This window comes from Dipodomys merriami, unplaced genomic scaffold (genome assembly GCF_024711535.1).
Source record: "Dipodomys merriami isolate MVZ:Mamm:240054 unplaced genomic scaffold, mDipMer1.0.p SCAF_31, whole genome shotgun sequence".
Classification (NCBI taxonomy): domain Eukaryota; kingdom Metazoa; phylum Chordata; class Mammalia; order Rodentia; family Heteromyidae; genus Dipodomys; species Dipodomys merriami.
The window spans coordinates 6,788,462-7,076,819 of record NW_027204604.1 but is presented as its reverse complement, the minus strand read 5'-3'; the positions used below and the strand labels follow the sequence as shown (position 1 = coordinate 7,076,819).

The 288,358-nt window shown below is 40.1% G+C and overlaps 3 protein-coding genes across 8 annotated transcripts in view; all 3 read left to right on the top strand.

Moving 5' to 3' along the window:
• Positions 1–1,284, top strand: part of Utp25 (UTP25 small subunit processome component) — a 23,908-nt gene extending 22,624 nt beyond the window's left edge. For 2 of the 3 annotated variants that reach the window (XM_070041573.1, XM_070041576.1), the window contains exon 12: positions 708–1,284. In XM_070041573.1, coding sequence (XP_069897674.1) covers positions 708–951 — 244 coding nt within the window. In that variant the 3' untranslated portion in view covers positions 952–1,284. The remainder of the gene's footprint in view (positions 1–707) is intronic. The other variant, XM_070041574.1, reaches the window with a different exon arrangement.
• A 75,603-nt stretch (positions 1,285–76,887) lies between these two features.
• Positions 76,888–199,890, top strand: Syt14 (synaptotagmin 14). Of its 4 annotated transcripts, XM_070041441.1 has the most exons (8): positions 76,888–76,931; positions 110,858–111,022; positions 119,786–120,001; positions 169,622–169,893; positions 173,289–173,738; positions 194,208–194,397; positions 196,893–196,949; positions 198,196–199,890. In XM_070041441.1, the coding sequence occupies exons 2-8, from the start codon at positions 110,911–110,913 to the stop codon at positions 198,507–198,509; spliced, it is 1,611 nt and encodes a 536-aa protein (XP_069897542.1). In that variant the 5' UTR covers positions 76,888–76,931; positions 110,858–110,910; the 3' UTR covers positions 198,510–199,890. The 4 variants fall into 4 exon arrangements, with proteins under 4 accessions (XP_069897542.1, XP_069897543.1, XP_069897544.1 ...); XM_070041442.1 differs by lacking the exon at positions 196,893–196,949; XM_070041443.1 differs by lacking the exon at positions 110,858–111,022 and having other exon boundaries at positions 76,898–76,931.
• A 48,831-nt stretch (positions 199,891–248,721) lies between these two features.
• On the top strand, positions 248,722–260,523 carry Sertad4 (SERTA domain containing 4). Its single transcript, XM_070041572.1, has 4 exons — positions 248,722–249,101; positions 254,142–254,333; positions 255,436–255,551; positions 257,958–260,523. The coding sequence occupies exons 2-4, from the start codon at positions 254,159–254,161 to the stop codon at positions 258,726–258,728; spliced, it is 1,062 nt and encodes a 353-aa protein (XP_069897673.1). The 5' UTR covers positions 248,722–249,101; positions 254,142–254,158; the 3' UTR covers positions 258,729–260,523.
• Positions 260,524–288,358: the final 27,835 nt, after the last annotated feature.

Genomic DNA, 288,358 nt, shown 5'->3' with positions numbered 1-288,358 from the left:
TGACAAGAAAAGACTAATGGGAGCACATTTAACAATTTGTGCTGTTTGTTTTATGTGCTGGGTCTGACCTCATCTCCATTACGGAACATTCTATCTCAAAGCCTGATGATGTTGATAATAAAATTAAGTTGTAAGTGCCCAGTTTCCTGTGTCAGGATTTTAATCTTTGTCTGCTACCTTCTTCTTTACTCAGCCTTTGCAAGAGTAGGTTTGAGAAATATACATGTGTTTATTTTATCATTAATTTTGGTGTGCGTGTGTGCACCTGTGTGCTTGTGTACCTGCCTTCCAGCCAGTACTGGAGCTTGAACTCAGGACTTTGTGCTCTCACTTAACTTTTTTTCACTCATTGCTGGTCCTCTTACCACTTGAGCCATACTTCCAAGTCTAATTGGAAATGAGAGTCTTGCAGACTTTACTGACTTGGCTGTCTCTGAACCAGGAGCCTCACATCTCAGCCTCCTGAGTAGCCAGGATTACAGGGGTGAGCTTTTCTCATTATCTTCGGTCAAGCATTAGGAATTCAAGTATGTATAAACCCTCTGGCTCTAATTAGGATAGCCTTTGCTTTGTGTGATGTGTATTATGTTATTTTCCTCTTGTGGCATGACTATGAGTGTGAACTCTGGTCCTGTAAAAATCTTGGGTAGCTTTTCAGGGACTTGTTCCTCAGGTAGACATAGCCTATCTCTGTTCCATTCTGACAGGTATACCATAAAAGGCATCAGGAACCTGATATTCTACGAACTGCCGACATATCCTCACTTCTACAGCGAAATCTGTAACATGCTGAGAGCCACCAACAGAGGAGAGGAGGCCACGTGGACCTGTACTGTCCTCTACTCCAAGTACGACGCGCAGAGGTTAGCAGCTGTGGTCGGCGTGGAGCGGGCAGCCCAGATGCTGCAGTCCCAGAAGAACGTCCACCTCTTCATTACTGGAGAAAAATGAGAGTTTGTCAGACTGGATGAGGTATTGAGTGGGACGCATTGGCCTTGTGCCCCTGGGCCATTTCTGAGGATTCCTCCCTCAGGAAGGATGGCCACAGGGATGAGCTCTCTGTCGTGCCCTGTTACCTGATGCTTGTGTGTTTTCAGGTCCTGTCCCCGGGAACTTCACTGTCAACCAAACTTTGTTCAATCTCAGCGTTCAGAGTCCCTAACTTCTACTTTTTTTTTTTTTCTAATTATGATTTTTTGCTTCTAATTTATTTCACTTGGAAAATTCTTTCAGATCTGCCTGTTTGTTTTGGCACTTTCTTAAAAGTAAAGCATCCACGTCACAGCTTGTGAATCTTGGTGAGAAATTGGAACACTTTCTCATTGCTGTGTGTCATCTTCGTTTTCGATGGCAGATTGTGGAAAACTGCTATTTTTCCCCAGCCAAACTTTTAAAAAAATCTTATATAAATATTCACTTTAATTCAACCTAGAAAAGTACATTCATTCACTGATCTTTTAAGAAACTGATTAAAATATTTAATTTAGTTCAAATATATAAAGTAACAACACGGCATCCAGAGGAGCTAGGATTACAGATGTGAGCCACAATCACCAACATTGAAGTGTTTTCAAATGGATTTTTTTTTTTTTTTTTGTCCAGTCGTGGGGCCTGAACTCTGGGCCTGGGCGCTGTCCCTCAGCATTTCAGCTCAAGGCTAGCACTCTACCACTTGAGACACGGTGCCAATTCCGGCTTTTTTTTCTGCTTATGTGGTGCTGAGGAATTGAACCCAGGGCCTCATGCATGCAAGGCAAGCGCTCTACCACTGAGCCACCTTCCCAGCCCTCAAATGGATTTTTTAACAGATAGCTAACCTGAACTGTTTGAGTGAGTAGGCTGTCGGCCCAGTTGGCCTGTTATTCCCAGACTCCCTTTGCTGGGGTTTGAACTTAGTGCTTTGAACTTGCTGGGCAGGCTCTCTCATCATTAAGCCTTAGCCTTTTTTTTTTTTTTTGCATAGGGTATAATTCTTGCCCAACCTTGGATCCACTTCTCCTACATATGCCTCGCTGAGGTGACAGGCATGCACAGTACGCCTAGCCTGTTTTGTTGTCAGAGTCTCAGTAACTGTGAGTAGCCCGGGTTACGATAGGCACTAGTCACTGTCCCTGGACCCACCCCAGATTATTCTTTCTGTGTATACTTCTCCAAACAAAGGACCAGATCCTGTGTAACCACAAAACTACCAGACACACAAGGAAATTATCCTTGATATATTATGGCTGCCTACAACAAAGCCATTGAGGTTTTGCCAGATGGGCCAGTCATATCCTTGCTGGCTGGAGGGTGCAGTTCAGTTTCCGCTGCCTCTACTTGTTTGGTCTAGTGTCCATTCTGAAATAGAACCTCGTTTGTTCTTGGTTTTCTTGACCTTGACATTTGCAGGGATGACGTTTGGATAGGCTTAGATGAGGTGACACATCTCTAGCAGGAGCAACAGAGAAGCCCTGTGGATCCTCACGGCTCCACACCCCATCACTTGCCCCATTACTGACACTTAACAATGATTTGTCAAACATGCCATTGGGCAGCCATTTCCTGTAGAGCTACCATGTATTTATATCAGGGTGGATATAGCTTCTTTTTTATTTAATCGGTTACAGTCTGTTGCTGTTATTTTTATTGATTATTTTTGGTGGCACTGGGATTTGAACTCGGGGCATTGCACTTGCCAGGCCTAGCCTTGTGTTTACTTGGTATCTGATATTGCCAGTGGAAACGCCTCAAAGCTGGATTGTGTGTCCTCTAAAGGTGGCACCCTTTTACTTGGGCATTGCTGTGTTTTCTGACAAAAAGACCTGCTGTTTTTCTCCACGCCAGCCCTGTGTTCCCCTTCCCCCTAGGGCTTTGCGCATGCTAGGCAAGTATTCTACCACTGAGCTATAGCCCCAGCTCTCTTTTTTGTGCCAGTCCTGGAGCTTGAACTCCGGGCCTGGGCACTGTCCTGAGTGTTTTAGTTTAAAAATGCTAGTGTTCTACCACTTGAGCCACAGCTCTGTTTCCAGCTTTTTAGTGGTTAATTGGAGACAATAGTCTCACAGACTTTGCTTCCTAGACTGGCTCTAAATCACTATAGCCTCAGATCTCAGTCTCCTGAGAAGCTAAGACACTAGCTTGTTTTTTGAGATAGGATCTCACTATATAGCTCAAGCTGGCCTTGAAGTCATGATACTTCATGACTTGATACCTTCATGATACCTTTGCTTTCTAAGTGCTGGAATTACAGATATGTGCTGCCAACCCTGGCAGACCTACCCTCTTTTAGTGAGAAATTATTTGGAAATCTAAATTTGAATGCCAGTTATGCTTACTGTAGCGGTGCCACTCACCTGGCCCAGTTATCAGAGCTTGGGAATATTTGCACAGGCACACAAGTGTCTGCATTTGTTAACATTTGAGTTTATTTCTGAATCTACATACTGGAAAACTTGAAGTCACACTAGTACCTTCAGCTACAGTCTAAAACTAGGGAGCCTTCTAATTTTATTCTTTCCTAATTTACAACTTCTTAGACAGTGGTTCCCTTGTCCTCAGTGAAATAACCCAGAGTTGGTATGTATTTTTTATACTTGGATATGCTTTAAATTGCTTGTAAGAAAAAAGTGATAACTGTTGGGTTTTAACATCACTTAACAAAATATTTAAGCATTTGTATTTCTTTCTCTTTTCTCAACATTCCATAGATAGAATCTTAAATTTTAAAAGATTTAAATGATAAATATAAGCCAACCAAACCCATGCTAGTAAGAACTTTCTAGGCTAGGTTGGCACACATCAGTAATCCCAGTTATGTAGGAAGCATAGGTAGGAGATAGAAATCTAAGCATGTCCCAGGCAAAAGTGTGAGACCCTATCTGAATGATAAAGCAAAAGGGCCGGAGGCATGCCTTTAATGGTAGAGTTCTTGCCTGACAAGCAAGTACAGGGCCCTGAATTAAAACCCAGTAATGCGGGCTGGGAAGGTGGCTCAGTGGTAGAGCTCTTGCCTTGCATGCCTGACGCCGTGGGTTCAATTCCCCAGCACCACATAAGCAAAAAGTAAAAAGCCGGAAGGGGCACTATGGCTCAAGTGGTAGAGCGCTAGCCTTGAGCTGAAGAGCTGAGGGACAGTGCCCAGGCCCAGAGTTCAGGCCCCACGACGGACCCAAAAAAAAACAAAAAAAACAAAAACCCCAGTAATGCATATATGCACCCCCTCCCACACACACACCAACCTTAAATGTGCTCTGTGGCTATTGGCATCTTTGTGCTGCTGTTTATCATGCAGCCTACATTATGAAAAAAGACGTGAGTTTGCCTAAATAAGTTTGAGAAATAGGGGGCAAAGGGACCATGATTGCACTTACCTTCTTGTTTCATATTTTTTTACTCTGTGAATGGTAGCTCATCTGACAATAATGATCACAGTTCACAAGGCTTCTAGACCTTCAGTTCCTCTGGCTCTGTACACATATGTGCGCCTGGATTTCAAGTCCACACATGGCAAACTGCTACTAGCCTGCAGAGCATACAGGATGCAATTGTGAATCAAGTAGTCGTCTTGCTCTATTCCTGGCTCAGCACCTGGAAAGAAGATGCTTCCGCATCAGTTCTGCTCCCAAGTGGACTGGAAGTTGTCTCTGCAATGATTTCATTGAAATGATGCTTCACATATGGTATCCTTACACCCACTAAGAATGTGAGGAGAGGCCACAGGACCATGAGTAGTAATGCATGATAGTAATATAGGACTGGAATGATATGCCATCTTGCTAGTTTTGTTTTATGAGACAGGTTCTCACTATACCATCCAGGCTGTACTCCAGCCCACAATCCTCTTGCCTTAATCTCCTGATTGCTTGATTACAGGTATATACCACCATGCCTGGCTTATGTCGTATGTCCTGTAAGGCTGAAGTACATACAGCAAGCAGTGCCTTCAGAGTTACACACACACACACACACACATACATACATACACACACATACATACACATACACACACACACACACACACACGCACATACACACACACCAGACAAAAGAATGGTCCTGATCTGGGGAAGAGATAGAAGTATTCAGAAAGTAAGACTTTATTTTCTTTCCACACTTTTCTTTTTGGAAGGAAAGAAAGCTTTGAATTGTGAACGCTGTTCGCAGCTGGCTGCACCGTGTGCCATATTCAAACAACAAGAACAAGCTAATCATAGGGAAACCACGACGGGCGGGCAAAACAGCCCTCTGCTGGTTCCAAAGGGCTTATAATTGAGTGCAGATGGCCTCGGTGGGGATCGAGAGTGTGTCCCTGCCTACTTCTCACACCCTGGAGGACCAAGGGGGACTCCTGAGGTCTCAGCCCTGATTGTGCCCTCATGGGGGATAGGAGCAGGGACGAGGGAGGGGCAGGTGGTGCTGGAGCCTGCTGACTGCCTTCTGCCCAGCCTTCCCAAGGCCGCGTGAGCTGGGCTTCAGGTGGCCCAACTTAAGATTTGATGCATGTAGGGTATGAAGAGTGCAGAAGGCCTGGCGTGAGGGAGCCACAGTTGTGAGTGCGTTATAATTGGCAGAAGAGCTTCACTGTGCAGGCTGCAGGTGGCTGTGAGATACCAGGTTTCCTGGAAATGCGAACTGCTCCTTTCAGGGTGCATCCCCCAGGGGTGGGGGCTCCCCAGCTCGCCTTTCCTGCTCTTTTCCCCTTCTCTCCTGTTCCCTTTCCCAACTGGTTTTTCCTTGCTGGTACTGGATCTTGAACTCAGGGCCTCACACTTTATATGTATGTGTGTGTATACATATATATATATATATGTATACACACACAGACAGGGCCTCACACTTTATGTGTATGTGTATATATATATACATATATATATGTACACACACACACACACACACACACACACACACACACACACACACACACACACACACACACACACACACACACACACACACACACACACACACACGCCAGTCCAGGGGTTTGAACACAGGATGGACACTGTCTCTTGAGATTTCGTTCAAGACTAGCCTTCCCCCACATAAGCCACAGTTCCACTACTGGCTTTTAGATGGCTAATTGGAGATAAGAATCTCATTGTCTTTCCTGCCTGAGCTGCCTTTGAACTGTGATCCTCAGATCTCAGCTTCCTAAATAGTTAGGATTATAGGTATCAGTCATCAACAGCTGACCTCTTTTCCCAACTTTAGTCTTAAAGTATATAGGCAGGCGCTTTATCATCAAATTCCAACTCCAGACCTCTAACTTTCGAAAGCTCTTTTGGAAGTCTAGTTATATAGAATTCTGAACAAATTTCAATCTACTCACCCTTCCTCCTTCCCCCCCTCCCCCTTTCTGTCTCTGCCTGCCTGCCCCTCTCCCCCTCCCTCGCACTGTCTCTCTCCCTCCCTCTGCTTTTCCTAGGGCTTGAACTTAAAGGCCTGAGTGCTGTCCCTAAGGTCTTGGCATTTTCCCACTTGAGCCACAGCTCTACTTCTGGCCTTCAGATTTTCCTTCCTGGGTTGACTACAAACCATATTCCTCAGGTCTCATGCTACTCAGTAGTTAGGATTATAGGCATGAGTCACCAGCATCTGACATCAGTTGTTTGTTTGTTTATTGCAATCTGAACAAAGAGTGGGTATGTACCTAACCCATATGTGAATGTAATTTCTCCAAGGTGAAAAAGAGCTTGCTTTCCTCTGCTGAGCCTAGTCATTCCCTCCTAAGTAGAACCCACAATATCAGCTGACTGCAGAAACATGCTTCTTTCTTCCTTCTTTTTTCTTTTTCTTTTTTAAAATATTTTTTATTTTTGTCGGTCATGGGGCTTGAACTCTGGGCCTGGGTCCTGTCCCTCAGCTCTTCAGCTCAAAGCTAGCGCTCTACCACTTGAGCCACAGCACCACTTCCGGTTTTCTGGTGGTTTATTGGAGATAAGAGTCTCACAGCCTTTCCTGCCTGGTCTGACTTTGAACCACGATCCTCAGATCTCAGCCTCCTAAGTAGCTAGGATGACAGGCGTGAGCCACCAGTGCCAGGTGAAACATGCTGCTTTCTTTTCGATTCCAGATCCTGTAGCTAGTGCTCTAACCAGAATTGCAATAAAACTGCATTTTGCATTCTGTTCTAAAGCACTCACCACCTTCCTGTCTTCCTTTCCGAGGGAAACTGTTAGCTCTGCTCCTGTGATAGTGCTGTGTGTTGGGGTATAAGCTCCAGGTCCCTCTGTGCTTGGGGCACACTGCTGTCTTCCTGTGAAGGGGGTGGGGAGCTAGAGACCTGGGCTTGGAAGTCAGGACTGGGCTCTGATGGCCCCAGGAGCTGTGTGTCTTGCTCAGAGATCTGAACCTGCCTCTGGCGAGCAGCTGAATCCAGCTGTCACTGCCTGCTGTCCTCTCATGACCCTCACTGATGTTTTTTCGGTGCTTCTGGCCAGGCTTTCGTGGCCTCCAGTGGGGCATCTGCAGCTGGCTGTGACCAGTTAGGCTCTGTAGCCCCCACAGGCACAGGGAAGGCAGGCCTTCTGCCGGTTGGCTGATTTGGGAGCTGCTCTCAATTCCTGCCCATCTGTTCTCCCAGCTGAGCCAAGGCCAGAGCTGTTATACCTAGTTGCCAAGCGGAGAATGACACGAAGCACATCGCTGAAGTATCTGTTCCAGTGGCCGGCCGTGCTTGTCCTCGCTGGCCTCAGCACCTCTCTCACGGCTGGTTTGACTCTCCAGGGAGGGGTGGCCCCAGGCTCCCAACTGGAATCTGTCCACTAATGCGCATGGCTCTCTGCCTCTGTGTTCTTTGTCATTCCAAGCTAGTCCTGAGCTGGGTGTTGGGTCCAGCGTTACCCCTGATACCTGTGGCTCTCAGCAGGTCCTCATCGCCACTTCGCAGCGTTCTCTTTTTTTGTGAAGTAGGGACCCATGTGTATTAGTCTTAAGAGAACTTGGAGAGAACTTGGAAGACACGTATGGCCTGCCAGCAGCCAACTATACCTGGCTGCTCAGTAAATCCTAACTAACATTATATACGGACCTTTCCTTCCACACTACAAAGCTAAAAATGGAAACAGTTAAAGATTTCACTAGTATTCTGTACAATTATTACTTCATAGTGCAAGAGATTTGGAGAGAGTGCTCAGAAAATAGCTGTGGGAATTCACTCAGCAAATCCCATCCCTTAAGGATAAAGAAGGCTAAAAATGTGTGCCATTAAACACCAGGTGGCGCTGTAAACAAATTCAGGAAGGATGTCTGCCTTCCTCCTCCTCAGATTTTCCTAGAACCTTGGTTTCCAGGAGTCGAGGAGACCCAAAACTTTAGGCCCTTTACTGCCTCCCTATTTGCCTCTCCCTGCCTCCTTCCCTCCTTCCCTCCTTCCTCCCTCCCTTCCTCCTTCCTTCCATCCCTTCTTCCATCCCTCTCTTTTCTCTTTTTCTCTTTCTTTTTTCTTTTCCTTTCTTTACATCTCTCTTTTTCTTGTTTTCATTCTTTATTTTAAAAAATAAATCCAAAAATTACCAAAAAAATTGTGCTTTTGTTCATAACACTTTATTTAACTGTTAGTGTTAGTCCAGGAAACTATTTTTACTTTATCTTTTGTTGTTGGGCCTGGGCTGACCCTGAGCTCTTTTGCTCAAGGCTAGCACTCTGCCACTTTGAACCACAGCATCACTTCTGGTTTTCTGCAGGTTAATTGGAGACAAAAGGCCTCATGGCCTTTCATGCCCAGGCTGGCTTCAAACCATGTTCTTCAGATCTCAGTCTCTTGGGTAGCAAGGATTAGAGGCATGAGCCACCAGTGCCTGGCTCGGGAAACTATTTTTATAGAGTAGTAAATGTTATGTTTTAAAAAAAAAAAATCATCGGGTTTCAGCAGCTCGTGCTTGCAATCCTAGCTACTCAGAAGGCTGAGATCTGAGGATCATGGTTTGAAGCCAGCCATGGCAGGAAAGTCAGAAGTTTATCTCTGATCATTTACCAAAAATCTGCAGGCAGAGCTTTGGCTCAAGTGGTAAAATGCTAGCCCTAGGCAAAAACCATCAGGGAAAGCACCCAAGTTCCAAGACCAGCACACACAAAAATCTCCAAGAGGTATTCAAGCATCTCAAAACTCACACTTGTTCATTTTAATTTTATGCCCAAGCCAAATGGTGCCCTACAACTCCTCCTCTCCGGCTCTGGCTACTCCATTTCTGCAGAGAAGAGATTTGCCACAATCCTAACTGGTTGTTGTGGTGGTTTCGTTTTTGTTTTTGTCTGGTTTTTAGTGTACATTATTCATACTGTTCCATTTCCACATGTATTTATAACATATTCCAATCAATCTCACTCTCTTACCATTTTCTCTTTCCCCCTTCTCCAAAACAATTTCAACATCGTTGTTCTATTTTCACAGATGCAAACAAAGCAATCTGCTCTGAGCATATTCATCCTTTCCCCTTTAACACTTCTTGCAGACACAGTCTATTTCTCCCAACAGCTTTCACTGAGGTTCTTTTTGCTATTTTCATACATAGTTGCCATGCATCTCAAAATTATGTATCCTGCTTCTTTTTCCCTTCCTCATTCCCTTTCTCTTCCTAAGCATTCCTTTAGTTAGATTCATGTTCTGTGTTTATCCATGTCGTCGCCCTCTCCTGCTGTACCTGCACTGGGGCTGCTGACATAGCTTCCTGACACCTCCTTCTACTTTGGTCCTCTTAGGAACATCACAGGCCAAGAGGAAATGCATTCATCCTTACTCCACACTAAAGTTTGGTGCTTTGTACACACCATTTCACCCACAGCCCTTGAAACCAACTTATTGTTTGTCACTGTTTTGCAGGGGGAACATCCCAGAGAAGTTAAGTTTCCTGAGGTTGAACAACTAGTTAGTGGTCAAGGCCACATGTTTTTCTCTGGAGTCCTTGGGTGCTTGGTTTTAGTGAGGGGAATGGGTAAAGTCCAGTACTAGGATGGAAATGAGTCTGCCAAAGGATTTCTCCCTGTTTGTGCCTAGATCCTCTCAGTTTTTATCAGTGCCCTGCCTGTTGTGCGTGAGCTGACCCGCCAGCGCCCTGCCTGTTGCTTTCTTTTGTTCAAGGCTTTGTGAGTCTCCTCCTGGTGTAACCCTGACCTTGTCACCTGATGGCCTGGAATTTCAGTCCTAGCCATACCTTTTACCAAGCATGCAGCCTTCGGAAAATTGCTTGTGTTTTCTTTACCTCACTTTCTTTTTGGTAGGGTAGAGACGATGACTTCACAGGGGGCACACAGGGATAAGTAAAATAACGTATATAATCTGGGAGTTCATTATTGGGGTTCCCTTCCCTTGCCTTCTCTTGGGCTGCCCACTGATTCATTCATCTCACAACTGTGTGCTGAGCACCCCCCGTGTGACAGGAAGTATTTTGGGTGCTTTGGACCCAGCAGTGGATGAGACAGACGTGTTTCCTGTACTCAAAAGAGTCTGTGTGTGGGGGAGAGAGGGAGAAGAAAAAAGAAACAACTGCAAGCTCAACAGAAATGTAGTTTGAGATGGTATGAAATGCTGGACGAAAATAAGAAAAGGTAAAAAGAATCAAGACCTCTCACCATCTTGTCTTTACTCAGAATCCTGAGTCTATGCTTACGCCCATTGCAGTGTATGCATCTCCTGAGGCTCCCTGCAACTAACAATCTCGTCTTCTACAGTCATTAGAATCTACCCTGAGACTGAGAACAGTAGCTGTGGTCTTGCTCATTGGTGCAAGAAATGCTTCCCAAATAGACGGAAGAGGAAAGCTGACACTGTCACCCCGACAATAACCTGACGTGCCAGTTGGCAGGGGACACATCTTCCCTGTGGATCTGCAGAGGGCAAAGGGCTAAACAACCAACATGGAGCGCGCGCGCGTGTGTGTGTGTGTGTGTGTGTGTGTGTGTGTGTGTGTGTGTGTGTGTGTGTGTGTGTGTGTGTGTGTGTGTGTGTGTGTGTGTGTGTGTGTGTGTGTGTGTGTGTGTGTGTGTGGTTTCTCCCGGGGGGAGGGGGGGGAATCTGCAGAGGGCAAAGGGCCAAACAACCAACATGGAGCATCCTGAGAGAGAGTGTGTGTGTGTGTGTGTGTGTGTGTGTGTGTGTGTGTGTGTGTGTGTGTGTCTGTGGTTCCCCCGGGGGGTGAGGGGGGGGGAAGTCCCAAGGAGACTTCATGCAGGAGGCTGTGTTTCTGGGAGCCACTTGGAAGCAGTTATTTTGCACACTGGGGACATGCAGAGACCACACAAGTTCAGCTGGCCATCCCTGTCCTGGTGAGCCTTCTCCTGTCTCTCCAGCTCCACAGCAGTTTTCATGCTTTTCACCGAGCTGCTCAGACTCTCCCTCCAGTCCTAATCACTTCCCAGAAGGTGGCCACCTCACGCTCTGCAATTGGAGGTTTTGCCTTTCCTTCCCGTCTCCATCCTCATTGCTGCAGAGAGGTGTCGGCAGGAGGGGAACGGCTGTGAACACCTGTCACACAGTCCTTCCGGCCCCTGTGGCTGTGTGGGGAGGTTTCCCTGTTGGGTTCTGTGTGAGATGAAACCTGAGGCGAAGACTAAATCGACTGCATGATTTAACTCTCCAGGGTTGGGAAAAGAAGCCTTGAGGCTCTTGGGCGTAGAAAGGAATAAAACGCAGTGGTTATCATTTATAAAGCTGCCTTAGGCCCCACAGGAACCTGCACTAAGAGGAAATGGCAGCCAAGTCCTTGCTCCAACAACGACAGAACTCCAGCTGTATCCCCCTAGAAATCTGGCTCGGAAAGTAAGTGGCATCCTTCACTCCATCAAAACAAAGCAGAGTGATCTACCAGGACACTAATTTAGGCTGTTTTCGTTGCTGTAGACATGCCTACAAATTTCCACCACGAAGTTAACTAGTGCTTTTACCTTGGAGAACTTTCAGGCTGAGAAAACTTGGTTAGCTTATCCTGGAGGTGGAAAGGACGTGGAGGCGAGGGTTGGAAGAGCAGCCAAGGAAGAGAATGAGCTTCTAGATTGGAAGGACATTGCACTCCTTGGGCCCAAGCAGGGTTCAAAAGTAGTGAAATTGCCCTTGGTTAGAATTCACAAAAGCCCAGGTAACAAGTAAGTGATCAGAGGAGTGGAGTGGGAAGACCGGAGCAGAAGGCTTCCTAAAAGGTTGCAGACTCAAAAACCTCTGCATAAACCTGGAAGGGCTGACACTGTTCCTTGTCTATTAGGAGAAACGAAGTGCTTTCAAGAAGTGAGTGGGATGTTGCTTAGGTGCCTAGATTTCACAGTGCAAAATGCATACTAGATTCAAAGTGTGAGCACCACACTTGTCCTCATGGGGAATGAGGGGAGCCCTGGAGGAAAAGGACAAACATTCCACAACCCCGGGTTGGAGGAGGTAGGAGGGTAACTGCTATTCTGGATAGTGTATTCGTGTTAGCATGCCTGGGCTGCCATCCTAAAGGTCATCCCAGACTCAGTGGCTTTCATCCCTGACACTTATATTGTCATTCCTAGAAGCCCAAAGTTTGAACGTGGTCAAGGTGCCAGCCCGTGTGGCTACATGTGGGACCAATCTCCTTGGCTTGTAGATGACTGTCTTCTCCCTGTGTCTTCTCAGCACCTTCTTTTCTGTGTGTACCTTCATCTTCACCTTATGAGGACACATCATGCTGGATTGTGGCCCATTATAATGGCCTCAATTTGCCTTCGTTACCTCCCACTCTTGGCAAGCACTCTTCCACTTAGGCCTCTACCCCTCCCCGTTTTTGTTTTGTTTTTTAGTTTTTTACATAGGGTCTTGCAATTTTTTTTCATTTTTGTTTTTTCCCTCCCTCCCTCCCTTCCTCCCCTCCCCTCCTTCCTTCCTTCCTTGCTTCCTTCCTTCCTTCCTTCCTTCCTTCCTTCCTTCCTTCCTTCCTTCCTTCCTTTTTTCTTTCCTTCCCTCCCTCCCTCCCTCCCTCCCTCCCTCTCTCTTTTTCTCTATCTTTTTGCCTGCAAAAAGTCTTGGACTTTTATCTTCCTACTTCCATTTCTTGAATAACAAATTATAGGCATGTGCAACCATGCCCAGTCCTTATTCTACCTTTTTAACGACTCCCTCTACAAATATAGTCAAATTCGAAACTGTTCCAGAGGCGAGCATTTCAAGATGTGGATTGGGAGTGGGGCATGATTGAGTACATAATTGATGATCGCTCCCCCCCCCCCCTTTTCTGGCCTCATTCCAAATGCAGATTCGCCAATCTATCAGGAAAAGACAAAGAAGGAAAAAAGGGGGGGGGGCAGGAAGGAAAGCCATACTTCTGGAAGAAACACCAACAGGCAGGAACAAATATAGGAGGTGTAGTTATTAGGGAAAAAAAGATTGAACATCAGCCTCTTACCAATATAGGTTTTTCTGATTTCAGCATAAGCTTTTGATACCTGTTCACCCGTCCTGCGAAATAAGAGTGCCACAGGCAACTGAGCCCTGTTCCTTGCCTTCCACCCACTCCCCGCTCTGCAGGTGGCCCTAGAAAGCATGCCACAGTTTGGTTTTCTTTCTCCAGCCACTATAGAAGAAAATCTGTGGGGCTTCTTTGCAGAAAGCTGCAAATGTTTTGCTGCAGAAAAGTACCCAGGCCTCTTAAGAAGCAAAAAGTCCTTTTTTAAAAGACCTTACTAGGCCACTTAGAGGGAAAAGCCTGGCTCTAGAAGATTGCCCCTGCTGTTGAGTCTGCGAGGAAGGGCAGCACAAAAGGCAGGCCAAGTTGGTGTGCTTAACTTCTCCCACAGGAGGGAGGCTGGCGGTCTTGCATGGACTCCATCTAGGGTGTTCTGGGGCTTCCTGGGGGGTCCACCAGAGGGAGCCCCGCAGACACCAACGACTGTGCAAGAGGCCTTTCTTCCCCGCTCCTCCCCGCTGGGCTGCAGTAGGCAGTGCAGCTTCCTGCCTTGGCCCACGTGGAATTGTCTTCCTAGTCCACTGGGTACTGCTCCAGCTATTGTCAGGTTCCCTGACCCTGCCCACTCCTCACTCACCTCTCCTTAATAACACATTTCAGTGTGCCAGCTCTTTCCTCCCAGGACCTTGGACTTTTCTAGAATTTTTGTTGTTGATCATAGGGCTTGAACTCAGGACCTGGGCCCTGTCCCTGAACTCTTTTTGCTCAAGGCTAGCTCTCTACTACTTTGAGCCATGGCGCTATTTCTGGTATTCTGGTAGTTAATTGGAGATGTGTCTCCTGGACTTTACTGCCTGGGCTGATTTTGAACTGTGATCTTCAGATCCCAGCTTCCTGAGTAGCTATAATTTCAGACATGAGCCACCAGCACCTGGTTTTGTTAGAATATTAATATACACTTCTTTTGTGCCCACCATAGGGTTTGAACTTAGGGCCCGGGTACTGTCCCCTGAGCTCTTTTGCTGAAGGCTAACACTCTACCACTTGAACCACAACTCCATTTCTGACTTTTTTCACTGGTTAGTTGGAGGTGAGAGTCTCACGGACTTTCCTGTCCTGGGCTGACTTCAAACTACCAATCTCAGATCTTAGCTTCCTGAGTAGCTAAGATTATAGGCATGAGCCACCAGTGCTGAGCAATGTCATTTACATACAAGAGCCCATGTAAAGTATACAAACAGTGGCTTTTAGAATATACACAGATATGGAAGTGGAGGTGTGGTTCAAGTGGTAGAGCACCAACATTGAACAAAAAAGCCAAGTGACAGTGGTAGGCCCTGAGTTTCATCCCCACTACTGGCACACACAAAAGAAGAAGAAAAAGAATATTCCCAGCTATGAGTAAACATTACCACCATCAGTTTTGGGACTTTTTTTTTCTTTTGTGGCAATAGGGCTTGAGCCAGAGTTTTACACATGCCAGGCTAGGGTTAAGCTACATCATGGCCCTTTTGTTTTTGAGATAGTCATATTAACATGGTTGGGCTTGAGCTCTTCATCTCCCTGCCCCTCCCTTCCAAAGTAGCTGGGATCACAGGCATGCAGCTCTGTTAATTTTAGTGTATTTCATCACTTCAGGAAGAAACTTCAAATCTTGTAGCTATTACCCCTCCTTCCTCTCACCTCTCAGTCTAAGGGAATCACTACTTTGTAGACTTCCCTATTCTTTCTCTTCCATGAGACTAAAACAGTACAGAAGAGTGGTTGTTTAGCATGCTATCAAGATCCTTCCCTGTTACAGTGTATATCACTATTACATTCCTTTCCAGGCTGATTAGTATTCCAACGTATGGATAGAACATATTTGCTTGCCAGTTGAGGGCCATTGTGTTATTTCCACCCCTTGGTTATTATGAATAATGCGGCTATAAACTCCAAGCACAAGATATTATATACACGTTTTTCTTTTGTGCCTTTACTGAGCAGTGGAATAACTGATATATGGGAACTTCATGTTTGACTATTTCAGGACTTGCTAGGGACTGGGTTATAGCTCTGTGGTAGAGAATTTATCTAACATATGTAAGGCCATGAGTTCAAACCTCCCCCCACCCTCCCAGACACAATATTTTTTTTTCCCAGTGCTAGAACTGTGGTTTAAACTCAGAGCCTCACGCTCTTGTTTAACTTCGTCACTCAAGGCTGGCATTCTACCACTTGAGCCACACCTCCACTTCAAGCTCCCTTTCAGCTCACAAGTGAGCGGGAGATGAGGCAGGTGCATTCCGTCTCACTGTATAGAAGAGCAGAGTGAGGCACGGTGAAGTGATGACAGCACACGCAGCCGGTGGGGGCTAGACTACATGAGCGCTCACTGTGGGTGCCGTTGAATATTGAACCCCACAGTTCTTTTTTTTGTTGGTTGTGGGACTTGAACTCTGGGCCTGAGCGCTGTCCCTCAGCTCTTCAGCTCAAGGCAAGCGCTCTACCACTTGAGCCACAGTGCCACTTCCGGTTTTCTGGTGGTTTATTGGAGATAAGAGTTTCATGGACTTTCCTGCCTGGGCTGGCTTTGAACCGAGATCCTCAGATCTCAGCCTCCTGAGTACCTAGGATTACAGGCATGAGCCACCAGCGCCCGGCTTTCCCCACAGTTCTTGAGTGACAAGATGGAATGGAGGATGACAGAACAAGAAGGCAGGGTGGCCAGAGGACCTTTGTTTGTGTGTGTGTGTGTGTGTGTGTGTACACGTGCGTGTGCACACGTACACGTGTGTGTAACAGTACTAGGACATGAACTCAAGGCCTGGGCACTGTCCCTAAGCTTTTTCCGCTCAAGGCTCATTCTCCACTCTGCACTTGAGCCATAGCTCCATATCTGGCTTTTGGGTGGTTAATTGGAGCTTAGAGTCTCACAGACTTTCCTGCCTGGATTAGCTGAGCTCTGAGAATCTAGGATTACAAGCGTGAGCCACTCCACCAGAGGACTTTTTAAGAGAAGGAATCTCTACTGCTGAACGTTACATAGTTTATGTGGCTCCCTATAAATTTCCTTCATCTCCACGTGTGAATGGTTATCTCGTGGACAGTGAAGAAAGGGGGCCCAGTTCTTTAGTTAAAGCCTGAGTGAAAATAAAGGAACAGTCACAAGATACAGGACAGAGAAGAACTTTGTTGAGGAGGCAAGCTGGAGCCAGATCTCGTGAAACAAACACTTCATAATCCATAGTATGGGAGCAGGCAATAGATCACCAGAGTCTACACAGTACACACCAACTTCATCTGGACCTGGGGACTAGAGAACCCAGCTGGGTTTCATGTATAGACTGCTTAAGCAGAAGTGTGGCCAGATTTATCTCCACACCTTCCCCATGCCAGCCCTATTCTTGGCTTTTTATCCAGATGAACATGCGGGCCCCCATCATTGCTTTGCTCCCAGTAGTAATACTGAACACTCTGGCCTTTGTGTCTGAGCCTTGAAGAGAAGAAAAATCAATATTCCCCAAAGCAGTTCATCAAATATGGGCCTGAAAGGATTTACCAAGGTGAGAAGCGAAGGTAACAAGGAGGGTGGCAGGCCTGGAAAGCGGGCCTAGGTCCCGAGGGTCCATTCTGCATCCTCCGCATGTGTCTGCTGATTGATCAAGAGGGCCAGGATGGTTGAGGAATGATGGGCAGTCCTCTGAGGAGGTAATGCCGGAAGCACGATGAGCAGAAATGCTGAACAAGATGCTGGCTGCAGGAGAAATCCATCTCCCAAGCCGGTTACTTTGGGTGGAAGCCAAGAGAGGCTGAAACTTGTCAAAGCCACAATCATCTATCTTCCTTGCTGCTACTTCTTCTTCTTTTAGATCCTAGAATACAATCAGATTAACCTCAAAGCTCGAGGTAGCTGAGCGGTCTACATGTACCATGGCAACGTCTCAAAGCATTTGGCTACTACAATGTGCACGTGGTGAGTCTCCCCACTTGGACTGTAAGTCACTTAAAGACGGGCAGTGACCTTTCTTCTGGAATTTATGGAGTAACAAGCTCAGTACTGAGTCCCCAGGGTCATCAAGCAACTTCCTGAAGTGAATTGGCTTAAAGCAGATGTGAAAGGAAATTCCTTGTTTTTTTCTTTTCTACCCCCTCCTTTTTTTTTTTTTTTTTTTTTTTTGTCCTGGTCCGAATTCATGAACTCTGGGCCTGGGCGCTGTCCCTGAGCTTTTGTGCTCAAGGCTAGTACTCTACCACTATGAACTACAGCTCTATTTCCAGTTTGTTTTTTTGTGGGGGAGGAGGGAGGGCAGCAGGGAAGGGTTGGTTAATTGGAGATAAGAGTCTCATGGACTTTTCTGCCAACACTGGCTTCAAACTATAAACCTCAGATCTCAACCTTCTGAGTAGTTAGGATTACAGGCATCAGCCACTGGCACTCAGCTTTCCCCCCCCCTTTTTTTTTTTTTTAATACTTGCTTTGGGGCTTGAACTCAGGACCCTGGCTCTAACACTGAGCTTTTTTCTTTTTTGGTCATGGGGCCTGAACTCCGGGGTTGGGTGCTGTCCCTCAGCTCTTCAGCTCAAGGCCACACTCTACCACTTGAGCCACAGCACCACTTCCAGTTTTTCCTGCTTATGTAGTGCTGAGAAATCGAACCCAGGGCCTTGTGCACGCAAAGCAAGCACTCTTACCACTAAGCCATCTTTCCAGCCCAACCTGAGCTTTTTTGCTCGAGGTTGGTGCTTTACCACTTGAACCACAGCTCCACTTCTGGCTTTTTCGTGTTAATTGGAGATAAGAGTCTCAGGGAACTTTCCTACATGGGTGGCATCGAGCCATGATCCTTAGATCTCAGCCTCCTGAGTGGCTAGGATTATAGGCATGAGCATCATCACGGGCTTTCCCCCATCCCTTAATTTTTAATAAGCAAATAGACTTTGTCTAATCTTCCAGCGGATAGAAAACCAGATGAGTCCAATTCATTACAATGCAGGTGGGGTAAGTTGGTTACTTGTAAGCAGAGAAGAGGAGATAGTTGCTATAAAATGTTCAAAATACAATTCTCAGACCCATAGATGGTCAAAGATTCTTCTAACTCATTATCTCACCAGTAGGCAGAAAGAACTAGATCAAAGGAGAAAACAAGCTGCTAGCTGTGTTGCTTCATTTTTCTCTTATTGAAATGAAGGACATGAAGGAAGCTTGCAAAGCTGGAAGGAGCTGTTGAGCAGTTCCGGGCAGTGTTAAGATCAGGCCCTCTGCTGTCAGGTTTCCTGCTTGACGGAATTCATTTGCATTTCTGCTGCACAAAAGTCATTTTTAACTGAGCAGTCTTCTCAAGTTAATGTCTATCCTTTCAGAGTCTGAGCCTTCATGACTAGTAATTAAGCCTAATTAAGTTACTTCCTTTTACCATCAGATGACCCTCAGATGGGCTTGTTAGAGAATGACAGAAAATGGCACACGGGACAATTTTGTCCTGATTTTCCTGTGCTGGATAGTTTTTCTGAACATACAGCTCCCTTTTCGTTGAGATACCGTTTGCTTATCTATATAAACAGTCATCCACGCAGAGCGTGGCTGTGAACGCCCCTAATCCCAGTGCTTGGGAGGTTGAGCCAGGAGGACTAAGAGTTTGAGGTCGGTCTGAGCTACAAGGAGACCATGTCTCAAAAACCTAAAATAAATACACAAATAAAGTCACCGTATGTGATCACACATAAATTCAGAAAATTATTTTCGGAGTAATCTAACCCCAAACTAGAAACCCTACCTGGCTTTTGTTGTTGTTACTCAAGGCCTTGTTCTACCATTTGAGCCACACCTCCACTTCCACCTTTTTGGTTAATTGGAGATAAGAATTTTAGGGACTTTTGTTCCTGGACTATCTTTGAACTGTAGTTGTCAGATCTCAGCCTCCTGAGTAGCTGGGATTCCAGGTCTGAGTCCCCAACACCCAGACCTACCTGGCTTTCCTCCCCTTATTCATTTACTATGTTTATACTTCATGGAAATAACAACATAGATGAAGTGAATTGAGGGGCTGGGAAGGTGGCTCAGTGGTAAAGCACTTGCCTTGCATGCTTGAGGCCCTGGATTCAATTCCTCAGCACCCATAAGCAAAAAAAAAAAAGCTGGAAGTGGCACTGTGGCTCAAGTGGTAGAGCGCTAGCCTTGAGCTGAAGAGCTGAGGGACAGCGCCCAGGCCCAGAGTTTAGGCCCCACGACCGGACCCCCCCCCCCAAAAAAATGAAGTGAATTGGCTTATATCTCTCTGTCTGACTTATTCTAAGCCCTAGTTTTATAAGCCAATATTTCTTATGAAGGAAGGGCATTCTAATTGGTCAACAAGTTCTTGTTTTGTTTGCTTTTTCCCTGATAGGGTGGAAGCCATTTCTCTGGATCTTCCTGCAGCTTAGGTTGGCTATGCCAATACTGTCAACAGCACTGACTGTATTTACAAGCAAGTGTCTTCTGACAGCAATGGAATTGATTGTTGAATGGCTTAGACTATATCCCTACCCTTTTGAAGCAGAACTAATCAACTCAGCCGGGGAGTTGCAGAAGCTTTCAACCCAGAGGAACAGAGCTTAGGAAGAGAGCCACGAGTCTCGCTGATACTTTAAAGCTTACAGAGGCAGGTGAGAGGATTAGCCCTTGTTACCATTCCAGCCCACGAGTAGGACATTTCTCTGCTTCAACCCTATGTACAAATTTTCCCTCTTGGGGGTAGGACACCCCAAGAAGCATTCCTCATGGGGACCTAGAATGGTCCTCTGGCTACTACTCATCCATTGTGTATCTCCCATCTGCCCTAACTTGCAGTGCTTAGTTCTATTATAGGAATTCTGTGTACCTAGAAGCCACCTGGAAACAACCACAGACACACTCATTCATGGCTGCCAAAGCTACTGGCAATGCGGCCACAAATCCCCTGTGCTATTTATGCCCACAACGCCCCTGCTCCATGCTGTAGAGTTGAATAACCCACTCGATTCTTTCCTTACCGAGTCCTTCTCTCCCTTCCTGCTGCTCTCACAAGGCCCCAGAGTTGAGTGACTCCTTCCTTGCTCCTTTCAGGGCTGAAATCTCAGCATTCACAGAGAGGCTGAGCAGGAGGATCCTGAGTTCAAGGACAGCCTGGCAAGACCCCGTGGCTTGTAGGAAAGGCATTTAAGAGGCTGATGCCATGATTTTCCCAGCATGCCCTGGAGTCTGAATCCCAGGAGAACTAGGCTTAGACACAGGAAGCCATCAGTCCTCAGGTGGATACGGTGAGAAAGCTGGACAATGCCCATGAGCTCTGAGAGGGAGCTCGATGCCTTTTTCTTAACAAGACAGAGAAACGCCAGGGAAAGTTTCCTGGTGCTTCTGAATCAAATCTTTGATGTGGGCTTTCATTATTCAAAAGAAGAATACTCAAAAAGAGTGACAGGACAGTGGAGCCCTGGAATAGAGACTCAGCTGTGTGGCTGAGAAGTCCAGGCAAGTCGATCTCTGTCCATACCTTAATTTCCTTTGTATCTATCACATGAGAATGGTTCTCTACAGCAGGGGTCAGCAGACTTTTTCAGTAAAGAGACATTTGTAAGTATGTAAATCTCTGGGTCATACAGCCTCAGTCACCACTACTCAGCTCTGTGGTTGTAATACAAAAGCAGCTATGATATATGAGTGATTGTATTTCAATAAAACTTTATTCTGCCAGGTGCTTGTAGTTCATGCCTGTAATCCGAGCTACTCAGGAGGCAGAGATCTGAGGATCAAGGTTTGAAGCCAGCTGGTATAGGAAAATCTGTGAGACTCTTATCTTCAATAAACTACTCCAAAAAAAGCTGTAAGTGGAGCTATAGCTCAAGCTGTAGAAGTGTTCGCTTTGAGCAAAAGTAGCTCAGGACAGCACACAAGTCCTAGGACCTACACACACACACACACACACACACACACACACACACACACTAATAAATTTTAGTCTAAGGAACAAAGTATACTGGACACACTACCAAGCTTGCCAATCCTGGGCTTAGATGACCTTCAATGCCCCTTTAAATATCAGCACTGCTTTCAGATTAGGAATAAACTTTTAATGAAAAAAAAACTTACATTTACTTAGAAGCACTCAGAATATTAACCAAATAGCTGCAATTTTTGTTTTCACATGACAGTTACACTTAGTTAACAGAACAATTATTTTGTATGATCAGAGACAACTGAAAATGAAAAAACTCCCATCCCCATAAATAACTAATCTGTGCTGTGCACCAATACGAACCTGCTTTAAACTCCCATGCCAGTTTACAACTTCTAGTACAGGCACAGTTACTGAAAATACCACTGGACAGGGCCATCAAATGGCACAATCAGTAGTGTATTCATGATACCAAAAAGAAGTTGTCATTTAAAAACTAATCTTACAGAGCCTTCTTTCTTTCTTTCTTTCTTTCTTTCTTTCTTTCTTTCTTTCTTTCTCTCCTTCCTTCCTTCCTTCCTTCCTTTCTTCCTTTCTTTCTTTCTTTCTTTCTTTCTTTCTTTCTTTTCTTCCTTTCCTTTCTTCCTTTCCTTTCTTCCTTTCCTTTCTTCCTTTCCTTTCCTTTCCTTCCTTCCTTCCTTCCTTCCTTTCTTTCTTCCTTTCTTTCTTTCTTTCTTTCTTTCTTTCTTTCTTTCTTTCTTTCTTTCTTTCTTTCTTTCTTTCTTTCTTTCTTTCTTTCTTTCTTTCTTTCTTTCTTTCTGTGAGTTGAGCCAGGTGCTTGTGGCTCATGCCTGTAATCCTAGCAACTCAGGAGGTTAAGATCTGAGGAACTTTTACCCATGCCAGCTTTGGCAGGAAAGTTCATGTGACTTTAATTAACCATCAAAATGCTGGGACTGGAGGTGTGGCTTAAGTGATAGAGTGCCAGTCTTGAGTGGAAAAAAGCAAAGAGTATGAGATCTTGGGTTCAAGGTCTAGTACAAGTGCGTGCACATGTACATGTGTGCACACAAACGTGCGTTGTATAAATGGGCATTACATGATTTATGCATAAATACACGTTTTATAGATAAAAGAAAACTATGTTAGACTCAATTTACTCGTCTTTATCTTCCTCTTCTTTTTTCTTGCTCTTTTCAGGCTCAACAACTCATAGCTCGGTAGGCAGCCATATCCTCCTAGTATTTTCCATCCACTTAGACCACCTGGCATCTGCTGCAAGGTTATTCCACAGTTCTCCCGGGTTCTCTGCAGCCTTGCCAGTGACAGGCCAGGATGGTCTCCTTTGATTTGAGAGTGACACTTGAAACAGAACAAGAAGAAAGCTAAAGGAGGATCCTTGAGCAGCGCTTTTTTTTTTTTAACCTTTGAAGTGGAAAAAAAAAAAAAAAAGGCTTTAGTGTGTCTTCACATTTTCCTTTCTCTCTGGCAGACATAGTCCTCTACCTCCCGAGTCCATTTTAGAAGTTGATCCAAGCCTGCGGGTGCCTCTTCTTTTGCTCCTCCTGGCAAGTTTGTACAAAGATACACATGATGACACGTTGCCTCTTGGTGCCTGTGTTTCTTTGTTTTCCTGATAGACAAGTGTTGCCCAGGGCCCATTTGGCTCTCACTGTCCCTGCACAGTCTCCACGGAGCTCAGTGGACTGAGCTGGCTGTCCATGGAGCCAGGTGTAACTTCCCCATTCTCTGCTCTGTAACCAGAAGTAAACTTACATACTATATACACAATTTATTTAAATGCATGATAACAAGCACCACAACACCAGCAGGTGTGTTCTAGATAAACTGCCTTTCTTCTCTACTCCAGAGATAAATTGAATTCCAACAGAATTTATTGAGCACCTAAGATAGGACAGGGATGTTCTCGCCACTGGGGGATCTAAGGATACCTATATAAACAAGCTTTGGGCCTTAATTCTTTCACATATTACCTTCAAATTTTATTTTATTTATTTATTTTATTGTGAAAATACCGTACAGAGGAGTTACAATTACATGGGCAAGATAATGAGTACATTTCTTATCAAGCATTGTTGCCTCCTCCTTTGTACCTTCAAATTTTAAATGCTAGGGGCAGCCAGTTTCAAGAAATTTTGCAATGCAGCATGTATACATATGCAGAAAATCGTATGGGCCCATTTTGAAGTGCATCCCGATGAGAACTGATGGTCATGATTTTGGTGAGAAGTTCTGGCTCAGACTTGGGGACTGGTACACAGAGCAAGCCCGTGACAAACAGCCATCTGTGGCTAAAGCAGTGCATGTGACAGGGCTTCCTGCGTTGGAAAATGGCAGCAGCCACTACTCCACATGAATGGGAACATACCTGGGCTCTCCACCAAGGCATCCTCCAGCTGAACAAAGTGTTCCACATCGTTTGTCTTTTTTTTTCCAGGGAGATTGAGTAGAGGTTTATACCAAAGGCAAGTGTGTGTGTGTGTGTGTGTGTGTGTGTGTGTGTGTGTGTGTGTGTGTGTGTGTGTGTGTGTGTGTGTGTGTGTGTGTGTGTGTGTGTGTGTGTGTGTGTGTGTGTGTGTGTGTGTGTGTGTGTGTGTGTGTAGATCCTGTCTTTGATGAATTTACTTCTCTTTTTCTTTTTCTTTTTTCTTTTTTTGGTCTTTTCTTTTTTGGTACTGGGGATCCAACCCAGGACGTTGCACTTGTTAGGCACTGAGTTACATCCCAGCCCCTGAATAGTTCAAACATCCTCTCCATAAAACCTGCCACAGAATTGGCATTTTCCTGACAATGGACCAGCATAGATCAAGCGCTTAGCTCCGTGTAATCTTGAGTAGCCACTCAAGACATCCTTGGAGAAACAAGGCAGGCAATGCAAAATGCCCCCTCATTTGGCTATGGTCTGTCAGAATAATGTGTAATGTGTTCAGCTATCTCTAAAATTGCAATTTCCAAATAAACAAATCTACTTTGGAAAAAAAATACCTTCAACTCATTTCTAGTTGGCTTTGGGATATAGCACATTTGAGCAGGAATATATACTTATTTTCCATAGTTATGGATTCACAGGAGCTTAGAATTTTACCTGAGGCCTCTATCGTACAGATGAAAGGGATGTTTAAAGAGGGAAAAGGAAGCACTTGCCCAAGGCTGCATAGTTAGCTAATGGGAGAACTAAAATTAGAACTTCTGTCTTTCATGCCAAATTTCAAGCTCTGTGAATCATTGTAGAAATCCATTTAACTTTGGCACCCAGAGTGAGTTACAACTATAAAACCAATTCTCCCCTCCCCTTCCTTTCCTTCTCCTCTTCTCCCTTCCACTCTCCTCTCCTTTTTTGCTCAAGGCTAGCATTCTACCACTTGAGCCACAGCTCCACTTCTGGCTTTTTGGTGGCTAATTGGAAATAAAAGTCTCAAGGACTTTCCTGCCCTGGCTGGCTTCAAACTGTGATCCTCAAATCTGAGCCTCATGTGTAGCTAGGCTTGCAGGTGTGAGCCACTAAGAATTGGTGACTTTTGTTCTTGGAAAAAATAGGTATAAGTAAGCCACAAATCTGTCAAGCATTTTCAAACAGCATTCAAAACTCACCTTTTCCATAAACCCTTTTCAGACTAAAGAAACACACGGTACTCTGAACCCCTCAATATTGAAGTACATTTTTGCAACAATTCACTCTTCCTGAACCTCATCCTTATCCTTCCTTCTGGGAAAATTAAAAAAAAAAATCCCACAGGCATCTGGGAGACTTACCTGCTCCAAATCTGTAAGTGTGAGGACTGAAAGCTCACGCTGTTCATGTTAAAATATTACAGAGTTGAATGTGAATGCAACAACAACAACAACAAAGGTAAAAATCAAACGGTCCAAAATGAAGTTGGGTGCTGATGGTTCAAGCCTGTCATCGTTGCCTACTTAGGAGGCTGAAATCTGAGGATCATGATTCAAAGCCAACCTGGACCAAAAAGGGAGGTCCTTAATCCAATAAGCCAGCAAAAAGCCAGAAGTGGGGGTGTGTTTCAAGTGGTAGAACATCAACAGCCTTGAGTGGGAAAAGGCTTAAGTAAGAACACGAGGCCTTGAATCAACCGCAGCACTGGCATACGCACATACTAAAGGGGAAAAAATAAGAAACAAAAAAATCCCCATACGAAATGGAAATTCTCCTTCTAAAAAAAACCAAAACACATTCAATTTTGAATGCTTTTTAAGAACTTTCAGCCTGGGAGCAGCACAGGCCCATTTGCATTCAACCTCCCACTTTTCCTCCTCTTCAAACAGGAGTTACACAGTTCCAGCAAGTTTCCCTTTGAAATTCATTTTTTTTCCCCCTCAGCCTCCAGGGCTGCAAGAAATGGTGGCTGGGGGAAGGAGCATCAGAGAGTGGGACACACCAAGAGCCAAAGGCTGGGGGAGAACCACCAAGAGAACACAGGACAATGGGAGCATCAGCCTGAAACCGGAGGCCTGCTGGGCCTCCTTCCGGACTTAGACTTGGTTTTTCCCAACTTGGTTTCACTTTCTTCCCTCCAGAAGATGTGGCAGGAGGGGAAGGAAGGAGGGGAAAGCAGAAGAAGAAGCTCTTCTCAGTGGCTGCCTTGGCCTTGTTCTGACAACTGAGCTGATGGGAAAATTGCTCCTCATTACATCACTTTATTAAAAAAAAAAAAAAAGAAGAAGACACCATTTTCCATCTGAATGAACCCCACAGTTCTCATGGTGGGTAATTTGTTGTTTTAATAAGCTGGAGTGGTTGAATTCCAAGGTGGTAGCTCCTGATGGTCCACAGAAACAGTGACTGTGTCTTGGCCAGGCTCTTACTCTATGGAGGGTTTCCAGGAAGGCTGACACCGGGCAGCTCTTTGTATTTCCATTCACTGGAGACTTAAAAATCAAGATGGGTGTTTCTTAATTTGTGGGTTTAGGATAATTCTGATGCAACAAGATAAACAAATGAAAAACAAATACCTTTAGTTAACTGAACAAAACAAAACAGAACAGGCAAGGGAGAGCATCCTTTTGTGTAGATCTGCCTGTAATAGAAGAATGGGAGTGGCCTTTGGCCATGTTTGAACAGAAGCAAGAGAACTACCATCTTCTCAGCTACGGTTACAGGGCAGCTGGAGAGGCTTCCTGCACAACTCTGAAGGGAGACCACGGGCCAGCTCCGATTCTAACATGCACCAGCTGTGTGATCTTGGACAAGTGGGATCATTTCTCTCAGCCTTGTTTTCCTTGTTCATCAAGCTAGCAGTAACACTTGGGTTGGGTGGTGAATGTGAAGAATAGAAGAGTGCCAATGCTTCGAAACAGAAAACACTCAATAAATGGCACAGAAGCACTTTCTTGTCTTTATCGGTGAGGAAACGGAACATTATAGAGATAAAGAAACTTGACCAAAGTCCCAAACCCAGGGAGTGGTAGTGTCTGGCTTCCATGTGGCTAGAGTTCTGTGAGCTGTGGCTTCAGTGTTGGTACAGATGGAAACTGAGCAAAACTATTTTCTTTTTTTTTTCTTCCTCTTTTTCTTTTTCTTGTGTATTGGAGTTTGAACTCAGGGACTTGCAATTACTAGGCAGGTGCTCAACACATTAGTTATTTTTCAGGAAAGATCTGATTTTTATTTTTATTTTTGCTGGGGCTGGTCTCAAACTGCCATCCCCCTATTTATGGGATTACAGGCATGTACCACCATACATAACTGAGCAGAATCTATTTCTAGTGTGTCAGTCACACTGCACATGGTTTATACTCCCTCAGGTACATATTGGCCAGAATGGTCCCCATTCCTCTTGGTTTGTGGGCTAATCTAGTTTAAGAATTATTGCTCAAGCGTCCCTGAGTCCATTTCTTTCACATTCTAGAATATTTGGTCTCTTGGTCTCTCTGTAGTCACAGTCTGCTCCTGTACTTTTCTTCTTGAGCACCTTAAAAAATAACAAGGTCTGTCCCCTTATTTCCTGAGACCCTAAATAAAATTCATGGTCTTGGCTTCCTGCCTTCTGATCTCCCACTCCTGCTTAAGCTTCCAGCTTAGATTGGCTTCAGTGGAAAATTCCACTGCAGCTTTCTATGGACAAATGCAAACTCTGATTGTATTGAATCTACAGAGATTCATGGTTCTAATTGAGTTAGCCTCTGTGTTTCTGAGATTATTAGATGATCATGGGCCCCATTCTACTGGGTACCATGGCCCCTGGGGGTGGGGGTGGGAGAGAGGCAAATGGATGGTGGCCAGTCATCTGTCATGAGTCATTGCTGTTACACTAGAAAATAGAAATTTATGGCTTTGATCAATATTTTCCCTAAGGGCTCAGCATCTTCTGGCTCTTGGCTTCTCTTGTTGGCACTAATGCAGTGGTAGCTTCTTTCTTTCTTTCTTTTTCTTCCTTCCTTCCTTCCTTCCTTCCTTCCTTCCTTCCTTCCTTCCTTTCTTCCTTTCTTTCTTTCCTTCTGGAATAAATTCTTCTTTACTACAGTTTCCTTGAAGGTCTTCACTGTACAAGAAACAGAAATAGAACAGTGATTCAGATTCTATTCAGATCTTTCTCATTTGGATTTCCTGTTCTCCCTTGGCTACTCCCTGCTTTCCTCCCGTCTTTTCTCTCCCATTTCTTCCCAATCACATCCTTAGATCCTTCTCCCTTTCTTCCTGTCCTCTCTGTATTTAAACATTGTTCCTAGTTCAAGGGCTATTGATTGGGCCAGGTATCTGAGCACCCAAGAGTGAAATGGTTTCTATCCCCCTACCTGACAACCTAGTAGAAATCTCTCCTGCATTGTCTTCTTTTCCCTTCCAATGAATACAGAGGCCTAGAAATTGAGGCATCACTTAGCATTAGGAAGGATCTTCTCTTATAAACAGTGAGAAACTGTTTTGAGGATTCTGGTTCATGCATTGTGGAAACAAATTCAACAGAATTGCTTTTACCCTTAGCTGAACAACTGCCCTATAAAGGTACAGAATATGATTGGACAATGAGAAATTCATACTAAAATACATGGAATGTGGGCAACCTCAGGGGAGCACAAACAATGTTCATTAAAAGAGATTCTTTGTACCACGCCTCTCTTTCTCGTCCATAGCGCTGTGGCCTACAATGTTTTTTTGAACCATGGCTGAAGCAGAAAATTTGGAGGATTTATAAATTTTATTTTTCCATTTTACTCTCAGTAATATTAGGTTAAATGTTTTCATTGAATGTCTTCCTTACTACATAGAAAGTTCCATGAGATTAGGATTCCAGTTTGTTCATACTTATCATCTTGACCTGGCTGACATAGGATACTTGTGTGATAGATACTTGATAGATGGATGAAAGGCTGGATTGACAAATGAATGAACAATCAGATACAAAGTGCTAACGGAGTAGCTATAACCCTGTCAATGAGGAAGGATGATCTCAAGTTCAAGGCCAGCATTGGCTACATATAGATTTTAGGTCAGCTCAAGGTACATAGTAAGGCCTTAGTTGTTTGGTATCAAGCAACCAAGAAACCAACCTACTAACCAAATAAACTTCATGGGTAAGGGTTTTAAATGAAGAGTTGCAGGACTATTTGCCTGGAACTTGAGGTCAACCGAAGCAGAAAATTACTTTGCTGAGAACCAGTAGGGAGCCAAGCCACTTGGAGCAATAGTACTTCAAAAGGAATGAATGTTTTCTGGCAGTAAGCTTTCCCTGAGCACCATGGGAAGCATCATTGGGCTATGCATGCTGGGTTGGTGGGGGTGGGAGGTGATTCTACTTCCATTCTGAGCAGGCTGGGAGCTGTCTGAAAAGCAGAGGTTCTTTTTTGGCCAAGAATGAGATGGTCCAGAGAGCTGCCTGTGATTGCTCACCTGTTATTGCTCAGGATCATTTTCTGTCTCATAGGACAGAGCCTTCCTTGAGTGCTAAATCATTGGAGTTCTCAAATGGGACTGAGTGCTTTCACCAAAGGTTTTCCTTATTGAATCCTGGGACTTTCTCCAAATGTGTTTGACAGGGTTTTGCCTATTCAGAGCAGTGTCTTATTAGAGAAGTGTCCAGGCGCACAGGCTGGCATGGGTACAGGGATGATCTCTAAGGTAGAGAAAAGACTAAACATCCCCCAGTGATCCCACCGGGTCTGAGAAATCTGTGATTGCTATGTGTGAGTGACTGCTTCCCTGGTGATAACAGGTGTGGTTAACTCAACCATCCTTTACCGACTACCCATTGCCTTCCTCCCCATCCCAAACATCTCCCTTCCTGGAGTACTTTCTTTTTCCTTTGTCTTAGAAATAATGAGTCATGAGCTCGCCATCTATCAGCCTCTCAGCAGCAAGTGGCAGCTTCTGATTTGTGGGATGCCACAGGAGCAGCAGGAGGGCCATGGGAACACTGGATGTTCGGCCGGCAGCCTTGTCATCCCCGGGAGGCTGGAGTTCTATCTGTGTCAAGAGGAATCTGGCTGAGTATTATTCATGTAGCTGGACATAATGGATTCTGCTGTTTGCTAGGGCAGCAAATGGTTATTTTTTTCTTTTGCTAGTGGTATTAGGATCAAGCTGAGTAATAGGATGTGTCCATACCCAAGTAATGTCCATTTATTAGCTTCTGTGGGAACATGCACATTAGGAAAATCACATTTTGTGTGGCTCTGTAGCTGAGGGAATGGCTTGTTAAAAATTTCCACTCAAGCAACCTCGAGCTAAGGATTTATATTCCAGAGAGCTGGATCTATTTCACCATAAGTGTTTACTGAAGAAGTAGAAAAATCCCACAAGCACAATGAGCTCAAATGACTCTACCTTACATCAAATCCCTATGGCAAAGTTAACCTTAGTGGAGGAGAACAGATATAGGTCTATGGAGAGGGCAACCCAGGGGAAATGGCTGACCCCGCTGTCTTTCAACATAATGTCAACTGGTTTTTTAAAATGGCAGCCTGGGATTGACTGCAATTGCTTATGAGGCTGCACAGGGGAACAAGAGCAGGCTTCTAAATCACTGAGAGAAGCATTCACCCACTTAATTTCAGGGATGGGGGAAGGTTATCTTAGTGCTCCTCAGAAATGTCTTGGCAACTCAACTGTGACTAAGATCGCAGCATTTCACATTTGCTTCCTGGCTCAAGATTCACGTCTTTCCATGGAAAGATATCACTAGAAAGTCCCACACATTAACCCTCTTGGCACTGGAAGGTGCCAGCCCCCTAGATCCGGGGTCCTCCCTCAAGTGCTATTGGCATGAGTTATCTGAAACCTCTTGTTTGAATGAGTTTTCATGGAAAGAGTGAACAGTGCAAGGCTCTGGGAACCAAGTCAAGGCTGCTCTCAGCCCAGCCTCAGCAGCCTTGGGTTCCCTCTGCCATTCCCCAGGTTTTGCTTCAGGGATTGGCTTGCTTTCCTTGCCCTTCACAGATGTCCCTCCTGCCTACTCAAAAAAAAATTTTTTGGCTGTCTGTTTCCTCAAGAATAACTTCTACCTAGGTTACCAGCTATACTTCTCCTTGTCAGCCTAAAAGATGAACTCAGTCTGCCTCCTTCCTCTCCTTCCCCCATTTCCCATCAGGAAAAAAAAAAAAGCCAGGATATAAAGATGGATATGAACACACAGTTTCTGTAATTTTACTCAGTTCTTCTCGTCACTGGTCCTCATCAGGGGCGAAGCTGATACCAGTGTGGTAGTGTTCTTGGACTTCTTAGCCTCCAGAATCATGAACCTAAATCATGGCTCAGCTCTTGTCACCGTTTGAATCTGGAGTTTCCTTCAAAGGCTCATGTGTTAAAGTCTTAGTCTCCAGCTTGATGCCTATTGGAAGATGGTAGAACCTTTAAGATGTTCAGCCCAATGGGAAGAAGTTAGGTCATCCCCTTTAAAGGGATATTGGGACTCAAGTCCCTCCCCCTTCTACTCCTCTCTCTTTGCTTCCTGGCCACCATAAGGTGCACATCTTGCTTTATCACATAGCCCCCACCACCAGGATGTCCTGCTTCACTAGAGCATGATAAACTTCCTGATGTTCAAACCCTCCCCAAAAGATTTCCTGACTGTGAACCGCAACCTGTGAAACCATGAGCAAAAATAAATGTCTCTTCTTTTTTAAAAAAATTTATTTTATTGTAAAGATGCCGTACAGAGCGGTTACAGTTATATGAGTAAGGCAATGAGTACACTTCTTGTTGGTTTCCTCTCTTTTAACTGATAATTTCAGAATTTTTTTTCAGTAACAGAACATTAACTAACTTATTTCCTTTATAAATGACCAATTCCCAAGTATTCTGTTACAGCAACAAGAACTGGATTAAGGAAGTTGCCAAGAAGCGGATGCAACTGTTGCAAGCTGAGACTGGCTGCCTTGTATTCTTAGAATAAACTTGGAGCTTCTTAGAATAGCCTGTGAGATAGAGAATGAGGAACCTCTGTTGACCTCCCTCTCCTTTCCACTCTATTGAAGCTACACACCTGGCTCATCCTAGCTCCCCATAGCCATTTCTAGGCCAATGTACTTCTTACTACTGTCATGACCTATCTGTGATGTGTCCTTTAGCACGCACACACCCCAGTGCTACTAACTCACCTTTTCAAAAGGGCTTCCTCTCTAACAGGTAGGACCCAAATTTGATTTAGGGAAGAATGATAGCTGTGATGTAGATGGACAGTAATTTAGGAGAATTCAACTATCTTCTTAATCCAAGGACGACTATGGTAATCGGGCATGATGAAGGCAGACTCACATTCTGTTTCTTATTCTTTTTCTTTCTTTCTTTCTGTTTTTTTTTTTTTTTGGTCGGTGGTGGGGCCTGGGCGCCGTCCCACAGCTCTTCAGCTCAAGTCTAACACTGTACCACGTAAGCCACAGTGCCACTTCTGGCTTTTTCTGCTTATGTGGTGCTGAGGAATTGACCCCAGGGTCTCATGCACGCAAGGCAAGCACTCTTACCACTGAGCCACCTTCCCCGCCCCTCATGTTTCTTTTATAAAACCTTTTAAAAAAATTATTTTTTTGTTATTATAAAGATAATATACGGAGGGGTTACAGTTTCATACACACAAGAAGTTTTATCTTTGTTGCTGTTGTTTTTAATGTACTATGTGATTTCTTTGTTTCTTTTGTATGTTCTTCCTCCATGGTATAACCTCTGTTTTCATTGTATTTAATTCCGGTGCCTCACTTCTTATATACAAATTTTTCTAATTTAGGGAGGGGAAGGGAAATAACAAAATGCTGAAACATGGGGCTTCCATCTTAGCAGAGCTAATATGAAGTGAAGAACTTAACAAGATATGGAAGCAACATCTGGAGCCAGCATTCTCAGCTTCAATTGGTAGCTCATCACTTAATGGTATTTATTTCAAAATAGGAATGTGGCTAGCTCAGTAGCACAGCTCTTGCCTAGCATGCATAAGACCCTGGATTTGGTCTCCAGAATAAGTAAATAAATACATTTGTGTGTGTGTGTGTGTGTGTGTGTGTGTGTGTGTGTGTGTGTGTGTGTGCATGCATATGGTGGTTGTGAGAATAAAGGAATTAATAAGATCTTAGGTCTTAAAACAGTGCCCAGCAGAGTATATTTTAGCTAAAGATGTTATTAATCACAATACCTATAACTACCTATAACTACTACCTATAACTACCTATAACTGTCTGCAAAGATGACTGGTGTGACTCAGCAACCATACTTGCATTCTGATTGGTGGTAGAAACTGATTGACAGGTGTGGCCGGCAAATGAAGGCACCCAATTCATTCTTCCTCAACCCTATTGTGCCTTTTATTTTGTTCATATATATAATTTGTGTGTGTGTGTGTGTGTGTGTGTGTGTGTGTGTGTGTGTGTGTGCGTGTGTGTGCGCGTGCGCGCACCATTCTTGGGGCTTAAACTCAGGAGTGAACTCCTGTAATCCATGAGCCACCTACCAGTGCAATGTCTATTTTCTATTTTATAAAGGGAATTCATAGTCCTATAGCTGATGTGTTATGGGAAGTATTTCTTTCCTCCGTTTAAGCTTAAGGCCACCTAGTCTTTTACAATTCAGCAGGAACCCCGATATTCAAAATCACTTCATGGTTCTGTCTCTGCAGGCTGCAGTTTATAATGTATTTCTGCCTTGAAATTTTGATGTGATTGTCCCAGATACTGTCACATGACTGAAAAAGATTTAGATGCTGCCATTCAGATGAACACTGAGAAAACACTATATTTTAAAAACAAATTATTTTCATCTAAATCATTGCCTTTTAGTTCATGTTTCATTTTTTTTTGCAGGTGCAATCGTAGGTGGCATTGGGGAGGAGAGACCTTTGGCAGGTAGGCTGAACAAAAACAGAACAGAAAAAGCAGGGAATTTGATCTAGTTTTTTATTTAAAAAAAAAGAATCATAATTTTCCAGCTGAAGAGGAAGTAGCTTCCAATGGGAAAAAAGGGAAGGGAGGAAGCAAATGAGATATCTCTTTTCTCACAGTTACTGTGAGATGCTCACCCAGTGGTTTGCAGTGACTCCAGCATCTGTCACACTTCAGTGACAACTGAAATGCGTTGGAGATGAGACAATGATTATGAGACCTGGGAAGAAAGGAAAGAACATCCAGTTGCAGCCAAATAGCTCTGCCATCCATTAACAAATTATTACAGGCTGAAGCGGACTTTAATGAGATTTTAACAAAAGAAATCTAGTCTGCATTCCTCTGGGGCAAAGAGATTTTATTATGATGTGAATGATGAAGCGGGTGAGAGGCCCTTCCTGGGAGCCCCAATAAAGAGGCAATCTGTGAGCCCCGCCCCCTGCCTCTCCAAGGAGCTCTGACTCTTGCAGTGAAGGACTCACACAACCATGTTCCAGAAGAAGGTGTAGTTTGGGACATGGCTTTCCAAGCCAGGCAAATCTTTAGGAAAACTGTGTTACACTTCTGTGTACCAAATCCAGGAATCCGTAGCACTTTGGTTATCCTAAAAGACATCATGGAATTTTGGGGAGTTTCTTAATGCAGAGGACATCCGTGGATAGTACTCATCTGGAGAAACAATGGGGATAACTAGAGTGAAACTCTGCCTCCTGCCATCTTATAAAAACCACTAGGTTTTTAGAAGAGAAAATGATGTGATTCTAATGTTTTTGGTGCAAGGGAGTAAAGGAAGAATAGGTGCATGGAGCAGGTAAGAGGAAGGAAGGAAATTGTAGAATCCAAGGCAGTTGGATGCTCTAGACCTCCTGATGAACTGGATTTTCCATTTTTATTTTCCCACACCTCTCATCTATACACTCAATAAAAATATACAAGGGATCCATTGCCAAATGGCTCATGTTTGTAACCATAGCTACTCAGGAGGCTGAGATCTAAGGATCTGAGTCCCAAGCCAGAATAGGCAGGAAAGTCTATGAGACTCTTTTTTCCAATTTACCACTAAAAAGCTAGCAGTGGAGCTGTGGCTCAAGTGGTAGAGCACCAGCTTTGGCAAAAAAAAAACAAAAACAAAAACACAAAGGAACAGCACCCAGGCCTGAGTTCAAGCCCTAGTACTGCAACTCTCACTATATAATCAGGGAATTACAGTATAGTAATATTTCTGTTACTCAGAAATTCATTTTATTTGAATTATGAGCCTCTTGTACTTCACTGAAGAATAACAAGGAATCTGAGGTGGTCCAAAAATGTCTGAACTGTTAGTGGTCCGCAAATGCCTGAACATAGCTAGTGTCATTCCTTAGGAAAGGGACACTGGGAGGATTTTAGAAGGTCAGTAAGGCCCAGTGAGTAAGCAGTCTGTCAGTTGATGATGAGTCATGACTACTGACCCCTAGCAGCTAGTGCGATGTAAGATGAGGTCACATTTTGTGGTAGAGTAACAACCAGAATAACTACATACTATGCTGGCTATACCTCTCTTGAGACCAATGGCAGACATGAGCTCTTAAAATATTTAGTGTCTGATAAATGGGTATGGAGTGGAGCAGCACTTCCTCTAATGGCTCACACTGTGAAAAAGATTTAATAGAATTGAAAATGAAGTTAAAATGACATTGAAGATTAATCTCAGGGACATACATCTTTAGAGTAGAGAGCTCATTTTGTAGAAAATGGTGCTATTATTATTACTAGCTAACATTTATAGTACTGTTCCAAGTGGTTTACATAAGTTAACTTAGTTTTTCCTCAGGTGATCTGTGATGAGCCAGTATTTTGTTTTTTACAACCTGTCACAGACAATTTTTTGTTTGTTTGTTTGTTCCAGTCCTGGGGCTTGACCTCAGGGCCTGTGTACTATCCCTGAGCTTTTTCATTCAAGGCTAGCGCTCTACCATTTGACCCACAGCTCCACTTCTGGATTTTTTTGCTGGTTAATTGGAGATAAGAGTCTCACAGACTTTCTTGCTCTGACTGTCTTCAAACTTTGATCTTCAGATTTCAGCCTTCTAAGGTAGCTAGGATTATAGGCGTGAGCCACCAGTGGCTGGCTGAAAGATGCTTTGATAAAATTCAGAATAGAGATTCATTACTAAAGAAGTAAAAATAAACTCAAACTCAGCTATTATTTTGTTTTATTACTAGGTTTAAGGCAAAATTACTCTGGCAAGTTGCTTTAAGTTCTAATGCAAGTTTCTAGATACATATTCTTTCTCTCTCTGTTCATACTGGGGTTTGTACTCAGGGCCCTGGGGTTGGTCAACTGGAATTCTGTCACTTGAACCACACCTGTAATCCAGCTTTCTGCTAGTTATTTTAGGGATGATGTCTTGATGAATTTTCCCACTGGACTGGCTTCAAACCCTAATCTTTGATCTCAGCCTTCTAAGTAGTTAGAATTATAGGCATGACCACCGGTACATAGCTTCTAGAAGCATATTCTTTTTTGAACTCTGGGCTTGGACGCTATCCCTCAGCTTTTCAGCTCAAGGTGAGCATTCCACCGCTTGAGCCACAGCACCACTTCTGGTTTTCTAGTGGTTTATTGGAGATAAGAGTCTCACAGACTTTCCCAGGCTGGTTTTGAATTGTGATCCTCAGATCTCAGCCTCCTGAGTAGGTAGGATTACAGGCGTGAGCCCCTGGCGCCTGGCTTTAGATGTATATTCTTGTTATACTTAGTTCCCCTTGGATCAGCAACTAGCCTTCATGGACTAGTTAGAGTCTATGGGCCATAGCCTGAAAAACATTGTATTAATTCACTAACCCTCATTAAAAAAACAAAACAAAACAAAAAAACCTCTGATGTAGTAATCTCTCCATTGTACAAATAAGGAAACTGAGGCACAAAACAGGCTTCTTGCCACTGAGGCCAAATCTGATCTAGCAATTAGCTCTGTCAAGAGAAAAATCTCCATTTCACTATTGTAGAAGGGTCTCTCTCTCAGTCATAAAATTCAGAATAGCTTAAGAAAAGTAAGACTTAATGAGTAAAAGAAAATACAGCGTGACAACTCAGTCTCTACAGGAGACACACAAATGAGAAAACCACAAAAGAAATAGGCCACACTGGTGACACTTTGGGAACGACATCTTTACAGTAGTGAAGTAGCTTGGGAGCTAGCTTGGGCCATGCATTTGCTATTTGAATGCTTTAGTTTCTATTTAAAAGGAGGGGAAGGATTAACAGTGTTAGAATATGTGACAAATGCCCAGCACATTGTAAGTGCTCCCTGTTAGTTATTACATTCACATATAAAAAAATTCATAGCAATAATTTCAGATCCCCTAAATGCTTCCATCTCTTTTGGTCTGACTTTGACTGGAAGTCTAAATTAGAGCCACTGGTTGAACTCAGCAATGCTACAGTAACTACTGCCAGGCCCCACATACAGAGAGGGGCTTATCAACCATGAAACTATTGCTTTGGGGGGCTGGGTAATTCTTTGTTTTAGAGCTGTGGTATGTATTGTAGGCATTCCTGACCTCCACCCACTAGGGGCTAGGGTCACCCCATTCCAGTTGTGATAAAAAAAAAATGTGTTTAGTTGCTGGGAGGCACATTTGTGCCCAGTGTGAGACCCAATGATTCAGAGAAAAGAGAATATGAATAATATTCACTTCTATTTTGATCACTTTTCAGTTCTGAAATGTTTCTGCGTATTTTAATTCAGCTGGGGAAAAAGGGAAAGAGGGAATGGGTAAAAAAAAAAAATACCTGAAGGGAGCCAGGCACTGGTGGCTCACATCTGTAATCCTAGCTACTCAGGAAGTTGAGAACTAAGAATCAAAATTTGACTTTTTTTTTGGGGGGGGGGGCGGGGGTTAGTAGTGGGGCCTGAGCTCTGGGCCTGGGCGCTGTCCCTCAGATCTTCAGCTCAAGGCTAGCGCTCTACCACTTGAGCCACAGCGCCACTTCCAGCTTTTCTTCTTTTTGCTTATGTGGTGCTGAGAAATCGAACCCAGGGCCTCATGCATGCAAGGCAAGTGCTCTACCACTGAGCCACCTTCCCAGCCCTAAGAATCAAAATTTGAATCCAGCCTGTGCAAGAAAGTGTGTGAGACTTATGTCCAATTAACCACCAGAAAACTGGATGTAGAACTATGACTCTAAGTGTCAGAACAATAGCCTTGAGTATAAAAGCTCAGGGACAGTGCTCAGGCCCTAAGCTCAAACCCCATGGCTGAAAACAATTATGCATATTTATGTATATTTTTTATTTTTTAAATTTAATTTATAAATATATGTAAATATATAATTTATAAATATATATTTATATGATATAATTATATATATATCAGAAGGGTACTAGAAAGAAGAAGGCAAGAAGAGAGAAAAAGAGAAAAGAAAGGGGAAGAATGCAAAGAGGATAGAGAGGACCCAGGGCAGGCATGCAGTACACATGAAAAGGACTAGACAGAGGTGTGAGTCTCTGCGGGCCCCATGAGTACATCTCCACTCACCTGTACTGTCTGCACCTCTCACTCAACTCTATCAACGCTGAAAGCAGGTTTCCCCCAGAAAACACACTTCCACTTTGTATTTCTAGTTTCTGTGATTGACCTCACCATCTATTTAATACTCAGGGTCTGCAAATGTTAGTCCTTTTAAAAGGACACTCCTTACCAGCCTACCTCCGTTCCCAGCATTGACTTAGTTATTGGGCTTGCTGCTTGATGGTTTGAATCTGAAATATCACCCCCCCCCACCCAAACAGGGTTTTGTGTTGAACATTTGGTCACCAGCTGGTGGCATTATTTTGGTTCCAGAAACTTTAGGGGGTGGAATCTGTGACAGTAAATATTTGCCCAGTATCCATAAGCCATAGAAATGGCATTAATTATCATATTTAATTTTCTCCTATGTAACTCATCTCTATAAACTCAACAGTGGTTCAAACACACACACACACACACACACACACACACACACACACACACACACACACACACACACACACACACACACACACACACACACACACACACACACACACCCCTAAACTAGCAAACTACAGCAGCATGAAGAGAGCCCCCACTGAAGGAGAGATTCAAAAAGAAATCTGTGCAAGTCAGGAGTTTGCATTATATGATCAGCCTGGGGTGTTTCTGTGTGTATGTACATGTGTACATACATGTATACATGTATGTATCATAGGGCTAGACAGTGATACAGTGTTCTGAAATCTTACTGGACTGGTTTCCAATTCTACCTGAAACACTGTCTCTTTTTTGGCTGATGGTTCTTGTATTTATTATCTAACAGGAAGATTGCAGAGGGAAAGCACATGTAGTTTGGGGACCAGAAGCCCTGACTACATTGCCTGGTCAGTCAGTGGCTTTCTACACTTTGTTCTGCTTCCCATCATTGGGTAGTTTTTGTGTAGGGTCCCAGAACTTGAAACTAAATTTGGCCTATTCTAATTTTGTCAGAATTAGAATTTACAAGTTAATTTTGACAAAAATCAGCCTATGCAGATTTATGTATATTGCTACTAATCATCTTAAAAATTATTTTCTGGCTCTGCTTCATATCAACTGCCCAGTGTCTTAGACCTGGCCTTTTCCTTGGGGCTACCAGGTCCTCAGGTGAACAGTGAATGTTTTGGTTCAGATCAGTGTTGACTTTCCTTCTGCTCCCATACTCTGTGTGGACTCAGAAGTTAGGGATTTAGGTTTGGGCTGGCTCCAGGGTGTGCTTTGGTGGTTCGGAGGGGTTGGGGTGAATGACTGAGTAAAGAGGGGGAAAAATTCTAATGGGTTAAAAGGAAGCCATTTGCCAGATGCAGAGTGGGAGTTTATTCCGGCTTATTAAATTATCATGAAACACATTTATAAAGAACAAGAAACACAGGCCTACTTGCTTAAAGCTCTCATTTCTGAAGCATTCACAAATTATTCATTTCCTTCTTAAGTCCTTTAGTCCTTGGGGTATTTAATACCAGGACTTTGGCCATGTTATGACATCCTTATAACCCGTGATAAAGGTATTAAATATTTTACACAAGTGATTGTTGTGATGGCTTGTGGATATTCATTCATTTATTTTGCTTTCAGCACGATAGTTTTGACTTTTCTTTTTTTTTTTTCAAAAACAAGATGTCTCCGATTTGCTGTATTTTCATAAATCAGTACCACTGATCACATAGTAAAACATCATTCTCCTTTTATGTAGATGTGTATCAAAGATTACTGAAGTTGGACACTTTTCCTTTCTTGGCCTCCTAAGAAAGCTTTGACTTTAAAAAGGCCTTATCACTGTTTAGTTTTTAGTGGCTGCTTAGTAAATGACCACAAACTTAGAGGCTTAAAGTAACATGCACACATTAGCTTACTCTCTTATAGGTAGAAAGTATGCCTGAACCCAGCTGGGCTCTCTCTATAAGATCTAACAAGGCCCAACCCAGCTACTCTGCATCTGGCTCTTTTCTGGAGGGCATTGCAGGTAAGGACATTGGAAGAATTCCATTCCTGTGGTCAGAGGATTGAGCTCCCATTTCCTCGCTGGGTACTGGGAGGAGAGGCCCTCTTAGTTCCTGAAGGCTGCTTACATCCTGTGACACAAGGCCTCCACCTTCTTTAAATCAGCAGCAGTGCACTGAATCCCCCTTGGGCTTTGAACCTTCACTTCCCCCTGCTCACTAAAGAAAAGCCTCTGCTCTTAAAAGCATCTTCTGTAGGGAATAGCCCACCTGGAGAATCACTAGTCTCTGAAGAGTCCCTTCTCTGCATCACCTAGGTTACCATTTCAATAACCAGCAAATGGGAATGTTGAAGGGCAATTTTCATAATTCTTTCAACCCTAAGCTCTCACACAATTAAGCAAGTTATCTAATGTCTATTTTGTTTCTTACAAATTTAGAGGCTTAAAACAACATGCACACATTAGCTCGTTCTCCTATAGGTGGAAAGTATGCCTGAACTATTTCTCTCTTTTGTGTCTTTGATAAATAGATCTAACTTTTCATTGTCAGACACAAAACAAAACAGTGAAAGAAAGAAACAGAAACAAACATCTTTTTAGACTTAGCCTGTAAGATGTTAAAACATGAATGAAAAAAAATGATCTAATCATTATCAATCTTGTGCTCCACCCCTTAGAACAGTGTCTGGTTAAAGGAAAAAAGCAAAAAGCAGATTAGGTCTTGCTACATAGCTTAGTAGCCTGGAACTCTCTGAGACTATAGAGGTACACCAGCATCCCTAGCTTGAAGGAACAGTTTTTGATGGGTAAATATCATAAATACTATCTGGGCATGGTGGTACATCTCTCTAGTTCCAACTACTTGGGAGACTAAGGAAGGAGGATCACTTCAGCCTAGGATTTTCAGGACCAGTCTGGGCAACATAACAAGATTATTATTTTGTGTGTGTGTGTGTGTGTGTGTGTGTGTGTGTGTGTCAGTCGTGGGGCCTGAACTCTGGGCCTAGGTGCTGTCCTTCAGCTCTTCAGCTCAAGGCTAGTGCTGGACCACTTGAGCCACAATGCCACTTCCAACATAATAAGATTCTGTCTCTTAACAATCAACCAATAGCTGGGAGCCATTGGCTCAGGTTTGTAATCCTAGCTACTCTGGAGGCTGAAATCTGAGGATCATGGTTCAAAGCCAGCCCAGGCAGGAAAGTCTGTGAAATTTTTTTTAACAGAAAACATTTATTTCAGTTTTTAAAAATATCAGCAACTATGAAACATATGTTTGGCTGTACCCAAAGCAAAATACAAGTAAAAATAACATTTGAACATGGTTATTTTTTAACTTATACCAAAAACATGTTTTATCTCCAAGTAACCACCAGAAAACAGGAAGTGGTGCTGTGGCTCTAGTGGTAGAGTGCTAGCCTTGAGCTGAAGAGCTCAGGGACGGGGCCCAGGCCCAGAATTCAAGCCCCATGAATGACGAAAGAAAGAAAGAAAGATAGGAAGAAAAAAAGAAAGAAAAAGAAAGAAAGGAAGAAAGGAAGAAAGAAGGAAAGAAAGAAAGAAGGAAAGAAAGAAGGAAGGAAGGAAGGAAGGAAAAGAAAGAAAAGAAAAATTAACCAATGATGTATCTTCATTAAAAAAAAAAAAATCAAGACTTCAGCTGGCCACTCACCACCACAGGATTCCTGTTTCGAGTCAGACTGCTCTCCAGAAGAAGCCGGTGCTTCTTCCCGCACATCCGCATTCCACCTGAGAAGGCCAGCCAAAGTGAACTCTCACCATTTTCCTGGCTTCAATCCACTTGCCTGCCTTTTGTCACCAAGCCTTCACTTTTTCCTTTCTGCCTTAAAGCAGAAAGATTTCTCTTTCTTGATTTTCTTGTTATCTTAACCCATTCTCAACCAATTATCCCCGTGCCCGAGATTCACACTTCACCTGAAAGGATTGTCAGTAAAGCCATATCTGTGTGGGCATAATGCTTTCTTACACCTTGGCTGGCTCCTTGAACCCTAATTCTACACAGCCCTCCCAAGGGCAAGGTCAGCTTACCTCTTCAACTGTATTTCTATGCATCCTAGTATTAAATGGATGTCAACTATTCAAGACATAACCAATTGCCTGCAACTTCAAGGCAGTGAAGCCGTTGGCTGGCATCTGTGACAGTAAAAAATGTTGGACTACAGGGAATTTGGTGCAAAGGCATTCCGGCAATGTGAATTCCACAGCATCATTTTTACTGTCTCCTATGATTGGCTGATCCACCCTGTGGTCTGAATCAGCTGACTGGTTCTCTTAAGATCTTCAGAGTGGCCTACCTGTTTCTGTTGTGGGTATGTGGCTGCATTGCTGAGTACACAGTCTTTTGAGTCAGAGAGCTTGGATTTCAGACTTGTCAAGTTTTACGCTAGCCTAAGCTTCTATCCCTTCGATTATCCAGGGTAACTGGAAGTTGGGTGTTAAGAGTTAAATCCATTAGACACTCAGCAAACATTAACAAACTAATGTGAACTGAGTCACACCTGTAATCCTAGCTGCTACTCAGCAGGTTGAGATCTAAAGATCGAGATTCAAAGCCAGCCTGGGTAGACAAATTTGAGAGACTTTTATATTCAATTAACCACTGAAAAGCTGAAAGTAGAGCTGTGGTTCGAGTGGTAGAATGTCTGCCAACCTTGAGCAAAAAAGACAAGGGACAGTGCCTGAGACTTGAGTTCAAGCCCCAGTATGGGTATGCACACACACACACACACACACACACACACACACACAATCTAATGTATATCACTATAGGACACTCATAGTATAAAGAGATATGAAATCATGTATACATCATTACTCCAAAACAATAACTGCAATCATGGAGGAATGTACAGAATTATTCAAACTAGAGACAGTGCTTTTCTGATCGTATACAGAGGACACAGGAGGATTCTGTGGACAAGGGGCAGGGCATGGAGGATGTAAATATGTAGCAAGGCTAGAAGAGGAAGTAAGTTGTCTATATTTCAATCTTATCAGTACAATTTGAGTAGTACTTTAAAATGTCATGACAACACTTGCTTGGAGTGGCATTATTTGGGCCATAGCAAATGATGACTGCAGGAGTTTCTACCCCTTTGACCTACTTTTTTGTAAGCATCAACAGAAACCTGCAAAGAGCAGCTGAAAGATGGTCACAGCGTATCAAGATGGAGCTTTGATAGAGGATTCCATGCTGCGCTGAAGCTGACCATCTTGTCAGCTGCAAAAAACCATGCTGCTAAGGCTGGGAGCAAGAAACAGAAGGAAGCACAGCAGGGGAAAAGGAGGAGAGAAAGAGTCCAGGGCAAACTGAAGGCTAGAAATGGGGTTTATAGCCTGAGTCATTCAGGGATTTTTTTTCCCCTTAAGTGGGTTCATCATGATGTTTCTAGAGGAGCACATAGTTTAATGGAGAGAACTTGTGTGATTTGTATGTTACTGGGAGTGATGAATCATAAAGAAGGGGTTGGAGGTTGAGTACCTTCTGTTACAGACTGGGACTGGCTATGGACCTCCCCACGTGGCCCAGTGTCTATCTTTCCTTGGCAGTGCTCAGAGCAAAAATATGAACATTAGTACATCCATAGGACATTTGGGATCAAGCCAGGATATTTGAGGTATCAAAGGACACTTTATGGAATCTGTAGTAAGTGCCTCTAACATAATCAGATAAGGTCATAGAGGTATTATTACATTGCAAACTTTCTGCTATTGAATTCCAATTGTAAGTGACAGAATCAAAAAGTAGTAAACATCTAAACTTCTTTGATAAGTAGTCTATGTTGTTGTTGTTTTTAAATAAAGATCTGTATTTATATGCCATACCACCAGCACTGTACACCATATATTCTAGACCCACCTCAACTACCCCTAGGAAAAGTTGCTGAGTGAATAACTGATGTTTTCCTAGGTTTGAATCAAATGCTTTGCTTTGTTTAATATGGCTGTCTGTGATGCCTAGAGTTATTTTTGTAGCTTGGCACAAAGCTACTAGAGAGTTTTAATGCAATTATACAATTACCTAGATATGGGCATTTCCATCTAAATAGAGTGCTATCACCAAAGTCTCCCTTTCCTTCATCTATAATAGGAATCAACATGATATACAATCCTTGAGGTTTTTAAAAAAATCTTTTTTCAAAAGATAATAATATTTCATATTATTATTATTAGTAGTAGTAGTAGTGCCAGTCCTGGGGGTTGAACTCAGGGTCTGGCACTGTCCCTGAGCATTTCTTTGCTCAAGACTAGCACTCTACTACTTGAGCCAGAGCTCCATTTCCAGTTTTTTTGGTAGTTTATTGAGAAGAATCTCACAGACTTTCCTGCCTGGGTTGGCTTCAAGCCACAATCCTCAAGCCAGCCGGGCGCTGGTGGCTCACGCCTGTAATCCCAGCTACTCAGGAGGCTGAGATCTGAGGATCGAGGTTCAAAGCCAGCCCGGGCAGGAAAGACCGTGAGACTCCTATCTCCAATAAACCACCAGAAAACCGGAAGTGGTGCTGTAGCTCAAGTGGTAGAGTGCTCGCCTTGAGCTGAAGAGCTGAGGGACAGCGCCCAGGCCCAGAGTTCAAGCCCCACGGCCGACAAAAAAACAAAAACAAAAACACAATCCTCAAGCCACAGTCCTCAGATCTCAGCCTCCTGAGTAGCTAGGATTACAGGTATGAGCCACTGGCACCCAACTATTCAATTATTTTTATTCCAACTATTCTAGCATAGAGCATGTGTCCTTTGCTATTACAACTGTGTCCCACACATCTCTTTGCCCTTTATCTTCCCCATGGTCATAGTCATAAATCATTTGCTATAAGCAACTACTATAAGCCAGACAGCCTGCTATGAATTTTATGGACAATATCTTTCAAAACAACAACTCTGTGAGGCAGATAATAACTCCAGTTCCCAGGTGAGGGAACTAAACTGACATACTGAAAATTCAGATAACCTCTGAATTGACATAGCCAGTAAATGGCAGAGCAGAAATTGTATTGAGCTGGACTGATTTCCAAAACTTGTGTCCCCCCTGAAATACTTCCCTATTCAGTCTATGAACCCTTCCCATGAATTCTGTATTGTTGCTACGTCCTTTTCCGTTAGCTCCAAACCCATTTGTTTGCACTAAGCTTTGCGGTGCTAGAGTTGGAACTCTGCAAACTATCTCTTACTTTAGTTCCTCAGGCGGGGGGGGGGGGGGGGGGGGGGGGCGGGCGGGGGGGGGGTGAGTGATATTTAATCTTGATGGTCTGAGTGGATGGAGAGACACCTAAGAGATTATGCAACACACTTCTGGGTGTGTCGTAAGATGATTGGCAGGTGGGACAGTAACTGAGTGGGGAAAGACTTGCCCTGAATGTGAACATCATTCCATAGGCTGGGGGCTCAGCCAAAATAAGAGTAGAGAAAGGAGGAAGCAAGCCAAGGAGTGCAAACTCCATTCTACTGGACCAGCGCCCTCTGTTGGCTGCTGCCATCCACACTCCAGCTTCTTCAGACTTGCAAGGCTGACTCACCTCCAATGCATCCTGGGAGTTTCCAGGCCTTCAGCCTGGAACTGGGCCTGCACCATTGGTTCTTGTTCTGAAGCTTTTAGCTCCTTGGACTGAGCAGCTACTGGGTTCTCTGTCTCTTCAATATGCAGACAGCCATTGTTAAATTATCCAGCCTCCAATCTTGTAAGGCAATGCAATATAGCAAATCACGATTATAATTACATCTATTCTGTTTATTTTGTTCCAGGCTGGCATTCCTTCTTGTGGTTAGCTTCATAATACATTGGAGGTTTTTTGTTTTTTGTTTTTAACCTTTCCAACTCTATGCCTCATTAAAAATTCTGGAGAAGCTGTTGCTAAGATGCTTAGTGAAGAACCAAATGAATCAGTGAGGTCAGAAGTGAAACCTAATGGATACTTGTCTGCTGTACTTAGATTTCCTCTTCAGGGCCAAAGAGCATTGACTGCTAATGAATCACAACCACAACCCCTCTGGGAGGTGCCCTCAGCTTTCTGGAACTGCTTAACTCAAGGTTACATCACTTGTCAGGAATGTGGCTAGCTGAATGAAAGTATGTAAAGATCAAACTCCTCTTACCTTAACTAGGCCTCCAGATTTCCTACAGGTTCAGGAAGCTGATGCTGGGGCCTCGGGAGCTGGCTCATGGTGGGTCATTTTCTCCCTCTGTTTCCCTCCCATGTGATTCCCTTCTATATATAGGCAACTGTCCAACTGTCTTTTCCTTGCATCTCCAGTAAGCCGCTAAACTAGCAATGCCTGGCTTTGGGATATGCAGAGATTCAGGTGGGTGGAAATTGATCTAGGGAGGACAGAGGGCTAATACTGAGAAAAAGCTATAGCTAGAGAAACTGTCATTGCTTCTATTTCCATAAACTCAAAGCAACATAAAAACAGTACACAAGGCTGTTTTCAGGATACAGTTCCTAAAACATAGTCCAATGCAGAGACAGTGATTAGCAAGACCCTAAGAGTATTGTCAGGATATTTCTGTTGGCTAGTTTTACCTAGTCTTAAGCGTTAACATGTCAAAATGCCTCACTACCCTCAGGGAAATTCAGAAATCAGAAGCAACAATGGCATTAACAAACAGCATATTTTATTTTTCTTTCCCACTGAATGTAATTCTATAAATAAAAGGAAAACAATGCATGAAATTGCAACTTAGCTTTGATTTACATGATAAAAAAAATTTTAACTTTTGAGGAAAAGGAGTTAAATAATTAAAACCCTAAAAAGGCTAATGAAAGTAAAATATTCTTCAATTTTCAGTATGGCTACTTAGACATTTTCCTGAGAAAACAGACTTTTTGGTTTATTTAGTTAATTAGTTGCTTTGTGCTCTTGCTGGGCTTTGTGCTCTTGCTGGGCTTTTTGTCTCAATGCTAGCACTCTACGATTTGAGCCACAGTTCCACTTGTAGCTTTTTTAGTGGTTAACTGTAGACAAGAGTCTCACAGACTTTTCCTGCATGGGCTGGTTTTGAACTGTAATCTTCAGATCTCAGCCTCCAGAGTAGCTAGGATTAGAGGCATGAGCCATTAGGGCCTGACTTCCCTCCATTTCTTAATTATTTATCTGTGTGTGCTTATGAGGGAGTAGAGAACATGGAAGAGACAAAACTTGATTCATAGTTGAGGAAGCTCAATTCTTTTTTTTTTTTTTTTTTTTTTTTTTTTTTTTTAATTTTTTTTATTGTAGAGATACTATACAGAGGGTTACAGTTACATGAGTGAGGTAATGAGTACACTTCCACTTCCTCTTGAACATTGTTACCCCCTCCATTGTTTTCCCCCTACCATCCCCTCCCTCCCTCCCTTCCCCAAGGTTCTTTTTTTTTTTTTTTTTTTTTTGATCGTGATTAAGTGATTACTTAATTTCCGGAAATTCACAGTATTGTGGAATAATGATGCTCATTTAAAGTCACAAGTTCATTCTAACTTTCCTGGAGCAAATTGTCTATCACAGTCTGTAATATATAACGGTGCTCATATGTTATATACCATATATGTGATCAGCAGCATGGGGATATTTAGTAGTGGTTCAACCAGATGAGTGGGAGTTCTTTGTTTCTTAAGTCCTGTTAGTTTTGTCATATCACCTAACATTTTGGATTCATCATCCACTTATCAGGGAGACCATGTACTGTTTGTCTCTTCGTTCTTGGCTTACCTCGCTCAACATGATTCCTTCTAGCTCCATCCATTTCCCTGCAAATGCCATTATTTTGTCATTTCTAATGGCTGCATAATATTCCATTGTGTATAGATACCACAATTTTTGGATCCATTCATCTGTGGTGGGGCATCTAGGTTGTTTCCATATCCTAGCTATTGCGAACAGTGCTGCAATAAACATGGAGGTGCACGTGTCCTTGTATATTGGTTCCTGTTGTTCAGGGTAGATGCCTAGAAGTGGTATGACTGGGTCGTAAGGGAGGTCAATCTTTAGCTTTCTAAGGACCCTCCAGACTGCTTTCCAAAGTGGTTGTATGAGTGTACATTCCCACCAGCAGTGTAATAGCGTTCCTCGTTCTCCACATCCCCTCCAGCATTTGTCGTTGGCTGATTTGTGGATGTGGGACATTCTGACTGGGGTAAGGTGGTATCTCAGGGTTGTCTTTATTTGCATTTCCTTCACCACCAGGGATGATGAACATTTCCTCATGTGTTTCTTTGCCATTTTTATTTCTTCATTTGAGAAGTCCCTCTTTAGTTCCCTTGCCCATTTAGTAATTGGTGTGTTGGGTTTGGGAGGGATTAGTTTCTTGAGTTCCCTGTATATACAGGATGTTAACCCCTTGTCTGATATATTGCTGGTAAATATTTTTTCCCAATTAGTTGGTTGTCTTTCTAGCTTGGTTGCGATAGCTTTATCTGTGCAGAAGCTTTTTATTTTAAGGTAGTCCCATTTGTCGAGTCTCTCTCCAATTTGTTGTGACCCTGGGACTCTGTTCAGGAAGTTCCTTCCTGTGCCTATTAGTTCAAGTGTCTCTCCTACTCTGTCCTGCAGTAGTTTCAGAGATTCAGGTTTAATGTTAAGGTCTTTAATCCATTTTGAGTTGATGTTGGTGCATGGTGATAGGCTGGGGTCCACTTTTAGTTTTCTGCATGTGGCTGCCCAGTTTTCCCAGCACCAGCGGTTGAAGAGGCTGTGTTTCTTCCATTGTATGAGGAAGCTCAATTCTAAGCAGGAAGAAATTCATTGAAGTAATGACCAGGTCAATTTATTTTAGCAATGGTGTAGAGAAATTAAGAGCACATGCTTTTGTACTTAGTGAGGCTTCTAGCATGTAGGTAACTTGGTTTTGCTGATGTTGTACTTCCTTATTAGTAAAATAGGCAGTAACAATAGTGTTGGAAGTTAAATGATGTGGCATATGCCAGCTTTTTAATAAGTAGTAGTTATTATACCCAACTTGGAAACCCAGAACACATCCCCACATGGTCTATAGCTGGAAAGACTATGATCAACAGGATGATGTGCATTTGTTCTGGTTGTCATTAGTAGGGCTATTTCACTGAAAAGTAAAGTAGAACTTAAGGACCAGGGATGTAGAGCCAATTAATATGATGGAAGCCTTTCTGGTATTTTATCCTTGTCTCACAATAGTGCTGCACATATTTGGAAGACAGATTGTCACAATCCCCTGTGACTCCACAGTGGGGTGGATTTTGATTCATTATTTCTATGGCAAAACATCTTACTTGTACGGCGACTTCTATTTATAGGCATATTTGCTGGAGAGCTGTGAAAGTTGCAGGATGAAGAAAATAGGGAGTACTTGGCACAAACATGCTTCGATTTTCTTGGAGTTAGTATTAATTGCTAAGAGAAAATGATAAAGACATTCTTTCAGCAATATCTTAATTTGTAGATTGTGGTATATGGTAACAGCAGGTGGGAAAATTTGAAAAAAATTTATCAACACAAATGTACTTTTTATGATGTGTCTTGCAATGACCATTACTTTCATAATTCTGTGTCTTTCAAAGAATCTGAGGAGAAAAATAGTATATTTATTGATTTTGTTATATTATTTAATTCCCCATATTTTCTTCTCTTTTGCCTTCATGGTGTTTTAAATAACTTCTTTTATAAAACAGGTAAGTTATAATTAAGTACATTTATGGGCAGAGTTTTTAGTGACACCAATATTTTATGGAAAAATACCTTGAAAAAATTCATAAAGAGAACTGAAGTGCCTGATGTACTAAAGTAGCTCACAGCTGACGGTTAAAATGTCTGCCTTGTGGAAAGATTTTGAGTCCCCTGAAAAGCTAATCTTCTTCATCTTCTAGCCACTAGGTTGATTAGTAAGCTTCAATCCCAGCATGCTCAGCTCTGGTCACACTAGATCAGAAAAAAGGAAGGGAAGACATTATGCTTCAAGAAGTGACATATACTTGCAGGAGCCAGGGTACTTACTCAAACAAGCTAGAAATAAGACTAAATAAGCAAGAGTTTGTAGATTCAGTAACACCCACAAAGAGAAGAGGAATAGCCTTCAGAAACCTGGAGAAAGTAATTGTTCATATTATGTGAGGTGGAAATGCCTGAATAACCAGGACAGGTAATGGCAGAAGGAAGTCAAAGACTTGGAGAGATGGACATGTTGGAATATGTATTATGTAATGTCAGACAACGCAGCAGAGCTTTCAATAAGAGAACCTAAAGTCACAATCAAGAATGTGTTAATGACACCGGTACCAGCATCACCAGGAAGATTATTATTGGCTCTTTTCTGTAGGGCTGATGTAGATGAATGATATAGTCACAATGCCACGCTCATCAAGAGCAGTAAGATAATAGGGTTTTGTGATAGACTAGTTGTTGACCCCTAACTGCAAGAAGCCATAGAAAATCAATCATGATATTGATTATTAAATTTGTAGAGACAGCCTACAGGATTTAATTTACAAGAGAGCTTTGGAAATCAAATGGACATAGCATCCCTCAGAGCAAAATAACTGGAAAGCCTCCAAAAAACATGGAAAGAAAGTAAATGACTGAGTGCAATTTCTTCAGTAAGAAGTTATGAGCAGCTCATGTCTGTAATCCTAGCTACTCAGGAGGCTGAGATCTGAGGATCTTGGTTCAAAGCCAGCCCAGGCAGGAAAGCCTGTGAGACTCTTATCTCCAATTAACCACCAGAAAACTGCAAGTGGTGCTGTGGATCAAGTGGTAGAGCACTCGCCTTTAGCTGAAGAGCTCAGGGACAGTGCCCATACCAGAGTTCAATCCCCATGACTGACCAAAAATAAAAAAGTTATGAACATGTAATCAGTTCTAAACTAAGAGATGGATAGTTCTTCAGGAGGAGTATATAGGAAAGACTTCTCCAGACCTTCTCCAAAAGGGTCTATAGCCATTTGCTTAGGTAACCATATGCTAAAGCATGGAGAATGCCCAGGCATTTGGAGAACTGTTGGTCATAGGAACTTAGGTGACCTGGAAATGTAAGGGTCACCATGGCCTTTCTATTACAATGGTAGGATCAGAATGTATCCAATATGTAAGAGACTGGAAAATCAAGGCGACAAAATGATTTGGCCAGTTGCTATTAGCTAGCTTTGACCATCAGGTACCCATAATTAGTTCAAGGCATAAACAGAGTTCATGGTGGCAGAGATAGCATCTATATCTCAGCTCAATAACATGGAGTCCCAATAAAAAGCCCTATCTAGTATTATCTGTAAATGTTTATCTTGTCAGTCACAGAGACCAACATGCAGCTGGCTCTGGCATTATTCTTTGAGACACCAACTGTCCACTTAGTTTTAAGTTTACTGCACTAGGTCTCTCCTATCTCGAAAGTGTTAGTGATTCATTGGCACAGCAACAGTAATTTGTTCTGGGTGTGGCTTTGCCTTCTTGCCTTCAGAACTTCATCAACCACATCTATCAGGAATCCTCACCAGTACCTGATTCCCAGGCATACAACAGTGTCCAGAATTTCAGCTTAGAAAGCATTAATAGCATATACTGTGGTTTCTGTAGTTTCTGATCCCTGTCTTTCTGTGAATAGCACCATTATTTTTGTCTCTTGTGCTTATATGAGAACTAACACTATTTCATTTAATCCTATATCTGTTTGGCCACTGTGTATATTAGGGTTGCAAGTGACAGAGTTTCAAAGTCCAATTAGGTTAATGGAAAAAAATTTACTGGAAGTATGCTGAGGTAGCTGACAGAGTCAAAGAGCTGCAGAAGCTAGAACATATCTAGGAACCCCAGGAATGGGATCTAACAAGCTGGTGTCACCAGAAATGCTTCTACCAACGTGAGATGCTTTCTTAGTATTTTCCACAAGGTTGAGATTCTGGTAGCAGACTAAGGTCCCACCCTTTTACTACATGTGCATTCAAAAATGTATGCTTCCTCTAGTTTAAATAGCCATACTCAAGGAGGCATTCCTATTGGTCCGGTTTATGTCACATGTCAGTGTTATAGACCAATCACTGTGAATAGTGGATGTTGTATTATTGGATTGGTCTAGCCTAGATCATGAACTAATGTACTATCCAAGGTGTGTGTGTGTGTGTGTGTGTGTGTGTGTGTGTGTGAAGAGAGAGAGAGGAGAGAGATTGAGATGGGCAGTTATATTAATCTGAACCCCCCCCATTTGTTTGTAGTTTATTTGTTATTCTGGCTGAAGAGAGAGAGAGGAGAGAGATTGAGATGGGCAGTTATATTAATCTGAACCCCCCCCATTTGTTTGTAGTTTATTTGTTATTCTGGCTCGAGTTCAGGAGGTCTACGGCTTAAGGATCTCATGTGCTTTCTTGCTTGCAGTGTCCTCGAGGTGTAAAGAGACAGGGAGTGCATGTGTGCATATTTTGGTCTCCTTCTTTGAAAGCCACTAGGATCCTGGAGGCTCCACTTTTTTTTTTTTTTTTTGACGGTCGTAGGGCCTGAACTCTGGGCCTGGGCGCTGTCCCTCAGCAATTCAGTTCAAGGCTAGCGCTCTACCACTTGAGCCACAGCACCACTTCTGGCGTTTTCTGCTTATGTGGTCCTGAGGAATTGAACCCAGGGCCTCATGCATTCAAGGCAAACATTCTACCACTGAGCCACCTTCCCAGCCCGAGGCTCCACTTTTTTGACCGCTCTTCTTCCCCAAAACATACTTCTAAACAGCATGAATTGTGGGGAGCAGTGGGTAAACACAACAGCAGTTGTGTTCATCCATGTCCTCTCAAACCCAGATGCCAAAGTGGGATGAGATGTGTAAGAATTTTTCTGGGCATGATGGTGCACACTTGTAATATCATTCATCAGGAGGTGGCAAAAGGATCACAAACTTCATATTGGTACTCTTAAAAAAGAAAGAAGGAAAGCAATGACTATGTGAAGGGCTACAAATAAGAAGGAAGCCGAAAGGGAGGGTCTGGAAAACATCAGACTATGATGCGATCTGTCCCTGAGTCAAAGAGAGACAGACTCGGAGTGAGAGTAGCTAGGGCTCACATTGTCATGAAGTCTATGGAAAGTTTGGCAAAGTCATTGGGTTGGTCTGAGGCAAAGTTGGTTGAAAAATGTCTCTTTTCCCCCTGGGATCGTTCTTGTAACACTTGTGACAGCTATTCACAAGAATCAACCTGAAGGAACATGATGATGGATGATCACAGAGTGCAGTACCTAGGGCCTTAGGTTGATTGTGCACAGTGTGGGGAGAAGTTCATGAAGAACACTCTTGTGGACCAACACCAGTCCCATCCACAAATAGATGGCTGCCATTGGAGCGCAAATCTCCAAAAAGATGGGCTATGTTTTTCTGTATAAATGAAACAAGAGCATTGAGCACACGAAATATTGTCACAGTTCTTCTAGCATACCTCTCATCTAATTCTTCCTTTTCATTCCCAAGGTTACTTCCACTGTCTGTGCTTTCACTATTTTATTTTTGGAGTGCTACAGCATCTTCTTATTAGCTTCTGCTTTTACTTAACAAATGCTATACTCCCATCTTGTAATGCTGCCCAGAACATCACTTCGAACATAGCATTTCCTTAGAAGACTTTGGGGGAAGCCTAACATCCTCATCCAGGCATTCCCAACCTTCTAATGTGACTCTTACTAATCCTCAGAATACCATCACCAATTTTGATCCCAGCTTGTCTTGGAACCATATAATTACATAAAGGGAAAGTCTCAAAAATCAGCTATTCTTCACTTTTGATGCTTAAACACAGAGAGACCAGAAGTGAATTATCTTTGAGGATACAAACAAAGGACAATGAAGAGAAAGGAGAAATGCATACTCACTTGACACTATGTTGAAAATGAACTAAATAACTTGTGGGTGGGGATGGGAGGGAAAAACTGGGAGAGAATGAAGGAAGGGGTAACATTATCCAAAAATGTACTCTTTACCTGACTTGTGTAACTGTAACCCCCTTGTACACCACCCTTGCAACAACAAAAAATTAAATTTTACAAAAGAGTATGGAAAGGAGAGAGAAAGAGAGAGAGAGAGGTATCTTGTCTTTGTGATATAACTAGCACAGCATATGGTTCTGAGGATTTTGAGAGGAGGTGGCTGAGATAAAATGAATGCTCCTGGAGATCTGGACTGTGTTTGAGAGAAAGAAAAACTATGATATGGGTTCTAGCATGAAGAAATCCCACCGGAGAAACCATTGTCTTCCACTATCTTAAGTACCTTTATCAACACAGTGTAAAAACAAACAAATAAGCTAAAAAATAATCACCAAGAATGAGAGAAAATAGACAGCAGCTTCCCAAATGTGCCACCCAGCTAATGTTTTTGTTGACTAGGTCTGTTAGCATAATTCTGTTCCAATAGAGCTTACATGTAGGATATGATTACACACTGTTGTATTGTGGTTAAAAACCACTTATTATACACGCAATGCCAAGAAAGACCATCTATAACAATAACCACCTTGGCACTAGGACAAATCACAAGCTCCGATCTGTTTCTGCAGATGCCACCCACTGGTGCTGGCGCTTATCCTTTGACCATGCAATGCAGTGTAAACCAGATCTTGGCAGCTATCTGAATATTTGAAAAACAATGATCATGGAGTCCCTGAGTCATTTCTTCTTCAGATTAAACATTTTCAACCTTTTAACCTTTTTTTTTTCATAGGATATAATTAAAAATATCTTGCTGCTGATTTCACTGAGGTATTTTCTTACCAGGCCAGAGAGGAGTGGGATTACTGCTTTCTTTATGGGATCTAAAATTACAACCTAGCATCACATTAGTGGTTTCCGTGGGTAGTCTTCATAGACACTGAGCTTAAGGAAGACTCCAGGCCCATCCACCTGTGCTGTGTCCTAAGTTTTTCCTCTATTCTGTTTCAGTCACTGACTAGAGGCCTTCATTGAGGACTTTTCATTAACTAATTACATTTTCACTAATGAGAAGATGGGCTTGGTGCTTGGAATGGAAAGAAAGCATGAGAAGAGCATTGTGGTGATTCAGAGATAGCTCATGTCAAGGTCAGAACTAAGGGTAAGGTAAGTGAAGCACTTAAAGAGTGCAAAATTCAAATGGACCTCCCTCCCTCCTTTCCTCCCTCCTTCCCTCCCTCCTTCCCTCCCTCCCTCCCTCCTTCCCTCCTTCCCTCCCTCCCTCCCTCTCTCTCTCTCTTTCTCTCTCTCTCTCTCTCTCTCTCTCTCTCTCTCTCTCTCTCTCTCTCTCTCTCTCTCTCTCTCTCTCTCTCTCTCCCTCTCTCCTTCCCTGTCCGTTTCTCAAATATGCAAGTACAGCAAACATAGAGTACGATTCTGGACACAATTTTTATCCAGTCTGTCTTATGGTTTTGATAGCCTGAGAACATAGCTCTTGTGTATTAGTGCAGGTATTGGCCATTTACATTTTGTAACAGAATATAATACTTGGAAAAAATTACATGTTCTATGCAAAGAATAAATACTAATTATATGATACAGTGCCAGGTTGAGAGAATTAAGAATATTAACACTAGGTTTAAGCTGGGAGTGATGGTTCATGATTGTGATCCTAGCACTTAGGTGGCTGAGGAAGGAGAATCATGAGTTTGAGGCCAGTCTGGACTACAGAGCAAAACTGTCTCATAAACAAAAAGCGGAACCAAACAACAACAAAATACTGGATTCCTAAGGGGAAAGAGAACTGTTGTCCCCTTGTCCCCTAGTCTATATGTGCGCATGCTAATGGTCTCCTTTGGTCCAGAGGTCCTTGTCCACATTTTTTTCTAGGCAAGATTCTGACATCTACAACGATATAGTTCAGAATATTAAGTGACTCACCAGTTACTAGCCCCAGTAAAAAAGACCTACATAGAAAATTTGGAGAGAACAAAGAGCTTCAGCTGTGATTATATAACCAAGCCTCAGACATGAAAGGAGAACACTGAAAAGGAAATGGCCCCTAGAAGTCAGCAGAAAAACCCTTTCCAGGAAAAGAGAAGAGACGAGGAGAGAGAGACAGAGAGACAGAGAAAGACAGAGACAGAGACACAGAGACACAGACAGAGACAGAGAGACACGGACAGAGATAGAGAGAGACAGAGAAAGAGAGACAGAGAGAGACAGAAAGAGGAGAAAGGAGATAGAGAGTGTGTGTACTCACAGGTGATGATGTGTTGTTCCTTAGGCTGGGTTGTAATGTCCAACTTAAAGCAGATCTATCTGAGGAAGTCTCCTCAAATTTGAGTGTCCTCACTGAAAGGGGTCCAGGAAGGTAAGTGAAATAGGGTTACTAATTTGGATGTTCAGTTTAGGATTCAGTTTGTAAGGAGGCACTCAAAATTCTGCAATCTATATAAATACAAAAATGTCATAAGAATACTTACCTTGGATGGGAGTGGCTTTGGCAATCATGCTGGAGAGTGGAAAGAACTATTTTCACCTTTATTTTCAGAGTATAATTGCATAATCTTAAATGTCATTAAAATTACTTGTGAAAAGTCCAAAAGCCTTAATAAATCACAGAGAGTAGCGAGGTCACAGTTCAGTGGTTGAATGCTTCGCTAGCATGTTCAAGGCCTTGATTTTGATTCCCAGTGCCACAATTGAAAGGTAAAATACAATTAAGAGAATGAATAAGTAAATGAGGAAATCTATGCTTCTGTCTCCCAAAGGGAAGAACTGTAGTAATTTCATATAAATTCATCCAAAACTCTTATGCCTTAAATAATTGTTATTGCTTTTCTTCTTCTTTATTTTTTTTGTTGGTCATAGGCCTTGAACTCAGGGCCTAGGTTCTATCCTTGAGCTCTTTTGCTCAAGGCTAGTATGCTACCACTTTGAGCCACAGAACCACTTCTGGTTTTCTAGTGGTTAATTGGAGATAAGAGTCTCATGGACTTTCCTGTCTGGTCTGGCTTTGAACATTGATCCTCAGATCTCAGCCTCCTGCAGCCTCCTGCAGCCTCCTGAGTAGCTAGGATTACAAGCGTGAGCCACCAGCACCCCACTTTGAACCTCATTCTTTTTTTTTTTAATTTAATTTAATTTTATTTGTGAACACACTGTACAGAGGAGTTACAATTACATGGGCAGGATAATGTGTACATTTCTTACCTTGAACCTCATTCTTGGAGCTGATTTTTTTTTTTTTTTTTTAGTTCTGATTTTGCATTTGTACATCTCTGGAAGTATTCAGAAATATCAGTTGTCCTGAATGTTCTAAACTTCCATGGTGTTGCCTCAGTGTGGGTTCTTATTCATGAAACTTGTTTAGTTGTTTTTCAATGCTCTTTCCATCTCACATCTAGAAACTTCTTTTTGGAGGGGGGTTGCCAATCTTAGGGCTTGAACTCAAAGCCTGGGCACTCACTGTCCCTGAAGTGTTTTGTTTTGTTTTCGCAAAGCTAGCACTTTACCACTCGAGCCACAGCCCTACTTCTGGCTTTTTTTTGGAAGTTAATTGGAGATAAGAGTCTCATGGACTTTCATGCATGGGGTGGCTTCAAACCACAATCCTCAGGTTTCAGCCTCCTGAGTAGCTGAAGAATGAGCCACCTGGACCTAGCTTGAGACTTTTAAAGAACAAATCTGGAAAATATATCTGTTTCTTTATATTTTTCTCTGTTCTTTCCCTCTGGAATGCTTACCAGCTAAACACTAGATGTCCAGGGTTGATGGGTAGATTTTAATATTTTCTCTTATTTTTCCATTTGTTTGTCTTTTTCTTCTTTTCTGTTCTCTCAGCATGTATTACTGAGGCATGATTGAACACAGTAACTTGCACGTACTTGAAGTACCTCACCCCCCAATGAAGTTCTCCTGTCCTTCCTAGTCCTGCTTACCTCTTCTCCCCAAACAACCATTGACCTTCTATCTAATACTATAGATAATTTGTATTTCAGACTTATTTAAGTGGAATTAGAGTAGTTGATTTATTTGTTTTTTTTTTTCACTTAGCAAAATTTTCCTGATTCATCACTGATGTTGTAGGCATCATTAGTTTTGTTTCTTTTCATTATTGGATGCCACAGTTTGTTTATCCAGGCACTGTTGATGAACATTTGAATTATTTCCAGTTTGGGCAAACTTCAAATAAAGCTGCTATGAACACTTATGTACAAGTCTTTGCATGGACATATGCTTTCTCTTGGACAGCTATCTAGATGAAGCATGTCTGCGTTGTATGGTAGGTGTATGTTTAACTTTTCACCAAACCGCCAAACTGTTCCCAGAGTGTTGGAGCTATTTCCATCCTTTCTAACAAGTGGTTTGTTTCGACAATCATATCTTCAAGATTTCAATAAATCTTCTTTATTCTTGGATTTCTCCCTCTGTTTTCTTTCAATAGCAGTCTTTGTTTAATGAGCTCTTCACTATGTAGCCAAAAGCAATGAGGACGATTGATCACAGGTAATTAGCTAGAACATCTAAAACTGTGAGCCCAAATACACCTTTTAAAAAAACCTTTGTAAGTTTATTGTCTCAGATGTTAGTGATGGTATTTAGAAGGTGACTGACACACAAGTGGAGATTGCCATTAGCCAAATGAAAGTAACCAATGCTTAGCCCAAGGAAGATTTGATGCAAACATTACAAAGGGAAATATATTTACTATATTCTAGACTGAGTTTTACATTTAGTACTCAAACAATGTTAAGCTTAATTTGATCAATATTTAGTAACATAGGAATGCATTCAATTGAGTATATTTTGGTTGGGGGAGGAATCAGAGTGCAAAAGCAGGACATGACTTAATACCTTGAATAGAACTTATTCCTTGCCCACTTCCCAACCCTGGAATTGGTAACAGTAAGATGTAGAGAAGAGATAGAATTCGTATTTACAGTATTATTTTAGCAAGTATATATATTATGTGTCATATTTTCTATTGAAAGCTAAACAAATTTTTTTTGCAGATAGTTTTAGAAGAAAAAATCAGATTACTTAGATATTACTAGAAAATGTCATTTTTTGTTGTTGTTGGTCATGGGGCTTGAACTCAGGGCATGGGTGCGGTCCCTGGAGCTTTTTGGCTGAAGGCTAGCATTCTACCACTTTGAGCATAGCTCTACTTTTGTTTTTTGAGTGGTTAATTGGAAATAAGAGTCTTTTGGGTATTTTTCTGCCTAGGCTGGTTTTGAACAGTCCTCAAATCTCAGGCCTCCTGACTAGCTAGGATTATAGGCATGAGTCACTGGTGCCTGGCTAGAAAGTATCTTTTTAAACATTAGTTTTTGCAGTGTTTAAAAGAAAATCAGTGTTTTAAATTTTGTTTTTATTTCTTAATTGTTTTGCTTCAGTTTTTTTTTGAGACAGTCTTGCTTTGTTGCTCAAGCTGGCCTGTTATATATGATCATTATTTGACACAGTCTGTCCTCAAATTGGAGGTGATCTTGTGTCAGCCTCCTGAATGCTAAGATAGCAGGCATGTACTACTGCACCTAGTTATAACATAACAGTTAAAGCATATGTCATCTTTAGAGTAACACAGTTCCTAAGCTTCCAAGTTTAGGAATTTCAATTTGAAATTTATCGTTTCAAATCCAGAAATTATACCCCTATGAATCACTGTTCTAGAACTGATTGTTGAGGTCTAACTTTCTAAATTCTCAAGAGATATCCCATAATTCTTCAGTAATTTGTTCTTAAAGTGATATAGTGTATTATACCATGCTAAATATCCCTCTTTCATCGATAAGAGTAAGTAAATAGCTAAGTTAAAAGAAATTCTGCATTAGGAGAAAGAATTACTAGGGAAATGATAATGTGAGATGCTAGACTAGATGAAAAATTCTTAGTTCATTTTTACAGTCATCAATGACTATCTGGTTGTTGTGCAGGCATCAAAATTTAAGAACTACTAACACAAGGGATTCACAGCACATTGGCCTATTATAATATATTCACTTGAAAAACCTATTGAGTTGTGGGCTGGTGGCTCACACCTATAATCCTAGCTACTCAAGAGGCTGAAATCTGAGGATCGTGGTTCAAAGCCAGCCTGGGCAGGAATGTCTGTGAGATTCTTATCTCCAAGTAACCACCAGAAAACAGGAAGTGGTGCTGTGGGTCAAGTGGTAGAGGGCTCGCCCTGAGCTGAAGCGCTGAGGGACAGCGCCCAGGCCCAGAATTCAAGCCCCATTGAGAACCTACTTTTATACAAATAATAATGGTCATTATTCTTGTATTAGAAGACTGTAAGCAGTAAAGCTTTAGTGACTGTCATAGAATTTCTGCTGTGAGTTGGGCCCATGCATTTATAGTTACATAATCTACAGCCATGACCAACTTTGTTCAGTAGCAGATTTTTTTGTTATCTAACTTGGATGATCAATTTATTTTTGGCATAGAATTTAATTTCCCTTCTTATATGTGTATGAGTGCATCTAAAAGTTTCTTCCTGCTTTCCATGTAAATGAGTACATTGACTGTGGTTCATATGTTTATGTTATTTTTAAAAGTGTATGGCATATTTTTTGACCTTTGTGTGAAAATTGTTATGTAGATATCACTTTTCATTATCATGGAAACAGTTAGCTGTGGGGTAGGGTTTAAATACAGTGGAGTACTCCTACTTAGAACAAATTAATACACTTCTTTGTTATGCATAAGTGCTTAGAACAGTATCTTACGTCCTAGCAAGCAGGGCTTGATCCTTTTGTGTTAAACTGGTGTATTTATTTGGAGACTATGTTCACTCCTCCATGCTGATGTTCCAATATCATGCTATATTATACTTGTTAACAATCAGATGGTTGGAGCCCTTTTCTTTACCCAGATAGAAATTATGGGTAGGTCAGGAGAAGCTCCATTAGTGTTGGCAACCCAAGAGCCTTGAGTGTACAAGGCCTGCAGAGACTGGACTGGCAGACCTAAAGATTTATAGTTCCAAACCCAGAGAGTTAGGGGCCAATTACTCCAGGCCTTAGAAGCAGAGACTTAAGGCCGTAGGCACTCAGGTTGCAGGCTTATTGCTCGAAACTTCAATCACCAGCAGCCCTGATGCAGCAGCTATTGTCAGCCTCTGCTTACAGCTGTGGTGGGCAGTAGCAGCAGGCAACAGCAAACAGCAACAGGCTATACCTGCTAGTACAAAAGAACTTGAAAAAGCCTTGGTATGTCCTCAGCCCTTCAATGGCTACTATTACAGCATTTGGTCCAAAGTGTTTTGGCACCCTTGGCGCTTAAGGCCAAGGAACTCTTTGAGAGACTAAGGCCCCAAATTCCTTGTCTTTAGTTCTCCACAGCCCAAATTGTCTCCATTATTTCTACCCAACTGCTCTCTGGAACTCTTCAGCTCTCCCTTGCCACCATCCACCACTGCTGTTGCCTCTACCACTGCTGCTGCTTCTGCTACCCTCTTTTATTACTCTACCAATGACACAAGTCAAAAGTAGGCAAGAAAAGACTACTTGAGACAAACTTGAGAGATACCAGAGGGTATCTCTTAGCTTGCCTACCCCCCCCACGAAGTGCCCCCCCCCCAATGATCTAGTAGCTATTTATATAGCCAGTAAAGGAGGTGTGGCAAGGGTGTTTGCACCAATCATGGCACACCTTCCTGCAAAAGTAAGTCTGTGTTTGTACCAACTGCAGGTTTTCTGTTGGGATCCTCCTTCCTGCAAAAGTAAGTCTGTGTTTGTACCAACTGCAGGTTTTCTGTTGGGATACTAAAGGATGCATTCCCCCTCTGGCCTGAACGGAAATAACTCTAAGGTTATATAGAGTTGGCTAGGGCATTGATGGCCTGGTGCAACTGTTTTGAAAGTGTCATGGATGGGATGGTGCCTTCTGCGGCTGGAGTTGTGCTTTGGCAGCAAGCAGATGTAGTTGCCATGAAGCTTCTTCATGGTGTTCATGAAGTGTTCGGAGCAGTTGTCATGAGGGCAGCCTGGCTGGATGTTTAGCTGATAGTCTTCCACTTAAAGCAGCCAGATCACTAGGGAAATTATCTAAAAGCAGCCAATTAGGGAGTCAAATTGCCCCAGCATCCAACATCTTCAGCTAATTTAAAAGAAAACTAAACATTAAAGGAGATGCTTACATAAAGACTTCACATTCACAGCAGTTTAACAGTATTTAACAGAGGTTTAACAATGCTTAACTTGTGTCCCAATATACTAGAGAGAGTTGAGTTCCTCTAATCTGTTTTCACTGTTATCTGCATAGGGACTTGGGGAGGGGGTTGGTGGTAGAGTGCTTTCTTTGCATATGAAAGTCCCTGAGTTCTATCTCTAGATAGAATTTATTGCAAAAAATTAAAATAAATAAATCAGACTATAGTGTGCTGCTCTGTACTGTTAGCCGACAGCAATGACCCCATTGAACAGTAAGAATCTTATAGCAAAGACTATATAGGAAGAACATCATAAAATTGATGGAGGAAAGGGAAAGAAGTGCAGTTAGCCCTTTGCTCTGCATAAAAGCCTCAAAAGATGTAAGAGAAGGAAGTATAGAGTACTAAGTACTTGATCTCTTCTTTCTTTGGTTGATCTGATACTTCTTATAAAGATAAAAACATACACACTAAACAAATGAATTACTACTGTTCTCTCTCCACCAGGAACCTAGGTTATCTTACCAAGAACATTTAAATAATCTTTAGTAGTCTTGCCTGAACACTACCATGTCATGTCTGTAGCTCCAAAGCTATGCTGTCCAATAAAGCAGACATTAGCCATATGTAGCTCTTTAATTTCAAATTAAATAAAATTAAATAAAACTAAAAATCCAACCCACATTGCATTTCACGTACTTAATAGATTTATGCGATGAGTGGCCACTGTGCGGCTATAAATACAGAACATCTTCCTTGCCATAGACAATTCTTTTCAACATTTGTGGTCTAAAGGAACTGCAGTGAAGTTGCTGAGTTAGGCAAGTTCTTGGAAAAGAGAAGATAAACATGCTGAGATAGATGTCTGAAAGAGTCATTGCTTGAGTTTTTCTGCTCAGAACTCTCTTCGGAGAACTATTTTCCTTCCCCAGTTCATTAATATTCTATGATTCTGTTCTTTTGGCCTGGCAGGGTTTATTCAGTAGTGTGTACCTGACCTAATCTGGGCTAATTTTAGTATCTGGCCTCCTGATTGGGAATAGGTATTTTACGTCAAATGAGTTAATATCCCACTATTTTTGTTGTTGTTGTTAGACTGTATGGACTCTGAGCGTCAGGTAGCTTCCTCCTGGAGACACCGTATTAATCTCAGCACCATCTGCTCTGGGCAGTAGTCTTCCTTTGGGACCCCTCGTTCTTCAGCTAGAGCTCTGCTTTTTTTCAGTGAGTCTTGCTGTTTTGTTTCACTTCCTTTCTCCAGGGACTCATTCTTTGACCCCCAAAAGACAAAAACAAACAAAACAACCCAAGGAGATTAAAAAAAATAAAAACAACCAAACACTCCCTCTACCCCCTCCCCCCACCCTTCTCCAAGTGTTTTGGTGTTTTGGTCTATTACATTGCAATTTCAGCATAGGTTTGGTGGGAACAAAGTACACCCAACTAATAGTAGCTGCTAAGGAAACTCAAAAGCTATATGACATGCAGGGAAGTTGAGTAATCCATGTGGTAGCTAACATTAGTCTAATACAAATTTTCCAACTAGTATTTGTAGACCATATGTACTGCATATCATATATATACTATATATGTTATATAGTATATATGCCATATTATATTTAAAGACAATGTTTGTAGGGTGAATTATGCATTTTCACTAAGGAGAATATGTAACCAATACTGACTAGTCTTGGTCTAACTAGTCTAAGTTCCCAGAGTTGACAAATTCAGTACTTTCCCCCACCCTGATTTTCTAAACAAAGGGTGGCGATATTAACCTGTGTTCTTCAAGTGCACATAGTCTTGTAGTAATATATGTAGTTACTTGTGTAATTGGCAATGAAAGGATGAATAAGCTTTTCTAGTTTTCAACATGAAGTTTTAAAAAAGATTGAACAATTGGATTACTTAACCATCAGCCAGAAACCACAAAGCATGAACTGTGGTTTTGAGTTCAATGTCTCAAGTTCAAGCCTGTTTTAAACCAAGTTGTGTATGTGTGTGGGGAGAATGTTACTAATTAAGCATATTTTACTTGCATCCCACAGACATCCACTGTAAACCCTCTCACAAGCCTCCACTCACCCCTATACATATTTCCTAGACAAAATTGACAGCATTTTAGTATTGATTGAGTAGAAAATATATATTTTGTTTGATCCTTCAATAACAACTCTGGTTTGTAGTCAGCTTTTGGCACAGTGCCTGGCTCAACAGATATTCACTGAAGTAATAAAAATGGTTTAAAAAATAGATGTCGGTTGAACATAAATGGTGACTGAGGGACAGGTTACATAAAAGCAATAAGAGATAGTTTCTGCTCTAGATTGCAGTCCAACCTCACTTACATAAGTGGAAAATATTTCCTTCTTCGTGTCAGTCCCTAATATAGCTCCCTGGCTGTAGAAGTTAGCATTTTCTCCGCAGGGAACAATCACTAACTTCTCCTTAATGCAGATTACACCCTTGATTGTTGCCGGCCCTTCAAGTACCAAATGAACTGGAGAGCTGGGCAAAAGATGGCAGGAAGTCCCTCAAGTCAAGGCTAAGTGGCCAATTGTTGCTGTTGTTCAGGGTTTAGGTGGCCCGTGACGGATCCCAATTCTCATGGGTTTGCAGTTTTTTTTTTTAATAAGTGCATGTGACAAGTTTTCAAGGTCCTCTGCCGAAATGTCAGTCCGACTCGCTACCTTTCTGTGGCCTCAAATGTGTGTCTGCAATATGCGGACAGATGTCAACTCCTATTTCCAAGGGGGAGGGCACCAAGTGCAAGGTGCTTCTGTGTGTGTGTGTGTGTGTGTGTGTGTGTGTGTGTGAGAGAGAGAGAGAGAGAGAGAGAGAGAGAGAGAGAGAGAGAGAGAGAGAGAGAGAGAGAGAGGCTCTTTGTGTTTCAGAGACAGAGACAGACAGACCGAGAGAGATAGAGAGAGGGGAGGAGGAAGGGGGAGAGAAACACATGGTTGTCCTCAGGATCCCTCTCTCCGGTTGTTTTTGCTAACTGTCTCCTGGCCCCACAGCGCAGAACTGAGGCGAGGATTTGCCCAATTCAAGGCAAAACCCAAACCGAACCCCTTCACGTTACCAGACCCCAGGGCCGCGGGTCAGGAGCCTGCCCCGCTCCCACCCGAGCCCCGCTCCCGGGAGGAGACGCGTCCCTCCCCGGCGCTGAGCGCTGTCCAGGGTGCTGACCACTCCGCCCCGGCCGCCCGCGCTGGGCCGCGCCCCCCGCCGCTGCTCCGCCGGCCTCGGGTGACGTCGCCCGCCGCCGCCGCGCGGACCCCGCACCGGGTTTGAATCCCCGCGCTGGGCGCCGGGCTCCGGGCGCCGGGCGCCGGGCGCGGCGGGGCGGGCGGGGCACCGTCACGTGCCGCCGGCGGCCCCCGGAAGGTTCCATTTCTTCCCCAGCGCGCACACACGCGGGGCGCCCGGGCCCCTCCCCTCCCGGCCCGGTCCGCGGCTGCCCGCGGCGCCCGCAGCCCCGCCGCGCCCGGCGAGCCCCGCCCCGGCCCCGAGCCCGCGGCCTCGGCGCGGCCGCCGCCCCCCGCCCCGCCGTCCACTTGGTGCGGTCCATGGCGAGCACATCATGGCGATTGAAGGTAAGTGGAGGCCGGCGCGGGGGGACGCGGGGAGGGGCGCCCCGCCGGCGGGGGCCCCACGGGGCCCGGAGGCCGAGGCGCACGCGGGACGGGTCCGGAGCGCACGGGGGTCCGCGCCGCGCCCCGGGAGGCGGCGGGCGGAGCGACGCCCGGGGAACGCGGGACTTGGGTCGTGGCGCGCTTCGGCCCTGGCGGTTCCCGCGGCCTCGACTCCGGGACCGCGCAGTGTCAGCCCCGGCTGCGGCCCTGCGGACCCCCAAACCTCTCCGGCGGGCTTCGGGGAGCTCGGGGCCGCGGGCCGCACCCCTCCCTTTGCGGCTGTCCTCCCGCGACCCGGAGCGACCCCGCGGGGTCCGGCTTGACCGTCCCCTCCCCACCTGACCCTTCCCGCCTCCGCTCTGCCCCCTCCCCTTGTGTTTGCGGGGTGGGAACCTGGAGATTTGGGGTGAAGTTAATATTCCCAAATGTTCTCCCCCTCCCTGTCCCCCAGACGCTCAAAGCTGCTGCTCTCAATGAAGAAGCAAATACGTCTTTACCACACACACACACTCACACGCACACACACACACGCACACACACGCACACACACACACGTGCGCACACACATGGGATCCTGCAAATGTCCGGGCTTTAGTGCAATACTGCGTTTTCCAAAAAGTAGCTTAGGAAGAGTTAAGTCCCTTGATGTGGTAGGCGGCACTAAAGTGTCTTTTTTCTTTCTTTCTTTCTCTTGTTCCAAAAAATTCTGGAACTGGAATGAAATGTCTGTATTTTGCCTTTTTAAAAAAAAACTCGGAGGAGTATGTTGTGAAAAATAATATCACACATCTAGGATACTTCTATGAAAGACTACAGCGTCTTGTCGTCCTCTCTTAAGTTAACTCCAAGTATGTTGGTAAAACCTCCGTGTGTGTGTGTGTGTGTGTGTGTGTGTGTGTGTGTATCTGTACAGACATGCAAGTTACCGAGAGTGGTGTGTATCATTATTTGTCTACACTGAATGTGTTCCCCCATGTAAAACTTTTCAGAGTGTTCCCATCCAAGTGATCTGTCACTAGGGGTTCCTGAACCCCAAAATGATTCATCTCACTTAAGAGTCTAAGTACCTATTAGATATGCAAGATACAACTTAAAGACAGTTGTAAATATTTACTGTAGCTAAAGTGACGGGGAATAAAATCTTTGATAATTATAATTAATAATAATAATCATCTTTGGTATTTCTGTTACCCAGAGTGGTACGTTCATTGTCTTTTCTTCATGGTACTTCCTTCTAGGGTTTAAAACTGAGGAAACCACGCCCACTGACTTACGTAGTGTATTTTATTTTTCCAGACCAATATGTAAAGTGGTAAAGGTGTTTCTTTTTTTTTTAATTTAATTTTATTTTATTTGAGAACATACTGTACAGAGGGGTTACAATTACATGGGCAGGATAATGCATACATTTCTTACCAAGCATTGCAGCCTCCTCCTTTGTTTACCCTTCACCTCCCTTCCCAGCCTCCCCCCTCTCCCCCACCCAATAATACCCCCCTCCCCCCCCAAAGGTGTTTCTTGTAAACTGGAAAAGGTAAAAGGGTTTGTGCAGAACACAAGAAAGAATTAGGTAACATTCAGGTATAGTCCTAAAACTAATAATTGAAATATTTTGCAGTTCTCAATATGTCCATTCTTCGCTGAGACAGTTAAATGTTATTGATTCCTTTCTTATGTCAACTGACTGTTGGTATTTTACACTGTCTACTACATGATGTTTAAAGAATAAGGCTTTTGTAATCCTTCTATTGTAGAAATTCTTCTAGCTGTTTTCATTTGTCCTAGGGTTGAACCCACTGCCTGGCAGTCACTCTCTAACATTGAGTTGCACCTTCACCCTGTTTTGTGCTTGAGAAACTCTCACACATTTATGTTTTTATACTTTGTTTAAGGCTTCATGTTATAAACCATTATACTGTTGTAGTTTGGCAATTAAGTATAGCCAATATGTTTCAAATAAAGGTATCAAGTCAAGTTAATCTGCTTCTTATCTTTTCATACACCAGCGAGCTATATGATATGATTTACTGAGCTCTAGATGTAGGCGGTACTAGGGCCATCTTAGAATTTTAGATGTTCCAGAGTGCATTATAGCCAATGAATTTTCTCAGTGAATTGGTTCTTAAAACCATTCATTCTTAAAACTATTTGTTTCATTAGTGTAATTCAATAGAAAATATATTATATACTCTATTTTTGGGTTTGTGGAGCCATAAAGGTGGACAAGACCACATTCCTTCCCTCAAAGAGTCCAGGATCTACTGGGTATGAAGGGAGACATAATTTCAAAAATACAATTACAACTGTGAAACTGGAACATAGAAGCCTATTGGGGATCGTTTTTTGTTTTGTTTTGTTTTGTTTTGTTTTGTTTTTTGACAGTCCGGGGGCTTGAACTCTGGGCCTGGGTGCTGTCCCTCAGTTCTTCAGCTCAAGGCGAGCACTCTACCACTTGAGCTATAGCATCACTTCTGGCTTTTTTGGTGGTTAATTGGAGATAAGAGTTTCACGGACTTTCCTGCCTGGACAGCTTTGAACAGTGATCCGCAGATCTCTGCCTCCTGAATAGCTAGGATTACAGGTGTGAGCCACTGGTGCCGGGCTAGGTATGTTTCTTTTGGGGGTAGAATGAGACAAGGATGCAATAGAGGGGATAAGAATGATTGCACTACAATGTAAACATGTGTGAAGCTCTAACACTGAGCTTCACCCATCCCCTTGTATAACTAATATAAGCCAATAGAAAAGTACCATATAGTGTAAACACAGAGAGATAGATGATTTTTCTTTGAAAATATTCAGTGATGAAAACAATGGTTTTGAGTCTGATTATTTTTATTACTCTTCGTTAAGGTCTTTGTATTTGATCCTAGGTTCACCATTCAGTAACATCTATCTACCCACCCTGCTTTCAGTAGCAATTATTAAAAGCCTACTAATCTCTTTGTACAGGACATCCCCTGTTCTGTTTGAAGGTGACAGTACAGTGCTTTTCTTTAGTGAATATTCAGTTTCCTACTCCAGAGAATCTATAGCTGTAGGTTTTAAAATTTGGAATATAGTGCTCCATTTTATTCAACAACTGTACTGTTGAAGAGCATATGATAGTAATGTTTGTTAAATTTGTGCAATATCTTATTAATGTAAGTTCACATGAGTGTGTGCCCCTTTGGAGTTTCATGTTAGTTCAAAGTGAGGTTGAAATCAGTCCAAACCAGTCCATTTTGCCACGATTACTTTCAAACCCCCATTATTATTAGTCATTATTATTAGTTGAACCCATTCCTATTAGTTCTGTACCAAAGTTTTACTACTTACAGTGTAGTACTAAGACATACTTTGATTAGCTTCTCTGTACAAGACTTTTATTTTACAACAAATTATTTCTACTATGTAATTATTTGTTTGCTTTTTTAAAAAAATATGTCTTTTTGGTAGTTTTGGGATTTGAACTCAGGACTTCATTCTTGCCAGCATGCACTCTACTCTTGAGCACAGATTCTACTACTGAGCCATGCCTCCGGCCCCATTTCCTTGTCAGTCAGACCTGTGATTGATGATTGTGACCTTTGACAAAAATAAAGATGATAGTGTTATGATACTGATCTAATGTAATTACCCAAGTGAAAAACTTGGCCCAATGTTAAGGAAAGGCAAACTTCTAAAAGGCAAACTTTTAAGAGATTGAGGCTGGGTACCGGTGGTTCACGCCTGTAATCCTAGCTACTCAGGAGGATGAGATCTGAGGATCTGGGTTCAAAGCCAGCCTGGGCAGGAAAATCCTTGAGACTCTTATCTCCAATAAGCCACTCGAAAACCAGAAGTGGCACTGTGGCTCAAGCGGTAGAATGCTTACTTTGAGCTGAAGAGCACAGGGACAGCACCCAAGCCCAGAGTTCAAGCCCCATGACTGGCGAAAACAAAAACAAAAAACAAAGAACAAAGAACAAAAAACAAAACAAAACAAAACAAAAAAAACACAATTGAATAGATCATAGATCTTTGTTACCCTAGCTGTCTGGTGATACCAGGTTGGAAATCATTGTTCTACCTAGTTGGTCAAGACATGTCATTATTTTCTTTTAAAATTTTATTGTCAAGGTGATATAAAGAGGGGTTACAGTTACATAAGTCAGGTGGTGAGTACATTTTTTGTTGAACTTGTTACCCCCTCCCTCATTTTTCTCCCATTCCCCCCTCCCCCCCATGTCATTATTTTCTAAAATACTGAGTCTAGTAGTACGGGCCTCTTTCAGTCTGACGTTGGCTTTTTCCTGGTTTTGAAATTTTCTCCTGTTGCTTACTTATCCCCCACTTTGGTTGTGGGTCTTGAACACTGGGCCTGGGTGCTGTCCCTGAGCTCTTCAGCTCAAGGTGAGCATGCTACCACTTGAGCCACACAGTGCTACTTACAGTTTTCTGGTGGTTAATTGGAGATGAGTCAGTCTCACCAACTTTCCTCTCACGGCTGGCTTTGAACCTTGTTCCTCAGATCTCAGCCACCTGAGTAGCTAGGATTACAGGCATGAGCCACTGGCTCCTAGCTGTTGCTTACTGCTATCTGGCTAAATGTTCTTTGTGTTTTTAATCTCAACCTTGTCATTTGTCTATTTTATACCTGCTGTACACATTGAACTACTTTGTAATCAGTCATTTGTAAACCTGTTGTCCTAGTCTGATTATAAATTCCTAGAGGATAATGTCTTAATCATTTTTTATATTCCTTAGATTTTATGTAGTACCTGAATATGTCTTATCTTTGTTTCTGGATTGTTTCATGGACTTCTGTACATTGTCTCCAGTCCATAAATATGTTTGTGTGTGTGTATAATTTATGGTATAGCTTATAGTTTGCTACACATTCACATATGTTTTTAAAACCCATTATTAGAATTCTAAGATTCTCATTAAAATTTGTTTGGACCCTAAGGTTTCTAAAATAAAATTTGGATTTTCGGAAGCTGTTTGTAATACTGAATTAAAAACAAACGGATAGAAATGTGTTATTAGTCTTGAGTAAGAGCACCATACCCCCTTTCTGCTCTCTTTTGTTATTGTTAGGGATATCATTACTCTGTCTATAGAGGATAATATAATTAGACATTACACCTATTCAGAGAGGGAGAGGTAGCAGAGAGAGATAATTCATTGAACATTTTATGTCTGGAGAAATTACAGTACAGTTTAATCTTAAAAGTGATACATTGACTTATGGAAGAGTTTAAATTAATAATGTTTTTTAGCCATTTAAGACATTTGCCTATTTAGGTAGGTTTACTTAGTGAAATCTGGACATACTTTTGTGTAGTTGATAGTTTATTGAAGTTTCTGTTTCTAAGGTACTAAGCAAAAATAGAAGCAAGTAGCAAACATGAGAGGAACAGTTTTCATTTCTGGTGTTTTATGGTAGTAATAGATGCAGTAGAGTAGTTCATGCCAATGAGGAAAGCAGAAAATGAGAATTGGCTTGATTTATACAACCTGATGACTAATAATGATTGCAATTACTTCAGAAAGATTATATTTGTGGATAGTATATCCACAGTCAGATAGCAGATTTTCTTCTTAAATTTGATTTTTATTTAGATGACTTCAGTAATACTTCCTCCTCCTCTGACCTTTAATACTGAGAAAGTCCAGATATATGAGTATAGAAGATTGAACAAACTACTCTAAAACATTTCAAGTTTTTGAGTAATATGATTACATGCATATTTTATATATACATATATTTTGAAATTTTTCTTATTTTTACATTTTTGGACTATAGTAGCTTAGTTATAATTAAATAGATATTAATAAATATTGAATTATCTTTACATTCTGAACTTACTAATGGATAATGCACATTTCTAGTTTTAAAAAGTTTCTCTGGTAGGGTCAAAGGATTTTATTCTATATTCAGTTTAACTACTAAATTCAATTCAGTGGAGCATTTTGTGTAAGTATGTACTTTCTGAGTGATTTATTCTGTCATGCTAATGAGTTTCTCATAGTCAAAACATAATTAAAACTGGATTAAAAAGTGACTCATCAGTTGGAAAGTGTATCTGTTCATGAACAGCAAATTTGATTTGACATAATAAAATTTATACTTTCTAGAAAAATTACTGAGTCAAATGCATAAGAACTTGTCTGCACCGGATGAGATACGATACTGAACAAGCTTTGCAAATAATTAAGTACTCTAAGACACACTCATTCATTCTGTGTGATGAAGTTATAGTGGGGCATGTGTGTTCCGAAGTTTAGTCCTGCTAGTATATAGGAATATTATAGACAAAAGAGTTTGTAAAATGATAGAGAAGACTTTCAAGTTATTTTAATTCTACATTAATTGCACAGTAGCAACCAAAAGCAAAGGAATTCCAGTTTGAGAGGATAATCCCAGAGAGTTGGAGACTTTTCTATGTGTCTACCTATCTATATGCTACCTACCTACCTGTCTGGATTTACTGCAGTTTTACTTGCTGGTCAGGAATGCTGTCACTTGAGCCAGATGCCTTCAGCCCTGTTAAGCATTTATTATTATTATTATTATTATTGTCAGTCGTGGGGCTCAAACTCTGGGCCTGGGCGCTGTCCCTCAGCTCTTCAGCTCAAGGCGAGCATTTACCACTTCAGACACAGCACCACTTCCAGTATTCTGAGTGGTTTATTGGAGATATGAGTCTCATGGACTTTCGTGCCCAGGCTGGCTTTGAACGGTGATCCTAGATCGAAGCTTCCTTAGTAGCTAGGATTACAGGCGTGAGCCACCGGTGCCTGGAGGCATTCATTTTTTTTCAAAATTGAGTTTAATAGTTTTTCTGGGGCTCCTCTTTAGACCGTGATTCTCCTACATTTGCCTCTGCCTAGCTGGTGTGACGGATGCATGCTACCATGGCAGGCTTGTTCATTGAGATGGAGTCTTGTTAATTTTTTGCTTGCCTCTGTCACGAAGCACGAAGTTCGATCCTCCTGATCTCTGCCTACCGAGTAGTTGGGATTACAGCTATAAGCCACTGCATCTAGCCTTTAACCTATTTTCTTCTTAAACAAACATTTTTTTTTTGAAGAGGGAAAATTTAGAAGTATGAGAAGTGTAACATTTCTTTTGGGGTATTTGCCTAGAAGAGCATTTGAAATTCAGTAACTGATGCCAAAGAAGAGAACTATGAGAGGGTCTTTCCTGTTTCCTGGAGCCTAATGCTTTGAGTTTCCTTTGAGTTTGCTGTTCTTCTGGTGAGGACACATACTTGTTTTCCACCGTGGGTCCGTCCTCCCTCTCCTGTGAGCATCCTCTCCTGACTACTTTATGAAGGCATCTTCTGTTGGATTTGCTTATGGACTTGTTTTTGGGAACTGGGGCAGCAGTGTCCTTCACTTCTATTCCATAATCAGCATACAGAATGAAAGCTATTGTCTATCCTGTGGTTATTTTATTGCTACTCTACAAATGCTTTTAAGGTTTTTTTTTTCCTTTTATCATGTAGGGTAACAAGTATGAGGTTTAGCTGTGCTAGGTTGCTGAATTTGATTGAAGTCTAGTTCAATTTGAAATCATGTTTTTTCCTCAACACTGTTTTAAATTAAGGACCAACCCTCATGTTATTCCTTGAATAAATGGCTTTAATTAGGGGCTAATCTAAAATGTGTCTGAAAGTTGGAAGGCTTCCGGGACCCCACCACACACCCTTCACCCCAGTCCTAAGGGCTTGAACTCTGGGGCTGGGTGCTGGCTCTGAGCTCTTTTTGCTCTACCACTTGAGCCACAAGCCATTTCTGGCTTTTTTTGTGATTAATTAGAGCTAAGAGTCTCACAAAAATTTCTTGCCTGGTCTGGCTTCAAATCATGATCCTCAGACTTCAGCCTCCTGAGTAGCTAGGATTATGGGCCTGAGCCCACCAGTGCCTGGCTTGAGATTTGGAAGTCTCAGTGGGTTAAGTTGGGGTTGGAGGTGAATTTCAGGTAGTCAACCACTTGCCTAGCATTCACAAAGAGGCACTGGATTCTATCCCCAGTACCACAAAAACAAACAAAGTTTGTGAAAGTTAACAGCATCAACTGAAAATGTTTAAAGTTTCATCTTTTATTATGTATAGATATCTACATAAGAGTTAGCTATCAACATGTGATTACTGTGAGCTAGATGTTAACTTCAGGGCTGTGACTACACCAATGGATATATATTAGAAAAGAATCTTTAGATGAAATGAATTTTAAGACACTGATAAGTAGCTTTTCAGTGTTTAATCAAGAAGAAATAAGTGGGATGTGATTGGAAAAGATAGGGCAGATTGGTGGACAGACTGACAATGAGCAAGTTGCATTATGCTCATCATATGAGTTGTGGAATTGAAATCCTTTAATACAAAGGCTTAAAGCAACATAAGAAAATGAAGAAATAGTTTGTAAGTTGTGGAGATGTAGGCTAATGGTCAGAATATGAAAAGTAAACTTTGAAAATGACCCTTAAAAGAACTAGATCATGGGCTTAAGTCCACTTTTGTATACCTGGATGTATTATAATGGGATGATAATACTAGTATACATTTTCCTTCTGTGAACATGGAGAATACGATTCCTTTTCCCTTGAAGCACCCTGGTTAGCTGTACATCCACATTAACACTGTACATACACATACACTGCACATAATCATAGCACCTGTGTGTGAGTACTCCAAATATCTGCTTCCTTCTGTTCTCCTTATTTATGCCAGCTGTACAGGTCTGTGCGACTTTATATCATGTTCTGCACATAGATTTGACTGCAGGAAAGGATGGTAACTTTGCCTAGCCTTTGTCACGTTGCTGAGGTGATTGTGTCAAGAGTCATGCTGATGGTACCTCCAAGTATAGCCTTTGCACAGTCACTCTATGTCAGTTGCCTTACGCCATAGAAAAATGATTTCATAATTTTTTCATAAAATTGAAGAAAAATCCATTTTACTTCCTTAGCTATATTAAACATAATGTTTGATTTTTTTTTCTCTTGACAATTAGTGTCTTTGGACAACTTTAACCTTTAGAGTCTCTGTTTGTACTACAAAATAATGAGCTTTGTTTCTGAATTCCAATCTCTCTCTGTCTTTGAGTGCTAGTCTCTTTTGTTGTGTGATTTAAAAAATAAGCTTGACAATTATTAACTGTAAATTTAATATGTAGTCATTATTTCCCTAGCTTTTTATTTATGATGTTCAGTCAAAAGAGATGAATTTTATATTATGAAAATAGAGTTTACTTCCATTGTCCTTCAGCAGGTTTTTTTTGTTTTGTTTTGTTTTTGTCGGTTGTGGGGCTTGAAGCTGGGCTTGGGCGCTATCCCTCAGCTCTTCAGCTCAAGGTGAGCGCTCTACCGCTTGAGCCACAGAGCCACTTCTGGTTTTCTGGTGGTTTATTGGAAATAAGAGTCTCACAGACTTTCCTGCCTGGGCCGGCTTTGAACCATCATCCTCAGATCTCAGCCTCCTGAGTGACTAGGATTACAAGCGTGAGCCCACGCTCAACCAGCAGGTTTTTTTGTTATTGTTAATGCTAATCCTTGTAAAACCACCATTATATTTAAGACAGGCTATATATGGTAAGGCCTAATCAATTTATATTACATAGGTGAGAGAGTCTAGCTTTAATGACAGACATTAAGACATACATGAATATAGCACAAGACTCTAATTTACAAATGTTGACTTCTAAAAAGTATACCTCAATGAGTATACAGGGGAAATACTTCTAAACTTCCTTTTTATTATAGTTATTTTTAATCACTTGATTCTTCTAATGTCTTGAAAATAGTTTCTTATAACCTGGTAAAATAGTTTCTTATAACTTGGTAAGTGCCTAGTTTACCATGCTGCAGTCATTTGTGTCTCTTCAGTTTGAAAGATGTGCAGTACATAGGTGTATTTCATTGTAGCTCTTCAGCAAATGATCTGTGGTTGCTCATTGGTAATATTCCAGTTAAGGTCATGTTTTATACTGGGGTTTTGCTGAATAATAATTCTTTTATAATCATAACTTTATGTCTAGGTTTTTTTTTATCTCCTGCTAACTAGGGATTGTTTTATACTATTGATAATAAGGAAGCAATGGCACTGTTAGAACCAAGCGAGGCTGTGGAGCTAACCTACTTTAGTGATAGAAAAATTATTTTCTAGTTTTTTAGCTTGGATTCCAGATGACCTACTTTGTAAGGTGGATATCGTTTTTTCTTCTCATATAATTGCTGTAAGACATTTCTATTTCTTATAACTGAGCTGTTCATAATAAGTTTCTCTATCAACCTAAAATGACTAAATCATTTAATATTTTTATTATGAAAATTTCAAAATAATTTACGGTATAATAATGTCGTATATATATATGCACAACACTCCAAAATTTTATTTGGCTTACAGTAGAGATATGTTTTTGAGTGAAAGAAATAGTATAGTGGCTAAGAAAATTATTCTTACAATAACTATCAGTATATATTTATGGGCTATAATATGGCATTTTGATGCGTAATATCACATTATGCGTGTGAAATGATTAAATTAATCTCTTATATCACCTACTTATTTTTTTACAGTGGAAATATTTAAAATAGAAGTTACTTGTCAAGAATGCAATAACTTGTTATTAAGTATACTTACCATGTTGTACAGTAAATCACAGAAACTGATTCCCCACCTCCTTTTGTGTCCTCTCTCTCATGTCCCTCACACCAGCCCTGATAACAACCATTCTGGTCCCTAGGACTGTGAGTTGACCTTTCCAGATTGTATAGTTGAGATTGTATAGTGTGTCTTTCTGTGCCAGGCTATTTCACTGAGTATGTTTTTCATATTCATTTATATTTTTGTAAAGAGTAGAATCTCCTTTTAAAAGACTTTTTGGCTGTGCTTATTAGGTTTTTTTAAAATCATCATATTCTATTAAATCTAGTTAATTGGAATTAAGACTTTTGTGGACTTTTGTCAGCCTCCTGAGTAGCTAGGTTTACAGGTATGAGCCACTGGTGTGCCCAGTTTATTCCAAAACTGTAGCAAGCCTCAATTTCTGGGTTATTCAGGAAAATTCTGAGTATCAGGCTATCATATTTAATGAGGATTTAAGAAAATTGTAAGCTTTTTTTCTGAGATCATTCCTAGGTGCTAATATAAATGCTTCTTTGTAACAGTCAAATTCAAGGTTATTTCCTCTGCTTTTAAATTTCTAATTTAATTTTTTAATAGGTGGAGAGAGAACCTGTGGAGTGCATGAACTTATCTGTATTAGAAAAGGTAAGCCAATGTTCTGCATGGATATTTAAACTCTAAATGAACAGTTTTTAATACAGAGTGAATTTTAGTAAGATAGCAGAGGATTTGGATTTATAAGGTATACAATTCAACAAATAATATTCATTTATTCTTATTATAGAGACTTAATCATACATAAACTATATATTACTTATTATGAGGCTATTGAGAGTTGTCACTGTATACTTAGTTTTGATGGATCAATAAAGTTTGGTGTCTAGTATATTCGTTGTTCTTTTTTTTTTTTTTTTGGACTTGGTGATGAGGCAAAGAATGGAGGGTTTGATTTTTGTTCCCTTTCAGAATCTGGAGTCTGAGTGCATGCTGATCTCCCATTGACTTCTGTTCTATTACTGTACCCCATCAGAGAGATGTGAGGAGTTGGTTGAAATTCAAATCGGGAGCATATCCAAAGACCACAACATCCTATGACACCAACAGCTGTCTATGCTTCCTTAGAAGGAGCCACCTGACAACTGGGTGGTTCAACAAGGTGGCCCCAGGCAAGGTAATTCAGTTATTAGGTGGGAGGCAAGGAATCAGGTATTTTTCTAGATTTGAAAGGATCAGGAGAACCTTGGGAGTCCCCACAATTCTGGAGAAATAATCACAAATCTGTGCAATGAGGTATGGAAAGGATTGGATAGAGCTGGGGAAGCCACAGGGGAAGAAATCCTCATAAATTTACTACTCCTGTCTCTTTTCAAACTCGGAACGTTTCTTTTTCTTGCATCTCTCTTGAACACTCACCTGGCCTTCCTGAGTCTGGCCAACAAGCAACAGTCCCTACTCTGCTAATTTACCCTGAGGAGGTTTGGAGCAGTGTCAGTGTTTGTGAAACATGCTATGAGTGGCGTGCCAGAGTTGGGCAGCTTATTTTCAGGAAGTTTTTGACCTCTCTGAGTTAGCATCTGTAGAATTAAAAACAAAAAGGACCCATTTTAGATGAATATATGTATTGTTGACATGGTCATGCTAATTTTTATTTGAGTGGTGTGTGTCTCCTGCGGATTGGACTCCAGGCCTGGGCGCTGTCTTTGAGCTTCTTTGCTCAAAGCTAGAGCACTTTACCACTTGAGCCACAGCTCTACTTCTGGCTTCTTTTGGTGTTTAATTGGAGATACGAGTCTCACAGACTTTCCTGCTTGGACTATGAGTCTCAGAGACTTTTCCTGTCTAGGCTGGCTTTCACTCATGATCCTCAGACTTCAGCCTCCTGAGCAGATAGGATTACATGGCAGCCTGGTTTAATCATGCCAAGTTATCTGCATGTCACATTCTGAAATTTCTATTTACTTAAAAACATTTATCAACATTTTTTTAAATCAACCTTTCCTCTGGTACCTCAAAGGAGGAAATTGAAGTTAGCTTTAACTGACTTCAAAATTGAGGAGGGAGGGATAATGAATTTGTATATATATTTTTTTCTGTGTGAACATTTTTAGTCTTGTACTTTGATATTTTAATCCAGAGCTGCTGAAAATACTTTAAATACTGTTTTAGTTATTACTTTGTCCCTGTGAAACTTTTATAATGTTTATTATTTGGGACAGCAAGAGACATTCTACACATTGGCTGGAATCAAAAAGGCTTAAAGCTATAGTCAGGTGATCAAGACAAGACTGGAGACAGCAAGAAGGAAGGAAACTAGAAAGCGTAGAGAGTCTGTCCTGTGGCTAAGAAAATAGGCTATAAGGAAAAGGTAATCATCTGAATACACTTTTTAGGTATGGCTCTTTTTGCTATTTTTCTTTTATTGCTATTTCCATTCCTAGTCAGATAGTTCTCAAAGTATGCCTTGTCCAGATTTCTCTGTATTCGTCTAGCTTTTTTCCTCTCCTTACATTTTTCTGTAGAATCCTAATTCTATGATTTAAAAAATGTAAATTTATTCACGTTCTTGGTCATGTCATAGAAAAGTGTCTAAATCTATTTCCTCAGAATTTAGTGTGGTGTTCTGTTCTTGTAGCTGTTTCTCAAGTACTTAAATATTTCCAGAGGTAAAGCAAAGGCTAAGAGGTTTACATTTTAGCTGGACTTTCATAGAATAGAGCACATGAATGTTACATAAAGTAGAATAACTTAGTACCAATAACTCAGAAAAAATGACATTTTTTTTACTTCGCAGTTTCTTTTCAAGCTGTATGGATATTTCCTTCAGTATCTCTTGCTTGCTTTTCTCCTCTGTCAGGCTTATAAATATGAAATGTTCTAGGGCTTAGTCATCTACTGACCTAATTTTTCTTTCTTATCTATTTGGTTTATTTTATTTTGCTCTTTTTAATTCCCCCTGAACTTATAAACTATAAACTTATAAACTATAGCCTGTCCTTGAGCTCTTTATTTTTTAAATCAAACTAAGTTATATTCCTATAACAAATTGACCTACTTAAAATTCAAGTCTTGATTTTCACATGCAAATGTCTGTCTTCCTCTGTCTTGTCAATCCCAGTTAATAAATAATATCCAATTGCTTAACTTCTAACCAAAGAATCTTCCCAGCTGAGTGCCGGTGGCTCACACCTGTAATCCTAGCTACTCAGGAGTCTGAGATCTGAGGATCATGGTTCGGTTCAGCCTGGGAAGGAAAGGCTGTGAGACTCTTTTTTTTTTTTGCTGGTTGTGGGGCCTGAACACTGGGCCTGGGCGCTGTCCCTCAGCTCTGACTCTTATCTCCAATAAACCACTAGAAAACCGAAAGTTGCCCTGCGGCTCAAGCAGTAGAGTGCTTGCCTTGAGTTGAAGAGCGCAGGGACAGTACCCAAGCCCAGAGTTCAAATCCCACAACCGACAAAAAAAAAAGAATCTTCCCATATTTTACCATTGTCTTTTCTCTACACTTAATTTATGAGTAAGTTGTCAGTTCTACTTGCAAAGTATATTTCATATCCGTCCTTTTTTTTGTCTGTTCTGCTGCTGTCATTTCAAATCGGAGTCTCTATTTTCTTTTGTCTAGACCACTGTAATACAGTTTAACTGGTTCCTTAACTTCCTTGCTTACCTCCATAAAGTAAGCACCAATGACGTCTAAAAATGTAAATCATTTCATATCACTTTGCTATGGAAATTCCTCCATGGATTCCCAGTATGCCTGTAATAAAATCAAGTCTACTTCACCCTGACCAACAAAAAAAATGAACTTAGAGTCCAAATGTCATCTAAATATCATCAGCCCAAAAGTATCATCATGTAAATCATTTATATCACCTGGCAGTGAGATTCTGGGCATGATCCATCTTTGTGCTATATTCCTTTCCATTTGTGGAGCTGTGAAACTAAAACATACTTAGTGGGACATGCATAGAACAATAATTGTAGGCATTACCATTGTAAAAGTGAGAAAATAGAAGGAAGAAAGGAGTCACTGGTAATTTAAAACTTTAACTGGGAAAAATCTTACAGATTTCAAGGCACGGCCTTGAAAGTCTTGTCCTCAAGACTGCCCTCTGGGGGCTGGGAAGGTGGCTCAGTGGTAGAACGCTTGCCTTGCATGCCTGAGGCTCTGGGTTCGATTCATCAGCACCTCATAAGCAAAAAAAAAAAAAAAAAAAAAAAAAAACCGGTAGTGGCGCTGTGGCTCAAGTGGTAGAGCGCTAGCCTTGAGCTGAAGAGCTGAGGGACAGTGCCCAGACCCAGAGTTCAGGCCCCATGACTGGACCCACCCCCCCCCCAAAAAAAAAAAAAAAAGACTATCCTCTGAGTTTAAGAGTCTGCCTTTGAAGTTGCACCTGCTAGATCGGCAATTATCAGAAAGAGGAGACAGAGACAGAGACACAGAGAGAGGGACCGAGAGAAAGACATCATGAGAGAGTGACATTAAGGAGCGAGCACATGCACACAAGCATTGGAGAGGATATGGTGGAAATGTAAATTAGTATAGCCATTATGTAAAATGGTGTGTGTCTTCAAAAAATTAAAAATAGATAGCATATGATTCAGCAATCCCACTATAGATATATAATTTGCTATGGGAATGTCAGGGAGATGTCTATACTTCCCATGTGGAATTATTCACACTCACCCAGATACAGATAAAAAAAATTCGCATTTGTACATAATGGGATACTGTTAAGAAAATCCTACACCTGGAGGAAGTTCTGTTAAGTGAAGTAAGTCAGGGAAAGGAAGATAAATTTCTGTTTTTACCATATGTGCAATTTGAAACAGTTGAACTCATGGAAATACAGAATAGAGTGGTGGTTACTGGTTGAGAGTAGCTGTTGTGGGGATGTTGGTTTGAGGATATAAAACTTTGATATAGCCATTTCACAATGTATACATATTATTTTTTATTGTGAGAATACTGTACAGAGGGGTTACAATTACATGGGCAAGATAACGAGTACATTTCTTATCAAGCATTGCTGCCTCCTCCTTGTTTCCCCTTCCCATCTCTTCCCATCTCCCCCCATCTCCCCCCACCCGATCCTCCTGCCCCCACCAAAGTTGTGAAGTTTGTTTTTGGACATAACGTCTTGTACATCTCATTGTTGCAATGGGTCTGCCTGTATCCCTAGTTAAACGCCTCCACAAATTAGATCAACATCAAATATAGTGAAAGCAGGGGTTATACCATGGGGGAGGGAAACATAGATATATTTAAAAAACCTGTTGAGTACTCTGTTTTCAATTTAAACAAAGCTTCAAAAAGAAAAAGACAAGTTCTGACTTCTTTTATTTAGCTAATGTCTATATGCCAGCTACTGTTAAGAGCGCTACAAGAACCACACCCAGAAATGCCGCTCTTCTGATGACCAAAAAAATAAGGTTGCCAGACCTTACCCTCTTCCACAATTTCAAGTAGGGAGGTCAGTGGTAGTTCCGTCTGAGAAATGCCAGTGAGTAATGATCTGCAGTAAGGGGATTAATCCATGCCACAATGTGAGGGAAGGGCCCGTCAGGCATAAGGGACAAGTGTAGAGATGCTGAAGTGAGTGTATGCTTGTTTGGCTTGTCTAAAGAAGCCCAGTAGGTGTCTAGAGCAGTGTAAGAGGAAATGAAAGCACCAGATAGGTAATATGAGACTAGATAGTTTTGGGTCTTAGCTTCCTGAGTTGCTAGGATTACAGGCATGAGCCATCAGTGCTTAGCTCTATATATACTTTTAAAGACACCAACCTAGTAGATTTTAGATTGTCACATATTTTATTTGATGGTTTATATGTAATGGGACTAACTGTATTTATTCACATTTCTCCTTTTCTACAAAAGATATGGTATATACATTGTTTTGTAACTGGCTTAATTTAAAACCTACCTCCTAGAATTAAATTCATATCCATAGTCTGAGATCCTTTCTTTTGCCTGTGTGTACTTTTTTTCTAATATATGAATACATCATAACTTACTGACTTAATTTCCTAGTAATGGAATTGCTACATTTAAAATTTTTGTGATTAAGATAATGCTATGGCAAATAGCCTGTCTAATATGGCTAGTGGAGGTCTGTGGTTAATTAGCTTCTGCGAACTGAGATTGCTTTTAAGATTAAAGGGAGATTATTACAAAAATTGTGTTAGAAATTGCCGAGTTCTTCACTTTATGTATTATACTCTTTTGTATTACCACTATGAACACATGACTCTGTCAGTAGAATATATATTAAACAACTTTTGGATATTTTTATTGCCATTGATGAATCTGGTCAGTAAAACTTGTTAGTTCTGTGTCATTCAGATTTTCATTTCATTTTGTTTTCCATCAACTAGACAAGGAAATAGCTAGCTTTGTTGACAGTGGACCTCTAAAATTACTTCTTTCTGGCTGCTGCTTCTGTGCAACACTGAAACTCATCAACCTAATATGAGGTTGAATATCTCTTTAAGCTCTGCTTACAGAATGTACAAATACTTCTTGGTATACTTTGAAGGGCACCAGAAAAACCTGCTTCTTCTGAAATGTCTCTCTGAAGTGATAGGTGGTTCATCGTGTTTTGACATTTGCTAAATTGAGATCCATTTAATCTTTAGAACTTTTTTTTCAAAAAATTTACATGGAAAAAGCATTGTCGGAGTATATCAGATTGTTTCACATTCACTATGGAAACCAGGAAATTATGGATTTAAGGCATGATACCTGGAACAACATGGGATCTGTAGGTAAGATAGATGGGTAAAAAGCAGGAGTGGTATAATCTAGAACAGTATCCATACCAGGCAGATCAGAGATGCCAAGGGCAGACTATTTATAGAACAGTGAAAACAAACTGAATCTACTTTATAGTTCTGGTGTGAGTTGCTTGACATTGTCTCTACTTTTTCCGCCCAAATGTAGAGAAGACTCAAGCCCCAGTGACTCTTTTCCCTTTCTTGAGATGAAAAAAGCAGTCTGAGGTCTGGAGAGAAAGCCTATATTAGTAAGATGGTCTGCTAGGTAAGGGATATTAGAACTTCTCCATCCCTCTTAAGTTCAAGACCCTAGGGTTGAAGATGGGGGGATAGCATTTCTTTTCTTAATTTTATATTTATTTGAAAAGTAGGAAGTTTGACCAGGAAAGGAGCTGGTTTAAAGTGAGAGACAAGGAAGGTATAGTTTTTAAATAGATTAGAGCCAGTAGAAAGAGGCCACTCACCTTGTACTAGGACAGTATGAAAGATGCCTTAAGGCCATCTAAGGAATTGGCTAGGTCCCACCTGTCATAGGACAAAGAGTGTAAAGGGATAAGCAAATTCTGGAGACTACCCCTTAAGAAGAGAGTACCTCTGGCTTACCTAGCTGGACCAGGGTTCCCTAGGGTGTTGTCTCTCTAGGGATGTGTTTCACAGTGCTCAGCCACCCAGATACTAAGTTGCTACTCCAGAAGTGGTCCAAAGGGACTCAGCTACTGGTTGAGCTGTTGGCACATCCTGCTATCATACATGCAATCCTAGTAGTTGTGGGCTCATGGAGACACCCATTTCAGAGGAAAGCTCGGACAGTCAGGCACTAGGTGGCATGGTCATCTCTAAGAATCTGTTAGTGCAGACCAGTTGTATTTTTCTCCTTCAGTGATGTTTATCAATTATTTCTAAGCCTTCAATTTTTAATGTAAATTTTATAATCAGCCGGCCAAATCATTTGCTAGCTCTTTGAGAAATTTGTTGGGCATTGCACTGAATCTGTAGATCAGTCTTTGAGTCTTTAGACTTATTGTTGAACTTGACACAGCAAGATATTTGTTGGATGCTTTCCAGTAAAGTTTAGGAAGTTATTTATAAGGGTTTTACAGGTCTTTTTGTTAGCCTTATGCTTAGATTTATCATTTTTTGTTACTATAATAAAGGAAACACAATAGAAGCATTACAAAATTTTCATGTATTCACCTTATTATAGCCATATGGACAAACCATTCAAATTTTCTTTAGATATTTTAGTTTCTCTGTATAGAAAGTCCTACTATCTACAGAAAGTTTTGGTTTTATTTAATCCTTTCCAGTTATGTATTTTTACAGCTTCTAAGGAAAAATAAATAGAAGCCAAAGAATACTCACTAATCTCTTTCTAAATGCTTGACCAAAAATAACTTAAAAAACTAAAACAGTAACAAGTGTTGATAAAGATGCAGAGACTTTGGAACCCTCTTACACTGTTGGTGTAAATGTAAAATGGGGCTGCTACTTCAGAAAACAGGCTGAATGTTTCTCAAAAAGTTACTATCTAACTTAATAATTACGCTATGAGAATTGAAGATAATTGAAATCATATGATTATACAAAAACATATGCATGAATGTTCATATAGCTATCTTATTCATAATAGTAAAAGCAACTTTAATTCCTATCACTTGGTGAATGGATTAAACAAAATATATCATCAATGGAGTATCTTATTCATTCATTAGAAAGGAACTGTACCCTTTGCCTGACTTATATAATTGTAACCCCTCTGGTTTTAGCATTTCCAAATAAAAATAATAAAAATTTAAAAAGAGAGAATAAAGTGTTGATTCAAACAAAAATATGGGTTCGCCTTGAAAACACATACTAAGTCAAAGAAGCCAGACACAGGAGATCACATAGTATACAGTAGCAGTAGACTTACAAATTATGGGGCTAGACAGATAATATTTCTGCCCAATTCTGATAGTTTCTTATTCTAATCCACAACTATGTTAGGATAGTGCAACTTGATATCAGAGAGTGTGAGGCAAAGAGATGAAGAAGGAAATTTTGGAGACAGTAGCTAGGATGGTTGTGGTTAATAGGGCAGTAGAGAGAGCTGGACCTGGCTTTACATTTCCAGGTTCATGGCAGGTCAGGAGAGTTTATGCATTGCTCTTTTACCTCTTAGTTAGCTGCTGTTGCGTTGTGAATAAATACAGTTTCAGTTAGCTTTTCATCTTCTACTGTTTATACCTGCAGACTTTCCTTCTCAGCTCCTTAGGTTGGTTCCCTTTCTTTCCTCTTCCCCTTCAAATCTGCCCCAGGCCCTTCTCTCTTGTGGAAACATGGTGGGGAGAGAATAATAGATTAGTGTCTGAAAGTGTAGGCGATAAATTTTCATATTGCGTTTTAAAGTTTTAGAACTATATTTGATTTTTGCAGGGCTGGATAAAGATAGAATTTGCTGAGTGACTAAGCTTTCAGATCTTTCCTAGTTCTAATTATTTAGAGCAAAAGAATAGTAAAGTACCCTTTTCTTCTAGTACTCAGTAAAAAGGGTACAGGGAAATTATGTAAATTTATAATTAGCAAATTCAGCATTCAGAATACATGGATTTTATTTCCCTGTTTGCTTCATCCACCCTGGACAGCTGAATAAGTAGTAAATTCTTGCATCCCATTTCCCTCAAATATGAAAGGGTGATGCTACTCGTATTGTCAGCTTTGAGTTAGGACAGTGAAATATCTGAGGCATCTCATCTTCCAGAGTCAGAGGCTTTATTTAGCTTACTTTTGGAGGCTCAGAGTCCTAGGTCAGGCAACCCTAGACAGACCAATGGTTTTTCCCTGATAATGAGAGCATATCGTGGCACATTATGGCAGGAGAACCTTTTGGTGTGAGTGGCCATGTCTCTAGAGCAGAGAGAGAAAAGAGGAAAAATGAGATCCCCAAGTCCTTCATGAGTTCAATTTCCTAGTGACCCAAGACCTTCCCACTCTATTCCACCTCCCAAAATTTCCTAGTAAGCACCACTGTAGATACCAAATCTTTAACACATGGGCCTTTGGATCCAAACCATAGCACTATTCATGTCATCTGTGTTAACCTTAACAAGACTTCTGGCAGGACCAAGTGAAATAAAGTACCTGAAAGCCTTTGTAGTCAGGAAACTGGTTTAGATGAATCATACTCATTACCTTAAGGAAAGCTAAGAGCTGTGGTGGATAACTGTATTCTCTATAACTTGACAGGATGAGGTAAGTGTTGCTGGAGCTCTGGTAGAGATAGTCTTGAAACTTAACAGACTCTCTTAGAGATGAGACATAAATATTCAATATATATGAATTCTGGAAGATATATTTTAATTGTTTCTATTATACATCTTTTTCAGTGATACGGTATTCAAGATTTTGAATGTATGAAAATTACTAGAGAAGCCAGGCACCCAGTGGCTGACACCTGTAATCCTAGTTACTCAGGAGGCTGAGATCTGAGGATCGGGGTTCAAAGCCAGCCTGGACAGAAAAGTATCCTTAAGACTCTTATCTCCAAAAAACCATTCAAAAACAGCTCAGAGACAGGGCAGGAGTGACAAAAAAAAAAATTACTAGTGAGACCAGGTGTTGGTGGCTCACACCTGTAATCCTAGCTACCCAGAAGGCTGAGATCTGAGGATCACAGTTCAGTCAGCCCAGGCAGGAAAGTCTGTGAAACTCTTATCTCCAATAAACCACCAGAAAACCGGAAGTGACACTGTAACTCAAGTGGTAGAGCTCTCGCCTTGAGCTGAAGAGCTGAAGGACAGTGCCCAGGCCCAGAGTTCAAGCCCCATGACCACCAAAAAAAAAAAAAAATTACTAGTGAGTTAGTAGCATAAGCCTTCTATATTTTTCCACAGTTCTTTAAATGATGGTGAATGTTTATAAGAAATGCTTTGCTGATCTCTGAGCAAATGGCTCCTAGTAGGAAAAATGCTGATTCCTAGTCTTTGGATGCTGGTTAGAGAAACAGACCTCCATGCAGTTTCTATGCAAATCTTCTATTACTGGATCGACATTTAGCTGTGAATGTTCTCCATTATTTGCAGTTTTATGTTGTACAGTTTCTATTACCTGTGGTTAAACAAGGTCAGAAAGTATTAAACAGAAAATTCTAGAAATAAACAATTTGTTAGTTTTAGACACTCTGTCTTGAGAAATGCTATGAAACTGCACCATCCCGCTTCATTCTGCTCTGAATGTGATCAGTTCATCTGGTGTGTGCATGCTGTGTATGCTGCCCACACCATTCACTTAGGAACCTGTTACCCGATTGACGGATACTTGTGTGGTGTTTGTGTTCAAGGGTGGAAGGTGATTATGCATGATAGTATTGTGTGGTGTCATCTAAAATTGTTAGAATGGAGGATTGTGATTGTTTTCATCATTTGATACATGTTTGGGGCAAGTATCTAGAGTTGATCAATACATAGTGGATAAATATATAAAACTATCACCCTATACCCTGTAAAGATGTACAGTTGTCTGCAAAATTGTTTTGAAGTTGTAATATAGTTCTCCCTTTTTGTGTTACTTTAGATTTTTCTGGTTCTTAGATATGTTCCTTTTGGTGTAGTTCAGTAACTTCTAGGCAGTGCTAATAATAGATCTTGAAGGGATCAGGAGATTTTTTTTTTATAACTGTTTTATTGGCATACATTTTAAGCCTTTTTTCCCCCCCAGTTCAAGGAATTTCAATTAGGCCGAACATTTATAGAGCTTGATGGCAGCAAAGAATAGGGCTTTTGCTACTATAATTAAAATGACACTTTCATTTACAATTTAATAGAAGGTGGAATTCATGGAGCTATATTTTCTTCGATTCACTCTTATCATCTTTGAACTTCTTAATGAGACGTTTATGTATACCCAGAGGAAGAAGCCTACCACATTGACTCACACCGGTTATTTTTAGTTTTATATCCCAAATTGATGCTGCTATATGTTATTGTAGACACTCAGTGAGCAAAGCAGACCCTTAGCATTTGAAGGTGAAGTGCAGGAGATAGGACAAAATCATACACTGTGAAGGTCACAGTATAAGAAAATGGACAGCCAACAGGTGAGGAAAACTGTAAGCTGGTCTAGCACCTCACTGTATCCTGCCTTTTTATACTAATGTATAAAAGTATCATTTTCTCTTCTCTCCCCTTACTTATCTTTCTAATGGCTGAATTACTTGTGGGTTTTCTGAATATAATACAGAGGAATGTCTGTAAACCAACTGTAGACAATTTTGAAGCCTGTTCAGTTTTTTCTTAACCCGTTTGCATTAATTCAACTGTTACTTAACATTTTTTTTGTTACTTAACATTTTAATGACTCACAATGGAAAGGAATAAAAGTCTAGATATTGTTATTAGTATAGAAGGGTCAGAATGTTTTTATCTACCCAGTCCTGAGGCAAGAGCCTAGATAGCATGCTTTTGCTCAGAATAGATGTTGCACTGATATACCACTTATTTCTTTCATTTCTTTATTTTATCTCAGCTGTTGTAGTTTTCAATCTTTCAAATTGGATTTAGATTTCAGTATTTGACTTTAAAGTATTTCCTTGTCTTTTCTCAACACATTCAGTTTTTCTTGTTGGTTTTTGGACCCATGGAATAATATAAGTGTTAGTGTCCTTGTCTAGCAGTTGTATCTCAGTATTGATTATTTTCCCCCATTTATTTAGTTTTGCTTCATTGTATGACTGGTAAGTTTTTATTGGATGCCAAGCCATATGAAACTTCCTTTGTTTAATGTTGGATAATATGTGTGTGTGTGTGTAAGCTTTTCTGTGGCAGTGTAAACTACCTCAGAAGAATTTGTTCCTTTAGGTCTTTCACATCTGTTGTAGTTGAGATGTGTATTTTCTTCCAAAGGCCTATGTATTAAAGGCTTGGTTGCCAGCTTGTGGCATCATTGGAAGGTATGGAACCTTAATTTAAGAGGAGGGGCTTTGGGTGGGAAACATTAGTGCCTACCAAGTAGAAGGTCTTGAGTCCAAAACACCAATACTGCCCCCTCAAAAACAGGAAAAAAAAGAGAAGAGACGAGGCCTAAGTGGAAGGAACTTAGGTCACTGAGGGTGGGTTCTGGAGGGAATATTGAGATGCTGGCCCCTTCCTGTCACTGTCTTTGCTTCCCGGCTGCCATGAGTTGCACACATGTTCCACCTATACATTCTCATCAAGGTGTACTGGGTTGCCATAGGTCCAAAGCGAAAGGCCAACTGAAAATGGACTGAAACTTGAAACCATGGTTTCAGATAAACTTTTCCTTCTTTTAAGTTAATTATATTAAGATAATCTCAGTCATAGTGATGGAAATTTTACAAAAACATAGCCGAAAGTTATTTTCCTGAGGTGAAATGTTTTTAAGTACTCTAGTCAGTGGCTCATAAAGCTGGATTTTTTTTTTTTAATTCTGGATCATGGCAATAGTCATTGTTTCTTACTCTGTGTTAGATTTGGTTGCTTTTCCTCCTAACCTTCTTAGAGTGGTTTTTTTTCTCAGCCACTGGCCATTTATTTACATACTGTGTACTAAAAAGTGCTCTTTTGTAGATCTTGGGTGATTAGGTGCAGATCTCTTTATCTCTTTCTACTATGCCTGACCAGGTGGCCTTCAGCTATCTTGGATATTCATGCTCCCAGGTTTACCTCCTCACATCAGGAAGACCACTGGACCCCTGGGTTACTACATTTTGCACAGTTAGCTTATTGCATCCTTTCTCTAAATATTCACCTTAGAAAATCCTAACATAACAGGACTCATCTCAGGGTTTTTGTTCTGTGAATGGTCACTGATTGGCTTTATTACTAAATGTCCAGTGCCTTGAATGGGATTGTTCATATATTTTGTTCTTTTAGTCCTTAAGTGGTAAGCATATTCTAATCTTTGTTACTCTTAACTGGAAGTAGAAAAGTGATTATCAGAATGGGGTCATGCTTGGTATTTAAATAGACTATGAAATATCTGGAGCAGAGATTTAAGAAGAGAGACTGGGAAACTACGAAGGATACAGAGACCTGGATTAGAGAAAAGGATATGATACAATTTTGCTAAGAAGAAAAAACAACTTTATTTATTAAGAATTAATAATTGGACAGTGTAGATTCATGAATGAAAAGATAAAACTCTAAGGAAAGCTATCCTTTAGCCATCAGATAGTTAAACTCTTGACCAGTTTATTTCTGAATGGCATTAAAGTTTTAACAATCTAGAAATGACACAAATGTATTATTTTTGTATTATTCTTCATTTGAAAAAAACTACTAAACAAGGTTGTGCTGGTATGCTGGTTTGTGGTCATTTGGACCAATGCACAGGAGTGGGATTGCTGGGTCATAAGAAAGCTCCATGTTTAGCTTTTTGAGGAACCTCCATACTCCTTTCCAGAGTTTACATTCCCACCAACAGTGCAGTAGCATTCCCTTTTGGCCATATCCCTACCAGCATCTGTTATTGTTAGTTTTCTTAATAAGGGCCATTCTAACTGGGGTGAGGTGGAATCTCACTGTTTTGGTTTGCTTTTCTTTTATGGCCAGAGATGTTGAACATGTGTCTTTGGTCATTCTTATTTCTTCTTGGGAGAGGTCATTCTTTAAGTCTTCAGCCCACTTATTAATTGAGTTGTTGTTTCTTTGAGGATTTGTGTTTGGGAGGTTTAATTTTTTGGGCTCTAAGTATATTTTAAATATGAGGCTCTTGTCTGATGCATAACTAGTAAAACTCTTCTTCTATCCTGTGGGCTTTCTATTTATCTTGCTAGCTATGTCCTTTTCCATGCAGAAACTCTTCAGTTTAATGCAATCCATTTTTCTAGTCTGTCTTTGATTTGTTGTGACTCTGGATCTTTGCTTAGGAAGTTTTAACATGTGCCAAGGAGCCCCAGTGTTTTCACTGTCCCTTCCTGTAATATTTTCAGTGTATCTGGTCTACATTAAGGTCTTGAACCATTTGGAATTGATTCTGGTGCACGGTGATATATAAGGATCTTGCTGCAGTTTTCTGCACATGTGCAGCCAATTCTGCTAGCACCATTGCAGCATTATTTACCATAGCTAAGATATGGAACCAACCCAGATGCCCCTCAGTGAACAAGTAGATCAAGAAATCATGGTATACATACACAATGGAATTCAATGCTTCCATCAGAAAGAATGACATTGACCCATTCATAAGGGAATGGAGAGACTTGGGAAAAAATTATACTAAGTGAAGTAAGCCAGACCCAAAGAAACAGTCTGCATGTTTTCCCTCATTTGTAATAATTAGAATATGCTTATAAACGTACAAGTAAACCCACTGGATAGTAAAAGACAAATAATTACACTTGGACAGCACTCTAAACATTCACAAAGTGAGACCAGTGGAGGATATTCTTAGGAGAGGATCACAAGGGCTCAGTAGTTACGTGCATATGACCATATAAAGCGATGCTTTATTGAAGTGAACTCCAAGAAATGGAAAGAAGAGGTGTTTTTTTTTTTAAATTGTACTGTTTGCAGTTCTTTTTTTCCCCCTCATTCTTTTTTCCTTTGGTTTGTTCCCATTTGTTGCTGTTTTTTAAATTTCTGTACCCTTTGTATTGTATATGTTTATCTGATTTGGAAAGGGGAAGAGGAAGCACAGAAGTGTTGGGACAAAAGGTGAATCAATTGAGCAGTGATACTCACTAGACTCTATTTTGGAAATGAACTATACCACTTGGGAGGAAAGTTGGGAAGGGAAAAACTGGGAGAGAATGAGGGAGGGGATGACACTGTTCAAAAGGAAATGTATTTATTTCCTTACTATATAACTGTAACCCCTCTTCCTTCAAGATAAAATTTAAAAACCAAACTAATAATAGTAAAAGATAATATATACTCTGCCACTTAAAGGTAAACCAGTTTTATATTACATTCTCAGCATGTGGGGAAAACTAGAGTTTAGAGTAGTTATGTTAACTAGTAGATAGATGGTGCCATCTATTGGCTAATATGAAAATATTAGGTAAGTAGCATAATGCCTTTCACTGTGTATGCTGATTAAAGTTAATTCTTGAAATTTTTTATTGCTTTAAATTCCCAAAGCAATCACTTTAAAATACTGAGAAATGCTTATATATATATATATACATTTATATATATTTACATTCACCTATGTCTGTATCTGATTTTTTGTACAGTTAAAGCCATATGTATGAAATTAACTTCTTTTTTTTTGGGGGGGGGGTCCGGTTGTGGGGCCTGAACTCTGGGCCTGGGCACTGTCCCTCAGCTCTTCAGCTCAAGGCTAGTGCTCTACCACTTGAGCCACAGCGTCACATCCAGCTTTTTTTTTCTGCTTATGTGGTGCTGAGGAATCAAACCCAGAGCCTCAAGCATGCAAGGCAAGTGTTCTACCACTGAGCCACCTTCCTAGCCCGAAATTAGCTTCTTTTATGGTATATTCCATATAAAATTTCCATATAAAGCAGTTTTTATAAGTGAGTTATATTGTGAAACAATAATACCTTCTTGTTGACCTAGTGGTTCTCAATTCTTATTGTGGCATTGTAGTTCTGCATTCTCTGTTGAAGAAGAGAAGGAACCTTTAGAAGTATTTTTGTTTTAGCAAATAAAATTGGTTGTTTTAAATATAATATTCTGTATAAAAACCTTAATATGCCAAGAAATATTCTGAAAATACTTTGACACGTAATTCTGGTCTCTACAAAAGACAGCTACCAATATTTTAGAATATTAGCATATAGACTTTTTATACATATATGCAGAATTTAAATGAAATAGAAGCCACATTCCATAGATTGTTTTGTAATGAGTTTTTTTGTATTTTTTTAATTGTGAAAATACAGTACAGAGGGGTTACAATTACATGGGCAAGATAATGAGTACATTTCTTATCAAGCATTGTAGCTCCTCCTCCTTTGTTTCCCCTTCCCATCCCTTCCTTCCCCCACCCCTGTAATGAGTTTTTACTTACCTATTTGAGTATGTTCCAATATTAACCATTTTTCATTTTATTTTCTTATTGTTTATCTGATGATGTTGAGGATATTTCATGGTAGTAATATAATCAGTTATATGAATATTACTTATTAGAAAACAATCTGTTTTTAGATTTTAAATATGTGAATTATTTTACTATTAGTAATAGTTGGAGCACAAAACATTTAAATCTTTTAATTGTTCTGAATATTTTCTTAAAAAGAAAAGCCTGTCTAGCGACTGGAAATTCCCAGAAATAAACTATCCGGGTCAGAGAATATTCTTAATCTAAGATTTTTTTTAAAATGTGTGTACCTGGTCTGTGGCTTGAACTCAGGGCTCAGCCCTGAACTTTTATATTCAAGGATAGTGCTCTACCACTTTAGCCACAGCTCCACTTCCAGCTCTTTTTGTTTTTTTGGTGGTTAATTGGAGATGAGTCTCACAGACTTTCCTTTTTGGGCTGGCTTTGAACTGTAATCAGATCTCAGCATCTTGAATAGTAGGATCACAAGCATGAGCCACTGGGGCCCAGCTTATATTTACATTTCATAGTTGAATTTTCTCTTTGAATCCAAATTCATTTAATTTGCCTATTTTTTTCATATAGTTAATATATGACAAATGTATTTTCTGATTTTTAAATATGTATATACTCACTATCAAACATTTGGGAAACAAACATTAGGGAAACAATAAAAATCACATTAAATTTCTATACCTAGATCCAACACCACCATTTGTTTAATTTTTTGAATTTTTCAAATTTATTTTTTCTTTACTGATTTGAAATGCCTTCTTTTTCATGTATAGATTTACTGTATATACTGGATAACTGAACTTATTGCTCTATGTTACTATTCTATCCCCTTTATTAATATCATAGTTTTAATTGCAACTCTGTAATACATTTTAATATTTGATTTGGTCAGATTTCTTTTTTTTGGGGGGGGGGGTCCGGTCGTGGGCCTGAACTCTGGGCCTGGGCGCTGTCCCTCAGCTCTTCAGCTCAAGGCTAGCACTCTACCACTTGAGCCACAGCATCACTTCCGGCTTTTTTTTTCTTATGTGGTGCTGAGGAATCGAACCCAGGGCCTCGAGCATGCAAGGCAAGTGCTCTACCACTGAGCCACCTTCCCAGCCCCCGGTCAGATTTCTTATACAGCTTTAAAACATTGTCTTTCTAGTCCTTACTATGAATTCCTATAAATAAATCTCTTTATCTTGACAAACACACCTTAATAGTATCCTGGATGAATATTTTTCATCTCTAGAAGCCATTATATGGTCTGTCTCCACAATTTAATAATGTAAGGGATGTTATCTATAAATAGGACTCATACTTGAGATCTATTCAAGTTATTAGGTATGAGATAATTTATTCCTGAGAATATTCCATTGTATGAGTGTAGTTTTGGCTGACTATTCACCCACTGATGGACATTTGTGTGCTTTCTAGTTCTGATTTATTACCCACAACACTTCTGTTTACATTTTTTTTTTTGGGGTCCGGTCGTGGGGCCTGAACTCTGGGTCTGGGCGCTGTCCCTCAGCTCTTCAGCTCAAGGCTAGCACTCTACCACTTGAGCCACAGCGCCACTTCCAGCTTTTTTCCTTTTTTGCTTATGTGGTGCTGAGGAATCGAACCCAGGGCCATAGGCATGCAAGGCAAGCGCTCTACCACTGAGCCACCTTCTCAGCCCCACTTGTGTTTACGTTTATGTTCAGATTTTTGTGTGGACATTGTGAGAGTTAATTTTTTTTTTTTTGTCAGTTGTGGGCCTGAACTCTGGGCCTGGGCGCTGTCCCTCAACTCTTCAGCTTAAGGCTAGTGCTCTACCACTTGAGCCACAGTGCCACTCCCGGCTTTTTCTGTGTATGTGGTGCTGAAGAATTGAACCCAGGGCCTCATGCATGCAAGGCAAGCACTCCACCACTGAGCCACCTTCCCAGCCCTGTGAGAGTTAATTTTATGTGTAAATTTGTACCCTGTTATTTGACCAAAGCCAGGGTGTAAGGTGCTATGTAGTATTTAATAAGAGTCTGATGGGCTTTTCTGCCTGGGCTAGCTTTGAACCATGATATTCAGATCTCAGCCTCCTAAGTAACTAGGGTGACCGGGATTAGCCACTAGTGTCAGGCTGCTATGTAGTATTTTTGAGATATGATTCATATTTAAGTTAGTAGGTTTGAATATAGACAACTACCTTTTATAGTGTAGGTGGGCTTCACTTAAGCTGTTGAAGTTCTTATGATAACAGCCTAAGATGTACACCAGAAGGAAGGGATTCTTATTCTATACTGTCTTTGGACTTAGGACCACATCAACTGTTCTCTTAATCTCCAGCCTACCAGTCTGTTCTGCAAATTTGAGATTCACTAGTTCCCACAATCACATGAGCTAGTTACTTAAAATTAATCACGTATATGTGTATAGCAATTGATTCTGTTTTTCTGCTGCATATGTCCATTCCATTGGCTCTGTACCGGTATAGATTTTTGTTCTGAGATTGGTCCTAGAGACACAAAGTTTTAATTTTTCCCACTTTTTTTTTTTTTTTTTTTGGTACGGTTGTGGGGCCTGAACTCTGGGCCTGGGTGCTGTCCCTCAGCTCTTCAGCTCAGGCTAGCACTCTACCACTTGAGCCACAGTGCCACTTCCAGCTTTTTTTTCTGCTTATGTGGTGCTGAGGAATCGAACCCAGGGCCTCATGAATACAAGGCAAGCTCTGTACCACTGAGCCACCTTTCCAGCCCCTTTTTCCACATTTGTATTCATTAGTTTTATATGTCCAGACTTCCATTTTGACATGTCCATATGTACATACAAGAGTACCTTAATCATACTTACCACCTCCATCACTCTCCCTATTCCCTTTCCCTATTTCCCTATTCCCAGATCAGTTTCAGTGTGCTTCCATGGTCTATTTCCAGATAGGAAAATCAAGTAGTTTGTCCATAGTCATCTCCTCCCTCCCACTAGTATGTGGACAGGACCTGTTTTAGTTCCCATTGTGCTGTTTTTATAATGTGTGCTAATTGTTCAAAGAGGTTTTGGGATTTTGGACATGCACACCTAGTATTTTAATCAAATTTGACCCCTTTTGCTATTCTCATTTTCCCCATCCCTGCTACCCCCTATGATTCAACAGCTTTCAGTGAGTTTTGTTTTCCTATCTTTACTCACAGATGCAATATCATTTTTATTCACTTTCTAACATTCTCTTTTCCTTTCCTCAGTCTTCTCAAACAGTTTCAAAATTACAAATGTGTTTTACACATATGTAAAATATATAATACTGTCATATACAATGTGTATATTTGCATAAAATCCTGTTTGTATATATGTTTGCTTTATAAGTCTAGCATCCACATATGAGGGAAAACATGTGACCTTTATATATATTTAAAATATATAATACTGTCATGTACAATGTGCATATATACATAAAATCTTATGTTTTTTATGTATGTTTGTCTTGTAAGTCTAACATCCATAGATGAGAGAAAATGTGACCTTTACCCTCTAAAATAATTTCATTCTTTTGGCCAAATAATGTTCCATTGTGCGTATGTGTATATGTATATGTGTGTATGCACACTTATGTATTTGTGTGTATACACACGTACAATTGTAAAGCATCTGGGTTGTTTCCATAGGTTAACTATTGTGAATAGTGCTGAAAAATGAGTCTAATTGCTTCTACTTTATCCTGATTTACATTCCTTCAGCAGTATGCCTAGGAGTAGTATATGTATATAGATGTTATACTTTTAGGTTTTTAAGGCATGTTTATACTGTTTTCCATCGTGGTTGCACTAGTTTATATTCCCACCAGCAGTGTGTAAGAATCCATTCTCCCCCATAATCTTGCCAATATTTGTTTTGTTCATGATTCTAGCTATTCTGACAGGGATATTGAACATTTCTTCACCTGTTTATTAGCTATTTGTACTACTTTTGAGAATTGTTTAGTTCATTTGCCTATTTACTAATTGGGTGTTGGTTCTTTAGGCATTTAGGTTATTTATTTATTTATTTATTTTGGGCCCGGTCATGGGGCCTGAACTCTGGGCCTGGGCTCTGTCCCTCAGCTCTTCAGCTCAAGGCTAGCACTCTACCACTTGAGCCACAGTGCCACTTCCGGCTTTTTTTTTTTTTTTCTTATGTGGTGCTGAGGAATCGAACCCAGGGCCTCAGGCATGCAAGGCAAGTATTCTACCACTGAGCCACCTTCCCAGCCCATTTAGGGTTTATTTTTTTGCATTTAGGTTTTTTTTAAATAACTCCTTTGATAAATATCTGGCAAACATTTTTTTTTTCCCATTCTGTAGGTTGCCTCTGTACTATTTTCTTTGTGGTGTGGAAGCTTTTTAGTTTGATGCAATCTTGTTTGTCAATCCTTATTCCTCAGCTGTCAGAGTTCTAGGCAAGAAGTTACTGCCCATATTAATATGGTTTTCCTTATTCTTTCTTGTCCTAGTTTCAGGTTCAGGTCTTACATTAAGATCCTTTATCTATTTTGATTGTTAATAGTGTTGTAGGGTGAGAGACAGGATCTAGTTTCTTTCTTCTACATGTGGACATCCAGTTTTCCCAGCACCTTTGTTGAAGAGGCTGTTTTTGTCTCCAGTGTATGTTTCATTCTCTTTTGTCAAAAAAAAAAAATAATAATGACTGCCACTACTGGGTTTATTCCTGGGTCTTCTTTTTTGTTCCATTGGTCTTCTTGTCTTTTCGTGTAGGTAAGCAAACTAGTACCATGTTGTGTTAACTACTATGGATCTGTAGTATAGTTTGAAGTCAGTTATTGTGTTACTTCCATGTTGCTCTTTCACCTAGAAATTTTAGGTCTTTTGTGTTTCCAAATGGACTTATAACTTAGGATAGATTTTTGTTTTTTAAACCTCAGTAAAGAATGTCATTTTTTTTTTATTTTTTAAATTTTTTGTCGGTTGTGAGGCCTGAACTCTGGGCCTGGGCACTGTCCCTCAGCTCTTCGGCTCTAGGCAAGCGCTCTACCCCTTGAGCCACAGCTCCACTTCTGGATTTTTCTGGCTTATGTGGTGCTGAGGAATCCAATCCACGGCCTCATGCATGCAAGGCAAGCACTCTACCACTGAGCCACCTTCCCAGCCCGTTATTTGAATTTTAAATGGGCTTGCATTGAAACATTGATGGCTCCTGATAGTACAGCCATTTTCACATAACTGTATAGATTTATGAGCACAGGAGGTCTTTCCATCATCTGATATTTTCAGTTTCCTTCTTCATTGGTTTAGTTTTCATTGTAGAAATCTTTTACTTTCACATTAAGTTTATTCCCAGGTATTTTATATTTTTAGGGGCTTTTGTGAACAGGATTATTTCCCTGATTTCTTTCTTAGTCTCTTTGTTGATGTATAGAAAAGCTACTATTTTTGTATGTTGATATTGTACCCTCCTACTTTGCTGAAACTGCATACCAGATCTAAGGATCTTCTACCAGATTCTTTAGGGTCTTTTATATATAGGACCATATCATTTGCACACAGATAGTTTGATTTCTTTCTTTTCTATTGTATTCCTTTTATTTCTTTATTTTACCTTCTGTTCTGGCTAAGAAGTCAACACTACGTTGAGCAAGAGGAGGACAGAATACACTTGTGAAAAATCCTCTAAAAACATGTAAACAAGAAATGACTCAGAAATGGAGATAGGAGCCGGGTGCCTGTGGCTCACTCCTCTAATCCTAGCTACTCAGGAGGCTGAGATTTGAGGATCATGGTTCAAAGCCAGCCTAGGCAGGAAAGTCCGTGAGACTCTTATCTCCAATAAACCACTCAGAAAACCAGAAGTGATGCTGTGGCTCAAGTGGGTGAGTGCTAGCCTTGAGCTGTACAGTTGAGGGACAGCGCCCAGGCCCAGTGTTCAAGCCTCATGACCACCACTACCACCAACAAAGAAATGGAGATAGGAGGATTATAGTCCTAATTTAGCCTGAGCAGAAGTATGTCAGCTTACCTGGCAAACTAAAGCAAAAAGGGTTAAGGGCATGACTCAACTGGCACCTGCCTAGAGCGTGCAAGACCCTTAGTTCAAGCCCCAATACTGACAAAAAGCAACCAACCACCTGAAACAAACAACAAATAAAGCCCCAAAAGTTTTAAAACGAAACTATGTTTTTGTTAGTTTTCAAAGAATGTTTCTTTAGAAGGACTTCTGTTTTCATTCAGAGGTATTGATACTAGAAACTCAGCATTCTTATATATTTGAGGAAAACTAAAACCTTTATTTTAATGCTTAAAATATATTGGAATGGTAAGCCCCTTTCTTTTAACCCAACAATGTGAAACATTGGATGAATGCTTTTGAATTGTAATTCTCTTTAGTGTTGCTTGCTATATATTTTTAGTCATTACTTTTTTTTTTTTTGAGAGAGAGGCTCTTGATATGTTGCCACAGTTAGCCTCAAACTTGTTGGCTCAGTAATTTTCTTGCCTCCATCTCTCAAATAGCGGGAACCACTGGTATATGCTACCACTGGTACATAGTGAATGACTTAGGTCAGTGGACAAAGAAAGTTACCTTCCATTCCACATTTACGAAGAACTGTTATTTTATGTGCTTTTTGTAGACAGGAGATTATGTACAACAAGGGTTTTTGCTATGTGGTTTAAGGGTAGACTTGAACTCATGATATTCCTGCCATATCCTCGTAAATTCTGGGATTAAAGGCTTGTAACATCATACCCAGCAAGAAGTTTTCTAAAAATTATTGATAGTTGGTGCAGTTAATTTTTTGCCTTAGTTGAAAGGCTGTCTTTTCTCTTTAACTTGTTAGTGTGATGAATTATATCCATTGATTTCCTAATTTTGCATAATTTTTGCATAGTGGAAAGCAGTCTCATTTTTTTTCTTGCTGAATATTTCTCAATACATTTCTGGATTTTGTTTTTAATTTTTATATTTCTGTTTATATTCATAATTATATATTAATATTGGCTGTTACTATGGAATACTGAATATAAATTCATTCCATGGCTCAGTAACATATATCAATAAGCATTTCTGAGCAGTAGATGGCCTCTTTAGATTTGACGCTTACCTTTGAGTAGGGGAAGACACATAAGAAAAAATATAATAAATAAATCAATCGTTCAGTGTTTTAGAAGGTAATATATCTGGACTAAGGAAAGGGAGTGGTGTGCGTAGCACTGAGTTGCATTTTTAAATAGGAGAACAAAGACTTTCTCATTTAGGTGACATGGTTAAGCAAAGCCTTGCAGGAATTGAAAGAGTCAGCTGTAAGATGCTACTCGAACAAGGTGAACAGCCAGGGATGAACAAACTGGCTGATATCTGAGGAAGATTAAGGCAGATTGGAATGAAGCATATAGCCATATCGTGAGGAAAATGAGGAGCCTCAGAAAGGTTTTGAGCAGTCAGTCAGTTTTGAGTGACATTCTGAAGTGGCTGTTCGAGAGCCCATGGCCAGAATATGCTGACAAGAGCAAGACTGGAGGTCTATCATCTAGATGGGAACTCTTGCCAGCTGAAATGATTCATCATACATCACCCTGACCTAGATAAACTGGTCTGAAAAAGTACTTTTTCGTTCTTTTTAAAAATTCTGAAACAATAATGTTTTAAGGTAAGAGCCTGTGTAATTGCTATGCTGGTAAAGTGGAATGATGCCTGCCACTTCTCCAAATAGGTCCACTAAACACTCTGGTCTTCCAAGCTCTGGTAGAGTCAACATAATAGTGGGAGACTTCGATACTCACCAATAAATAGGCAATCCACACAAATCTACAAAGACACTTCCGTATTAAATAACACTGTAGGATAAATGGAAAAAGCATGAGGATATTATTTTGCAACAGTAACTTTAGTTCCATTCAGTATGCATTGTTGTATTTAGGTAGGGTACAATGTGATTGTTGAGTTCTTGCCATTGCTAACTGATAGGTCAGGGACCCGTTTACTTACTGGATAAGGAAAGGGTGATATGATGGCAAGGTAAGCAAGCCTTTGCTGGCGTTTGTGTCTGTTCAGACAACATAAATGTATATGCCTTGAGCTATCACCAGGAGGGTATTTGGAAAAGGTGTTGTTTTTTTTTTTCAATGAAAAGGGAAAACTTTTTGCTGGACTTTCCAAACCCACTGGGATGCTCCTCCCCCAGGGCTTTGGAGTAAGGATGAAATCAGTTGTAAAGTAATGTGAAAGAGGCACACAAACCAGCAGAGATTTTATTTGCCTTAGGAAGCCAGAGAAGGATACAAGGAAAGAGAAATAATAAACTAGAAGCAACTTTTAACAAGGGCATCCATCCGAAGGTGGAGCAAAGGAATCAATCGGTGGTTGGTGTTTGTCTCAGAGTATTTATGTCCCCTAACTGGGCAAATGGTTTCCAGTTTAGAACCTGGATATATGGTCACCTAGTAATGTGATTCATTTACTTACGTGCCTACAAGATGGCTGTGCAGGATCCTAGCCACGGAGCATGGTGAATCTAGGGATCTAAGTAAAATGTGCACCTGAAACTTGACTCCACAACCTTGACGTTTGTATAGCATCAGAAGTGGGCCCTCAATATCATCAAGAAGTAGATGGTCCCCCAATTAGATTAGCCAGCACCACGAACTCAAACAACATATGCTGATTGGGATGTGAGGGAAGGGGAACCCTTTGACACTGTTGGTGGGAATATAAACTAAAACCACTCTCCAAGGCAGCTTGGAGGATCCTCAGAAAACAAAACATAGAACTTCCCTGTGGCCCCGCTACCCCACTCTTGGAGAGCTACCCAGAAAATCACAAGTCAGGATATGGTAAACACTTGTGCACCCATGTTCATTGCTGCACTCTTCATAATATACAAGTTATGGAAACATCCAGAAGCCCTACAACAGATGAGCAGATCAACAAAATGTTGTGTATATATATTTGTACATATATGTACACATATTGTATATAATTAGCAAATATATATAATATCATAATGTATATTATAGATGGTATATATATATCTATTAGAAAGAATAAAATGGGTCTGGAAGGTGGCTCAGCGGTAGAGCGCTTGCCTTGCATGCATGAGGCCTTGGGTTCAATTCCTCAGCACCACATAAGCAGAAAAAAGCCGGAAGTGGCGCTGTGCCTCAAGCAGTAGAGTGCTAGCCTTGAGCTGAAGAGCTGAGGGACAGCGCCCAGGCCCAGAGTTGAGGCCCCACGACAGACAAAAAAAAAAAAAAAAAAAAAAGAAAGAAAGAAAGAAAGAAAGGGAGAAAGGAAAGAAGGAAGGAAGGAAGGAAGGAAGGAAGGAAGGAAGGAAGGAGATCATTTACAGGGAAATGGATGGACCTAGAACAAATCATGCAAAGTGAGGTAAGCCAAGCTCAGAGAGACAAATGGTGCATTTTTTCCCTCTCGTATGCAGAGCTAGATCTAAAATATAACTAGACTCTCTCTCTCTCTCTCTCTCTCTCTCTCTCTCTCTCTCTCTCTCTCTCTCTCTCTCTCTCTCTCTCTCTCTCTCTCTCTCTCTCTCTCTCTCTGACTAAAGGAAGGTGTCTTTATGAGAGGAACACAAAAGTGTAACTTCTCTGAACATTTAAAATGCTATTTATTGAAACAAACTCCAGGAAATGAAAACAGGTTTCTTTGTTGGTGTTGGTGGTTGTTTTTGCTTTTTTTCCTTTGGGAGAGAAGTGAAGGGTAAAAGGTAAAGAAAGGGAGGGGGGAAGGTTGAATAAACACAATTAAGTTATTCAGTAGATACTATGTGGAAAATGACCTCTGTAACTTAAGGCAGGAATGGGAGGGGGAAAACAGAGGGAAAACAAAGGAAGGAGTGACATTGTCTAAAAAAAAAATGTACTTACTACCTGACTTAGGAAATGGTAACCCCTCTGTACAATACCTTAATAATAACAAAAATTATTTTTTTAAAGAAGACCAGACTTGAAGGGAAGCATGTTGTCAGAATGACTTAGTTTGATCACTTCAAGAAGAAAAATGTTTGGCATAATGTTAAATTTTAGGAGGAAGATAGTGTCTAAGCACTTGAACAAAACTGCTTTAGGTACAATTGAATTTTAGTGGTTTTCATCTAAATCCTGAAGTAAGCATATCTGAAACTGTGGTTGTCATCACAAACTGGCTTTACTAGAATATTCTCCTTCAGTCAGTATTGAATTTTCAAAATGTTACTTGTAGATCTTAATTGAGAAAGAAAAGCAAACAATTATTGAAAGAAGAATGAATGACCCTAGACCTAGTCCATGCCCCCTGTCATTTAGAGACTTTGAATTATTTTATGCATTGAGTAGGAAGTAAGAGAATTTGAGCAGTTAACCTTAATTTGCTCAAAAAGAATGACAGGTTGTTTTACAGAAAGGTTTGGCAAGAAAATAAGTTTATCTTAATCTAAATTTCACTGGAATTGTAATTTAAAGAAACCTGTCCTGGAAGAAAAATCCCAGAAACTATTTGAGAGATTTTTGTATTATCTGGTTTAAATATGTTATTATTAATGTATTAATACATTTTTAAATTGGATGACTAAATACGGGGTTTTCCATACTTAATTTTCTGTATTTTCCTACTGTTTTTCAGGAGTGAGTTGGGATTTTATTGTGATATGTGAATGGAATATCAATTTATATCATTGTACTTGTAGGAAATACAGCCCAGTTTGTTGCTGGCTTGGCATGTAAAACAAGTGGGTGGAATCTGCTCCTCAGGCTGGCCAGGCAGTTGTCTTTCAGACACATTGTTTATTCTAAGATCTTAGCTTTGCACGTTAATGCAAATTAGGGACTCCTCTGGAGTCCCTAATTATTCAGCAGTGAATCATATCATTCATCAGTAAATGCTCTTTTCATTGTTTTTACAAATAAAATCCAGAGCTAATAGTCCTATATTACTATATTTCTTTCTTAACTTTCTAATATCACCATTATGGTTTTGCATCATTTTTTATCATAATATACAATTTTCAAGGGAGATATTATTTGGGTATTTGTTATGAAAGGCAATTTAAACAAATCACTCTTATCCCTAAATTGTCTCAGAATCACTGATAATTCTCTATTTTATGTCAGACCAGAGCAAAACAAATGGTAGAATTTTTCCAATTGAAATAAGGAAATGTATTTAGAACTAGTTAAATAGAAAACTAGTATTTCTTTGAAAATGGAAGTCGACTTTTATCAGTTCACATTTTGGCCAAGAGATAGAATTGCATCTATTAAATGAATTATTAAAGTACCCATGACATAGAGCAAGAGGACTAGGGTTTCATGCTCATCAGAGCAAATCAACGATACATCCCTTGTAAGTTGTTCATTCCATCTTTTTGTCTTAAGGAATTATAAAATATAGGCACTTTTTAATTTTTCACTAGATATGCAATAAGTAGAATAGTCTTAACAATTATTTTAAAAGTTGTAATTTGTTTTGATGTAAATAAATTAGAGTATGGTTGTGGTACCAGTAAATCAAAATTTAAAATATATTTATTTAATGGATAAATATTTGCCTTAAATTTAATTATTTGTACAACTATTCTAGTATCTTTCTCAGAAACTACTGAAACATTTTCTTTGTAACATAATGTAAAGTAGAATTTGAGTGTATTGTTTTACATGTTGAAAGTCAAAATGGATTCTCCTCTTGCTTTGACTTTTATTAGTGTACAATTAAATCTTTTTTTGAATGATCAACTTACCTGTAGAAATTAAAATGAATTTTATGATTACTGAAGCTTGAATTTTAACAAAAGCAGTAACTTTTAAAGTTTGTTTTAAATACATATTTTCATTTCTAAGTGCAAAGATATTGCCAAACTGGCTCAATGTATATAGTGTAATCTTAAAATTTTTGTATTTTTCTAACCTTTTTTATAGCCTTTTTTACTTTGAAGTATGGTTTTTAGAAATTCATGTGGAGTATCATGTGAGTAGTTATATTCTTTATTGAGCAGTCTAAAGACTATGAAACTTACTGTTCTACAGAATATCTTCAAAGAAAAATTTTAATTAAGTTATTTATTTGAGGCTGGTCTCACTATGTAGTTCAGGATGACCTTGAATGCATGATCCTCCTACCTTAACCTCATGGTATGCAGGTGTGTGCCACTATACTGGGCTAATTTACATTTATTTTGTTGAGCTTTAAAATTGATGTGTAACATAAGAATGTATTACTGATGTTGGATTCTAGGGGTAGTTCTAAAGTTAATTTTAAGCTATTTTGAAAAAACAGTAGAAAAAATAGGATTTCAGTTTTATAATTTATGTATTTATGTTCAGAATGCTTAAATCAATTGCTATCTTTTAACCCACATGAAAGCTAAATAATAAACTACTTATTCATAATACATGCCATAAGTTATGTTACTTTGGTCACCTAGCTTTCATTTTTTTCTTGGTGTGTGTGTGTGTGTGTGTGTGTGTGTGTGTGTGTGTGTGTGTGTGTGTGTGTGTGTGTGTGTGTGTGTGTGTGTGTGTGTGTGTGTGTGTGTGTGTGTGTGTGTGTGTGTGTGTGTGTGTGTGTGTGTGTGTGTGTGTGTGTGTGTGTGCTGGCCTTAAAGAGCCAGTAGACTTTGGAGTCAGAAGGTCTGTGTTCAAATCCAGGTTCTACCACTGCATAGATTTAAAATCTTGACAGATCAGTTACTTTCTAGGCCTCAGTATACTATTGTGAAAATTTAACATTTAGTACTTAATTAATTTATTTTGAACATTAAATTTGAAAATTCAAGAGATTATAATAGTAGCTGGCAATTATGAAGGTAAGAGATTGACAGCAGTTCAGGGTCAGGTGTCAGTGTACAAAGTCAGCTCAAATCCTGGTTCTATCACTAAATAATAATGTTAAGATCTTAAAATTTTGGGCTGGGAAGGTGGCTCAGTGGTAGAGCGCTTGCCTTGCATGCATGAGGCCCTGGGTTCGATTCCTCAGCACCACATAAGCAAAAAGAAAAAAAAAGCCGGAAGTGGCGCTGTGGCTCAAGTGGTAGAGTGCTAGCCTTGAGCTGAAGAGCTGAGGGACAGCGCCCAGGCCCAGAGTTCAGACCCCACGACCAGACCCCAAAAAAAAAAAAAGATCTTAAAATTTTTACTGGCTCATTCTGAATCCTAATATCTATATCAAATCAGGTTGGGTTTTAGGGAAGAGGCAATGCAAGTAAAGTACTTAAATAGCTCCTAAATAATAAGCACTTTGTAAGTGTTCAGTAATTGTTAACACTGTTAATACTTAGTCTTTTGTGTAGCACATTAAAAATTCACAATTTTGGGTTGTGGGAAAATAGTACATTCGTGAATTTGGGGCTATTGACCACATTTGCCAAGTTCAGTTTTTCATATGTGTAATATTGATTATTAGATATGTTCCTTTAGACATTTTGAAAGTCTTTTTAAAGAGGTAACATACATTTTAAAATAGATTTTATTACCTGCCATGTATGATTTACAAAGCTTTAAAAGGATAGGTTTATGATACATAAATTAACCATATTCTTAAGAGTATACCTGATAGCAGATTCATAATATGGGATGGTTACAATCTTATACTTAATGAAACTTTATTAGTGAGGTATAAGAATAAATTGGTATTTATTGACTGATATAATCAATAACATATCTTTAGTGTACCTTCTACTGCAGTTTTGTGCACAGATGACACTTAACAAATGTTTTAATCCTAGGAACTGTTACTGGCCATCTTTGGGTATCATATAATTTGAAGTAATAAATATTATTTTATTCCTAAAATAGAGATGAAAATAATGATCTAAGGTTATTACTATTTGTAATTAGAAATGGTTACTTGTCTACCACCATTTAGAATAGTAGAGTCATATGTCATATATATATATATATATATATATATCTGAATAAATGAATTTTAAAAAAAATTTCTGGCACTAAGGCTTGAATTCAGGGTCTTTGTTCTTGCTTGACTTTTTTTTTTTTTTTTTTTTTTGCCAGTCTTGGAGTTTGAACTCAGGGTCTGAGTGCTGTCCCTGATCTTTTATGCTCAAAGCTAGCACTCTACCACTTGAGTCACAGCTCCACTTCCAGCTTTCTGTGGTTAATTAGAGATAAGAGTTACATGGTCCTTTTTGTCTGGGCTGGCTTTGAACTGCAATTCTCAGATCTCAGCCTTCTGATAGGCTGATAGGTATGCCAGTGCCTGGTTCTCACTTGGGTTTTTCTGATCATGGTGGCTGGTACTCTCCTACCTGAGCCATGCCTCCAGTTCTTACTTTTTACTGGTTAATTGGAGATAAGAGTCTCACAGATTTATTTGCCTGGATAGCTTCAAACTGTGATCTTCCAATCTTAGCCTCCTTACTAGCTGGGATTATAGGTATAGTAACTAAGATTTATTGCTAAGGGCAATTTTATAGGTAAAGAGGGAGTTGTACAAATCCTCTATGGGCCTGTTTTTCTTTGTCCTAGTGGGGAAAAGTTCTTTTAGAAAACTGTCCAAAGTCACAGCAACTATTAATCTAAAAATTTGAAGTGAAATAGATTTACCATTATGAAAGTGTAACACCTACATTGATCAGTTTGATTATTTTGTGAGTAAAGTTTTTCATACAGAGTAAGAGGAGCAAAAGAGAATGATACCCCAATCTATGTAACTAGCATGGTGCTCAGCAGACAGAAAAGTAGTATTTTCCTCTCTGAAACATTCTGTTGACATTCCTCATGTATCATGCCAAAAAAGTAAACACTTTCCTCCCAACTAGCTATCGTCCTCTCTTCTTCTATTTATCTCTTTATCCTTGAACCCTAAAACAAATGTCTCTCATCTTATATTTTTCATTGTAATTAATGGAATTCTAAGATTAGAATTTACCTTTTCTCAATGCCATCACTACTGCTTCTTAAGAACTCTTATCATGTCTCTATTGTATCCCTACCTTATTTTCTAAGGGCTTTAACCAATATAGTTTTTCCAGACAAACCTGTACCATGTCATTCCATAAATATAAGATCCTAAGAATGATATCCAAGGCTCTTTGACAGTTTAGAGCTTGCTTTTTTCTTCTGTCACAATTTTCAAGATATATTCTTGATCTTTCATAAGTAGAAATTCACTGATCCATTCATTTTTCACTCTCAATGTCTTTGTGTCCACTCGGTGGCACTATGCTAGTGCACTGAAGATGCATAGGCAACTGGGTGGCAGGATTGCCACTTGTGGTGTGCTTATGGAATGCCATTTCTTTGGTCCTGTGATTTTGTCTGTCCTTTCACTGTTGGTGGCATTTCTATTAGCCTGTTGTACTAAACTCAATTATATATCTTTTCGGATCCATTTTGTGACTTTTCTGATTGTGATTCTTCTTTGTGTTCCAGTAATTTATATTAATACCTCAATTATAGTTTTTATTTTATATTACACTTACTTTTTATAGCTGATCTTTTTAGTATGTTGAATTTTCTAAAACGAGAAGGAGGAAGATAAAAAGAGTAGCACATAAAAAAACAATGAAGTAAAGGATAAGAAAAGTCAAGAGAAGAGAAAGAAAGCAGACAGCAGTAACTGGATGGGGTTTGAATTCTTAGTGTTCTGCCTACTAGCTGGGCACACGTTTCATATCTCTGTTTCCCATTTTATAATGAGGATGATGATAGGATCTCTGTGAAAATTAAATGACTTTACATATGGAAGGTGCTTGAAGATGAATGGTATGTTGTACATGCCATATATGTTTATTGCTAGCCTTCATTGCCCGAACTAGGTTTCTCTCTGCTTTAGTTTTGAAGAGACATCAGCTTTTCAGACTATATAGTAACTAAGCCTGGGTAACTACTTAAGGCATTACATTTCTGAGTATGTTTTAGGTCTGGCTATGAGAACAGTTCCTATGTATATTTGATATTTGCAGTATAATTTTGAGGTACTGCTCTCTTTTGCCTCTTCATGCTAGACTTTTTACTTGTCTGGAAGCTACTGGAAATGCTGATGATAATCTTTTAGTTTTGTTTTTGTTTTTGTTTTTTTTTGGGGGGGGGTCTGGTCGTGGGGCCCGAACTCCGGGCCTGGGTGCTGTCCCTCAGCTCTTCAGCTCAAGGCTAGAGCTCTACCACTTGAGCCACAGCGCCACTTCCGGCTTTTTTCTTTTTTTGCTTATGTGGTGCTGAGGAATTGAACCCAGGGCCTCAGGCATGCAAGGCAAGCGCTCTACCACTGAGCCACCTTCCCAGTCCCTTAGTTTTCTTTTTTTTTAACTTCATTTTTTTTTTGGGTCTTATTGCACACCACTGTTTTTATGTAATGTGCCTCACCTTGTTTTATTAAAATACTGTTTTCTTTTCGGGCTATATGCTGGTCTAAGGGCAAGACAGGCTAGACTGATACCTGGGTGTAACTTCTTAATTCTAATAAGGAGTTCTGTCCCTCAAGGCCAGCCTGGCATCTAGCTAGAAGTCTACTCTTCCTGTCCCTTTCTTATCTCACTTACGTTGCATTTCTCTTACAACATCACTTTTGCTTCATCTTCTTCTGCGACACTGTTGACCAGCTTTCACAGACTGTAATATCATACTTGCAGGTCCTGCTAGCATGTCTTTCTTTCCTAACTAATGAAAATCTAGATTAAAGCATCAGTTGGTGACCTCATTTGGAACAAACAAGTTAGGTGCTAATTACCATGACATTGGGAGGAGATATATGGTAGGTGCTACTTAAGTGATGGAAAGAAATACAGTTGCTTTTAGCTTGTAGGGCATGTTTGAAGCTTAGGAGTCATTCTTCACTACTACTTGTAAGGTACTGGAGATACAAAAAACCAGTTCTTGTTTAGCTCCAAATGACTGATGCAGTAACAAATAATGGGAATACTGAAAGGGAAGAGAGATTGCTGGGGATTTCAGAAGTTGGAGAGTTTAATCTTTTTCCATTGTAGAAAAATCTCTTTCAGTAGTTTCATGTATTCTCTGGAGACTAAATTTTGATAGCTCCTAAGAACAAAGTTACAGTGACATTTTGTCTGCAGGGATTCACATATGTGGTCCCTTCTGCCTTGAACAGTGTTAACTTGTCTAATTCCTGTTAATTCTTAAAATAGAATCAGATCACTGTAACTTTAAGAAAAGCTTCCATGAATTTTCGCCACTGGCTTGGGTGTTCCAGTAGTTCTAATAGTCCCTCTTGTTCCCTATTCAAATTCGATTGCACTGCTTTCTAACTTCCTTTACTAGATTGTTCAAGGAAAGAAAAAAATCGGGCAAACCGGGAGCTGTGTACGTAACAATGCCTGATGTGTGGCTGAAGCCCCCTCAAATATTTGTTAGTTGAATGAATGAGTGAAACGAAGAGCTATGTTAGAAAAGTTAACCATTCTAAGTAAGGGAAAGAGAATGAACAAAAGTAGAAGAGTGGTATTGAATATTATTGATTCTTAGGCAGTGGAGTAGAATCGTTTGACTGGAGTATATTTTGAAAAGGAGAATAGAGAAAGAATTTAATAGGTAAATGTCAATGAAGCTGTGAGGTCAATCATAGTAAATGTCTTCATGAATTTGATAATCCCTATGCATGAGAAATAATTTTTCTAACTTGTGTGTTAGCATTTTTTAATACTTTTCAATGTATAAAACACTTGTTAATTGCCTATTTATAACGAATTCTGTAACTTTGAATGCTTTTGAATATATTGAACAACTCATTAAACTCGATTTGTTTTTTATAAACTATTTTTAAAATAAAACATTTAAAAATAATTAAAATAAGGCAGTAATCTAATTTATGTATGGGAGTTTCCTTCTTATTTGTAGCTTACAGTAAAAATGCTTACAGCTGTGACTTTTTTTTCTCTAGTATCTCCAGAAGCAGTTGGATTTTTGTCAGCTGTTGGGGTGTTTATTATCTTGATGCTGCTCCTTTTTCTCTATATTAATAAGAAGTTCTGTTTTGAAAATGTTGGAGGGTTTCCAGATCTTGGTTCAGGATATGATACAAGGAGGAATTCACAAGATAAAATGTGTAAGTATCAGACAACTTCCTTTTTATCTGTACTGTTCTTTAATACATACAATAACATTGGGTGGCATATAGTAAACATGACATAGTAAGCTTATATTTGAGTCACTGTTTTGTAAGAATAAAAGCACTGTTAAGTGAACTCAGACCTGTCTTTCTGTGTCCCACAAAGTACAAAGATTTGCATAAAAGTAAGTTGTCTCCTATCACAAATGAATGTTTTTGTTTTTTCATTTTCATTGTATGATTTTGAGTCTATAATATGAACAGATATGCTTTAGAAAGAAGGAATATCTTGTTATACAGGTTAAACGCATTACCCAATAGCTCCCTGCTCATATCCCTCAAAAGCATTGTCTTTACACAGCTGTTGTATAATTTTATTGCTTGAGGGAGGTATTTTCTCCTTGCAGTTTAGTATATAGATAAATACCGCATCTAAAAAGTAATGCTTCACTCCCTACCATGGCACCATAGGCATTCTATTACTTAGTATTACTAGATACTAGGAAAGAAGGCTATTGTACCGTTTTTGTTTTTTTTTTCCTTCCTTGAGAGTTCTTGTTTTTTAATTTTTTTTTTTCAGTTGTGGGTCTTGAACTCAGGGCCTGGGCACTGTCTCTGAGCAACTTTGTGCTCAAGGCTAGTGTTCTACAACTTGAGCCACAGCACCACTTCTGGTTTTTGAGTAGTTAATTAGAGATAAGACTCTTACTGGGACTTTTCTGCCCGGGCCAGCTTCAACCCACAATCCTCAAATCTCAGTCTCCTGAGTAGCTAGGATTATAGGTGTGAGCCACCAGTGCCTAGCTGTTTTTCTTTTAATAATTACAGGAGTTGGCCGGGCGCTGGTGGCTCACGCCTGTAATCCTAGCTACTCAGGAGGCTGATATCTGAGGATCGCGGTTCAAAGCCAGCCCGGGCAGGAAAGACCGTGAGACTCCTATCTCTAATAAAAACCACCAGAAAACCGGAAGTGGCGCTGTAGCTCAAGTGGTAGAGTGCTCGCCTTGAGCTGAAGAGCTGAGGGACAGCGCCCAGGCCCAGAGTTCAAGCCCCACGACCGACAAAAAAAAAAAAAAATAATTACAGGAGTTTTTTAGTTCTTGTTTTCAAGGGCTTGTTTGTATAAATGATACCAGGAGTAAGTTGGAATTTATATAGGTGGTAACTTAAAATTGTTTTGAGGAAGAAGCATAGAAACCTTGAGTAAATATATATATATATATATATATATATATATATATATATATATAATAACTGAAAGGTTGGGTGATAGACCTATTATTTAAAAATCTATGGATTACTAAATTACATTTTGGGTTTTGTGCATTGGGAACACTATTACTTTATGTGGTTTGGGCTTAGGTAAGTTCGATGTTTCTCATATTCCACTCCAGTCCTAATTTTAATCATTTGTGTGGAATGTACTAGGTATAGATGTCTTTATTAGCAGGCTTCAATAGTTCTCTGGGTCAGCATTCCAATATTTCTTTTATCTAATTACAATAATTTACAATTATTTATGATCCCAGGGTTTTTTATTTATATAAAAATATTTAGTACCATATTAGAACATTTTTAAGTATTTTTATTTTTATTCCATTTATTTATTTTGGTGAGTGGTTCTGTACATGGAAACGAGGCCTTGCAATGTTAGACAAGTGTTCTACCACTGATCTACATCTTAACCCCTATTGAGAGAGAGAGAGAGAGAGAGAGAGAGAGAGAGAGAGAGAGAGAGAGAGAGAGAGAGAGAGAGAGAGAGAGTGTTAGTCTGTTGGTCCTGGGGCTTGAATGTAGACCCTGGGTACTGACCCTCAGTTTTTTTGCTGAAGCCTAGCACTCTGCTACTTGAGCCATAGCTGGCTTTTTAATAGCTAATTGAGACTCACAGTCTCACCTGCCAGGACTTGATTTGAATGTCTGTCTTTAGACCTCATCCTTCTGTGTAGCTAGGATTACAGATGTAAGATTACAGGAGTGAGCCACCAGCACCCTATTAGGTTTTTTTTTTTAACCGAGCAATAAAATTTTCATATGTTAATGTAAGCGACATTTCTAAATTAGAAAAATCTGTATTTTCCTATCTGAAGATTTGGAAAGAAGAGTGACAGGTTTTTTGGGGGGTTGTTGTTGTTTTGTTTTGTTTTTTTGGGTGGGGGTTGTGGGGTTTTTGCATATCTTTTTAATGGTTGACATAGAGCAACCAGCCGGATTCTAGTATCGGCCTGAACAGTCAGTCTAGGTTCTTGAAAACCCCGGTTTGCACTTGTAAGCAAATGAGTGAAAATGGTAACTTTTCCCTTTTTGTTATTATTAACCTAATTTGACCTTGAAGAGCCAGAGAAAAGATCTCATAGACGTTATTAAGTTTCTGAGTCTTGGTATTTTTCATTCATTAAACAGAATTAACATTTACTCATAGAGTTAATATAAAATCCTATATATTTAAATGTCTCAGTTATCCCTTGCACATGCCAATCAGCAGATGTCCATACTTGTTCTTCCTTCTTCTTCCCTCTGTGCCAGATTGTGTAGATAGTTTCCTCTTAATTTCTTTATTTGAAATTAAATTGGTAGTCTGTCTATAGGAGTTGTTCTCTTATGTAGACTATTAATAAGTAAATTAAAAGTACATAATAAAAGTGTTTTTTTATACTTCTTCTTTCAGGTATAAAATTTAAAAGAAACAGTAGTATTTGAGGGGAAAACGTTGTCTTGCTGCTGTTATAGTTATGGAGTGGGAAAAAAATGTCATTATATTTAAGCCAAGTGATTTGATTTTTGTTTTTGGGGTCTTTTCGGAAGAGTTTTTACTTCAACTTATTTCTCCCAAACGAGATTAAAAGCCACAGTGTGAAACACTAATACTCAGCTCATACATAGCAATATTTAAATAAATAAAAGTTAAATTCAAGTTCCCAAGTAGTGGATACTTTGAGAAGAGCAGATTTTGTGATTATACCTTTTGTGAACAAAGAATTGGAATATGGCATTTTTCAAAACTTTTCAGCAGAATCTGCCTTCGGTGTCTTCCTTGGTGGACACAATTAGTAGTGCTGTGGAAGATCTGACCACTGCTGTTGGGGAGGTGAGCTATGCTTTCACTGACTCCGTTGCTGAGCAGGTGACAAGCATGATGCATGGCTTTCACCCAGAAGAGGAAAGCTCTGCAGCACAAGACACTGCAGGTTCTTCTGCCACAAACAATGCCCCTCTACCAGAAGTCTCCAAAATCAATGCTTGTCAGAAAGCACAGTCCAATTTAGAACACAGAACAAAGCAAGTAAATGATGCTAACACTTCAGCTTCAGAAATGTGTGATCAAGGAATGCATGAGGGAAGATCACTTAGCCATATTGATAGGCAACAGACACTGTTAAATTATCAGGAAGCTGATAATGCTGGTGATTCTTCTTTGAAAGGCCATAATATGAGTGGTAGAGTATCTGTTATCAAGCAGAGTACAAGGACTGGATCTGCTTGTCATGAACTTGAACATAATGACACTTGTAAAACAGTTGGGTTAGTAAGTTCTAGTAATGACAAAAATGATTTAAAGCAGTTAAGATACCAAGAAATGAAAGGAAATCAGAATGCCACCATTGGCATAAACATACAATGTGAGCAAAAGAAGTTTATTGCTACAGATAAGAATGAAGGAGAAGAATATACTAAATCTCAACATGCATTTACGGGAAAAGATCAAGAGAAAATGAGGCATTTCAACAAAAATAAGCATCTTACTAATTTAGAACATGGGAATCATTTAAAGAAAGCCGAAAAATACATTAAAAGTAAAGGACTCAAAGGGAATGGGTATTCAGGAAATGAATGCTCTCCAAAAGAGATTCTGACACACAACCAACATACGATACAGAAATCAATTATGAAAGAAGACATATATCCAGCACCATCGGCTAATCCTAAAGATAAATTTTCTGGAAAAATCAAAGAACAAATAAACCCAACAAAATACTACAGATTGAGAGGAGACATAAAAACAGAGAAAAATGAAGCCAATTCTGCCAAACAAGGAACAACAAAGAATAAACTTGAAAAACATTGTAAGATAACACTAGAAAAAGGTGAGGTCTCCTAATGTTAGTTTGAATGATTGAATTTTCTCTAACTTTTTTTCAATTAGGGAAACATCCAAATCTCTTTTCCTGTTCATGTCTATATATCAAGTTTAAGACTTCCTTGAATCCTCTGACTGCAAGACATTTTTAGAACCATTCAGTTTTTTATCCACAGAATTTCTAGATCATTCATATATATATATATATATATATTTGTGTGTGTGTATATATATATATATATATATATATATATATATATGTATACCTCTGTGTGTTACACCTGATCAATACATAATTTGGCCAGTTTTTGAGGAGTCCTAATTTTTCTTAATTATCATTTAATTTATAATGAAAATCTGTGGTTTTCTGAAGTAGTGTGCCTATTTTAGTGAGTTTATTTGTTGGGCTACACTTGCATTTAAAAATTTTATATTTTAGACTGCAAGCATGACTCAAGTGACAGAATAACCTGAGTTCAAAATTCCAGTGCTGCCAGAAAAGGGAGACAAACAAAAAAAATAGTTATTTTCTACATCATATATTTAATATTGTTCTTCAAATCTGCCCATATTTTTCCATCACATGCTTCAGAATATCTTTATTCACTTAGCCATACAATGAAACGTTTTTATAACTGTTCAAGTTCATTCTGAGTGTACATAAACTATATTATTCATGAGTTCTTTATATAGAATTAAGATTTTGTGTAAGCACTTACAGTTTTCAACCATAATTTTCAAAATATTTCAGTTCATGCTTTTAGTACATCCTTCTGAGACTCCTTAGTCATTTTTAGTTATTGCTGATCCAATCACAAGGCCAAAATATACTGGCTTTTATATATAAGATGTGTAAATGACTTTTCTATAAATTCAGATTCTCATAAAATAACAAAAAATTTAGTTAGCAGAGGAAATTGAGAAAAGCATTCTTTAGTTCTTCTACATGGCTCATAAATAGTAGATATTAGTATTTACCAATTGTATGAATGTTTTTAAAATGGGATAGAAGAGGTTGATCAGGATGGATGGGCTCACTAGAAACCAATGCCAGCCTGTGAAAAATATATCCATTTAGAGTCTATCCTTATGGCCAGGTGTTATTTTGGACGGGGTAGAGGGTGGGAGGTCAGATTCAGAATGTTTTGGTAGCCCTGGTTTAGTTCTGGTAGAGTTATTACTTGAAGTAAATACATAAGACATACAATTAAGAAATATAGGTTTTTCATTTTATTTAGCAAAGAACAATAAGTAGTAGTATAGGATTTTACATTTTGTTTTGCTTTGTGTTCACTAAGAAGCAAAGCACCTGAAGAAGGTACCTAAAGAGTGGGTATCTATGAGGAAGGGTGGTTTGGAAAGGATGGGTAAGAACGTTAAAAGGGGTGACATTGATCAAGATGTGTTCTATTTATAAACTGTTTTGTTGAATGACAACTCCTTTGTACAACTACTTAAAGATTATATATATTAAAGAAGTGGGAACCGAGCCAGTCGCTGGTGGCTCACTCCTGTAATCCTAGCTACTCAGGAGGCTGAGGTGTGAGGATTGCAGTTCAAAGCCAACCTGGGCAGGAAACTCTGTGAGACTCTTATCATCAATAAACCACTCAGAAAACTGGAAGTGGTGCAGTGGCTCAAGTGGTAGAGCACTAGCCTTGAGCTGAAGAGCTGAGGGACAGCACTCAGGCCCAGAGTTCAAGCCCCATGACGGACAAAAAAAAAAAAAAAAAAGTAGGAACTAAAAGAAAACACATACCTCTCAGATATTACAGAATAGTCAATACCAAACATAAAACACATTTTCAGAAATTGTTTTGACAGTGTTTTTTGTTTTGTTTTGTTTTTGTCGGTCATGGAGCTTGAACTCTGGGCCTGGGTGTTGTCCCTGAGCTCTTCTACTCAAGGCTAGCACTCTACCACTTGAGCCACAGCTCCACTTCCTTGACAGTGTTATTTAACTATAACTTTGTTGTTATTATTATGCTTTTGTACAGAGGGGTTACCCTTTCATAAGTCAGATAATGAGTATGTTTATTTGGACAATGCCACCCCTTCCTTCACTTTCCTTTAGTTCCCCCTCCCATCCCTGCCCACAGTTACATAGGTCATTTTCCACATGTGTATACAGAATAGCATGATTGCATTTGTTCACCTTCCTTCCCTCCCTTTCTGTTTTGACCCGCAGATGAACACTTCTAGCTGCACTGTAATATTACTCGAATCTGAGTGCTAGGTTCTGATATAGAAGTTATAAGGTGTAGAATGAGGAGAAGAGTTTCCTTTTCTATTTCTGAATGTGAAGCTTCTTCAGGTAACATTTAGTAAGAGTGGGTATCCTCATGGAGGAGCTTGCCACCTTCCGGCTGCCCTGAGATATCACTGTAGGATAACACAAAATATTCACAGCTCTGAACTGGGGTCAGAAGGCCTTGGTTCGTAGACCAGCTGTGCTGTCATTGCAGTGCTGTCTGACAGAACTTCCAATGGCAAGTTTTACCTGTTGTATTGTTCCATCTGATAGTCACTTCTTGAAACTTCAGCTACGCTGATGGCGCAGGGAATTACTTTTAAATTGTTTCACTGAACTTAATTTAAATAGGCATGTGACTACTGGCAACATATAGTGCCAATGGCGACACACAATGTAGTGAATTATAACTATTGCTTTGTAAAGTGATATGGAAGTTTGTACCTCTTAAAATTTGTTTGAGAAGATTGAGAGGATAAAAGTTCAAGGGCAGGGCTGGGAAGGTGGCTCAGTGGTAGAGCACTTGCCTTGTATGCTCGAGGCCCTGGGTTTGATTCCCCAGCACCACATAAGCAAAAAGAAAAAAGCCAGAAGTGGCACTGTGGCTCAAGTGGTAGAGCCCTAGCCTTGAGCTGAAGAGCTGAGGGACAGCGCCCAGGCCCAGAGTTCAGGCCCCACAACCGGACCCCCCCCCCCAACAAAAAAAAAAAAGTTCAAGGGCAGTCCAGGCCAAAAAAAAGCCAGGTAGAGTGCATTCCCACGGCTTCAGCTAATGGAAGGTATAGGTAGGGTATATAGGTAGGAGGATTGAGGTCATAGGCAGGCCCTGGCCCTGTGAGACTCTATCCAAAAAGTAACTAGAGCAAAAATAAGTATCTGGGGTTGTGGCTTAAGTGGGGGAACACTTACCAGCAAGTATGAGGCCCTCGGTTCAAACTGCCAAAGAAATTATTTGAAATTGAGGCTTTTTGTTGTTGTTGTCAGTTGTGGGGCTTGAACTCTGGGCCTGGGCGCTATCCCTCAGCTCTTCAGCTCAAGGCAAGCACTCTACCACTTGAGCCACAGCGTCACTTCCAGTTTTCCGACGGTTAATTGGAGATAAGAGTCTCACAGGCTTTTTCTGCCTGGGCTGGCTTTGAACCGTGATCCTCAGATCTCAACCTCTGGAGTAGTTAGGATTACAGGTGTGAGCTACTGGCGCCCGGCACAGGCATATTTAAATAAAACTTTTCCACCAATTCTCTTTCCTTGGTAAGTGTTAGCAGTTTGGCATATATTGTTGCATAATATACTGCATATCTGTGTGAATATATTTCATGAGGTATATGTATTTATAATGTAAATATAATTATACCTTCTATTTTATAACCTCTGTTCTCTTTTTTTTTTAATTTTTTTTGTTGTGAAAATACTGTACAGAGGGGTTACAATTACATGGGCAAGATAATGAGTACACTTCTTATCAAGCATTGTAGCCTCCTCCTTTGCTTTCCCTTCCCATCCCATCCTCCCCCCACCCCACCCCAACCTCTCTTCTCTTAATGTGCTGTTGTAATTGTTTGTTCCTTGGGAGTAACCGAAAATTCATATCATTTTGTAGGTGTACCATAACTTACCTAACCAATTATTTATTACTTTGGTTTTCTTTTGCTTTAACATGTATCTAATATCTTTGATTACTTTTCATGTATTTTCTTAGGCTGAATTCTTAGAAATGAACTTGGCAATTTCCTAGAAATGGATCAAGACTACAGGTTTAGAAGTTAGATATGTTTTGCCAATTTACTCTCTAGAAAATTTGTACCTATTAAAATTGCACCGAGTACCATTTCTGTTCTATTGTTAGCACTGAGCATTGCTAGTTTTGGAAATAAAGGCCAAAATAAAAATTGGAAGCATATCTTTAAACACAAATTATTTGGATCAGATCCATATGTATTGGCAGAACTAATAACTTCATTTGTATGTTCTTTAGTGACAAGAATCATAATTTCCTATGTATGCAACATGGAGGAAAAGTCCCTTTGACTAAGACTATATAACCGGAATACAGAATTGATTTTTTTTTCTATTCAAACATAAAAAGCTGAAATTTGGGCTTCTTATGAAAAAAATTATGTTTCTCTAAAGCTGAAAATTCAGGGTGTGTGTATACATATACACACATATACCTATCTATTACACTAGGCTTTAAACGTACTTTAAGGAATTTTCAAGAATTTCAGTCATCTTAAGGGTTATTTGGTTTTTCCTCCTGTGTGATGATATATGTATATGTTTGTGTTTGAACATGTGTTTGTATTTATATGGATATGTGACTATATCTATATAGATATGCATACATGTATATGCATAAAATGTGCATATATATATATATGCTAATACTTTGGTGTACTAAAATAATCATTTCCTCTCCCTGTCTTTCCAATAGATAATTCCTATATGGATAAAGATGAGTGTGGTTCATCCTCTGAAAGTGAAGATGAAGCACTGGGTAAATATCAAGAGGCCTTATCCAGAACGCACAATTCTAGACTGCCACTGGTTGATTCTAGACAGACAAACTATGGCTGGGAAACAAGGCAAAAATACAGTCCTTTATCAGCAGAATATGATGGATACAGCAGTGAAGCATCAATAGATGAAGGTAAGCCAGCTTATTTTTTAATGACCATGATCAGATTATTTGAATCTCAAATCTAAGCATCTTTGGTTGAACAGTAAACAAGAGAGCATATGCAGTCAGTGAAGCCACATGTCTGGGAAGATAAATTCATTCAAAGTCAAAGTTTGGGTTGAAGCCAAAAATCAAAACTAGTTCCAAAACACTGAATGATTTAAATAATGTCATAATTGTAGCTCCTATTCCACAAGTGATATGTGAGCAATGTGAGCGAGTATAAAAAAAAAGCCGAGAACAGCAAAAAGCTTGAGCAGAAAAGATGAGTTCATTACAAGGTGAAAGATAAAGCTTCTGAGGCAGATGGACGGGAGCCAGAGCTGGTTTCCCAGTCTCACTGCCGTGGACTCTCACTTCATCCCCTGGGATGATCTGGGGTCTGGGGGAAGTCTTGGTGCTTCACCTTTCCCAAGAAGGCCAGGAGCATGTCAGCTGGCTCCTGGTCTGGTGGGGGAATAAATAAGCTTTCAGAAATGATGGGCCTTTGAACCCCTGGGGGAGGGAGCAGCGCAATTGTCCTAAGATGATAATCCCACAGCTAGCTCACTGTCGAGGCTGCTGACTGTGGCTGTCTTTCCTTCGTGAGCCTTTGCCTAGCATACAGGAGGTGACAGATGAGAAGCTGCTGTTCTCTCAGATGACATCAATCCCCAGATACCTTGTTAGGAGCTGATAGGGACTAAGGGTCACATTGTTGAAATCCAATATGTAAATGTATACTTCTTCATTCAATGTGGCCCCTCAATAACAGCCAAAGGCTTCACATGGCACACAATGAAAGACAGAATCTATTCTTTGTGGGAGAGAAATACTGTCTGAGGTAGGTTTATTGAGAACTGTGTTTCAAAAACAGTTGATTGGATTATCAAGGATTTCAATAATTCTAAGGATAATTCCATCTCTAATAGGTTTCCCTTTCTTTGCTGACATGGACTTTAGAACAAAACTTACATGGGAGGTACAAGTCCAGGTACATGTCCACATTTGTTTTTACATATTTCTGTAGTAGATATAAAAGGTTTACCACTAAAGCATATTTATTCCTACATTTAAGTACATTTCTCACTGAATAAAATGACATAACAATTATCTTTATACCATATATAAAAAGGACTTTTTATTATGTAAAATACCAACTATCCTTGATTTTATAGCTATGACTTGTGTTTTAGTGTCTATTACTATTGATGAATTAAAGTTTTACCCAGTACATAAGTTGTCAGTGGGCAAAATATCTATTTTTGTGTTTGGCTTCATACTAAAGATGATGCACTTTGTAAGATAAGAGAAACCTGATAGGGTTTTCATGAATACCAAAGGGTATATGTAGTACAATTTTTAGAGGGTATTTGGCACCTACTAGGTAAGTGCAATCCAGTTGAAGATGAGACTAGTGAAAACTGGGGTGATGATATTGAGCAGGTAATGAGCAGGTATGTGAGTCCTCAGTGTGAGATTGGTAACCATAGCTACTTTGCTTTCTACAGATACAGTTTAAGCATTGTCCCCATATGCACTCCTTTCTCCCTCCTTATACTGTGTCCCTCTACTGTCTTGATTGTTCTTTCCCTGTAGTCTTGTTATTCTAGCACAGCCTAATAGTCTATAGGGAGACCAGTGAGGAGGGAAGTATAATCTCTGTGGCTCTTCTGTTCTTGCCCTCACCTTTGCAACTGGTATGGGTATGAGAGTCAACTTCTCATTTTGTTCAACACACATGTTTAAGGCCTATCCTGAACTTTTCTATGCATATCTGCCCTAAATTACTGGAGTAGATTGATTTCAGAGTAGATTGATTTCAGACATTCTCAAATTAGCTTTATATTAAACCTGCCTTATTCACAGGGTTATCATTACATGGAGTTTTGACCAACTGCTGGCAAAAATCAATCCATTAATGAATAAATCAAAAGAAATTGGGTTCTGTTTTTTAGCCAGTGGGAACGTACTGAAGGGTTTTTCAGCTAGAAATCATGAGCAGGGTGTGCTGTAGAAAGATGAATTTAGTATCAGGAGAATTATTGGAAAGGATATCAGTGATATCTTTGGAATAGTCTGTGAAAAATGATTTTTAAAAACGGAATTATAGTAGTGCCAATAGGAATATGTGAGGACAGGAGAGATAATGCTGGATTTGGGAACTGAATATGTTTTGAACATTAGAAAAATAGGAAAATCAAAGAAAGCACAGGTTTCATCATGTACATGCAGGAGAATGTTGGAGTCAATCATATAAACATGAAATCTAGAGAGAATTTCTGTTTTTTTTTTTTGTTATTGTTGTTGTTGTTGTTGGAAGTGGAGAGATGTTATACTTCATTTCTTACATGTGATAAAAATAGGATATTTAAGCATTTGGAACTGGTTATTGAACATGCAATCTTAAATAGGGTCAGGGAGAGAAGTTTTCAAATTACATGTACTTAGAGATAGAGAAGTGATAGTAGATTACATTGATAAAGATTGTCTATAGAGGAAATATTACATAAAGAGAAGAGATGACAAAAGAGATGGTAAAAGAAGACAATTAGACTTGTATTTTATTATCCACGAAAGGAGAATTTTAGGAGGGTATAGATATTAATGATTATGAGAATGCAGATGAACCCCTTTTTCCAATAAAGGTGAATCAATACCTTTAATTTGAAGTTTTAGCGAAATAGAGTAGTGAAGAAGCCAGATAAGTGTTATTAAGGGGAGAGTATATGTAAGATAATATCTTTTTTTTTTCTTCCTGTTTGTCATGGGGCTTGAGCTCAGGGAGTAGACGCTGTCCCTGAGCTTTTTTTGTTCAAGGCTAGCATTCTACCATTTTGAGCCACAGTGTAAACTTCCATTTTTCTGGGGGTTAATTGGAGATAAGCATCTCATGGACTTTCCTGTCCGGCTGGCTTCCAATCTTGATTGTCAGATCTCAGCCTCCTGGGCAGCTAGGAAGTGAGCTAAAACTGTTGCTCTTCTGTTCTTGCCCTCACCTTTGCAACTGGTATGGGTATGAGAGCCAGCTTCTCATTTTGTCCAACACACATGTTTAAGGCTTATCCTGAACTTTTCTGTACGTATCTGCCCTAAACTATTGGATAAAGCACCAGAGTACATTGATTTCAGACATTCTCAAATTAGTTTTATATTAAACCTGCCTTATTCACAGGGTTATTATTACATGGAGTTTTGACCAACTGCTGGCAAAAATCAATCCATTAATGAATAAATCAAAAGAAATTGAGCACAAAAGTCAGCTACCAGCACCCAGCTCCTGCCGTATTTTGTTACCATGCCATATTTTGTTACCAAAGAAGTAAGTTGAAGGAATTTGTATACCTGACAATCTACTTTCTTCTTCCCACCTACCAATAGTTATACTCCTCTGCATGTATGTAGGAAGGAGGAGAATTTATTTCCGATATTTGTACCAGCTGGTTGCACAATTGTGTAACTAGCCCTACATCAACCCTTCACAGCATGAACTTTGACTATGTACTAAGAGCTACCATAGATTGAGATCCTAATGTGTGCCTGATGTTTAGTTTCTTTGCACATTGTCACTACAATTCATTGTGGTAGGTGAGATTATCCCTCATTTTACAGAAATAAAGACAGACCTTTGAATCAGTTAAGTTACTCCAAATTGTACTTTTCAGGTTCACTGCAAAACTAACATTATTAGGTTCGGGCTACTCTACTGTCTTCCTAAGTTTATTTCATACAATGTGTTACTTCCACTGGATGTTGTATTGCTACAAACATAGAAAACAAGTATTCTAGGAAAGAAGAAAAAAAAAGGGGGGAGTGACATATTTGTTAATTACGTTTTCTCCTCTAGGTGGCCATATTAATCTTTTAGTTTATTTAAAAAATACAAAAAGTGTTATGTTTAAGAAATTTTTAGGAGAACTCATCATTAAAATGATGGTTATTTTAAGAAAAATTTTTGATTACATTTTGTTCACAATTTTATTTTTACCATGTCACTATAACCTGTCTTATTTTTAAAAAACAATATCAGTTATGATTTGTAGATATCTTAAGTTGGTAAGCTAGACCAACCATTCTGGTTAGTTAATACTTTCCATTTTTACATTAGATGGAGAATCCTAATTAAGATCTTCATGTGAAGATTGAATTTAGTCTTAAATTATTACAGCATCTTTTTATTATTTAGGGCTTTTCATTCTTAGTTTACAGAGATTGCAAAGCTATATTGTATGTTATGCAAAGCTACATTATTAAAATTGTAAGATGTTATTTGGGGATCAAACACTATTAAGAATAATTTCCAGGGGCTGGGAAGGTGGCTCAGTGGTAGAGTGCTTGCCTTGCATGCATGAGGCTCTGGGTTCGATTCCTCAGCACCACATAAGCAAAAAGCTGGAAGTGGCGCTGTGGCTCAAGTGGTAGAGCGCTAGCCTTGAGCTGAAGAGCTGAGGGACAGCGCCCAGGCCCAGAGTTCAGGCCCCACGACTGGACCCCCCCCAAAAAAATAAAGAATAATTTCCAGCCTCTCCTCTATCTTAGGGTATATAGACTACACATATAGACTACAATGTACTTATCATTGATTTTCCCCTTATGGCTACACCAGAAGTCTCATGCATTGATTTTGATGTTATCTTAAAATTAGGGCCATGAAAGCATAGTTCTCTGTTCCTGTAACACCTTATTTTTATTTTTATTAAAAATATTTTTTTGGCTGGTCCTGGGGCTTGCACTCTGGGCTTGGGCTCTGTCCCTGAGCTTCTTTTGCTCAAGGGTAGCATTCTACTCCTCGAGCCATAGCGCCACTTCTGGCTTTTTCTGAGTAGTTTATTGGAGATAAGAGTTTCATGGACTTTCTTGCTTGTGCTGGCTTTGAACCATGATCCTCAGATCTCAGCCCCTTGAGTAGGTAGGATTACAGGTATGAGCCACTGGTGCCTAGAAATGCTTTGTTTAAAAAAATAATGTGGTACTTAAGATAAATTCTTTGTTTAGTTCTATTTATGTTTATTTGAGCTGTTTCATAAAGGTTGATTTCCACAATTTCTTTTCTTTTTGTTTTTAATCAGTCATGGGGCTTGAACTCCCAGCCTGGGCTCAGGGACAGTGCTGTACCACCTTGAGCCACAGCTCCACTTCCTATTTTTGAGTATTAATTGGAAATAACAGTTTCATAGGGACTATTTTGCCCAGGATGGCTTTGGATTGTGATCCTCAGATCTCAGCCTCCCCGGAGTAGCTAGGGATGACACACATGAGCCACCAGCACCAGACTCACAATTTCTTTTTGAAGAGGATAAGTACTTTGATGTAAAATATGTTTAGGGACTTAAAATACTGAAAATTAAAGATAGTATACCTTTTTGGTGTTTCTTTAATTTCAGAGTTTTTGTTCATTAGTATTTCTTCTGAAAAATTCTTTATGTCTGTGTGTTTTTAAATTATGACCAGTTTTCTTTGTGCCAGTATTGTTGGCTTGAACTCAGGGCCTAGGTGATTTTCCTCGGTTTTTTGCTCAAGGCTCGTGCTCTACCACTTGAATCACATTTCCACTTCTGGCTTTTTGGTAGTTAAGAGTCTCATGGGCTTTCCTGCTCAGACTGGCTTTGAGCTATGATCCTCAGATCCCAGTCTTTTGGATAGCTAGGTTTACAGATATAAGCCACTGATGTCCAGCTAAATATGACCAATGTTAGAAGAAGTTTTTGATCTCGAAAATTTTTTACTGTATTTTGGAGATTTTTTATGTAATGAGATTTATTGCTCCCAATAGGGTAGACTTTTTTCTTTTTTCTTTCATTCCTTTTTTTTTTTTTTTTTTTTTGGATGGTTATGGGGCAAGAACTCAGGCCTTGGTGCTGTTCCTTTGCTTTTCAGCTCGAGGCGAGCACTCTACTGCTTGAGCCACAGCACCACTTCCAGTTTTCTAGTGGTTTATTGGAGATAAGAGTCTCACAGACTTTCCTGCCCTGGCTGGCTTTGAACTCAGCCTCCTGAGTAGCTAGGATTATAGGCATGAGCCACCGGCACCCGGCTGAATTTTTTTTTAACTTTATAGTTCTTTTCTTTTTTATTGGAGTAAAATATAGATAACATAAAACCATTGTAACCACTTTTAATATGCTGCGTGAAGTATTTTCATACCATGGTATGGCAGTCACTGCTAAACATCTCTAGGACTTTCCATCATCCTAAACTGAAGCTCTGTAGTCATTAAAATGAGTAACTCTCAGCCTAGCACAGGTGACTCTCACCTGTAATCCTAGCTACTCCATAAGCTGAGATCTGAGGATCATGGCTCGAAGCTAGCCCAGGCAGGAAAGTTCATGGGACTTTTATCTCCAGTTAACCACCAAAAAGCCAAAGTGATAGAGCTCAAGCGATAGAGCTCTATCCATGAGCAAAAAAGCTCAGGGACAGCTAGGCACCTTTAGTCCTAGCTACTCATGAGGCTGAGATCTGAAGATGATGGTTAGAAGCCAGCCAGAGCAGGAAAGTTTGTGACACTCTTATCTCCAATAAATTACCAACCCCCCCCCAACAAAAACAAAAACAAAAACCCAGTAGTGGAGCTGTGATTCAAGTGATAGAGGACTAGCCTTTATCACAAAGGAGCTCAAGGACAGTATCCATGTCCTGAGTTCAAGACCCAGGACTGGAAATTTAAAAAAAGTAACTTTATAACTCTATTCTACCCTTTGTCCTGATCACCAGCATTCTGCTTCCTGTCTCCCTTAGTTGGATTATACTAAGTACTCATAAACATTATATCTGACTTTTTGTTTCTGGCTTATTTCACTAGGTATGATATCTTCAAGTTTTATTACTGGTTTGTTGAGTAATTTTTAAATCATGAATAGGTGCTTAATTTTGTCAATTTTTTTGCCCCAATTGTAATAACCAGTTTTTGAGCTGTATTTGTGTTAGGTTTTGTAAGGTGTTTTGTGACAAAATACCTTAGAAAAACAACTAAGAGGAAGAAAGATTTATTTTGGCTCCTGGTTTCAGAGGTTCCAGTCCATGGGTGCCATTGCTATGGACCCATGCGGAGGTGAAGCATTCTGTGTGGAGGAGGTGGCTAGACAAAGGGGCTCACCTCATAGCAGCAAGAGGCAGAGAGCAAGCCCCGGAACAAGGTACACCTCGTGGCCTGATTCCTGCAGCTAGGCCCAGTCTACAGCACATTCCCATAATGCTATCAAATTATAAGTCAATTAGTGGAGAAATCCACTTGATAAGGTCAGAGCTCCCAGGATCAAGTCACCTAACCACATCTCATCAGTTGACAAGCCTTTAACATCAGCTTTCATGTTACATCCCATTCATAATAGTTTTTCATTCGTTCTGTTGGTGTGGTTTATTATATATATTGCATTTTTTTATATTGAACATCCTTAAATTTGTAGAATAAATCCTACTTGTTCTTGGAGTGAAAAGCCTTTTATTATTCTGCTGAATTCAGATGACTAATATTTTATTAAATATTACTAATATTTTATTTATTTTGGCATCAGTATTCGTAAAGGATATTTATCTCTAGTTTATTTTCTCCTTGTGGTGTCTTTGGTTTGATAGCAAGGTAATATTGGCCTTACAGAATGAAGGCTGTTTGTTGTGAGAGTTTTTCATTACTTCCTACTCAATCAGAATTTCTCTTTTTTTTTCTGGTAGATTTCTTTTTTGTTGTTGTTGTTGTTTTTTTTTTTTGGGGGGGGGGGGGTCCGGTTGTGGGACCTGAACTCTGGGCCTGGGTGCTGTCCCTCAGCTCTTCAGCTCAAGGCTAATGCTCTACCAATTGAACCACAACACCACTTCTGGCTTTTTTCTTTTTGCTTATGTGGTGCTGAGGAATCAAACCCAGGGCCTCATACATACAAGGCAAGCACTCTACCACTGAGCCACCTTCCCAGCCCCTAGATTTCTTGTTATTGTTGCTTGGAATTTTTTTTATAGGGTTTGAACTCAGGACTTTGTGTTTTGGGCATGTATCCTAGGCATTTTGCTTTATTATAACTAGTAATAAAGCTCTTTATCACAGGGTGTTGCATTCTGGTATGTACACCTATAGATACTGAGAGCCGGGTCAAAGAGACAATTCAAGGACTGCTTAGTATCCTTCTTCAGGCTCAGGGATAGTAGAAAAACATGCAAAATCTGTTTTTGAATAATAAACCAAATTCAATTTAAAAACACGTTCCTTAAGACCCAATAGCATAATAAAAATTGAGCTTAACCATAGAAGATAGCTCACCCATTTAGAATGTTCAGTTTATGGATTCATGTACATCTGTGAAAATGGAGCCAGGTAACTTGAGGAGATGGGTAGGGCTGGGAGAGATGGCAGAAAACAATGGAAATGGCGACACTGATCCTGCGTACTTATAAACCGACATGTTGAATTGAAACCCCTTTGTAAATTGACTTAAAGATAATAAAAATTAATGGAAAAAAAGGAATGGAAGTTAAGTTAATTAGAGGATATTTTTATGGTAATATGACTTTAATATAAGATTCCACTGCTTTGGTAGCAGTAGGAGTAGAAAAGCTGGAGATATATTTTGAAACTAGAATCAACAAAATTTGAAGTTAGTGTGGGGGCTGACACAAAGTAAGGAATCTAGGGTAGGTTTTCTAGGGATTTCATTAACATGATATGATGAAAATCATTATTAATCCATGTTAATGAACTCATTAACATGGTAAAATTAACATAGGAATGCAGATTTTCTGGGCATTCGTGACATCTTTGAGGTATCTACTTACAATATCAAGTTGGCAATTCACCATGAAAGTATGGTTATCAAAGGAAATCTATGGGCTGGAAAGAGGAATTTGGGAATTATAACTATGTAGATATTATTTTAAAACCACATATAAACGCTTCTAAAATGGTTTTTTAAAAAGTGAAATTTAATTCTTTCGTTTAACTTAGACACCAACATATTTCTTTGATAAACTACAAAACCTTTTCAAACCACAATCCATTTATTCAAAGTAGTACTAAATACAAAGTAAATTCTTCCCCTAAATTAATTAGATTTTTATAAAAATATATAAGATGACTGGAATATAGTTAATTTAATTTGGAGTTAATTAATTTTAGTTCCTTACCTTTCAAATAAACATGTCCCAAATGTGTAAGTTTAGTATACTTTACACAAGGACACGTTCTTTCTTCCCTTGTTGTTCTTCACTCAGATAACTTGAACTATGAGCTTTTTGAAGGAATATTCTTTCCTATGAGGTTAAGACTTTGAAAGCAGCTTTCCTCTAGCCATTTTTTGTCTCTGAAGTAGTAGTGTTATCTTAATAAACAAGGTGTGGGGGTGGAGAGAGGCTCTACTCCGCCAGTGGTTGCTGCCTGCAGGTGTGGAAATTAATACTTAAAAAATCAATACATGTTTATAAAAATTAAAAATACCATTAGATATAAATATTTCCAGATGGAAAAAAGGGAAAGTATAGTATGAATTACTGGGATTGATTCATTCATAAATGTACATACTTTTTCTTTTTCTTTCTTTTTTTTTCTTTTCACGATCCTGGAGCTTGAACTCCTGATCTGGGCTCTGTCCCTTAGCTTCTTTTTTTGCTCAAGGCTAGTAGTGTTCTACCACCTTAGCCATAGTGCTGCTTCTGGACTTTCCTGAATAGTTGATTGGAGATGAGAGACTGATGGACTTTCCTCAGATCTTAGCCTCCTGAGTAGCTAGGACTGTAAGTGTCAACCACTGGCACCTGGATGACATGTTTTTTGTTTTGCTTTGTTTTTTAATAGGAAAACTTTTGTAACACATGTAAAAAGTTAAATTATGAATTGAAAAAGATTCTAATCAAGTGAAATGCAAATTCTCATCTTCCTTTACCACAGTGAAGCAGCATTTTGGAGATATATTTCTTCATGATTAATAACCACCTCTTCATATAAAATTTTAGTCAAAATGAGTGAAATTCTATTATATTAAACTAAAGTAGATTTTGTAAATCTTTGGGAGATATTTTATATTTCTTATTTCTTTTCTATGTGACTTTAGAACTAAGTTGAGTAAATTCAATAGTTTCATTAATTCTTAAATATTAAATTTTATTGTATGTTTATTTGTCCTTGGGAAACTTATTTCTGTCTTGATTATATTTACTAATATAAATTACATATTACAAAATATTGCTAGATTTTTTCCTTTTTTACTGTTATCATTAGGGATTTGTACAAAGGGGCTTTAATTCCATGACTCAGATAATGAGTACAATTCTTCTTGGACAATGTGTTAATAATTCTTTTTTTTAATAAAGAAAGCCCTTTGTTTCCATTTCCTTGAGTTCATTTGGATAACTATTATTTTATATGATCAGATGCACAGAGGCATTGTGCCTTTGTGCTCCTCTCCTAAGAATGAATAATACTTAGTAATTGCTAAGCACATAGCTTTTTGTTTGTTTTTGTTGCAGTGTTAGGCATTGAACCTAGGTTCTCATGAAAGATAGGCAGCCACTTTGTCACTGAGCCACATTCTCAGCCTCTTAATTTTAAACACATTTTTCACTAAATACTTTTTAAAATAATTTTACTGAGACATATACATATATATTTAAATTTTTATTGCAAAGGTGATGTCCAGAGGGGTTACAGTTGCATAAGTCGGGGAAAAGTATATTTCCTTTTGAACAGTGTTCCCCCCCTCCTTTGTTTTCTCCCAGATTTTCCCCTTCCATCTCTGCTCCCTCAAGTTGTATAGTTCATTTCCAACATAGTGTCTAGTGAGTATCACTGCTCAATTGGTTTATGCTTTGTCCCACCATTTTTGAGTTTCCCCTTCCCCTTCCCAAATTGGATAAACTTATATACAAAACAAAGGGAATAAACAAGAGAAAAAAAGGAAGGAAAGAAAGAAAAAATGAACTGCAAACAGTACAATAAGAAACCTCTTGTTTGCATTTCTTGGAATTCATTTCGAGAAGAATCATTTTATATTGTCATATGCACATAGCTATTGAGCCCTTGTGATCCTCTCCTAAGAATATCCTCCTTTGGTCTCACTGTGGGAATGTTTAGAGTACTGTTTGATTAGTCATGCCCAAGTGTAATTATATGTCTTTTGCTATCCATTGGGTTTACTTTTAGATTTATAGGCACATTCTGTTATTACAAATGAGGGAAACCCTGCAGCCTATGTTTCTTTGAGTCTGGCTTACTTTGCTTAGTATAATTTGTACACTGCTACTGGAGCTTGAAATCAGGGGTTTAAGGTTTTTGCTTATAACTCATACTTTCTTTCTTGAGCCATGTCTCCAGTTCTGGCTTTTTGCTGGTTAATTAGACATCAGAAGATTTATCTTCCTGGGCTGCCTTCAAATTCTGATTTTCAGATATCAGTCTCCTGAGTAACTAGGATTGTGCATGTAAGCCACCAGCATCTAGCTTAACTGAGTTATATTTTATAAATATAATTTAGTTGAAGTAAGTTGTAACTTTCCTACATGGCATTGTTGCCTTAAATTATTTTTGAAACATTGTTATTCACTAGTCATTTACAGTTATTTCCCATTCCCATGTTCAGCCTCAGACAGCTGTACTTCTACTTGGCATACATTTATTGATGGACATTTCACATAATTGGAGTGATATGCTTGCTGTAGCTGGCTTCCACGTTGGTTTGAAACTGCTTCATGAATGGCTCTGTGGTTCCTTGGTAGGTTTTGCTATAAAAGCAAGAAAAATGGAGAGATCAAGGATAAGAATGGGGAAATAGAGTTGTCTAGCACTTCCTTCTCTTGTCTGTTTAAGTAAGTTACATTCTATCTGAATGAAAGGTTTTGTAGTTAGCAAGCTTACTTGAAAAAATTGAGTTAATCATATTGATAGTTGGAATCACAAGATGAAAGATAAACTGAAGCATGAAGCAGTATAAACATCTAATTAACCTTTCCTTGTATCCCCACAGTTTAACACCTTCTCTAAGCAGCCAATCTGCCTGGCCATTATGGTTCCTAAACTTTCTTCCTTTTTGATAAATGTGCTCCAGATTGGATCATTGGGCCCTCTTTCTGTTTGTTTAGCTTAGCATTTCAAGGCCAAAGTTAAGGCCAACTTTTGCCATGTGAATTTCTTTTCAAGACTCTCACGGATTGACCTTTCTATTCCCATAATATCAGCAGCCCTCATTGGCTTGGAGTGGTTGTTTTATGCCATACATTAGCTTATTTCACCTCACTTCATTGTAAATGCCCAGTCTCTGCATGGTATTCGATTGGTTCAAATTTAATATGTCAATCACTGTTTTATTTAACTGCAACAAACTCATGAACTTGATTTTCCTAATTTACAAGCTCTTTTGATTCCTCACTTTTGGACTTCTTGAGTTTAATTTTTTAATGTGCTTTGTTTTCCCTCATTTTGCATTCATCCTGATTCACCCACAAAATGGAATAATAGATTATTCATGTTTGACAGTTAGCTCTCCTCCTACTTCCCTATAACTTGACAACCGGATCCATCACATATGTAGGTTTCTTGTGACTATTTCAGGACAAAGAATATAATATATAGAATACATATGCTTGCCATGCATGTCTATTCCCATGGAAGCTTTTAATTAGGTTGTGTATCAACACCTGTATCTATAACAGGTAATAGTGATATTTAGAGATGATATATTTATTCAGTTGTATCATCATATTGAATGGGAGTTGTTGAGGGACTTTCATTATTTTTGGAATAGCAAAATGGAGGGAAGAGTCCTCTCTTTCCATGCTGCCAACCCAAAATCATGAGCTAAAGCTCCTGACCGTCGGGATCATAGCCTTCTCTAAGTGTTTATAGCCCATGTTAGTTTCCTTGCCTCCAAATGTTGTTTCAGTTGCTATGATAAATTGCTATCCCATTTTGAACAGGAAATAAAAGAGGAAGGAGAAGAAAAAATTGAAAAGTTGGGAGTTGATTTGTTTGTTAACAGTTCTCTTGCCCCATTCACACTGCTCAGTGGGCACTGGAAATTCTCAGAGGACATAGAAATGGGTATTTTTGAGGCTTGGTATAGAAGAACATGGAAAATAGGGGAGGAAGTAGGAGTTGTGGGACTGACCAGGTAACCAGCAAATGAGGGGGAGGTGCTCCAGCCTCATTAGACAACTGGGAGCATACACTGCTGCTCATAGGAGGCTTGGTTCCTCTGGTGTTCCATGGTGACCAAGGAGAAACTGATCATCTCCCACAGGAACCACTGCCTGTTGTGAAGAAACCATCATGTCAGCAAACTGTCTCACTGGCTCTCTCAGCCAACCAGACTAGAATGAGGTTGGGGTAGCTTCTTACCACATGTAGGCATCCAGGAAGGCCAACACAGAAAATTTTGTTTTTCCTTTTCTTTACCCCTATACATCAGAATAATCAGAGATAGAAGAAGGTGACCCAGCTCTAAATCACTAAGGAACTAGAACAGAGGGAGGATTACTAATATCGACTGCAGGCTTAAAGTATGGCTTAAGTTGTAGAGTGCCAGCCAAGCAACTTGTGCAAAGCCCTGAATTCAAACTCCAGTACTGACCGAAAGAAAGAAAGAAAGAAAGAAGGAGGGAAGGAGGGAAGGAAGGAAGGAAGGAAGAAAGGAAGGAAGGAAGGAAGGAAGGAAGGAAGGAAGGAAGGAAGGAAGGAAGGAAGGAAAAGAAACTACATACCTCACTAAGTTTTCCACCCAAAGTTTCATGAACTTAGTTGGTTTGAGAAGGAAATAAAAGCTAATCCTGCCAATGGCACTTGCTGTATAATAACACTGCTTTAATCTCTTACTTACGTTAGCTCATTTAAAGCTTGGGAAAATTTATGAGCTATGTATGGACTATTAGTAACTCTGGCCTACAAATTAGAACTTTTGGCTATAGACATGAGATTTGGGTTCTTCCTGGGAATGGAATTTTAAAATGTACCAGTTTGAGATCATTTACTAACAGAAAAGGACTAGGAATGGATGAACTCTGCCTTAATATCCAATTTAATACAGCATGAGGGAAATTCAATATCATAAAACTAAATTATAGCAATTAGAGTAGAAGTTAGGCTGCTTTATGTTCTACTCCACTGAGCTGACTTTAGTAAATTCCTTAGTATGATTAAACTCAATTCTAGTTTTAGTATACTTACAAATATATGTAATTTTTATAAACATATAGTATACATATAAACATATATAATCAAATACCAGCTGTATTATATTCTGTAATCAATGAAGATCATCATTGGACTTATGTACATGGTATGTTAGCATGTTGGTAATTAAGACTTCATAAGTTCATCCTTGCTAGTGTAAGGAAAATGATTCATAAAGAACACATACATATTGATGTATGTGTATAAATAATGCTGTTTTCTAGCTTATGTATTAGAGTTACATTAATTCCTAATTAGTAAGTGTTCATGTAAATGATTCTTTAAATTATTTTATTATTAAATTGTCCAAATGTATGTGACCAAAACATTTTTTAAAAATGTAATAGTTGTACATATTTTGGAGAACAGAGTAATAGTCCAGTATTTGTGTATAGCATGGGCAGATCAAATCAAGATGATTAACTTCCAGCTCTACAATTATTTTGTGTTTGGAGCCTTTAAGCTTCTCCCACTAGTTATTTATAAAACACATAGCAGGTTCTTGTGAATTGTAGCTCTCCCACCCCCACCGCCTTGGTGAATACTACAGTTGCTTGTTTCCGTGTTTGGGTCCCAAACCTCCCACTATCCACCAACCTCCCACCATCCTCCTTCCCAGCCTCTTGTAATCACAACAGTATAAGTAATTCTCAATAGTGTCACCCTTACCTACTCATGCAGAGACTCTGTAATCTACTGCATTTCCCTTCCCTTCTGTTTCCAGGAGCTCTCAAGGGCTGTCATGTAGTCACTTACAAATTAGACCTGACTACTACTCTATTTTTGACCTCTGTTCCAAACTTTTCTTTTGGTCAGTTCTGCCACCCAAGACATAACGAACACTCATCTAAACTGCGCTAATTGGACTCTGCCACTATGACCTTCCGTTATTACTGTAACTAAGTAGTCTGGTTCCTTTGCAAGAGAATTCTCCTTTTGTATTAGACTTAATTAGGGGAATTCTCTTCAGAGTTATGGGTTCAAAGGTCATAACTGGATTCCTTGGGTGACCAGAGTTTAAAGAGCGTTCATGATGGCTTTCTTCTGAGGAGTACATATGTTCCCAAAAGCATTTTGCAGGATGGAATCATGACTCGCCATCATCTTGCACCAAGGGCCACGATTTTTCTGAACCCAGATTCTGTAGATCTTGACTGCTTTCCATGACAGATACCCCCTTCCCTCTGGAGCCTGAAGAAGTTCATTGCTCCTTTTCAGAAATGTAGATTGTTTCATTCACTTCAACCTGTAATATACCAGATCTTTGGTCTTCTTAGGATATTTTCCCTCAAGGCTTCTTATCCTCTCATATAAATAAGTGGATGCAAGTAAATCTGCTGGGAGGTAGTGGAGTGAAATTTTGAAGGTCTTAAGTCAGTGTGTGAGATTTATCTAAATAGCAAGCCTACCTTCAACATGTACTGCATCAATATTATCATTGAAACCGTATGCAACTTTGTTTTCTTCTTTCCTTAGACCTACTTATGGTAATGGTTAAAGCAACCTTGTGTGGTTCTGCTAGTCTCTAATCAGAAGCCATGTGACAGGCGCCACTGCTACCTCCTATAAACTGTTTCTATGGAAATGACACTGGTTATCTGCTTCTTTTTGCAAAGGTTAGGCAATATGGCTTAAGGTCCATTTCAGCTGTTATATTCTGGAGGTCCTATGTTACTAAGTAGAACTGTTAAAGTCTTATTTTGCTGCTTTTATAATTTCCAATATAATATATAAAGTTAATTACAGAAGATAAACTTGGTAATTTACATTATCTAATCTTTCTAAACCTTATCATTAGTCTCTTCCAAAGCATATGAAAGTAATGTGCTTTTTGGACATTGGCAGTGTACTATAAATATTTGTATATGAAAACTCTGAGCTCTCATAGAGAATATAAACTATTTCTAGGTTGAAGTTGTGGACAAGAAATATCAACGTGTGAAGGTGATTGCTTCTTTAATGAGATGGAAAAAGCATAATTCATTGCAATGGTTCATGCTTTTAACTGCTAACAGATACGGCTTATATTTTTAGGGCAGTTTTCTACTTGCTGCCACTAGAACAATTGTGAAGTTTTGTGCATCAGTGTTTTTAAGCTTTAATTCATAATTCATTCTTGCAAAATTTACTTTCCTATTATTTTTTTACAGAGCATATATTGAACCAATTTGACCAACAGAGTTATCTGTAAGCTCCTAATTAAGTCCAGGTCTTAAATGATAACGATACCTTAGATTTTGCTACTTTGTCATCTGAACATGTGTTTTCTCTGTCTCTGTAAGAAAAGTGAAAAAGGTCCTTTCTGTACCTGAACTAGACTCTGTCCTTCTGAATGGATTTCCCGGGCTGTCACTGGTTCCCAGTGGGCTGCGTTTCATCGCCTCACAAACCATTGAATCCTTTCTCTCTACCCCATTAACTTTATCTTTCATATTACTGCACCTTGACATTAATGGACTGTCAGTGGAGAGGAGATTATATTTATAATATTATGCCTGTAATACTGAATAGAACTAATATGAAATTTTCCTAATTGAGTTGGGTTGCATGAGCAATGTTGCTCTTATCTAGAAGATAAAGGATGAGCTAAATCTGAAACCTCTGGGAAGAACAGTAAAAAGATACATGTATCCTTGCTTATAAGTGATATAATCCAGCAGCTAATCGATTATGGGTCAAGTCATCATTCAAGTTATTGGTAGACATTTTATGTTTTGAGTAGCCTCCAAAATAGACCTTTCTAGACTGTGACCCATTTGACTTTCTTTTTCTTTTAAAAGCAGGTATCTACTGTAAAGACAACAAGAGAGAAATTACACTAAATATTCAGCACTGCATCTTGAGGTGCTTAGCCAATTAACTTCAGTTTGATAGATTCAGGCTTTTTCAAACATGTTAGTTACAAAAGTTCAGTTATGGAGTTTATAGTTAAGGGCCTTGAATAAAACTAACTATAATATTTGTAACCTGAATTTAAGTGTAAAAGAAATCCCAATTCACAGTATAATTAGAGCTTTGATTTTATAATTTTATGTACATTTTGGATGTTGGCAAAATTTCATGTAATGTATTATTATGTTGTGAACTTTGCGTTTGAATCTTATTCCACTTGGTTTCTTCACTATTTAGAATTAATTTTCTAAGACTACTGTAGCTGTCTTATTTATTTTTCAATTATCTTTTTGTTCAGTAGCGTAAAGATCTACAGTAGCTTTGCATTTTTCGCATTCTGTTGCAAAAAGTATCAATTTGTCATATAAAAAGAAAAATTAGATGTACTTTATTCATGTTAAAGTCACACCCAAGCTTTTTAAAGGCGGCTTTGACTTAGAGTTGCAAGCCTGAGGATATTGATTTGAATTATGCATGACTGTCTGGTGTGTGGTTGCATTAGCCTGCTGGATGGGTAATGTAAACATGTTCTGAATTTTAAGCACATGACAGTATATGAGTGGCAGGTTAAAAATAGAACTAATAACCAAGTGCATATTTGGGAATTTTACTCTTCCAGAATGATACTATACAGAGATGATCTCTGCAAATGGTTGAATACAAATAAAATAACTTGTTTTCTGTCCTACAAATATAAAAGATAGATACAGTTGGATAAACATACTAGGTCAGTGATTTTTAAAATTTTTTTCGAATTTGTGAGAGAAAACAAACATGGTAATATACAAATGGGTAAGGATTACCTTTTGCAGATTACTAGTTGATTGCAGAGGCATCTAAAACAGTAGTTAATCAATAAGCAGCAGTTGTTGATGTTCCTTATACCACCATGAATTGTAGTGAGTACAACAAACATTTCAAGTTACAAGTGAAATTTGACATCCTTGTCACACAAAATCCTATATGTTTTGCTGCAATTTCAAATTGGAAAAAAAAATCAAGTTTCTAAGTACAGTTGTTATCTTTGGCATTTTTATTTTAACTTATTTTACTTATTTATTTTTGTAGTACTGAGTAAGGTTTGTTTACATGTGTGTGTGTGTATGTATGTGTGTGTGCGCGCATGTGTGTACTGGTACTGGGGCTTGAGCTCTGACTTAGCTTTTTCATTCACAGCTGAGCTTTTTCACCTACAGTTCACACTCTACCACTTGAGCCATGCCTCCACTTAAAACTTTTTGCTGTTTAATTGGAGGAGCTACTATTAGAGGCATGAACCACAGGTGCCCAGCTAATTTATATTTCTGAGCATACAATTCCCTTGAAATTAAAATATTTAATTTTGAAATGGTAGCTAGCTGTAAAGCTTGATATTTAATTTTATAGGTTTTTCTACTGTATGTATTTACCTGTGATATGTTTGTAATATGCGTATTTGTGACTTAGTAAATTTGACCTATCTTTCTTTTTAACTGACAGTATTTTTCATATTAAGACTTCTTGTATGTTAGCAATACTAGTTTTTGTTGTATGAAGAATATTAGTCTTTGTTTTGTGCTTAAAATATTTTCTAGTTATTTTTATGTTATTAATAGTGACTGCCAAGTTAGACTTTTAATATTGTCTGAGCTTTTTTAATTTTTTAAAAAATTTATGGCTTCCAGTCTTCATAGCACATTAGGAGAGAAGTTTTCTGTTTTGAGGTTTGGAAATATTTTTCATATTTTCTTATATTTTTATATTTATACATTTATAAAACATATTTTATATATATTATATGTTATGGTTTCAGTTTTACCCTGTAAATCTTGCTCTGATCTATTTTAATATAATGAACAAAATGATCTCAAGATCTAGCTTTCTTTTCCAAATTGTTAGCCATTTGTCACTACAGTATTTATGGGAAAATCTTAAGTTTTTAAGTCACTGACTTGAAGTATTTATTGCTTTTGTCATGTGCTAAATCCAATTTGTGAACCTCTGACTATTTCTGAACTTCATTGTATTCTCTATTCTTCATTGTGTTATGGCATCTAATATTGTAACATTTTTGTTAGTTTTTAGTGGTTATTGTGCATTAATTATTTCAGATGAACTTTAGAACAGTTCTACTATAATGGAGATCACAATGAACTCATATTGAATGTTTCCTGATAACTTTTTCATGCTAATTTTGATACCAATGTGAAGTTTTACAGTGCTTCTTTATATTTCAAAATGTCTTTTAGTTTTTCCCCCCATCATGTCTATTTTACACTTTAGCAGTCAAATAATTTTCATATGCCTTTGCTGCTTTCTTCCGTTGGCCTCAGCTGGCTTTAGCAATCACCCTTTTTGTTGTGTTGTTATTGGTCTTAATTCCTTCCTTTTCATGATTCACTTCTGCTCTTAGAAACACTCAACTCTTCTTTGGGGGCATTTTTCAGCATTTTCTTTTAAGAGCTCTGCTCAATTGAGATTTAATAGCCTCCTAATCTTTTTTGATTACTCCATACTGATACTCTCTTTCCTTATCTTAGGAATTTATGTCAAGATTTCATTCTTGTTTGTTTGGTGGTGGTATTGGGGTATTGAACTAAGGGCCCCATTAGGCAAAGCTTTATCACCGTGACCACCCATGGCCAATTTTGTTTTGTAGGTTATGTTTCTAATATGGTCTTCTGATTTGTTTTCCCCCGAGCCCACCTAAACTCAGTCCTCCTATTTATACCTCTCATATGGCTGGGATGACAGGTATACATGCCCATGTCCAGCTTACTGAATGAGATGGGGTCTTGCTTTGTGTTCCAATGGACTGGAATGGCCATCTCTCCAATCTCTGCTTCCTGAGTAGATGGGATTCCAGGTGTGAGCTAGTGTACCTGTCCTCATTCTTTTTAATCTCTTCTTTGTTATTCTTAATTGTGGCAAATATGCAAAAGAATAAGATGTATCTCCTTAGTCATTTTTTTTGGGGGGGTCCGGTTGTGGGGTCTGAACTCTGGGCCTGGGCACTGTCCCTCAGCTCTTCAGCTCAAGGCTAGCGCTCTACTGCTTGAGCCACAGCACCACTTCTGGCTTTTTTCTTTTTGCTTATGTGATGCTGAGGAATCGAACCCAGGGCCTCATGCATGCAAGGCAAGTGCTCTACCACTGAGCCACCTTCCCAGCCCTCCTTAGTCATTTTTAAGTGTACAGTTCTTTGGTATGAAGTGTATTTACAATAGTGTGCAGTCATCATTGTTGTTCATTTCCAGAACTTTTCTGTCTTCACAGACTCTTGACCCATTTAAAAGAAAAAACAAAACAAAAACTCTTGTGACTCAAGTGGTAAGATGCTAGATTTGAGTGAAAAAACACCCAGGCCAAGCCCTAGAACCAGCACCAAAAAATAAATAGATGAATAAAAAATAATAAGTCAACCCTACTTTCTCCCCTTAGTCCTTGGTTACTCCTATTCCACTTTCTATCTCTGAATTTGCCTAGAAGATCTAACATATGTGAGTAGAATCATATAGTGTATGTCCTTTCGTATCGGATACTTAGCATAATGTCTTCAAGGCTTGTCCATGTTGTTATATTCCATCTTTAGTTCTCTTTGTGTCTGAACAGTATTGTAGTGCATGTACACCACATTTTGCTTGTTCACTCCCCCCAAGATGCAAGTTGGGTTGTGAACAGCACAGGAGTGGGCACCTGTGCCCAAGCATAATCTCTGCTCCTCCCCCCCATTTTTGGCTGCTGTTTTATTTTCCATAGAGCCATTTTAATGGTATAAAATAACATCTATCTATGGTTTTAATATGCATACACTAATGTTAAATTACTATAATGTTAAATGTCTTCACATGCTTATTGACCATTTCTGTTTCTTCTTTGGAGAGATGGCTCTTTTACTTTTTGTTTCCTTTCTTTTATTATTTTTTTCTGGTACTGGAGTCTGAACTCAGGCCTCATATCACTTGACTTTGAGCTTTGCCTTCACTTTCAGCTTTTTGCTGGTTGGAGATAAAAGCCTTGAGGATGTTTCTGCCCAGAGTGGCTCCAAACCATTCATCTCACCCTCTTTAGTAGCTAGAAAGATAGATATGAACCACGAGGACCAGGTAAGGTGACGTTTTTGACCTGGATTCTTTTGAATCACTTGGTATTTTTTCATATTCTGTAGGTTGTCTTTTCTCTATTTTGATAAAGCCTACGTGTGTGTTTGTGTGTTTTTTGTATGTGAGTGTGCGTGTGTGTGTGTGTGTGTGTGTGTGTGTGAAAGAGAGAGAGAGAGAGAGAGAGAGAGAGAGAGAGAGAGAGAGAGAGAGAGCGTGCATGTGCGTGCACACTGGTCCTGGGGCTTGAACTCAAGGCCTGGCACTCTACTATTTGAGCCACAGTTCTACTTCTGACTTTGTTGTTGTTTTCAGTAGTTGCTCAGGCTAGCTTTGAACTGCTATCCTCTTATCTCAGCCTCCTGAGTAGTTAGGATCACAGGTGTGAACCATTGTTGCAATATGCTTTGTGTAACATATTGAAAAATCAATTCCCAAGTCCAAGTTAACTAAAAATTTGCTCCTTTTCAAGATTTATGTCTTTAGTCCATCTTAAATTAATTCTATGGTGTAAGTCAGTTAGTGTCCAACTTTAATCTTTCGCAAGTGGATAATCACTTACTCCAGGATCATTTGTTGAATATTGTTCTTTCTTGATTGTAGCATATCTGGGCACGCTTATTAAAATTGTTTGAAGATACAGATGAAAATGTTTCCCTGGATTCTAACCTATTATATCTCTCTCCATATATATTTCATTTATATATACATGTATTTGTATATATATATATGTAGTATGTATATATCTATATAAATATATTTATATGCATATGTATGTATTTTCATGTGTATATGTTTATATGTGTGCATATTATGTGTATATAAATGTATATACATAAATATGTGTTTGTATGTGTGCATATGTGTATATATGTGCATATATGTAATATAACACATGAATACGTGAATTCATGCCTGTATCCACCATTGCATTTATCCATTAATCTGTTGGTGGACATTGCCATTGTTTCTATCTTTTGGTTTTTGTGAATTCTACTATAAACACGCTTGCTGTATTTGAGACCCTGCTTTCAGATCTGAGCATATTTCTAGACGTGGAATTGGTTGGTTCTGACAATTTTTGCTTCATGAAGTTAGATGCATTTATTATCAGGGGCAAATAGGCTTACTGATTAGCCTTTTATCATTTTAAAAAGTGTGTCTAATTTTAGGTAACTTTTTTAAAAAGTATTTTTCTGGTATTAGTATAGTTATTCCTGCTTATCTTGACTGCTGTTTGTGAGATGCCCTTTTCCAACCTTTTACTTTCATTCTTTTACTTATAGGCACACTGTGCACATATTGTAAGTTTGGTTCCAGACTACTGCAATCAAGCAAGCATTGCAATAAGGCAAGTTGTACACACCTCTTAGGTTCCCAGTGCATATGAAGGTTCTGTTTGCACTATTCTCTAGTATGTAAAGAGTTACTCCAATATGGAATTGCCATAAAACTTTCAATTTATAAACAAAAACAAAAAAGTCCATAATTATCGGCAAGGTGCAGTTGTTTGCTTGTTTGGTTTTCATTTTACTTATATATTGGTGGTCTTAATGATATTTCATCTTTTTCCAATGCTCTCTTTGTTTCTTTACATTTTTTTGTTATAAAGGTGATATACAGATAGGTTACCATTTCAAAAATCAGGTACTGAGTATAATTCCTTTTATTTTTTTTTACAATGTCACCCTTACAATATTTTTTTTTGCTTGTATAATCTCACCAGTCAATCCTTTTTCTTCTTCTATTTCAAATCGTTTTTTTTTTTTTTTTTTTTTTTTTACTGTTCTAGTGAAGTTTTGTTATCCTTTTCAAGTCTATAATATCTCTTTGGTTCTTTCTTACAGTGGTTAATCTTTTACTTATATCCTCTATTTGGTGCGGTATTATGATCATTTTTTTTTCTATAATCATGTTCTCCTTTAGTTCTTTGAACATATTTATAGTGGCTCCTTTAAAGTCCTCTCCTGGTAAATCTAATATCCTGTCACTCACAATTTCTGTTTCCTCCTTTCTAGTATACTTCCTGATTTTTGTGGAAAACAGGTCATTTTACATACTAAGTCTGGATACTGGTGTTGTCTACCTCTGAGCTTGTTACTGCCATTAATTTGCTTACTTATTTAGTAAATGAATGGGTTGTTTTTAGTGAAGTCTGTTTTCTTCCACCACTTTCCTGCCAGAGGTAGCTCTAGTGTTCTCCAGCTTGTTCTCTAGCTAATGGAAGTTTCCACAGGGTTTCTCTCCTCTCTCTTGCCACGTCTGTCTGTTAAATTGCACTAATTGCCAGTTGATTCTTTGGTGCTTTAGCAATAACCTGGGGCATAAATTCCTGTATAAACAAATCCAATGAAATTCTACCTCACTTGAAGAACACGTTCTAAAATCACTGACATAAGCTTTTCCCATTCTCTCCTGCAAACTGTCTAGCCTGTAGATGGATCTGTATCCAACTGAATCTTCAAAGCTCCCCATTGTTTCCACCTGTTCTTAAGAGCACCTTGAGGCTTGAACTTCTCCACACTGTTGTCAAGAGTTCAGGTCTTTAGGGAAGAGAGGAGACGCTACCTTTAAGTCTCTGACTCTTCTCCTAGGCCAAGTCTCTGAACAAGGGCATGGGAGACATGATTGAGGATATGACAGCCTTCTCTCTGATTCCTGCATAAGGACCTCAGTACTGAACAATAGCAGCCTGAGAGCCTCTTGGCTTGCCTTTGCTGGTATAGAACCACACTGACTCACAACCCAGGGTCAGCATTACTACCCCATCTAGTTGAGCTCCCCATTCCACAAGTGAGGACTGGGTAGAAAAAAGGAATCCCACTTCCGATTACTCACAACTGAGACTTAGCCTCAGCTTTAGATAGATGGGGACATGATGAGAAATGCTAACAGCTACCCAAAAAAGCCTTCCCCGGGTACTGAGGGGAAAGGAAGCCTTCTGTTCTTGGCTGTAGCAGTCTTGAGCAGTTTCCACCTCACTAAGCTGGGCTGAAAGAAAGAGGAAGCAGTTTTGGCTCAGATACCGAAGACTCTGGCCTTTCTCACTGAATTTTTTTTTCGGGGGGAGGGTTCGGTCGTGGGGCCTGAACTCTGGGCCTGGGCGCTGTCCCTCAGCTCTTCAGCTCAAGGCTAGCACTCTACCACTTGAGCCACAGCACCACTTCTGGCTTTTTTTTCCTGCTTATGTCGTGCTGAGGAATTGAACCCAGGGCGTCAAGCATGCAAGGCAAGCGCTCTACCACTGAGCCACCTTCCCAGCTCTCTCACTGAATTTTTATAGATATTCTTGAATAGGTGTTTCCTCATCTCTTGCTCATTTCCATAGACTTTGTTTTTAATTATTTTGATTGTGATTTTGATGGTACTGGGGTTTTAAACTCAAGGTCTCATATTTTCTAGCTAAGCAGCCCTTACACCTTTGTGTCCAGGGCTGGCCTTGAACCGTGATGCTCTCTCCCTGGCAACTGGAATTATAGCTGTACATCACCATGCCTGGCCTGTTGTTTGAGGTAGACTTGTTAACTTTTTGCTGGGCTGGACTTGAATGGTGCCTCTCAAGTAATTGGGATTGCAGATAAGTATGGAATCATTGGGCCACGTACCTGGCTTCCACTGGCTTTAAATGGTCTTTCTGTTTCTTGCCAGTACCTTATTATGTTTTTGGTTTTGTTGGTCATTAGACTTGAACTCAAGGCCTGGGCGCTCTCCCTGAGCTTTTCACTTAAGGTGAGCGCTCTACCACTTTGAGCCACAGTGCTACTTCTGGTTTTCTGGTGGTTATTTAGAGATAAGAATCTCATGGACTTTCCTGCCACGGCTGGCCCTGAGCTGGGATCCTCAGATCTCAGCCTCCTAACTCACTAGGATTACAGGTGTGAGCCACCAACACCTGGTAGTGCCTAGGCTTTTTTTTTGGGGGGGGGGGAGTCTGGTCGTGGGCTTGAACTCTGGGCCTGGGCACTGTCCCTCAGCTCTTCAGCTCAAGGCTAGTGCTCTACCACTTGAGCCACAGCGCCACTTCCGGCTTTTTTCTTTTTGCTTATGTGGTGCTGAGGAATCGAACCCAGGGCCTCAGGCATGCAAGGCAAGTGCTCTACCACTGAGCCAACTTCCCAGCCCCTACACTTTCATATTTTATACTGTAGTATTTCTTTATACAGTTTTTTACATATTAAAAGATTGCCCTCTCTCTAATAACACGTACACATTGCTTTGGATCTCTTACTGTCCTTCCTCACCAGTGCTCATAGTTGCCAGATGTTTGCATTTTTGGCAGTCTTGTGCATGGTATTCAACATTATGGAGTTTCTAGGAAGAACTGAGAAAGAAAAGGAAATATAAAGTGTCAAGACTGAAAAGGAAGATATAAAGCAGCCATTGTCTGTAGATGATGTGATTGTGTAGCTAGAACTAGAAAAGTCCTATAAACAAATGATGAAAAAAGGTGTACTATTTACTGAGGATGTCTTTCTATTTCTAACACTCTGTCTCTACTTCTGGCTGGGAACTTATGTACATTGTTAGTGACTGTGCCTCTTGTTCCACTTTTAAAAGTAATGCCTCTGGTGTTTTTATGATGTTTGCTTTGAGTATTTGAAAGATATGTACAGAATTAAGGAAACTTTTAAAACTATTTGTACTCATGAATTGATGCTTAATTTTACCCTTTGCTGTTTCTGATCATTTGAGATTACATGGTTTTTATACTTGGATTTATGTTGTGAATTTTAATAGAAGATATTCCTTTGATAAACTAACTTTACATTCCTTAGATAAAACAAATTTTCCATGCTGTATTTGATTTCCTCTTGGGTTGCCTTTGGGTTTTGCAGCTACAGGCCACGAGGAGCTCTCTGTGAATGACATTTTTCATTTCGTTCTTGTTTGACTTTTAGAATTAAGGTTTTATTAAAGTCACAAAATGAATCTTGGATTATTTTCTCTTTTTCATTTCCCTAGAATATTATGCAAAATTAAGTGTCTGTTCTCTTAGCATTTAGAAAAATCAATCTGTAAAATTATTGTACCTTAGGAGTTTTTTGGGAGATTTTTATTGGTTGAATATTTAATTATTGTAATTATATTTATGTTCTGTATGAGTTAGTTTTTATAATCTATTTTCCAAGAAACTCTTTGTTTTATAGGTTCCCAGACTTCACGATTGTAAAGTTTTCTGCTTATATTTTGTGTTTTTGTTCCATTGTTTTTGACACACTGTGACCATGTTGGCCTGAAAGTCATGATCACCATGTCTCAGCCTCGCAAGGGTTGGGATGGTAGCGATGAGCCACCAAGGCTTTGCTTAATCCTGTCACAAGGTGTTTGTTTTTAATGTTCTGAGTTCTCTCAAGAAAGCTGCTTTTGTTTCTGTCAATCCTCTTTCTTGAATGAGCTTTTTAAGAACATAATTCTGCCATTATTTTTTTCTTTTTTCTTCAGGTTTATACTTTAACTTGCTTAAGTTGATTCTACTATTTTTAGTCTTTTTTTTTCTGTTTTCTCACATGTGGATTTAGGATTATGCCTTCCTCTTTCCTATGTAATTTTATTCCACAGATATTAATTTTCAGTACTGTGATTTTCATTTGTTTTCTAATTTTCCCACTTACAATAATTTTTTTTTTAGTTCCTGAGTTTGGAGTTTGCATTTTCTAGCCAGTGTATTTGCATGAGTATTGGTAGCAAATGTTCAATAGTCATCACAAGGAATAAATATTCTTTAATTCTTGGTTGCAAGGTTTATAAATGTGCTTTAGTCAAGCAATTGTTTATAAACTTGTTATGTCCCTCCTAGATCATTTTTCTGCTTTACCATTTATTCATGAGGAGAAATCCTTTAAATCTCCCATGGTGATTGTGACTGTGAGTTTTCTTCCTTGGGATTCTGTTTCTTTAATTATATTGAAGTTACATTATGGGAATTTACATATTTACAAACATTTGTCTTTCTGGAGGCTTGTTCCATGTATCACTTTGGGAACTTTTTCAAAAACTGATAATTTGCCAAGTATGTATTTTTTCCATACTATATTATTTAATTTTGCTTTCTATTTATTGCACTATTCTAATATTCTTACATTTAAATTTATTTCAGCGATATGATTTTGACATATACCCCACTTTTTCTCTGCTTCTTTTTCCTCTACCTCATGACATCTAGCACGTTACACAGAATACTCACATTCTTTGTGTAAGCATTTCATTCTTGCAAGGGAAAAATGTCATTATTTTCATTTTTTTAACCTTGACACACAGTATCCTTTTCCATCACCACATATTTAGCTGTATGTGTTTCTGGAGGACGGGAAGCGGGAAGCTTTGGGCTGGGAGGGAGTTCCCCCCACTTCCCACCCAATTTCCCTGTAAACCATAGGAACTTCTGACCTACAATAAAAATCATTCCCAAAAGTCTCATAAAAAGGAAATTGTCTCAAGGTGGTGTTACCTTTCAATGAGTCTAAGTCAGAAAAGATACTTGATTGCGAACTTCCCAGCCAGTGCACCAGATATGTTAGAAGTCTAGAGTAGCTAAACAATTTTAATCCTTGCATCCGGCGGCAAGAGAAGAGTTCACACAGGATACAAACATAAGTACGACAATAGAGAAGTTTACTAGAAAAGGAATATGGCAGAGAAAGAGAGCATAGATAAGCCTCGGGAAGATGCTCTGCTCATCTCCGTTGTCTTAGTTACAGAGCTTGGCCGTGGGTTAAATAGTGAGGGCTGGAGCTTTCTGATTGGTGGGTCTCCTTTTTGCTTCCTGTAAGATATGACACCAAAGATTTACTGTCCCAAAGATTTCCTCATTCTTTTCTCCTTCATGCTTTCTCATTCTTCTGTAGTCTTTTGCCTTTACTTTGTTGTTGAGGAGGTTTTGATTGATTAGCTTATCCTGTCATCTTTCAGTTCTATAGGCCACAATTCCCTGACTGTCTTGTTTTCTACCAACTCATATCAGAAGTTTACTAAACATTAATTTTAGTAAAACAGGATAAAATAGAGAAAAGTAGCAAATTGGGAGAGAAAAGTACTTCTGCTTGAAAGGTGGGAGTGGAAAATGAGTTTGGAAAAACAGCAGCTTGGGGCTGGGAAGGTGGCTCAGTGGTAGAATGCTTGCCTTGCATGCCTGAGGCCCTGGGTTCGAGTCCTCAGCACCACATAAGCAAAAAGAAAAAAGCCAGAAGTGGCGCTGTGGCTCAAGTGGTAGAGCGCTAGCCTTGAGCTGAAGAGCTGAGGGACAGCGCCCAGGCCCAGAGTTCAGGTCCCACGACCGGACCAAAAAAAAAAAAGAAATGAAAAACAGCAGCTTTTCCATGGCCTCAGTATTTTCTGTGCGGGGGGACTATACATGGTTGTGTTGTATAACCACTTCCATCATAGAGATGATGGCGTTTGGGTGGAACTACTATCCAAAACTTGACCAATAGTGATCTTGTTATTAGTCTAAAAGAAATGTGACCTAGGTCTACCCACAGCATAGGGCAATAGGTGAGTTTCAGGATTTCTATTTGCCAGGTATGCCCTCCCCTCTAGTTTTCTATCTCTATTTATTGAGTTTGTAGCCTCTTTAATATCTTAAAGGAGAAGGCAAATGGAAATAGCCCCTCCTTCCTCCTCCTCCTCCTCCTCTTCCTCCTTTCCTTTCCCTTTTCCTTTTCCTCCTCCCCCCTCTTTCTTTTCTTTCTTTCTTTTTTAACAGGGCCTTTCTATGTAGCTCAGACTGGCCTTTTACCTGCAATCCTCCTGCCTCAGCCTTTCTAATGCTGAGATTACTTTCATATAACATTGTGCCTGGCTTATGTCTCCTTACTCTGTGACTTACCATCTAAAAGGGGAATATGATGGAAGGGAACTTGCTGTTCTGATTTGGGACTCTTTACTTCCTGGTTCCACTTAATCTTTTGAGTTTGACTTTTGTAATATTTATTAATTTTAATTTTCCTGTTGTCTTAGCTAACTGTCCAGCCTCAGGATTACAGAGCCTGACAGAAATATTGAGAAGTTACAGAGTTGTGCCTGAACTTAAGTATTAAAGAAAGTAAAACTCTCTTTTAGCAAACAGACTTTCAAAAAAGAAGATTCCTTTCTATAATTTATAGCAGCTCTAACAATTTTGCTTTTAGAAAATAAATCCTGCTGGGCATCAGTGGCTCATGCCTGTAATCCCAGCTACTCAGGAGACTAAGATCTGAGGATCACAGTTCAAAGCCAGCCCAGGCAAGAAAGTCCATGCTGAGGGACAGTGCTTAGGCCCAGAGTTCAAGCCCCACAACCAACAAAAAGAAAGAGAGAGAGAGAGGGGGGGGGCAGAGACACAGACACAGACACACAGAGAGACAGAGAGAGATGGAGACAGAGAGACAGAGGAAGGGAAGGAGGGAGGAAGGAGGGAGGAAGGAAGGAAAGAAGGAAGGAAGGAAATAAATCCCTTGCTTTATTCAAATTCCAAAACAAAGCAGCTAAATGTTATAGATTCTTCATAGTAGTTGAGATTCGGATCTTAGTGATCTGACTTGCTTTCTTCATTTTATAAACACTGGCCCAGAATACTTAAATGTTCATCTAGCATCTTAGTAGCAGACCAGGGGTTCAAGCTCAGGTCTCCTCCTTCCCTATTTAGTGTTCTTTATTGTTTTCTTTATTGCTGATATACAAGCTGTGCAAATTAGGCTCTCACCTGAAGGCCTATAGAGTTTCAATAACTTGAATAGTGCCTACCACAAAATACATACTAAAATAAGTGTTTGTTAAGGAATAGAGAGACAGGTAAACTAGGAATTGCTGTTTTCAGTGCTTTGTTATATGTTGCCACAAAGGGTGCTTATTAATACAGGACCTTCTGTGGTTTTCCCAAACCACAGGACCTAGTTTGGGATCTTTAGTAGTAACCATGAGAAAAACTGACTTAGGTGGATAAATTTTCAAGGATAGGGTCATTCTTCTTTGTTCGTTTGCTGTTGTTCAGACATTTTACATGTGTGTGTATTACATTATTATATTCCTTCGTAATGAGAAAGGTGTGGTATAAGTGGTAGTGTGACTATTTGATAAGTCCAAGTCAAAATATATACTTAATCCCCGGCTTCCCAGTACATTACCAGAAAGCAAACAACCTTAGTCCTTGTGTCTGGCAAGAGAAGAATTCAGACACAATGCAAACATAGCAGAGGTAATAGGAAAGTTTAATAGAAGAGAACTATGGCAGAGATAGAGAGCACATGGCACAGGCATGCCTGGGGAAGACAGCAGTTCAACCTGTCTCCACCACCTTGGCTGTCTTCCTCATTACCGAGTTTGGCCTTGGGTTAGTGAGAATTAGGTGGCTTTCTGATTATGGCGTCTTCTTTCTGTATCCTACGAGGTTGTGATGCCAAATATTTACTGTCGTATTTTTTTCCTCCTCGGTTTTTTTTTTTAACCGTCCCTTTGACATCCTCGATCTTTTGTAGCCCCCTGTCACCATTTCATTGGCAGGCAGGTTTTGGTTTCTCAGCTTACCCTGCCATCTGCAAGCTAGGTGGGCCTGCTTTTCTCTGAACTTGTATCAGTAGAACGTCTGCTTAGCAAACTCAAGACCTTGAATTCAAACCCACTACTGTCCAAAAGAAAATATTTTTCGTGAATCCTGATGTATTTATTATGTGTCATTCATGTTAAATAGGCCTTCTTATTTAGTGTCATGGTTTTAGGCACTGGATCATCTTTCAGTAACCAGAAAAGATGCTTTCCTGCTCTGCAGATCGAGAAACTGAGATAGTAGGAGGTTTCTCTTGGAACCTCTGTGTGGGACTCCTGGTATTACATTGAATTTGTGTATTACTATGTGCTGCTTACTAATGACTCAAGAGCTTTCCTTTATTGAATCCTATGTTCACATGTTGGGTGGTAAGAACATTACTCACAAGTATGTGCAGGATTGGCACCAGAGTATCAGTGAGGGGTTCCCCCAGCTTCCCCATTTACACACCAAACTTCAGACCCTTGAGGTCCATGACAGGCATTTCAGGGTGTCTCACAAAAAGGAGAGTCTCACGAGGTGAAAGCTTTAATGAAGATTCAGTATAACACAGTTAAAACAGGAAGAAATAGATAAATATGAACATTTCCTGCTCCCCATGCAGGAAATGGGATTGAAAGACTCACAGTGGCGAATGTTATCTGTTACCTTTCTTCCTTCGGAGCTGGAGGGTACCGTGACCATGTATATTCTGACCTCCAACCGTGAGACAAGGGTTCTGGGTGGCCGATTTGGTTGCTGCTTATTCTAAAACACAAAGATGTTTCTGGGCTTACCCAAAACACAGGGATAGTAGGTGAGCTTTAGGTCTCCTCTTCCCAGATAAGCTTTTCATCTTTCTATCTTTATCTTTTTACAGAGAGTTGGCAGATTTTACCATTTCAAAGCAGAGGACATATGCAGACAGGCTCTCGTACTTCCCGTGTATGCAGGGAGTGAAGCCTAAGTGCTTTTTCTGTTACTTCCTAGCTAACTTCTGAGGTTGCACTTTCTGATACTAGTTAAAAAGAACGTAATTTTCCCTGTCTTCACATCTACTTATCTTGTTTCAAAAGGAATAATAGATATTACTACATGGATATACATATGTGTGTGTCTATTGTTTTTAATTTTGGAGTAATACTGGGTTTGAATTCCAGGTCTGGTGCTTGCTAGGCAGGCGCTCTACTGTTTGAGCCATGCCCCCAGCCCTTTTCTCATGTGTGTGTGTGTGTGTGTGTGTGTGTGTGTGTGTGTGTGTGTGTGTGTGTGTGTGTGTGTGTGTTATGTTATGGTTGTTTTCTTTTTAGAGACAGGATCTCACTATGCAACCCAGACTGACTTTAACTCACCATCTTCCTGGCTCAATCTCCTAAGAGCTACTGCCGTCTGAATAGCTGGGATTACAGGCATGTGTCACACCTAGAATGTTCCTTATTAGCATTTTCTTCTGTTACTGTTGAGTAGTTGTACAAAGGTTATAATTTTAAAAGTCAGATTAGGAGTATAATGCTTCTTGATCATGCTTCACCCCTTCTTTCTTTAAATAATAGTTGTTCCTTAAAGGGGTAACTGGCGATGTAATTCCTGTGAATGCTGTAAATTATTATGTCATGTGCATAAACTGAAACATGATTTATGGGTATATAGATTTGTTCTAAAAAGTAAAGTTATTTTTCTTTTAGCAGGAAGTCTGCTTCACCACACCATACGCATTATGCTATTTTTAAAAGTCACAAAAGGAAATGCTGAATAACTTTCTAGATGCCACATTTGATATTTAATTCCTGAATTTCTAATGGGTGGTATAGTAATATGAATGTCTCTATAAGATGTCAACATTTAACATAGGCATTTTCGTTACTGAAGATTTTAAAGCATGAATTTACTATGGCCTTAGATTTCACTCTGGATTGTTATATAGGCTTATCTTTAATGATTATACCTTTCCTCTTATAATAACTCCTATTTTCTACCCAGTGATTTAATGTCACTCATATTTTTTAAAATAATTTACTGGCCTGTTGGCTTGTTTAATTAAAGATACAGATTCCGTTATTTTAAAGCATGAGTCATGGAACAAACAATTAGAAATTCATAGTGTCGAGATGGCTTGACTCCTGCCATGTCAGTTTTCTTATGTTTGATGAAATACATAAAGCAGATGTAGGAGAATGCTTGTCACTTGTATCCATGGTAACGCCAAAGATACTTTGGAACTCAGAGGCATGTAGTAAGCCACAGTAATAGGTCTCATTATAAGGGCAAAATGCATTAAAGGTTCAGGCATATGCTTTTAATTAGTTGCCAAAAATAGCTACAACTGGAGAATACGCAGTGAAATAGTCGCTTTCACTGTTAGAAATAGTATGGATAGCCTTTGAAATGTAATGATTACCTTTTCTCTTACCAAGGGAGTGGTACAATCTGAATGCTCACAGTAGTGTATAGGGTGGTTTAAGAATCATAATGTAGACATGGCAATGCACATCGATTACAGAAAAATCTGGTTTTATCCTGATACAAATGTAGAAATTGCTTAGCATTTTCAATGCTAATGTTTTGATTCAGAAAGCACTACATAAGATTTTCCTAATAGATGCCTAACTATCAAGGAAATGTACTTGGTATCTAAAAAATGTCCAAGAATGATTTCATGTATTTTTGTTTTAAATGCAAATGAGACAGTAGCCAAAATTCTCATTGTTCAGGCATATAACACTTTCAGTCTTTCTGGAGCATATGAAAATTGAATGGATTAAAACAGGGTTTAGAAAAGTAGACTAGAATAATTGAAGTATTTTCTATTAGAGAATTATGGTGGAGAAAAGATTAATAACTCTTTAAAGGCAAAATTCTTACAAGATTGTCTTTTGAATTCCAATCTGTAAAGAATAATCTTGTATTGCATTGCAATTCAACACATTATTTCTTCTTGTTGCTATAGAAACTAATTCTGGTGCAGCTGTGATTGCTAATCAAAATTCTAACATTATACAACCTTTTTCCCCCTTAGTGCTTCATTTTATTTTTAGTTACAAAATAATAAATTTTATTGGTGAGTTCGTAACAGTAGTTAGAACATTAATGCAAAGACTTTTTAAATTTTTGAAGATTTTTTTTCTTTGAAAATAAAAAGATACTCTTATTGTATAGTTGTAATATGAATAACAAGAAAACAAAGCCTTTTTGCTGAATTACAAAGGTCTATAATTGCTGTATTACATCAACATTGTGAAGCACTTAACTGCTTCATAATCCTAAATTGCTACTGTTTCAACGATCTATTTTTGAAGTGTCTAGTTCCTTGGCCATTATAAAAATGAAATAATAAAAAAAAGTCTTCAGAATGCCTAAAAGTCTTTTAACACAAAATGCAAATGGAGCTTCTTTATTGTTTTATCCTCAAATATTGAGATCACATCCTCAGTTAATATATAGTAAGTAAAAGCTTATTAGTAGTTCTCATTCTTATCTTTATTGGTATATTCCTCCCAACAAACTGCACTTTTGGCTTCATCCAGTGTGAATCTGTGTGGTTTTACAGGCCATAATGAAATACCTTCTTTGTCTTTCCAAGAACATCAAGTTGTTTGCATTTTATATAACAAATGTACAAACTTTTAATGAATTTATTTATAGCAAAATAATGTTCTTTCTACATAGACACATACAGATATACACACATTGAACAGTATTTAAGCAGATTCTAAAATCCTTGTGTTTTGCGTTATATTGTAAATTATAGTATATAGTTTATGATTTGGTATATGAAGGCAAATAAATGATGTTTTATTGCACATTACTGATTAATTTTAAGTGAGTTCTCAGATGTGTAAATCATTTATTTCAAAAAAAGTCAAACATAGTAGAAGTAGATTTGATTCAATAATTAATAAAATTATATTAATACTTTATTTGTGTTTAATGATAAGCATATTATATATTAATATGTAAAATATATTTAAAATACATTTATATTCTAATTGACAGAAGCATATACAATTCTACAAGCATATAAAATGTTGGAGTTTTAAGAAAATTGTTCTTAGAAATGAAGTCATATGGGCTGGGAAGGTGGCTCAGTGATAGAGCAGTTGCCTTGCATGCATGAGGCCCTGGTTTCGATTCCTCAGCACCACATAAGCAGAAAGAAAAAAGCCGGAAGTGGCGCTGTGGCTCAAGTGGTAGCGCGCTAGCCTTGAGCTGAAGAGCTGAGGGACAGCGCCCAGGCCCAGAGTTCAGGCCCCATGACCGGACCCCCCCCCCAAAAAAAAAAAAAAAGAAAAGAAAGAAAGAAATGAAGTCATCTCTATCTTACTAGATTTGTTGCATTTCTCAATTTGAATGCTGTAAACCCATGGCTATCATGATACCTCAAATGTAACAGGACATTCATTCCCTAAGCATTAGAATTCTAGTTATTTTATGGGAATCTTTTGTACATTTTATACTTAATTGAATCTTTTTGTTTATTTATATTTCTAATTATTATTAATTTACTTACAAATTTTTATTTTTTTTTAGAGCTAAAAGATTAGCAAGCACCAAATTTGCAGGGAAACTACTTAGGAAAAGACCTTAGAGAAACATTTAGAGGGAAGAGAATATAGGAAGAACATAGTGGGGGTTTTTTGGAGGGGGGTACTTTTGGTAGACTTTAATTGTAATCTTCAGAACTCTTGATTGCTACAGACCTCTTGTAACTGCCCTCAGATGCTGGACATTAGAACCAGTGATATCCCACTACTCTGACCCAAAGTCAGACAAACTGGATATAAGAGAACATGATGGAGGTAGATTACTTCAACCATGACAACATGAGATGAAAGCAGCTAATAGCACTAAGTCTGCTAAACCTGCTATAGCTAGCAGCTTCACTATCTCCTATGTCTGTGGTGCTAGTACTAGGGCTTCCAGTCAGGGAACATTTGCCTTTCCATGTTTGTTTGCTCCAGGCCAGCACTCTACCCTTGGAGTCTCGCAGCTCTACCTCTGGCCTTTGGCTATATAGGCAGACTTTCCTGCCTGAGATGTTTTAGAACCTCAATCCTCGGAACTCAGCTTCCTGAGTAGCTAGTATTACAAGAGTGACCCATCAGGAGCCCTGCTCAAAATTCTTATGTAGTTTTTATCCTTAGGTGAGATCAGCCACCCATCTTCAAGGTAGTTTTCCTAGACTGGAAAAGATCAGGAAGGATTAAGTTTACAGAGGAAGTACGCTCAAGAAAAGACTGTAAGAGAAGCAGGATTGAGGAAGTAGAAGAATGTTCTTTTGGGTAGAGTTTAGCAGCTCTTCAGCAATACTTGATCTTAGCTCCAAATTCTTATATTGGATTTCATTCCACCCAGCTCCCGGCCTCGATTTGCTTTTAAGTTTAGGTTTCTTAGACACTGCACTTCAGGAAAAGATTAGAACATTTGAGTTTACCAAAAAAATACTCTTAGAGGCTTAAGGAAGGCAGCATTGAGAGGAAAAATAGGAGAAGAACATAGGTTTTTGGTAGAGCTTAGCTGCAATCTTCAGAACCCTAGACTGGAAAACAATATAGCAGAATTCTCCCTTACTTAATTGAATCTTTAAGGATAAGTTTGGGTCATGATTAATATTGATTACTAGATAGAACCAAAGTGAAAGATACAGATTAAGATGCTCAGATAAATTAGATGATTAAATGACTTGGTATGAGCAGTAATCCTTGGCTGATATCTTTTGATTTAAGGCTTCTTTCTTCATATACAATGAAATTCACTCATCTCTAGTGTGAAGCTTAGTGGATTTTTTAATATCTGTTTAAAGAATCGTGCAATTATCAAGACATTCTCATAAAGAAATCTTATACTTACTCCCAGTCACTCCCAATACCAACACCCAGACCTAGATAACCATGAATCAACTTTCTGCTGATACATTTGTTCCTATACTACAGCTTTAATGTAAAGGAAATAATACAATATATAACTTTGTGACTAGTTTCTATCACTTAGCATAATGTTGTGAAGGTTCTTCCCTATTATATATGTGTATATAACATAAAACATGTAATGGTACTTTATTTCTTTTATTTCCAAATAGTTTTCTGTTGTACAGATACATCACGTTGTGTTTATTACCATATGACTTGGTGGATATTTGGGTTCTTACTTTTTGAGCACTATGAGTAAGGGTGTTGTGGATATTTGTCTACAGATCATTTCGTGATGCATGTTTTCTTTGATCCAAATAGAAATGTAAGAGTGGAATTTCTGAGTCATAACTGTGTTTAACAGTTTTTATTATGACTGTATTTATCATATTTACTTACTGTACTGCTAGAGATCACTCCAGGGCCCTGTTCATGCTAAGCAAGCTTTCTGCCACTTAGTTATATCCCCAACCATAACTTTATGTTTAAAAAATGTTAGAAATTGCTGAACTGTTTTTCAAAATCATTGTACTATTATACATTCTCCTCAGTGATATATGAAGTTGCCAAGACTTTCTACACTTACATATTTATCACAGATACTTTAATGTTTGTAAATTAATATCTAACTATAATTTGAAAATTACTTTAAACAAAGAATTACATATTGTGCGAAGTACTTTTGGAACTAAGTACAGATTATGGCACAAAAGAAGGAATTGTTAAATAGACCTAGCAAAGGTTTTATGTTAGAGCTGGAGATCTGGATATTGGAAAAATATTAAAACAGTAAATTAATAGCACCATTTTAAATAGTGATACACCTTGAAGAGCTTTTTGTAAAGTTCTGTAAAAGGCGAGGATTTTCACTATTAATCCTTTTAGTCAGAGTTTTATTCAGCTAGTGTGATAGGCAAGAAAAAAGGTCCAAGAGACTAAAAAGGAAGAGGTAAGTCATGTTTGTTTGCAGATGGCATGATTTTGTAGAATCTCTATTGAGCTTTTAGGATACAAGTTGAAATATCCTTTATTAAAATGTTTAGGACCAGAATTGTTTAGGATTTGGGTTCTTTTTTTCAGATTTGGAAGGATTTGTCTGTACTTTTTAAGTAGTATTTCATTCAAGGAAGATCACAGTTCATCATATGAATTGCTTTCCAAGTAGCTATACCATTTTTCATACAAATCAGCAATGGACAAGAGTTCCATTTGTTTCACATTTCCATTAGTATTTAGTGTTGCCAGTATCTAAATTTTTACAAACCAGCACACATATAGTGGTATCTTATAGTTTTAGTTTGCATGTCCCTAAGTGACTAAGGATTTGAGCATTATTCCATAACTTACTGTCATTCATAAATCTTTGAAGTACCTGTCCAAATCTTACATATTTTAAAATCAAATTGCCTGCTTTCTTAAAAATTGATTTGTAGGGCTGGAAAAATGGCTCAGTGGTAGAGTGCTTGCCTTGCATGCATGAGGCCCTGGGTTCGATTCCTCAGCACCACATAAGCAGAAAAAGCTGAAAGTGGAGCTGTGGCTCAAGTGGTAGAGCACTTGAGCTGAAGAGCTTAGGGACAGTGCCTAGGCCCAGAGTTCAGGCCCCACGACCGACCACTCATCCTCTCAATTTTTAGGAAAAAAGTACAATTAAAAGAGAGGAAGGGTGAGAGAATGCAGTCATACTACAGTAGTCAAAGTACACATATGAAAATGGAAGTAGGAAAATTGAGTGGGTGTGGGAGAGATGGAGGAGAATGAAGAAAGGGGTGACATTGATCAAGATACATTGTACTCATAAATTGACATATTGAAACCCATTTGCACAAACTACTTAAAGATATTTTTTAAAAAAAAAATTACATTTCCGAACAAAATTAGAAGACCTATCCTTCCTGACTGTAGGTCTGTCAAGCTCCAGTGGTCATACAAGAGTTTTGGCCTAAGGTTGGCCATATCAGTCAGTGAAGCAAAAAGAGAGTAGTCTAGAAAACAGACCCTTTCATTTCCCTTGCACCTGGTAATTATTTTAGCAACTGCCCAGGTACTTCAGTGAGGACTGTGTGGTTTTTCTGCAAGGAGTGCTCCACATGGCCCCTGATGCCTCAGTCCTCATCTGAGGATGCACAAGATTCATTCCAGATGATTCATAGCTAGGGGTAGGCCTAGAAATTCCATGTGATTTTTGGCTCAGGGAGTGATTTTGTATGTAAAAATATAAGTGACATGAATCTTAATGGAAAATTTAGTGACTGAAGTAAAAATTTTTAGCACTGAAAAGATAGGAATGTGAAAAGACAAGGCACAGACTATGGGAGATATTTGAAAATTATGTTTTACCAAAGACCTGTGTTTAGATTTGTCCTTTGTGATGTTACAAATCAATTGGTTTGATTTTTATTTATTTATTTTTTTGGTCAGTCGTGGGGCCTGAACTCTGGGCCTAGGTACTGTCCCTAAGCTCTTCAGCTCAAGTGCTCTACCACTTGAGCCACAGCTCTACTTTCAGCTTTTTCTGCTTATGTGGTGCTGAGGAATCGAACCCAGGGCCTCATGCATGCAAGGCAAGCACTCTACCACTGAGCCATTTTTCCAGCCCTACAAATCAATTTTTAAGAAAGCAGGCAATTTGATTTTAAAATATGTAAGATTTGGACAGGTACTTCAAAGATTTATGAATGACAGTAAGTTATGGAATAATGCTCAAATCCTTAGTCACTTAGGGACATGCAAACTAAAACTATAAGATACCACTATATGTGTGCTGGTTTGTAAAAATTTAGATACTGGCAACACTAAATACTAATGGAAATGTGAAACAAATGGAACTCTTGTCCATTGCTGATTTGTATGAAAAATGGTATAGCTACTTGGAAAGCAATTCATATGATGAACTATGATTTTCCTTGAATGAAATACTACTTAACAGTAAAAAGTAAAAATTGCAAACTCCTGATTAAATGTAACAATGTGGTTGAATAGAAGAAGCAATTACACAAAGTGAAAGACATCAGATGCACATTACTCTGTACTGAGTAGTTCCACTGTGAAGTTCTAGAGCTGGATGTGGTAACATAGGCCTGTAATTCTAGCACTGGGAGGTATGTCATGAAGACTATGAATTCAAGGCCACCTGAGCTACATAACAAGACCCTACCTCATAAACTAACAGCTAGGCACCGGTGGCTCACACCTAGCTACTCAGGAGGCTGAGATCTGAGGATTGTGGTTCAAAGCCAACTTGGGCAGGAAAGTTTGTGAAACTCTTATCTCCAATTAACAACCAGAAAACCGGAAGTGGCACTTTGGCTCAAAGTGGTAGAGCATTAGCTTTGAGTGGAAAGAGCTCAGGAACAGCACCCAGGCCCTGAATTTGATCCCACAACCAACAAAAGCAAAAAACAGAAAAACTAACAACAAATAGCCACTAAAAAGGAAGGAAGGAAGGAAAGCTGGGAGAGGAGGGGGGCTGGGAAGGAAGGGAAATGAAGTGAAAAGAAGGGAAGGGAAGATTGATTCTAGAAATGTATATCAATAGGTACAAAAGGTAATTCAGTGCTTCTTGGCCTGGGGATGGATTTGTGGACATAACGGAACTCTGTGAAGTATGAGGTCTTCTTATCTCCACGTAGTCATAGTTACCCAACTGTATACATTTGCCAAAACTTTCTGAAAAAGGTGGATTTTATTAGAAACTATACTTCAGTAAAGTAGACTGGCATGCTTTTTGTTTCATTTTATTTTATTTTTTTTTATTTTTTGCTGGGCCTGGGGCTTGTACTCTGGGCCTAGGCGCTATCCTCTAACTTCTTTTGCTCAAGGAAAGGGCTCTATCATTGAGCCACAGCACCACTTCCAGCTTTTTTAAGTAGTTTATTGGAGATAAGAGTCATGGGAGTTTCCTGCCCTGATTGGCTTCAAACCACAGCCTCCTGAGTAGTTAGGATTACAGGTGTGAGCCACTGGTGCCGATTTATTTTGTTTTTTTTTTTTTAAATATAATTCTATTGTTATTATTAAGGTGTTATACACAGGGGTTACCATTTCACAGTGGCTACTAACTCAGAAAGCCTCACTTTTAGAGAAAAGCTTACATCGCATGAATGAGACCCAGCAGCACAAAAATAAATAAGTAAATGAATCAATGAACCCATCAGCCTTGTAATGACTATTAGTAATTTCCTGTATGTGTTTTCATTTAATTTAGACAGTTTTATGAACTAATGTACTGCAGTGCCCCTGAAAGAAATCCAAAGTAATTTTTGTATTTCTGATACCATCCATTTGATTATTTAAGCTGCATCAGAACAAGGGTAGTACTAGGGCTCAAACCCCTCATATATGTGTATTATGTTAGACAAGTCCTGTATCACAGAGCTGTATCTTCACCCTCTACTTTTAACTACTTTTGTTAGACTTGTATGTTTGTTTTTGGAGGGAAAATTTTAAGTGGTAAGTTTCTTATTCTTTTCCCACATTGTGATATTTCTTAACGTGTTTTAATTAGAAGAGTTTTTAAGTGTAAGATGGTAATGTGTCTTAATATCATCTGCTCTTTGATTTTTTTAAATGTTAAAGCAAAACAGTGTGAGTTCAGGGTTTGTGAACCCAGAGGTAACATTGCCCTGCCAGTCATGTTGAAGACATAGCTCTGCAAAAATTACCTTGCCTTCTATTCAACAAAGAGTTTTAGTAATTGTGTTTTAGCAACTGTGTTGCTAGGCACTGCAGGTACAAAGATAAAAGAGTACTTGTTCTTACAAGAGCTCACAGTTCTAACATCTGAACAAACAATTACAGTGTATTAAGCAAAGTACGCTGTGGAAATACGTAGGAGCATTTACCCCAGCTTATATGCATAAGCATATTGGTTTGGAGTGGGTGATGCAACTAGGAAGAGAGGAGAGAATGCGTCTTTGGTATTTTACTAAGCTGGTTCTTGGAGCACAATGTGTGAAATTACCTAAGAAAAGAGTGAGGAGGATATGAAGGATTATCCTAGGTGTGTGTGTGTGGGGGGGGAGTATGAGAGGCATCATGAAGGGGCATGGCACATTCTGGAAATTGATCATGTTTGCCATGATTGGATTGTGTGGTGTGAGAGTCCGGGACAGCTCGAACAGGGGCTTGGTTACTGAGCCGTTCTACAGAGCATTATAAAACATTCTGAATGTTGTCCTGAACACTACGTGTAGATATTTAAAAATTTAGTCCATAAAAATATAATGACATAGAACAAAAAGTATTCTGCTTCTAGAGCTTGGGCAAGACTAAGTCTTCTGGGTATAATTAAGGATGTAGTTTTTAATATGATGTAGGATGAACATGCCTGTAGGAATGATATGACTTTGATCTCATGAGCATCATGAATTAGTCAACTGTATTAACCTGCACTTAATTGTAGAATACCTAGTTCTAAAACACTTTCACCTAACACAGTAAACAGAATCTTAGTACTATAATCACAGTAATGCAATTTAGCTTGTAGAGAGTTTGAGTTTAATTCTGACAAGCATATGATAGGGAAACATCCAGGAATTGTTGATTAAAATGTGATATACGTAAGAATAGGAATCAGAAAGGGAGATGCATCTTTCTGAGCTCAAATTTGGAAATTCTTAGACATTTTTCCTAGAATAAATGGAAAAGTTAACGGTAGATATGAAAGTTTTTAATTTCTATTTGATAATAACAGATACCTAAGCAAAGAAGTAGAGTAAATGCAATTGTTTCAAAATTAAGGACTTTTTTCAGTGTGAGAAAGAATGCACCTTGGATGTACAGAGTTCTATTTTAGAAGGCATGGTCTTTTGTGCACACTGGAGATGTAAACTTGTCGGAGATAAAGGCATTTTCAAGTCCTAGAACCATTTCAAGCAATACCAGTCCTTCAGGTTTCCCCTCCCACAACATAGCTCAGTAAATATTACCAGCTCTTATTTTGGGAAAAAGTGAAAGACTACTATGCATTCTATCACTGGGTATTTTTTTTTCCCTTCTCTTCTGTAAGGAGCTATAATACCAGAACATTCCAACAGCATTACTGTTCACATATCACTGGGGTTTTTTTTGTTTTGTTTTGTTTTGTTTTTTGGTCCGGTGGTGGGGCCTGAACTCTGGGCCCTGGGCACTGTCCCTCAGCTCTTCAGCTCAAGGCTAGCACTCTACCTCTTGAGCCACAGTGCCACTTCCGGTCTTTTTCTTTTTGCTTATGTGGTGCTGAGGAATCAAACCCAGGGCCTCAGGCATGCAAGGCAAGTGCTCTACCACTGAGCCACCTTCCCAGCCCCTGGTTTGTTTTTTTTTAACTCTTGTTCTCTGTTTGTTTGTTTGTTTGTTTGTTTTTAACTCACTGGGTTGTACTGACAGTGTAGACTTTATAAGAGAAAATGGACAGAGCTACAACACCTACCTGTGCTATCCCCTTGGTGATGGGGTACAACCATACATCCTCAACTTTGCACCTGTGCAATCAAATGCTTTCCACTTCATACTGGGCAAGTTGGATAACATTCATACCTAGTACCAGTTAGGGTGTGAAACTGATAGTAGGCCAGGAGATACTTCTCAAAAAAAAAAAGTGCTCACTTTATTTCCCTTTCTTTCCTCCCTCATTTTTTCTCTTCCTCTTCTCTCTTTCTCTTTCTTTTTTGTGTGTGTGCTAGTACTGGGGATTAAGCTCAGGGCCTTGGTGCTCTCCCTTAGAGTTTTTGCTCAAGGCAGTGCTCTGCCACTTGAACCTTACCTCCACTTTCTAGTCTTGTTTTAAAACCTTAAGGGTCACCGGGCGCTGGTGGCTCATGCCTGTAATCCTAGCTACTCAGGAGGCTGAGATCTGAAGATCACGGTTCAAAGCCAGCCCGTGCAGGAAAATCCATGAAACTCTGATCTCCAATTAGCCACCAGAAAACCAGAAGTGGCACTGTAGCTCAACTGGTAGAGAACACCAGCCTTGAGCTGAAGAGCTGAGGGATAGCTCTCAGGCCCAGAGGTCAAGCCCTATAACCAAAAACAACAAAACAAAACAAAACCCTTAAGGGTCAAGAAATGAATTGATTTTTCACTTGAGAAAAATAATTGTTCTGAATAAGACTGTACTAACAAAAAGTTGCTAGCAATATGTGGGGTATGGTTTACATCAAGGATTATTTCAGATCATCAGGGAAATAAACCAAGCAAAGAATTCAGATTTCAAGGCAGGGAACAAAAATAATACGAACTCTAATTTCAACTAACGTTTTGTGTGTGTGTGTGTGTGTGTGTGTGTGTGTGTGTGTGTGTGTGTGTGTGTGTGTGTGTGTGTGAGAGAGAGAGAGAGAGAGAGAGAGAGAGAGAGAGAGAGAGAGGTGGGGGGAGAGGGCGTACTTTCTGGTATCAAGGATCTTCTTAGCACCATTTGGTCTGTCAGGTCCTCTGTCAGAGCCTTTCCGGCTCTCTCCTCAGTGATCTGGAAGGACTGACCACCTTGCTCTAGGCTTTACTCAAAGTTAGTGGTTTTTTAGCTGACCTTACACATGAGTCTGAGTTATATAGTCAAATACATAGTGTGTTGCTTTAAGCAAGATGACAAACTTGGCTAGTCTCAGTGAAGGAAATGCATGGGTTGGTAAATAATCCCCCCCTGCCTTTTTTTTTGGGGGGGGGGTTTGTCCATCATGGGGCTTGAACTTAGGGCTTGGGTGCTGTGGCTAGTGCTGTACCACTTTGAGCCATAGTGACATTTCCAGTTTTCTGGTGATTAATTGGAGATAAGAGTCTCATGGACATTTTCTACCCGGGCTGTGATCCTCATATCTCAGCCTCCTGAGTAGCTAGGATGAAAGGCATGAGCCATCAACACCAGACAGGCAAATCCTCTTTAACTTTGGAAGAAATATCCCATCGCAGGTTGGGCCCTCAGTAACTTGATTACAATGGCAAGTTTCTGTCTTTTCATGAGATTTAAGTCTCAGCTCTGTCCCCTGTGTGTATCTTACGAAGGCTTTGCATTACTCACCTCTTCTACTCTTGCTCTCCCAGTCTCTGTCATCCAAAGGCAGTTAGGGAATGATGAGGAATCAAAGGTCTCTGCGCAACAGAGTGTAGTATAGAGCTAGAATACTTTTACTTTCCTGAAGCAAGAACGTAGAGGTGTTACTGGATTTACCAGATTGAAGACAGCCTGCTAACTTTTGTTCTCTTTGGATTGTTACGAAGGAAAAAGAAAAAATCCAAACCACTTGCTAACTAATACTGAGTATTAAACACCAAGAATGTCTTAATTTGCTCAATTAGAATGCACCATCTGGAGTGGCAACTGCAGTTGAAGTCATCTTCTAATTAAGCTTATGATAATCTGCCACCATTTTTCAAACCCATTAATTTTTACAGTGACCAAGCTAAGGAAGGCATATACATACCAAACCTGTAATTCTGACATCTCTGCTTTTCCTTTGGGTTACAAGTTTAGAGTCCACTAATTGCCAGTAGTACACATTCTAAACAAGAGCTGGAAAAAATAGCAAGCTAATTCTTATTTGGTATTATCTGATATTATATGTGGGTTTCTTTTTAAATTTTACTTTCTGTTTGTTGCATGTCTGTAGAAATTCAACTGCTTAGTAAAACAATAACCTCATTTCCTGGGCCTTTGCTGAGTTTATTCTAATAGATTATTTCTAAATTATTTTTGATTTTCTACATCACACTCATTATCAGAGAGTAATGACAGTTGTACTTCAGTTTGCATCGCCTTTCTTTACCTTATTGCACTGGCTAGGACCTCCAGTACATTGTTGAATAAAAGTGGTGATAGAGACACCTGTTCTCATTCTCCAGCTCAGAGTTAAACTTTCAACATTTTACCATTAAGTATGTTTGCTGTAGGACAACCATATACTTTTTAAAATAAAGGAAATCACCTTCTATTCTTAATTTGTTCAGATATTTCATCATCAGCATGTCATGATTTTTATCAAATGCTTGCATGGGCTTGTGTGTGTGTGTGTGTGTGTGTGTGTGTGTGTGTGTGTGTGTGTGTGTGTGTGTCTGTCTGTCTGTCTGTCTGTCTGTCTGTCTGTCTGTCCATTTGTCCGTGTGTCCTGGGGCTTGAACTCAGAACCTGGGCACTTTCTCCAAGCTTTTGTACTCAAGTCAAGTGCGCTATCACTTTGAACCACAGTTCCATTTCCAGCTTTTTGGTGGTTCATTGGAGATACGAATCTCACAGACTTTCCTGCTGGCCTGGCTTTGGATCTTGATCCTCATATTTTCAAGCTCCTGAGTAGCTGGTGTTACAAGTGTGAACCATTGGCACCTGGCATTAAATGCTTTTTCAAAAACTATTAGAATTACCATGATACTTTTATCTCTTATTCTGTCAGTGCAATGAGAGTATAAAATAAATTTTAAACATTAACTCTACCTAAAATAAGCCAGCACTCCTAGAATACGTCCAAGTTAGTTATAATGCAGTGCCCTGTATATATAACCCTGGGTTTAATTGACCAGTATTTTGATTAGAGTGTTTGTGTCTATGTTCATTTTTGGCAGGGGGGGGGTTAGTTACAGGGCTTGAATTCAGGGCCTAAGCACTGTCCCTGAGTCTCTTTTTGCTCAAGATTAGTGCTCTATACTTTAAGCCACAGTTCTTTTTTTCTTGTGCTTAATTGGAGATAAGGTTTTCAGACTTTCTTTTCCACACTGACTTGGAACCTTTATCCTTAGATCTCAACCTCCTTAGTAGCTAAGATTATAGACATGAGCTACCTCCATCTCTTCCTCCTCCTCCTTCCTCTTCTTTCTCTTCTTCTTCACTTTGGAATCCTGGTTTCAGAGTTACACTTATACTATAAAATAATGTAAGAAATATCTTTTTGGTTTGTGCAAGTGGTAACCTTTTGATAAATTCATAGATGACGCCATCTTGGCCTGGAATTTTCCTTTGGGGGAACTTTTTAAATATTGTTTATTTTCTGTAGTAATTAGATTACATAACTTTTATACTTCTTCTGGGGACCATTTTGATAGCTTGTATAACTGTTTTGTAGAGCATTCTCTATATTTTGTGAAGTATATTTCTTTCATTATATCTTAGCAGGTGGGACACATTATAATACTCATTTTGATCTATTCATTAAGATGATACCGACCAGTTTTCAATTCTGTAAAATGACCCTGTGTAACCAATAAATAATGTATAAAAAGATTCTTTGTAGCTATATACATTTCTGGTTTCTTAAAAATCCTTCAATGTACTCATATGCTTCCTTGTATCTATGCAAATCCCTGGTTTCCTTTTTTATTCAATGAGTCATAATCCATTACTGTAGTTATTTACTTGGAAATTCAAATTGTTGGTGGGATTTGGCTAGTGGGGCCCATCTCAGGCTGGTTTGTTTGTCTAGATAAATTGTCTCCATCATTGTTTGAACATGTCTCATGTACACCACAGCCATGAGTCAGGTAATGAGTAGTGTCATCCCTTCAATGAGTAGTGTCATCCCTTCCCTCACTCTCTCCCAATCCCATTAGTAGAGCTCACTGGACACTAATGCAAGTGAACTCTACAACTCGTGGGTAAAGATAGGGGAGAAGGACTGAGAGAGAGTAAGAGAAGGGAAGACATCTCTTTATATTGTTTTTTTTTTTCTGCTGGTTCTAGGGCTTGAACTTGGGGCTTGGGGCCTGGACATTGTCTCTGAGCTTGTTTTGCTCAAGGCTAGTGCTTTGCTTTACTACTTTAGCCAAAGCTCTACTTCTGGCTTTTTTTTTTTTTTTGGTAATTTATTGGAGATAAAAGTCTCACAGACTTTCCTGCTCGGGCTAGCTTTGAACCTGGATCCTCAGATCTCAGTCTCAGCCTTTTGAAAAGCTAGGATTACACGCATGAGCCACTGGTACCTGGCCTCTTTAGTGTATTTCTAATTTCAATTCTTATTTTTTTTCTTTGATCCATGGATCATTTGGAGTACATTTTATTTCCAGTTATTTAGTTTTCTATCAATTCTCTGTTTTTCTTTCTGATTTCTGGTTTAATTCCACAGCAGTCAGATTCCATGTTTACACTTCTAACTTTATAAAATATGCTGAACCTTAATTTATTACCCCGTGTATTTTAGAAAGTTTTAGCAAATTTTCACATGTATTAAAAACTAATTGAGTAGATGTTGAACACTCATTCCTTGTAGTTCTTAACTACTACTTAAGATGTTAGGATTAAGGACTATAGGTCCTGGTCTATGTGTGTATGCATGTTATCTTTCCTAGGGTAAGAAAACACTTTGTGTTCTTTTAGGTGCTGTGTAATAGGAAGATAGTAAATTGATGCTATAGGCGTATTCATGCTGAAATCTTTTATATCATAAAAGAGTATATCATTTTTATAGTAAATCAAGAGCTAAGGTAATTAGAAGGTGTTGTTATTTTGGTATTTGTTAGTCTTCTTAGAAATTTCTTCTTAATGTTTTCTGTGTGTTTAAACTATAAAATAGATCATGTTACTTTATGAACTTGTCTTAAAATTTTTCCAATGTTAATTAAATTTAAGTCAATTCTTTGTTATTATACTAGGTAGATAGCACAAAATAGTTGCCAAATAGAACAAAAATAAGTTACTGCAAATGTTTAAAGGGAGAAATCCTTATGATCATGTATTTTAATGAATTTTTAATTCTGTACACATTTGCCTGTTCTTCACTGTGAAAAGTGAAATACAATCATAAAGATGTCAGGATAGCATTGTATTTTAAAGACTTATCATGGTAAGTTATACATTCCAATTCACTTGGACAAACCTAGAAAACAGTATCAAAATCTACCCATTGAGCATAGCTGGAATTTTTTGATATCACAAACTTCCTTGAATAATTAATTTGTGCCTTGGTCTTTGGAGTAAGAGTAACAATAAATCTAAATAAAAGCCAGATGACTGGAGTTTAGTTGTAATAAAGTACTAGTTGATTGGCAGGAAGGCCACGATAAAATGGAAACATAAGCTAAACAAAATTATACCATCTTGATCAAGCAAAAGGAAATTTTGTTTTGAAGTCGAGGTGGGGAAGGGGGAGCCACAGAGGAAAAATATATTGTAAACAAAATGAAAACTGAGATCCAGTTGGCAAACTGGAGCGTAAAGAAGGTATATACACCATTATGTTTGTTTCCTAGTCATGATCTTCTCTCTGTTTTGTTCCTTGCTGGCTTCTATACTGTTCAGGTGTCTACTCTTTTCTATATTGGTATGAAAGTGAAGCTAGCCTTCAAATTCCTAAGCCAGTTATGATAATCCCATTTCTCCTGCCAGTGAAGGGTTAGTAATAGATATACTCACTTTTGTCTGGTAAGATCTATGAGCAATATGCTGAGATTTCTGGGAGAAATCACCCTCTCTTCTTAGAACAAAAGTGAAGGACAAATTTCCCACTGCATTTGGAAACTATGAATTGACTTCATGGTCCAGTAAGTATTACATATCATCACTTAGCTTAATTCAATGGTTGATTAAATTTAAATTTAGAGGAAGATATTAATGCTTTAGAAGCTGTGTCAGTTGAGACTGAACTTAAAAACATTTGCATATGCAACTAGAAGTTTTTTTTTAGCTTAGCTTCTTTTTTCTTTGTCGGTCATGGAGCTTGAACTCTGGGCCTGGACACTGTCCCTCAGCTCTTCAGCTCAAGGCGAGCGCTCTACCACTTGAGCCACAGTGCTACGTCCAGTTTTCTAGTGGTTTGTTGGAGGTAAGAGCCTCACAGACTTTCCTGCCCAGGATGGCTTTGAACCATGATCCTTAGATCTCAGCCTCCTGAGTAGCTAGGATTACAGGTGTGAGCCACCAGCGCTCGGCTTAAAACTTATTTTAATGGTATTTTATAGAATCTCTCTTAATATGACTTTTATTTTTCCTGATCTTACCACACAGGAGAGGAGAGGAGAACCAGATTATTTTATTTCTGCACCTGAAGTAGGTGAGAAGAAAATTCATGTCGTAGAGCCAACAGCTACATTGCCACACAATTTTTAATCAGTTTTGAACTTCTTTGTAATTATTGTACACTGTTCTGTATGTTGAGGCTAGTTGGAAACAGTGACCCGATTCTTAACTATTATCAGGAAACTGCATTCAGAGGATGAGAAGAACACCCCCACTGGATGAACTGCAGCCACCACCCTATCAGGATGACAGTGGTTCTCCCCATCTCTCATGTACACCCTCAGAAATTGGGGACAGTAAATGTGAATTTTCCCACTGCAACAACAGTCCAAGATGCTCATACAACAAGTGCCCAAGTGAAGGAAGCACAGGTCATGAAATAGAAAGTTATCATAATAAAGGATACGAAGAAGATGTTCCAAGTGACAGCACTGCAGTCCTGAGCCCAGAAGTAAGTAAAAGCATATAGAAGTTTGAAAATGATTGTGATGTGGAGGATTAAAAAAAAAAAATTCAGTGCTTCTCCTCTTAGTGAGAGGAATGGGTGTCATCTTATCCCTTTGTAGCTTATGGTACCAGATCCTTAATGCAGCTATTATCCAACCAACTTACCAGGGCTGTCCCAGCTAATTTTTAGCTCCTCTTTTCCACCAAGGAATGATGAGTAGCTAAAGATGGGTTGCTATCTATTTAAAAAAAAAAAAAACACTTTCTATACAATGTTCTAAAATTATCTTTTTTCATTCATCTTGAGATTACTATTTGTATTTTTTTATAATTTTTTTGATTTTTTTAGTGTTAAGAGAGTACTCATTAATGTTTCATGGGCCTTTCAAAATAGTCTCATTTTAATGTTATAGAAAATGAGAAGGGAAAATGCTGATCATTTTTACTGATGAAATTTGAGTTTATGTTATCATGCATCAGTAGTTAGCTGAGGTTAAGTGCTATTTTGGAGCAAAAATATAAAAATGACAATAAATATAATTGCTACCATGTCAGAGTATTGTCATATTTTTAAAAGGGATTTGTTTTAATCTTCTTATAGTGATAAAAATATTGAAAAATGTTTTCCTAAAACAGTTACTTATTTTTAGGATTTGCTTTCCACATACTAATTTAGATTACAAGTTTTTACAACTTCCTGAAAACATTGATTCATACCATAGCATATCTGCATTCTTACTAGGTGGATTTTCCAATCAGCCGTCAGAAGTACATAATGAAGATAGTTTCTCAATTCGAAGAACAATTAAGGTGCAGATAGGCTTGCCTTAATGGAGGAAGTTCTTCTATAATTTTGAAAAGTACTTTTGTACCTGTTACTACTTACCTAATATTTCTAGTATGACAGTAGCTAAAAAATTCTAAATGGATACCTATCAATATATATTTAATACCTGTTTGCATATCAGTATGTTATGGATTTCCATGACCAATGCTTCTTTGTGCTCTTTCAGTTAAATAAATTTGAGATCTTTGCTTTATGGTTTTGCTGTATAGGTTGACAGTAAATTAACAATGAAGCATGAATTGTAGAATTAACAACAGCAGTTGTTATCATGAGTTGTGCTGGAAATTTTCCTATGAGCTTTAGCTAGTCCACTTAATTCTACCAATCATGTTTATAAGAAGTATTGTTTCCTTTTTACAAATGAAAAATTAAGACTCAGAAGCAATTTCCCCAAGTATAAGCATCTCTTAAATAGAACTGTGATTCAAACACGCAGGTCTGTCTAACTGTAAGAAAAAAAAATAGCATAAAGCAGGCTCTCCCAGAGGGCCCACAGACCAAATTGAAATGCTCAAATCACATGAATGAGTGTGCATGCATACATGTGAACATACACACATGTGTTCATCTGTTCAGGGTACACAGCAAGAAATAAGAGCAAGATAATGTAGATTACCACATCTAGAACAGAATGTAAGCAGGTGTGGATAGAAAGCTCACACTATGTGAGTTGTGGCTGCTTCTGTGTCCATATACCAGTCTTTCTGTTTCTGTTCCATCAGAATTCCTATTTATCGTTGGTAGCAAGGTCAGAGTTAAGATTTGACTAAGGGTACCTAGAGGCTCATTCATTTTATAGGAGAGATGCAGCAGCAAATACACATGGCTACCACTGAGATTTGCCTTTTAGCCTGCTAAACAGATGTAGGCTTTTATCTGCATTTCCTAAGTTGAACACCTGGAGAAAGAAGCCATCAACCCAGAGGCCACATGATCATGGCTTGGGCTTTCCATCCATAACTGTAGGTACCATTCATGCCATATTATTCTCTGAAGTTTTTCTACCTTTGACACATTTTCTATGTTGTCAGCTTAGTTACTATGTTCTGCCTATGTCTCACAAGCTACTTGACCTACCTCAATAGTCAACTCTATTTTCCCCTTATTTCAGAAGCTGCTAACTTGTTATCTGCATTAATACTTCTTTAGAATTCCTTTCATTCTATTTGTTTTTGTGTGTCTTATACCATCATTGGATGAATTAAAAGAATATGGAAAATGCTGGGCTGGGAAGGTGGTTCAGTGGTAGAACGTTTGCCTTGCTTACATTAGGCCCTGGGTTTGATTCCTCAGAACCACATAAGCAGAAAAAGCCAGAAGTGGTGCTGTTGCTCAAGTGGTAGAGTGCTAGCCTTGAGCTGAAGAGCTGAGGAACAGTGCCCAGGCCCAGAGTTCAGGCCACATGACTGACAAAAAAAAAAAAAAAAAAATATATATATATATATATATATATATATATATATATATGGAAAATGCATATTGTATGAATATTTAGATGTGGAATTCTGATAGCCTGAGCTAGTAATAAATTCACTCTTGTTTTTTCCAGTTTATTTTGCATCCCTATCCTCGACATTATGCATCAAATAGAAAATTTGTATTTTTCTTGGTTTAACCCAGGCTTTTGATACCATGGAGCCTATCAACATACAGGATCCAACTGATAGTCAAGAAAGGGCTCAGAAGAATTCATAGGAGGTGTCCATAACTCTTGATGACCTCTTACCAACTAACGGTTTCATAAAACTTTGATCCAAACTCTGTGAAAGAGAAAGGACTGATTTTTTTATACCTTTTTTAAGAATGATGAAACTCCCAGTATATTCTAAATAGACTGGCAGGAATTTGAGACAATTGTAGAAAAATGGGCGCAGTTTCTAGCTTTTTTCAATTTTGGAAATTAGTATTAGAATATCATACCTTGTTTTTTAATTCCAGCTAAGAATCGAAGTAACTATGGTCTATGGTCTGGAGAAAAATACTTGGCTGCAGAAATATTTAAGGGCCTTTGTGATTATGCTTTCATATTTTACATTTCCATTGATTTTTAAGTTGAGATAAATTTGTATTATGTTTTAGAGATACATATTTTAGAACAAGCACTGAAAATGGAATCCAAGTTTTCTCTGCCATTGTATTTCACATGCTCTTCCTTTCTTGCCTAATGTTTAGTTGCTAGTTGTATCTACTGATTATGTCTCAAGTAAAACTTGGTGGTCTTCTACTTTAAAAAAACTAAATATACATTAAGGTATATTTTTGTTTATCATTTATGAAAACATATTTAATATCCTCAAAATTATGATAGGGAATATTACATTCTAAGTGTGTCTTTATTGTACTAAGATTTTAGTTTTACTTACTGATGGCACTAATCTAGTCCAACAGGGTAGTTTGTCATTGTAGCTGAGTGCTAATTATTATACTTTCATTGTGATAGCAAAGGAAAATTATTTTCCTATCATACACTGAAGAAATATCAGTCATTTATTTACATGGTAGATTCAGTAATAGAGTTAAAAACTGAAAACATTCAAATTTGCTTTTTTTAGGACATGTCAGCTCAAGGATCCTCTTCACAGCTTCCTAAACCTTTTGATCCTGAGCCAGAAGCTAAATATGGCACACTGGATGTGACTTTTGACTATGACTCACAAGAACAGAAGCTTCTGGTAACAGTGACAGCTGTCACAGACATCCCAACATATAACAGGACAGGTGGCAACTCATGGCAAGTACACCTTGTTCTTCTACCTATAAAGAAACAGAGAGCAAAGACCAGCATCCAGAGAGGACCTTGCCCTGTCTTCACAGAAACATTCAAATTCAATCACGTTGAATCTGAGATGATTGGAAATTATGCAGTTCGGTTTAGACTGTATGGTGTACATCGCATGAAAAAGGAAAAGATTGTGGGGGAAAAGATTTTTTATTTAACAAAATTGAATCTTCAAGGGAAAATGTCATTACCTGTAATACTGGAACCTTCTTGCAATCATTCTGTGAGTATCTCATCAAATGACGTGGATACAGTTTATGTTCATGGTATATATTACATACAATGTAAAAATAACCCATAATCAACCCAACAACTTTATATTACTTACAAAGCGAACATATCTTTACAAAAATTTTAAGTCTTGAATAGGTAGGTAATTTATTTCCTATAAAAGTTACCCTTGAAGATGGTACATGATTTATTTTATTAGTTTATTTTTTTCTTCACAGACTTCTAGTCTAGTATCTTACATGTCTGTTTCTTTGTTGACCATGTACTAAGTAGTTGATTGTTATATCACCTAAACTATTATAGAATTTATTGTTTTCTTTCAGGTTAAAACTAGGTTGTACAAGCTGAGGTTACAGCTCGAGTGATAGAGCCCAGGCCTAGCAAGTGTAAGGCACTGAGTTCAATTCCATGCAGAAAAACAAACCAACAAAATACTAGGTGGTATTAAGACTGATCTTAGTCCCCTATCTTATTTTTGATATTACAGAAATTATTTTGTGTTATTGACTGTGTACTTACTGCTGCCTAGATCATGACTGGTTATCTTTCACTACCATAAAATTATTTAAATGAAGAAAATCTGACATTATTATACTTTCTATCCTTTCTCCTCCAGTTGGAGACAAGGTTGTCACTAAATACCAAGCTGGCCTGCAACTCATGATACTCTTGCTTCTATGACAGTGTTAAATCTGAATAAGCATGTCCATATTTTGCTCTTAGAAATTGTTATCTCAAGAATAAACTCCTCATACTGCTAAAAATATTAATTTTTAAAGTTAAAATAAAAAACTAATCACAGTTAACAGACACACAAACACATGTACCATAATGAAAGTATTGAAAAGCTAAAAAGTGAAGAGAAAAATCTTGAAAGCCATAAAGAAAAAGATTTATTACCTACAGAGAACAACAATATGAGCTTAGAGCCAGCCAAAGTAGAAAAGTCTGTCAGACTCTTATCTCTAATTTAGTAGCAAAGAGCCTGAACTAGAGATGTGGCTCAAGTGGTAGAGCTCCAGTCATGAGTGAAAAAGCTGAGTAGAGCTTGAGGTCCTGAGTTCAAGCCTCAGTACTGGTACACATACCCAGAAAATAACCAGAACAAAAAAGGATAGAATAATGTCGTAAGCTATAGATTACCTGAGGAAGCATGAAGCTGAGTTCAAAACCCCAGTACCACCAAAATCAATGAGTAAGAAATAAAAAATAAATAATACATCCTAATTTGTTGAGATTTAAAAGAAGTAGACATTTATCTACTGAAATAATTAGATGGTTTTCTCTTTTTAAGTTAATGAGGTCAAGTACATTGACTTTTTAAACTTATTTTTATTAGCACATAATAATTATACCTATTTATGGAGTACAATATGATATTTTGTTACATTTTATAAGTGATCATTTGGGTTCAGCATAAGCTGATCATTTTAAATAATGAACTATTCTTGCATTCTGGATTAAAAACAAGAAAAAGAAAAAGGAAATGTTTTCTCTGCAATGATGCAGAGAAATTTCAAATTCTGTAGCTGTTTAGTTTTGTTTTCCCTTGCTATGCATTTTTCTCCAACTTACTCATACTATAAGACTCAGCACACCATAATTGTGAGGTTAACTTTCATAATTTTATGTCTAATGAGTCTGTTCATGCACATATAGTATTAATAGTGTATGTGTATTTTCTAGCCAGGTGTGATTGCTCATACTTACAATCCTCACACCTATAATATAAAATTTGAGGCCAGAGTGGGCTACATAGTCAGTTCAAGCCTAGTTTGGGCAACTTAGTGAAATTTTGTCTCAAAATAAAATGAAGAAAGGGCTGGAGATGTATGAGACTCTGCGTTCAAACTATGGTACAAAAAAAACTATAAACAGGGCTGGGAAGGTGGCTCAGTGGTAGAGCGCTTGCCTTGCATGCTCGAGGCCCTGGGTTCGATTCCTCAGCACCACATAAGCAGAAAGAAAAAAGCTGGAAGTGGCGCTGTGGCTCAAGTAGTAGAGCGCTAGCCTTGAGCTGAAGAGCTGAGGGACAGCACCCAGGCCCAGAGTTCAGGCCCCACGACCGGACCAAAAACAAAAAAAACAAAAAAAACTATAAACATACCAGGCACTAGTGGCTCATACATGTAATCCTAGCTACTCAGGAGGCTTGAGGTCCAAGGATCACAGTTCGAAGCCAGAATGTGCAGGAAAGTCCATGGAACTCTTATCTCCAATTAAACATCAAAAAAAGCCAGCCAGAAGAAGAACTGTGACTCAAGTGGTAGAGCCTTGAGCAAAAAATGTTCAAGAACAGCACCCAGGCCCTGAATTCCGTCCCCAGGACCTGCACCAAAAAAAGTATGTGTATACATACATAAATGTCATAAATGTATATGACATGTGTGCATATATATACATATATGTATATGTTTGTGTTGTTTGTGTATATGTATACAAAAACATGCAGTATATCTCCATATTATATATATATATATATATATATATACATACATGTATATTTTCTGTAGATGCTATAGTGTTAAATGTTTGCTTAAGTTTTAATATTAACTTCATGGAGATATCTCATTATTATAATTTGACTTTTTTGTTGTTGTTGTTGGTCATGGGGCCTGAACTCTGGGCCTGGGCGCTGTCCCTCAGCTCTTCAGCTCAAGGCGAGCGTTCTACCTCCTGAGCAACAGAGCCAACGTCTGGTTTTCTAGTGGTTTATTGGAGGTAAGAGTCTCACGGACTTTCCTGCCTAGGCTGGCTTTGAATCATGATCCTCAGATCTCAGCCTCCTGAGTAGCTAGGATTATAGGCGTGAGCCACTGGCACCTGGCTTGTTTGACTATTTTTTTTACTTCATTTTTCTCTCATTTTGTAAGAAATACATTCACTTCAAAAACCAGGTATCTTCATGTCTTAACATGTACTCTTGTGGGTTTTTTTTAAATAACTACTTTTGTTGTTGCAAGAATATTAGCCTTTAATCAAGGGAAAGTTTGAATCAAGCCAGAGATTATAGAAATTACATTTGATGTATACTTATACTTTTATTTTCATGGATGATGATAGAAAATTTGAATTATGTATAAAAATTTAGTTGTATAGCAAGGTTTTTAGGGACTTATTGGTGAATAGAACTGAGAAATATAAAGTCAGTATCACTAAAATAACTTTCTGAGAACTAAACAATGTATTCTGCTGAGAGTGACTACAGTTTTAACTTTAAGATATAGTTTGAATTATGCTTCTTTTGTGCATTGAATGACAAAAAATATATTAAGAGTTAAAAACTGAGTTCTTTCCAGTAAGTAGGTTATGTAAATTTGGTAAACTATTTTGGAAATGGATTTCTCAGTGAAATGAGAAGATTAGGCCAAAGGAACTCCTAAGGTTCTATTCATCTTGGATACTGTGAGATTTTACTAATATCCATCGGAAAGAAGTTAAGTAATAACAGACATGGGTGAATTTTAAATGAGTTTTGTATGCCCAATGTATCACATTTTGTGGTGACTATGTATTGTGTTCTCACTCTTTTAAACTTTATCCACAACTTTATGTCAACTAATGATTTCTACCTCCTAAAAATAAACTAGAAAATTAACTTTTTTCAATCTCAATAGTAGGTTCAGCAGGAGCTTTGCGACCTAGAATATACCACTCCTGTTTGTTTTCAGGAAACCCTGAATGTAGACTGAACAAGCAGACATTATGCTCAAGTCATGCTTGAAATTGAGGGTGGAGGATTCTGGAGGTCAGAGTGAGGGGCAATATTGTTGCTGGGCTAGTAACAGTTGAAGTAAAGTCCATGACCCCTCAGCAGCTTAGATCTTGCTTTACACCTGACTCTTGAGAAGTTGAGCCATTAACCACTTTGTCTCTATTGTTTAACAAATTGCTCTACATTATGACTCAGAGTTAGTTTCCAGTATTGTCAAATAAGAACCCTGAAATAAGCATATAGTTTTTATCATTCAGTAGCTATTGTTTTTAGTTATTTCTCACTCCAATCTCAATAGCTGGGATGTTGTCAGATAGGTTTCTGGTCATGGTTCTCGCAAGCCGCTTGCAACCAGGCAGGCTTTGAACAGAGCCACAACAAGTGGGCTTAGAGGTTGGAGAACAGTCAGTGAGCAGGGATTTCTGGCTTACCCAGTCATGGTGTTTGGGTGGGAGACTACCACCAGAGGCCAATGTGAAAACAGAAAGGTTTGACTCAGGCAAGTTGAGGGCTTCTGGCAAGAGCTAGGAAAGCAACTGAAGAAGGCTCAGCAGTTGGCAGCTTCACCCTGCAAGCAGTTTCATTCGCCTGAAGTACATTTCAGAAAGCAGCACTCACTTCTGCTGGTGGAGAGTTCAGATTGTAGGGGCTGCCAGTGATCAGTCTATATTACCTCCTTTTAATCAGCCCGCCACCAGACAGACCGAGCCACAACCGGAGGGCCTAGAAAGTAAGGAAAAGCCAGAGACAGAAAGAAGAAATGTCCTTGGAGAAAGAAGGGAATCTGAGGATTCAGCAATAGGAGCTCACACAGTAAAGGGCCTGGCTGTCAGTGAGTCCCAGTACCCAAGGATCATTGCAAAAACAGAACCATGCCAGTGGCTGGCTGTGAGTGTTGAGCATCTAGGAGCTATCTAATGTCTTTGGGGTCTTGCTGCCAGGTGACACGTAGCACTGTGAGTACAGGAGTACTCAGAGGGTATTGGTTGCTCTCCAGCCTTAGCCTTCCCACAGGGTAACAAGCTGCTGAGTGGAGTCTGAAAGAACTGAGACCTGCCAGCAAAGCACTTAGCCCTCAGTTCTCTAATGCCAGTGCAGAACTCAGTGAGTTCTCTATAAGGCACATTATTAGAGGAATACCCCATGGGTAGTCCATGGACTACCCCAGGGGCCCAAACAGAGAAAACCATTCAGTAATGGGAGCTTGTTTATGGACTGTGTGGATTATGGTAGTTTCAAATAATCAAAAAGGGGAAGATTCCACCATAAAAGCAACACAGAAGCAGATAACTGACCCTTTACTGGTAAACCCACACTCAAATTATGTATAACACCAACCCAAGCACAAGAAAATATGAGAAATCCCAGCTAGTTCTCATCTGAATGGTGCTGGAAGGGTCCAGACCTGCTTCCTTGAGGTTGTAGACAAAAGCTTGTCCAGTGAGGAGAAACTGAACTATACCCTTCTGCTACACAGTCCTACTTGAACTTTATGAATGTTTCAACTTTAAAATTAAAGGTGATTAAAATATCAAGAAATTGGCCTTATGCATAAATCCCAACATAGGAACACAAGACATTTGAAAACCCAAAGTGATACAAAATCTCCAAAGGGCAACAACCCCACAGTAATAGACACTAAGGATAGTAAAGAAAAACAAAGGAAAAAAACCCTCAAAAACATGATTATATGAATGATGAACAGCCATGTGCACTAGTGGCTCATGCCTGTAATCCTAGCTACTCAAGAGGCTGAAATCTGAAGATCACAGCTTAAAGCCAGCCCAGGCAGAAAACTGTGTGACTCTTATCCCCAATTAACCACCAAAACAAGGTTGGAAGTGGACCTGCAGCCTAAGTGATAGAGTGCTAGCCTTGAGCAAAAAAGCTAAGGGACAGTGCTCTGGCTCTGAGTTCAAGTCCCAGTACTGGTAGACAGGAAAATAGTGATTAAGAAAATGAATGAGGACGTGTGTTAAAAAACTGAAGGAACCCAAAGAGGATACAAATAGCTGACCAAAGTAAGAAAAACACTACAGGATATAAAATAGAAATTCACTGGTAATAGAAATCCTTAAAAAGAATCTAATGAAATTATAGAACTGAAAAGCCTACCAAGTCAAATTAAAAACATGAAAAGTCTCTCCAGTAGATAGTATAAAATTTAAGACAGAATATCGGTGCTTGAGGACAGTCAAATAAGAGATATGAAAAAATAAAGGACACTATTAAGAAACCAAACCTAAGCATCATGGGCATCGAAGAAGGAAAAAAGAGGTGCAGTTAAAAAGGTAGGAAACATACAATAAAAGAATAGGAGAAAAGTTCTCTGGTCTTGGGAACAGCCATCCAGATCCAGAAGGCTTTCAGAACATCCAGTAGACCAGACCAGAAAAGTGACACTTCAGTGGATTGTGAGGGATGGAGGAGAATGACAAAAGGGGTGATATTGACAAGATGTATTATACTTATAAACTGATTTGAATGATATCCCCTTTGTATGTACAAAACTACTGAAAGATAACAAAAAATATAATTAAAAAACATGAAATAAAATTTTAAAAACACTTGGCTTCAAGATATATCAGTTAAAACATTGAAAATCCAGAGCAAAGAAACATTACTGCAAACTTCAAGAGAAAAGTCCAGGTAACATACAGTGGCAAACACATCGAAACCGGATCAGATTTCTCACCAGAAATTAAAGGAAAGAACATGGAATTATGTATTTCAAACACTGAAAGCAAACAACTACCAGCTACCAACTTAGATTAATCTGCATAGCAAAACTATCATTTATAATTGAGAGACAAATAAAAATGTTCCACGACAAAGCAACTTATGACCACTAAACCAGCACTTGAGAAGTTCTTGGAAGGCATTCTACATACGGAAGAGAGGACAAAGATAATCATAAAAACAGGGGAGAAAAAAATCTCATCAGATGAGTAGATAAGCAAATGAAGAGCAGGAAGAATCAAAACAATACAAAAAATGGAAGGAATTACTGCATATTTTTCAATAATAGCCCTGAATTTCAGTGGTCTTGATTCTCCGAATGAAAACATATAATGGCAATTTATATTCAAATGTAAAACCCAACTTTTCATTGCATACAAGAAATGCATCTTCCTGACAAAAACAAATGTTACTTTGGAATGAAAAGGTCTACCAAGCAAATAGACCCTGAAATCAGGTAGGCATAATTATAGTCATATCTGATCCTGTAGACTTTAAACCAAAATTAGAAGAGACAAAGTTACTCCCTATTAATAAAGAGAACAATCTAGCAAGGGGAACGAACCATTGTTAACAAATACACAAGTTGTGTTGGCATACCCAGCTTCATGTTTAATGAAGCCAGACCTAAAATCCCAGCATAATGATTGCAGGAGACTTCAGTGCCACACTCTCACCAATAGATAGGTCATGCAAAAAATATCAGCAAAGAAATCTCACAAGTAAATGACACCATCAGTTGGACTCACGATCCAACAATTGCACAATGTACATTCTGAGCAGTCCATGGAACTTTCCCCAAAGTAGTATATATTTTAGGACCTAAAGCAAGTATCTGCAAACCTAAGAATTGACATAATCCTTTTCATTTTTATACAACCAAAATGGAATAAAACTAGAAATCAGCACAAGAAACCACAAAATATACTTAATCATACAAAGATTGGGCAACAGTTTGCTGAATAAGTGAGTCATTGAAGAAATAAGGGAAGAAATCCAGAAGTTCTAGAATCTATTGAAAATGAAAACAGAAACTACTAGAATCTTTGGGGTTCAGTGAAGTGGTGTTATATTTACACTATGAACACCTAAAAAAAAACACCACCCCCAACGAAACTTAGCCTAATGATGCACCTCAAGTTCCTAGAAAACAAGAACATACCATACCAAAAATTAGCAGACAAAGAAATAATGAAGGCTAGGGCAGAAATTGATGAATCAGAGACTGAAGAAACTATACAAAGAATGAGTGGAACAAAAAGTTGATTCATTAAAATATTGATAATCCTTTAGCCATATGCAAAATCCTGTAAGGGACATTTCAGATCCAACCCACAAGAGGGGAGGTATTATTATTTACACCTATTTTTCAGATGATAAAAGTATACTTAAGTATCTTTAACTATTCCAAAGTCACTATCATAAGTGATTAGACAATCAAAAAATATTCCCAACCTTTTCTAATTTCATTCCTTTAGGAGAACTACATTTTTAATATTCCCCAGAGTTCTGGATGCTAATCAGATTCTGCCAATTAAATGTGTTTGTGCATGGTTTGCAAGGTGAAGAGGCAGAGGCCATTTTACTGCTTCAGGCAGGCAAGTTCAAGTTAAGATGATTTCCCCCCAGCAACATTCTAATAGCTAGTTTTCAGTCCATTGCCATGGTGTGGCAGTGATGGCTTGCTGATTCCTTGATTGAGCTAAGCTAGTATTTTGTAACTCATCTCTCTATACAAGTAGCTCCTTTGGCTTCCTGCAGGATTGGCCAATATCCTGGTGCTCACCAACTCTTCTGACAATTTTGTAAGTTCCTTATGTCTTTCTTCCAGAGGTACACAAAGTGGAGTGTTTCCTTCACTGGACCCTTTCTGATGCAGTTCACAATGAAAGCTTGGTGCTGACTTCAGAGTAAGAGCTCAATGATTTGATTCTCCACGTAGTGGCCCTCCAAATTGGATATCATGCCGATTGCAGAAGCAATCACTGTGACTGCAGGGGGCGGGAGGATGCACTGATGAGCTCGTGCCCATGAGCTAGGCAGTTTGATCTTCCAAATCACATTAGATGGGAGTTAGACGTTTTAAAACTCACTTTAGGCCGTTGATGCTATACTGAGATTCCATCTGTTGTTAATAGGGTTTGATTTTAGTTAAAAGGGTTTATTTTCATGTATTGTTTCTGAGAATAGTTCCATTAGTGGAAAGCGGTAAAAAGCAGTAGCCATTGACCTTGTGCAACTTGAATGGCACTTCCAGGTGCTGGGTGCAGTATGTGATACATATTAACTCACTGTCTGAGATAAGTGCTAGCACCCTCCACTGATAACTGAAAAACACGAGGTGTAGGAAGGTAAACTGAATATGCAGGAAGTGTCCAAGTAGAGATTTAAATCATCTGTCTCCACAGTCTGTGCTTTGCCATTCTTAAGTTCTTATTACATCTTATGATAATTTTGACCTAAAAGGTCAAAGTTCCTTAGTTGAGAGTAGTTGAATTTGCCTAAGAGTGTTGCTAGAACCTGGTTTATGTATGAACATTCCTTATGCTCGTATTTGGGCATGGGGGCGGGGCGCAGGGGGAGGTGGCATGGGTAGTCTATTTATTTGATTATTTGCTTGTTTGAATCAGGGTTTCACTTTTTGGTCCAGATTAGCCTTGAACTTGTAATCCTTCTGGCTCAGCCTCTTGAGTGCTGGGATTACCAGCATACATCCTCCTTGCCTTAGTTTCTTGAGTGTTGGAATTACAGACATGTGCCATCTTTCCTAGTTTGTAATTTGTTTTTATTTGTTGTTTAAAAAGTCAGCATTCCAAAAATGTCAAGATTATTACTTTATTCCCAAAACACAATGTAAAATAGACTAAATAGACTAAGGATGAGAAGTAAAAGTGTCCTTTGATTCATAAGTACAGGTATGCCACTGAAAATACATTTTAACTGAAATAATATGAAAAAGTGTGATAGTTCTAAACTAATAAATTCTTGATGTTCTTATGTTTATTTACAAGTCAAAAGTCAGGGTACCACTACTGGAAGGAAGTAATGTTTGGATCTTTAGGACAAAAATCAAATAAGATAAGATGCTCTTAAGTCCCAGGTGTCTAACCTATGGCTCTCAAGTGTGACTGGATCTGGATGGGGTAAGAACTCTGCCCAGCGCCATCACACCGAGAAGCTGCCGAACGCATAAGCTTTTTAATGCTGTAAAATATAGCTGAAATTCTCCAATGCCACTTTTTTCAGAGCCAAATTAATGGACAGTCTGGTCAGCCTGGAAGTTTTCTGAGGTGTAAAACCTTATAAATGGAACTATTCCATCAATGGGCAAAAGTATAACCAAAACCTGTGTAGATGGATTAGTATGTAGCTCCTGCACAGGTCTCTGTTTAGTAATACACCACTGATGACTGATCAGGAATCTTGCTCCAATAAAGGAACATAAAGATTTTTTTTTAAGGATTGAATTTATGACAATGAGGAAACATGTCTTTCATTGTATGTAATATGTGATATCATTGATTAGTTTTTCTTTGGATTCAGCTTATATAAACAAAATTTATTGTAGCACTAAAGCTATCAAAACTAATTTGTCAGAAACTGACCATTTTATAATTTCCTGGGCTTCATTGATCTTTTAGGAACACACAATTGGGGAAATTCACCATGTAGTCCATTAATTGTTCTCAAGACCATATTTATAGTATAGTCCCACTTGGATATTCTGACATTTACATTATAAAAATAATATAAGGAATGAAAACAACATAAAAAGATTTGTTCCAAAACAGCACATTGTGATTAAGTGAAGTTAAAAAAGCATTGCTATTTCTATCTCTGCTAACATTTCACTTCTTGGAACATCTTCAATACTCTATAAAGATATATAACAGCAACATCATATTAAAAAACTGAGGTGGTTGGGAAGCTTCATTAAGCCTTTCAGAAATTTCCTCTGTATTTGCACTTTAGGAAACATATAAATCATATTTTGCCATTTCACTCATCGGTAACTTATTCGCGACAATTGAAATTTGCATCAGAACTAATTTTCAAATAGTCTGATTTGTGTCTTAAGAGAATTATTTCTATTTTAAAGTTTAACAAAGGAAATTTGAGACTTGAGGTTTCATAAATTTAAACTGTGGTCATCATCATCCCAATTCCTTACTTGAGAGCGTATTAAAGATTTTTATCTGTATAAATTACCATACTTCCTGTTATTACTGTCATCATCACAATTTTTTCTGTCAGTATCATTTTTTTTTGTAAGAGTAGTTCAATTTGGTTTCTTTTTTTGTGAGAATTCATGGTGTGCTACCATCATAACCCATTTCATTACTATTAACATTGTAGATGAGTAACTTTTTAAATACCTTCCCATATATATGGATACTTTTATTAATATAGAGGTAGAATGTGTTATAAAATGTCAAAGAAGATGTAAGTTGTTAAATGACTTTATTATTAGTTATACAAGGGGAGTTCACTGTGATATTTCCATACACATGGCAAATACACTGGACAGTCATTCACCCCCTCGGTTACTCTCCCTTATCCCCACTTCCTTCTTAAAACAATTGTGTATATATGCAAATTTTAAGTTAATTTCACATTAGTATATAACATTGAATACTTAAGAAGTATTCAATTTACGTTCATTATTCTAGTAATATATGTGTGTATATATATATATATATATATTATTGTATACTACATTTTATCATGGTTTGAATATGAAGTGTTGCCCAAAGGACTCAATTCCTATCACAACAGTATTCAGGGGTGAGGCATTGGGGAAGTGGATCATAAAGGGTCTGATCCAAACCATTGATGGACTGGATCTGTAATTTGATAGCATTGTTGGGAAGAGATGTAAATTAGGAGATGAAGCATATTTAGAGGAAATAAGCTCTTTGGAGGTATGATCTAGACGATTGTACCTTGCCCCTGGCTCCTCCTGTGATTTCCATGCTATTAGAGTTTTATTCTAAAAGCCATTATCTATGCTTGTATCTTGAAGATACTCCCATGTTTTCTCCTAGTAGTTTCAAAGACCAAGTGTTAGGCTATGGTCTTTGGTTCATCTGTAATTGATTTTGCTACAACATAGAGATAGGAATCTTGTTTCAGTCTTCTACATGTAATAACCTATTTCATCTCAGCTACTGTGATTTTGTGAAGACATCAGATTCTAATCTTTTGAGGATCTCTTATATGTGATGAATTGCTTTTTTATCACTTTCAAAAATTTCTGCTTGTATTTCACTTTCTACAGTTCACCTATATATCTATGTGTGGATAGCTTTCAGAGTATGCTGTTTGGAGTTCATTGTAGTACTTTGATCTCCACATGATTGTCTTTTTTCACATTTGGAAAGTTTTTAGTTATTACTTCTTCAAGTACTTTCTGACCTTTTCTCTCTTCTTCTCGAGTCCTAATATGCATATGTATGTTATGTTTGAAGGTATCTCTTATATGTCTTTAAGGCTGTCTTCATTTTCTCCTCTTCTTTTTCTTCCCACTGAGACTAGAAATCTGTTTGACCTATCTTCAAATTCACTTTCTTCTGACAATTCAGATCTACTATTGATTACCTTTAATTTCTCATTTCAGTTGCATTTTTAAACCCAGAATTTGTTTGTTTTTTTTTATAGTAATTTTTGTCTCTTTACGGCTAGCCACGTCTTTGGTGAGGCATTGTTTTCATAGGTTTTAGTTCTTTGAATATACTTACAGAGCTGATTATGATTCTTTTATTTGTTAAGCTCAATGTCTAGACTTTTTTGGACAACTTTTATTGAATGGTTTTCTTGGGTTGGTTTGTTTGTTAATAATGCTTTCCTGTTTCTTTGCATATCTCATGCTTTTGTGTGTGTGTGTATTAGTCTTGGGGCTTGAACTCAGGACCTGGGTGCTGTCCCTGAGCTTTATTTGCTCAAGACAACACTCTACCACTTGAACCACAGTTTCATGTTTGGGTTTTTGGTGCTTAATTGGAGCTAAGAATCTCATGGGCCTTCCTGCCCAGGCTGGCTTTGAACTACAATCCTCATATGGCTTGAACTCAGGGCCTTGGGTGCTCTACCACTTTGAGCCACAGCTTCTGGTTTTTGAGTTCCATGGATCTCTGGGCAGAAGATAGGAAATGGGGTTAATTTTAAGTGGTACAAGGGATTTCCAATGCTTTTCTTAAATAAATACCCCTCAGACTGATGCAAAACATTGGTTAATTCAGAACTGAGGACGTTTACTTGGACAGTTTTTGCCAGTGACACGTTGCTGTTATGGAGGGGGAAGACTTCCTTACTTTGCCATTCTGTCCTTAAATATTTTGAGTAGAGATGTGTCACCACCAAGGTCAATTTCATGGAAGTCTACTCTGTCTGATGTGCATATCCTGTCATGGACACTGGTAAGTGAAATGTGATCAACTGACTCAACATGATCGGCCTATTAAAGAAAACCTAAAATCATGATTAGAAGAAAGATGTAAGGCCAGAAATTCAAAGAATCAAAATTTGCATACAAGTTTGCATACAGAAATTCAAAGAATCAAAATTTGCATACAAGTTTGCATACAGGGTGGTCTTATTGAGCCTAAGGCTTTCTCTTATACATACTCCTTCTTCTGTACTCCTCCCACCCCCAACTATTCATCATGTGTCCATAGTGCATAGTGGTATAAGATGCCATCAAGTTATGGAAATAAAATTGCCTTACAGCCGGGTGCCAGTGGCTCATGCCTGTAATCCTAGCTACTCAGGAGGTTGAGATCTAAGGATCGTGGTTCAAAGCCAGCCCAGGCAGGAAAGTCCGAGAAACTCTTATCTCCAATAAACCACCAAAAAACTAGAAATGGCTCTGTAGCTCAAGCGGTAGAGCGCTAGTCTTGAGCTGAAGAGCTGAGGGAAAGCGCTCAGGCCAAGAGTTCAAGCCCCACGACTGACCAAAAAAAAAAAATGCCTTCCAGCGATATATTTTAAAAGCACTTACCATAATCAACTCTCATAATCTTATGAGTGGACAGAACATGAACAAAAAAAACCCCTCCATTTTTGAAGGAGAAAAATTAGATTCTCAAGAGGTAAATACTCTCAACTCATAGGTAGCTATAGGAACAGGAATGCTACAGTTCCTCTTAGATTATTTTGATTTCTTGTCAAGTATTCTTTATACTACTAGGTAATAAGATTGTTAGAGAAGATTAGTAGCAAGGATGTGTTGACATTGATATGTTTCCTTTTGTTTTTGTTGCCAAGATAAGGTTTTACTCTTTATCCCAGGCTGGATTTGAACTGGGGATTCTCCTGCCTCTGCTTTCCAAGTTCTGGGATAACAAACGTATACTAGCCTTGAGATTGCTTGAGATGCTTTCTAGAAGAAAAATTGCCAGGCCTTATCTGGTTGGTTATGTGAAATTAAAAGATAAGAAAAAGCACAAGAAAATATGATTCATGGAAAGTATTTTAATACGTTGTGACTCCACAAAATAAAATGTGGGGAAATAAAGATCAAGTTAATAGGAATGCGATGAAAGAACCAGGGGAGAAATAAACCCCAAATATACATTTTGCTAATTTTCCACCAGGTGTCAGCAGCACGTTAAACAATAGAAATTGTAGGGACTGTTTGGACTTGGACATAAATGTTTGTGTGTATGTATGTGTGTGTACCAATCCTGAGGCTTGAACTCAGGGCCTGGACTCTGTTCCTGAGCTTTTCTGGCTCAGGGCTAGTACTCTACCACTTAAGCCACAGCTCCACTTTCAGCTTCATGGTAGTTAATTGAAGATAAGAGGCTCACAGATTTTTCTGCCTAGGCTTGCATTGAACCGATATCAGCTTCCTGAGAAGCAAGGATTACAGGCATGAGCCTCTGGCACTTAGTGAATGTCTAAATTCTTCAACTATTATGCTGTATTTTATCCTTTTATTCCCTTTATTCCCATCATCAGGTATTTTGTACTTCAATATTTTCAAAAATGACCTATATTAGTTAGATCTGCATTCAATATTTTACCTTCAACATGCTTATGATCTTCTCACTTCCTATAGGAATATTAAATGTTATACTCAAGTATAAATTCTCACTTCTCAAAATATTTTAAAGAAACTGAGTCAGCAGGGGGCAGCACGATCTCACAATGTTGAAAATTTGGTCAACTGGCCATTCAGAAACAAGGTTGTGTGGTCCCTGGATTTACTCGAATGAAATATGACTTATAACCGAAACATATAATGCAAATGAAGGTGATACTAATACAATATCTATTTGTAACATCAACACTGGAAATAATGGACTTGTATAATTTTTATACTAACTAGATAAGCATAATATGGGATGAAAATATTACCAGTCTCACTTATAAACACATGCAGAAACCCAAACACTTTTAAACTTAATTCAACAAAAAAAATTAATTATGCTACATGCTATATCTGTGTGTGTGTATGTGTGTGTGTGTGTGTGTGTGTGTGTGTGTGTGTGTGTGTGTGTGTGTGTGTTCCATCTTCCAGTAGGTATCCTAGGAGAACATGAAGGGAAAAAACTTTCAAGCCAATGTTATAAACATGCAGAAATGTCAGACTGATTATGTTCATATTGAGTGCAGCAAAAGTGGGTATATACCATTGTATATTCGTGCATATGGTATAAATTGATCACAGGACTTTTTTCATGACTATTTCCACATGCTGCTGTGGTCAAATGCAGGTGACATGAAATATTTTGCTTTTACTTGTTTTACAGTTAATTTTTCTTTTACCTTAAAATTTCTTATCAGATATGCCTATTTTCCATTATTATTATTATTATTATTATTATTATGGAGGGCTTACAAAAGAAAAAGAATTTCCTGCTTCTGTTTTCAACTCTCCTTAACCCCTGAATGCCACTGGTGCCCGAGGAGCACGGTGATGTGTTCTTTCCTCTTCCCTGTTTCCTGGCAAACAAGTGACTGCATGCCATACATGCCATACCTCCTGAGAAGCACAAAGTAGGTCTTTCCCATTTGGGCCAAAACAGCAATTTCACTAGCTCCTCAGGAATGTGGGCGAAGGCCTTGCAGGGAACACAAGGACAGACAACCTGGTTGATTGCCTCTAGTTTATAAAACTAGTTCTTCTGCCCATCATCCATATCTTTTTCTTATGACCATAGAACCTGGGGAGTTGACCTACTCCTGTACAACTGATACAGACACCTGTTACTATGATAAAAATACCAAGGCAGCTACATTTGAAAGAAGCGGGGTTTGTTTAGCTCATGGTTTTAGAAGTTTAAAGTGTTCTCATAAGGGTCTCCCTTGTCAATAACACACCCTGTCAGGAATGTATGTGTATCTCTTTTGCTGGTTTCTTTCCCCTTGTAAAATGACCAGGCTTCCATCTTGGAATCTCCACTCTAGTGATTTTTAGCTAATCTCATGTCTTCTCAACTAAACACGTTTCTACCCTCATCACATTAACATATGACTTTAAGGATTAGATTTATGCATGAGTTGGAGAAGAAGTCTCTTCAAACCATCACACAAACTTGTTTCCAAAGCCCTTGTTAAATCTCCTGGGCCATAAGCACTCAGGAAGCTTCCCTTTTTCAGAGGACTCAGGGCTGCAGGAAACCATGTGGCTGCCTGAAGGAACCTTCAAAGACTGTCGAAAATGAAGCCAAATCTGGGGCGCAAACTTAAGAAATAGGTAAAGAGGAACTGGTTCCTGTGATAGGTTGAGGCCTGATTCCATGAGTACCTGGCGTTACCTCTGTATGAACGGTGTTCCACTTCCTTATATTGCCCGAGTCTCTCAAAGCTGAATATTCTGTCACCTGCATCCTAAAGCACACCATACACCCACTGTCACAAGCAGATTGTCTTCCAGGATACCCTGATATGTGATCTCTTCATCCATGGCGCTCTTCATTGGGCTGTCTAATAGATGACGTTTTTACAACCTCTACCAGTATACAGTCTGGTTCCTTACGTTGGCTCTGCAGGTCAGCAGGGAACAGGATTGGAATAGTATGCTGTTCTTGCTTTTTCCTGAAATCTCTGGTTGCCTGCTCCTTACCTACTTCCTTGGAGCTAGGAAATGACTCCTAGAGGAAGCCTTCTAGTAGGCTCCAGCTTTGTAGCAGCAGGTGACACCCATCCTCTTACCAATTAGCAGCCCATGTACTCCCATCTCCCCATTTTCAGAAAAATGTAGTGGGAGCCTTTTGTATATAAATAAAACTTAAACAGAATACTAACCTTTCAGCCATAGTGAGAACAAGTTCAACAGAAATGTATTCAAATTTATAGTAAGTATTACACAGTTCTGTTTTACCTTTAAAAAAATGTTAGGAGTAAGTAGCTACAAGTAAGCTGGAATCAATTCAATATTAATGAAAAGCCCCGTGTGTTTACTTCTGAGACATTCTGTTGTGATTTTAATTGGATGGCGTATCTGGATGTATTTAGAAGTTCACACCTAATTGTGACCTATGTGACACCATTAAAGAAATAGAAACAACTGGCAGAGGCACTAATTCTGGAGCTGATAAACGTGATACAGTTTGTTCATTTGTCTGAAAATTGAAGTCACTTTTTCTCTATTCTCATAAAATTGTTTAGAATCCTTCACCCTCTGGCAAGAGACTTCGAGGGAAGGAAGCGGGGAGTATTAGAAGTAAGAGATTCTGCAAGATGGGAAGAAGTTTTACTTTGGGCAGCCTGTGGGACTATTCCTTTAAATAGGCCTAGTTATGATCGGAACTTATCTGACTTTGGGTTAATCACTTGCAGTTCCTGGCACCCAAGCAAGCCCCAGTTATAAATTAGTGGCGGGTGCCCAGAGATTCTGGAGAGTACATGGAAAGGAGCAGCATGCCCTGAGGAGCTGTGTGAAGAGACCCACTGGAGCATGCAGTAGCTCCATGTAATTTGGATTCAATATTCCTGGGTTTGCATAGTGATTCTCTGCTGCTTCTCTGTGCTCAGTGATCTTGAACTGCTCACCTCGGGTCATCACCTGGGCTGTGGGCAGTGGAAAGGCCATGAGCATAGCACTTTTTTAAAGATAGGAATTTAAAATAAACCCTTTTAAAGAATAGAGTTCCCCCTCCCCCCCGGCTCCCTTACTTAAATACTACTTACTGTATTTCAGCAGGGCTTACTTGAATACAGTGTGATCACCAAGGATTTTAATGCCCTTGCTTTCTTATTGGACTTGGAGATAAGCATTTTCACACAGTAATTGGACCTTAGGACTCAGAGAGGCCTTTCCCATCACCTCCTTGGTGTTAGCATGACCTCTGTGTTGACAGACAGCTATTAAACTCACATCTTATTATCTGGTGATGTTAATGTGAAAAATACTGTGTTATGTAGAACGGATTTCACTGTATTCTAACAGATGCCACTGGTATAATAGCCTAATGTAACAAATGCACCAAATATGTTCAAGCATGTTTTTGACACTATTTTCATAAGTGGTGATATATCCTAATTGAAACTTACTAAAATTATGTTTTCTCCAACTGTCATGAAAACATACCAAACCATGTGGGGTTTTTTTGTGTGCTTGTGATTTAGCAATATAAGATATATATTCTTTTTGGCTTCTCACTCTGATTTAGAATTAGATTTGAAAATTCAAGATTTTATCCTTGTGAAGATTAGTCCAAGGAGCCAATTCAGTTTCCAAATATGTGTTAATTCTCCCTCTTGACTTATACTGCAATAGTAGATTTAAACTTGAAGGTTTATTAAAACATTTTAAAATTACATTATTAGAGTAAAGTGGCCTGTCTGCCTGCTTCCTTCTTTCATTTCTTCTTCCTTTCTGCATATCCTCCCTCCCTTTCCCTCTTTCCCTCCATCCTTCCTTCCTCCCTTCCTTGATGAAGGAAGAATCTATCTTTCAGAATCTTCAAAGAAAGTCTTAAATATTTCCTTAAATCACTGTATTTAGTATACTCTTGCATCCTATAATCTTTTTCTTATACCTTTTTCCTTGTAAAACCCAACACACTTAGAAAAGAGTTAATACCAGAGGCAGTACTATTTATGACAAAGGAACTACTATCTAGGTCAAGACATTTAAAAATGGCTATATACCGCCCCCCCCCCAAAAAAAAATCTCTACCATGCATTCCCTGGTCACTGTTCATTTTCTCCCCTTCCCAGAGTTAACCACAATTTTTACTTACATATAATTACTTGGTTGCTTTCTTTATAGTGTTACCACCTATTCGTGTGCCTGGGGCACTATGATTTAGTTTGCTCATGGTCTTTGTTGTTGTTTTGGCTTGAGCTTTCTTTTTAATGTGAATGAACGGAATTACACTGGAATCCTTTTGGATTCAATATTTTTCACTCAGTTACCTTTGCAGACATGGTAACAGGTTTCTTGCCTATATAGTAAGTATTTCATTGTAGGAACTACCTGCAACTAGTTCATGTCTGCTGTCCAGACAGCTTCCAGCACTAATAATGCTGTGGACAATCTTTCATGTCGATTGACCAACTCCACACACATTTCTAATGGTATATTTGTGGGAGTGAAATTGCCAGCACACAGTGTTTGTGAATCATTAATGTTTGTTAAAGCAGTACCACTTCACACTCCCACCAGAAGAAAAGGTAGTTCTATCTCCCGTGTCCTCATCACACTTGATATTCTTCTCGCCCATCTGTTGCTTGTGTTACCTCCTGGTTTTAATTTCCATTTCTTTGATTGGTAATGAAGTCAAGAAATGCAGAGAAGTCTGTTGATATTTTTACTGGAATTGTATTTAATCTATACATCAATAGGGAAGGAATGTTCAAAAGAATGGAGCCTTCTAATACATTAGCATAATTTTTCTATGTAGTGGTTTTCAATTTGTCAGGAAGATTCATTGTTTTCTGTATAAAAGTTTTGCATGTCATGTTAATCAATGCATTCATTCCTAGTTATCATATATTTATGCTAGAATAAGTGATTTTTTTTTCTGGTCCTGGGGCTTGAACCTTGGGCTTGAGCATGATCCCTGAGTTTTGTTTTGCTCAAGGCTATTGCTCTACCCCTTGAGCCACAGCTCCATTTCCACTTTTTGGTGATTAATTGGAAACAAGAGTCCTGTGGACTTTACTGCCTGGCTTCTAATCACGATCTTCAGATCTCAACCTCCTAAGAAGCTATAATTTGAGGCATGAGCCATTAGCACCTGGTTATTATGAATAATTCTTATCTTCCCTGCTTGTACTGTATTTACTCATTTGTTCATTTGGTCAGTTACTGAGAAATGTGTTAATATCCCCATTGGTTATGAGTTCCTTTATTTCTCTTTCTAGTTATGTAATTTTTATTTTATAGATTCTGATCCTATGTTATGAAGTGTGTGCAAATTTGTAATTATTTTATCTTCCTGGTGAATGAAATGATTTATCATCATTAGTGTGTTTCTAGTGTATTTCACTTCAGTAATGCTTATTTCTTTTTTGTTTGTTTTTTTTTTTAAGGTAGTAATGCTTATTTCTTTAAAACTTAACCCTGATTACTAATTACTGGTTCCAGTGCATCAAGTTGAGTTGTTTTTTGTTTTGTTTTGTTTTTTTGGTTGCTATATGCATGGCAAATTTTACTATTTTTAGCTTTTCTGCATCTCCGTGTTTTAGATGTTGGCTTATGAATAGGAGACAGCTTTATTTACTGAAAGCATGCCATTCTTTGTCTTTTAAAGGCATGATCAAGACATTTGATGTGAGTGAATCCAAATCAGTGTCAATGTTTTAGGTCAATAACCTTTTTAGCCAACTCTCTCATCTTCGGTTACTTCTTTGACTCCTGTATAGTGAAAAGACTTCCAGGGACTTGAAATATTTTTAAATTGGTGTTTGGGAAACTTGGCGTGCAAAATCTTGTCTTCATTGTGATTCACCTACTGAGTTCCAGTAAACACGCATTAACATGAGGTCTCTTAATACATTTTGTTTTTGTTTTTGTTTGCAAAATACTATAAGAATTTCATTGTTGCTTTACAGGGCTGTGACTCCCAAATGAGCGTGTCAGAAATGTCGTGTAGTGAAAGTACCTCCTCATGTCATTCTCTGGAACACGGCTCAGTTCCAGAAATTCTCATTGGCCTGCTTTATAATGCCACAACTGGACGATTAGCAGCAGAAGTGATAAAAGGCAGCCACTTCAAAAACTTGGCAGCAAACAGACCACCCAGTGAGTGAAAAAATTTATTCTAATGTTTTCTGCACTTACGGGACTCTCGGCATTAGGGCTCCAATGCTATCATTTTAGTCTTAACCAATCAAAATGAAATGGTGAATCATCAGCTAATCTGTTTCATGTTTTCTATTTCCAGTCATTTGGGAAGTAGAAAAATTTGAAATTCAAAATATTAATTGTATGGTGACAGGAATCTTAATTTTTCATAGTATCTACAGAATAAATTACCCCTATCATAGAGACTATCTTATAATGCCGGAAAAGTTACAGGGTTTTTAAAAAGTGAGTAATATTCACAAATATGAACAGAAATGTATTGATCTATTATAGTTAGCTGCAAATTAATGTTATCTTCTGTCTGCATGCAGTAATCTGAACTAATATATTTACATCTACATTTTCCTTTCTTTTGCCCTTAATAATTTAAGAAGAAACTTATTTCCTCACATATTCTTTTCCTTTAAAATTATAGGAATTATGGGTGAGCTCAGTGCAAGCATGTGTTTAGCATATACAAGGCCCTGGGTTCTATACCCAGCACCAAAAAAGGAAAAAATTATAAGCCATTGTTGCAGCAAAGTCTGTTCTTAGATGGAATCAGCTTTACCTTTACCAGAGCAACTAGCATAAGAACTCCTTGTTACTTACCTTAGAGAAGGCTAACAGGTTATCTCTGCCCAGACTTTCTGCCTCTCTTCTCTCTCCCAGTTGATGAATACAAAGGCTAGGTTTTAAGAGTACAGAGAAATTGTCCTCCAGTGTTCCTCCCAAACAGTTTGTTATTATCTATGAGATGAAAACTGAGAACAGACCAACTTTGCTACATTCTCTAATATTAAAGTTATTAATAACCTGAGTGATATATTAGAGAAAATTTGCTTCAAGATTCCTAGAGACTTGTTTAGTGCAGTCTTTTACTCCAGGTATCAACCAATTTAAGGAGGGGAAACTTTTTCATGCTCTAATTAAATAAACTTTGCTTCTAAACATCATAGAATTTATTATTCAGTGGAGGGGAAAAGTCACAAAAATATATTTGGTTTGCCCCAAGAAATGTTGGAAAACTTGCTTTTTGTGTATATCATAGAACACATCTGTCCCCCAACTAAATGTGTGAAGGCTAAAATTAGAGCCACATTTCTTGCCCTTAACAACTAATCTAATTCCCCTAAATCTGTTGGTTTTTTAGTTTTTTTGTTTTTGTTTTTTGTGTGTTTTTTTTGTAGATAAAATTTCATTTATCACAGAGTAATTTAGAGATGTAGGTCTGACAAAGAAGCATAAAGGAAAGATGGAATTTAGTGTTACTCCCTTTCCCATTTCAAGGAAAAAAATTAATAGGGAAAATAAGCCATTCTTGAACAGACTCAAATGACATAGACAGACAACCTGAAGAAGATGTGTGGGTGAGAGATAGGCGTGGTGAGGGCCCAGCACCCACCTGGCTAGACCATCCAGATTCAAAGGTGCTGCTGAGGCACTACCCCAGATGAGAGACCATAACTTGGGGTTACATTGAGCCACAGGCTACCAGTTTCCCCCTCATAGTTTAGTTAATACTTTGAGAAAAATTTTGGACAAATAGTGAAGTAGAGATGCTAATGAAGCAGCAGAACTTAATGACATTCGGATAAAATAGAAAAACAAGAATCAGAACTAAAACGGAGGCAGACTCAGGGTTGGGTAAGGAAGATTAGCATCCACAACACAGAGTCTGTCCTTCAGATTAAAGAGTGGGTATAGCGTTTTCCATTGTTTTGGGATTAGATCTTCAATATAAGGTTACTAATGGTATTAGCTGGAGGCAGCTAATAAGTAAATGTTAAGTTTTTTTTTCAATAATTATGTGATAGTAGAATGTAAAGGAGATAGACACTTTGATAAAGTAAAATGCAAGACAGTGCTATCATTTGTTCTAAACTGTATGAAGTTATAGTGCTTCATGTATATCTAGGTTCTAAGCTTTGAACTGTGTTATAAACTGAATAATCTGTTTTATCCAAAGCAACAATCAAGAGGAAATAAAATGATAGTTCTATTGTATATTTTGCAGAACTTAGTGTTATATTACATCGGAAGCAATAAAACTATTACTCTGAAATATTAAATATTGCATGGATAAATTTAAATTTTAACATAGTAATGATAATCCTATAATGACTTTTATTCAGTCTTTAGTAGCCTGATAATTTGCATGATTCTATGTTCAATGTGCTTCAGACCAAGAGGATGTCATTAGAAAGATATCTCCCTTTAAACCAGTGTAATTTTTGTTTAAGATTACACAATGATGTTAAGTTTTTTCATTCCATGAAACTTACCAACAACCCTTTTGTTTAACCCTCTACCTGAATTAAAATGCTAAAGTTTGTGTTTTTCCACTCCAGTGCACAATGTTTCCTCTTTAATTCTGACCTTTGACCCTCTTTCACCCAACGATTGACATCTGGTCATTATTTCTTTTACTGCTTTCCACCCCCTGTTGTCAGATGGACTGTTCTGTTGTCTAAAACACTTGATAGGTGGACAGGTTTATATAATCCGAGGTGAGTTCCTGTAGAGGCTAATTGGATGTTGTCTTTTCATGCAAAAACAAAATACCCTAAAACTTGCCAGCAGTGAAACTGTCCACCATGTTGGTTTCTAAAAATATGCACATTAATTATCTGTGATACTTTAAATAAAACTAACTTAGAATTTATCTCTGATTATGGATGATGGTATTCAGAGTATTTACAAAATATGCAAAACTCTTTAAAAGTTTTTATTTTTTCCACTTGTTTGTATTTTGATTTATGCAACAGAAATAGATATTTGGTGAGAAATATTGCAATTGTCTTTGAAATTAGTTGAATTTTGATGTAAATTACACATGATGGATCAACATGCTGAAGATCATTTGCATGAGTTGAGAGAACTTGAAAACACAATCTTTTAATGAGAGGATTTATCTCCCATAAAATCAGGCAATGAAATGTTTTATTTTACTTTGTATAACAAACATCACATCAACTTTTTTATAATTCATAAAAATAGTTAAGGTATAATACTTAAAATTTTACATTAAATTGTACCTAAAAGAAACCTTATAACAGTTATTTTAATTGTGAAAAGAAAAGCACATTAAATGTACTCTTGCATGAAACCAGAAAAAAGTTTGACTTGGTTTGCTGAACATTGAATTCTTAATGCATTTGGCTTCATTTTGGCCCTTGAATGTTTGAAATATATATTTAAAAACCACATCCATGCAGAGATTTTTTTGACATTTCATCTTAAGCTGTTTTAATGTCATCTTTGCATTCTTGTCTTCCTTTTTCCCTCTTCACCATTTGCCTTCATTTCTATTTGTTTGTTTCTTCTTATTCTCTGAAAACACAGTGGAATGCTTTACAGTGTTGTGGCTAATTGAGCTTGCTAAGTGTTTATTAATGCTATGATGTCCTGCTTAGTGAAGCTAAACGGGGATGGTAATGGGCAGGGGTGGTAGTGGGAGGTCAAGGTTGGGATGGGAAGGGGTGAAGAAAGGATTATGAGGTATACCTTTAAATTCTATTATGGAGAAACAGTGAGGTGAAGATATTACTACTCCCAGAATATTTTCAGCCTACCTAGCATTCTCTGTACTCATCACATTTTTATAAGCATACATGAAAATGGAATTGCTTAAATTTCCATTAAACATGGTATACACCATATCCTTATAAGGTGCAAATACTTAATCTCAACTTTTCCTGTTTTGAATCCATTTCAAATGATATTTGTGGTATGTTGGTTTTTTTTTTTCTTCAGATACATATGTTAAGTTAACACTGCTGAATTCCATGGGTCAAGAGATGTCCAAATGCAAGACATCCATCCGCAGAGGGCAGCCAAATCCCGTGTACAAGGAAACTTTTGTTTTTCAAGTGGCTCTATTTCAACTTTCTGATGTGACACTGATACTGTCTGTGTATAACAAACGCAGCATGAAAAGAAAGGAGATGATAGGCTGGATTTCTTTAGGTCTGAACAGCTCTGGAGAAGAGGAACTCAATCACTGGACTGAAATGAAAGAGTCAAAAGGACAGCAAGTATGTCGATGGCATGCATTACTAGAGTCGTGATGAATAGGATAAACAGGAAATTGATCCAAGGCAGCATTATTTCTGATTACAACCCTGCTGTTTTGACCTGGTCACCATGAGAAGAGCTGTGCTTTGAAGAATCATACTCAACATTCTACCAAAATGCTTTAAAGTCTATGAGAGAGAACATCTAATGCTGACATAAATGAAGAAAAGATCTATCTCTGGTAGCCTTTGTTTGAGAAGCTTATGTCACTATTGTTAAATTAACAACCCTCTGGAAAATGAATAACAGGCCTTTGATTTGAAGTTAATTTTACTTTAGCAAAAGAACCAGTCATTTCGTAGAAGATTATCGATGGTTTGAAAAATCAGAATTTTAGTTGCAACATTACTTTAAACACCTAGATATACTTTGACTTGCCAGTCCCTGGTATTTATAAATTTCTTTAATGCTCACCAACACTGTCGTGAGTCGTATATAACAGTGAAGGGTTTCAATCACATTGAAGATGGGTCATTTCAGAAAGTGATGTGTTATTTCCCTGCCCTTCATTTCTTTGTGCCTCGGTTCTTTTCCATAGCATTAAATCTAATTGTAAGCAGTTTACCATCTTCATAAAGGAATTTTTAAGAGGTGTTATTTTTTAAGAAGTTTACTTCTTCTTTTTCCTCTGCTTTTGCCTGACCCAAAGAGACCAAGTCATCTACTGGTCCCTTGCACCTTTTAGACAGGTTGTACTGTAGAACTACGTAACTTTCTGTTGAAAGCACTTCCTGTATTCTTGTATTCCAATGTAGGAAGCCAATAGAGCAGAACTTTATTTTAGAATTTCTTTCAGTGATTAACTCTACCACTAGTAATATGAGAATTCATTATTTTCTTGCAAATCGGAAAATACAGTAGATATAAGGTGTGGAAGACTGAAAACAATTCAAGTTTAACCAAATTTGAATGATCTGCTCTAAGTATTTAGTAACCAACACTGCATAAGTCAGGTAGAGTCAAAATAAGAAACTCTTCTATCTCTAAATCTTCACTCTAACTTCAATTTCTATAGTAAGATAAAGACTATCCAGCTCTCAGTTTGAATCAGAACATCAAGTTCAAAACAGTTCCGAGATTCCTTATGAAGTTTCTAGTGACTTGTGGCTAGGCTATAGGAAATTTCCAGATACCTTTCTTCAACGTGATGTCATCCTGTGCCTTTCATGTAAGCTCAATTTGCTCATACAGCTTGCAAGTTGTATTTGCAAAATTAGGCCTTCGATTTTTATTAAATGTAAAGATTCCTCAGAACAGTGTCACAAGATCTTTATTTCCTCTGAAATATGTAAAAGTTGTATTATGTGCTAATTTTTAATGGCAAGGCACTTCGATTTGTTGTTTTTATATTTAGAAACTGATTAGTCAGAAATATTATAAGCTATTTTCTTTTTAATTCTGCTTCTTACCTAATATATAAGTTTATGCATATACCTTATTAAATAGAGTATGTTTCATATATATGCATTTTTTCTCTTTCTCATTTCTATTTAAACTAGATAAAACATACTATTTACCAATTACTAAAAAGCAGTATCATTGTTCCTAGTCCCAACTAAGTACTATATGTTATTTTAAACTAGAATTTGTTATTACTATAATAACAAAACTATACATAGATATTATTTCTTTACCTTGGCTGTACTGAAAGGCCTTAAAAGAAACCCCCCCAAAGACCATGAGCTCCTATTTTTTTAGTTTTAAAAAGGCAGCTCTATGCATTCACACACATGAATTACAAGAAAAAAGTAAATTTGGACAACCTAAGGCATGAAATGTGAGGATTGCATTAAGGGGAAAATTCATCCTTTTTTTTTGGTACATCAATAACTTTTTCCACATTTTTAAAAATATATGTTAGGTTATAGAGTTACAACATGAGTCAAATGGCAAATACTTCACTTAGTTATTTGTCAAGTACAGTACGGAAAAAAATGAAGTAGGAAGCAAATTCTGCTGAAAAATTGAATTGAGTCATTTGGTACTATGGTTATCTTTCTTGTCTTTGAAACAACTGCCTGCATTACTAACAACTGGTATCTACCTTCCTAATTTTAAAAAAAGTTACCAATCTGATTTGTAGGTGTAACAAAGTTTAATCAAAAACACTAATGAGAACAGCTTAGTGCTTTCACCATTAGTGTAAGAAAGACCTAATAAATAGTTATTTGTTAAATAACAGTTTGACAAATAGCCTTTCTTCAGACTATGCTCAGAATTGTGTGTAGGCTATGATAGCACTAGAGCTTCACCTGGTATAAGTAAGTATCACATCTTATAATAGGGCCAAATAATTAGCTTATCTTTTACATTGCAGGAGTTGACCCTCCATTTACTCCAGCTTCCAAGTCTTCAAAGATAAATTGTATTTGTAGGTACATCTATACAGACCTACACACACATAACATGACATGTGTATGTATAAGTATCTGTAATGGTGGAGGTGCCTGGCCTTTTTTGATAACGACTCACACTTATGGGCTATCTTTCTCTATGTAATTACTAGATGCTGCATTTGGTTTGGGGTGCTGTTTGCTGCCATTCTCTGTAGACAGCAAAACATGTATCTTTTTATCCTGTGGTTTGACACAGCTTAATTACTCCCTCAAAATTGTCTATTTTTTCAGAAAGGGATTTAAATAGATAGAGTTCAAGAACCTATTTCATGCTTCTGAATCTGATGTATGAGAACCTACTTCATGCTACTGAGTCTGATGTATGAGACAGTAGTACATTTTGTGCTTGAATTCACAAGACAGCTTAAAGGCAAATCTTATATCACCATAATTGCAGCAAAAAGGGGCCCACTGGTAGGCAGCAGGTGTTGACTCAGAAACTTGAGACAGACTGCCCACTACTGATTGTTCTGCTAAAATCCCCTAAGTTTTATAATCTAATGAAATCGTCCGATATAGTAATTGACTGGCATCTGTGGGAACCACAGAGCCTGGAATTACAGTCTCCCAAATGAGCTACAAAACATAGTTGTTTATTACTACCCAGGAAATAGAGTGTATGTTGCCTCAGTAAAGAATTTGCTTAGTATGATACCATCTTACCTTTCTAGAAGCTTTCTTCTAGACTCTTAAGGCCTCACTACTAGCCACATTTTATTAGAAAACAACTTGCATATTATGTTACAGTAAAAAGGCCTCAATTTGTTTTTTTTTAAATGGAAAATCAATGCAAACAATTATCTAAACTACCCTGGCTAATATACTTGAGTTTTGATGTTGGGCCTAGTGGGATTGTTTCACCCAAGCTACATGTTAGATTATTCGCTTATTACTGTCATCATTTTTGTTTTACTTACCAAGTGAAGGACATAATCATGACTACAAGGTAAGATTGCATCTACAGGAAAGGCAGAGTAGAACTGAGATGTTCTTCAAGATGAAGGTGAATGGGAAAACAAACGTTAGGAGTTTGTCAAGTGCATTAAAAAACTAGGTAGGCCACTGAAGTGCAAATCTTAGATGGCGTAAGAGCGGTAATCACCAATAAAGTTTCTTAAGGTCCTTGTTCACACATGAATAGAAACAATACAAATTCATTTGCATGAAATGTTCATTTTATACACTCTATCCACTAGACAATTCATAGAGAAATTCTCATCAATAGTTGTGCTGACAAGTTTTCATTTCTTTTCTTTCCATTCACTGTCCCTGTTTATCTGTGTTGATAAGAAAGACTTGTGCCTTCATTGTACTTGTTGTGTTCTCCTTGAAGTTTTTATTATGTTTCTTCTACTAAGGGTTTATTAACACTTGACAGGAATTGCATACAGTTTTATTACACATGTCTCTTTCCCCTATGGTAATAGGGAAATGCCTCATCCTTTTATCTTTATGTGCTCCTTGGCTTATAGTAGACACTTCAGTATTTATTAATACTGAAGTGATCTAAACTCTCTATGGAAGAAATTAGTAATACTGTTAGGTAAGTCTCATTTTGTATGAATCTTGCATTATGTGTGGGTTTATTTTTCATTCATTTGATATATAGTTGTAAGAGAACCAACAATATGTCCTGTGTTATTCTAAGCACTGCAGATGTGGAGATAATAAATTGGAGAGGCAAACTCAACTCTTTGTCCTCATGGGGCTTGTGCTCCAAGGTAGGAAAACAGACACAGAATGGTGTTACTTCTCACTAAAGTAATGATGTGTTAAGATAGAGGCATGCACAGAGAACTGTGGCATTTTGTGGAGAAGTACAACGTGGCGTTCATGAAAATTTCCTGCAGAAAATGATCCCTGGGTTGGAAATTAAGAAACAAATGTTGCCAAGACTCCTATCAAAACTCCATGAACTTCAGGACAAAATAGGAAATAATGGTTCTCAAGCTATAATGTGCTTAAGCATTATCTTTAGAGCTTAGTTTGTGCTCCAGAACTCTCTTTCCAGACAACCTGTTTTTTGGGGAGTCTGGAGGGAAGCACAAGAATCTAGATCTGAACAAACTCCCCCCTCGACCCGGAGATCATATCTGAGTTATACTGATAAAGAATATTGACATTCTCATTACAAAGAATTGGGTAGCAGTATTTAATGCCCATAGGTGAAATATTTAAGTATGATAGTGATAAGTGAGAGAGATTATACATGATTATATTTGTAGTAATGATCTTTTCCTTGCAATTCTTTCTTTAAAAAAAGACATTTAGTGAAAAATTAAAAGTAATATTTATGAGTTTCTGAACATAACTTTTCAAAGTGGTCCTTGATGTAATAGTTAAATTCTAGTATGTTGTTTGGGTGATTCCTGAAAATTCATTTCTTCTTCTATTAGTTTCCTCTGGGCTCTCTTTACAATGATAGATATAAGGCAGAGAGAGTCTGGGGAGGTATTTATCTGCTGTTCTCTGCCAGTATAAGACCCACCTTTCCACAAATGAGTAGTAGCAGTTGTGTGTAGTGGCATTTTTGTGCTCCTTCTTATAGTGAGCTTGCTTGCTTCTTGCTTTCTCCTAATTGACTTCGTGGTTATCATACTATCAGATGAACTTCAGTCCTGGATTCTGTGCTAGGAAAAGCAGTATTTCTGTCACTCCTATTCTGATCTTTATTTCCCAGATTGCTCTGTTCTTTGATCTTCCTTAGGGTCCTTTATTTTAATTATAGGTTAATAATGAAGCCTCAGTACCTCTGCTTCCTCTAAAAAGAAGTGTCATGGATAAAGTTCATCAAAGTTTCTGTTTCCCTTCATTGTAGATGCAGCCATACTTTGGTCTCTGACACTATTTTGCATGTATATATTTTACACTTTGATATTTTCTTTGCCTGTGAAGATCTGTGATCGATCAGCTTACTATAAAATGGAGTCTATTTGAGTATTTGAAATAATACTGTGTGGAATTGGATTGATTTGTAACTGCTGATGTTTCACTGTACTTGATCTGGTCATAGTTTGAAGTCTGATTATTAAATCTTAAAATGATAGATGGAATAATTAGTTCATTATGAAAAATAGATGTCAAAATACCATGCTTTCCTCTCCTTTAGTATGCCTCTCTTCTTATATGTTAGTTTTTTATTCTTCCCAACCTTTTCTCTCCTTATTCTGTACATTCACACTAGGGACCAGAGTTCGTTTATCAGAGCTGAATGATGTCTATGAAAATGGAACCTTCACGATTTTTCTGATTACATGGGCTGGAAAGTAGGGAGGATCAGATGAGCACTCTCAGAGACTATAGAAAGAGCAAAGCAGAATGCCCTTCACTGTAAAGGCTTGTTACTAGTATGATAGTTGTTGAAGGAAACTATCAATCTAACAAAAATTCAGCCTAATTTTATTGCATAATTTCAATATTTTAGTACATAAAACTTCTCTAGCGGAGTAAGAAAACAAAGTCATTGCTATGATAAGATGTTTGACATCATTTCATCCTCAGCTTAACAGTTTATCTCTTACATTGACCTATCATTTCAAAACCTCTTTTGTGTTCTTCTTATTCTAACCAGTAAACCTGCTTTGATCAGCTAATATTTAAGTTTGTCTTTTAAGTGTTTAAGACTGTTTTAAAAAGACGAATCTTGCAAGTGACTCAACACTGTAATCCTAGCTCCTTGGGAGCTGGAGATTGGGGGGCTAGAGTTTAAACCATCTCAGGCGTATAACCAGTGGCTGGGTGTGGTTATATATGTATCCCATTTTAACAAGGGGAGAGCAATGACTTGGTACAGTGGTGCATACCTGTCATTCCAGCAATAAAAGGAAACTGAATTAGGAAGATCACAGCATAGGCATAAGGAAGCAAGAGTCAATAATAACCAATGCAAAAAGGGACTTGTGGGGTGGTTCAAGAGGTAGAACACCTGCTTAATAAGCATGAGGCTCTGAGTTCAAACCTCAATACTGAAAAATAAAGGAAGAAAATTCTTAACATCTTTCTATATTCCTTTAACATGAGCAGTAGATGACATGTACATTGAAATCATCATACACACATTTTTCCCAGTGTATATTTATGAGATCTAATTGCCAATTTTATATATTTACAAATTCTGATGTTACCACGTTGCTTATTAATATTAAATATGACTATATTATTTAATGAGAAAATAGGAATTTTCCCCTCATCAGTGAGATTTTTTTGTTTCTTTTTTCCATTCACATCTGGTTGAAGAGAGAGCTGTAAATCTCATAAAAAGTCTCCATTTGTCATTTTCTGCAGGTGCTGATCTTCTCTGGATGGTAGAATATTTAATTTTTTTTTTTGCAAGAAGAGGGATTGAGAGCAGGATATTGCTGAGTTGCTCAGATTGGCCTTGATCTTACAGTTCTCTGTCTCAGCTTCCCGGCTGCTGGTTTAACACGGGTGCACCCCCCCCTCCAGTGGGCAGCAGGTCTTTATTTACATTTCTCTTCACAACACCCCTCCCCCAATCGATGTTGCCAACCGTGGTCCACAAGCACCAGTGGCTATAAAGTATAAGGCATCAGTATTTCTGAACCTTGACATAGGAGGGCACCTTCAGTACCTAAATGCAATTTCCAGGATACTGGAGCAGAGATCTGCTTGGAAAGGAAGCATTTCAGATCATGATTTCTCATTCTCTGCTTTTGCTCTTCTCGCCTCCCTCTCTATCTTGAACATTCTCTTTATTTTTTTCTTTATTTTTTTCTTTAGTTTTTTTTAAAACGTTGTGAGAAGACTTTATCATAGAATTATAGCAAGTCTTTTGAGGGCTGTTTGAAGGAGGTGCTTGTTTTTGTTTGATTCTACCCTTTTGGATAAACATTGAAAATACCTACAATATTCTGTAACTACATCACATTTCTTGTCTGAGGTTCCAGACTAACTTTGGAACATAAACTGACTCTTAGTATTTAAGGACATGTGAACAAGAATTTGAATCACAGATAAAAATTAATAATGATATTTCTAACAGCATTTTGATCTTATAAATGTTACTTTAAGTTTACCAAGTAAAAAATTCCAATAGTAATTTGCATTAAAAGGTTATGTGTCCTCATAAACATTATTTAAAATAATGTTTGTTTTGTGGTGAAAATAATACAGTGGCAACAATTTTGAGGAATCTTTCTAGCTGATCTAGAAGACACAGCTGCTACACTTGGCTAGACTTTTACTAGTTTTGAAATAAGAAAGTATATAAATAGTACTTTTCAGATACATTAGTCTCAAGAAAGAACATTTATTACATGAATTTTAAGAGTCTTGATAAATATTGGGAATCTATTCTTTTTCTAAAACTCAAGAGATTCATTACTGCTCAGTACTCCTGCATTGTGCTTTATCAAAATAATGTAATTTTGTGGAAAAATGTAATTAGTGGACTCTTCTATTCAATGTTTTCCTTCCTTAACTCTCTCCCTGTTTGTTACCCTCCTTCCCACCCTCCTTCTCTCCTTTCCTTCTTTCCCATTTCATTTTTTTGAAACAAGAAACTTCCTTAAAAGTATAGTTTCTACAGAGCTTTCTTACTTATTTTTCTAATAATGGCTATAACAGTGCAATGAAGATTAACTGCTCTGTGAGCAAAATTCTATAAACCTGAAGAAGTACATTGCTGACTAACATTCCCTTTGGTCTTAAATTGTCTCCAACATATTTGCTAGTGACTCCAAACCATGAAGGAACTTTACTAATATACATATATATATATATAAAATGTCTGTGTGGTCATCACCAGTGCTATACTATTATTGTCACATGCTAATGTGCATAAACAGATGACTGTGTGGAATAATCCATTTTATAGAATGAGTGGCTCTATCTAATCATCTTCATGTAACTGAAAATGTAGTATATAGTATATTTTATTTTCGTGTCTACTTTTCTACTATCTTTACACCGATTGTCTCGGTGCCTTTTTCCTTTTGTATAATTGTATTACATAAAAAAGTTTTATTGCTGAACTCTGTGTAAACAATGTAAAAAATGTTAAAAGTGTACAATTTCAAGATGATTTTAATGACAGTTTAATTTTCCAGAGAATAGAGTTGTGTGTGTATGTGTGTGTGTGGAATTTACTTCACATTTATGTAAAAAAAAAAAATTCTGTTCATGGCTTAGCACTCACATGGATAAATATCTGACATCTTTGATGATGATATAAAAGAAAATCAGCCCTATTTCTTATCATTGGCAAATAAGTGTTTCATGACTGTTAAAATAAAACAATGTCTATTACATAAGCAAATATCAAGTGGATATATGTAAATGTTATTAAGATCTTGGGTTTGGAAAGTCTCAGTTAAATGTGCTATAAACTATTGCTGTCAAAAAATGTTTGCATCATATTATTTTCTTTAATTAGAAGTTAGATCTGAAAAGAAAATAGACTCCAGACATCAGAATTGCTCAACAATTCCCTTCAAGTTCATGTAAATCAAGAATAAAACTAAGTGGCTTGAAAATGGCCTCCCTATTTTCGCGGGAATGTACACAGGAATACAGTGTTAGCTTGATCTTCCCTTTAATGTGAAGTTGTCAGGTTTGATTTTGATTTTTGTTCTGTTTAACAATATCATTTCCCATTTGGCAATAGTATATTGATTTTTAATTCCTTTTTATTAAGTAGTTGTATTCTTTCCAAAAACCTTGAGTTTAAGTACTTTTGTCATTTCACTACCTTCTCCTTCTTATTTCCAGAAACAAAGATTTGTAACAGCCCAACTAAACAAACACTAGTTTTCATATGAAAAGAATTTAAACATTTGGTGCTTTAAAACTGACAGAGGTTAAAATCGCTAAACCTCTGTCTTTGAATCCCTAGTTCCTTTTTTTTAAAGCTATATATATATATTTTTTTTTTTGAAAAGTGCAACACCAGTGCCTAATTTGTCTGGTTTACCTTTCTTTTCTCCTTTTGGAAAAGTCAGAATGAGAACATGTAACATTTATGCTCAAAATAAATAAATTAAGGATGTAATGTCCAGTCATAGTTAAGTGATTTGTGCCTTTTCCAAGTATTCTCTACTTCTTACCCAGCCCCTCACACACACCCCAAAACACCTAGGTTTCCATGTGAAGACATACAAGGTTGAAGAAGAATATAACACATTTGCTATGAGTGTGCACAAGAAAAGCTTTCTGAATTGTATACAATATCCCTTTTGGGGGTGATCTATTAGTTACTTAGTAGTTTGGGGGGGAAAAAGCATTTGCATCTGGGTCATGGTTTATTGTCTTTCAGAGAATTACAGCGGATATAAAGTGAAATTCCAGCAGAAAATTGGCACCTCTGCATTCTTACTAGCAAATCAGTAAGTCATCGTTTTCTTTTGTTACAGAGATACTCATTGTAACGTTGTTATACTTAAGATTAGGTTTTAATTGTAAATTACTTGTAACACCTTTGATCCCCAGTGTGCAAAATAATACTTAAATCCACTTTTTCTTTCCATAGATTACCATTATCTATAATGTTATGATCATTTCCAATTTTAAAATAAAAGGCCTTCTTTTTCTGCGTTGGTTTATAATGATGATGCGAATCTTTTTTCTTCCTTAGCCTATTGAAGTGCTGGATTGCATTGATAAGTTTTCTCATGTTGATCTAGTCTTGCATACCAAGAATAAACCTCGGTGGTCATGATTAATAATTATTCTCATACCTTGTCAGATTCAACTTGTCAAGGTTTTGTTTACATGTAAATTTCACTCAAAATACTGCTTGCTCTGCATCTCTCAAATTTTGATGTATTTTTTCATTAGCTTCAAATATTTTTTAACTTCCTTTGATGCTTCTGTTGGTGCATGTATTAGTTAAGTGCATTGTTTAAGTTCAAATCAACAAGAGTAGTTATTTGTTCAACTGTTTCCTGTTTGTTTTTTTAAGCATGTGAGTGTCAGTATCTGAGCTCCTAATGTTGAAGCTGAAGTTAGAAGTTATTATTAACATAATCCCTTCATATGCTTCAGGGGAATTATTAAATCACTCACCATTAGACTATATATTATTACCTCCTATAAATCTCTTTTTAAGTTTTCCATCCTTTGGATCCTTTTGAATCATCTCACATGCTCGGTCTATAAAATTGGAGCCTTTATTCGCCTGTCTGTTGAGAGTCTGAATCATGAGGATTTACTTTATGGCTCCACATTTTATACTGTATATCTTTTTTTTTTTTAGTCACAAAATAACTATGAGGATTCAGTTTGAATTAAAAACAAACCCTCAGACACAACTTTTATTCATCCTATGTGGAGAAGTATTTTTAACCACTGGGTATATTTTTATTCCAGTGCTCTGAAGCTATACAATATAGAAAATACTTCCACATTCTGTTAACTGGAAGCTGTCATACACTGCATGTGATATAGACATTGAGGGAGATTGAAAGCAACAGTGGAAACATTTCTGAAAAATCAGAAGCAGCACTCTTGATTCTTTATTATGAATATTTTTTATTGTGAATATCATTTTTTTGTTTTTTGAGTGACAGGATTTCTGTGTGTGTGTGTGTGTGTGTGTGTGTGTTTGTGTGTGTGTGTGTGTGTGTGAAATCTTTTTACTTTTTGGAGAATTTTAACCATTTAAAATCTGAATCTATACTATAGATTGTATGACAGAATATTGTTTAAAATCACTCCCCTCCCAAACACACCTAGGTCTTCAGTTTACTTAACAATGGATTACCAAGTACCTACTATGCATTAAGAACTGTGTTTGGCTCAGGGAGATAAAAACAAATAAAATATATAGTTCTTTCCCAAAGGAAATGTGTGGTCTGGTGAAGGAAAACAGATCTGAAAGCAAAACAAGATACACAGTGATTATAAGTTCAGCTAGAGGTTCATAATTTTGAGGAACTGTTGGTTCTTCTTTGGAATGCAAGGCTCATACACAGAACTTGATGAGAATTTGTCCTGAGTGCAGTCTAGAAAGAGGAGGACATGCTTTCTAGGGAATTTAGATGGAAGAGGTAGTGTTTGAATACCGACATGAAGACATAAGGCAGATTTCATCTTTAAAGTACCAGAAGTCATGCAGGACAGTAGGATCCCCAGATAATACTGTCGACATACATGAAGACCAGAGTGTAGAGGGTTTGCTTGCTTTGCTATGAGTTTCACATGTATCAATTAGCAGTGGTGAGTTCCTAAAGAGCTTCAAGCTAGTGAGCAACATGATGGGATTTTCATTTTGTTAAGACCATTCTTTTTTTTTTTTTTTGGGGTCCGGTCATGGGGCCTGAACTTTGGGCCTGGGCGCTGTCCCTCAGCTCTTCAGCTCAAGACTAGCGCTCTACCACTTGAGCCACAGCGCCACTTCCGGCTTTTTTCTTTTTGCTTATGTGGTGCTGAGGAATCGAACCCACGGCCTCCTGCATGCGAGGCAAGAGCTCTACCACTGAGCCACCTTCCCAGCCCTTGTTAAGACCATTCTTACAGCAATTTGAAGGATAAATTGCAACAAAGGAAAACACTAGACACTGTAAATACACTGTCCAGTCAAGGAGATGGAAAATGTTGAGGGCTTGGAACTAAAGTATTTGCAAAGGTAATATAGAAAAAGAGAGAGGGGGAACACCTGGCAGGTCTTGGTGATTTTATAAGTGTGGAGGATTAGACGATGGAGAAGTCAGGGAGGAGACTCAGGTGCCAGCTTGAGTGATTGGAAATAGGATGCTACTGTCTGCAAAGAGGCAGTGAGCCTCTGAGAGAAAAGAAACTGTCACTACGAGGGCATCCCAGAGAACACGTGCAATAGGTTGTGGCACAAGCAAGTCCATAACTGAGAAGAAATATCAGACCCAATTGCATCAAGCTTTGAATTAGCTGGGGTATAAATCAATGGGTTTGCTATCTGCCCACAGGACATAGATAAACTGGACCGTGTGACATACATGATCATTTGAGACATTATTTAGGAAATAATCTAGCTTCATGAGAAGATGACATAGTAGATGCCAACCATTCTGCCACTTGTAAATATATTATTGTAACACATTTCAAAAGGGCTGGAGATGGAGCTCCTTGGTAGAGTATATAGCACGTACATGGTGCTGAATTCAATCCTCAGTACAACGGTCGTAATAATATTATTATTATAATTTTGAATAAGTTTGGCACCTATGAAATTCTCTAGAATGTAAATAGCAACCATAATTAATATTATATTAAATAGAAGTTTTTTATTATCATCTTGATTGGATTAAGGATTAAGAAGCATCTACAAGCCTGGCAAAGTCTACCTCTTTTTTGTTGTTGTTGTTGGTTGTCAGACTTGAACTTGGGGCCTGGGCACTGTCCCTCAACCTTTTTGTGCTCAAGGCTAGCACTCTACCACCTCAGCCACAGCACCACTTGTGGTTTTTTGAGCAATTAATTGGAGATAACAGTTGGGGACTCTTCTGCCTGGGCTGCCTTTAAAACATGATCCTCAGATCTCTGCCTCAAGTAGCTAGGATTATAGGCATGAGCCACTGGCACCCAGCTAACCGTATTTCTTGGATGTATTTTGTGAGGTTGTTTCCAGAGACAGTTCATAAGGGCTCTGACTTAATCAATTGATTGATGGCTTAATAGATTTATACTATGCTAGCTGCATTGGGAAGTGGTGAATGGCAGAAAGTGAGGCCTAAGTGGAAGAAACAGGTCACTGACGGCATATCCTAAGGGACTATATCAGGCCCAGACCCCTGCCTATACCCCTTTTCTCTGATTTGCAGGCAAAATAGTAAGAATTCCATCTGACTGCTGACTTGCTCTGGCATTCAATGACAGCTAAGAGGAAAAAAGTGAAATATAAGGAGCCAGGATTTACTGTGTACAAAAGTTAACTTCTCATTTTTAGCTTCTCTGATTGCAAAGGATTTTTAAGTGAAGAAGTAGCTTCAGCCAGGCACTGGTGGCTCATGCCTGTAATCCTACCTACTCAGAAGGCTGAGGATTGTGGTTCAAAGCCAGCCCACACAAGAAAGTCTGTGAGACTCTTATCTCCAATAAACCACCAGAAAACCAGAAGTGGCTCTGTGGCTCAATGGTAGAGTGCTCGCCTTGAGCTGAGGGACAGTGCCCAGGCCCAGAGTTCAAGCCCACGACCCACCAAAAAAAAAAAAAAGTGGCTTCTAGGTGAATCAATAGTGATACAGAAAAAAAAAAATGTGGTCCTTGTGTGAAGGCAAGGGCATGGCGGAAATCTCTTTGTTAATACCTGAGAAAACTCTTAGAGTGTGTTTTGCCGGGCTTTACACCCATCTAGATGCTAACCTTTGTCCAGAGCCTCTCCCTGCTAAACAACAGCGCCTGAGCATCCTGAAGATGTCTCATCACAGCCCTGGTGCTCTGCTAATGTGGTTTTTGCCTAATAGAACAGATTGAAAGTCAACACACAAAGCTTTTTAAAAATTACACGTCTTAAGCTGAAAGAGACAAGCGGTAAATATGAAAAGAGGACAGTGCCCCCTCCCCCTCTGACTCCTATAGATAGAAAGTGTGGTAAGTCTGCTTGCTGCAAAAGCAGACTTTTATGAGAAGGAAGGAACATAGAGGCAGACATCTCGACTAGCCGGGTTTACAGAGGTGATTCTCTGCATGTCCCAGCACCGTCCTTGGTGTGGAGGCCAATGAGCATTTAATTCGTCTCTCCAGACAACAGTTTTTCAGTTTCTCAAGGAGTCCTATCCACATTTAGACCTAGTTGACACGATGAGATCCTAGACTACATGTTCATGCCACAAGGTAGGGCTGTAGAAAGTGGGACTTGAGTGCATTTGGTATGCAGAGAGGCATAAACCCTGTGGCCAGAAGAATCTAGGCAGGTAGCATCACTGAAGTATGGCCACCATAAACTGTCTTAACCTGCTAGAAAGAAAAGGTTAACTTTTGTGCACAGTAAATCCTGGCTTCTTATACTTAACTTTTTTTTAAGTCTGTCATCTAATGCATGGCAAGTCACAAGTCAGATGGAATTCCTAATAAGCTGCCCCAGATCAGATTATTGACCGCCTTAAGTACATTTCCTATTTTCAATAGTATGCCTCCACCCCTTCTCTCCACCTTTGGAGAGAATAATAACATTTTCCTCAATTTCTTTTCAGCTCTCACTCACAGCCTCTAAAAAGTCCTTTAGACTCCAGCTAAAGCTTTGTTCTGTTGGGGCACTTTCAGCCTTCCAGCTCCACCCAGACCCAGTCTCAAAGCCAGTGCCACATGTTTTTAGATTTTTGTTTCAGTAACCTCCCATTTCCAGGCATCAAATTCTGTCCTAGTGCTGTAGTACTAACTAACAACCCCACACTTGGTGCCTTAAGAGACCAACAATCGTTCATATTGCTCATGAACCTGCCACTGGCAGAGCATGGGAGAAACATCTCATCTCTGCTCCCTGCAGCCGTAGCTGAAGAAAGGCTGGTGTTGAGAACACTGGAATGCAGAGGACTGGAGCTCACCTGTCTGGTAGTGGTCCAGCTGTGAGCTGAGGCATCTGTATGTGAACTCTCTCCTGGTTAGTTTCCTTACAACACACAGCCTAGATTCCAAAGCAGCATCATGAGAGAAGGGGCAGGAATGTGTGGCAGTTTTACAGCCTAGCTCACAAGTCACAATTGGCCTCTTCCACTCTCCATTGGTTGGCATGATCACAAGGGTATGCCCTGGTACAAATAGAAGGAATATAGCTGTAATCGGAGGTGGTGGCTCTCTGGGGAAAATGCCATCTGTCACATTCCTATTGAATATTATTGCTTAGTTGTAGCCTAATGTGGATATTATTCAAAAGTGTAGATTCCAAATGATATTTTGTACTGATGAGGATAAAACATCTTTCAAGGAGTTATGACTGAGGTATGGGAAAGAAATACAAAGGGAGATAAATTCTCCCAGAGAAATGTTTTGTTGTTGTTGTTGTTGTTTTGTTTTTTCGGGGGGGGGTGTCTGGTCATGGGGCCTGAACTCTGGTCCTGGGCGCTGTCCCTCAGCTCTTCAGCTCAAGGCTAACGCTCTACCAGTTGAGCCACAATGCCACTTCTGGCTTTTTTCTTTTTGCTTATGTGGTGCTGAGGAATCAAACCCAGGGCCTCATGCATGCAAGGTAAGCACTCTACCACTGAGCCACCTTCCCAGCCCCTCCCAGAGAAATGTTTAACAATAATTTGAATAAAAACCATACCTTTGCAAATATTCTATGAGCCTACAAAATAGTTTTCATTGCTATCTCTTTAAATAGATTATTTATATGTGGAATTGCATACATTGTCTACTTTGATTACCAGATACAATGCTCAGATTATCACTATCAAGGAAAGAACTTTTGCTACAAGGGTTAGACTGATTTCTCCAGTGCCTCAACACCTGCCAACAATTTTGTGAAAATATTATGAGACTTTGGTATTGTTAATTATTAACATGCTTGATTGTTCTTTCCTACCAGCACATTTATATGAGGAACATCAATTCCTATATTCTTTTCATGAATTAACTAAGGAGTATATAACTGTCTAATTAAATGTAAAATTCTTTCAGGAACTCATTGATTAAACATTGGTCCTAAGGTTCTCATTTGCTAAAAATCTGTTGCTAAATCCTTTTAAGGAAGCTTATGAGAAGTATGCAATGTATATTTGAAACACTAAAATGGCAATATTCTGAATATTCTGTAGGTAGAAAGAAGACACTCTTCTTGAGACCTCCTACCAAACAATCAGCAACCAATATAGTCCATTGTCACCACATTCCCTCCCTTACAGGTAGAAAGGCAAGAGGAAAAAAAGAATATATGGACCGTCCGTCATAATAATTTAATCTTGCTGGTTAGGACCAATCAGAAGAAAATTATCTTGGGGCTGGGAAGGTGGCTCAGTGGTAGAGCACTTGCCTTGCATGCATGAGGTCCTGGGTTCAATTCCTCAGCACCACATAAGCAAAAAGAAAAAAACCGGAAGTGGCGCTGTGGTTCAAGTGGTAGAGCGCTAGCCTTGAGCTCAAGAGCTGAGGGACAGCGCCCAGGCCCAGAGTTCAGGCCCCGCGACTGCCCCCCTCCCCCAAAAAAAGGAAGCTATCTTGCTTGCTGAGAAAGGAAGGCCACTCTCATGAGAACAGAGAGGTAGGTGGTCAGACAGCCTTATGCCCTTCGGGAGCACTACACACACCCAGAGCAAGCCATTTGACTTCTAAATAAAGGAAGTAGAAGTTGTTTAAAACAACAATAGCAACAACAAGTAAAAACGTTTTTACTCAGGGTTGATTCATAAATGAATCCTTCCTTCTAGTTGTACTAGAATGTATTTCTTTTCATGCTTGCAATATTTATAAAATGTTTTAAATCCTATCAGTAATGGTTACAGGTTTTTTGGTTTTATTGTTGGTTTTGGCTGTACTGAGAACTGCACTCAAGGCCTAGAACTTACTAAGCAAATACTCTACCACTCTAGTCATTCCTCAGGCCTTTTATTCCCCCCATGTTATTTTTTTGGATAGGGTCTTACATTTTTACCTGGAGCTAGACTCATATCATAATCCTACCTGTAAATCCCAGTAGATGTGATTTTTTTTTCAGCTGCACTCTGTCATATGTAGCTCGTTACCTGAAATGGGAGGGTCTCATTAACTTTTTGCAGGAGCTGACCTTGAACCATGATCCTCCAGAAATTTACCTCCCCAACCAGCTAGGATTTCAGGCATGAGCCACCAGTGTGCAGCAAGTTTAAAACACATATTAAAACATTGCATACTAACATGAGAATTAAGTGTGCCTAGAATGACATCGTTGTGTTGGAACCATGTTGCTTTTACCAAGGCCTTTCCACCACTTATCTGTGCTCTACCCTATATCACAAAAGGAACAAAACAATCTTATGAATATCAGACTTATCAATAAAAGCATAGGACCATTCATATATATATATTATATATATGTATATATATATATATATTTTGTTGTTGTTGTTGTTGGTTATGGAGCTTGAACTCTACCACTTGAAACCACACTGCCACTTCCAGCTTTCTAGTGGTTTATTGGAGTCTCACAGACTTTCCTGCAGGCTTTGAACTGCGATATTCAGATCTGAGCCTCCTGAGTAGCTGGGATTATGAGCCACCAGCGCCCAGCTTCATAGATAATTTTTTTAACAGTTCAAGTACAATTTTAGGGAACAGCCTACCCTTAGGAAGGCAACCACAGCAGCGCCTCAGCTTTCTCGCTTACTTTAAGCATTAGCTTATTTTTCAACTTTTTGTGATCTCTTTGTGTTGATCTTGTATCTTATTTTGTTACTGAGAACATTTTCTAGATAAGAATCTGTCTTTACTAAGGCTGGGAAGGTGGCTCAGTGGTAGAGTTCTTGCCTTACATGCATGAGGCCCTGGGTTCAATTCATCAGCACACATAAACAGAAAAAGCCGGAAGTGGCACTCTGGCTCAAGTGGTAGAGTACTAGTCTTGAGCTGAAGGGCTGAGGCCTAGAGTTCAAGCCTCATGACCAAAAAAAAAAAAAAAGAATCTGTCTTTACCATTTACAGATTGTCATTGCTCTACAGGAAGTCTGTGGAGGTTTAAAAGAAATGGATTTGGTTATTCACATTATTCAGTTTTTAGTCTTTGTTTCTTGAATCCATGAGGAGATGCTTGTCATTGTCTGTTCATTCCCACTACAAACACAATACCTTTGTTCCCAATAAAGTTATTTCTCATTCTCTCTTGATTTTGATTTTGTTCTAAATGAGTCTTTCTTTGACAGCATTAGAGTGAAATGTCTTGAAGGGGAAATTGCTTCATGTGATAGTTTTGAAATAAAATGCCTGAAAGATTGGATTGATTGGAGCTCTGAATGCACAGTATTAGATGAAGGGTATATTCCATAGGATTTCATCCATAGGGATTTCATCCTACAGCCTACATCCTACAGATTCACAAGGTTATATTGCAAGACCTCAAATGGAGATTCATGGAATGAACAGAAATATTGTCTTAAAAGTACAAGTGGGCTGGGCCCAGTAAGTCACAGCTACTCAGGAAGTGGAAATAGAAGAATCTCCATCTCAGGCCTTCCCAGGCAAAAAGCTCCTGACCCAATTTGAAAAGCAAACTAAAAGCAAAGGAATTAAGGGCCTGGCTCTAGTAGAACGTTCGCCTAACAAGCATGAGGCCTTGAGTTCAATGCCCAGTAACACACCAAAAAGTGCAGATACACCAGAAACTATAGTGACATGCCAAGGACTTCAGACATAAAAAAGAAAGATAAATCATTTGTATGAGCCCAAGGTTTTTACTCTTTATTTCGTAAAAACCATTAGTGACAGTCATCATTTGTTTACCCTGCCAGCACAACAAACACATTAGTTCTGATAAAACTACTTTGCACTCTTTCTTTGATTTCCTCATTGGCAGCAACAGAGTAAAATGATTTGAGCATTTAGGAGGTTAAGTACAGAAGAAAGTAAGAAAAAGACTGTCACTTCTTAGTTCTTCTCTCAGTGGTTCTCAAACTTGCTTTGAGAGTAAGTGTATTAAAAAGTATGTTTTTTGATCCCACAGAGCAGTTGGAATGTACAGAGGAGAAAAGGAATATGGCCCAACCCAAGACAGGTATGAATATGTATACCATGTAAGATTTGATTATGTGGTTGTCTTTAAAAAAATTATTGTTTTCAAAGGTCACTTAAGAAGTTGTATTTACAGATCTTATTTCAGGGCTCCAACTTCACAGATGCATTCCCAAGCCATTCTAATAATCAATTTGATTTTCCTCTAGAACCAGCTGAGTAGCTCTTGACTGGATCTACCCATCAGTTCCTATAAACCTTGTTAAGACACTCATATTACACTTTGGATATTAGTAATTCTCCTGTGAAGCTACTGGGAGGTGGTGGAGCCTTTAGGAAGTGGGCCTGATAGGAGGAAGTTAGATGACAAGGGACATGCCCTGGAATGGGACATACTACCACCAGGATGTCCTGCCTCACTACAGGCCCAAAACAATATACTGAAATCTCTGAAACCCTGCCCTAAAAATCGTTCCTCCTGCTAAGTTATTCTCTCAAGTGTTTTGTTGCAGCAAAGGAAACCTAAAACAACCTTCCTCCAAAAGTACTGTGAATGTTTCTCCTGAGGTACCCTGAACCTAAGGCTAAATACTAATGTCACCTAGAGTCATATGATACAAAATGGACTTTCAAGCATTTTCAGGCTTTCAATAAATGTGTAGCCTCTGGGGAGTTAAAAAATACTGCTTGGATTTCATTTTTATTAAATATTTTACTATAGTTATACATTGAGTATTATTTTAAAAATTACTTCAGTAATGTGTGTGTTCACTGGACATTTTGTATACAAAATGTTTGAGCAGACACTTGTCTTTATCCCTGACACTGCTAGACTCTTCTTTGGCCTAAGTTGAAGTCCAGAGGTATGAAAGTGTGGGTTCAGTCAAGTTAACTTCTACTGTACCCCTTTGTACCTACTGATTTTCTGAAGAGTCTCCCCTGGGAGGGGGGAGAACACAGTCTCACATCCAGTGAAGCTTAAAATAACATTTCTGGATCAAGACTAAACCTTGATCCTAGGAAATGAACTTATGTTCTCTAAGGGAATAGGAGGCTATTAAAATGGTTGCCAATCATAACCTCAAAACTTGATGGCTTGAAATAAAAGCCATCCTTTAGTCTGTTCATGACTCTATGAGTCAAGAATTAAAGTAAGACTAAAAGAGAATGATTTTTTTCTGTGCTTCATAACATCTGGGGGCTCAGATGGGATGATCCAACTCATCCCACTTTTGGTGGCTTACCAGCCACTCTATATACATGAGTATGTATGCACATCCTCATAACATGGCTACCTCACTTTTGTCAAGAATCTAATGTGGCTGTTGGAGTTCCAATGGCCAATGCAGTATTAGATATGAGCGCAAGATACAAAGCTTTTTATGATCTAACCTCAGGATTTCTAGAATAACACTTCTGCCCAATTCTTTCAAGAGTTCCATACGCAAGAGTTACTTTTGTTCTCTACATTTGAACCTATTAGCCATGCTGTGCACCAAGAGCCAAATCTAGTAGTAAAGGAATTCATCCCAATCCAATTTCCCTTAGAAAATTGAGGACTTGGGGGAAATGTGAATATGTATTTGTGAATATAAGGAGCTGCAAACCATTAAGGTAAATCCTTCCAATTAATCTACTTTGTCACAGGAAAATGTGTCAGTAAAACAAAACAGAGCTTTCTCTCATTCACCTTAAGGACCCCTGGTGCCCAAATAACCTGAGAGACCTACAGTGTCACCAGTGAATTCAATGACATTAGACATTGATAGGACTCTACTGAATTCTGTAACAGTGATCTAAAAAGACAGCATGGCTGGGTCATAGATGTAGAAGTTGAGTTCCCAGAGAGGGACACTGGCATTCTCCCTCCACATACAGATAAGCGAATCATATGACAGGAATCTTAAGGATGCTCAAGCATATTGGAAGAATTGAACTGATGTGTTTTAGGTACTGTTTGCTTTTCAAGGTTCATGTGGTGGGGGCTTGATGGTGATAAGAGGTGGGGTTGGTGGTCTGTAGGTTAATTGAGGTTATGCCTTTGGAAAGTGTTTTAAAATCCCAGTTATACTGCAGCTTCCTAACTAGCATTATGATCACCCTGCTGTGGCGATGCCGTCCTCTCCTAGAGCCAGGCTGGTGACTGGTATCCTCAATCCTCTAGAACTGTGAGAAAAATTAACACATTTTCTTCATAAAGAAACCGTCCCCTGGTATTTTGTGATAGTAATAGAAAGCAGACAAAAGCATGCATCAAAGACTTAGTAATATCAACAACTTCAGAGATTGGTTAAGACTATTTGTTGCTTCTAGGCTAGCTCAAAATATGGCAAGAAGATACCACTGAGCAGGGTAGTGCTTTCTGTAATCCCAGCACTGGAAGATCATGAGTCAAGGCCAGCCTTGGCTAGTGGCATTCTGTCGCAAAAAGGAGATTCAGGCAGGCTCTGGTGCCTCAGGACAGGGTCTTACTATGATGGATGAGACCCACTGATGACAGTTCTCTGGATGAGGAGTCCTGTTTGTTAAATGATAAAGTTCATGAAACATTGAACAATACCTGCACACAATAAGTGTTCCATGTTAGATAAGGTAACTTCACTGATTTTTCTAAAAATAAAAACTACTACATACATGTGAAACTGGGAAACTTAGTCTAGCTAAATAAAGGTTCCTACTTTTACTGGGCTTCTGAAAGCTACAGGTAAACACATTGCATGGTTATTTTCTAAATAGTGAGTTAAAGACAGAAAAAGTGACAAATTTTAACACCATCTGTTTTAGAGGGAGCTATGTTTTTGCTCTACTGGTTCATACCTGTAATCCTTGTTACTCAGTAGGAAAAATCAGGAGGATTGTGGTTTGTGGCCTGTATGAACCAAAAATATCTACCAAACTCCATGCCAACCTATGTCTCTGTGCAGTGACACGTGCCTGTCATGTGAGTGAGATTTCAGTTCCAGGCCAGCACATGGGGGAAGAAAAACAATTTTGAGACTCCATCTCCACTGAAAAAACTCAATATGCTGGTATGTTCCTGTCCTCCCAGCTAGGGTGGGAAGCATAATTAGGATTGTGGTCTAGTCCATGGTGAGAAAAAGTAAAACCCTACCCCAAAAATAACCAGGGCTGAGAAGGTAGCTTGGTGGTAGAGTGCTTGCCTTGCATGCATTAGGCCCTGGGTTCGATTCCTCAGCACCATATAAGCAGAAAAAGCCAGAAGTGGTGCTGTGGCTCAAGTGGTAGAGCGCTAGCCTTGAGCTGAAGAGCTGAGGGACAGCGCCCAGGCCCAGAGTTCAGGCCCCACAACTGACCAAAAAAATAAATAAATAAATAACCAGAGCACAAAAAGGGATAGAGTTGCTGCTTAAGTAGTAGCGCACCCTGTGCCTACCAAGTATAAAATCCTGACTTCAAACCCCAGTACTTCAGAAAGTGAGAGAAAGAGAGAAATCTATTTTCAAATATGATCACTTGAGCCAAGCGCCAGCGACTCACACCTGTAATCCAAGCTGCTCAGGAGGTTGAGATCTGAGAATCATGGTTCAAAGCCAGCCCAGACAGAAAAGTCCCCATGAGATTGTCATCTCCAATCAACCAGTCAAAAACTGGAAGTGGATCTGTGGCTCAAAGTGGTAGAGCACTAACCTTGAGCAAAAGAACTGAGGGGCAGTGGCCAGGTTCTGAGTTCAAGCCCCATGACTGACAAATAAATAATGATCGCTTGGAATATGAATGTTTTTCTGTATAGCAATAACCAGTAGTAGCAGATAGTACATGAGCAAGTAGACAGTAAAATGAAAATGAAATGTAATCTGGCATGGAGGGGACTTAATCCCTAGGAATAGTGAAGGAGATATAACCACGTGATAAGCTTCATATCTGAATTTTTTACTTTGTAAAGTTTTCTCAATGTATTTAGACACCAGGTGTCAGTACAACCTTGAGTTCCATTAGTTCCTATGAGAAGATCCAGGTAACTGAGTGAGAAAGATGAGACATAAAAACAGCAGCTTGCTTTCTGGATTCTCTGTTAGGTATTCTGCCTAATTACAAAATACTGATGATTTTTAAATGCTGTAATATAAACTCAAAGGGGTGCTCAAAAATAATATTAAGACAAAGCACAAAACCCTAGGAACACTACAAAATGTATCCAAAGGGATCGTATAACAAATCATATAGATTTTACGAAAACAATTTATATGGCAGTAAACCCCTAACTTGATTATGAATAACGTGTGAGGTTTTCTGTGGTTTGTTTCCAGCCTAATTAGAAGTCACGCATCTTGGACTATTAATAATAGAAAGCTATTTCTACAAATGCATGTTATCACTAACACATACCAGCTTCCTGCTCAGCCTCAGGCAGAAGCTGAGCAACTGTTTTCAATAGCATGTGAAAAGACTTATTTTTCCAGATTGCCTCTTCTTATTACAGGTATTTCATAGCCAGGTGCCAGCAGCTGATGCCTGTAATCCTAGCTACTCAGGAGGCTGAGATCTGAGGATTGTGATTGGGAGACAGCACTGACAGGGAAGTCTGTGATACGCTGATCTCCAATTAATCTCCAAAAAGCCAGATGTGGAACTGTCACTCAAGTAGTAGAGTGTTAGCTTGAGCAAAAAAAAAAAAAAAGAAAGAAAGAAAAAAAAGCTTGGGGCAATGCCCAGGCCCTATGTTCATGCTCCAGTACCAGCACCAAAAAATTGAAGCATTTCATGCATGTTCATGTATGTATTTGTATTCATTCTGTAACTGTCAGAATATTACTGTGACCACAGTGCTTGGGAATAAAGCACTGTCAAGTAACAATCCTAAATACTGCATGTACTGATAGCTGAATCTTTGCTGTCATCCTTCGTGTTAGGATAAATTTGTTGCATGCAAGTACATACTTTTGTTTTGCAGTGCTTGGGATCAGCCCTGGGACCTTATGCATGCTAGATACAGTGCTCTGTTAGTTTGTACATTTTTAATCTTCTGGCAAACCCTGCCATAATGTCTCCTCCCCTGCCATCAGAATATATGAAAAATGACTCCTGTCTTCATTTTTACCCAAACCAGATAACCAGTCATCTATCCTGGCTTTTAAGTGTGCTTTTGTTATTTTCAGTTTCTCCTCTATTAACTGCAAAAGCATAGGGATTTCTTAAAATGTCTGAATTCTTGCACTACTTTAAAAAAATGAATGAGAATAATAGTTGTTATATGTAAACTAGTGCATCAAAAGTGCTTATAAATGGTTCCAAGATTTTTCTTTGAAATTTTATATGGAGTGGAAGTTTCTATGGAGAGGGGAAGGAAGGGAGGGAGGGAAGGAAAAAGAAGGCTTAGGGAAGGTAAGAGAGAGGTGGGAGAGTGGAAGGAAGGGGGAGAGGAAAGGGGAAGGAAGGAGAGGGAGAGAGGAAAGGGAAGAAGGGATGAGGCCCCGGGAGGAAGGAGAATACTAAGGTAAGTAAATTCTCCCTGATAGCCTTTGCATACCTCCATCACTAAATTGTCACACCTTTCTATAAGTAATCTGATCATTGTCTAACCATTAGTGCCTAATTTTTAAATATCTTACATGGAAAGTTTGCTATAGTAACTATTGAATAAATAATTGGGGAAGAAGGCTGAAGTGAAAGAGGAAATGCAGAAAGCAAATGGTAACTTTATATCCAAATTAACATAAGTGTCAATTGGCATGATCCTGTTAAAGGAGCTTAGTTGTACTTATTGTTTATTATCAGTTGACTGACTTCTTAATTTAATTGACTATATTGAACATCTACAAGATACCTCCCTAATGCCCATCAGAGTAGTCTTCAACAGTTGTTTTTAAAATATATGCCAGTTTATATATCTGTGCTGCCCATCAGTTAGAGTCAGGCTGGTTGATTCCTGGTAGAATTCTATCCAAACTAATCAGCCCACATCAAGGGGAGTTACCTCTTTCTTTCCTGGCTATTTAAGGAATTGGGATTTGTTTTATGAAAATGAAGATAAATTTGTCATTGCTATTAGAATTTTATTTTTGTGTAAAACAGAAAAGCTAGTCTAATGAGAATCCTATTAGTCTGAAATTCCTATTTAACCAGAACTTGGCTAAGCTGCTCATAGTAATGGCCCAAAAGTATGCAGTATTTTGAATGCATTCTGAATTATCAAAATTTAATTATAGTTAATATGGGTTTATGCACTGGATTCAAATAATTTGAAAAGTGATGTTGCATGCAGAATCAGCAATGATTTTCAAGCTCTAGTTGATTTTAGAGATTATCATATTTAATTATATCCTTATGCATGCAAAAAAACCAAAACAAAACAAAACTAATGACCCAGATAGGTTAAGTGACTTGTCCAGAGTCAAATAGCTTAACGTCAAGGAAGAGATGGAACCTAGTATACTGAATTGGTTGAATATTGTATTGATTGATTGTCCAGACTCACTAACTCAGTGCCTAGGAGATGTTCCTGAGCTCTTTTGCACTCTACCATTTGAGCTACACCTCCACTTCCAGCTTTTTAGTGGTTAATTGGAAATAAGGATCTCCTGAACTTTCCTTCTGGGGCTATCTTTGAACTATAATCCTCAAATCCCACCCTCCCGAGGAGCAAGGATTATAGGTATGAGCCATCAGCACCCAGCTAGTTGAACACCTTTATCTTTAGCATACCTTAACTCCTCACCTAGTCAATAGAGATTTTTTTCTGATATGTAAAACAATGGCAAGTCAAATGGCCAATCACAGAAAGATCTGTTTGGCTTATGAAGTCAAATTAAGTAATTTCTGAAAATCTAACTATTTTGAAATCAAATTTCAGAACAAACAACTCTCTTATTGGTCTAGGGTCTGCTTACTTTTTATAGCTCTGATTTGGGCATGAGGCTGAGTATCTGATATGTACTTGTTAGCTAACAATGAAAAATGATAAGGGAAACAACTCAGTTCTCTTTCTTCCCATTCAATGATCAAATGGAGCATCCTTATCTCATTAATAGCTGACAACAAAGTCCCTCACCTCTAGACAAGATTCACAATTTGCTTGTAAGGATATGATACCTGATTGTGAAGCTTTCTGATAGCAGTTTTCCCCCAGATTTTTCCCCTGGAGTAAATAACATATTTTTAATTATTTATAATGTTTCTCCTGTTTTACCACAGAAGCCAGAACTGCATTGTGGGTCTTCTGTTACTATAAAAGTCTGAAGTATGAACTGGGTGCTGGTGGTTCACGCCTGTAATCCTAGCTACTCAGGAGACTGAGATCTGAGGATCACGGTTCAAAGCCAGCCTGGGCAGGAAAGTCCGTGAGACTGTTATCTCCAATAAACCACTAGAAAACCAGAAGTGGTGCTGTGGCTCAAGTGGCAGAGCACCTGCCTTGAGCTGAAGAGCTGAGGGATAGCGCCCAGGCCCAGAGTTCAAGCCCCATGACTTACAAAAAAAGTCTGAAGTATGAATAATATAAATATATATATACATATATATATAAACATTACATTATATATAAACATTGCATTATATTATATATTATATTGTTATTCTAGAAGATCTGCAAATGCTACAGTAAGAAAAAATGCAATATGTAAGCTGAAATTGCACATTATGCACACAAGAATACTTAAGTGACAAGTGCCCCGAGTTGAAGTGGAAACGGAAATGATTTCATATGCCCAATTGTTCTATTAGAGTGCAGACCTTGATATGACCAGGAAAAAGCTTTATTTAGACTTGTGCTAAGGGAACACTCTACAATTGTGTGTGTCTTCTATACAAGCTAAATTTGGCAAGCTGCTTTTTCTCATATTGAATGCTTAATAATTAGCCAAAGAGAGAGATACTTTCTCCATATGTCAAGGTTATTTGGAACATTAGCTCCAACATTGTCCTATAAATGTGAATGCTGAAAGTAGCCTCATAGGCATTTATTTCTGCATCATTGAGGTATAACCTATGCACAGTAGAATTAGATGTTGTTAGTGAACACTGTAAAGACCCATGAGTTTCCATAAATGCACCCAGTCATAACTACTCCCACCAGCAAGATAGAAAACAGCTTCGTCTCACCAGAATTCTCTGCTCCTCAACTTCCAATCTGCTTTCCCACTTTCAGGCCCCAGGAACTACCCATCTTTCTTCTATTTACCTTTTTATTTTATTTTTTTTGAGAAAGTCATGTAAGTGGAATCAAAGGATAAATAATTTGAGGCTCTTTTTTTTTCTTTTCACACAATGTATTTGAGACAGTGTATGCTCTGTCTGTCCCTTTGTATCACTGTGTAATATTCCAAAGATGGATGTGCCAGTTTAGATAGCCACTAATCATTCGATGAACATTTATTTCCAGTTTTGAGAGATTGTAAATAGCTATAAGCATTCACTTACATTTTGTGAACATAAATTTTGATTTAGCTTGGCTAAATCTCTAAGACTGGAATTTTTGGGTCATGTGATAAGTGCATGTTTAATTTTTATCAGAAAATGCTGACCGTTTTCCAAAGGGATTGTCATAGTTCACATTATCACAAAACGTATGAAATGCAGAATGCTTTGCTTCCTTGCCAGCTCTGGACATTGAAAGCTGTTTTTAATGTTAGCCATTCCGGTAGGTATTGTGGTAGCACACTGAATCTAACATTTATTTCCCTAACTACCAAAAATGTTGAACATCTTTTAATATGTTTGTTTGCTATATATGTATGTGGATATGTATATTGATCTAGGTCACATGTATTCAAATCTTTTGCTCATTGTCTTCCTTAGTTATTTATTATTGAGGTTTAACATAACAATTCTTTAAATATGATGTAGTGTACTTTTCTGTTCTTTGGGAAATAGAAAGCTTGCAAATATTTTCTGTCAGTCTGGTTTTAGTCATTGTTTTGTTTATGTGGGTTAAGGTTTTCAAGGTTTTTGGGGGGGTGCAAACAAGTGGCCAATAATTATTAAATTCTCTTTATACCTTTATCAAAATTCAAAGGACTCTGTAAAAGTGGATTTATTTCTAGATTCTACTTTTCTACACCAATCTATAAAGCACACCAAATCCTTCATTACTGCAATTTGTTGGTCAGCCTCAGAAACATGTAATGTGAGTCCTAACTTTATTCTTATGTCTTATGGAGTCTTACATCTTATGTCTAAGGGAGTAGTGGGAAATGGGCAAAGTGGAGAATCTATGTCCAAACTACAAACACTCAAATCTAATCTTTAAAACACATAGAGTAGCTGGATACTGGCTCACACTATAATTCTACCTACCCAGGAGGCTGAGATTCTCATTTGAAGCCAGCTTAGGTAGTAAAGTACATGAGACTCTTATCTCTAAAATAACTAGCAAAAGCTAGACTTGGAGACATAGCTCCAGTTGTAGAGTACCAGTCAAGTAAACAAACTGAGCAAGCACAAGGCCCAAGTGCAAGTCCTAGTATCAGAAAAAATAGTATTGTGGTGTAGGGCAAATATGTGTATATGGGTGTGAATGTATGTAGTATGTATGTGTGTATGTGTGTATGTGTGTATGTGTGTGTGTGTATGTATGTATGTATGTATGTATGTATGTATGTATGTATGTATGTATGTATGTGGCTGAATTCAATTAAGACACACCCAGTTTGTCTCCAAAGAGAGTTCCTTATAGAGTGCTAACTCCTGCAGAAAAGTCTTCAGCCCTCAGTGCAAACTGAGCAGCATTTGACAAATTTCACTAAATACAAAGTATCTCTGGTGCAGAGAGTTCATAACTCATCTTCTGTAAGGACCAGAAGCACTATACAAGTCATGCTCAAGGAATGAACTCCAAGTTCCTTGTGTGAGAGCCCATGATCTCTTCATAAATCTTTATAGCTCTCAGCATTGCTTATTGATTAGTTGAATCTCCTTTGGTTGAGAGGTTAAAAAAAATCTTTGCATTCATATTTCAAGGTAATACTTTAAATTCTAGAAAATGTTTCTTTCAAAGCTAAATATAAGCTTTCCATATGACCCAGCAAATTTGCTACTAGGTATCTATTCAAGGAAAGTGAAAACTATGTCCATACAAAGACAAGAACATGGTTGTTCATAACAGATTTATTCATAATAGCCAAAAAGGAGGAACAACCCAAATGTTGTTCAATTAATAAATCTATTAACAGAATGTGGTATATTCATACAGTGGAATAGCAAGTGAAAAGAATGAACAGAAACATGCTATGACATCTCAACAATATTATGCTAAGTGAAAGAAGACAGATACAAAATATGGTATACTGTCTGGTTTCATTTTGATGTAGTGTCTTTAGAGGGCGAATCTACAGAAACCAGAAGTACAGCAATGTTCTGGGGCTGAGGGGTGAAACACAGGTATATTGTAAATGAGCATGAGGAAATTTATTGGAGTGATGAAAATACTCTGAAACTGTATTATGGAGACAGTTGCACAACCCATTAAACTTTAATCCTAACTACTCCAGATGCTTCAATCTGAGGGTAGTGGTTCAAAGCCAGCCAGAGCATAAAGAGAGTCCATGATACTCTTATCTCTATTAACCAGAAAATAAAGCCAGAAGGGGAGGTGTGGCTCAAGTGGTAGAGCACCAGCTTTGAGTGAAAAAGCCAAGCAAGAAGCATGAAAAAGAAAAACCAAGTGCCTGGTTGAGGCAATTATTCAATGAGAGTGATTTTCAAATTCACTGAGAATACTCTGATATTCTGAATAAGGAGAGTGGTGAGATAGAATTGATCTTCTTTTGCTTGAGAAAAAGATGAAGATAGCAGACAGGATTGGAGTAAGCACAGAAAAGAAACAGAGATGTCCAGAGGGGAGATAACCTTGCAGAGACCTTCAGCCTTTAGGCAGCTAGTCCATAGTTACTAATAGATCACTATAGCAAGGTACTGCTCCCTTTGAATCTTCTTTACCTTCATGAAATAACATCTCATACTATCACTATGAAGGAAATAAAGAGATAATCCATGGAAGTGCTTAGTGTGGTGAGAGCAGGGAGTGTCTTTAGTCTCCCACCACTGCCTTTCCCTCCTTCTTCCTGTTCCTTAGCTGAAGGCATCATTTACTACACCTCCATTCAAGGAGACATTGCTCTCTTTTATATTCCATGCTATTCTCTCTCCCAGTTTGGGTTCTGCAAGTGACATTTCTCTCCCAACAAAGCCTGGCTTTCGAGATTGTTCTCTCCTTAGAATTTAGCAAGGAATGCTTTGTTGTAGCTGGTATCTGCCAGTTCTCCAAGGCAATGGAATACTGAATCCGCGAGGAGAGACAACAGAGCATCACACGTTAGAACTACATTGGTTTAAACTTTTCAAAATATAGCCTACACATGTACAAAGAAAAGTCTATTTTACATGTTTTTCAGTTATGAGATTTAAAAGTTATTTCAGAATATTGTGAGAGTGAGAAGTTCACGCACTGCAGGTGGCTGCTCAGACGTGCTGAAGGAGCAAACAATGATGTGCGTAGAGGATGTCTCCTACAGCTTGTACTACCTCCTCCCTGCGTGTCTCCTCCTACACCCTTTCCCTTCCTCCCCGAGGAGTAACAGGAGACACAATGGGTAGGAATCCGCTGCACATGGAGAACATAGAGGAAGAAAGAACTCTGTACTTTCTTTTCCATAACTAGTTTAGATTGTAAACTGTGTAAGCAAGGGCCTAGCTTTCTTTCTCCAACCACTTGTGGTTGTAATAATTTTTTAAGTAGGGTCTTCCATTTTTGCCTGGGTCTGCCTTAGACCTTTATCTTCCTACCCATGTCTCCTGTGTAGCTGGTTTACAGGCATGTACCACTCTACCCAGCCCACTAAAGACATATTGTGGCATATGGTTCTTGGGATTATTAGTCTATGGGGTAAGACAGAACATCATGGTGAGTGGATGGTGGAGCAACATTGCTCATCTAATGGCCAAGAAACAAAAAGGGGGAGGTGGCTAAGGTTCCACAATCCCCTTTCAGGCATGCCCCCATGAATGGAAGACTTTCCAGTAGGTTCCATGTCTTGAAGGTTCTACCAATAACATTACTTTGGCCCTTAGGATCCAACTATAGCACAGTTACAACATGACTTTCCTCCTCCTCCTCCTCCTCCTCCTCCTCCTCCTCCTCCTCCTCCTCCTCCTCCTCCTCCTCCTCCTCCTCCTCCCCCCCCTCCTCCTCCCCCCCCTCCTCCTCCCCCCTCCTCCTCCCCCCCCCTCCTCCTCCCCCCTCCTCCTCCTCCTCCTTTTGTTTTTGTTTTTGTATTTAGGAAGGGAACCCACAGCTCTTGTTATGCAAAAGTTCCACTTCTGAACTATATCTCAAGACATTTTTTTGAACTTAATTTCGAGATGAGGTCTCAGTTTGCCCAGGCTGGCCGTGGACTTGAGATCTTTCTGTCTTAGCTTCCTCGGTAGCTGGGATGTCGGGAGTGTACCACACACAGTTTGCTTGATTTCTGCTTTGATAAACTGAATAGCACGGTGTAAAACCTTTTCATAACTAGACATATATTGAACCACCATTATATATCCTTTCCTGTAAAGCACTTTTTCTTTTAGGGTTAACAATTATTTTTTGTCTACTTGGTTTTCTATGCATCTATTATTAATCCACCTAAAACTCACTATCAGAAACAAATCTCTTCTTAGTATGTTCAAACACATGTCCTTTCTTCCTCTCTTTTCCTCTTCCTTGTTCTCCCTCCCCTTCCTTTTCCTTCCTGCACCCCATATTGGCTTCTTAGGCCTCTAATTTGCTGTCCTCCATCTCTGCTCCAAGCAGAGACACTGGTGGCTCTGGGGTCCTGCTGCATCCAGCTGTCATCTAGATCTGCCATTATCATCATTTTGGGATTCACTTCCCTTCCTCCCTGGGGTCAATCTCCTGTCTTGTTTCTTGGCTCTTTCCTAATTTGCTTCCTTTTGGTGGATCACAGGTCTAAGAAAAGGCAATATGAGGTAGATCTTTCCAAGGCTTTGAAGATGAGCTATCAGTGTATTGCCTTTTGCGCTATTGTCCTTTACGAGTGGAGCTGTAAACAGCTCGCCTTTTGCAGCAGGAGTGATATTCGGCTTTGTCAGTAGAGGGTCCTGGGAGGATGCTGAAAGCTATAATAAGAGGTACCAAAAAGTTGGTGTGTAGCCATCACCAGGTGTTATGGTGGAGTCGGTGGCAGTCACCCTGGCAAGTTTCTCCACTCAGCCTTCATAAGCTCCTCCCGCTCCCAGCAGCCCGGTGCAGCTCTCTGCAGCTGAGGGTGAGAAGCTCCAGTTCCTGCACACTCCAGGAGCAGCTTCCTGTCACCCTGTTCGGTCCACAGCACCCATTGAATTTCTCCACCATCTGTGGGCCTGGCTGCAGCCTCTATGGTTTTGCAGAAGAGGCCCCAGGCTGAGCCAGTCCTTGACTAAAGATACTGTGAATCAACCCCAGAGAGAATCATTGCTTAATATTCTTGTGTCCTTTAGGATTTTCTTTCACTTCTTTTAGTAGTTAATCAGCCTTTACTATGAATAGTTAGTTCTTCACACTGTTTTCCCTGCATCGATCAGCATGCTGACTGGATTCTGACGGATACACCTTGACCCCCAAAAAGTGTCTTCATTCTGTCCTCTTGCCTTACTGAATGCTTGGCAAGGTATATAATTCTAGGTTGAAAATAATTTCCCATGGAATTTTGGCCGTCGTTATTTTGGGCTAGTCCTGGGACTTGAACTCTGGGTCTGAGCATAGTCTCTGAGCTTTTTTGCTCAAGGATAGCCCTCTGCCACCTGAGCTACAACGCTACTTCTGGCTTATTGGTGGCTAATTGGAGATAAGAATCTCACAAACTTTCCTGCCTGGACTGGTTTTGAACTGCAATCTTCAGCTCTCAGCCTCCTGAATAGCTAAGATTACAGGCATGATCCATGAGAGCTTGTCTTTAAACATTGCTTAATTTGTTTGATGAAAGATTGGTCCTAGGGCATATCGCCCTACTTTGAACATATTCACAGGAGCATCAACGCCTTATGTTTATGTTTAGTATGGGAAAACCCCTCAAATGGCTTGGTAAGCAGAAGCACTGCTGAAAGGGAACAAGAAACTACAACTTTGCACTAGAGTCAACCTGATCCAGAGTTACTGGTGTCCTAGGAAACATACCTATGTTATGGAGAACAGTGGAAAATTCAGATACATGTTTTTAGAGGAAACTTCAGTACATGGGCTCTACGGGTGGAAAGGGCTTGACTTCATATCACTGCTAAGTCAATGATTCCGTGATATCAGGGCCCTTCGGGTACTGTGTTTTCTGTAGATGTAAGCCCTTCCAGCTTCCCACAGCTGTATTTATTACCTGTCCATTCAGGTAGCAAGTAGATATTGAATACTTGATTTCTGTGTTATTGGTTGAATTGTGCAGTACTCTGTTTGCCCCCTACCACCAAATGCACATATGGAAACCTCATGCAGCATGACTTTTTTGCAGAAATCAAATCGTGGGCGATTACTAGTTAAGTTGAGCTTCTTAGGGGTGGACCTAGTCTAATGAGTCTAGTATTCCCACACAATAGGCAAATTAGGACACAGGGACACAAACACACATGGAAATACTACTTTGTGAACCACATGTGGTAACACCCACATGTAAACCCAGCAGCACTCATGGGACAGAAGCAAAAGGATCACAAGTTCTAGGCTAGCCTGGTCTACTTGGTGAGTTCACCACTAAGCTGAAGCTCATAGCAAGACCTGGTGTTAAAAAACAAGGGCTGAGGGTGTTTCTCAGGGGCAGAAATCTTGTCCAAGGGTATGCAAAATCCTGGGTTCCACCCCCAGCATGGAAGAGAACAGAAAGAAAATGAAGTCCCACCACGGGAAGAGGCTGTGGCAGTACCTCTGTAATGCCAAGAGCCCCAGGCCAGCAGGCCCTCACAAACCAGAGGAATGGTGGGAAAGATTCTCTCCCTCACAGTCTTCAGAAGGAAGCAGCGCTGGAATGTGTAATGTGTGTTTTCTAGTAAGGGATGGCCTCCTTCCCACCTACCTTTCTTTTTCTTACAGATATTACTCAGAGTTGGCTGTTGTTATAGCACACGAGCTCAGCATAATTATCTCAACTGAATCATTCAACTCTGTATAGTTACGTATGTATTGTCATATAGGAAATGTTATAGGGGAGATGGCAAACACACAAAATATAATTATTGATTCCTCTTAGGCTAAGGGAATGAATTGACTTTTCAGGAGGTGGAAGGGATAAGACTTGGTTAGTCTTTCCAGTTGCATGCCTCATGTAATTTTCTACTTCAAGTCTTTTCAGTTGGTATTTGGTTTGTCCTTCAGGCTGTGTTTTGTTACCATAACAAAATACTTGCGGCTAGGTGATTTATGAAGAAAAATAGGTTGGTCGGACTTACAGATCTAGACATTTAATAGCATATTGCCTGAGCCTGCTTAGTCAGCACTGGGTGTGGTGGGGGGAGGGTTCTAGCAATAATCCAACATGGCAGATAGTATTACATGGGAAGTAAGTGTTTGTGGAAAGGGTAAGACAAGAAGCCACAGATTTTATCAGTGTTTATATCAGCACACTGAGATAGCTCATTATTCTGGACCTAGAGCTGCTACATCGAGACACACCACACCATTGTTTAGATTGGTGGGTATTTCTTCTGATTGGGGGATAATTTCAGTCTCATTTGTAGTCACAGAGCCCTAAGCCAATCCAACTTCCAGATAGTTCATAAGTCTTGAACAACATTGCCTAGTTGAGACCCAGTAGTCTCACAAGTCTGTGGTGTGTGTGTGAGAGAGAGAGAGAGACAGAGAGAGACAGAGACAGAGACAGAAAGAGACAGAGAGACAGAGAGAGAGACAGAGAGAGAGGGAGAGAGAGAGAGAGAATGTACTGTGGCTTGAACTCAGGGTCTTGGTACTGTCCCTTAGTTTCTCTGGTTTTTTTTTTTTTTTGGTTTTGGGGGTTTGGGGAGGTTTTTTTACTTAGGGCTAGTGCTCTTCCCCTTGAATCACAGCTCTACTTCTAGATTTTTGGTGGTTAATTGTATATCAGAATTCCACAGATTTCCTGCCCAGGCTGGCTTTGAACCACAATTCTCAGATCTCAGCCTCCTAAGTAGCTAGGATTATCAGTGTGAGCCACCAGTGCCCAAGAGCAAAAGCATTTTAAGTGGAAAGTCAGGCCTACTCCTACCCCGTGGTGCACAGATCCTAAGCACACACGGTGGTCTGCATCCTGTGGTCCTGACAAGCTGTTGCAGTTTGGTGTGACCATAGACACCTCAGAGTGCAGCTGTCTCATTCTTAGGAGAACAACTTGCTCTCCCAACACCGTCCCCTTATAAGGGCAATGTTCCCCTGACCCGATTACCCCCACTAGGCCTCACTGTTTATAAAGGTTTTACCACTTCCTAATCACCATGGACCTTTGGGAGCGAAGCTACATCTAAACCACAGCAGTGTGCCAGCCATCTTAAAAGACCACACAGTATACTGTCCACTGTAGAGCAGGAGTACACCTGTACACCCGTATACCTGTCTTCCCACTTAAAATGCTTCCGCTGATCAACTATCAGGAATCTCAGCTTAGCCATACTACCCTAAGATTTATGGATGACACAGAAGTTGTATTGACTTAGAGATCTGAGACTGAAAATTGAATTGAAAACATCTAGTTAACAAAAAAGGAACTTTTTTCTTCCTTCCTTCTTGTTGTCTTTCCCTTTTTTATTGGTCATAATAGGGTTTTAACTCAGGGCCTTGTACTTGCTAGACTGGAACTCTAACGAACCATGCCTCCAGCCTTGCTTTTTGCCACTTATTTTGGAGATGAGCTCTAGTGCATTCTTCTCCCAGGGTTGGCTTTGAATGAGATTCTCCACATCTTGGCCTCCTGAATAGCTTGGTTTACTGGTATGCGCCATCAGTGCCCAACCAGAAAAGAATTTCCTAATTTGTTATGTGCATGTATCTTGATGCATGGTCAACCATGATACATCTAGGATACTGAGCTACCTCAGTGTGCATATTTACAGCATTTCTAGAACCAGGGCCTGGAAAAGTCCTATTTACCTTTACAATATTAACTTGAACTCTAGCCCTTGAATCTCTATATTCAAAATAGAGAGTCAAGAATTGTGAAATAACAATATAACAATTCAAGCTAAAAACACTTTTCTTTTGGATTACAGTATCTGGATGTTGCAGGCAAATGTAGAAACTTATTAACATGAATTATTACCCAGAGAGTTGACTCTATTTTCCATTTCATTTTGCTCATGTAAGTATGGTCTGAATCACTGGGTGAAAAATATTCCTTCCAATGAACCACATTTAAAACCTTGGTAAAAAGTCAGTTTTGTAATCTAATGACTAAATATAACAAATAATAACAGCGATTCCTTATGGAGTTGGCATTGCTAAATAAATGAGGATTGTCGAGGTGAGTGGGATGGGAAGCAGTAACTTATGACTCGGTTAAGTGTTCTTTTCTCTCTGCAGAACTTCTTAACCTTCGCCGTGCTGGGTGCTTCCATGGGAATCTCCTATAGAAGCCTTCCAAATCCCTCTCAAGAAAATGTATTTCAATATACTTTATTTTTCTCCCAGTCCTGGGGCTTGAACTCAGGGCCTGGATGCTGTCCTTGAACTTTTTGCTCAAGGCTAACACTCTACCACTTGAGCCACAACTCCACTTCCAGCTTTTTGGTGCTTAATTGGAGACAAGAGTCTTGTGGACTTTCCTGCCCAGGCTGGCTTCAAACCAAGATCCTCAGATCTCTGCCTCTTAAACAGCTAGGATTCATAAAACCCAGAGAATAGTAAGGGGGAAAATTCCGTTAATTCAAGAAAAAGCTATCTATTATGATCATATTGGCTTTCAGTATATATGTGTGTGTGCTAACACATTTGCATAGACTTACTCTTCCTTGTTTTTTTTTTTTTTTGATGATTTGAAAGTTTTAGAGAGAGACAGTCAGCTATTTTGTTGAATTTCCCTCAACTAGGATTTGTCTGATATTTTTTCAAGGGATGAGAATGTGTTATGGGTTTTTATAAAGGTAAAGAGGTAAGTGCCACAAATGCAAAAAGCCACTCTCTCCAAGTATGTCATATCAAGCACACATACTGTCAAGGTGAGGTACGACTGTACATGTTGGCCTTAACCACCCAGTCATGTTACTCTAGGGACCCAGTCATGTTACTCTAGGGTAAAGTTACTCTTTTTCCCTCTACTAAAAACACTTTTGTACGTTTTATAATTAAGGACTATGACCAAGGAGAAGATAAGTTCCACTATGTATGACAATCTAATCCTTTGCTGGAAGGACTTTGTGTAATAATCTATTCTTTTATAGAAGCATAGAAAGTCTACAAGAGATCTGAGGAGACTGGTTAGTCTACTCTTTGCCCTATAGGCCAAGCCACAGGTGAGTTCCTGGCAAGCCTACTTTCAAGTTTGTTTTTGCAGTAATAATTTTTATTTATTTTTTGTAATTTATTTTTTGGCTGGTGCTGGTGGTTCACATATGTAACCCTAGCTACTCGGGAGGCTGAGATCTAAGGCTTGAGGTTCAAAGCCAACCTGAGCAGTAAAGTCTGTGAGACTCGTACCTCCAATTGAGTACTAGCCAGAAATGGCACTATAGCTCAAGTGGTAGAGCATTAGCCTTGAGCAAAAGAAGCTCAGGGATAGCATCCAGGCACTGAGTTCAAGCTCCAGGACTGGCACAACAACAAAAATATAATAAATTATTTTAAGAAACTGTACAAAAGAATTTCAATTCGACATTTATAAGTACAATTCCTGCTCTTAAAGATTAAAAAAAAGCAAGGGGACTCTATAACGAACAAATTCTGAATTCTTGACATGCAATGTTTTTAACCTAATCAATCAGCAAATATACAAACGGCCTAGATATGATTTCCAAAGCATTCATACTATCCTAAATATCTTGAGTAAAGTGCTAAATAAATAAGCATACAAGTGGAGAGTCAAATGATTGAATAAAATACAAAACAGTCTCATGGCAAGTGGCAGTATGAAAAAAAAAACTGTAGTGGTTATGAGCACTGTTTTGTGAAGTCCTGAAAGATCTAAGCTCTGGCTTACACTCTAGCTTACCCGTCTCACACTCTAGCTCCCTGGAAACTAACTAAGGCATACAACTTTGGACAAGTCTTTTAGCCTTTCTATGCCTCAGTCTCCATGGCTGTAAAAAGGGGATCATTATTCTACTCCTTAAAGTTGTGTAAATTGGAGCATGAGATCTATAAAAGATCATCTGAAACTGCAGAATGAGAGGAGGGGAAGGAAGGAGAGAGAGAGAGCGAGAAAGAGAGAGAGAGACAGAGAGACAGAGAGGAAAGTTGTGCAAATCAAAAGGTATGGAAAGCATCTGGTGCACAGTAGGACCTCAGTACAATGGTTAATAAGCAGGGAATCATTACTGATCCCACTTCAAGCCACTGTAAATTAAATGTGTCTTAGAAGATGTTCCCCTGAGGAAACTGAGTTTAAAGATGCATACTGCCCATCTCAGGATCTTTTCCTGCCCTCCTTTTGCTCCCTTGATTCTCTCGGATTTGTGACCGCCTTAGACATCCCCACCGCCAGGCCCCTTTGTCTCTCTGACACTCCAGAAGCAGTGTTGCTGCTGCTCTGACACTGCTAAGAACCACTTCTCCTCCAGGTAGGCGGAGAGAGAGAAGAGGTCTGGGGGCTGGCAGGAGCGGAGAGCATGTGTCTGTATGCAGGACTGAGATCTCTGCATTTGTTTGTTTGGTTTTAAGTGGTTGCATTGCTGAGCCTATTACTGTAAAGGGTAATGATATTTGGGAATAAAAGTCTATGAATAAGTAATGCTAATAGGAGTAAGAACCAGAGGCTGTGGGATCGAAAGCTGGTGTTAAAAATAGTCTGTCGTTTTCCAACTCTGCCTACTAAGCCTTTTCCTTGACTGAAAGGTGCAGACTGTGTCTCTGCGAGAGGTTGCCACACAGCTGGCTGATAGCTCATGGCTAAAGGCTCAAGGCCTCTGGATTGGAAGCACAGCAATTCTTCATTGGGTCCAAACAACTTTCACTGGAGTTCTTAGATGCAGGCAGTGAAACCCCATCTCCAGAGTCAAGTAATTAGAATAAAGAATGGCCACTGTGAGTGCCTGCAGGCTTTTTGTTTTGTTTTAATTTTATTTTTACCCGTAAGTAGTGGTACAAAGTACTTGCCATTCAACAAAGTAGTATACGAATATCATACCTCTATATACCGAGATGAATAATACCTCTTGACCAGTTGTCACCCTTCATCTTTCCCACCAATACCTTCCCTCAATTTTCTTAATTTGGTAGGATATGCCTTGAATCTTATAACTGCATTTTCCCCCCTTCCTCTCTTCATTTGTCACCCCCCTCCCCTCTATCCCCCTCCCCACCCCCCCACCCCTGCCTGCCTCTTGTTGATCTCACCCCTCCCCCACTTTCAAGTTCCTGATGCTTATTTTGTTAGACTGTAACTGTAGCCTTTCTAAGAAAGTACATCATTTGAGTTCTCCCTTGAATTTACCATATTTTGGTTAATATACATGTGTACACTTGGATTCCGTTCTGAAGTGTTTATGTATATATTACTTCACTGAACATGATTTGAGAACTCTGTATGTTTCTTGAGATGGCTGTTCTTCCAAAGGCTATATACACATTGTTAAGTACACTGTTGTATGAGGCAGCTACCTACACTCAGCGATCTAATTAAAGGCCTAGGAGCAAGGTTGAACCCCAAGAAATATGCACCGCTCATGATGAGAATTCATACTCTAGGATCCGAGGCTTTGTGCATGTCCTTATCTAGAAGTCCGGTCACACTGGAGTCTTTCAATCTCAGCACAAATGGCTGCCAGACCCTGAGTTTAGTTCACTAAGAGAAAACAGACAACTATGCAAGCAAGCAAAGACTTTGTGCTAAAAATGAAAAGAAAAAAAAACCCACCCACCCTGCAGGCTAGGAAGATGAGATCTTTAGGACTGCAAGCCAAGGCTTTGCAACCCATATGAGCAACCATCTGATGCCAGTGGAGGCCTCAGATTTATTGTTCCAGTGGTGAAGGTCACAGGCTAAAGCATTCTCCACATCCTGCCCTGGAACACAGACACCACCGCCCCTCCTGCTTCCCCCCACCAAGCACCCGGAGTCTGTTAGGGCAGAACTGCACAAATGGAAACACCCATCAAATGCAGCAGGAATATTAACTTCACTAGGAAGCCTTTATATGCCATTACTTTAAAAAGGATTCCTTGTTAGTCCTACCATTAAACAATTAAATTGTCAGAGATGAATTCTGTGCATGTGTGTGCAGGATATGTGATTTCCCACTCAGGTGATGTCTGCTGCAGGTTGTCTCTTCTCTCTCTGTCTTCTCTCCCTCCTTCTTTCCACCCCTCCTCCCTTCCACTTTCCCACCCCCCAATTTCATGCTTTTTTTTTTCCTCTTTACATTGTGGAAAATTAACGTATCTCCCTGATAGCATAAGCAGTTTTTGTTACAAACTTTGACACTTTATATTATTCCTAAGATCAGAATATAAAGGAATGTTCAGGAAGGAATTTGTTTCTGGGTATCCCCCCACTACAACTTCATTCTGGCACATGATTTACTTTCCTGATATGAGTTATTGAAAAGGTCAGTTCACGCCACCTGCATTGAACCCATGGATGGTATAACAAGAGTTCTAGGGTAGGGCTAAGGCCTAAAGGGAAAGAATGATTAGCAAATGCTACATTTCTCATATTTTGATCCTATATGGGGACTTATGTCTTCTTCACACAGATTTACTTATCATAGGTCTCTATTATAACTTGTTTGGCTTAAATCGAATATGTTTATGAAAAGTGGACACATTTCGCCTAAACCCAGTAGTAATTATTTCAGTAAAGAAAGAGCAGACTGCTTAAATTCTATATGTGAGGATATAATCAGTACTGCATTCAAATCTCTATACTTTTTATGTACTTCAAATTATTACTTAATTGGAATATATTCTTATCAGCCACCCAAGCTTTCTATGAGGCTTTAATTTTACTTTTATTAAAAAAAGGTAAAAGTATAAAAGCTATACATGAAGGTGTAAAGGATATGTAGAAATTGTGTATGTATAAGGTCAAGGGAATAGCATTGATGAACAAATTCTCGAGCTCCTGAAAGATCTATGCTGGATTAACGATGTGCAATTATTAGTCACTTAATTAATACAGGCTGTTTGTGATAGCCTCACATATCATTTACCCACTCTGCTCAAACCTCATGAAAGGTCGAATCCATCTGTTTCAATGTACCAGTGAGGCACAGAGGAGAGAATGAAGTTATGAGTAGATACACTTTCTCCAAAGATCGCCCTAGGTTAGAATCCCATTTCCTTTGGCTCATATCTCTTTTGTTAGCAAGATGACAAACTGATCATTTTAGAAGCCTTCCCCTACTACACAGCAAGAGTTCTGCTTAGTTCTGAATAATGTTGTGCTCTGCACATTCCCCCTGACCGATACACATGCACAGCCTCTCCGACCTCTGTCTTCCAGTTTTAGCTCAAACATGGCACCCTTTTATTTGGTAATTTGGATCTCAAAGCTGGTGCTATAGGCAGTGTAGATTTGAATGTTTAGGGTTTTGGTCAAGAAAAAGCTGAAGCTGGGCACTGGTGGCTCCCACTGGTAATCCTAGCTACTAAAAGAAGCTGAGAACTCAGGTTGCAGCTTAAAGCCAGTAGGGCAAGAAAGACCATGGGACTCTTATCTCCAGTTTAAAAAAAAAAAAAAAACTAGAAGTGGAGCTGTGACTTAAGTGGTAGAGTTCTAGCATTGAGTACAATAGATCAGGGACAGCACCCAAGCCAAGCCCTAGGACCAGAACAAAGAAAGGGAGAGAGAAGAGAGAGAGAGAGAGAGAGAGAGAGAGAGAGAGAGAGAGAGAGAGAGAGAGAGAGAGAGAGAGAGAGAGAGAGAGAGAGAGGAGAGAGAGAGAACACTGAATAAATCCTCCTTTCTAAATTAAAGATAAGGACAAGGGGTGAAATAACTGCCTAGAAAAGCAAAAGGGAAATTGAAACAACAACAAAAAAGATATTCTCAGCAAACACCCATATCACTATTCTTATTAATTTTTATTTGTATCTCAGTTTATTATGTAAAATGTTTAGGCCTATTTTCCCTCCAATGTATGTGTGCACACATAATCACACACACACACACACACACACACACACACACACACACACACATACCACCTTTTGTTCAGGTAACCCTTTTTTATTTTTTATTTTATCTTGTTTTTTTGGTTTTTTTTTTGGGGGGGGGGTCTGGTCGTGGGGCCTGAACTCTGGGCCTGGGTGCTGTCCCTCAGCTCTTCAGTTCAAGGATAGCATTCTACCACCTGAGCCACAGCGCCACTTCCGGCTTTTTTCTTTTTGCTTATGTGGTGCTGAGGAATCGAACCCAGGGCCTCATGCATGCAAGGCAAGGGCTCTACCACTGAGCCACCTTCTCAGCCCCTTATTTTATCTTTTAAAAAATTTTAATTTTATTGTAAAGTTGCTGTACAGAGGGGTTACAGTTACATGAATAAGGTAATGAGTACATTTCTTGTGGAGCATTGTTACCCCTCCTTTGTTTTTATCCTTCTATCCCTTTCCACCTCCACCTCCCCCACTCCTCCCCCCCCCAAAGTTGTAAGGTTCATTTCCAACATAGTGTCTGTGAGTCTCATTGTTGCAATGGGTCATGTCATCCTGTGCCCTTGCTTCAGCACTTTGTTATTCCCCTTCCCCTCCCCAGTACACAAGATTCCATACTCTGTGCTTCTGACAATAGCACAGCCTTCTTCCCAGCTATGGAGATTTTTTTTTAAGCTTATCATGGACTCTGGTTCATCCAGCGCCTTCGTCCCTGGAGCCCTCTGTGAGTCCCCTCCCCTCCCCCCACACACACATCAGAGTGCCCTTCTATCTCATCTCTGGCTCTCTAGGTTGAATGACATGCTTCACTTCTGACCCATCTTTCCCCTGAAATGTTGAGAGTAAACAATGCTGATGGATTCCTGGTTACCACACCCTTTTTAAAAAATATTTTTACTAAGAAGTAGTTGTACAATGAGGTTACAATTCCATAAATCAGGCTGAACACAACACATCTTGATTGATGTCACCCTTTTCCATCCTCCTCCCCCATTTGCCCCTCCCATCCTCACATTATATAGTTCCATTTTTACATAATGTACATTGAATATAAGGCAGCCTTTTACCTATTATACAATATTAATAGAATCTAAAGGATTTCCATGAAGAATTTCCATAGAACCCTCTGTACAGCATCTTTACAATAAAATTAAAAAAAAAGAATTTCCATAGAAATTATTAGTTGAAAAAGTGATGGAGTACATTAAAGAACATCATTGTACAATTAACTGGAATATTTATTGTAAACCATTCCTACCTATTTACTATTGTAGGTCCACAAAATAGTACCCTGAGCAAAGCACTATTTCTATTCAGAAATATTACTTTATTGAGTTGTATTACATCTGAAATCATGCCATCAATTAATTAATTATTAATTAGGGGTTTTGATGAAAGTTTCTGAAGTATTATGATACGCCTATGATTTACATCTTTTCAGGGATTATTTCAGGATTATCTGATGAAATAAATCACTTTCCACTTGTGATGATACATAAGTAAATTCAGCACCATGAAGAAGAACAGCACATAATTACTTCTAGGTTCTGCTAACATGTCCTCTGTAGAGATTGCCTGCTACCCAAACTCTACCACCCCACCCTCAAGTACTTCTTTTAAGCTTAACCCAAAAAGGTCTTTGTGTACTGAGAATAAATACATTTATGATATTCATTAAGGTGTGATGCGTCTTTCACTCTTGAATACTCTCAAAGTACCTTCAATCATTTCAGTAAGTCTTAAGACTTTAATTTCAGTCTATAGAGAAATAACTTTTACAGTTATTACAGCTTGAACTCAGGACAGGGGTGCTGTCCATGAGATTTTTCACTCAAGGTTAGAGTTCTACCACTTGGAGCCACAGTTCCACTTCTGGATTTTTGACTGGTAAATTGGAGTCTCACCTCACGAGGACTTTTCTGCTCAGGCTGGCTTTGAACAGTGATCCTCAGTCTGTCTCCTGAGTAGCCAGGATTACAGGCATGAGCCACCGGTGCTTGGCTTAATCTTAAATTTTTATAATATGCTCTCATATGCTTTCTCAGCAGGGCCATACCATCCCCAGAGCCAGCATATATATTCCTTCCAGCCTGTTCCTTCTCATTTGTGTGGGTTTACTTAGGCACACAGTAACTCAGCCAGGAATATCAGCCTTACTCTGCACTCTTCTCTTCCCTACAATAACTGTAGCCTGAAGATTCCCACTCTGTGGCACCTTATACCAGCCTCCCTCTCATTCCAAGGTCACAACCCTAATGCAAAACCATAGAGTCCCTCCCTAGGCTGCCAAAAGAGCTTCCTATCTGGTATTCCCAGCACTATTCTCCACTGGCCATCGCTCATCCTAAAGCTTGCTATCTACTGTGTCATTCTCTAGTCCTAAATCCTGTAATGCACTCAGTGTTCATCTTCACCACATCTTTGTTCAAATATCATCTACTTAACACTCACCATTTGGCTTTCAATTCTAATGCCCCATCTCTATATCTTGCTTTATTTTTATCTTGAGGATTGCTCAATAGATGCTAGGTCTTAGGTGTGTAGTTTATTTACTTCTCTCCTACAAAGTGAATACCAGGGTTTGTTTTTTTTTTCCTGTGCCAGTCCTGGGGCTTGAACTCAGGACTTGGGTTCTGTCCTTGGGGTTATTAGCTCAAGAATAATGCCCTACCACTTGAACCATAGCACTCTCTCTCTCTCTCTCTCTCTCTCTCTCTCTCTCTCTCTCTGTGTGTGTGTGTGTGTGTGTGTGTGTGTGTGTGTGTGTGTGTGTTTAATTGGAGATAAGAATCTTGTGGACTTTCTTTCCTAGGCTGGCTTTGAACCATGGTCCTCAGGTCTCAGCCTCCTGAGTAGTTAGGATCACAGGTGTGAGCCACCATTACCTGACAATTTTTGCCTTTTTAAATTTACCCTTTGTCTTTAACACCTAGCAGAGAAAAAGCACTCAATAAATACGTGTTGATTGAGCAGTTGGCTGACTTGTTTCATATTGCTGCAGAAACTGAACAAGGATAAAATGAAGCTTCTCTAGTGTACGTAGAATGTGAAACAAGCAATTGTATGTTTGTTTTTTTTTTAATTCCAAATTTGTTTACCCCTTCTAGAATTTTCTTCCCCAATGCTCTACATCTGCCTGCAGCATTCAAAGACCCAGAAATTATCCCAAGATCCTTAGCATCCAAAGGTATCATGCTGAGACTCTCCTGCACAATACGCCATCAGGTAAGGCCACACTCTGAATCAGTCCTCCTCTCCCCAACATAGTCCCTCCTTTCTCCATCACTGCCCATATACTTGTCTGAAACCACAGTCTTAGACAAATTACTAAGTATGTGGAGTTGACCCTTGTCACTCTTTGGCTAAGCTACTTTTACCAAGAACTCCTCCCCTTTCTCATCTGTCTACAAAACTCACTCAGACACACTGCAGCAATGATGTACATTGCATATGTACATAATTCAAGAATTGAGCTTGGCACAACACTGTGGGGAAGGAGAAATAAGACATTTTTTCCCCTTAGACTTACAAAATCGTCAAAGACAAGCATAGAAATAATGGACCTATTTAGTAGTTTAGGGCATACTGGATACCACAGAAGTTCAATGGTGGGATGATCAATCGCGTCTTGGTGGTTGGTGATGGAAGCCAGAAAGGGATTTTTTTAAGAAAACAAAATCTGAAGTTGACCTTGAAGATAGGTAGCATCACTGGGTGGGAACAGGGAATGAGTGATGAGTATTTCAGATGGTGGAAACAAACGAGGAAAGGCACATACGTGGGAAAGCAAAGGACATTTTTAGTGAAGGATGGATGTTCTCGTTTTCTAGAAGGTATGTGAAAGTAGACAGCAGACAAAGCCAGATTAAAATATATGCTAAAAAGCAAGAAGAACTTGATTTCAATTCAACAAGCATTGAGCACACTAAAGATTTTGAACTGGAGAATGACAAGGTAGAAGCCAAGTTTTAAGATGAGTAATTTCCAGTGGAGAGTGGCGGAAAGGATTTCCATTCAGTTATCTGAGGAAAGAACATTGACTGCAGAATGCAGAAGGAGCTGCCAATGGAAATGTCCTGGGGTGAGCAAAATCTAGCATGTCGGGCGAACAACAAGAAAACGGCTGGAGTGATTTGGAGCTTGGTGAAATGAAGGAATGCTTTTCAGTCTGCTGCAAGTTCCAGCATTTACTTCAAGTGAAATGGAGATCCTTAGGAAGAGTCTTACCAAAAATAGACAGCAGTGGCTGTGAAGCCAAGATTTAACTGAAGCAAGGAGGCTGTTGCGGTATCCCAAGCGAAATAGGGTGGTGATGGATTGGACAAGGGTACCCTTAGTAGTGATGCTAAGAAATGATCAGAGTCTAGAAAAGGTTAGAGTTGGAGCCATAAGGACTTTCTGTTGTGTTAGATATAGGGCATCAAGGAAGAGTCAAAGCTGACTGGCAAGATTTTTGCCTGGGCAACTAGAAAAATAGTGATAGTTTATTAATGGTAATACAGATGGAAAAAGCAGAGACTATCAGGCATGGAGTTTTAGATCTATAAACATCTGATACTGACTAGACACCTAAATGGAGTCTGCAAGTCAGACTGAGTCTAGGCTGGAGATGTCAATTTGAGAGTCATCAGAGTTTAGACAGTATGTGAAGATGAGAGACTCGATGAGATTCAGAGAGAGTGGCTATGAGAAAAGTTTCAAGGTTTGAGCTTGAGGAAGTCCAACACTGGGGTGGGGTGGGGGGCTCTGAGGAGGAGAGACTGACCCACCCAGCAAAGGAGACAGAAAAAAGAGCCAGGGGAAGAGGGGACAGACAGTATGTGTTGTCCTGTAAACCAGGCTAAAAGGACAGAGCAGCTGGTTCAAATGCTGCTTTCAGTAGTTGGTCCAATAAGATGAGAACCAAGAAATGACCGTGGACCTAGCAATGTGAAAGTTATCGATAACCTTGACAAGAAGTTCCAGTGTATCAATGGATTAGAAAGTCAAACTGAAGAACTGAAGTGTGTGTGTGTTGCCAGTCCTGGGCCTTGAACTCAGGGCCTGGGCACTGTCCCTGAGCTTCTTTTGCTCAAGGGTAGCACTCTACCATTTGAGCCACAGCACTACTTCTGGCTTTTTCTGTGTATGTGGTATGAAGAATCAAACCCAGGGCTTCATGCATGGTAGGCAAGCAGTGCACCACTAAGCCACATTTCCAGCTCCTTTTTGTGTGTTTGTAAAGCCAGTAATTTAGAATTAAAAAAATTAATCCAATACGGGCATTGTGTTCAGAGCAATGTAAGTCAGATTTGACTTGCAAGATCTCCCTTTCAAATGAGAAAAGACTTTGTGAAATGGAGTTTCAGCAATTTTAAGTCTGACACTCTGTTAATTGAAGAAAAACAGTCGATGCTTTCAGTGAATTTGCAACTCAAACTATTTCAACTTTTATAATCAAACTTTTATCTTAGGACCTCACATATGTACACGCTCACACACACACACACACACACACACACACACACACACAATGTGATGACATCATCGTTCTCAGCTGAATATTGACACTCATAAATAGTACTCACCCATTCCAAATATTCCATTGGTGATAAATGACAACTTACTTTTTTTGGGGGGGGGGTCCGGTCTGGTCGTGGGCCTGGGCGCTGTCCCTCAGCTCTTCAGCTCAAGGCTAGTGCTCTACCACTTGAGCCACAGCGCCACTTCCGGCTTTTTTTCTTTTTGCTTATGTGGTGCTGAGGAATCCAACCCAGGGCCTCATGCATGCAAGGCAAGCGCTCTACCACTGAGCCACCTTCCCAGCCCCAACTTACCAACTTTTTAAATGACTATCTTTTCTCCACATTCACATTGCCAACAGTTGGGCAGTGACTCTCAGAAACGACAGTTTAATATTAGAAGAGTATAGCAGGGAAAGCTGACAGTAAAATAGGCTAACTGAACATCTGTGAACAGGGCAGGGTCGGTTCATGTTCAGAACCTCGAAGGGTGCTGTGAAGTACAATGTTTTGATTCTTGTGTTGTGATGTCATTTTGTTGTATCATTAAAGCTAAGAGTCTTTTCCACCCAAGGCAATGCCAATTTCCCAGAAGGCTCATTTCTCAGATGCGAAGCTCCAAAGATACTAGTGCAGCCCATGCTGATTTTTAGTCTCATGTTATTTCTCAATTTTATGCTTAATTTGCTGCTTTGGGTTTTATGTATTTTGACACAGCCAAGTGTGTGTGGGGATTTCCCCATAGTCCTTTAAATGCTATAAAACTTTAATATAGGGAGATAAAAACAATAATAAGCCATGCCTCCAAGCCCTCACATTTCATTATTTATTTGAGTTAGACGAGACGCAGTTTTAGATACTGACTTAGCTTTTCAAGTACTGACTTTGCTTTAAATGTTCGTGAGTCTTTCCTTGCCCTCTTCCCCTCCCCCAATAGCAATGATACCCTACCCTTAACCTAGATATATGAAAATCATTGATTGCTAGTGGGAGGGAAAGGGTATCTTTACAATTCTTAAATCATCATATAATGGCCTACGCCAGGCACTAGCCAGTGCAATTTAATATGGCTTAGAATGAAGCCAAGATGGATACCCTGTTCCCAATTTTAGGCATGCAATCCGGGAACATCTCCTGGAAAAACTGAAATAATGCTCCTGGTAAGTTTATTGGGTTAGTCTGTTTTCAGCATAATTGTCTTCTCTTGACTTCCTACTACCCCTTAAAACCTCTGAGTGTCTTTAATGTACAAAGTGCGACAAAACACCTTCAAATCAGATTAGTTCTAATTATGTTTTACTATTTGTTTGCTGCTTTATTGAATAAATCACATTGGCTTTAAAAAAAAAAAAAGAAAAAGGAAAAGGAAATTCACTTAACTGCATGTCAATCACCCAAATTTTAAGTGTACAAATGAAATGGAAAACATTTATTACACAAATTTAATTACAATTCTAAGAAATAAACATGCAAATTAGATAGAGTTCAATTTGCAGATGCTAATCCTCATCCTTGAACTTGTTTCTTTCCTGCCCGGATTTTCAGTCTGTGTTGTCTCCTGGAGTCCTGGGGAGACAGGCAGCCAGAGGTTGGGTTTTTCACAGTCGGAGGAGCACTGTTTTAAAGAAGTGTTATATTTAGCACATCTGGCGTCGTAGCAGTAAACAAACATGATAGTCTTTGTAACACTTTTGGGCAGGTGCCTCCCCCTGATTTTATTAGGTCTGTACCTTCCAAGCCTCTGCGTTCATTACACCTGAAATGACCCATCTCGACTCTGGAGGGGTCCCTAGACACCAATGAAGGATGAATGTTTAAAAAGAGAAAGGAAGGAAGGGAAAAAAACCCAATAGAGTCCAACAGAGGAGAAACACCACACTCTGCAAAAACGGTATGATTCTGAGGCTTCAATCATGGACCAAGGACCACCGCCTGTACTACTTTTCGTGTCTGACTTTTGTTTTCATTTCCTGGAGGATTTTCCCTGGGGCTCCCCCACCCAGAAAGAGTTGCCCATTCAAGTTGCAGCAGGACCACGGTGCTTCTTTTTATTGATTTCGTCCCTTCCCTCGGCGGCGGCTCGGGGCGGAGCGCGGGCGGGCGGGCGGGCGGGGGCGCCGCGGAGGCTGACTGCCGGGCCCTGCGCTGACATCTGTTTCTCATCTCCGTTCGCCGAGGCACCGCAGAAGAAAGTCTTTTGCAAAGGGTGGGAAAGGCACAGATTGTTTTTTTTTTTTTTTTAATCACACGCACACACAACAACAAAACTAAACCCCAAAAAGAATATTTTTTTAAAGGAGAGACATCTCAGAAGGTTGCAGAGCGAATACATGAGTGGGTGGAACCGAACCCCCCAGGGCGAGGGCGGGAACCCCAGAGCGCGTGGGGTCTGGGTTTGCGGGCTGGAGCTGCGCCCGCGTGTCCCCGGGCACCGGGCGGGAAGGGGAGGAGACGGAGGAGGGAGGGCGGGAAGGAGGGAAGGAGGCAGGGGGCGGGCTGGGGTGGGGGGTGAGGGGAAGGCGCCCCGTGTGCAGCCTGAGGAGCGGAGGAAGGGAGGGAGGCAGGAGGGCGGGCGCTCGTCGTGTTCCCCCCCCCTCGCCCCGGGGGCATCCTGCAGAACCTCTCCTCGGAAATCCACGGGGAAATGGCAAACAGGATTGACGGGTTTCGCACGCCGCTCGCTAGACACCGCCGCTCATTACCATAACCGTCTGCAGCGACGGCGGCGCAGCGCCCGGGTCGCGGCGGCGGGACCTGCCCGGGACCCTCGCCCGCCGCGCGCGCGCGTCTGCGGACACCACCGACCGGGCCGCGGGGACCGGGATCGCCACCCGCACGAGCGCGCACCGGGCGGCCGGGCTGGCGCCGAGCGCACCGCGGACCCGCGGCAGCCCCTGCGCGGCGGCCGCCGCCTCCCCGCTGACCCCCGCGGTAAGAGCCGGGCCGGGCCGGGCGCGGGGGGCGGACGGGCGGGCGGGCGGAGGGCGAGGCCGGGTCTCCGGGGAGGAGGGGGGGTGCTCCTGCCCGCGCGCGCGCACACACACACCCGCGCCACGCGGCCTCCCGCGCGTCCCCCAATCCCAGGGGCTTGCACCGGGGTCCGCGCCCGGCCGGTCGCGGGGGAGGATGCGGGCTTCTCCCCGGGGCTGGCGACCACCGCGGCTCCCTTCATCGGGGCGGGAGCCCCGGTGTCCCCCGGGCCGCTCCGGCTCCCGCCCGCGCGCGCAGGAGCCATGCCGAGGTTGGGGACAGCTGCTCCGAGGAGACCTCGGGGCTCGGGGGGGGGGGGGGCGGCTCGGCCCTTCGTCCGGAGCTCGGTCGGGTGTGGCGGGGGGGGGGGGGACACCCCGGGCTGGGCACCGCGGCGTTGGCAGGTGGGGAGGGAGGGGTTACGGGTGTCAGGAGCGCGCGATCTCCAGCGGGAGCCGGAGCTGACACCTCCGGTCCCCGCCACCTCCGCCCCCGCGCCCTCCTCCCGCGCTGCCGAGCCGCGCTGCGGGCGGCGGCGGCTCGTCTGTCCTCAGCTCACCTCCTCGCGGGCCCAGGCCGCGGCCCCCTGCCCCTCCCCCGGACCCAGCAACTTTCCCGAGGGTGGGACTGCGGCCGCAGGCGAAGCGGCCCGGGTGAGGGGCGGGGGGGGGGGGCGTCCGCCGGGTCCCCGCCGCGCGCCGGGCGCTGGGCAGCCGGGGAGGGCGGCGTGGGGGGGGGGGGGTAGCAGCCCCGAGACCCGGCAGGCATCCGTGGCGGGCGGAGTGGCGGCGAGTCCCGGCCAGCATCGCTAGCCTTGCCAACCGTCCTGAGTCATTCCCTTGGAATCCTACCTTTGGTGTGTTTATTTCCCTTAGAAGGAAACTTGGTTTAATTTTTTTATGTATATATAAAAGGAAGAGAGAAGAAGAAGAAAGGAAGGAGCCAGAAAGAATAATGATAGCACTTAATTCTGCAGGAGAGGTACTGGGCTCTGGCACCTTGGAATACAACTTGCCTTTGTTCCCAGACACTTGGGTTGTTTACTTTCTCCTGCAGCCACAAGCCCAGACCGGCACTGCCCACTGCCAGGAAAAGGGGCTTGGGCTGTGGAGTGAACCCCCCTAGGGTCTGTCCAGGGCGACTCGGTGGGTGCCACCCGCTGGCCAGATTGGCCCCTCAGACTGCCCCTAACCTCCCCCCCAACACACACACACTTCCCGCCCACCTGGTCTGGGCCACAACCCCCATTCCCCGCTCTTGAGACCTAGCCAAAGGCTCTTGGCTGTGAGACTCCACAGGGGATGATCCAGGCAGTCAGGAGGGCTACAGAGACCTGCACAAAAGCCACACCTGCCTCTTTGGAAGGGTTGGGAGATTTTGTCCTGATATCTGATCCCTTCTGCCACCACCAGCAGACAAGTTGTTGAGAGCTTGTAGGGACAATGTCGAGGACAGGGGCTTAAGTCCACCTGGGTGGGACAGTCCAGTGCACCTGAGCTGCTCTGGAAATGCCAGCCTTTGAATTACCTGTTTTCCAGGCTCGGAATCTTTTCTCTGACTGCTCTAATGCTCTAAAGATGTTCTCTAATTGCCAGTGACAAGTAGGAGGAGGCCCGTTAAAACCATGACCAGGAGCTAAAGTGAAGGTGCTACTGAATGTTTGCCTGGTGTCAACCGCAACTATTAACATCATAATGGCTCCATGGGAAGAGCAAGCCTAACTCATATGCAAAACCAAAATTGTATAGAGATAAATGCCTTGATGTCCAGCCTTCAGCCTGCTGAGGACCCTTGAGTCAGTCTTGCTACTATATCCACTTGCATGACAAAAGACACAGGAGCCAGAACATAGTAGGTTAGGACTTCCTTATTTTGACCAGTATGCAGACAAAACACACTTTATCAGCTCCTTTTGAATTCACACACTTCTGACGCTAAGGGAAAAAGCACACGCACACACACATATGTATATATAGTGGCTATATTTAATATTAACAGCATGTAAATTTGTAGACTTGAGTTTCTGAATACCATAGCAGGATTGTAATGTAAATCACATGCAGAGAATACTGAGTTTGGCTCCCTACATAGACTACAAATAAAGATGTGCATTAAACCTTGAGTGCCTAGTGCTGTATAGTTCAGTGTTTCTTCAACATTAAACTTGCCTTCTTCGTTTATTAATATCCCAGAGTAATTCAGATAGACTAGGAAGACTCAGTTGCAAAATCTCCTCCTTTCGCTCCCAAATAATCCTAGTTCATTCATGTTTTATTCAGGCTTATATAAATCACTTGCAGAACTCAGCCTTTCTCTTTTAGGGTTTAGTGTGTAACAGTTTCCGATTCAAAAAAGAAAGAAGGTGTGTGTGTGTGTGTGTGTGTGTGTAAGAACTTACTGAAATTAGATGTTGTAAACCAAAGAAACAACCAATATAAAAACTATTAGGCCACCTTTCAAGTTCAAATGCATAATGGTGGTATTTTATATGCTAAAAACAATACTAACAAATAGAAACACTGGAATTCTTAACAACCAGCAAGGCCACCCTCCCCCAAGTCATTAAAATATAAACAACTGACTAACATAAAACAGCACAGGCCTCATTAACGTCCTATTAAGCAAAGGTAATTGTGACTGGAGACTAAGGGTCATGGCTTTGTCCACCTGTCTTCACGTACATACAATGACATTTTTAAAAAGGCTTGGATCTTCACAGAATTCACCATCAAAGTGAGTTGTAAATTTACAGCTGGGAAATACTGTTGTCCTCTATCAAAGAACTTCTGGTTTCTAATTTAAAAAAAAAAAAAAGCTATGATTTGCTCTTAGCAATAGCATTTCCTGATATGATTGTCTCTTAGAATAGGTTGAAAGATTGGACCATTTCCTAAGAGTCTTCGTGGAATAAAGTATCATGAGCTCTGATACTTCGCTTGGATACAGAATTTGAAGGATGCTAGACAGAATGGCTGAGTTTGTCGAATCAATGCAAGTGAATTCTTTTTTTTTTTTTTTTGAAGACTCAAAGAGAAAAAGAAATGGCATATCTCACATTTCCTGATAAGAATTAGCTAAAACACTCCTCCTCCCCTCCCCCACTTACAATATGGTTATCCGATGTCTCTTTGGAGGGCATCTTAAAAGAAAAGGGACGTTAGGTTTAGTAGCCCACATCAACTAGATCCTCATTCTACCCACTGACCTGGAGCCTTTCTCTGTCTTCAGTGGCATTGGGACTGAAGCTGAGAGGGCAGAGAGAAGCCTAATGAAAGGGCCTTTGCTGCCAAGAGCTGCTCTGTCAGAAGGACTTTATCTCTTTAATGAGGCCATTCCTTGTTATCCTGATGTTTTTCCTCCTTTTACTTGGAAGTGGACCCTGGCAATAGCTGGTAAGGAATAATAGTTTACTCCAAGCAATGATAGAGTCATCCTTTCTCCATAACATTACAAGCTATCTAATTTGGAAAAGAAAGAGCCAACTAGACCCTCAAGTGTATGTTTGAAAGACAATCTTCAGAAAGCAAGCCTGGCATCAACTTTGCAACAGTTCTTCAAACCCAAAGTGAGAGTAGCGACGTGGGTCTCCTAAAGGAATTGGCAGTTAGCAAGGCACTGTGTCTGATCTGCTGTCACCCCTGGTCTGTGGGTCTTTTTGCTTATCTATTGTGTGTGTCTGTCGTCTGTCTTTCTGTCTGCCTGGGCTTGAACTCAGGGCCTGACTGCTGTCCTTGAGCTTTTTTTTTTTACCCAAGACTGATATTTTTCCACTCAAGCCATACCTCCACTTAGGTCTTTTTGGTGGTTAATTGGAGATAAGAGTTTCACAGACTTTCCTGTCCTGGTTGGCTTCAACTGTGACCCTCAGATCTCAGCCTTCTGAGTTGGGAGTGAGCCACCAGTGCCAGGCTTGTCTTTTTAAAGCTTTGATAGCAGACTCTTCTCCCTTGCACTTGCCCTTGGCCCTACCTTGAACCTCATGAAGGACCAACTGAAAACATTTAGCCCTTCTGGCAGTGTCTTCCATCACCTAAGGGGGAGCAGGACCGGCAGCATGACTGTAGAGACACCTCATCTCCCTGCAGACCCAAGGGGAAGGGCGTGAACTGGAGAGAAGGGCAGTGATGTGTGGCCTCTTGGAAAGTTCCTGCCTGCGTCTGGGCTTTGCAGTTTAAAGAGTTTCTGGCTGCCTCTGGCCCCAGAGCCCTGGCTCCTGTTTAATATTCTGCCTGCTCGGTTGATGTTGTGCTTGGCTCCTGTGGGACTGCAACTCACGGCTGGAAACTGGAGCCAATTTTCTGTCTTCATCTAGCAGTGTTTTGACTGGAGGCAGATCCAGTTCAGGCCGATCAGGGCTGGTGGAAACAACTACCAAGTGTCTCTCTGTCTGCTTCCCTCTGGGAGGAGAAAGTGGAGGGAGCCCCCAGCGTGTTGTAGAGAAGACAGGGACAGCGGCACAGACTGAACCTGAACCCCAGAGCATCAGTTGGGATTAAGGTGGAGATTTCTGCCTCCCCCACCCTTTTGCCTTGATTGATTAGCAGATTTCATCAAAGGAGACTCCCAGGGGATTGAGTAGAAAATTGATTTTGCCTTATTAATAGAAAAGAAGAGCAAGGGTTTTGGCCCTGCCTTTTAGTGGTACATTTTCTGCTGGGAAGGTCAGGAGGAAAATGTGTTTAGAAGGCAAAGCAGCTGTCTGGAAGAGGGCTGAGGGGAATGTGAGAACAATAAGGAGTGGGGTTTTAAAGATCCGCCTCTGAAATGCAGACTGCTGAACACAGAGGATGAGCTAATAGCAGCAAGAGTTTGCTCAGGTTTTCTTGCAGGGGGGGGGGGGGAGGCGCTGGGGGGGGGGGTAGGGAATCTGATGGTTGGGGATGAAGGGCAAGACCTGGAAGTAAAAGTTTCCCAAAGCCAAAGAGATGAAAATGTCAAGGTCAACCCCTGGCTGGCTCTTGATCAGGGCTGTTTTCCCTTTCTTTTTTTTTATTCCCACAGATCTGAGGCTGTCAGAGATGACTCTGGTTCTGTCCATGAATAGATTCTGCGAGCCCATTGTCTCGGAAGGAGCTGCCGAAATTACCGGGTACCAAACACTATGGGAAGCTGACAGCTACCGAGGCCCCAGCCCCCCAGGGCCAGCGCAGGCTCCTTTGCAGGGAGATCGGGGAGCCGGCCCCCCACTGGCAGGTAGAGCTCTTGACCCTACTGCTCTCTGTGGCCACACTGGTGGGGAGGTGGTATTTCAGGCGCCTCTCTGAGCCGAGAGCTATTAATGCTTCAGGGCTGTCTGTACAGTCATCCTAAGCCAGCCCTGGCTCCTGGGAGAGGACCAGAAGTGGTATTTAAATTACATTCCAACCTGCAGCTCCCAGGGCTTCGGCTTGCCTGAGAATCATGGGGCTGTGTTTTGAACAGAGCCAATCCAAGTACTGAAAGTCAAGAGTGTGGATTCTGGTATTTTATCCTGGGGAACGATGTGGTTTTCTGAGCTACACAGGCCTCTTGTGCTCACAATGAAATCTTTATCCCAAGATGATCACATGAAATGATCGGCACAGAGGTTACAACCAGGTGTCTCTTCTCTTTATGAAGACAATTGGCTTTGATTGATATATTTTTTTTTCTTTTAAAAAACTAAAATATCAAGCAAGATTCAGGGAACTCTGTTTTGCCAAAAAAAAAAAAAAAAAAGGATTAAGAGCGATTTGCGTCTAAAAAAAAACAGATCATGGTTGACATGTTCCATTTTCAAGAGTGAAAAGGAGTTTAATTACCCCCAAATTTAAATTTTAAATATTTAAATTTGTATTTTAAAAGAAGAAATGTCATAACTCCAGTGTGCAGATAACCATTTGTTTACTAAGCTACAGCCAATAACACAGAAAGTGGTTTGATTACCAGTGGTTCTAGATAAAGATGTATATATTTAAACAGTGGCGTTAAGTGTTTTAATTAATGAAACAATTCAGAAGACTGGTATTATTTCACACTTACTCCACTCTTCCCCTTTCTGAAGTTTGCATGTGCATAGAATTAAAGAGTCTGATTATTTAAGTAAATGCAGAATGATGTCATTTTTCCAATAAATCGCCTAGAAGTCTTGCCTGCCCTAGCTCACAGAATTCCATGTGATAGCAACTATTAAAGAGAAATGTTTATTTTTAATCAGCACATGTACAGACAAAGAGAGAGCCAACTATCTTCTAGAAGGAAAGGAAATGAAAGTATTTTGTTTGGAGAACCTCTGGCAAACCGCATGTCATTTGTCATATCTGATTTATTACCACAGGATCCCATTACAGGGGAATTTCAAATCCTTTAACAACATCCAAGATCTCATACTTTAAGAGGAAATATGTGGAGGAAGAGGATTTCCACCCACCACTCAGCAGCTGTAGCCATAAAGTATGTTTTTTTTAAGTCATTATTTTTATTAAGAGTTTAAACTATTTAGTAACAGTTGCTTGATCCATTTCCAGAAATTAAATTGTTCCACCCAAGCAATGAAAATGAACCACTTCTCTGGAGGGCCATATGAATGGTTGTCACTTTTTTTTTCCATCCTGTATTATTTTTCACGAGTACTTGAAGAGAGAGTCCAAAAGAGATCCTCTCCCCAGAAATGACAAAATTATAGAGTGCAGTGAAGGTCTTTTGTACTTACGATTTAATTTTTTTCAAGTTGCATGGAGGGCTCTGGTTACCCTACACATTCACATGTAAGAAATGCTCTTGTTCTCTTCTGCCATTCTCTCTCCAGTCTGAGCTCTCAATGGCCACGACTACTTCTGTGTGTGCCTGATTGGGGCAGCCACCCATGGCTTGTCCTTACCCGTTAGTGGTAGGCTCACCATTCCTTGATGGAGTGTGTTCAGTATAGCATGTACTTCATTGTACATCATTCCATGAGCTTGGTTTGTTGAAACTGAATTCATTCCCAAGAAGAGACCAGAGCTCACTTTTTTTTGAGAGAGAGGATCTATATAGTAAGAAAACACATGATGGGGTAAATTAATGGGATTATGAACTGAGCATGTAAGCTTTTGAAATATTAGTTCTATTTTTTTTGTAGCCTTCTTCAACCAGCTGATTTTTATCAAAGAAGGTATATTCCCCAGACTATGGTTGCCTCTTGCCCCCAGACCCCATCCTCATCCCTTTAGATGGCAATTTTTGTCCCTGCTCATAAAAAGATTTCAACATGTGTTGCTAAGTACTGAGCTTCTTGCATGTGTATTTTCTGTCCCTGCATTTGGCTGGTCTGGTTGAATTCACAGCTCCTTAGGATATGCCATGATTGTTGTTGTTGTTGTTTTTAATGACTTGGAAGAGCTGCGCATAGCAGCCCTGTGGCTGCTGTGTGGTGGCTGTAGCCTTTTTCTAGCTGCTACTGGGTTTGCAACAACCATTCCCCAGTGTGGATATCACACAGCCCAGGAGTGAGTCCTCTCATAATCTTCTCTATGTCCCTTCTCCTGCCCAGCTCCAAAAGGAAGTCTTCTCTGGTCCTTCAACTGGTAGATCCTGTCTGGGTCTAAGCCTCATTAATGATTGCTGTCCTTTTCTTAAGCAAGGATAATTGCACATAGGAATCTCAGAGGACTAAGAGGAAAGAAGTGAAAGCTAAATATTTTGTTCCTTAATGGCTAGACCACACTTGGAAGTGCACGCATTAGGACCTACATCTTGGCATCTTTTACTTATTGCTTTGCAATGTTTGCATATTTGCTTACACACACTTCATTTATTTACTTATTTTTGTCCATTGTGGTCTTGACCTCTGGGCCTGGGCACTGTCCCTCAGCAATTCAGCTCAAGGCTAGCGCTCTACCACTTGAGCCACAGCACCACTTCCAGCTTTTTCTGTTTACATGGTGCTGAGGAATCAAACCCAGGGCTTTATGCATGGGAGGCAAGCACTGAGCCAGCTTCCCAGCCCCTACACACACATTTTCAAAAAGTACAAATAAGCTAGGCACTGGTGGCTCATGCTTGTAATCCTAGCTACTCAGAAGGCAGAGCTCCAAGGATTGCAGTTCAAAGCCAATCAGGAAGGTCTGTGAGACTCTTAGCCTGAATTAACCACCAGAAAAGCCAGAAATGGAGCTGTGCCACAAGTAATAAAGCACTACCCTTGAATACAAAAGCTAAGGGACAGCACCCAGATCCTGAGTTCAAGTTCCAGTACTGACAGCACTATGACTTGAAAATTCTCTGGTTCTTGGCCACACCACTGTGCCAGGACAGGTTGGGGATTATCCTTGGTACTGGAGTCAGCCTCCTTAACGGACCATGAGGGGACAAAGAGGAGGAACAACAGGAGCCAGACATGGCCAAGAATAACACACACAGTGGTGAGGGTTTGGAGGGTTTTTTGTTGGTTGTTTGGCGGGGCAGGGGAGTCATGAGGCTTGGACTCAGCCTGGGCTTTGTCCCTGAGCTTTTCTGCTCAAGGCTAACACTATACCACTTTGTGCCATAGCTCCACTTCTGATTTTCTGGTGAGTAATTGGAGATAAGAGTCTCACGAACTTTCCTTCCCTAGGCTGGCTTTGAACCGCAATCCTCAGATCTCAGCCTCCTAAGTAGCTAGGATTACAGGTGTGAGCCACTGGCACCTGACAAGTGGTGAGATTTTTTTTTTTTGGGTCCGGTCGTGGGGCCTGAACTCTGGGCCTGGGCGCTGTCCCTCAGCTCTTCAGCTCAAGGCAAGCGCTCTACCACTGAGCCAACTTCCCAGCCCAAGTGGTGAGATTTTGATGTTGTCCATCTCCTAAGCTTTCTCTTCCTTTTTTTTTTTTCCACTTTTAGACGATCTCCATTTTTGAGGAGCGAGCCCACATCCTTTATATGTCCTTAGAAAAGCTCAAGTTTATTGATGATCCTGAGGTGTACCTCCGAAGATCTGTCCTCATCAACAACCTGATGAAAAGGATCCATGGAGAGATCCTCATGCAGAACAACTGGTGCTTCCCTGCCTGCTCTTTCAATGGCGCCTCCGCCCAAGAGTGGTTCATGGCTCAAGACTGTCCTTACCGGAAACGACCACGGATGGCCAAAGAGGAGTGCGAAAAGTTCCATGCCTGCTGCTTTTACCAAGAATGTGGTGGTCACTACCTAAATTTGCCTCTTTCTGTAAATGCTAGTGTTGGAAGTACCTCCACCGCTGCCTCCTCTTCCTCTTCCTCCTCATCTTCCTCTTCCTCCTCTCCCCCTCTGCCTTTGCCGAGCTGTTCCCACCAGGTGGATTTCCACGTGGGCAGTGCACCTATTTACAAAAGTGATGGCCAGATACCTGCCAATGAAATCTTTGTCACTAATGTCAGGTCGCTTGGTGTCCAGGAAAAGGCCAAATTAAATGATGAGAAAGCAAATCACGAGACCAACAGAGATGGTGACCCCCTCAGCCATGAACCTGTGGGAAATGACCTTGATTTTGAATGCAAAGGCCAATTTTATGATTACTTTGAGACTGGATATAATGAAAAAAACAATGTGAGCGAGTCTTGGAAAAAGTCTTTAAGGAAAAAGGAGCCTTCGTCAAGTAACAAGCTGTGCTGTAGCAAAGGAAATAAAATATGAGCCATCTTCTCGCCAAAACTTTGAAGCATGCACAGCACGATCAATTAGCTCTCATAAATTTTATTTTGAATGGATTTTATAGTTTTGTACAACTGATGAAATTATGCCATGAACATGCCATGTCGTTTTAATGCCTGGAGAACAGATTGCAGAAAACATCTGTAGTAGGCATCAGCGAGCTACTTAGAAATGTGGTGATTTTTTTTTTCTTTTTACCAAGAAAACAGTTGACGCAATGCTTAAAAGTATATCTTAGTTTTCTTACCAAAAACAAAAAAGTCAGTAGACTAGATTGGGGGATTATGTGACCTTGTGATATTTTTCATTGTCTCCCAAGAAGCCTGTCATTAGATAAGAAAGTTCAATACATTTGCCAATTAATTAAGTCATTCTTTGGTAAGCAAATCAAGATAACCAGCAAAAGATGGTCTGCTTCTTCAATTATGATGCAGTATTTTTTTTTCTAAATAAAAGACTGAAGACAGAGAGCTAGATGAAATGGCTTCGCAGCGCTATTAAGTATTTGTATCTGACAGTCTCTCTGTGACAGAGGAAAGTAGGATGGGACATAATAAAACACCTGTTTAGGGGAGCAATCAACAGTCTTGGAGAGGGGTATTCCCTGGGAATTCCTGACTTCACTGTAGCTTACGGGTGATGAAGCTTTTAGTGAGGTGGTATACAGGGCGATTTTTGGTGCCTTACTTTCTCTTAATTTTTGCCAATGTGAAAATTAAGGATAAATCAGAGTTACAGCAGGGATTTAACAAAGAGGAAAAGAAAAACACACATATATACACACAAACAAAAATCACAGGGTGGATCTGTATGGTTTGGAAACTGTTAACTTTGAACTATTGTGTTCGACTTTTGATTCAACATCTCTATTCTTCTTTTCTTTTTTATGCCCAGTTGCTTTGGGTTTGACATTGGGAAGAGGGCTTAGAGGAGACAATAGAGCGAGAGCTATTAGGATCCAGCACTAGCTGCTTGAGAGTTTCTGTGGTAACAGTCTGGTCTGTTGCTGGGGTTTGGGTTTTTTGGGTTTGGGATTGTTTTGTTTTGCTTTTGTTTTCTCTTGTCCAATGAAGTTCATGAACCCCGTGGCATGCATTATCCTTTAATCTGTTTTTTGCATCATTTCACTCGTTTAGATTATAAAAGCATGTGGTTTTTTATATATGACTTTTTGCTGTTGATTAAGAAGCACAATGTTAAGAAATGATGTGGTGATCCATAAGGTTTTATCTTAAAGAATGTAAAGATGCTTAGTTTTTGAAAAGTTATTTTGGAGAAATGGGACTTGGGGTGGAATAGTGACTATGTATGTATTTGGCCAATATTCTCCTCCATTTTGAAAGAGTGTCAGAGTAAGGGCTCTGACCACCTTTCTTCTGTTCACTCCAGCCAACTCCTTCCACTAAACTAATTCCCATTGCCAAGATCACTAATTGACTTGGGCCTCTGTAACAATACTTCACAGGAACCAAATGCCAAACGGAGGAAGTAGGTAAGACCTCCCAGTTTCTCCAAGATAAAGCTTTGTTCTTATTATGGCTATTAATATTAAATATGGGTCTCATTCATACAGTGTATGAGTAGGATCATTTGGACAATTGTCCGCAAGGACCAATTTTTAAAACATGTTCTTGTGTTATAGCTAAATAGTCTAGTAATGTTTTGTCCTTTATTTTCAATATTTGATAAACATTTGATGTTGAAAATTTAGACAATAGATGCCTGTATATGAATGTGTTGTAATAAAGTGAGGTTTTCTTGATATATATTTATTAAAATGATCAAAATTCATTAAGGTTTTTTTTTTTTACATTTCATTTTAGCTAGATTTCTCTTTTCTATAATTCTGTCTCTGCTGGGGGGGGGGGGGGGGAGGGTGAATGGGAAACATTCAAAATATCCAGAAGTTAGTAAATAGGGACTACAAAGGAATTTTCAAAATAAGACTCTTTGAGAGGCCAGTGTTTCCAAATGGTCTTCGTTTAGACTGTAGGTTTGTCTTTTGTTGCTTAAGAAGCACAATGCTCCTAAATGATCTGATTAAATAAGGGTCTATCTTAAAGAATGTAAAGATGTTTGTGTGGGGGAAGTTTCTGAAAACCTTTTTTAGCATGAAGCTGTAAGTATTGAACCCTTCACAAGTCCCTTAGGAAATGTATTGTTAGTTAAGGAGATGGCCCCTGTATAAATGGACAGAACAACTATAATTATTACTAGAAGTAGCTCATATAATGCCATACTAACTTTATTCTCAGAAGCTAAAACTTACTTGATAAGGGGAAAGCTACTTGGAGGATAATTCATTTGTCAACTGCAGCATTGTTACTATAAGCATGATAACTACATGGAGATTTAAATATGAAAAAAATATGTCTCATCCTTTTGTTTTTAAGAGGTCCGGGCATCTCGTATTCTTCCTGGCCAAAGCAGGAACATGATAGAGTTGCTAATTTTCTCTTTTTAAAAAAAGTACTGTTTTATTGAATCAAGGTCTTACATTGTAAATCAGGCTGGTCTCAGCCTCCCAAATCTACTTTTTACTCCTGAGAAGCTCATGCTTCTGCTCAATAAGACCTTCTAGAATTGTTTCTCACAGCTTGAGTTAAGACTTGAATCCATCCGCATAAAAAATCTGTTATTGCCAGTTATTTTCTCTTCACAGTATTTCCAGCATACTAAAAGAAATTGCTTTACCAAAACAGTCCCTAAACATTCACCCAAATGATCAACATTTGCTTGGTGCTAGCCTGAGACCTCCAGGGCCCCTGGGTGGCATTGCCATTTCTACTCATGTGACAGGAAATTAGATTTTTCCCCAAGGAGCCAACACTCCTTTGCGGTAAGATAAATTCATGACCTGAATTGCCCAGGACAGATTTGGAAAGGCTGGGGTGCTCTCCACCCTGGGCTGCCTCTGTCTGCCCTTCCCCAGGGTTATGTAGCTGCATGTCCTTAACCAAAGCCTTTGTCTCTTGTCTCTGGTCCTTCCTTTCTGAAAGTAGGTAGTTGAACAACGTGGTCTGGCAAAAGCACTTTAAAAGAACAATATCTTATGCTTCAGCTCTTTTTTTTTTTTTTTTTTTTGTCGGTCGTGGGGCTTGAACTCTGGGCCTGGGCGCTGTCCCTCAGCTCTTCAGCTCAAGGCGAGTGCTCTACCTCTTGAGCTACAGCGCCACTTCCAGTTTTCTGGTGGTTTATTGGAGATAGGAGTCTCACGGTCTCTCCTGCCTGGGCTGGCTTTGAACCGCGATCCTCAGATCTCAGCCTCCTGAGTAGCTAGGATTACAGGCGTGAGCCACCAGCGCCCGGCTTGCTTCAGCTCTTAAAAATCCTGTGTTGTTTTTTTTTTTCTCTTTTGGTGCAGGTACTAGAACTTGAACTCGGGTCTCTACATTCTCAGTTGGCTTTTTCTACTCAAAGCTGGGCTGTACCACTTGAGCCATACTAACACTTGGGGCTTTTGCTGGCTAATCAGAGATAAGAGTCTGTCAGATGAGTCTGCCGGGGAAGACTGCCCAGACTGACCTCAGATCTCAACCTCCTGAGTAGCTAGATTAAAGGCATGAGCCACTGGCAGCTAACTAACCCTATTCTATTTTTTTTTTTTTTTGGTCTGTCTGTCATGGGACTTGAACTTGAGGCCTGGGTACTGTCTCTGCATTTTTGCACTCAAGACTAGCACTATACCACTTTGAGCCGCAGCATCACTTCCAGTTTTCAGGTGGTTAATTGGAGATAAAAAATTTTATGGACTGGGGCTGGGAAGGTGGCTCAGTGGTAGAGCGCTTGCCTTGCATGCATGAGGCCCTGGGTTTGATTCCTCAGCACCACATAAGCAAAAAGAAAAAAGCTGGAAGTGGCGCTGTGGCTCAAGTGGTAGAGTGCTAGCCTTGAGCTGAAGAGCTGAGGAACAGTGCCCAGGCCCAGAGTTCAGGCCCCACGACCGGACCCCCCCCAAAAAAAATCTTATGGACTTTCCTGCACAGGTTGACTTTGAACCACAATCCTCAGATCTCAGCTTCCTGAATAGCTACAATTACAGGTGTGAAGCACCAGCCACTGCTCAGCTAATCCTTTTCTTATACCTCACCTTGAAAGAGTTCTAGGGTCAGGATCTATGAGAGGAAAGTAGAAAGATTTAAAACTAGCAGAAGTCACTATCTGACAACAGATCAGTAATTAGAATAATCACTAATCTTTGGAGTGATCTTTTAAGGCAATAGAAATCTGAACCATTACATGGTATTTTGTTAAACAAAAGCTGAAAGGAATGGAAGTATATTTAGAGCTCACTAACTCCATCAGGCATGGCTTCCACTCTCCAAGTTACAAACCTGAATCTAGCTGCACTTGGTGACTGCCTTTCTGTGTGTCCAGAGGAGAGCACACAGGACTTGAGGAAAACATGAGCATGTAGAGACACCAACCCCACAGAAATTATTAGACAGGAATGCAAAGATTCCTATGTTATACAGTCAGGCATTTATGTCTCAAACATTGAGAGCAGGAAACACGAAGAAATAATTGATTGTTCACATCCATGTTTATGACAGTCCCATACATTTGCAGCCATTTTATTTATAATTAAGCTTATCACCCATCCCTGCCGATTTTTACTAGGCCTTTTCAAGGACAAGGATTCAGTCTGGTTTAAACTAGATACAGAGCTAACCCATGAAAAGAAGAATAAAATCACTATGTCTTTTTTTTTTTTAAAGGAAGAAGACATAATGTATAGTTTCTAGTAATTCCTTTTAAGGTTGCTGTTATTCTTATTCTGTGCTTTAAAATAAATGCATTAAAGCCTGTTGTTGTTTCTTTTAAGTTGCTACAAGATGGCTTTGTTGTTTAGAGTTACATCAGCAAGGCATGTTCTCTTGACGCTGCTAAAACCTCTGTTTTATGTGATATAGCTACATGACCTGGGGTGAAACAGTTACTAGTTTAGAGATTGCTTCCAGCCCTGGGTACATGCCATATTTTCGCTGGTAGAACTCACTTAGGAAAAGTACTTGCAAAGATGTAACTTATGAACACTTGAATCTCGCATCCTGCCATAAAGTGCATCAGCAAGTGAGGTTAATAAAACATGCTGTTTAAAATAGTCTGTAATTTCCTGTTTCTGCATTTCCCTTCAGTATCTATGACAGGCTGAAGAGGGATGACTAAACGCAGGGAATTTACACTAGCTAGTCTGGTGGTGTTTGCAAACCATCGCCAGGAGCTGCTTCATCTTTGGTAAACAGTACTCTGGTGGGCTGTGGATGGTGTTTTATTTTTTTCTTCTTCTCCTCCTCCTTCTTCTCCCCTTAGTGGTGTTTGTTAATTTTAAAAATGCAAACTACTTATTCACTGCCTGGAAACACCTGCTATTTGACCACAATTGAAACTGACAGAAAATACAGAGATGTATTAATCATATCTTATGAAAGTTCCCCATTTTGTAGCTACTCTCTTGATTTAAAAAGGACAAGGAATCTTGGCGGTACTGGGATTTGATCTCTAGGACCTTTTATACTTGCTACTAAAGAACTTGACCTTTTCAGCCCATGCCCTTAGACCAGACCTTGTGCACTAGTTAGTTTTCAGATAAGGTCTTCTATATTTTGCCTGGGGCCAGCATCAGGCCAAAATCCTTCTATCCATGGTTACTGTGGAGCTGGCAACTACAGGTGAATACTATCACTTGATTTATTTGTTGAAATGGAGTCATGGAATCTTGTTAAATGTTTTGCCCAAGACTGACCTCAAACCATAACCCTCTTGATCTCCGCTTCCCAAGTATCTGGGATGATAATCATGAGCCATTGTACTCAACCTAAAATAACAAACATTTCATGAAAGGTCATAATTGGAGGGAACCATACATACAGAAAAAAATCTGCAGAGGTATAAATTGTGATTTTCCCCCAAAATAATAAGAACTTTTAGGGGAAAGAGATAGTTGTACTCTTTGGCCTGAACTACTCAGACTAGCCTGGCTTTTAGTAGACACTGCCTCCATCTACCTGGTTTTATGGAAACAGCTGTGTCTTTCCCTCCATGATCTTCTCTCTCATGAATTGGATCTGATCCTTTTAGACCTGTTTTTTACAGATGCCCTCTGTGTTGACTTTGTTTCACTTGGTTGCTCACTCAGCTGGTGCTCTACCACTGGAGCCATGCCTCTGCCCTGGCTTTTTGCCAAGTATAGCAGAGTTTTCTGCAGAGGCCAGCACTGAAACAGGATCATCCCGATCTCAGCCTCCTGAATAGCTAGAATTACAAATGTGAGCCAATAGTGCCCATTGAATCCAATTTCTGGAGCTGTCTAAAACTAAAAAGGAAAGACGTTTTTGTTTTTTCTTTTTTCCTTTGCCAAGCCTCTTTATGAAGACAAGGGAAAAAAAGAACAGCTAAAAGATTTTCTTTGTATGTTTGCAGGATCTGATACATGACTTGTCATTCCTGAAAGCTGGGAGAGTTTCTCATTGTTCTCCAAGTCCATAAATGCCATCAAGCATCTTGGTGACTAGATACAGGCATTGGCTCAGGGCATCTCTCTCCTGTTTAGTCCAGACACAGTAGGTTTCTTGTGAGATATAAGGAAAGGCTAACAATATGGGTTTGGAGTCCCGATGGCTGGAGGTAATCCCAGCTCAGTCACATACCCATCCTTCCTTGGCCTTGGCCAACAAGATTACACCTCCTACTGGCTTGATTTCTTTGATGTACAGTGGATTGGCTCATGGTGTCTATGTCATAGGTTATCAGAATTAGAGGCTTTCATATTGGACAAGCAACTCAACCTCTGTGTGTGTATGTGTGTGCACGCATGCACGTGTGCACATGCGCGTGTACATGCACATTCATGGAGTGCAGTAAGGGTGACTCTCGGGGACTTCGCTCAGTCTCTGGAGGCCCTGCAGGTAGGCCCTGGTGGTATTCAGATCTTCTTTGGCAGAAAGGATTGAGTCTCCTGGGCTCTATTCAGCAAGCTTGAAATTAAACAAGGCTGGCATCAACTCTGGGCTCCCAGAGCTTTTAGACAGTTCCAGAAGTCATCACTGGTGTACCTGAGATATGCTTAATGTTCCAAAAAGTTTATTGCAAGTTTCCTTCAAGTAGCTGCACAGGCAAACCCATATCTAATTTCTTTACCTTTGGCTGGAATTAAATCAGCTCTAGGTTAACATCACAATCTGAGACGAAACTAGGAAAATGAAAACATTGTCCTTAATGAGTACAATTTACTTTGAAGGGAGAATCTTCTAGAACAATGGCTGTGGGAAGGGAATGAGAGGTCTTTTTTACAAAGGAAAAGGGTTCTTAAAAAAACAGTCACTAACAGGACTCATCCCAGGTTTGTCAAAATTCAAACCTATGAGCTGGTTCTCTTAGACCTAGTTTTTAATGTAGAAAAACAAATTATATGGTATTAAGTTAAAATTTTTGGTGAAGTCAAACTCTAAACCATTTCTTGTGCTTCTATAGCTAATAATGGAAACGACAGCAGATTTCTAGATACTCATAACTTTATAAAACTTATAACATGATACAATAATTAGGATACTCTTTTGCTTTTTGTTTTAAATCTTTACTTCTACAAAGGGTGTCAATTCAACATGCTAGTTTGTGAGTGCAGTACATTTGGATCAATGTCAACACTCTTTCATCATTCTTCCCCATCTCTCCCAACCCCACCCTTTCCCTCAACCTTCCTAGTCCCATGTTCACTTATGCACATTGAATAGTGTTATGACTGTATTCTCCCACCCTTCCTCTTCATTGGTCTACTCTCCTCCTCTTGACTGCACTCCCCTCCCCTGCCCCCAACACTTCAAGTTCAAATAAGTGGAATACAATTTCCACTTATAAGACCTAAATTTAAACAGCAGACCAACAAGGAGATGGTTATCATTCTTTCAAACTTGTATTACTCCCCTCCTGCCTTTTATTGTTGCCTTTTTTTTTTTTTTTTTTTTTGTATGTGTGTGGGTTGTGAGGCTTGAACTCTGCACCTGGGCACTGTCCCTCAGCTCTTCAGCTTAAAGCTAGCACTCTACTACTTGAGCCACAGAATCATTTCTGGCTTTTTCTTTGTGGTGCTAAGGAATCGAACCCAGGGCCTCATGCATGCAAGGCAAGCACTCTACTACTGAGCCACCTTCCCAGCCCGAGATAGAATTTGTAAGAATTAATCATTTCCAATTCTTATTCTTACTGCAGATCAAACAACCTCTAACTCAATCATTCTATTTTTGGGGGAGGCAGGGGGTAGGTCATGGGGGCTGAACTCTGGACCTGAGCACTGTCCCTCAGCTCTTCAGCTCAAGGCTGGTGCCCTACCACTTGAGCCACAGCGCCACTTCCAGCTTTTTTTCTGCTTATGTGGTGCTGTGGAATCGAACTCAGGTCCTCATGCATGGGAGGCAAGCACCCTACCACTGAGCCAACTTCCAAGTCCTCATTCTAATTTTTTAAAGTTATTTTTAAAAGTTTCTTTCACAAACATTTTACTTATTGTCTTAGAGTCTATTGGACTGCTCAAAATGACTGCTGTTTCTTAACCACACAACTAAAACCAAGTTAGTGGTAAGAGTATTGGATTAGAAGTTAGGAGATGAATCTGTGTCCAGCTATGTCACCCATGGACTGCCTAATCATCAACAGCCCTTAATCTCTCTGTATCTGCATTGTCCATTGGTCAAATGAAGAAGCTAGACTCAAAGGACCTCTAAGATTGCTCTCTTCTGATCCTAACATTTGTGATTAACAACCAGGAATCTTTCTTGATCTTTGCTTGAATTTATTCTGCCTGATTCCATTTCTTTTTCCAAGATGCCCTTTCCTCCCCCAAAAGACACAAACTGCTTCTGGATTTTTATTTTATTTTATTTTTAAATAAAGATTAGCCAGGCATTGGTGTTTCATGCTGTGATAGGAGGATGGCAGTTCAAAGCCAGCCTGGACAGGAAAGTCCCTGAGGTTCATCTCCAAATAACCATAAAAAAAGAAAATCAAGCCTGTAATCCTAGTTACTCAGGAGGCTGAGATCTGAGGATGGAGGTTGTGAAGCAAGCCAGGGCAGAAATTCCTTAGCTCCAATTAATGACCACCACCACCACCACCACCTCAAAAACAACAAACCCAGAAGTGGCTCTGTGGCTCAAAGTGGTAGAATGGTAGCTCAGTGGCAGGGCCCAGGCCCTGAGTTCAATCGCCACGATCAACTAGGGGATGGGGGTGGGGGTGGGGGAAAGCTGTGAAAGAAGCCGTGGCTCTGGAATGAAAAAGCTAAAGAACAGAGCCCAGGCCCTGAGTTCAAGTACACACACACACACACACACACACACACACACACACACACACACACACACACACACACACACACACACACCTATGAGTTTATTCTGTTCAGATTGGCTTTTTTTTTCTGCATGAGCCTGCCAACCTATTGTCTGCAGTACATTCCTCTAGATAGGCTTAGCCCTTCTCATCCTCAACTCTAAGCAATCCTCCCGCTGGAGTGCTCTCTCCCCATCTCCCCCTCCCCCCCAGCCCATTAGCTCCACACATCCGGAGCCAGCCAGGCACAAAGCTGCTCTTCCTGGCGCAAGATCGTCCTCGCCTTCGAGCCAGCCGCCCGCCCGCGCCACGCAGGCGGGGGTGATCCGAGCACCCTCTTCGCCTTCACGTTTATGTGTCATAAAATAGACCACTTTCCCCCTTCTTCTTCTTTTTTTATTAAGATAGTCCTTGCAGCTGTGACTATGGCTGCCTTTTCTTTTTCCTTTTTTTTTTTTTGTCATACCAGCCAAGATTGTATTCCCATAACCCAATTAGTGTCATTTGGTGGTGGTCCAAGCGCTTCCCCGGCACGAGTTTTAATTTGGGGATCCCCGGAGGCTACCCTCCACATCTGTAGCCGGCCTGTTCTTCCTCTCGCCTTATTTGCTGGGGGGGTGGGTGATGGGGGGGGTGGTGGTGATGGGGGGGGTTAGCTGTGTGGTCCAGGAGATTCTTGCTTCTCTTTCATCCGCAGGGCCGCGAAGGAGCCTTTTGCGTTTTCATCCTGGCCCCGGGCACCTAGAGGACAGGGGGGGGGCAGCCGGGGCGACCGGAGGAGGTCCCGCAGGGTCCCCCCGGGGGGGAAGGGGGAGAAGGGGAGGCGCAGCCCTGCCAGCCTGGGAGGGGGACGATGGGGAGGGGAGAGGGAAGACAGGGTGGAAAGCTGGGTACGGGGGCCAGCCCGGGATCCTCCCCCCCTCCGCACACGGTGGGGGGGCAAGGTGTCCCCACCCCCGCCCCGCCCCCACTCTGGCTGCGGAGGGCTCGGGGCGCTCATTGTGCGGCGCAGGCAGCTGGCACCAGCTGCGAGGGGGAATTAGCATAACAAAGAGCCCGCGCCGAGCGCCTCGCCGCCCCGGCAGGGGCGGGGGGCGGGGGGAGGCTCCGCAGAGAGCCCCTGGGGGCTTTCGGAGAAGTCGCGCGGTCCCCGAGCCTCAGCGCACCCCGAAATGCCTCGCTGGAGACCGCCGAGACCCCCCTCTGCGCTGCTGCCGCCGCGGGGTCCCAGCCTGCGGCGGACACGCTCGGCTCGGGTCCCGGGGTTCCGCAGTGCGCGCGCGCGCGCGTGGGTGTGGGTGAGAATGCACTTATGAGTGTGTGTGTGTGTGCCCGCGCGTGTCACCCGGTCCCTGGGGGACTCGCCCCTGCCCTCCCCCATCACCCCCACTCCCCCCCCCCCCCCGCGCCCTGGAAGCCCTCTTTTGTTCATGGCTTTCCGGAACCATCGTCACCTGTTCTCCACCCTGGCTGCGTCTCAGACCCCCGCTGCTGCCTCCCTCCCCAGAGGAGCGTGAGCGTGGACGGGGCCCACGGACGGCCCCACGCCAAAGCCCGCTGCACCCCCAGCGTGGGCGTTTAAGTCCCGAGTGACCCGGAATACCCGGCTCTGACCTTGGCCTCGAGCGAGCGAGCGCCGCGGAGCGCAGCCGGGCCGCTGCGCCTGGGACTGGGGCCTTCGAAGCTGGTCCTTCACCTTCCCTGGCCTAAAGGTCAAGTGCGTGTGACAGCGATTTCACCTCGGTGTCTGCCAGCAGCCTTTACAAGCAGCGGGTAGGAAGAGAAGGCTCAGTGAAGTGTCACCAAGAATCCCCAACCCCCCCCCAGCCTTCCCTCCCCCTCCCGACCCCCCCACCACACTCGATTTAGAATGCTGCCACATCTCCATCTGAACAGGCCTCTGAGAGGACGCTGGGGTCGGTGGGCACGTGGGGGTGGGGGAGATCAGGATGCTGCGGGACCCACAGCCCAAGAAGGCAGACACAGCCCAGACCAAGAGTCTACAAAATGCCCAGGGCATCTATCTTCTCTAGCCACCGTGGGCACCTGGATCCTGGGCGCTAGAGTTTAGCAAGCCCCCCCCCCCCCGGGATGCTGGGCCCAGCTCCCTCCAGTCTCCAGCTCCCAGGCCCTCCCCACAGGAAGGAAAGATGACAGCACCAGCCGCTCGCTGTCATGTCACGCTGGAGCTGTCGGCAGCTGCGCAGCCCCGGGCTGGGTTAGGAAGGAGGGAAGCAGGAGGAAACGCTGCAGTTGGGGACCCCGGGGCAGCACCTCGGTGTCTCTGCCTGGCTCCGGGTGCCTTGACTGCGCCCCTCTCAGCGGCTTCCTGCTTGAGGGAGCCAGGTGTCTGTGAGCCTCTTCACCCACTTGGCGACAACAGTGCCTTGCTGGCTGAGGGAGGGAGGAAGGGAGGAGAGAATCGAAATGAGCTGCCAGGCGCCAATAACCGCCAAGTTTTCCCCCACTATCCACAGGGCTGCCTTTCCAGAATACAAGGAACCATCAAGCACCTGAACACGACCAGCTTCCAGAGGAGCCTGGGCTTATTTATGAGCACGCCCGGCCCAGGTCCCATCATCCCCATCATCTCACAGAAGACACAGAGAAATGAAATGTCTGGAGGTTTCACCGCCTCCAGTCTGCTCAGCCTTGCTCCCAGAGCACAAAGCCAGCTTCCTGCTAGACCAGAGTGCTTAGAGGCCACGTGCTTCAAACTCTAATGGGGGAAAGAAGTATTCAGGTAGCATCTGACCCCAGAGGTGTTGGGGGGTTGAAACCCTATGCTGGGCCCCTGCCTGAGCATCAGGCTGAATTCTGAGACGGTCTGGTGAGCTGCCGGTCTAATGGGTGGATGGTGGCTTCTGTTGTTATTAAGAGTTCACAATTCTCGTAGGTTCTAACAACTGTGTTCATTCTCAATAAATGGTTTCTTAATAATCGTTTTAATTAGCAAAAAGGCTGTCTTATTAAAGCTAATTAAAGGCAATTTGGGAACCTTATTTTCATACAATCATAAAATTAGAGCAACAAGAGGCTGGAGAAATGGGAAATGTCTCAGCTTCTCTGCAGAGCAAGCAGAGAGGCGCCAGGAAGGGGCACTCATCCCCCAAGCCAGGCTTGTGGGGAGCAAGTGCCCAGTGTTGTGAGTTGGAGCCCCTGGCTTGGGGGAGCCTCTAACCTTCTAGGGACCCCCTACAGGGAGGGTTCCTCTATCCACATCTCCAGCTGGGATCTCAGGGTCACCCCAACTCATGCTCCTCCCAGCCCCCCACTCTCCCAGTGAGTCATCACCCTCCTTCTACATCTTTATACAGGGAGATAGACACTGCCATCACACCTCTACCACTGCACTTCCGGCTCCATCCTGCCAGGCCTCACTCCTGCCCTCTACTGCAGTGCCCGCCCCAGCCATCTTGACAGGTGCATTCACCTCTGGACTCATGGAACCTCCAAGGCCTTACTTTCAATGGCCTCCAGCCCTCAGTTCAGGTTACTTACCCAACCCTCCCTTCTGCTCCCTTGGGGGAAACTTTGCCCCTGCCCCATCTGTCCTTTTCATGTCCTTTCATGCTGACCAGCGCCTCATCCTCACCCCTTGCTGTTCACTTAGCCTAGGATCCCCTCTTCCTGCCCTTCATGTCACCTCCCCTCGAGGCAGACTTCAGGCTCCACCCTTGGTATGAAGCCTTCCAGGGCCATTATAGCTTGTTCCGCGATGGAAATACTAGAATCATAGATTGGGGAAGAGCGAGCTGGCTTTTTAGAAAGTGGGAATGAAGTGTGTGCTTTGGGATCACAGACCTTAGTTACAATCCTGGCTGCTCAGATAGCCGGGACCTGAAGAAAATGTGTTCACTTCTGTCACCTTTGGGGTCCTGGTGAGTGGAATGAAGCTCATGGCAATGGTGATGCAGATACAGCTAAGTTGTTGGGATGTGTGAGTAGATAGTGCACGGGAGACGCGCGACGCGGCACCAGGCACAGAACGTGAATAGCTCCTGATCATTGTCCTGCTTCCACCAGGCAGACCAGTCCCCAGGAATGCCATTCCCTAGGGATCTGAATTCTGCCTCCCCCACATCACAAGAGGATCTAGGAGCCAGGGGATGCCTTTCTCTCCAGGGTCCTCTACAAATCCTTAAGATAGGCCTCTTCTCTGGAGTTCGTACACTTGTAGTTTATATGCCGAAGCACACATAGGAAAGGCATCAGAAAGGAGCTCAGCTCCTTGCCTTTATTGAGTTCCCAGCCTCCATCCTCAATGGGCCTCCCTGTAATGAACCCATTCTGGTGGGAATCCCTCAGTTTAAAAACACATCCTATTACAGCACCAACAATTCTCCTGTCCCCTCCACACACACACACACACACACCCGCCGCACACTACTACCTCCCAGCATCCTCTAGATACAACCTTAACTGACCACAGAGGAGGAACAAGACCTACTGTACTAGTGTTTAGCTGCCTGTTCTCCCAGTAACTGCTTAAGTAGAGGCCTTGATCACAGCAATTATCCCCAGACCTTATTTCCTTCCTCACCAGAATGCAAACCTGTGACTTTGGGATGCCGATCAGCAGCAGCCACACTCACCTACCTACCAGGAGCTGTAATGGAAGCAGAAGCCTGCACAAATTAACCAGCAGAGCCTCACATTATCAAGCACCGTGGTTATTTCCCCCATCGCAGCCAAGAAAGGGACTTAGTTCCTATCCCTGAGCATCTGTGACTTTGTCAGCCCCACCACAGCTTCCACAGGGACTGGAGCTACCCTGACATGTATGATTAAAGCCCCACGTTACTTTCAAGGAGACAGAGGAAACCGCACAGGACCCCTGGGGCAGGACACAACGCTGCTCCTCAGAACATTCCTTTTAAAAAAGTTGTCATGAAATCCAATTAACCAGCTGGAAGGCCAGCGTGGGCAGGCCTCCTCGGGGTTAATAAATAATAGAACATGCCCTGCATTGCAAGGGGGTATCTCTCTTCTCTAAGCTCAGAGGCTGTGACAAGCTCTCCCAGCAGGAAGAAACACGTTCCACCGCCAGCCCCTGATCCCTGAAACTTCTGGGGGTCCAGCAGTGAAGGTCCTGTAGAGGGACCCCACACATATACTACAAGCCACCAATTCATCAAACCGAACTTCAGGAGTCTGGGGGTGCTTGTCCTGAGGGAATGGAGCATCAGAGTGAAGTCTGGGAGTTCTGCTTCTAGCTCACCTTTCCTGCATTGTTGACCCCTTGGATGAGTTTCTGTTTTTGTTAGGCCAGCCAGCCAGCACTGTTAAATAGAAATACAATTTCAACTATGGACATGATTTTAGATTTCCTAATCTTACTTTAAAAAAAAAAAAAAAAAAGAGGGGCTGGGAAGGTGGCTCAGTGGTAGAGCGCTTGCCTTGCATGCATGAGGCCCTAGGTTCGATTCCTCAGCACCACACAAGCAGAAGTGGTACTGTGGCTCAAGTGGTAGAGTGCTAGCCTTGAGCTGAAGAGCTGAGGGACAGCACCCAGGCCCAGAGTTCAGGCCCAGGACCGGACCCTTCTCTCCCCGCTCAAAAAAAAAGATATGCAGTGCTGGTTGCCAGTGTCTCATGCCTCTAATCCGAGCTACTCAGGAAGTTGAGATCGGAGGATCATGGTTCAAAGCTAGCTGAAGCGGACAGTCCATGAGATTCTTATCTCCCATTAACCAGCAAAAACAATCTGGAAGTGGGGCTGTGACTCATGGTTGAGCTAAGCTAAGGGACAACCCCTGAGTTTAAGCACCAGTACTAAAACAAAACAAACAAAATAAATAATAAGGAAAGAAAGAAAAAAAAAATCCAGACACCATGGCACACATATGCCTATACTGTAATTCTAGCTGCTCAGGAGGCTGAGGATTGTGTCTGGGAGGAAAGTCTGTGAGACCCTAATTAATCACTAAAAAGCCAAAAAGTGGAGCTGTGGCTCAAGTGGTAGACTGCTAGCTTTGAGGAAAAAACAAAAACAAAAACAACTCAGGGACTGCTCAGGCCCTGAGCCCCAGGGCTGGTACACACACACACACACACACACACACACACACACACACACACACACACACACACACACACACACACACACACACAGAGAGAGAGAGAGAGAGAAAAAAGACATTCAAATAAACAGGTGAAATTAATTTTAATGATATATGGTATTTACCCTAATATAGATGAGATATTTTCACTTCCACATGTCACCAATATAAAACTTTTGAATGAGAATTTTTTTGTACATTTTTTTTCTGTTGTGCACCATGTCTGAAATCCAGTGTGTATTATTCACTTACAGCACATACCAATCAGGTCAGGGCACGTTCCACACACTCTGTACTTGTGTGTGGCCAGTGAGTACAACAGAGCTGAGGTGGATGCAGATCATAGCCATTCTGTACACAGGAAATTAGGTAGTAACTGTCTAGCTCCCAGGCACAACCTTCCCTCCCTGCCCTCAAAACACCATGCACTTGCTTATTGGGACTCCTGTCCCCTCCCATTCCTCTAATTCAAGGCCATGGGAGCACAGAAAGGCCATAGAAACGGCCATCACTCCCAATGACTGCCTCCCCCAGATCCAAAGGACCAGAGTCTAGGGATGAGCCAGCCCTGATCTAGGCCTTCCTGCAACAGTCCTGCTGCCAGGGGTGAGGCCATTCTAGAGTGAGGCGTGCCAGGCCTGGGCAGGCAGGGGAGGGGAGGGTGCGTGCATTTTAGGAGCAGAGAGCACAGAGTCTTTAATCCTTTGTTACCAGAGAAGAATGTGGGTGGCGAGTAAAGTCTTGTCTGGGGAAACTACTGGCAGGAAGGAGAGCTGCCTGGCCCAGTCATCCTGAGCCACCGTGCCCCTCTAGCTCCTTTGATACCGTGCCTGCTGCCACAAAGGCAGACCTGCTGGTGACGGCCACAGCCCTTCCCAGGTGGGTGTGATCAGATGTGGCTGTCAGCAGCCCCTAAGCAGGTAGCAGCGGCCTGTCTCGGCATGTCCCACACCTGACATCCTTCCAACGGGGAGTGAGTCCTGAGTTCACATGTTCTTAACCTGAACTTGAGATGGGTGGGTTGAGAGACAGGAATGTTCTGGGGAGGGCCCCAGGCTGGAGCCGATGGCGGTTCCCTTCCTCCCTGACTACATCCGGCTACCTGTGGAATAGGGGGGAGGGGAGGGGATGAAGGAACACTCCCCTGCCCTAGACAAGGTGTCCTGACTGGAGGGGGCCACCGCTGAGCGCACAGATGCAATGTCCACTTCCTGGAACTGGAACAGTGGAGCATGAGGTGGCTTCGGAGATGCTGGTGACAGGGAGAGGAATACCGATTAGTTCCATTTGTTAAGAAACTGGGGTCTAGGTCTGGCACTGGTAGCTTACCCTAGTAATCCTAGCTACTCAGGAGGCTGACACCTGATGGTTATGGTTCAAAGCCAGCCTGGGTATGAAAGTCCATGAGACTCTTCGTTCCAAGTAACCAGCAAAAAAACAGAAGTGGAGCAGTGGCTCAAGGGATGGGGTGGCAGCCCCCAATGAAAAAGCAAAGATCTAAGCAAAAGCATGAGGCCCTGAGTTCAAGCCCCAGTACTGGCACAATAAGTGACAAGGCCTCCGTGAGGCCCTCGAGTGTACTAGGGTTTCTGCCAAGTCCAGCCAGGTGCCATCTCTCGGCTTTAGAAAAGGGAAACAGAGCTGGCAACTGGTCTCTTGCATGAATAAGAACACTTCACAGCTTACCAAGACCTTTCACCTTCATTACGGTATAATTCTGAATAACTAGAATTACAGGCGCACATGAGCTACCAGTGTTCTAGGCTGGGGTTATTGGGGCACGTATCATTGTCCTGATTTTACAAGTGAGAAAACCGAGGCTCCGTGAAAGGAAAGCCTCTGTTAGAGGGGCAGACCCAAGATTAGCAGGCAGGATTTTCTAGCATAATTTTCCAGAATCATTGCTCCAAGGGACCTTAGAGAGGGGTTCCAATCATTTAAAGGTCACAGATCTGTGAAACAACAACTTTGAATCCTCTTACTAAAAACATGTATTTAAACAACAACAACTTTGAATCCTCTTACTAAAAACATGTATTTAAAACACTGAAGTTAAAAAAATATTGAAGCTTTATAGAAAATATTATGCATGCCATTTTTGATGATGGGGAAAGGGAAAGAGAATCTGACTTGCACTGGGAGTGTACGATACCCAGGTGGTTCAGAATTAGTGTTCTAGTGTAACACTTTTATTTTTAAAATTCTTCTAATTTGGGGCCAGTATTGAGGCTTGAACTCAGGACCTGGCCCCTTGGTTCAACTTTTTCCACGCACAGCTAGCACTCTACCACTGGAACCACACCTCCAGTCCAGATGTTTTACTAGCTAATTGGACATAGAGTCTCACAGACCTTTCTGCATAGAGTGGCTTCAAACTTTGATCCTCAAATCCCAGCTTTCTGAGTAGCTCAGATTGTAAAGCCACTAGCACTTGGCTCTAACATCTTCATTAAGCATGCGAGGAACTGGAGCCCCCACCCTCACCCCATGCCGGTGTGTGTGTGTGTGTGTGTGTATGTGTGTGTGTGTGTGTGTGTGTGTGTGTGTGTGTGTGTGTGTGGTTTGCCCAGAATTACACCAGCCTCAGAGCAGAAGTGGGACTGAGTCTGCCAGACTTTTTCACTAAGAAGTCCTGTATATTTCTACCTAAGATCCTTCCAGCTTCTCATGGAGAGAGCTTCTTGGAAGTTTTAGAAGCACCAAGCCCCTCCTGGAGGGATCAAGATGATGAATAGTGGAGGTGTCTCTATTCTACCTGCCCTCTCTAGACATCATTTCACTTTCCCAAACAAGAGACAACTATCCCCTTGTCCTTCCTACTGGTTAAGGGATGGGAGGGGAGGCAGGGACAGGAAATGTGATGGAGCCGAGGAGATTGCTGGAAGAGGAGGAAAGGAGGAAAGGTCAGAGCTGTGGATAGAGTTCTCTTTTCATTTCCTTAGGACTACATTTCTCCATCTGCTACCATGGATGCTTGTTACATACAAGGGTCTCCTCAACCTTTGGCCCTGAATCATCTGAATTGATCAGGGACTCTCTTTCTTTCTTTTTCTTCCTTCCTTCCTTCCTTCCTTCCTTCCTTCCTTCCTTCCTTCCTTCCTTCCTTCCTTCCTGCCCTCCCTCCCACCTTCCTCCCTCCCTCCTTTATTTCTTGCTTTCTTGATTTCTTTCTACTTAGTCCTAGCACTTGAACTCAGAGTCTGGGCACTGTTCCTGAGCTTCTTTTGCTCAAGGCTAACACTCTACCACTTGAGCCACATCTCCACTACTGGCCTTTTCTGTTTATGTGGTACTGAGAAACTGAACCCCAGGCTTCATGGCTTCATGCATGCTAGGCAAACACTCTGCCACCAAGTGCGGCTCTCTCTCTCTCTCTCTCTCTCTCTCTCTCTCTCCCCCTCTCTCTCTGTCTCTCCTCTCTCTCTCTCCTTCCTGTACTGGGGCTTGAACTCAGGGCCTAGATTCTGGCCCTTAGCTTTCTCACTCAAAGCTGGGCCTCTGCCGCTTGAGCCACTTCTACTCTGAGGCTAGTGTAATCCTGGGCAACCTTTTTACTTTTTTTTTTTTTTTTTTGGGTCCGGTCGTGGGGCCTGAACTCTGGGCCTGGGCGCTGTCCTTCAGCTCTTCAGCTCAAGGCTAGCACTCTACCACTTGAGCCACAGCGCCACTTCCGGCTTTTTTCTTTTTGCTTATGTGGGGCTGAGGAATCGAACCCAGAGCCTCGAGCATGCAAGGCAAGCGCTCTACCACTGAGCCACCTTCCCAGCCCCAACCTTTTTACTTTTAACTGGGTAACTGGAGGTAAGAGTCTCATAGACCTTCCTGCCCAGGTTGGCTTTGAACTGTGATTCTTAGACCTCAGCCTCTTGAGTAGCTAGAATTACAGGCATGAGCTACCAGCTGCCAGCTTGGATTCTTCTTTGTAAAAGAAAGCAAACATATAAAGCTGAAATCCACCCATCTGGTTTGAGCATGAAGGGATTTATTAAGGATACTGAGAGGACTGAGAAAATGACTCCAGGCTGAGCTGCTAAGATGAGTCCCAGAGCCACACCGCAGATCAGCTGCCAGGGGAGCTGCCACCAGCCTGGTTGGGAGCAGGGAGCTGCCAGCTTCAGCCCACACTGTGCCTTCTGTGATGGACGCCAGCAAAACAAGATGACCCACTCCAGCTGTGCCCTGGTAACTCTGCTCTGAGTCAAGAGGGGCTGGATTGGTGAGGCTGGCATCTCTGCAGGAAAGGAAAATGTAGGTAACTTTATTTTACTTTTCATTGGGAAAGCGGGGGATGCATATTCTGAAGAACTATCAAAATGCTGAGAACGTATTGAAAAGATTTGGGAAGTAGTTGATGACCTGCATACATCATAGGATCTCCAGAGATGCTGGGGACATAGTCTAAAGAGAGACTTGCTGGTGTTCGAAGCCTCTTATTTTCATTTGAATAAACTTAAATTCATAAATTCATAGGCTGGCTCTCTCTCTCTCTCTCTCTCTCTCTCTCTCTCTCTCTCTCTCTCTCTCTCTCTCTCTCTCTCTCTCTCATACACACACATCTACTTCCAAACTACGTATAAGCACATGTTTTGCATACCATAATCTATTCTTCTGGGCCCCACCGGCATGAACAGGGCTATTCCAGATAAATGGAAAACCTTCATGTAGAATCGAGGCACTGAGGAGAATATTTGAAGCTAAACCTTTGGGTTTTCACAGCCTATACACAGGTCTTTCTAGATCGTAGGAAGGGAGGGTGGCTCAATGTTCTGGGACAGGCTGTTATGCCTGTGGACTCTGCATAGTGATTAAAAATATCTCTTTCCCTACCAGGCACTGATGGCTCATGTCTATAATCCTAGCTGCTAGAGAAGCTTGAGATATAAGGATTATAGTTCAAAGTCAGCCTGAGCAGAAAATTCAGTGAGATTCTTTTCTCCAATTAACCACCAAAATGCTGGAAGTAGACCTATGGCTCAAATGGAAGAGTGCCAGCCTTGAGTGGAAAAAGAAAAAGCTAAGGGACAATGCCCAGGCCCTGAGTTCAAGCCTTCGTATTGGCATGCACACACACACACACACACATACACACACACACACACACACACACACACACACACACACAGAGAGAGAGATAATACCCCTTTGCTTCTCCAAAACGTTCCTGTTTGGATGACAAATTACATGGTTGTCTGACAGTGTCTGGCCTCTAGGATATGCTGACAGAGATGTCCCTGCAGCCTGACCCAGCAGTTCCAGTGGCTGGATTTGAGTCCCTTGGGGGAACACTGAGCTGTCAGATGATTTATCTTGGAGACATGTGCTCTTATGGCCTACCTGTAAGAGTGAAGAATGTACAAGGCACAGACACACAAATATCCACATCCATGCTGAGGTCCCAAACCTTAGGGGCCAACCCCAGCTCCAGTCCACTGTGTGTGACACCCTGCCTTTGCATGAGACTCTCTGGGGCCCATTTTTATGCCAGCGTGATGCGTTTGATGATGGCTTCATTTACAATATCCCAGTCTCTCCCATCAGACTGGGCAGGAGTGGGGAAGAGGTATCCTAAGAATAAGATTAGGACTTCTTCATCAAACTAGCAGTCCTTAAGGGTAAAATATTGCCTCTTCCTATCATACAGCAGGGGAGGGGGACCACCTAGAGCATGTATCCTGTAATGTGGAGGGCATCCATTGTGTCTGCTCCTTGCTATACCTTTGTCCACAGTTTCTGAGATTCAAGGGAAAGTATAGGTATGAGGCATGGTCTTCTAATGAGCCTCCAGTTAGGCTGGGTGGTGGGGAGAGATTTGTCCCAGCTACTCCCCCTCAAAGCAGTGCTGATTTTTTCCAGTCTGCCTGGGCCTCCAGGCTGCAGAGCGGACTCTTGCTTAATGAAGCACATTCTCCATCTGTGGTCTGGCTCTCCTGGCAGCTCCAGCTGCCTGAGGCCTGGCTTTGGGGAAAGCAGTAAAGACAGTCCTTCATCCCAGGCCCCCACACCCCCCCTTCTGCTCACCAGGGGAACTACTCCCCCACTGGCCAGCCTCACCCCACCCATGTTAGGGTAATGAGTTCCAGACCCCACACCAGAGCTACCCTGGTGGGGTTGACCTATTTCATTAAAACTACAGCTTCCAAAAATGGAGGTTCTGCTCCAAGGCTCTCAGCCTCTGGCTATAAAGACAGACTCTGGCTGTCTCAGGCCAGCTTGGACTTTGGCATTGCTTCTCTGTCCGTGACTTTTCTTCTCTCCCTCCCTCCCTCCTTCCCTTGCCTCCTTTTTTCCAACATCTGTGTCCAGAAAGGAAGAAAAACCCTGTTTGGACTGGCCCCCTTCCACTCATCATTTTTTCCCCCCTTCCTTTCAAACGTCTTGTCTAAAGCAGAGTCAGTTACATAAACATTCCACCTCTTTCCATAAATTGGCTGCAATTTCTAAACAATAGAGTTACTGTGCAGAGAGAGAGAGGGAACTCAAGGCCACACCCCACAAAGGCTGCTCCCTGCGCCAAAGAGAACCAGAGATTCATTCTTTGAAAGAAGCAAAGAGGAAATCCAAAATCTTCAGGCGAGACCTTTGCTGTTATACTTGGAGCCGTTTCTTCCCCCAAACCCCTGTCTCCCTGGGCCTGCCTGCTGAGTCCATCCAGCCCTGTTTGAATGGATGCCCAATTTCTGTTTATTTTTTTCTTTCCTGCCTGACAGCGTATGTCACTGTGTGTCCATGTCCTAAGGGGCAGAGTGTGTGGATGATGGAGCTGATGGTGGTGGTGGTGGTGGTGGTGGCAGTGGCAATATGTATGTGTGTGTGTCTATGTGTCTGTGTGTCTTGGCAAGAATTGTAGAGGCACAGCCCTAAGATCTTGTTGCCTTTTTCTTTAAATAGAAACAGTTAGACCTCGCTAATTCAGACCAGTTGGAGAAAAGTTCAGAGGGGAAGAAAAGTCTGACTTAACACAGTCAAGCTGAGGCCTTCCCACTTCTCCCAAGTGCATCCAGTTACTGGAACGGAATCTAATCACATCAGCAGATACTGTCCTTCTGGACCTGCTCCGTGAATAAATGCCACAGATTGCCTTCATCTTGAATACCTGATTAGTGGGAGGGCTTCACAAGGTGTGAAAACACAGTATTTTCTTAGGAGGCTGGAGATCTGAAACACGGGTAGAACTTCTCACTGGCTTATGGAACTGTCTCTTAGCTAGACTGTATGCTTTTGAAGGACAAGTTCTAGTATCAAGTAGGTCCTGTAGTTCCTGGCACATAATAAGTATGAAACTAGGCATTGGAGACTGAATGGGCAGAGGAATGGATGGATGGAATTAGAGAGGCAGGAATGGAAGGATAGAGAATGAGCCTTGATAGAGGTTTGAGGGAAATGTGTGTGTGTGTGTGTGTGTGTGTGTGTGTGTGTGTGTGTGTGTGTGTGTGTGTGTGTGTGTGTGTGTGTGTGTGTGTGTGTGTGTGTGTGTGTGTGTGCTGGTATTGGGGCTTGAAGGTTTAAACTCAGGGCCTAGGCCTCTGTCTCTTAGTTTTTTCACCTAGGGCTTGCATTCTACCACTTGAACCACAGCTCCACTTTCTGCTATTTTGCTGGTTAATTAAAAGTACGTCTCCTAGACTTTCCTATCTAGGCTAGTTTAGCACTGTGATCCTCAGATCTCAGGTGTCAGCCTCCCAAGTAGCTAGGATGACAGTGGTCAGCCCCCACCAACTGGCTGAGGGAAACTTCCTATTGGCCTCATCCTGATTAATGTGGAGAGCGCGGAGCTGTGACTGTGCTGTGGTCTAGAATGTGGCATTCCCTAGAAGCCAGGGTGGTAAACACCCGATCTCCATGTCAAGTGCTATTGGAAGGGGGTGGAAAGTACCCTTCCAATGGAGCCTAGAAGGAGGTAATTTGGACAATGGTGGGGTCATGCTATCAAAGGCTATTTTAGGATCCCTGCCCTTCCTCTTCCCCTCTCTTTGTTTCAGCCATTGATGCAGAAGTTTGATCCTCTGAATTCAACGCCAGTTCTCATATCATGAGAGCAGGGTTTTAGACAAAAGGAAGTACAGGTTTACTAATTTTTCCAGGCAAAATAAAGAGAACAAAGTTCTCAGTCTCAAAGGTTGTCACCCCTCTTCCTCTTTATATAGCCACTCAGGGGAAGGTGGAGGGTGGTTCTTTCTTTTTATTTATTTTTTTGGTGCTGGAGTTTGAACTCTGGTAGCTGTCTCTGAGCTCCTTTTGCCCAAGGTTAACATCTACCACTTGAGCCACAGTGCCACTTCTGGATTTAACTGAGATAAGAGTCCCACAGACTTTCCTGCCTGGGCTGGCTTCGAACCACAATCCTCAGATCTCAGCCTCCTGAGTAGTGAGGATTACAGGCATGAGCTACCAGTGCCCAGGTGAGGATGGGTTTTTAAGGGAAAGCCTGAGTTTGGGCTGTGGATATACATACTGAAGCATGCCTTCAGGCCAGTTGGTGGTCCTGGATCCACTTTTTTCCTGTCATAATAGTGTTAGTATCTAGAAGTATATGTCTTGCTGTCCTGAATGGTCCTACATTCCTCTAGTCACTTGGACCTGAAAAGGTATTCTTGAGTTCTTCGAATGGCAGGAGGGGAGCAGAAAAGACAAGAAGAAAACTCTACTTAAAACTTTTGAACCTGTGTCACTGAAGTCAGGCTGGGCTAAAACTACAGTTGTGAACATATTTAGGTCTCTTCACACTCTCTACCATGATGTGCTTGCTTGTCTCATCACAGACTTGAAAGCAAGCAGCCAACAGACCATCCACTGAAGCTAGATGTAAACATTTCTTCTTTATCAGTTGAGCATCTCTAGCATTTTGTTATAGTAACAGAACACTGACTGGCACAGTTAGAGCAGGAGCACAAAACTGGAGGCATTGTCACCAACTCCCATGGCAAGTGGCCAGATCTGCTAAAAGCGGAGGGTGGAGCTGGGGTGGTGCTCTACCACTTGAGCCATACTTCTACTTCCAGCTCTTTGCTGGTAAATTGGAGGTAAGAGCCTCATGGACTTTGCTGCTTAGGCTGGGTTTAAACTGCAGGTCTCAGATCTCAGTTAGCTAAGTAGCTAGAATTATAGGCATGAGCCACCAGTGCCAAGCTATCACTATTAGTTTAATCAAGATCCTTTATCCCAGTTCCCACAATGACAATGGGGTAGAGAATTTGAAATCTGAAATTACATTTATATATCTACATATGGATAGATATAGATAGATCAATAAATATAGATCTATCTATCTAACCATAGATCTAGATCTAGCTATATCTACATATCTATCTCTATATATCTATATCAATCTCTATATAGAGGGAAAGATATAGATCAATAGCTCTATAGATAGAGCTAGTTATATCTATAGATATGGGTGGTAGATAGATAGATAGATAGATAGATAGATAGATAGATAGATAGATAGATAGATCTAGATTTGTAGATCTAGATTGAGCTCACAAAACTGAGATATGTCTGCCCTTCCCCCTTCTTCTGCACATGCCATGCAAGCACTTACTGTTCAGTTACCTGCTCTACAGCCACACTCCTCAAAAAAAAAATCTTCAGAATGCTTTTTCATGGTGCTGGAGGCCTGGCCATGGGATAACCTACCCCAAATCTTTTAGTTTTGTCAGACATTAATCAAATATTCTCACAGTTGATACAGAGTTATAAACAGAGATAAAACTACAAATACAAGCTGGCTGAATTATGACAGCATGCAACAAAAGCCCTTACACAGGGGTAGGGGAATCAAGAGGGGGGTTCTTCGGCTGAGCTAAGATCTAGAAAATGAATAAAATTTGACTAAATGAAAGACAGGACAGCCGGGTGCTGGTAGCTCAAACCTGTAATCTTAGCTACTCAGGAGGCTGAGATCTGAGGATCTCAGTTCAAAGCCAGCCTAGGCAGAAAGTCCATGAGACCCTTATCTCCAGTTAACTGGAAGTGGTACTGGGGCTCAAAATGGTAGAGCACTAGTCTTGAGCAAAAAAAGAGCTCAGGGACAGCACCCAGGCCCAGAGTTCAAGTCCCATGACTGACGAAAGAAAAAGAAAGAAAGAAAGAAAGAAAGAAAGAAAGAAAGAAAGAAAGAAAGAAAGAAAGAAAGAAAGGAAGGAAGGAAGGAAGGAAGGAAGGAAGGAAGGAAGGAAGGAAGGAAGGAAGGAAGGAAGGAAGGAGAAAAGAAAGAAAGAAAGAGAGAGAGAAAAAGAAAGAGAGAGAGAGAGAAAGAAAGAGAGAGAGAGAGAGAAAGAAAGGAAAAGGAAAAGAAAAGAAAAGAAAGTTCAGAACCAGATGTCTCTGTGGGAGACCACAGCTATGGTTGTCCTTCTATGTAAGGAGTGTGGCTCAGTTGAAGAACTGACACAGGCCAGTATAATGCAGAGCTGATATCTTAAAATGTTGCCTAGGAGAAGGCTCCAGATTTTGAGAGGGGAGACAAGGACTAGATCTCACCGGGCCTTCTTGTACATGGTAAAGACTTTGATCGTGATCTTAAAAGTTAAAAAAAAAAAAGTCACGTAAGTGTTCTGGAGAAGGTTTGCTTTGGTTACAGTGAGAAGAACAAATCAGAGAGAATTAAGCCATACCTGGGGAGGTAAGAAACTTGTGCAGGTAGAGAGGCAGGTGAGGACAGTTTTTTGGATGAGAGGGAGAATGAAGAGAGGTGGTGGTATGTGAAAGACATGGAAGAGAGAAGACTGGTTGAGTGTGTTGATAGAAGGAAGGGAAGGATAGAGGAGAATACCTACATTTCTTTATTGAGAAATAGTTAGGAAGATGGAGCCAGTTACCAAAAAAGAAAGCAGTAGAAAAGGTTTGGACACATGGGGGAAAAATCAGAGCTCAGTTTTGGATGTGATGGAGGTCACAGTTTCTTTGAAGCATCCAAGCAGAGAAATGAGCAGGCACTAGGACATGTGGATCTAGACATCAAAGGAGAAGACTGGGTTGGAAATTTTAAAGTAGGAGATACCAACATACAGCCAGCATAGTGATTGTCAAATCCTGAGTGATAAATTATCTCAACACTTAGGGACTTGAAAGTAACCACTGCTATCTCCTATGGTTTGGATACACTGGGACTTTGGACAGAATATACAGCGAATGACTTTGTTCTACAGTGTCTGAGACCTCAGCTGGGAAACTTGATGGCTGGGAGCTGGAACTCTCTGCTGTTGATGTTGGCTGAGACTTTAGCTAGAATTGCTGGCTGCAATACCCACATGGGACCTCTTTATGCGGCCTGGGTTTCCCCATGGCTGGACAGACTGGTTCTAAAAGTGCAAGTGTCAAGAAAGAGAACTAAGTGGAAACTGTGATTCTTTATAGAACCTAACATTGAAGGTCATGTCTATCATACTTCCTTGGCCAAGGAAGTAAACACCAAGTAAACACCAAGATTCAAGGTGGGGGAATTTAGACTCTGCCCCTTGGTGAATGAGTATCAGTTACATTCTAAGGATGGGAAAAACTAACCATCCTCAGACAGTATAATCTGCTAATAAGATCTCCCAAGGAAAAAAGCCCCCAGCTTCAGATGCTTTGACTTAGGATTTTGCTTTCCAATGGTGGGAGATCATATTCCTAGAACTGTTCTCTTTTTCACCTTCTGTATCTTCAAAAACTATTCAAGAGAATTGTAAAGTAGGATTTGCATTAAATAAGTTTGCCCAGACATAGGCTAATGAAAATGTTCTGAGCACATTTTGGGTAGCCTAAACTATAATGTTCAGTAGGTTAGATATAGGAAATGCACTTCCAGCTTATAATATTTTCAACTTAGGATAAAATTGTCAGGATATAACTCCACCATAACTTGGTGGGGGGAGGGGGCATCTGGATAGATGAGCAAAGAGCCTGGAACGAAGGCCTGGAATGACCTTATGGCAGGATAATGAAAAGTCTATGAAGGAGACAGGGAAAACTCAGACAAGGAATAGAAGGAAAATGAGACCAATGTATTACAGAAACCATTCATTCATTCATTATTTATAGCATGCCAGACTATGCTGACATCATGATAACTACATTCTATTCTGAATATCCAGTTACTTGAAGACTGAAAAAATGTGCTGTGGGTGGGGTCATGAAAGTCGTTGATAGCCTTCATGAATATGGCTTTACTGGATTGACAAAGAGAGCAGAGGCCATACTGGAGCAGGCTGAGGAATAAATGGGGCTGGGGAGAGTAACAAATGCATTGGAGAGGTAAAGGCAGCTCTGGGTCTGAGGGATGAATACAGAACTTTATCAAGCCAGGTATCTGCATGGGCTCCTTTGGTCCAGGAAGTCATAGAGGCCCAGTATGATTGACAGGGAATCTGGGTGAATTTTTTGATCCCTCAGTGTTATGTGGAGGGGACTGAAAAATGCTGTCTTGTGCACCTCCAGCCTCCAAATCTCAGCCAGCTGCCCTGCTGCCCTCTTCACCCTCACAGACTCTTCCATGTTGAGCATACAGCCCAGCAGCTTCTGGCCATATTGAGTTTGCCATAGGCTATTCCAGTACCTCTTCCTCTATCCCACTGCTAAACTCTGTGTCTATGAAGAAGTTCCCATCTCAGTCATCATGGATGTTCTGATCTGTGGGCTAGCCCATGCCTGATTCTATGTGTCCCCAAGGCAAAGGTAATCTCCAAAGAGGATTGCTAGGTTGAGACTCTTCCTACATTTTCCTAGTGACCCTGAGCACAGCTTAGTTTTGGGCTAACAGTGTTGTAAGCTATCTCAGTCATGAGGAAACAGAGAGGTCAAAGTGGTAGTCTTTACTGGAGAGCTAATGGCTGCAGGTGGACTCCTGTCTGAAAGACATGCAGCCCAGCGAATACAGTGAGCACTGTCAGAAAACTGAGCCATGAGAGCAGGAGAGGAAAGAAAGAGCAGAAAACAATACCAACAAACCAGATCAACCCCAGTAGAGAGCTGAAGTGGGATGCCATGGTGAACAGAGGAGAAACAGAAGACAAAGGAGAGGAGAAACAGAAGACAAAGGAACATGAGGCATGGCGTGATGGCAGCTGAGCTGGTCTGCACCTAAATAGTCAGGGGCAGGGACAGAGTCGTGGGAAACTCAAGAGTCTCTCAAGTTCAAGGCATAGGACTGACAGGTCCAGTAACCTATTATCCAACTCTCTGCCCCTCCCTCTAGGAATTCAGGAGCGCCCATCACCTGGGAGGTGGGACTTTAACTTCCTCTACCATGAAGACAAGATGGCACCAGTTGAATCCAATTTCTGGATCCACCATGTGGCCAAGATGGTTCTAGTTTGTCTCAGCATCTCCACTTCAAAGAAAACAGCAGAGACAAATTCACAACAGCCAAGGTATGGAAACAAGCCAGATGCCCCACTACAGATGAATGGATCCAAAAATTGTAGTACCTATATACAATGGAATACTATTCAGCCATTAGAAAGGATAAAAATAATGGCATTTGCAGGGAAATGAATGGAACTAGAGCAAATCATTTTTGAGCAAGGTAAGACAAGATCAGAGAGACAGACAGCACATGGTCTTCCTGATATATGGATGTTAAATCCAAAATACAAGGAGATATGACAAAGGAAACAGGACTCAAGAAACAAAGGACATCTACTTAATTTTTCATATAATTTCTAAAGGATTCAATGTTGACCTTATATCTGGTGTGTGTGTGTCTGTGTGTGTGTGTGCGTGTGCATGTGCGTGTGTGTGCGTGTGCATGCGTGAGCATCTGAGGGAAGCTAGGAGGAGGGCACAGGCAGTTTTCTTCAAATGAAATGTCTTAAGGTTGCTGTGGGAAAAATATGAAGTAGCATTTGTCAGCTGTATCATTGAACCCACTGGTCCTCTGTTTTCCCATCTTTTAAATGGGAATAACGAAGATACCTGTTAATTGGAATAGTTGGGAAAAGTAAATGGGATCATGTAAGTCAGTTCTTATTATCTGTGAACTCTATGTTTTCAAACTTGTTTACTCACTAAAACATATCTGTAGCTTCCAAATAAATATCTGCAGTGTGTTAAGGATCATCTGTGAACATGCCAAGAGCAGTAAAAATTTTTTTTTTTAAATTTTAGCTTGAAGGTGATGTACAGAGGGGTTACAGTTACATTAAGTGTTACCTTCCTTCCCTCATTTTCTCCCCATTTTTCCTCTCCTGCTTCCCCCATCCTCCCAAAGTTGTATAGTTCATTTCCAACATAGTGTTTAGTGAG

Excerpts from the sequence above, each read along its gene's own strand:
- Syt14 (XM_070041441.1), top strand. The coding sequence starts at position 110,911 with ATGCTGCTCCTTTTTCTCTATATTAATAAGAAGTTCTGTTTTGAAAAT. Across the intron at positions 111,023-119,785 it reads GAATTCACAAGATAAAATGT|ATAATTCCTATATGGATAAA; the intron begins GTAAGTATCAGA and ends TCTTTCCAATAG. Across the intron at positions 120,002-169,621 it reads TGAAGCATCAATAGATGAAG|GAAACTGCATTCAGAGGATG; the intron begins GTAAGCCAGCTT and ends AACTATTATCAG.
- Sertad4 (XM_070041572.1), top strand. The coding sequence starts at position 254,159 with ATGACTCTGGTTCTGTCCATGAATAGATTCTGCGAGCCCATTGTCTCG. Across the intron at positions 254,334-255,435 it reads AGCCGGCCCCCCACTGGCAG|GATCCCATTACAGGGGAATT; the intron begins GTAGAGCTCTTG and ends TTATTACCACAG. Across the intron at positions 255,552-257,957 it reads TCAGCAGCTGTAGCCATAAA|ACGATCTCCATTTTTGAGGA; the intron begins GTATGTTTTTTT and ends TTCCACTTTTAG.